The 288,358-nt window shown below is 40.1% G+C and overlaps 3 protein-coding genes across 6 annotated transcripts; 1 reads left to right on the top strand and 2 right to left on the bottom strand.

The window, feature by feature from the left end:
• The first annotated feature begins 54,627 nt into the window (after window positions 1–54,627).
• LOC131239772 (pentatricopeptide repeat-containing protein At5g48730, chloroplastic) lies at window positions 54,628–74,043 on the top strand. The gene is made up of 3 exons (XM_058237638.1): window positions 54,628–55,081; window positions 71,412–71,818; window positions 72,365–74,043. The coding sequence occupies exons 1-3, from the start codon at window positions 54,746–54,748 to the stop codon at window positions 73,062–73,064; spliced, it is 1,443 nt and encodes a 480-aa protein (XP_058093621.1). The 5' UTR covers window positions 54,628–54,745; the 3' UTR covers window positions 73,065–74,043.
• A 3,614-nt stretch (window positions 74,044–77,657) lies between these two features.
• On the bottom strand, window positions 77,658–78,517 carry LOC131241494 (zinc finger protein ZAT2-like). The gene has a single exon (XM_058240276.1). It carries the CDS (start codon window positions 78,478–78,480, stop codon window positions 77,845–77,847), a length of 636 nt encoding a protein of 211 aa, XP_058096259.1. The 5' UTR covers window positions 78,481–78,517; the 3' UTR covers window positions 77,658–77,844.
• A 59,415-nt stretch (window positions 78,518–137,932) lies between these two features.
• LOC131239771 (lysine--tRNA ligase, chloroplastic/mitochondrial) lies at window positions 137,933–265,949 on the bottom strand. Of its 4 annotated transcripts, XM_058237635.1 has the most exons (14): window positions 265,677–265,948; window positions 252,018–252,236; window positions 238,195–238,306; window positions 237,721–237,829; window positions 233,300–233,357; window positions 211,033–211,101; window positions 197,025–197,132; window positions 190,201–190,293; window positions 189,964–190,068; window positions 177,331–177,537; window positions 171,464–171,558; window positions 158,054–158,144; window positions 142,306–142,482; window positions 137,933–138,377 (listed from the first exon to the last, which is right to left on the bottom strand). In XM_058237635.1, exons 1-14 carry the CDS (start codon window positions 265,890–265,892, stop codon window positions 138,285–138,287), a joined length of 1,752 nt encoding a protein of 583 aa, XP_058093618.1. In that variant the 5' UTR covers window positions 265,893–265,948; the 3' UTR covers window positions 137,933–138,284. The 4 variants fall into 4 exon arrangements, 3 of the variants coding, with proteins under 3 accessions (XP_058093618.1, XP_058093620.1, XP_058093619.1); XR_009168376.1 differs by lacking the exon at window positions 137,933–138,377 and having other exon boundaries at window positions 142,346–142,482; window positions 158,054–158,136; XM_058237636.1 differs by lacking the exons at window positions 137,933–138,377; window positions 142,306–142,482 and adding an exon at window positions 157,611–157,981 and having other exon boundaries at window positions 265,677–265,949.
• Window positions 265,950–288,358: the final 22,409 nt, after the last annotated feature.

The following is a 288,358-nucleotide window of genomic DNA, read 5'->3' as shown; positions in this document are numbered from 1 at the left end:
GTGCATCTCCTTTCGTTCTTTCACCTGCACGAAGAAGAAAGAAACAAAGACCCTAGCTAGGGGGAACCTTCGATGCTTCAATCAGTATGATGGTTGTAGTAGGAAGTTTTTAGGAGAGTTTTTTGTATACCTTTCACCTTGGAGGTTTCTTGTATTTAAAGGAATCGGAGGCTCCCATCGTGCCAAGATTCTTTTCCTGATATCTTGGAGATTTATTGTGAATCCAATTTAGGACTCCAGCCGATCCCGAGATTCTCGGGACCAGGGATCTTTTTACTGGATCTTTGGGAAGGTGTTCCGTTTTACACATTCTTTTCCTTGTTCGGCAGACTTTACCGATTAGATCGGGCCTGGCCGACTCTACTGATGAGTGAGTCTCGGCTAGCTATAAAGGGTCATGATTCTTGCCCTTTGTCGGACGAAACGGATCCGATCCATAATCGATATCCGGTTTGACTCCGATAGCCGACTCTGTGACTGACCTAAATATGGGTCAGTTTTATGGTCGGTCGAGTGGCTTCTGAGCTTCGGGCTTTAATTGGCCTCTTTGAGTGTTGCTGCCTCGCTTGCCGAGTCAACTTTTTGCAGCCCATTTACTGTGCGTTGTGGCTCATGACTTTGTAAGTCTCGGTCGGGATCCATTCCTCAGAATCCGAGTTAAGTCTCTCACTTAGGCTTTTAGCTTACCTGCCTCGGTCGAGCTTGTTGCCTCGGATCTCCTAGCGGTGTTGGTAGACTTGGTCCATTCAATATCCGAGTCCCCGGACATGTCCTATTTTTTCTCCCCAATAGTAAGCCCCCCTACTCCTTGCATCAACTTTGTTGACGCTATGGAGTAGAAAGTCGTTGAGTCGGCTTGGACTGAGACCGACTTTATGACGGACCATTTAATGCTTGTAGGAGTCTTATGTCGTCTAGAGCACGCGCCGGTTCGTTGATTGAGGCCGCAAGAGCGGACAGCCGTTAGAGCGCCCTTCCTTCTTATGAGCGCTGGACGAGTGGCGGGGGTGGCTCTTGCGTCGTTCGAAATGCGCCACGTGTCGGGCGGAGTCGAAGCAGCCGTTGATTCGACTCCTCCTTAAATGCCCTAGCCAAGTGGCACGACTATAAAAGGGGGAGCGGGACGCTCCTCTTCCATTTTTGCGCGAGCGTCTTCTCCTTCTCCAATCTCTATCGCTGTGATTTTCATTTTTTGCCATTTTTTGCTATTTTCACCCTTCATTTTCGACTTTCGCCTCCTTTTCAGCCATCTTCTCTATCTCCGGTGAGTCTCGAACTCTCTCCCTCCCTTTCATTTTTGGTTTTAATGGCAATGCACGCTCTTCAAGCCCCCGGGAAGGAGTTTCTAGTGAAGAAGGTGAAGCGAGGCATCTCTGGGATGTCTCGGAATCACCTTCATTGCTGACGGAGATGGCCGTAGGCGCCAACGCTACCTTCTAGCACTCTGAAAGAGTGACGGGACTCTCGGCAGAGCATCCTGTTTCTGCAGGTCCCTCTTGCGGAGGGGCATCTCTGGCAACTGCCCCTGGTAGGCCTAATCCCCCTGGGGAGGAAACAGGGGAAGAGGACAAGGAGGCTGAAGGGGCCAGTGAGTCGGTCTCCACCAGAAGATCGACAAAGGCTGTTGAGTCGGCAGCCGAGGGAGGGGAGGCCGGAGATGAGCAAAGGGGTCCAGTTCCCTCGGTTTTAACCGAGGCAGATCTGGACAGGATTAGGGCTGGGTATCATGTCCCAGACTCGGTCATTATCCATCTCCCTCTATCGAGCGAATTACCTGACCGTCTTACTGGTGGGATGGTCGCTATCTTCCAAGTCGCTCTGCTGTGCGACTTACGTCTGCCCCTCCAAGGAATAGCTTGGGATTTACTTTCCCGACTTCAGATAGCACCCGGGCAGATAGTTTCGAATGGGTAGAGGAACTTGTTTGGATGCTCGGTGTTGTGGGCTGAGACAGAGCAGCCCCCACTGACTATTGATGAGTTTCTCCATCTGTTTCAAGTACGGTTGAACCCACAGCAGCCCGGCCGGTACTTTTTGTGTGCTTGGTGGAATAATGGCGGACCTTTGATAACCGACCTACCTACCTCCAACAAGCACTGGAGAGATAGATGGTTCTGAGTGTGTGGCTACTGGGAGACTGTTGAGCCAGGGCCCATTGAATCTCATGTTCCTCGGGTGTTCTCTCAAGCTGGTGAATTGGCATACGCTTCTCATTTATCTTTTAATGTTAGTGTCTTTAAGTCTAATCGGACGTCTTTCGCAGATATTCCCGAGCGAAGGCCGAAACTCAGGGCCGGCGCTTTAGCTCGGATTAAAGATCTGAAGGCGCTAAGTTTGGAGCAGCGGTCTTAGAAAAGACGTCTCTAGCCAGAGCGTCTTCTTGACTTAGGTTTGGATTCGGCCTTAACAGGTACTTTTTGATTGTTTTGTCGCATTCTCTTTGAATTTTATTTAACTCATCTCGCTTCTTTCGATGCATAGATGGCTGAGGCCGGGCCTTTTCTTCGCCCGCCCTCCAAGATGAAGGCCCCACCGAGGACAGAGCCTCGGCCTCCAAAAAAGCTGAAGGCAGTCTCGAAGGTTAAAGGGCAAGCTGCTCCGACCATCCCGATCGTCATAGTCCCTGACTCAGAGGAAGGGTGGAAGTGGCGGACGCGGTGGCTCCTGAGCCAAGACCTGTTGCAGAGCAGGTCCCAAAGCAGAGGGAGGTGCAGAGGAGAGGGGAGCCCTTAAGAGGGGAGATGACTCAACAGGAGACGTCGGCCTTCCAACGGGTTGTGTTGGACTTGGTCCCCTGGGAAATTTCCCACGGGAGCGAAAAAGAGTTCGCTGCCCTCTTCGAAGCTCCCCCGAGGCGGACCCTCTCCCACATGGTGAAGATACTTCTCGAGGTCAGACTTGAACTATATGTCTATCTTGTCTCTTTGCTTGAACTTAATCTGACCTTATCTCTTTCTTTTACAGTTTGCTACTTGTGCGCTCAGGGCTAACTCAGATCTGGCCGATGTTCATAAATGGGCAGCGGAGGCGAAAGCACAACTCGCTGCTGCCATGACTCGGATCAATATAATGACTGGCGACTTAGGGCTCACTAGGAAGGCCGTCAATGAATCCATGGCCGAGGGTGCTTGTTTGGCCTCGCAATTGCAAGAGGCCTAGGAGGAGAGTCGGTAGAGTCGTCAGGCTCTATCTTCTCCGGAAGAGAAGCTGTGTTAGTTGAAGACCAAGACCAAGGCTGTCATTAAACAGGCTAAGGTCCAGGCCGTAAAGGCCTTTCTTAAGTCCCGCAAGTATTTGGAGGAGCGGGATCGCTTATATCAGGATGGTTACATCAAATGTATCGAACTGATGAAGAAATCTTTCCCCAACCTTGATCTCTCAGGATTTGATGAAAGTGCCTCTGGGTCTGAAGGTCTGGAGACCGAGGCAGCTGGCTCTACTGATGCTGCGGCTAATCCTGAGGTCGCTTCTAAGGCTGCTCCTGAGGTGGCACCAAGGGTTGCTCCAAGTGGCAACGACAGCTGAGTCCGAGCCACGTCCTGAGTTAACTCGTGATGGACCTTAGAGCTTCATTTTGGATTGCAACGAGTGTCAAGCACATCAAGCATACCAAGCTTCAAGCACTTTAAGCACACCAGGCATTAAGCCGGGTTCGGGACATCTGCCATCGAGAGGGGACGTCGCGTGTCTCGGCCAAATTTTCTAACTTTGTCTTTGTCATTTTATCAATGTAATTCCAAAGTAGAAATGAACGTAACCTGATGTAAAACTTATACTGATGAATGAATATATTTAGTTTTCTTATTCACTTGACTCAGTTTACATGTTTTTCATTCTTTGCTTGATCGAATTTTTTCAATTGCTCGATCGGCCGCCCTAGGGATAATAGATTTTTATATGCTCGACATTCCAAGGATGGGGAAGTAGTTACCCACTTAGATCTTCTAACCGATACATTCCGGGTTGGATGGTGCTTGAGACAACATAAGGTCCTTCCCAATTGGGTCTCAGTGTGCCCGCACTAGCCTCCTTAGTATTCGGAAATGTTTTTCAGAGGATCATGTCTCCTACTCGGAAACGTCTAACCTTGACTCAGGCATTGTAGAACTGAGCTACCTGTTGCTGCCGAGCCATCATCTGCAGCCAAGCTCTTTCTCTTTGTTCTTCCAAGAGGTCGAGTCCGAGAGCTAGCATTTCTTCATTATCTCGCTCATTAAATGAGTTGACCTGAGCCAAAGGTAATCCTATCTCGACCGGGGTGATGGCTTCCGATCCATATGCAAGGGAAAAAGGAGTTTCTCCCGTGGCCATTCGGGCGGTGGTTCGGTGTGCCCACAATATTTTAAGAAGCTCTTCAACTCACGCTCCTTTAGCTCCGTCGAGTTTGGTTCGGAGGTGCTGTTTAATGATCTTGTTGACTGCCTCAACTTATCCATTCGTTTGAGGATGATGGGGGGATGAGTAAATATTTCTGATTTCGAGATTAGCACACATCTCCCAATATTGCCTGTTGTTGAACTGTTTCTCGTTGTTGGTAATAATTGTGTGAGGTATGCTGAATCGACAGATGATGTTCTTCCAAACGAAGTCCGTGATCTTTTGTTCAGTTATCCTGGCCAATGGCTCTGCTTCGGCCCACTTTGTGAAGTAATTTACCACAATAACGGCAAATTTGGTCTGACCTTTCCCCAAAGGGAGCAGTCCGATAATGTCGATTATCCACTTTGCAAAGGGCTAAGGACCAACCATAGGGGTCAGCTCTTCGGGGGTTATCTCGGAATGGCTGCGAATTATTGGCATTTGTCGCAACTTTAGATGAGCTTGCGAGCGTCGTGCTGGACGGTCAGCCAGTAATACCCTTGTTGTAAGACCTTACGTGCGAGTGATCGTCCTCCCAAGTGATTCTCACAAATTCCTTCGTGGATCTCCCATAGTACATAATCGGCTTCATGATGATTTAGGCAGCATAGCAGAGGAGTGAAAAATTCTTTCTTAAACAATATCCCGTTGATTATGGTGTAACGGGAGGCTCGGATCTTCAATCGTCATGCCTCGACCCGTTCCTCAAGCAACTTCCCACTATCGAGATATTCGAATCAGGTCGAGCCAAGTGGGTTCCAAGTCGATCGAGTGTACGGTCGAGCCAAGCGGGTCATCGATACTTGGCTTAGTGATATACTCGATCGAAATGGACCTAGGTATATCGTCTTCGTCAGTTGAAGCAAGTTTTGCCAATAGGTCAGCCTTGACATTTTCTGTTTGAGGGATCTGAGTGACAATACATAGTTAAAAACCATCGATCAACTCTTTGGCTTTCTTCATGTATGCTTGTAGTTTCTCTTTATATGTTGGATATATGCTAGTGACTTGATTGACGACCAACTGCGAGTCGCTGAATACGTTGAGATGAGTGACGCCCAGACTGGTTGCGAGTCGGAGACCGAGCAACAAGGCTTCATATTCTGTTATGTTGTTCGAGGCGTGAAATCCAAGTCTTAAGGCATATTGCATCTAGGTTTGGTCGAGAGTTTCCAATATGACTCCTACCCCGCTTACCTTAGAGTTGAATGAGCCATCGACATAAAGCTTCTAGGTGGTTGGGTCAGGCGATGACTCGGGAGAAGCAATTAGCTGTTTGGTTGGCTCATCAGTAAGCTCGATAGATGAGTCGACTTGCGGTGTAACTTCGACTATGAAGTCGGCCACAGCCTGTCCTTTAATTGATACTCTTGGCTTGTATTGGATGTCGAATTCACTAAGCTTCATTGCCCACTTCATCAGTCGGCCCGAAGCTTCCAGTTTCTGAAGAATCTGACATAGCGAGGATTGGTCATAACGACGATAATGTGAGCCTGGAAGTATGGCCGGAGTCATTGTGAGGAGACCACTAGGACTAGGGCCACCTTCTCCAGAATTGGATATCTAGTTTCTACCAGCAATAATGTTTTGCTGACGTAATAGACCGGCAATTGCTTTCCTTCATGCTCGTGTATCAAAGTTGAGCTTATTGCTACGTCGAAAACTGCCAGGTACAACAGTAACCCCAGGCTCAAGTTTCAATAAGACATGTGGAGATCTGAGGTATGACTTTAACTGCTAGAACACTGCTTCGCACTCTTCTGTCCACTCTACTGTTTGTCGTCCCTTTAGTTGTTTAAAGAACGACCGAAACTTATCGGTAGCTTGGGAGAGGAAGCAGTTGAGTGTGGCTACTCGTCCAATCAGCCTCTGTATATATTTGATCGTCCTTGGAGATTTCATGTCACGCAATACTTTAATTTTCTCTGGGTTTGCCCTGATTCCTCATTAGCTGACCAAAAATCCAAGAATTTTCCCTAGCTGACCCTAAAGGCACACTTGCTCGGGTTTAACTTCATCTGGTGTTTGCGAAGAATTAGAAACATCTCTTCTAGGTTGGCAATATGATCGGCCGCATGTATACTTTTGACAAGCATGTCGTCGATGTATACTTCCATGGTTTGGCCGATCAACCGAGCAAACATCTTATTTACTAGTCATTGATAAGTCGCTCATGCATTCTTTAGACCAAATGACATCATACGGTAACAATAAAGTCCTTTGTCGGTGATAAAGGCAGTCTTAGATTTATCTAATTGATGCATTACAATTTGATTGTATCCAGAATAAGCATCCATAAAACTAAGAAGTTCGTGTCCTACCATACTATCCACCAGCTGATCGATCCTTAGGAGAGGAAAGTTGTCCTTTGGGTAGGCTTTGTTTAAGTTAGTATAGTCAATACAGACTAGCCACTTCCCATTGTCTTTCTTAACGAGTATGACATTTGCTACCCATTTCGGATAGTATATCTCCTTGATGAATTTAGCCTTGAGGAGCTTGCCGACCTATTCCTCAATGATGGCATACCTTTCGGGGCCGAGCGACCATCACTTCTGTCGGATCGGTCGGTAGGTCTGACCGATGTTGAGTCGGTGAGTCATCACCGAGGGATTAATCCCAGGCATATCTTCATGTCTCCATGTAAACATGTCGGCATATCTTCAGAGTAGGGATATCAGCTTCTCTCTCAGGGGCGATTGCAGGGACGAGCTAATTCGAACTGTTTTAGACTCATCCATCTCGACTAGAGGCATTGGGATAAGGTCCTCTTCCGGCTGTCCTCGCTCTTAAGTTTTCGCCCGCGGGTCTAAGGATTCAATCATGGTTACCTCGGCTAGGGCTTTTATGGCCGTTGCATAATAGTGCCTTGCGTCCTGTTGGTCACCTTTGATGACTCCTACTCCTGACTCGGTCGGGAATTTCATGGAGAGGTGGTAGGCTGACACTACATCCTTGAGAAGGGAGAGAGAAGGTCGACCAAGTATAGCGTTGTAGACTGATTGTTAGTCAATTATCAGAAAGTTGACCATCACTGTCGCCTGATGTGAAGAATTTCCTATAGTGAGTGGTAGTGAGATGACTCCTTCGGAGAGGACTTGTCCACCTAAGAATCTGATCAACAGGGTGTGAATCGGTCGTAAAGCCGACCGTTCGGCACCCATTTTATCGAATGCTTGAGTAAATGGTACGTCTGCAGATGATCCAATATTAATGATAATGCGGAATACTTTGCGATTTGCTATCATGAGGGTGACGACCAATGCGTCATAGTGCAGATGGTGAATACCTCGAGCGTCTTCATCGGTAAATGATATGCAGTACTTTTCCTTCTTGCTTTCTTTTGGAGGCCGAGCTAGAATCAGGATTTCGGACTCAGGTCGACTAATGCTCCTAGCATGATTTTTTCGAGCATTGATTGAGTCGCCCCCGCCTCGGGGACCACCGACGATAGTTTGAATTTCTTCCATGGGTCGGTTGTCACCCGAACGTTCTTCCGTTGTCCCGGCTCTTTCGATGTGTTCCCTAAGGCAGCCTTCTTGGATGAGCCTTTCGATTTCCTCTTTCAAGTGATAGTAGTCACTCATATTGTGCCCATGATCGCGATGGTAATGATAGTATTTGTTCTTACTTCGTTAGTTCGGATTGCTTCGGAGCTTTTCCCGCCAGTTGAAGAAGCATTCATTTTTTATCTCCATCAATACCTGCTCCTATGGCTTATTGAGCGGGGTATACATTGAGAATTTATTATCGGGAGCCTTACCCGACCTACGCTTATCGCGAGATCGATCATCTTTCCGCTAGCCGAGTAACTTCTTTTTTTGCTGACTCTTTGGCTGAAATTTTTGCATTTTGGGCAGGCTCACGCATGATCCAGGTTTCTTCTGCATCCGCATACTTATCCGACCGAGCCATGAACTCTGTCAACATAGTGGGTGGGTTCTTATCTAAGGATGCGAGGAATGGTTTGTCCCTCACACCTTACATGATTGAGTTTAGAGATGTCTCGTCCGAATGCTTCCGGACTTGGAGTGACTCGAAATTAAAGCACTTGATATAATCCTTCAGTAGTTCTCCTTCTTTCTTGACTATGTTATTCAAATGTGTAAATGGCTTTAATTTCTTCTTTCCGCCGATGAAGTTGGAGGAAAGCATTGCTAAGCTCGAAAAATGAGCTAATGGATTTTGGCTTTAATTGCTTGAACCAAAGCCAGGCTACGTCAGCTAGAGTGAGGCAGAAGGCTCAACACATCACGGCATCCAAGGCGTCGTGTAATTCCATGTACGTCCAATAAGATTCGATATGCTCGGTCGAGTCAGTTTTTTCGGTAAAATGTGCAATTTGCGGAAGGCGGAACTGTTCCGGTAACCGAGCCTGCATAATCTCTTCTGTGAATGGGGATGCCTTTGCCTTGGGCCTCGTCTGACGCATGTCACGATTTTGCTTCATGTTCGCAATCTCTTCCCGAACTTCTTTTCGGAAGTCCTGCAGATCAGCTTTATAGGGTTCATCACTGTCAGTCGTACCCTCAGCTAGGGGCCTGCTGCGCCTTCTCCGATCTATTTGATGTCAAAGATCAGAGGCAAGCAGCGGGGCGGTCATAGACTGAGAGGGTGCGGACTTGGCCGGACCCTGGTGGTGATTCTGTTGAGGGACAGATCGAGGAGCGGCATACTGAGGATTGGTGAACTGTTACGGGGCGTTTGTCGCTCGTCCTTTGTCATGCTGGGGAAACTAAACTTGCTGGTGATGAATTTGCTCCAGTATTTATTTCATAAAATTTATGTTGATCCGTAGTTCCTGGACCTCTTTATCTAATCGCCCGTTCCCTCGGTTCCGCTGAGTATGCCTAGTTAAAACAGAGGTGTCGGACGGGCTGCAGAGCCTTATCAGTTATCGAGTTGGTGATGGGCTTTGTTCGTTCCCAGCAGGCCTTCTATTGCCAGAGGTCCAGTGACAGCAACCTCATTGGGCTCGTTTTGAGTGGTTCTTCTAGTTCTCGCCATTGGAGATCCATGATAGAGCTTGGAGAACGACCTTTTGTATCATTTTCCATAGACGACACCAAACTGTTGATGCAAAAAACTAGTGTGTCTCCTTCCGTCCTTTGACCTGCACAAAGAAGAAAACAATGAAGACCCTGGCTAGAGTAGGGGAACCTCCGATGCTTCAGTTAGTATGATGGACATAGTAAGAAGTTTTTAGGAGAGTTTTCTGCGTACCTTTCACTTTGGAGGTTTCCTATATTTAAAGGAATCGGAGGGTCCCATCGTGCCAAGATTCTTTTCCTGATATCTTAGAGATTTGTTGTAAATCCAATTTAGGACTCCAGCCGATCTCGAGATTCTCAGGATCGGGGATCTTTTTACTGGATCTTCAGGAAGTGTTCCATTTTGCACCGTATTTTCCTTGTTCGGCAAACTTTATCGATTAGATCGGGCCTAGCCGACTCTACTGATGAGCGAGTCTCGGCTAGCTATAAAGAGTCATGCTTCTTGCCCTTTGTCAGACAAAACGGATCCGATCCATAATCGAAATCCGATTTGGCTCCTATAGCCGACTCTGTGACCGACCTAAATATGGGTCGGTTTTATGGTCGGTCAGGTGACTTCTGAGCTTCGGGCCTTAATTGGCCTCTTTGGGTGTTGCTGCCTTGCTTGCTGAGTCAACTTCATGCATCCCATATACTTTTCCTTGTGGCTCATGACTTTGTAAGTCTCGGTCGGGATCCATTCCTCAGAATCCGACCTAAGTCTCTCCCTTAGGCTTTTAGCTTACCTACCTCGGTCAGGCTTGTTCCCTCGGATCCCCGGGCGTCGGTAGAGTTGATCCATTCCATATCCGAGTCCCCAGACCTGTCCTATTTTTTCTCCCCAACACCATCAATCAAAACCAAATGTCCTCTCGACTGGGGATTTATTACAAACTAAAAGAGTTAATAGTTCTAATAAAATGAAAACAAGCTAACTATTGGTTCAATTTGAAAAGTCTCAGCATGCTCATGTATGGCGCATCATCCACAGGGTCCTCATTTAGCTCTCTAAGCATATCTTAGTATCCTTCTAGTCCTACACCATCTGTTTGCATAAATATGTACATACATATCAAAAGAGTGAGTGGCCATCTTAATGAAAACATCCTTCTAAGATTATACGTCCATCATCACAGTTAAGTATATTTTACAAACACAAACAAAGCAATTAGAATAATAAATTCACAATATAATCTTGATTAATGTATGTATGCATGAATGCACATCGGCTTAGGGAAGCACATCTAGCCAAAACTTGTGAGTAAACCCACGATGTAAAAGAATGCCCACGCAATGGTCTAAAAATCACTAAGTGACAGGCAACGGTATCATTCAGTGAGTTCTATAAAATGACATAAAAATCACAAAGTGACATACAATGGTATCATGACCCAGAAATCACAAGTGATGTACAACGGTGTCATAAGTGTTATGAATACATGATTAGCAAATCCTTTATTAGTCTAATTTATAAACAATATATTATGGGAAACCTTGTATACTTAATGGCCTCTTGAATCATCATACTATGATCAATAAAGATAATACCATAGGTATAAGTTCATACATGGACACAAACAAAGGTTCCTCACCCATACCACTTAAATATGTCACAAAGCGAAGTACAACGGTATCATGACCCAAAAATCATAAAGTGATGTACAACGACATCATGATCTAGAAATTTCAAATGGCATCCAATTCACACAATAAAGTGGTATTAAGTCCACAACCAACATAGGCCAATATAAGTTTCAAAGTACAGTCCAAAGAGGCATTTTTCAATTAAACAAATACATAATGGTCTCAAATAAAGTCCTTGAGATGGGTAATCCCAACCACACTCCAAGGTATATAGATCAACTCATAAACCACATTTTTCCTTCCTCGTCATGAATGATTCCCACTTCCCATCGTAAAAGCAAACAACACATATGGATGGTTTCTAATGTAATATTTTCAAGTGAAGCAATTTCGAATTCACATATGAAAGAGATTAAACATACTAGAGTTTGTAACAACATATAGATTATACTAAAAAATTCTAAATTCATACATTAATGCAATAAAACATACTAGAGATGGTAATAACATGTAGATGATATTAAGAAACTCTAGATTCATACATGAGGGAGATTAATCATGCTAGAGATGGTGGCAATAAGTATGTTATGGGAAAATCTGAGCCCAGCCTGATAGAGGTCGGATTAGAGAAGTTGACGAGCAGAGCCTTGGACTGATAGCAGTACATCCGAACTGACCAGATTCCAAGTTCTTTTGTAGAGCTTTGACATTGACCTGGAACCCGGAAGAAGCCATTACACATCCGACCCGTCGACCCCGACCAGGATTAGCTCACTCATGAGCTCGGAGGGTCGTGAGCAAAGCCCGACTCAGATGAGAACGTGGCCAAAGATTACGCTAAAGGATTAACTCCAGTAATGCATGTCTAAAGAGTCGTCTGGCACATGATCTCATGGTAACGGCCGACATCAGCGCATGCGTAGCTCCTGCTTGATGGGAAAGATCGTGTCAAGATTGATGGGCACGTCCACTCCAATCCAAAGGTATAAATAGAGGACATGGCGACAGAAATAGGTATGCAAGATCTCACACCCTAAGATCCAGCTACACTATTTAGACTCAGATTCCTAGCCTGACTTTGGCATTGGAGGGTCCCCTGCTATAGCCAAGATCTCCTTTGTCCTTTTCCTATGCAGGCTCACAAGGCTCGGTGCTAGTGTTTGGAGTTCACCAAGGGTGAACCAGATTTTTGCCTCAACAAAGAATATAAACACATATGACAGAGAATTCAACTAAGAGTAAGAATTTTAACAAAACTATTTTTAAATTGTGAAATCTGGCAGAAAGCTTGAAGGGAATTCCTCACCTTTTGAGTCGGATCACCTTTAAGTGACACTAAAACCGTATAATCTTGCATTAGGGTCAAACTCTACCCTAAATCATGAAATTTGTATGATTAGATTAGAACACTATATACTTTATTTGCATTAGATTTCAAATTAATGTCCAATTTACGATATAAAACTAGATATGTCAAACTTGTATAGATATTAATGAAAGAGGGAAGTTCCTATAAAGAGAGTGATAAGAGTCTACCTCTCAAATTGGATTTGAATGATTTCGACTCGAAATCTCTCGATCTTGCTCAACCTAACTCGATTGCAACTTAATGGAATGGAAAAATCTAAATGTGGCATTTAGGAATTCTAATTTTCTACATCTCAAATGAGATTTAAGAAAAGCAATTGATTTAGAAATTTAAAACTATAGAGTTCAACTCACCTAGTTATTGACTCGGCTTGACTCGACTCGGCTCCAACGCAAGCTTCTCTCGAACCCATGGGAAGCATGACCCACCTAGCAAGGTTCTCCGATGGTGCTGGATTGAAATAGACCCAAATCATGTCTCAAATGATGCTAGACTCAATGAAACCCACAGAGTTAACTTGACAACAATTTGGTACAATAGGATTAAACTTGATTTCGATGTAACTTGATTCTAAACCAAGTGGACACCACATGAAATAGTGGAGATTGAATTCCTACTGTTGAAAACTTATTGTGGGCCACAAAAGTTTGGGATGAAACTAATTTTTGTGTTGTTCCTTCATTTAAAAGTATATGACTTTATGAATAGCTTAGATGGAAAATAAACATCACCATGGGCGCTAGCAATATTTCAATGGTGAGCATCACTATGCCTATTGCTTGTTGTCGTGTGGCCCACCATAGATTTGGATCTTCTGCATTTTGTCTCACATCCTAATATGAGCTCGCGGGATGAATGTAGTGGGTGGATAAAATAAATACATCATAGTGGACCCAATAAGCTCATGACATGAATAGGCAGGGCACATGTCACATGTGCAGCAATGACATGAAGTTTACCAAACACAACACATGCACATGTTCAAAACTATTGGCCAAAATTACAAAATTTATAATTTATGTAAAATGACTAAACCGAAAAATATAAGGACAAGCTGAAGCATGTATTATTACATTGTCCTTAAAGCATTATTTGCCCCTTCTCAATCAAATTGAGAATGCTGATAGGTTCCAGGCAAACAGCTTCTAGGATATGACGAGCCTTGGTGTGGATCTGCATTTAGCAAATATGAAGAGCCACGAATGGAACTCTATACACAATTTTCTAGTAGATAAAGAAAAAGAAAAAATCTCAAATTCAGAAAGAGAATAAGAAAATTTTAGACCACTACATTAGTCCATTTCTTGAGGTCTTTTGGCTAAGGTTCGTAAGAACCTTGTTGACTACTTAGAGTACACTTGTTGCTCTTTTCTCTAGTTCGTCTGTGAGTGTGTTTTGAGTGTTAGTGATGGTTTGTTGAACAATCCAGGTACTTGTTTATATAGGCTAGGGTGGTTAACCGTTTTAGTTTAGGGCCATTAACCAATGTGACCATTTTCTAGCTATTAGTGAGAAACTAGTTGTTATTGGCAGTTTCTAACCATTGTGCATGTGGGATAATTGCTGCAGCATGCTGGCCATTTAGACTCACTAGCTAGTTGTTTTATAATTGTTGGGCTAGCCACATGCAGCAGTTTCTGTATGGTTCAAATTTATGTTGCAAGAGGAGTTACATCTCACTCCAATGGCTAGTTTTCAGCCTCTATAAAAACCACACAGGTCTCATTCAGATCACTAGCTCATTCAAGCCACCTGACCCATATTCCCTATCACACCACGACTCACACTCTCCTTGCACCAGTTTGCGAAGGAGTGACCCATCTGTAACACGATGAGCATGTGCGAAGTGCAAAGTGCGTCGCTTGCTCCTCCACATCCACACATGCCCACACCCTCGTACCGAGCTCGTGCCCGAGTGTGGGTGTTTTAGTGCGAAGCACTGGAACATGCAAGTCCTGATTCTCCACGGATCAACCAAAGAAATATAAAGGTACTCCACATCTCTCATATAAACCTTATTTTTTCTTATCTCATTTCCGATATAGGACTATTCTCAAAAATGCCAAAATGCAATTTGTTAATTAAAAAAAACTTATATATATTTATATTTTTTTATTTATTTAAAATATTTTTTAATTAATATTTTTCACAACAATCCCCCACTTAATTGAATATATTTTTACAAAAAAAATCTGTTAGAATAGAAACAACTTATATGTATAAAGAAAGATATCTTTCGATTTGAATCTTTCCTTAGTGCTAGTATCTCAAAGCTCTATCAAAATTATGTGTAGCCACAATGTTGAACCAGTTATTCTTAGATAATAGAGTCGGAGAAACCGTACATATTCACTTTTGTGATTATTAGAGTTCCCACAATCTTATTCAGCACATTTAATGGCCATGTGCTTAACCTATTTCATAAACGATCCCGAGAGAAACTCCAAATTTCATAAAAGACGGCACCATCTCTATATTTACATAAGTGAAATTCTTCCAGTGTTTTTGTTACTATTAAGACACTTGTCCCTTAGACTGAATTTCATTAAGAGTTCTAAGACTCAACCCTCTTTTTTTAATGCTCAACACTTATCTATTATGGATGAGGTTGTATATAATTTTAGTGTTGAAACTTTCCACATATCAGTAACTTTTTTTTACCCATTAAACCCAAAATTAGAGTTTTTCTGATTTTAGGTTGGGTTACCATCACTGGTGAAACTTTGGTTGAAGAGTTTTAACCCCATCCCTCTAGATGTTGCCTTTACTACCTTTCTCGTTAGAAGTTTAGTAAAAGGGCTAGCTAAGTTATTGCTTGATTTCATATAAGAAATTGCAATGATTATATCTTGAATCAACTGTCTCACATAATCATGTCATAGACTTATATTTCTAGACTTTCTATTATAAGTGCCTCTCTAGGCTCTAGCTAATGTGGCTTCACTATCACAATGTAGTGACACAGCTGGAATAGGCTTTACATAAAAGGAATTTCTTATAAAAGATCTATCAACTACTTAGCCTCTTTGCCTGTTGCAGCCAAGGCTATAAACTCAGACTCCATAGTTGAGTGAGTTATGTAAGTCTGTTTCTTAGATCCCCAAGATATGGCTACACCTCCTAGGGTGAATAACTACCATGCAGTGGACTTGTTGTCCCCTGCACTCGATATCTAGATCGCATTGGTATAACCTTCCAATACGATAGGAAACTCTGAGTAAGATAACCCTAAGTCTTTGGTTGCTTTTAAGTAACCAAGGACTCTACTGATAGCATTCCAGTGTTCCACATTGGGGTTACTGGTAAACCTACTGAGTTTACTTATAGCATATGCCGTATCTAGTCTTGTGCATTGTATAGCATACATTAGACTACCTATAGCACTCGCATACTCAAGTTGTACAACTGCTCTTCCGTTATTCTCTTTCAACTTGATACTTGGATCAAATGGGGTTTTTGCTTCTTTTATATTGAGATGGTTAAACTTGTTTAATATCTTCTTAATGTAATAAGATTGACATACAGTATAACCCTTGCTATGTTTTTTAGCTTTGCTACTTAGGATGGTACCCACATGTCCAAGATCCTTCATTTTGAATACAGAAGACAGAAACTTCTTTCTTTCAGTTACACCTTTCATTTTATTATTGATTATTAACATGTCATCAACATATAAATAAATAATAATTATACAGCTACCATCAAATTTAGAATATATGCATTTATTAGTAACATTATGCATGAAACCATGAGATAGTATTTTTGAATCAAATTTCTCATGCCACTATTTAGGTGCTTATTTTAATCCACACAAAGATTTAGTTAATCTATAAACTTTATTTTCATTTTTCGGTAGAACGAATCCTTCTAGTTGTTCCACGTATACTTCCTCGTCAAAGCCATCATTCAGGAAGGCAGTCTTAACATTCATTTGGTGGATGTGAAGATGATGTATAGAAGCTAGTGCAAATAAAATTCTAATGAATGTTATCCTAGCCATAGGAGAATATGTGTCAAAATAATCTATCCTTTCTTTTTGTTTGAATCCCTTAGCTACTAATCTAGCTTTAAAGGTTTGGATAATCCCATCAGTGTGATATTTCTTCCTAAATACCCACTTATGACCTATGGATTTAAAACATGGATGTAAGTTAACTAGTTCTCATGTTTGATTTAATATTATAGATTTCATTTCATCGTCAATGGCTTCTTTCTAAAATAATGAATTTCTAGAAGACATAGCCTCATTATATGTTTCAGGGTCATATTTTATAGTTATTACTACAGGTATTTTTCTGATAACATTTTCTCTACCTCCTTCTACAATATGGAAAAAGAAACACTGAGAGTCTATCTAATCAGCGTTAAGACTCTTTTCTATTCTTACCCTCTGACTCCTATTAGGTTCGCTTGGAGCTTCCACTTCTTGTGGAGTTATACTCACTGGTTCTCTATTAAAAATTTAGACTTCATTATTCCTTGACTCCAAGGATAGTGAATTTTTAAAGAACTTGACGTCTCTTAATTCTATTATAGTGTTAGACTTTAAATCTATGAGTCTATATGCTTTACTATTTTGTGCATACCCTATGAAGGTGTACTTTATAGCTTTGGGTCCTAACTTGGTTCTTTTAGGATCAAGAGTCCTGCAATATGCAAGACACCCCCACACTTTAAGATATCCTAAGTTAGGTTTTCTACCTTTCCATATCTCAGATGGTGATGTTTTTTATTTCTTAAAGGGAATTCTATTTAGAATGTGACACACTATAAGCAGTGCCTCACCCCATGGACTGAGTGGTAACTTTGCTTGTATTAGCATTGAGTTGACCATCTTTACTTGAAAAGGGTGAGCTCTTAGTCCTAGAAGAGGGGGGGGGGGGGCGGAGGGGGGTTGAATAGGATTATGCCAAATTAAAAAAAAATGCTAAACAAAAATAATAAATATAACAGAATCAATCGGAGATCTGAATTGTAATAGTATTGAGAAATTGATTCAAACTTTGTTCAAAGGACAACCTTACACCAAAAACAAATGTTTATGGTAAGACAACCTGATTTCTTGAACGCAGTAAAGATCAAGATCACAAACTAAAATAAGAGGCAAAGAAAGGAAGCTATCTATTACAAGTATTCACCACATGTACATGAAAAGATTACAAACATTCAACACACATCCATCACATACATCATCTACCAAACATCAGGAGTTATAGTGGTTCGATGTGTACACCAACTATTCTCAAACAGCCACACCTACTCCACTCCCAATAATCACAACCCACGTGATATTGGCGTTCACTATAAAACAAGGTTTTCTTAGGTTCACCTTAAAACCTATACAATTGTGTTTTCAAATGGGCTAATCAAAACCCTGTGCTGAGATTTTCTGGTTGATCTCAGTCAAAACCAATATAAAGATTTTTCTAGCTAATCTTAAAAATCAAAAAGCAAATAAACAAAGAGTACCTATCTTCTTCTTGAAGATGTTATTTGATGTATCCCATAAAACCGCTTCGCTTGACATGTAGATGTTCAATGTCCAACAAACATAATCAAGGGTTTTAGGTTCTAAATAGATTTTAAATTATTTAAAACCTTGGGCTACTTGTTTAAATTCCTTATATCTCAAAGGGTAGAGTAAAAACTCCCTTTTTAAAATATCAGATTCATAAACTAGAGATCAAGGAATTACAAAAATAAATAAGCTATTAAAGGATCTAAAATTACCGAACTATAGCTTGATAATGACAGGGACTTTTCTCTCAAAGTGGAGGCTTTCTGTGGCTTTTCTGAATGATTTAGAATGAGAAAAGATCTCTAATTATAGGCTGAAAACTGGTTCCTTTGACTGGTCTAAAAATCAACCAAATTTTAAATTTTTTGGCGCGATCAAATAAAACTGACCTTTGATAGTCGAGTGGCCTGCTCGATTGGTTGAGCATAGCCCTCGACTGGTCGACTGAGCCTGAAAAATGTTGCTAGAGTTTGAGTTGAGCACCCCACGACTGGTCGAGCTAATCTCCACGACTGGTCAAGCAGGGTGCTCGACCGGTCGACGATCTACCAAAAAAACTCCGAATTTGAATTTAAATCTTGGACTGGTTGAAGCAATTCTTGGACCGGTCGAACCAGAGCCTGGAGTAGTCGAACCTAGGCTAAGACTAGTCGAATTTAAGCTTATCCAAAGTATAAACACCTGTAAATAATATACATAAGAAAGGACCTAAGCATAAGGTCTTTCTAGGGTCACTTATACCTAAATCATTGGACATTGAACTCAAATCTTCAGTAGCTTCAGTATATCTTCTACTTGAAGTATACTTGCATTAGTAGCTTGATGTTGAGCTTGAAGTAGATCTCAATCTTGTAGAACTATCTTCATGTATTGTACTTTCATATGATGATGATCTTGAAGGTGAACTTTCCATCTTGCTTCACTTGAAGGTGAACTTTCCATCATATGAATAAGTCACACTCTAAATCATTTTGTCTCATCGAAATTTGACAACAAAGGGTGCTTTATACATCACAACACTTACATTACTAACGTCCTATTCTTCCTTTCTACTATACTATTCTGTTGTGGTGTATATGGTGCAATACATTAGTGTATTAATCTATGTTCTTCACAGAAGTTAGAGAATTCATTTGAAAAATATTCTCCCCCTCTATCACTAAGGAGAATATTTATTTTCTTATTTACTTAATTTTCTACTTCTGCTTTATATACTTTAAACATGTTTAATGCTTCATCTTTAATAGATATACATACACATATCTAGAGCAATTGTCAATAAATGTTATAAAATACCTTCTACCTCCACGAGTAAGAATGTCGTTCAATTCACAGATATCACTGTGTACAAGATCCAATACTTGAGATGATCTCATGGCACTAGGAAATGGTTTCTTTGTCATTTTAGATCGTATGCACACTTCACATTTATCGTTCTCATTATCTGTGTATGAGATTAAACCATTCTTAACCATGAATTTTAAGGTACTATATCCTATATGTGCTGGTCTGCCATGCTATAGTCTAACAGATTCAACCATATACGCATAAGTGCTACTTTCATTCAATGAAAACTTTATCATACCATTACAAGCATATCCATTTTCGATAAAATTCTCATTCTTTGAAAGAATCAATTTTCCTGACTCATACACTACCCTTATTCCAGGTTTACCTAGAAGATCCCTAGAAACTAGGTTTCACCTCATGTCTGGGATGTGCAGCACATTTGTCAAAATCACTTTCTTTCCATAAGTAAATACTAATTCCACGGTTCATTTGCCAATGACCTTTGATTGGACTTCATTACCCATTTTGACTTATTGACCGTTGGTCAATTCCTCATAGGTTTTGAAGGTCGATCTGTCATAGCAGACATGTACTATAGCAGCAATATCGTACCACCAACCAGGAACTTTTCATTGGATTGTGTTAATTTCAGTGATCATTACCACAATATCGCCTTTTACTGCACTAGCTTCCTCTTTTATTTGTGATATCTGGAAACTCGAGCATAATTGTAACACCCCCTACTTTTCAGTACTCGGGTGTTACCATGTAACCTAACTTAGAATGAACACTAATCTAGCTTATTGAACGTTCACCCTCATTCTAATATAAATCTGACCGTCGAAAATAATCCCCATGCACATATCAAACTATCCATTCGATTGATTTCAAAATAGTCGATCATAGCTTTAAAAACATTTATTTTAAGATCTCAACCTCTTTGATAAACCAATTAAACCATTCATCATCGAAGGATCTAAACCTAAAAACCCACCATTCATCAGGATTACAATGTCTCGTAGAACGATCCATTATTTGAAAATATAGATCGGATTATCTGATTTCATATCCAACTCCCAGATCATACATAAACATTCATTAGGATCCCAAGGGTTATCGATAATTAAATGCTAGTCAATTTAATCGTTAGATTGTTTGAATGCTCAGCAAATCATGATTTGGTAATTAGATATTCATGTGGTGTAACTCACTTTAATGCAAAGTAACCCTAACATTACGGTATGTAGCTAAATGAAACACGACGAATAGTCTCACATCTTACATATAGGCATAATAATAATAATAAATAAATAAATAAAAAGATAAATAAATAATAATGTGTATAGGTAATAATAATGATAATCATATTAATAATATAAAATCATGAGACAGATAGTCCGAATAGCATACAAAGCGAGACCCACAACATGATTAAAAATGCATGCATATGTAAAAATAATAATAATAATAAAGTGAAATAAATAATGATAGTAATAAATAGTAATAGGAATAAAATTAATATTAATATTAGTATATGGTTAGTAATATATTATGAGAGTCTTACAAATGATCCATTAACACCTTTTGACTGTTGATGCTCGGATTAAAATTGATTCGATCATTGAATCAACGTAGTTGACACTTAAAGAATGTAAATTAAGTAATATGGCCCACTTGGGCCTTGGATCTGCCCCATCTTTGGTCAAGGGCACTAATTGGACCCCTAGGACCTAATGGACGGAGTGGATTTCTCACAGACATCACAATGGACCCCACATTAGTGCGCGTGTGCAGCAGGGCAGTGCACCCACGGTGCATTGGACGGTCAATACGTCAAACCGAGCGCTAACCCGATATTATCTCAAAATAAAGAGATTTCTCTCTTTTTCCCGCTCGGTTTTAGTATGAACGGACAACGTCCGTTTGCGATGCCCATGGCCCACCATGATCATCCCTTGGGATGATCCGAACCGTCCATCTTGTGCGCAGCAGGGGTCTGACCAAAACCTAATGGATCTCGCATGTAGATGCGATAGTGTGTGCACATAAACGTTAGCGAAAAAGGGCTGTGTACAACCATTTTTCTAAAAATAAAAAGCATTCTAGCAGGCCAGCTGTTACGATCCGTGTAAGGAGTCTTTGGTTGATCTTGGCTGTCTATTTAGGAGGATCTCTTCCGTCCGATGCACGCGGTTTAGGGCTTCCAAACAAAACCACGACTGGTTTCCCCTACCCACCGTATTTGGAGGTGGTTTCAGCCAGAACAAATTCGGACCACTTGTTATCAATTCGATGGTCCTGGGAGCTAGGGTAAGTAATAAAAAGAGAGTGGATCGAGCAACATGGGATCCTCCCTCCATTTCTGGCGGTCACGCCCAAAAATCGGCCGGAACCTTCAACTGTCGAACCCACCGGCCAAACCCTCTCCAAGCTTTGAAAAAGCTTAGCCACAAGCTTCATACGGTCCATTTGGACCATCTAAAATAAAGAAAATGGAGGAAGAGGCGCTGATAGAGAAAACGTCATTAATGGCAGCCATCTTCTTCTCTATCGTTCTACTTCACCAGGTCAACATGGTTTGACCCTGGTTATGATCGGTCTCACTCCTGGACGGCTCTAGAGCAGAAAGGGAAAGAAAGAAAAGAAAGAAAGTAAAGAGGAAGATGGAGAGATGAAGAGAGAAAGGAAGAAGGGAGAAGAAGAGAAACTTGAGAGAGTGAGGGCCGATTCAACTTAGTTGGGACCGAGTCAACTCGATTGGAACTGAGTCCAGCTAGGTCGGGTCATGCTTGGGCCTGGCCTAGTCCAGCAGGAGGAGACAAGGAAGAGAGGGAGAGAAGCACCGTCCAGGTGACTTGACTCAAGCCCATGACGTTGTTGAGTTAACTCGCAGGCATGACTCGGTCCCTCCCTGAGTCACCACCCAACCCCTGCTATAGTTGGTGCAATCCTGGATGATCCAAAAGGGGGAAGGAAAGGAAAGGCGAAGAAGGATGGCTGGGTTGCTGCTACACAAGTGTTGAACCGCATCTGACTCACTACCTAGTTACGGTGTCGAGTTGCTGCATTAAATCGACTTACTCTTGAGTCAGGGGAGGTTGGGGCAAGTCTAGTTCAGATCTAGGGTTGCTGGGCGCCCCATCTTTAAGAGAGGAGAAAATGAAAGGAGAAGTAGAGAAAGAAAGAAAGTGAGCTGAGTCGAGTTGGGGCATTTGTGTCGCACCAACTCAACTTGGCTGGGTTGCTGACTGAGTTGCAAGTTGATCCTGGTCCAGCAACCTTACTGAACATGTTAGAAAGAAAGAGAGTAAAGATGAGGAAGAAGGAGAATCAACTTAATCGGCTCTAGCCGAGTTGACCTGCTAAGTCGAATCGTCGAGTCAAACTACCGAATCGATTGATGTGAGTCAACTCTCTTTTCCCAAATTAGATTATTCTGAATTACCATTAGCTTCATTGCCATAATTATGACAATATTAAGCATGAATAGCCATCAATACACTATTTACGCTAATATTAGTTATTATAAATGAAATTACCATTAATGATATTAGTATGGTATCCAACACCTGAAAAATATTATCATTAATAATAGATTATACTATTTTATTACAATTGTAATACTTATTATTACCATGGTCATAAATATTAATTATATCATTAACGTTAAATTGTAACTAACCATATTATTACATTGTGTTTAAACTATACATACATTATAGTTCAACTCCTAGAACGAAACCCTAAAACCTAAGTAATCCAAACCCTAGGTTAAGACCTTAGCCATAAATAGTGTGTAAAGCTTGGATCTAACTATATAACTTTATAATTTATGGTAGGATTTGATTCTAAGGGAACACGTACCTCCTAACGATGACGTAGGCGATTCAAAACATAAGGTGATGACTTCTTCCCCTTGAGCTTTCCATTTTTCTATTAGGTTAAGTGATAGTTTTTATTTCAATTTTGGTTGATAATTGATATCTTTATCTTATAATTACATGTGCTAGTTGTTAGAATTGAATGCTAGATTACATACTCAATATTTATCTTGCATATTTTCTTATGCTTGTGGACTACTTGTGGACTGTTTATGAAACTTGAACAGGTACATCAATCAGAAGGAAACCCCACTTATAAATGTACACCCATACTCAGGATGTAACTTGATTGATTGTGTTTATAATGGGCCCTCGATCTAATGGTTACTTGAATGATGTGAATATTGAAGTGGGCTTACCATCCATGGGTTATTGTGTCTCTATGGCTTTTGAAGATGGTCTTTTTATCGCATCTATTTAATATTTACTTTATGTGGCTTCGATTTGATAGTTTTTTTATATGATTTTGATTTGTTATTTGCCCTACGTGGCTTCGACTTAGTATTTGCCCTATGTGGCTTTGATGATTTATTTCTACATAACCTTGTAATGGTAAGTTTTATATGTTAAACTATGATTGGTTACTAGTCAATGGGCTTCTATTAAATTAACATCCTAAGGTGGAGGTCTCATGAGCCAAGGATAGTGGAATGGGACACTATGCCTGAGCTGTTGGCCTACACTGGGTGATGAACCCCCAGTAGTGAGGTTTGAGCTTTATTAAACTGACTGGTTGTAAATGGAATAATAATGGATGGGATAATCATGCATTCATAGCATTCGGGCAATGACAGGTAGGGCTGAAAGTTGGGTGGGCTCAACCCAACCAACCCGTGTGTAAGACCCGTATCCTAGCCCGTACTATTCCATAAGCTTCCGCGGTCCTCCCGATCGAATTTCAGTGACCCACGATCTGTTATCGGTATTTGCACGTGATCCTGAGTCGTATCTCGTATATCTAAGTTGGCTCGACTCGAAACTTGTACTAGTGCGACCGCGCCGTCACCGCAATTCCGATGCCACGTCTCGTACGCCGATGCGATACTCAGGCCAGGAGATGTGGGCCCGCATTTAGTTCGAAGAAAACACCGCATATTGCAAATACCGAAGGAATCTCTATGACACATCATATCAAATGTCAAGTACAACCATTCCATCTCCAAGTACAACAACCCCCCAAAGTCAACTCTCTCCCTTACACAAGTACATCCATCCATCACTCACCATCTTTCTTCCATCACTTCTCTCCCATCATCTCTCTCTTATACCTCTCTCTCTCATTTTCCTCCCAAGCAACCCCGTCCATTGCTCCATGAGAGAGCTAGGTGTGGCCCACCTTCCTACCTCCCATTTCCACCATCCAAAGTCAATCTCAATCGTTGAATCACACCCTTTGGAGCTTTAGGTCGCATTGGCGGAAGAAGGAAGAGGTGATTAAAGGTGGGTGATTTTTTTTATTTTCAGCCGTAGATTGAGGGCCCACTTGTGGTGGGACCCATCTTGATGTATGCATTGTCTAGGGAGGGTCCGTAGTGGCGGGGTCCCTCCCCTACTCACCGATCTCTCTCTCTCTCTCTATCTATCTCTTGTGATGGGCATGGCCCACTAGATCCACACCGATCGTGGACCCACCACAATGAATGTATTTTATCCATGCCGTCCATCGAGTGGGCCCACTTGGCAGTCCATTTGGACGGGCCTGATTAGAAGGAAAACATAAATGTTAGCTTAATACAAGCAGGTGGGCCACACGTGTGGACCGACCAAATGTATCCATTTCATCCATGCCATCCACCGTCCAGACTACCTAGACAGTGGAAACCCACCCTGTATATGTGTTATGCACAAGCAGTGAGCCCACATGATGTATATATTTTATGTATATTCACACCGTCCACACACATGGACCCCACTTTGGTATATGTATCTGATCCACACCATCCACCCTTTTACCCGGCTCATTTTAAGCGTTGAACTGAAAAATAAAGCCAATCCGAATCTCAGGCGGGCCATAATGTAGAAAATAATGGTTTGGGGTGATTTAAACCGTTAAGGCCCGTTGTGATGTTTCCATATGCCAAAAAATATTGTATATTGGGCTCGTTAGATTTTTTACGAGCCGGGGAGACCAATAATTGGCATGGATCCCCCTGATGTGGGCCCCACACATGAAAAACCTCATAAAAATAAAAAATATAAATAATATATATATGTGCAAATGGGACGTTGTTGCTGACAGCGTCCTCTAGATGTTGCAACAAGCAGCGCCCTTGTTGTTTGTTTTAGGGTAGGACGGTGGGCCCCACCACGGGCCCCACCACTATGTATGTTGTATATCTACGCCGTGCATTTGATGGGTCCCCCTTGGGAACTGGGATTCCCCAAAATTCAGCCATACACGGGGCTCAGGTGGTTTACACCACCAAAAGTAGTAGTGGATTGAACGTCTACCATTGGACCTCTTTTGGGTCACGGAAGTTTTGGATCGATATGAAATTTGTTTTCAGGTCTTTGTGACCTTATGAGCTGATTGGATGGAGAATAAACATTATGGTGGGCCCCACGTGGGACCCACTCGTGAAGAGGACTGGTGGATGTATACACCAGCTAATATAACTGTTGTGTTAACGTCCCAATTTCATTTGGTCTAATCACGAGGAATATGTTATATCCCATAGTCCATTAATTTTTTTTGTGGGTCCCACATGTGTGGAGCCACCTGATATGTGTGTGTGTGTGTATGTTTCATCCAGGTCGTCCAATGTGGCCCACCTTGATGTATTTATTCTACATCCACTCCGTCCATCTGTCCAGGGACGTGAGACCCACTGACTGTGGGCAGATTGATTAGTGTACCTCATTCCAGCTATGTAGTTGCTGTACCACATCAGCAAGTTCCGTGGGTCCCATTTGATGTATGTGATCCCCAAGCCATCCACTTGTTTTGTAGTGTGAGCCACACTGTGATGTATTTGTTTCATCCACACCATCCAAATGTTTGGACAGTGCTGGACAATATTCAGACGATGCTGATGAGTTGGACGATGTTTTGACAGTGTTGATCATCATTAGTGGGCCATGTGTCCCATGGAATGATGTGTACAGCGATACACATGTTGCACCTACAACTATTTAAATGATTTTAGATGTAATCCAAGCTCCCATCTGTCAGGCCCACTTTGATGTATTTTGTGGCCCATTCGTCAAGCCCACTTGATATACTTGTAGCCCATCCATAAGGCCCATTTTAATGTATTTGTGACCCACCCTTGAGGCCCACTTGTTGTGTAATTGAAGTCTATGTCATGCGGCCAGTGACGTGTATTAGGCCGATGACATGCGGCTCACTATGATGTGTGTTAGGCCCAGGTTTGTGGCCCACCTGTGATGTATATTTGAGGCCCACTTGCGATGTATTGAAGCCCATATGTAGAGCCCACCTATTGTGTATTTGAAGCTCTTGGGTTGTGGCCCGTTGTGATGTATTCGAGGTCCATGGGTAAGGCCTGACGCGATGTGTTTGTGGCCCATATGATGAGGTCCATTGAGATGCATTTCCAACCCATTCGACTTGGCCCATTAATTCGGCCCATTGATACGGCTCAATGTGATATACATACATATATATATATACATATATATATATATATATATATATATATATATATATATATATATATTGGCTATGAGTGAGGCACAATGTGATGCGTATATGCCTTATAAGCGACGCCCATGATGATGGATGTTAGGCACTCATGTGTGGTCGTGGGCCCACTGTACGTTTGGCTTTATGTGGGCTACTCCTTGGGAGCAATGTTGGTTAAATGGCCACATTGATGGGCAATGATAGTTTAATGTCCACATTGAGACGTTCCCTTAGGCCTTGCTTGGCCAATTGTCGAGGCCGATTAACGATCAAGGCCAATTATCGTGACCGATTGCTGATTCCAATTGACGTGGCCTATTTGGTGATTTCGATTAACGAGGCCGATTATCGATCGAGGCTGATTATCGATCGAGGCCGATTATCGATCAATTCTGATTGACATGGCCGATGCCAATTCTGATTATCGTGGCCGATTGTCGATTAGCGATCGAGGTCGATTATCTTGACCGATTGCCAATTTCGATAATCGAGGCAGATTATCGTGGCCGATTGTCGATTCTAATTATCATGGCCGATTGTCGATTTTGATTATCGAGGTCGATGATCGATCGAGGCCGATTGTCGATTCCGATTGTCGTGGCTGATTACTGATTCCGATTGTCTAGGCCCAATGTGATGTATATGCGGCCCGTTTTTTAGCCCTGTTGTGAGGTGTATTCGGCCCATGTTTAAGGCCCAATGTGATGTATATGAGGCCTATATGATAAGGCTATGACGCATTTGAGGGCCAGGCGATGGAGCCCATTGTGATGTATGATACGCCCATGTGAAAGGCCCCTCGTGATGTGTATTAAGCTCTTGAGTGAGGCCCATGGCGTTGTATATTTGGCCCTTGTGTGAGGGCATGGGTCCACTATATGTTAGGCTCTTGTAGGCCATTCCTTGGGGGCAATGTTGGTTAAATGTCCACATTGTCAAGGTTGATTATTGATACTGGTTATTGATACCGATTATGAGTATGTGACAACATAGCATCATGATACATGCCCATACGCATCATCTGCATGTTTATTGTGAGATGTGATTGACCCTTGCATATGTCATAATACAGATGGTTTATGAGACTCCCTGATGGGTGGAGTTATCCCACATGAGCGCACAGTATGCGTAGGATTGATGCATGATTGGACTACATGACTCATGCATCTTACATTATGTGATTGTGATTACTATACGCCCCAGCGACATCAGGGCTGTGACCTCCATAGGCATGTCGTGGATGGCCAGATGGGACACTGAAAATGTTTGGTTCGAGCATCTAGGCACTTTGGATGTCCGTGGGTGAAAGTCTCTAAACCTCCGAGGCTAAGAGTCGCCCCAACGTCGAGACCGAGTGGATACATGAGTGCCCGAGTGCCGAATGCCAGGAGGTCGCATCTCCCACTGTGTTATGGTCGGTTGGGAGGGGGTGTGGCCTTAGCCGCACGAGCGTAGGGGGCATAGCTAGGCTGAGTTTGACCAGCTCGTGAAAGGGTCTGCTATCGACGTGCCGGGTAGATATTGGCTGACTACTGGTCAGGCAGATAGTGAGGTCTCTTCCACTTGCATGGTTACACGTCAGTGGGCGGCGATTTACATGTAGAGTGTACTAGACCCTGGTGATGATCCCAAAGTTGAATTGTACCAATATGTGGACTTATTGAGTAGGAGTTGCATACTCATTCATTCATTCATTCACTATCCACTTGGGCTGGTGGTGCGCAAATATTTGTTATATATACCTTCATAATGGCCAGGATTTTGGTTGGGGTGCGCGACTAACCTGAGATCAGGAGTTTATCACATTGAGTCTAGCTATACAAATTTAGGTATGGGACTAGTTTGGATAGAAGTCCCTTGTGATAGACCCCATAACCTGCGATAATATGTATTATCATCCCGACTTCACACTTCAGCATGGTCATTCCATTCGCACCGCATATTGTATTACATCCGCGGCATATGACATTTTGGGTTATAATGTTTCTGCATTTATATGGTCTGAATATGGCTGATGGTATTTGTGAACTCATCAGGAATTGTATAGTGTATTGCATCCTCGGCATCTGATATTTGGCTCTTTATGACTCCTCATTTACATAGCTGATCTATATTGCATACTCTGATATGGTTTAACTCATGGACTTGGTCAGTATTTCTGCTTTACTTTGATATTGTATGATTCATGATCTTACCAGTATTTTCTATATTGTATGATTATGGCATTGTGTTGAATACTTGGCACTTACCTTGTGCACACACTTACACCACCCTCTAAGCTTTCTATAAGCTTATGCACGATAGATGCGTGCAAGTGATGTTAGGTTGCAGCAGTGTGGAGCTTGGAGCATGTAGCTGACTTTTGGAGTTTTGATTTTGACATATGTATTTCCCATTCAACATTGTAATCAAATGTTTATATTAGTGGATATGTGATGATGATGTTACCTTTATGATTTAGGCAAACTCGTGGTTCTGCATCTTACGAGATAAATGTACGCTGAAAAATCCTCCTTATAAGATCCCAGGATCAGAACCTGGCATATGAGCACTAGGAGTCGAGAATGGGGCACTACGGAGGTTGTTGGCACCAGATTCAACAATCAGGATTTTCGTGAGTCCGATTTCTGGGTTTGGGGCATGACACCGTGACTGACCCAACATTTGGTTGGGCTCAGGCAGGATGTATCGAGTCCGATCTCAGGCTTGGGCTATTTAAACACCAATCTGATAAAACTTGGGTCGGGCTCGGGTTGAGGTCTTGGGTTGCCCAACCCAACCCAAACTTGATCAATATATAAGTTACTAATTAATTATAATTGAGTGTGGATCATTTATGTTGAAGGCAGAGGAAATTCCAGTGTTGTTGGGTCTCATTGGTCCACATCATTTTCGATGACTCAAGCTAATAAGATATACTGGATTTTTCTCTCCCAAATAGATTGCATGCTACACAAAATGACTTTTAAAGAAATAGTTGTCTTATATTTTAGCTTGTTTGTTTAGAAAAAAATGAAGCTCTTTACTATAAATAACTACATATATAATTAATAAAACTATAGATATAGAAAATAAGACGTGTATTGAAATACAATAAACTAATGTAATAATGAAAATATTATCATGTATCCAATTGGCCAACCTGACCGAGCCCGCTTGGGTTGAGAATTCCCAACCCAGGGTTGGGTTGTGTTGGGTTAGGGTTGAGGTACAGGAACCTTGGGTTGGGCTAGGGTTAAGCACCAACCTGACCCAAGCTGCCTGACTTTCAGCCCTAATGACGAGTGACTAATTCTGGATGTTGTAGCACGTGCCCATAGGATTTAGTTGGGGTATCGTTTCACTAGCTCACAGACCACTGACTATCGACCCACTTTCGGTGAGCTTGACACTACGAATGTACAATGTACTTTCGCTGATGACCGGCCACATACGTGGGTTTTACCCAAAAGCTAACTGGATGAGCATCCTCAGTTGATGTGCACTCATGCATTCATGCATTTAATAAGACTGCATCATCTATTGTTTTAAATGCCTTTTTGTTTATAACTATACTTACCTAATGCCGCGGTGTGTAATCTTGAGGGGAATTGACACTGAGCTGGCCACTCATTCATCGAATATATAATCGTATAGGTAGTGCAGGTGGTCCAGATGACATTTGTATTCATATTAATGAGGAGCAGGGTATAATTGTCAAGGACGCATGATTGTATTTTTTAAGAGTTGCTACGGGATTTTACAACTCAAGATTAGTTATAATTTACTTTGTTTCACATGCAATATTATTTCATTTTGTAATTGTAAGTATTGGGATATTAGTTTGTATAAGTTATTATGGGTAGCCGCTCGTATATTCTGAATGTAAATGCAAATTTTCATTTATGTTAATTTGTCCATCTTTCACAAAATTGCTAACTTTGAAAGAAATACACACACACACACACACCTGAATTTGACTATCTTTAAAGGTTAATACTCAGGTTTTTGGAGAACGAGTCATATACTCGGGTTCTGAAAACTTAGGGCGTTATAATAATGCTCAGTTTTCCCACAGACATGGCAAGGGCCATTAAATTTTTCGTTCTTATGATTTTTCTTGAATTTCTCTTTATTGGGTTTTAGGGAATCATCCTTCTCGAAATTCTTGTTTTTAGTATTTTCTACTGTATACTTTGGATGAGGTATTTTCATTTTTAGTCTTTTTATCACGGCTACGGGATTCTTCCTTAATTCGAAGATATTTCTGGATTTGTTTCAGTGTATAGTCCTCAGTCTTATGAAGCAACTTCTTTCTATAGTCTTTCCACATTGGGGGCAACTTTGCGATAATAGCCTCGACTTGGAATGACTCGGGAAGATAAATTTTAATAGGCTTGATTTTATTCACTATTAGCTATAATTCTTAGATTTGAGGCAACAATGGTTTATTATCTACCATGTTATAGTCGAAGTACCTAACTATTAGGAACTTATTGGTACTTTCTTCTTCAGCTTTATATTTGAACTCTAGGGTGATCTAAATTTCTTTTGCAGATGACGTTTGTGTATACAGATCGCATAGTCGGTCAGAGAGCGCGTTCATCATCTGTCCATGTCATAAAAGTTCATCTTCAGCTTGTTTGTTACGGGCAATAATTTGTTCAAGTGTGTCCTCGTTGGTAGCTTCAAGCAGCAGTTGCTGATTTGGATATAAAATGTAATAGAACTTTAATGCCGTCAGAAGAAATTTGATCTTGTCTTGCCACCTTATAAAGTTGGTTCCATCGAACCGATCGAGATGAATCAGATCTTGATTCATCAGTTTGACGGAAGATACGCTTTCGGTTTCCATTCTGTAAGACCTCATCTATTCCGTACCATTTTCTATACTTATGTGCATAATGATCGATGCCCTTAGCCAAACCTAGACTAGCCGTGCATAGTGCACACCCAACTGACCGGAAGCCCAAGACCTCGAAACCTATTTAATATCTACCGCCCCATCACTGTGATCGTGGAAGTACAACCTGTGCGTCTGTACGACACGCCGTTAGTGAGATACGCCGTGAAGAATCATTAGTGTATCATGTGTGCATGGTGCCATGTACTTCATTCCACACATGTGCATAACGCATACCATGCACACATGTACATGCCACACATGGGTGAGAGAATCTCTACCCATGTGTGTGATGTCACCCTCCCATGCCATCCCTCTCTCATGTACTCCCCAAAGTTAACTTCTCTCCATACCATACCCAATGCATAACATCATCATACCATGTCATCCCATGTCCCTTTAATCCACCACTAATTCTTAATTATGCACAATTTCCCATAATCCTAGCCTAAGCTAACATTAATCATATTAGCCTAACCTAACCAAATTTTTATCTATTTCTCTACAAATACCCCTCCATCCCTTAGAATTTCACCATTTTTCTACACGAGAGAGAGAGAGAGGAGTGATCTTGGTGGGCCATCAACTCCATCAATCTCATCCCTTCCATCAATCTCAACCATCCATCTAGTCTATTAAGGTGAGTGCACCCCCTCCACTCATGATTTGTTTTCTTTTTTTGATTATTTAGATGATTAATAATGTTGATGATTTGATGATAATGATGTGATCAATGGTGTGGATGTATAGGAGAATACATATAAAAATATGATTAATAGTTGTGATGATATGATGATAATGATGTGATTAATGGTGTGGATGCATAGGAGGATTCATACAAATAAATAATAAAATAATAATTTTTTATACACCTTATGTGGGATCCATTGATAGTGGGTCCCACCAGAACCTTTGTATGCCATCCAAACAGTCTAGTGTGGCCCATTAGACTGGCCATACACACATCCATGCACACATGTGCACACCACACCAAAATAAATAAATAATATAAAAAAAATTTAAAAAATGAGGGGTGGACGTTGTTGCTGCAGCGTCCTGTTGCCAGCATCCAAAGGATGTTGCAGCAAGCAACGTCCCTGCTGCTGCTTGAAAGAGGAGAAGGAAAGGGCTGCGGGTCCATAACGGGCCCCACCCATGATGTATACACTTAATCCATGTCGTTCCCTAGCTCATTTTAGGCGTTGAGCCAAAAAATGAAGCCAATCCAAATCTCTGGTAAGCCACACTATCCAAAAAGACTATTTTAATAGTGATAAATTGTTAGGGCCTACTGTGATGTTTCTGTACACCAAAAAATGCTGAATATTGGGCTCGTTGGGTCTGTCACGTACCATAGAATCCAACAGATGGATTGGATCATCTTAATATGGGCCCTACATATGAAAATCCATTTCAAAAAATAATAAAATAAAATTGCAAAGGGGTGCTGGACGTTATTGTTGCCAGCGTCCTCTGGACGCTGCAACAAGCAGCTTCCTGCTGCTTGCATTTGGCAGGACGGTGGGCCCCACCATAGGCCTTACCATGATGCATGTCGAGCATCTACACCGTGCATTTGATGGGTCCCCTTTAGAAAGTGGGATACCCCAAAAATCAGCCGTACACAAAACTCAGGTGGCCCACACCATCAAAAAATAATAATAATAATGAGAAGATTATATTGATATCCGTAAGTTTTGTAGGTTTGATCACCAGGAATATGTTATATCCAAACCGTCCATCCATTTGGTGAGCTTTTCTTAAGGCTTGAGAAGAAAAATAAGACAGATCTAACTATCAGATGGTCCACACTACAAAAAGCAGTGGGGGATTGAACGTCTACCACTGAAACCCTTTTTGGGTCATAGAAGTTTTGGACCAATATGAAATTTGTTTTTCCTCTTACCTCAGGTCCTTGTGACCTTATGAACATATTGGATGGAAAATAAATGTTATGTTAGGCCCTATGAATGGTTTAAGGGTGAAATCATTATCTTCACTACTATTTGTAGTATGGTCCAGATAATCTTTGGATATGATTCATTTTTGTTTGGATAATGCTCTAAAATGATCTTTAAAAATAAATGAACCGTGCATATATAATAAATACATCACTTTGGGACCCATGTAACTTTGATCTCCTTGAACCTTTTGTACAACTCGGAGCTCGAGTATATAGGATCACTTGCTGGGGTCCACCTGAAATTTGGATGTATCTGAAACTTGGTCTGACCCCTTAACCAAGTGGGACACACAAATGGATGGGATGGATTTGTGATCCACACCTCGGTGGCCCGACAAGTGATTATGAATGTTTTAATGGAGGGTAATCCTCTCAACTTTTATGTGCGGTGTGGCCCACATGTGCCACAGATTGACTTGATTTTAAGCCCTAGGCCCACCATGGGTTGGTGGCTCATTAATTATGCAAATTGGATTAATATGTGAATGGTCCGGATATTTGTTAAAATTTCTATATATTGATGGTGTACAATCATGTGACCATGTAGTGCGTGGATAGCCTATAATTGATATAAGTATGATGAATGCATAACCCCATGAGCTCCACCGCTTAGAACCCATGTGAATTCCATTGATGTGTGGGCCCAAGAATGTTAAGGCCCATTTTGAGTGAATGTCATGTGGGCCCATCTATAATAGCCTTGTTTGGACCAACCATTAGCCCTCTTCGACAAGAGTTTGTGATCTATATGTGTTGAATGTATGCTATCTTGAATCATGTGAAATTGTGTTATGTGTATAGCCCTTCACCACTTGGCATGTGATATAAGTTATATTATGTTGCTACCTTAGATTACCTAATTATATAACGAGTGCACAACCCTTCACCACTTGGCACTTTGGTTAGAGTGCAGCCCTTAGTAGGATCATATGACATGTGTTTAAACCCATAAATGTGTTCAATTATAACAAATATGTAGACTCTAGTGGTGTGAGGGTGTAATATATATGTTTGGCCCCTTAATCATGTGGGCATGTGACATATGTATGACCACCTAATCATATGCAATTGTGAATATATGTAGTCGTCTAACCGTATGATTGCGAAATCCACACAAGGCCAACCAACTACATGAAATCAGGTGGCATTGGTGACCACCCAATGATATGACCACGTGCTTATGGGCATAGCCTTAGTCACCTAAACCATGAACAATCGGGTTGTATGTACAGATTTTCTTAGTCATGAGAATTATGATATAGGCTAGATTATACAACTTGATAATGGAGTGGTCCTCAATTCGGTGTTATGTGACATAAATACAACCCTTACATTATGCTCATAGGTGAGGCAGATGCGGGGACCAGTAAACTATATCTGATGTGATGGAAGCTAGTTCTTGGCCTCTTGATCATGTAACACTAAATCTGAGTCATTCTCCATATGAAGTATTGGGCGGTTACAGTTTAAGAGTTAGTGTAACCGGTAATGGTAGGTATGCTTGTGATTGTGCCTTGGATGCTTTGAGATACGATCACTAGACCATAATACTAACTATATGTCCACTCAACCAAGTAAAATTATGGCATCAACAAGCTGACCATGTGGGAGCTTAATGAAGTGGTTGCCCACAAAAGTATGAGTTATGATAAGTAACCATGTGACCTTAAATCATTTATTAATGGCAAGTAGAGTGACATTTGTGTGGCCACTCAACCATATGGACTTCTGATAATGGAGTGACCATAAGACCATGTGGGCATGTGAGAATTGTGTGATTACTCAGACTCATGAACTATGCTGATGGTCTAACCTCTTAGGTATGTGAACTTAGGACGTGTGTCAGATCGGTTATAGACCCTACCTTGATGTAAGTATTGCATATTTCATCATTTATCCATTAGGCTAGCTAATTCTAAAACATGATTCCAAAATGACCTAGATCCAATTCCTAAATAAGTTAGACGATATGAAATAGTGTTAATGTATGACTTTCAAAAACTTGTGAACCCACTCAATGTACGTATTTTATCCGCACTGTTCAATTGTTTTGCCAACCAAATAGTTCGATCATGGAGCCCGCTGACATATGCCTTGTGCATCTGAACTGTTTTTCCTTGTACTACCTTAATGTATGTGAGTTACCTATACTATCTACTTGTTGGGGACCCACCATAATGTTTGTGTGTGGACCTATCTGCTTAGAGTATCACTTGGAAGTAGGACTCACTACATTGTATGAGACAAACCCATGTCATCCAACCGTGACTAAACTTTATGTGTATATTATATACCAAGTCGTTCAACTTAGGGATCACTGTATCTTATGAGGTTTACCTATGCCTTCCAAACCATTATAGAACTACTACGATAATTATTTACAAATCCAACATACTAACAACCCACTTGAAGGTGAGGCCCACTACATTATATGAGTTTCACCAACACCATCCATCCTATGGCTCATTTACTATATGTTACATCTATGCCTTTCATCTCATAACCATTTGGTGCATGTACTTTGCATCATCACCACTCATTAACCATAAGGCCCAATTAGGGTATAACTCAATAGAAGAAAATCATGTCGAGCCAAAGCCGCTAAGGGAATATATATCTTACGAAGGATATGGTGTAATTCTGAATACAATTAATACTCGTGATTATGATAGCTATGGATGATATTAGTGATGTTAGTGATTATGGTTAATAGAAGATGTGATTTAATATCTTACTTAATGTTGTTCCACTCCCTAACATACTAAATCCATCTACATATCCATGTTGATATTGGTCATACTCATGCACCATGGAAGGATGGTATGTGCAAGTGTACTTCAATGCATTTGTTCATGTGTAAGATATGTCCTCTTCAGTTTAGTCACATGACCATGGATTGATATAGTTGATAGTGGCATATGATGATTATATATCATTTTATGCCTTAAAGGTTAAGCAGACCATAAACTCGTGGCATTATATACATACCACATGCACTTGAACGTATGCCTTATCATAATTGCTTGAATTCATGCATAATCATGACATACATGATGATCGAAATACCACAGTCGTACCGTATAACATGAGTTGGATCTTGATGATGAAATGTGCATCTATGATGATGACCTGGGTTATCCTTGAAAATGAATGGGACACCGGAAGTGTGGAAATAGTAGGGGATGATGTGCCCCTTGGGTTGAAAGTCCCTAAACCCCAATGCTAGTTAGGGATGCCTCGCCATCGGGCCGAGTGGATACATGGGTCATAGATTTAACTCCCATTGACGAGGTCGGGTTGAGAAGAGGTGGGTCCAACCTACTTAAGGGCTGAGGTGCAAACAAGGACTGGTCTGACCCGCCGGAGAGGAGAAGCGCGAATGAGATCCGCTACTGGCGTACCGGGTGGAAGTCCACCACAGAGCGGGTATGCGAGGTCGATTACTGGTGTCTGGTGCATGGGTGTCGACCACGGTGTTTCCCATGATATATAGTTGGTAGAAGTCCACCGCAGGGTAGGCATGCGAGGTCGATTACTAGTGTCTGGTGCATGGATGTCGACCACGGTGTTTTCCTTGATATACAGTTGGTAGAAGTCCACCACAGGGCCGGTATGCAAGGTTGATTACTAGTGTCTAGTGCATGGGTGTCGACCATGGTGTTTCCCGAGATATACAGTTATAATATGGCATAACAATATGATGATGATGATGTGATTACAGATGCGTGTAATACGATTATGGCTGTTGTATAGGAGAAATGAAAATACGACTTAGTGATACTGTTAACATTAACTCGGAGTGTTCCTATGTTGCATATGCATTGCATTGGCATTGGCATATACCTTACATACTACACGCCTTTCACCATACATGATTTTTTTGTGGCATATTTATCTTGCTTGCATGCAGGACATACAGCACACACGAGTGTACTCACTAGGCTTTTTATCGAAGCTACCTATTTCCCATTTTTTTAGGGCTGGAGTAGCTTGGAAGACATAGTTTTCTCAATGCATTACATCTATTTTTCGATTTGAGAATGTTGACGTTATGTACCTTTTGGAAAGCATTGTACTTGTAACTATCAAGATTTATAATGGCGAGTGATGTTTAGTATTTTGATCATGGATCTTCATGCTCAGGTATTATTATATGCATATAAAAAAAATTCAGTAAACAATCTTCCATATGGTGCGCCGAACTTGGGACTTGGTGTATGGAAGTCGAGTGCCAGATTCGGGGCATCACGAAAGTTGTCCGTCCCCGGATTTGGGTGTGACACATTCAAATAACGCTTTGAGATTTTTGGTGAAAATTACAAAATTTATAAATTTTGTAAAATGATTAAACCGAAAAATATAAGGACAGTCTGAAGCACGTATTATCACACCGTCCTTAAAGCGTTATTTGCCCATTCTCAATCAGGTGAGAATGCTGATAAGTTCTAGGCAAACAACTTTTATGATACGACAAACCTGGGTGTGGATCTGCGTTCAACAAATACGAAGAGCCATGAATGGAACTTTGTACACAATTTTCTGGCAGATAAAGAAAAAGAAAAAATCCCAGATTCAGAAAGAGAATAAGAAAAATTTAGACCACCGCATTGGTCCGTTTCTTGATGTCTTCTGGCTAAGGTTCATATGAACCTTGCTAACTGCTTAGAGTACACTTATTGCTCTTTTCTCTGGTTCGTATGAGAGAATGGTTCAAGTGTTGGTAATGGTCTGTCGAACCATTTAGGCACTGGTTTATATAGGCTAGGGTGGTTGATTGTTTTGGTCTAGGGCCATTAACCAATGTGACCGTTTTCTAATTATTGGTGAGAAACTAGCCGTTATTGGCAATTTCTGACCGTTTTGCATGTGGGATAATTGTTGTTGCATACTAACCATTTAGACTCACTGGCTAGCCATTTTATAGCTGTTGGGCTAGCCACATGCAACAGTTTCTGCATGGTTCGAATTTATGTTGAATGAAGAGTTACACCTCACTCCAACTATGACACAATGTGCACGTGCAAAGTGCAAAGTGCACTACTAGTGCCTCCACAGCTACACATGCTGTAACATCTCGAAAAAATCCGTACAATGACCCGAGTACCACCTCAGGCAGAAATCGCTAAGGACTGAATCCTTTAGAAATTAGATGAAAATTAATTAAGTACTAAACTGAGTTAATCGGCGAGTTAGTTCGAATCACTTTCTATACGAATTGCAAGACCCAAAACTAGTAGAATCGCTAACTCTACATTACCTAAAAAACTAGGATCAATCTCAAAACCCAATTGCTCTCGGGAGCATCTTGAAACTCCGTATCGGACCTGTACCACGCGTCAAAAGTCCAATTACCGCGAAGATATACGGTTATGACCGCCTTACTGGGCTTGACAACCATCTCGGAATCAAGTCCAAATAGCATCCAGAAACGCACAACTTGAGCCCAAAGCGAATATCTTTAGAAAATGAACTCAAACTTAAGTAAATTGAGCCATTCGCTTACAGGCTAAATTTAAGGTTTCAGACCGTTAGATTCTGACCCAACAATACCTTTGGATCAAGAAAATTTTTGAACACATGTCAGTGTACTTGTGGCCCTGATTGAGTGACGATGGTCGTTGAACTGAAACTGTTCCTCCACGGTCGATCTACAAATCCGATCGGACCGAAACTTTAACCTGGCTTAGATCCATGGTCAGGGAACTTTCTTCAGACCGTAGGCAAGCAATGGACCTCCAGATGAGCTCCGTTGGCCCGAAACAGCCACTCTTTGGCTATAACCTAAGTATACCATGGCCTTGGGGCCATTGACATCAGTTCTGGGCCTATATAAGACCCTTAACCCACCCCTCTCTCATTCCATATGAATTTCCTAACCCTAGGAGAGAGAAGAGAGAAAAGAGAAGGAAAGAGTGAGGAGAAGAGAGAGAGAGAGAGAGAGAGAGATAGTTGCTGGGATTCGTTCCTGCCACTCCACATACCGAATCATCCTATTCGTGTCACTATACTGGTAATTTCAACTCCACTCTTGGTAAGGAATCCTAACCCTAATCTACTTTAGGTATCCAGATAGGTAGATCGTTGAAATAGCGAACCTATTTCATGATTTAAGTAGTCGTTATGCCGTAGACAAAGGCGTAGTGTTCGAACTGAGTTCGATACGAGTTTACCGACGAAAGGTGTGGACTATAAACATATAGGTTATGGTTTTCAAGGCTTTCAATGTAAGTTAATAATTTATGACCAACTTGATTGCTATCACATATGCTTAAATGCGATGTTTTCCGCGTATTACACATATATATGAACTATGTTGAAAATAATGCATTCCATGTGTTTGTTGAAATGTTTACATGAATATAAAATTCTAATTTGTGCTTGCCATGATTATTGTTTGGGAATACATGATTGTTATACGTGTAGCAACTCCCTTGTGAAAGAATTTGCTGTAATATACGTTATAACGAATTTATTTTATATATGTGAGATGTGTAGTCTAAGTGTTTGATAAAATGCCTGAATGAGAAAATGCTTATTGAAGTGCGTTTATTGAGGGTGTTGAGATAGGATTCTTAATTACCTTATCTATAGTTTTAGTTTCCTTTATGTAACTTATCTTACTACTACGTGATTTATGAATGAAATGCCCATGTATAATAACATGTGCACTATGAGTTTGTCGAAATGCTCAAATGAGATTTATGTTTGAATTGGTTATCACATGCTGTTTGGACTATCACATATGAATGCCTATTGTGTTTGAGTATGATTGGGACTAATACGTAGTCCAGGCAACCGGTAATGATTTACGATCAGGGGTCGAGCTAGTTTCGCCATGACGGATACGTTCGATGAATCCGAGTCGTACGGTGATTATCGATAGTGGTTAGGCCACGCGGAGTGCTTACGTGCTTCATGTCGATTAATTCAACGTATGCTTGTACCAGTCGAACTTGTCAAGTAACCCGATTGGCCTAATGTATGTTTACCATGTATGGACGCTACTGTTTGAATCTAAGGTACCACTTACAATTGAAAAAACCCGTTTAACCTTGATACCACAATCCGTTAAGACTCATGAGTCAGGCATGGTGGTATGGGACACTGTGGTCGAGCTGTCGGCCTATGCTGGGGTGACGAGCCTCCCCGTAATGTCCAGTGAGAAAACCAAACTCGTGAGCAGAATATGGTGGTATGGGACACTGTAATCGAGCTGTCGGCCTACGCGAAGGTGACGAGCCTTTCCCATAGTGACCTCGACTATAAAATAGGCATACGATCGGGTGACGAGCCCCTTGTAATGACCTCAACTGTGAATTAAGCCTACACTAAGGTGACAAGCCTCCCATAGTAACCTATTGTGTAAACTCGTAAACTTGTCTATCGTATGTGATTAACTAGGATTGACGACCCTAGATGGATCATTGTTTGGGTAAGTGATATAAAGGGAGGTACCTTAGCTTTCCGAACCTGCTGTATGAATAGGTCTAATTAAGAACTTGGCTAACACAACCATGCACCGCATTACATGTGCCTTTGGCATGGGTGTTGAACACAGTAGGAGTTTAGCATACGCAACCGTGAGATAATGTCGCAGAGGGAGTGCAGGCGAGGGCATGCATCATTAATACATATCATCCTTGCATTAACCAAAGTACTTAGGAATGCTTGTTGTATTGCTTTATCATTACTTCTTAACTGAATTGATAACATGTTAACTTTTACCTTATAACTCCACTAAGTTGATCACTCACACCCACTCTGGGGTGTTTTAAAACACCAACCAGACCCTGTTTTAGTTTCAGATGATGGCGAGGCTTACGAGTTGGAGCCTATCTTCTACGATGACGAGGAGAAGTTCTCCTACCTGCAACTCTCTGGTGGGTCTATGTAGACCTGGAGTTGCGTCACCGGGGCTACAAGGATATGGATTAGATGACATTACACTTTATCATTTTATATATTTTAGAATTATACATGTAATTATTCAACCTGGTGACATGATCATACTTTTGGGTTTATATCCACTTACACACTTAATATATCTATCACAGTCTTCCGCTTGCTTAATTTAATCGCCTCTGGAGTATGATATGTTGATTTGGTATAATCTCACTCACGTTTAATGCACAAATATGGACAACATTTAATCATCATTATCTATGTTGCATAAGTGATGCGTTGGAACTCAAGAGTTACGCATCTACTCGACCCTCGATTTTCAAGGCGTTACAAATTGGTATGAAAGCATGATTTGGATTAAAATGGACCTGGGTTATGGACACGTGACTCACACTGACGTACTTTGACTTAGGAGGGCACGATAAACATAAAAACGAATGCATGATTCCAGGTTTCACCAATAGGTAAAACTGACCGTTGAAATTGGACCCGTAGGCATTTGTGATCGTGCGAGATGATCTCAATTCTTTTCCAGTCTATTCATCAATGGGTTTAGTCGATGATTCGGTGTATCCCACACTCAAACAACCCAAAAGGCGTGAATATACGCGAGATGGAACCCAAAATAGCTTAAACGGACTTGGGGACCTAAATGTTACAAATCGGGGGGAACCAAGGTGAACCCCGTGCATTTTCGGTACCCCGGGAGGGGGATGCCATCACCCCTGGTGCGAGCCATCGCCCCCCTATCTAGCGAACTACGATGGCATCTCCCCAACGGTGAGGCCTCGTGGTCCGGTTCGTCTGGGCCGAAGCAGGCCGGTTGGGCAGACCCTTGTACATGTGTGTGGGGCCCACAAAATCATGTGGGGCCCCTTATATCTTCTCCATTTGCTTCTTTTCCTCCATTCCTACCCCTCCAATCTTTCTAAACCTCTGAAAATCTCATTTTTCTCTCTCTCTAATCTCCCCTCAATTCTCATATCATCTTCTTCTTCATCATTACATACACGCCTCCCACCATTCCTTTCAAACTCATCACCTATCTCCCTTATTTTCCTCCTATTGGGCATACAAACCCTCCTTGGTGTCTTACAAAATCTCAAAGTCCAACAACCCATCCTATCCCTCTACTTTATTTCACTCTCATGGCCCTTTTTAAGATTGTGGCGGATGTATTTTCACTTTCGACACTTCTTTCTCTCATGGGAAAGAAGAGGGCTCCCATAGATGAAGCCAGGACTAGCCGCCCTACCTGTTCAAAGAGGCAGAAAGGCACTGAGGCTAGCACAAGAGTCAATTGAGAGCTAAGACGAAGTGAGATCTCGATCCCCAGCTTCCTCTCGAAAGAGCTCTATTGGCAGATATGACACATGGAAGGTTTCAAGGCCATAGGGTCCTCTTTAAAGCTCACGTGGACGAGAAACTATTTGGGCTTTATCTAGCGATGGATCTCCTGTTGGACGCCGAGTGGGGTCCCATATTTGAGGGCAAGTCTTGTGCGAATGAGGGCACTGTCCGAGCCTTCTACGCCCATATACGAGAGCCACTGTTAGAGCCTCTTCAGTTCTCTATCCCCGTGGAAAGGCGGGAAGCCACTGTTAATGTGGACTTGATAGCCCGAATCATGGGGATGCTGCGTGGTGAGGTACATGCTAGTGAGAGAAGTCTCAGGAGTGCATATGAAAGAGATCGCTGCATGCGATTTCTTTGTGGCTGATTGGTCCACTGGAACCAAGCAATTACCTCCTGGCGTCCAAGATGACTCCTAACTTCCACCTACTTCACCACATCTTCACACACAACGTGTATCCTAGGTGGAGTAATCGCAGCGAATACACGCGTCTGATGGTAGACTTCCTATACCGAGTTGAGCAAGGAGACAAGTTGTGCCTGCCTATGTATGTACTACTACAGATAGTTCAAACTGCACGCTTTCCTAGGACAGACATTTCACTCCCATTCGGCCACTTATATGCAAGCTTGCTCGTGAATTCAACTACAGACTTGGCTCAGAAAGGCTTACGCCGATCCATTTCATTAATGACACTACTCTCAACAACATGGGTATTAGGCTATGACAACGTCAAGCCCGAATCGATGAGAGTGAGGATGAGATGGGAAGTGAAGAGGAAGAGAGTGATGAAGAAGGTGGAGATGAGATAGAGGAAGAAAGTGAGGAAGAGGAAGAAGAGGAGGCCCAAGACTCTGATGGGGGCTCTCCACCTGCTATACATGAGCCCCACTATGGTCGGGCTGCTATAGAAGCTCGCTTGGCTCAAATCGAGGAGGCCAGGTCGCCCTGCGACAGGAAGTCAGTGAGACCCAGGCTAAGCTTGAAGAGAGTCAGGCCTTCATGAAACAAAATTTAAAGAAGGTGTCTTTCACCTTAAAGGCTCTCCTGTGCTATATGCAGGACAAGGGTGCTCCTCCTCCATCACCAGATTTTGACGACTAGTCCCATGTAATAGTTGTCTTTGGGTTTTCTCTGCTTTCCTGTTTCCTATGTTATAGCCTTGATAGGCTTAATAGTAGGGTAGATTTGATGGTATGTTTTAGTGCTTAAAACTTTACTTAGATTAGCTCACATGCATCTTCTGTCATGATCCATGTAATAACTACATCTCATGTATTGTGACAATTTTGGTTAAATGAAATGCATGTAGCCCCTTTTGTTATGAAATGTGTAGAATGCTTGAGAAATTGAGTGTTTTTATGCAAAAATCTTACACGTTGTACCTATGTTGTGTATAGGGAATGCCTCCGAAAGTCACTCGGACTACAGCACGTCTTGCACTTGGCGGATCGTTTGATGGGGCACCTCCCCTAAGTAATAGCCACACCGACCCCAGTTTGGGCCCTGACAGTGACACTATGCCTGATCGTCAGTCAGCCACTAGCCCCACAAATGGGCCAACACCTTTTGCACCCCCGGTTCCAGAGCAGAATAGTGTGTCTTCATCGACGCCCCACATACATCAGGCTCCTCCTCCTGATAGGTTGGAGTAGATAATGCTCCTTATGCAGCAACAGCAGCAGATTTGGACCACCATTCTTGGGGCCCTTGCCTAAAATATGAGTGTGGTTCCGCCCGCATCACCTATGCACCCTGTGGGAATGTGAGTGTCAGTGGCCTATTTGAGCGATTTTAGCGCTTTTGGCCTCCCACGTTTTCGGGTACTTACAAACCTGAGGAGGCCGAGTATTGGCTTGACCACATCTCTAAGATGCTGAAGCCGCTGCGCTGCACCGAGGCAGAGTAAGTCAAGTTGGTTACTTACATGTTCGAGAAGGAGGCCAGTCTCTGGTGGGACAGTATCCTACGGATAGTTGTTGCTAGTTATTTATGGACATGGGAAGCCTTTGAGACTCGCTTCCATGAGAAATACTTTCCCCTCACATACCGTAATGAGAAGGAGAGTGACTTCCTTCACCTCCGTTAGGGAGGAATGATCGTGGTAGAGTACGAGAACCGGTTCACAGAGCTGGCCAGATACGCTTATTTGATCCTAGTAAATGAGTCGATGAAGATGCGGAGATTCTCTGAGGGTTTGAGGCCTGAGATCCACTCAAAGATGTGTTATGCTAGCATTAACAATTATGCTGAGCTAGTGAACATGTCCCTGCGAGTTGAGCATGATGAGGATAGGCTATCCCGTACACATGTACCTATGGTTCCTAAGCCTCGACTAGATTCGTCGAGCAGACCATTCTTCGGTAAGAGGCCACGTGCAGATTCTCCTCCTCGGCTTACGGCTTCATCGACACAACCGAGGCAACCTGATATATGGTGCACCTACTGCAAGAAGTCGGGCCATTCTGACACTTACTGCTTCACTAGGATGAGGGATAATGGCTTCATTCCCCCTCAGAGGATTAATCGTCAGATGCCACCGGCTATCTCGGCCGTGTTCATGGATTTGATGAACCGGGTGTTTCAGCCGTATCTGTACCGATTCGTCATCGTATTTATAGATGACATCCTGATATACTCCAAGAGTCGGAAAGATCACGAGGAGCACATGCGAGCAGTCTTTGATACTCTTAGAGAGAACCAGTTGTTTGTCCAGTACAAGAAGTGCGACTTCTGTAAAGAAGATGTCAAGTTCCTCGGACATGTGGTGTCTAAGGAAGGAATAGCGGTAGACCTTGCTAAGGTGACCGCAGTTCAGGACTGGGAGCAACCCGGTTTGGTTACAGAGGTGAGGAGTTTTTTGGGACTTGCTGGTTACTATCGTCGATTCATTAGGGACTTTTCCAAGATATCCTGATCATTGTCTTAGCTCGCTCAGAAAGACCTTAAGTTTGCCTGGAATGAGAAGGCAGAAGCAGCCTTTCAGGAACTGAAGGATAAGTTGACATCTGCACTCGTGCTAGTATTGCCAGAGTAAGGGGTCAAATATATGATATACACTGACGCGTCTCGTGTTGGTTTGGGTTGTGTTCTAATGCAGAAGGACTGGGATATTGCCTATACATCGCGAAAGTTGAGGAAACATGAGGAAAACTACCCTACGCACGACAGTTAGTGACCGTCATCTTCACATTGAAGCTCTGGAGACATTATCTCTATGAAGAGGAGTTCGAGCTCTTTTGCGACCACAAGAGCCTCAGTACATATTTACGCAGAGGGACCTGAATATAAGGTAGCAATGATGGATGGAAAACTTGAAGGACTTCAAGTTCGAGGTTTCCTACCATCCTGGCAAGGCTAACCTTATGGCAAATACATTGAGCCGCAAAAAGACTATAGCATTTATGGCTCCGCTAATGATAAACGAGTAGAACATGGTAGAATTTGTGCGAGACTTCGAGCAGAAGCTTATGGTAAAGGAGCCGTTCGTGAGTGTCGCACACGTTCATGTGTAGCCGCTCATTGATGATAGGATTATTGCGGCTCAGAAAAACGACGAACTATTAGCAAAGATGAGAGAGCAGGTGAGTAATAGTAAAGACTCGAAATAGAGAGTTGGTATGGATGGGGGTTTACGTTATCGTGGCCGCCTATGCGTCCCAAACCTTCATGACTTGAGAAAGGAAGTTCTCGAAGCTGCTCACAATTCGAAGATGGCGATGCATCCTGGTAATACGAAGATGTATCGAGATATGAAGCGCTTGTACTGGTGGGACAACATAAAGGCTCACGTAGCAAACTATGTATCCCGTTGTCTCATGTGCCAGCAGGTCAAGGCCGAACACCGTCGACCTCCTGGACTGCTTCAGGCCATGCCCATAGCAGAATGGAAATGGAATTTCATTTCTATGGATTTCATCTTAGGGTTACCAAAGACGAGGAAGGGACATGACTCCATTTGAGTGATTATGGACCGATTGACGAAATCGGCTCATTTCCTCCCAATTAGAGTCTCAAACTCGGCAGACTATTTGGCCAGGTTGTACATCAAGGAGATAGTGCGTCTGCATGGAGTGCCTATGGAGATCGTGTCAGATCGAGACACGTGATTCACATCTATCTTTTAGACTCGTATATAGGAAGTAATAGGTGTGAAACTGAAGTTCAGTACTGTGTTCCACCTACAGACGGATGGGCAAACGGAACGAGCAAATCAGGTGTTAGAAGATATGCTATGAGCTTGTGTGCTTAATTTCAAAGACAGTTGGGATGACTATCTTCCTTATGCTGAGTTCGCTTATAACAAAAGTTTTCAGGCGAGCATTGACATGACTCCCTATGAGGCATTGTATGGGCGTCCATGTCGAGCACCGCATTGCTAGGCAGAGGTTGGCGAGAAGAGTTTGAGTAACATCCTGAATTTTCACTGTTTTGGATTTCTAAAAATTCTTATTTTTTTAAAAAAATGTAATTAACTTATATTATCACTTACTGACCATTGGTACTCAATGATAGTTTATACACAGGTGGAACCAATAAAAAACCACATAAGTCCGATTAATCAACCGTAGGAAGCCAATGAATCCGCCCGATCACTTGAACATCAACTTTAGCCCATGATTTACTCACATAAGGCTCAAATCTAATTGGCAAATCGCTAACTAATCAAGACAATCATAACTAAATTGAAGATCTAACCGAAGCTGAGTTCGATAAGGCCCGGATCTTTGCTAATAGACCAAATCAACCCCGTTACTTTTTTAGCCGAAAACCGACGGCTTAGAATAATCATGACCAAATCTCCACTTTCACTAGTTATAAATAGGCCACACTATGAACATAGTTAATTTAAACCCTAATCATTGCCCACGAGAAATTTCAGTACTTAATTCATTCCAAAATTGCCCCGAATTTCCAAACAAGCTCTAGACCGCTCGTTGGCGAGCCACTAGTTCCAAAACTATAGAAAAATATCCATCTTACTGGGCTTGATATCCATCGCAGGAGTTGGACCTGGAAACGGTCCAGAACCGCTCAACTTGAGCCAAAGGACGTGTGCATGAGAAGTGCAAATACCCTAAAGGAAGAAGCTGAAACTTAAGTGAATTGGGTCGTCCACTCTTATGCAAAGTTGAGAATTTTGGACCATCAGTTTACAACCAAACTTCAGACGTAGAGTAAGGATATTTCCCTACTCATATCCGTATAGCCGCGGCCCCGATCGACTATCGGTGACCGTTGAACAGACTTCTAATCATATCTGTCGATCAGCACATCCAAATGGCGGGCCGATCATGTACATATATAGATTATCATTAGGGCTAACTATCCTACGGTGTATATCAACATGTAGACCCCATAATGGGCCCTAGAGGCTAGAAAAACCCTCCCATAGGGCTAGTATAGTAAAAACTCAACATTTGGGGCCATTTGCACCAAATCTGGCATTATAAAAGGGGCTTCTTTTGGGCACCCCTCTCCCCGTACGAATTTACCCTAGAGAAAGGAAAGAGAGAAGAGAAAAAAAGGGAGAAAGGGAGAAGAAAAAGAGGAGGGAGAAAGAGAGAGGAAGAAGAAAGGAAAGGAGTGTGTAGTAGGAGGTGGGGCCTAAGGAAGCTTGGAACCTTAAAGAGATACCTTCCCATTTCCCATATCCACAACTACAAGCCACTTCCATCCGATTGGGGAGGTAAGCACCCATCTTTTTGTAATTTTTAGGGTTGAGCTAGGAAATGCATGTAATCCCAACATGCAAGTTCATTTGGCTCAGGATCTCTACGAATCGACCCGCGAGTTTGGCAACCCTAGATCGTTTTCTAAAGTCTTCAACGATCCATAGGTGCAGACTATTATCCTTAGGTGGCCTAACACCAATTTTAGTATGAGTTTAATGATTTTGATTGCTTGGATGATGTATTTGGAGGATCTAGAGAGGACATAGGAAAGACCTTACCATGATTCTTTCAATCAACATAGAATAGTTATGGAATGTTGTTGTCTCTCACATGAATGGTGTAAATTTGATGTCACATGTGCATGTTTTGTTGACTTGTGTATGATGTTACCTTGTAGCATGTATGATTTATTAACCCATGTGCATTTGTTCCTATGATATATATATATATATATATATATATATATATATATATATGTGAAATGCTTAGCTTCCTCACTAATCCACACAACACACATGTACTTGATGTCACATCAATGTTAGCTTTGCTTGTTAGAAAATTTGAGTTCTATGTTAAGAAATATGAATTGCGTGATATTGCATATGCTAGATGATAACCCTGAATATTGGCATGTTACGGAGTACCATTAGGACTCTTGGGTTGGTCAGGAATATGAGGCGAGTGAAGGTGGTCCCGTTGGTAGGACTATCCTGAGGTTAAACCCATGGATTTGGGCGGGTGCATGTGGGCAACAATAGTTATGCTACATGGGACGCTCGTGCCCGATGTCTTCTGCCACGTGCTTACCTGAACTCATGCGGTTTAGTCTACTGACTGACCAACCTTATCTGTTAACATTGTTTGCTTATATATGTATGGAACTTGGAACACCCTTAAATTATTGTAGCCCATTGCTAACCATTTGAAGTCGATCCACCAACTTGTGAGCCGGGCATGGTGGAATGGGACACTGTGTCCGAGTTGTCGGCCTATGCTGGGGTGACGAACCTCCCCGTAGTGACTGCGAGCGAAATCTTTTCTTAGCACTCCTCATGTGCTTGAAGTCAGGGATAGGGAACCCGATGGGATCAAGGATCGCGGTGCCCTGGCCTCGCACGTTGAGGGGCCTTGGCATCGCAACCAGTTGAGGTCATTGATACGTGGGGTGTAACAGTTTTTCCAACCTGCTGGATAAATGGAATTAACTAAGAACTTGGCTAACATTATCATCGCATCGCACTAGCTAGGTTGGCGACTCGGCAGTCGAGGTCGCTTTGAGGGAGTATTGGTCATACCCGATTGTTAGATGTAGTCGCTCGAGGGAGTGTGATGGTGAGGGCATGCATCATATCATCCGTCATGCATATGCATTAATAAGATTAGTCAGGTGCTTGTGAATGATTATTTTTCATTAAATTCATAATATAACTGATGCTTGTTACAACTTAAGACTAATAACACCCACTTAGTTGATCACTTATTCCTACTCTGGGATGGTGTTTTAAAATACCAACCAGACTCTTCAGTAGATGCAGGTGACATAGAGTACGAGGAGCATGGCGGCGTGAGTCTAGATGTGGAGGACGAGTTGTCCTATTTTCAGTTGATAGGCGGCTTTCTCTAGTTTTGTGGGCAGACTTGGATCGCTAAGTAGGGCACTTAGCGAATCATTCTTTTGGACATACAATTTTTTATACTTTTGTTGGGCAACGCCTTGTGCGACCCATAGTTATAATTTTTGGACTTGTAAACGTTACAGTAGACTAGCCGTGAATTGTGATTCATGTTCCAAGTAATTCTATACTGCGCGTTTAAACCTGATTAATTATAAAACAAATAAATTGATTATAAGTAATACCCGAGAACTTGGGAGTCGAGCGTATGCACGACCCCCAATTTTCAGGGTGTTACAATTTGATTGGCCCCAAGTTAGTGCAGGCAACCTTAAAGAAGGTCGATTTTATCAGGCATCGACTCCTGACAGCATAGAGCAGACAGAAGAGTTACGCCAATACGAGGCGACGACCGTTAGAGTTTGAGGTTAAAGACCATGTGCTTCTTAAGGTTTCTCCAATAAAGGGAGTCCTTCGGTTTGGAAAGAAAGAAAAACTCATGCCAAGATTCATTAGCCCATTTCAGATACCAGATCGAGTGGGTGTGGTAGCTTACCACCTTGCTTTGCCCACACCACTCGTAGGTGTGCACAACGTATTTCATGTATTGATGCTGAAGAAATACATTCATGACCCATCCCACGTTATCAAATGGGAGTAGGTACAGTTGAGTAAAGATGCTACTTATATACTGCGACCGACATGTATTTTAGATAGGAAGGAACAGGTACTACACAGTAAAGTTATTCCACTTGTGAAGGTACTGTGGATGCACCACATTGAGGAAGAGGCTACTTGGTAAATAGAAGACGAGGTCCGCAAGAACTACTCTTAGATTCTCGAGGAGTACGAAAAGGTACTAATTTCGAAGATAGGAATTTTCTTTAAGGGGGGTAGATTGTAACGTCTCGAAAAAATTCGTACAATGACCCGAGTACCACCTCAGTCAGAAATCACCAAGGACCAAATCCTTTAGAAATTAGACGAAAATTAATTAAGTACTAAATTGAGTTAATTGGCGAGTTAGTTCAAATCACTTTCTATACAAACTGCAAGACCCAAAATCAGTAGAATCGCTAACTCTACATTACCCAAAAACCTATGATCAATCTCAAAACCTAATTGCTCTCGGGAGCATCTTGAAACTCCATATCGGACCTGGACCGCACGTCGAAAGTCTGATTACTGCGAAGCTATACGATTATAACCGCCTTACCGGGCTTGACAACCATCTCGGGAATCAAGTTCAAATAGCATCCAGAAACGCACAACTTGAGCCCAGAGTAAAGTGTGTGAGAAACGCGAATATCTTTAGAAAATGAACTCAAACTTAAGTAAATTGGGCCATTCGCTTGCAGGCCAAATTTAAAGTTTCAGACCGTCAGATTTCGACCCAACTACACCCTTGGATCAAGGAAATTTTTCAACACATGTCAGTGTACTTATGGCTCTGATCGAGTGACAATGGCCGTTGAACTAAAACCGGTCCTCCACAGTCGATCTACAAATCCGATCGGACCGAAACTTTAACCTAGCTTAGATCCATAGTCAGGGAACTTTCTCCAGACCGTATGCAAGAAATGGACCTTCAGATGAGCAATGTTGGCCCGAAACAGCCACTCTTTGGCTATAACCTGAGTATACCATGGCCCTGGGGCCATTGACATCAGTTATGGGCCTATATAAGACCCTCAACCCACCCCTCTGTCATTCCATACGAATTTCCTAACCCTAGGAGAGAGAAGAGACAAAAGAGAAGGAAAGAGTAAGGAGAAGAGAGAGAGTGAGTGAGAGATAGTTGCTGGGATTCGTTCCTGCCGCTCCACGTACTGAATCATCCTATCCGTGTCGCTATACCAGCGATTTCGACTCCACTCTTAGGTAAGGAATCTTAACCCTAATTTGCTTTAGGTATCTAGATAGGTAGATTGGTGAAATAACTAACATATTTCATGATTTAAGTATCCGTTGTGCCATAGACAAAGGCGTAGTGTTCGAACTGATTCGATACGAGTTTACCGATGGAAGGTGCGGACTATAAACGTTTAAGTTATGGTTTTCAAGGCTTTCAATGTCAGTTAATGATTTATAACTGACTTAATTGCTATCACATATGCTTAGATGTAATGTTTTCCGCTTATTATACATATATATGAAATATATTGAAAATAATGCATTCTATGTATTTGTTGAAATGTTTGTATGAATATGAAATTCTGATTTGTGCTTGCCATGATTATTGTTTGGGAATACATGATTGTTATACGTGTGGCAACTCCCTTGTGAAAGAATTTGCTGTAATATACATTATAACTAATTTATTATATATGTGAGATGTGTAGTCTAAGTATTTGATAAAATACCTGAATGAGAAAATACTTGTTGAAGTGCGTTTATTGAGGGTGTTGAGATAGGATTCTCAATTACCTTATCTATAGTTTTAGTTTCCTTTATGTAACCTATCTTACTACTACATGATTTATGAATGAAATGCCTATGTATAATAACACGTGCACTATGAGTTTGTCGAAATGCTCAAATGAGATTTATGTTTGAATTGGTTATCACATGTTGCTTGGACTATCACATATAAATGCCTATTGTGTTTGAGTACGATTGAGACTAATACGTAATCCAGGCAATCGGTAATGGTTTACGATCAAGGGCCGAATTAGTTTTGTCACGACGGATACGTTCGATGAATCCGAGCCATACGGTGATTATCGACAGTGGTTAGGCTACGCGGAGTGCTTACGTGCTCCATGTCGATTAATTCAACGTATGCTCATACCAGTTGAGCTTGTCAAGTAACCCGATTGGCCTAATGTATGTTCACCATGTATGGACGCTACTATTTGAATTTAAGGTACCACTTACCATTAAAAAAACCCGTTTAACCTTGGTACCACGATCCGCTAAGACTCATGAGCCGGGCATGGTGGTATGGGACACCGTGATCGAGCTGTCGGCCTACGCTAGGGTGACGAGCCTCGCCGTAGTGTCCAGTGAGCAAACCAAACTTGTGACCCGAATATGGTGGTATGGGACACTGTATTCGAGCTGTCAGCCTATGCTAAGGTGACGAGCCTTTTCCGTAGTGACTTCGAGTATAAAATAGGCCTACGATCGGGTGATGAGCCCCTCATAGTGACCTCGAGTGTAAATTAAGTGTACGCTGAGGTGACGAGCCTCATGTAGCAACGTATAGTGTAAACTCATAAACTTGTCTATCGTATGTGATTAACTATGATTGACGACCCTAGATGGATCATTGTTTGGGTAAGTGATATAAAGGGAGGTACCTTAGCTTCCTGAACCTTCTGTATGAATAGGTCTAATTAAGAACTGGCTAACATGACCATGCACCGCATTGCATGTGCCTTTGGCGTGGGTGTTGAGCACATTAAGAGTTTAGCATGCACAACCGTGAGATGATGTCACAGAGGGAGTGCAGGCGAGGGCATGCATCATTAATATATATCATCCTTGCATTAACCAGAGTACTTAGGAATGCTTGTTGTATTGTTTTATCATTACTGCTTGACTGAATTGATAACATGTTAACCTTCCCTTTATAGTTTCACTGAGTTGATCAATCACTCCCACTCTAGGATGGTATTTTAAAACACCAAACAGACTTTGTTTTAGTTTCAGATGATGACGAGGCTTACGAGTTGGTGCCTGTCTTCTACGATGATGAGGAGGAGTTTTCCTATTTGCAACTCTCTGGCGGGTCTATGTAGACCTGGAGTTGCGTCACCAGGGTTACATGGATATGGATTAGATGACATTGCACTTTATCATTTTGTATATTTTGGAACTATACATATAATTATTCAGCCTGGTGACATGATCATACTCTGGGGTTTATATCCACTTACACACTTTATATATCTATCACAGTCATCCGCTCACTTAATTTAATCGCCTCCAGAGTATGATATGTTGATTTGGTATAATCCCACTTATGTTTAATGCACAAATATGGACAACATTTAATCATCATTATCTATGTTGCATAAGTAATGCGTTGGAACTCAGGAGTTGAGCATCTGCTTGACTCTCGATTTTCAAGGCGTTACACATGCTCACGCCCTCGCACCGAGCCCAAGATCATGCCCGTGCTCGAGCTTGTGCGCTCACGGGGTGTTCTAGTTCCGGTGCGAATTGGAACACGCAACTCCCGATTCTCAATGGATCAACCAATGAAATATAGAAGTACTCCACATCTCTCATATAAACCTTATTTTTTCTTATCTCATTTCCAATATGAGACTATTCTCAATAACGCCAAAATGCAATTTGTTTCAAAAAACAATTATAAATATTTATATTATTTATTTATTTAAAATATTTTTCGCAACAAAAACCACATGCAAACACGTTAAAATAGGTTTTGGACATGGAACATGGTAAAAAAGCTGCTAGGCAGTAGAAAGTTTGTATGTGGAAATAGTAGGCTGTTTTGGAGAAATAGTTTAAAATTAGTATTTTTTTCGGTCAATAGACCCAAAGATAGGCAGGTAACGGAAAAAAAATCTTCTGTTTTTTTTTTTTTTCACTGTACCGAGCTCGCGGAAAACATGTATTGTCAGGATTCCGATACCCATCTCTCTCGCTCTCACAAACAGGGGGTGGCGTTGCGATAGCCAGTTGAGAATCCAGACGCGGCAACCATGTTGGCTTCGATTTCAACGATTCCGATGTATCGTCCGCATTCAAGAAGAAAAGGGAATAGACTTCCTTCTCCTTGTCTTGTATACGCAGAGGCAAAGACATGGGATTCGAATGGCGATAGTGAGAGAGAAAGAGAATCAAAGGAAAGAAAGGAAGAGGTGAACAGGAAAATCGCTTCCAAGAAGGCCATCTCCATCATATTGAGGAGAGAGGCCACCAAGGCCATTATCGAGAAGAAGCGCGGGCCCACTAATTCCAAGAAGCTCCTCCCTCGCACTGTCCTTGAAGCCCTCCACGAGCGCATCACCGCTCTCCGTTGGGAGTCTGCTCTCAAGGTTCCTCTCCTCCTATCCGTCTTCACAGTTCTTTCTTATGGTTTCTTGTTCTTATTTAGGCTGTTCTGTTTTTTGCATTTCCGTCTGTTGATCTTGATCTGTTTTCATAAGAAAGATATTGGAATTTTACTGAATACAAAGTGGTAGACACCCACGAACCTTAGGGCCTGTCTGTCTAACCAATTACATCAGTAAAATAGAGGAAATGGTAATGATTGCTAATTGCTTTACTTGTATGGTGGCATTAGGTAAATTTGATTGCAATGATGGTATTGCTTACATTGTTTGTTTTATCTAGGTAAAATTGTAAAGACGGTAATGAGTATAAATTCCTTTATCGGTCTCCTATTACATTTGCATTTGACCCTCAAATTATATGGTGTAATACTTGTTTAAACAAACATTGTGAAAGAGTGGGAAGCCGATTGTGTACTGAGTAAATATGTGGGCCCCACCATGACGTATCTTCCCCCCTACACATGGCATGAAAATGTGAGACATGGCCTATTCATCACATGGGTCCCGCTAACCATGCTTCATGACCTGAAATTTGGCTGTGATCGATGGATTTCTGACTCATCTCTAGTCATACCCGACTTGGTCCGGTATGGGTTGGCACCACTAGTTGGCCCCCTAATTTACCCCTGATCGGGCAAGTCGCGATTCGACTTGAACCCGAACATTTCAGGATGAGTTGCAGAAAACCAGGCCATCATCTTGTCATGTGGGCATCATGGCTAGGAGAGAAAATGGATAGTTGAAACAGTTTGACTGTCATTGAGATACTTGAGTCATCAAGAGGGGAGGAAGGCCAAGCTAGAAGGATCCTTTAACAGCTAACAACAACTATCCTGTTTGTCTACCGTCAAGTTCAAGTATGAGACCATTGAAAGATGCAGGGCGGGATTTAATGAAAAATGTTAGGGTCTTGATCAAATATCAGACGATACTAGCCATATTTTGATTGTTACCTAGGATTTTTTTTTTTTTTTTTTTTAAAATAATGTTTACTTTTAAATTGTTCAATCATATATCGGACTAATCTATGAATACTATTTAGAAAACATTGCATATATAAATAATGTTAATTTGCACATACTAGATAAATAAAGATTTTACACATTGCTTTATATAGTAATTCTACTATTTCACTACGTGTTTACTTTTTTGATTTTCTATTCCTAAATATAGGCATTATTTCAAAATTATATTAACAAAATGGAGTAAGATACTTAGTAAAATAAGTTTAACTATAATAAAAATGACTACAATGACTAACAAGATGCAAATCATTAACACGATAGATCTGAGAAATCTTGGGTAAGGCCCTGAGGGTAAACCAAGAAGACGGGTACCAATAATACTACTGGAATAAATCCACAGTCAGCTGATTACTCGACTTTTCTCAGATTGGCTCGTTGATTTTTTATTTTTATTTATTTAATTAAAGCTATGTCGAAAAGATAACATAAACTTAAAATAATGAGAATGATAGAGCCAAGAATGACGATAATATCGTATGAATGCAATGACATAATAGAAATATAATATCTTTATTGAATTATTTGATAAAACTTACAAATATTCTTGATAACCATCTCGAAAATCATAAATATGATTGAGTATTTTGTTTTACAAGGAAGGGTTTTTTGAGGAGGTTAGTTGAGAACTAAAATTCCACTCTCCCTAGTGAAGAGGCGGAAGGTCTATTTATAGATTAGATACTGATGACGAACTTGAATCTTGAATATGAAGTCCGGTTGAGGAAAATGCGAGGTAGCTTCATCCGTTGTCGTCTAGCGAAATATTCAAGGGCTGATGTGCGTCTTTTTTGATAATGGCCAAACTAGAGGTTTTTTATGCTCACACGTGTTACAAGCCTATCAGCATCCACGTTGTTCTATTGATCCACTTCAAGGCTTGACCATTGACCCTGGATGACTATGAAAGAGTAACTGGATGTTAACCGGTTTCCATTGGGAAGGTAATTTTATAGACTGGCAGACAGGTGCCATGAGCATGCACTTAACAACCATACGCAAGGCACATTATGATCTTCAAAATAGGACCCACCGAAAATGGGGCATTGTCCCAAAATAAGATTGATTAGAGGATCTTGACCTCTAATTCATAGACATAGGTTAATGAATTCAACCAATGGCTTTCTTTTGACTCTTGGGTATCCTTGTAACTTGTGGGTTTCCTTGTAGCTTCTGGGTTTTTGTATATTCTTTTCTGGCCCCACTTGATCAATAAAATCATCATCTTTCAGGGAAAAAAAATCTAAAAGATGCTCACCAACAGGACAGTTAGGATCATTTCTCTCTATGATTTTGAGATCATGAGTTTCTTTTTTTCGAAGATTGAAACTTTATTAAGGGAGCAAAAGAAACCCAGAAACAGAAGCAAACAAAAACAAACAAAGAGACAAGTAGACAACAAAACAAAAACAAACCAAAAAAGAAAAAAAGAAAAAACCTAAAGAAGCTATGCAACTCCAGACAATGAAAAACAGGGAGAGAGAACACCTAAACGAGGCTATAGAACTCGAGACAGACCCCTAAAACCAAAGAGAGACCAACAAACTCAAAGCTAATCCAGTTAATGAGATATCAACACGAGAACAGCAGGGATCAACATGGATCAACAGGGATGAGAGCAGCCTCCCAATCTTTGATGTCGTGGAAAACCAAGGCAGCAACTGAGGAGAAAGAAGTAGAAATATCATAGAAGCAACAACTATTCCTCTCCTTCCATATCTCCAAAATGATAGCCATCACTGCTATACGCCAAGCAGAGGTTAGCCCTCTATCAATATTGGAGGCGTGCCAGGCGAAGAGCATACTAGTCACCAAACTAGGCATCGCCCAATCAACGTGGAATTTGGACAGGATTGAGGACCAAACATCTCGGGTGAAAGGGCAATGCATGAAAAGGCAGTTGATGGACTCTCCACTATCGAAACATAGGATACAAAGGTTGGAAGGATCAGTCGTCTATGTTGAAGATTGTTAATTGTGAGGGTTTGATGGTTCAAACTATTTCAATGGTTTTAATTGATTTACTTTAAAGAACATGTACGGTGATTGTGTGCATGCATATCAATCATCACATGTTGCTAAAGTATCCAAAGCTTTTCTCTTTCCACTAGATTGATTTTCAGCACAAAAAATTTCATGCCTAGAAGTTCAATCATTGTAAGATGGGGAATGATGTGGCAGAGTTTGTAGAACTCTGGCCACACTAGATCCACATGCTGAGGTTGAAGTGTAATGTGCTAGGCTTGGGCCAAACTTGGAACTTATCCAAACTAAGACCATCCACCATAGGGGGAGTTTATGTTGAGCGTTGAAGCGTGTGGATTAGACTCAGGCCTTAGCTTTGTCCAATAACTAATTGGTCCACAACCGGGATTGAATTTGTTCGAAGGCCTACAAATTGTCAGCCCATCCCAGCTAAGCCCATATATTTTGATTGTTACCCTAATTATCCAGTAACATTAGAAGGCCCCAACATATTATATACTCTAACATTAAATATAAAAACTTCCGGTAATGGGGTAATGGCAGAAAGTTTTCCATTGATGATCATGTATAGGTTCTATTATAAAATTATTAACACTTAATCAGTATCATGATGTTTAAAAGAAAGTACTAGAGGACACATTATTATTACAAACAGATCTTAAAAGATCCAATACGGTCATTCCACAAATGATTAGGTGGGAAGATATCACCCTACTAGATAACTGGCAGCTATCTCAAGCACAAACACCTCAACCTATAGAAAATAGAAATGTACAGCAAATAATCTCACATGCATATGGAACTATCGATATCAATTTTACATCCACAAGAAGATCAAGCATCAAAGTAGACAATTTTCCTCAAACAGAAAGTCCCTCCTCTAATATCTTTAGATCTGTATCATCTAGATTATTTGAAGAACCTAGGATATCTGAACCAAGGCTATCAGTACAAGGAATTTAGACAAATACCTATAATATTACACAACCAATTTATGAAGATGAACCACAAAACATGTCACCGACTGCATCACAAATGAATACCAACCCAAAATTATTTATGATAAGAAAACCATTTAATCTTGATATGAAATATTTAGATAAAGAATGTAATACATACTGTTCGAAATACTTTCCCCATAAACAATTACAAGCCTATGCTACCATTAAATATAATGACTATTGTAGGGCCCAACATCAAAACATCAGTGTCAACCAAAGGATAAAAATTACTAGGCAAAATATTCTTCAACAAGAACTAAATACAACTTCCAAGTCATCCATAGAATGGAAAACACTAGATAATTGAAAAATTACAACCACCCACCCTCCATCAGAACAACTATATATCCAGGTAAAAGAAATTGAACTATAAGCTACACCTTCTAGGAGTCTAACACCAATAGACTTATCAACTCTAGGATAACAAGTAGCTATGAAATGCTTTAAAACAATAATTGGCCAAAATAACTATACAAACCAATTTTTACAAACATTAGGAAACCAGACAAACTGGCTTGAATTAGTAACCAATCAAATTAATAAAACTACCCAACAGATATACAGTATGAAACCCCATGATATGATTACTATACTTTTAGAAGAAACATTAGATAAGCCAGTCTTTAAACTATATGAAATTTCATCTAATATGAAATTCCAACTTAAAGATTCTACTGAAGAAATGTTAGAAGAAATCACTAAAAAACTTACTCAACTACCAATTCTAGGATCAACAGGACCTCATCTAAAGGAAAAGAAAAGTAAATTTCAACCATAACTAATGAACTTAATGAAATAAAACACCCTAAAGCCTCCACTTCCACAACATTACCCCATACTCGTAATTATTATCGTAGACCCACACCTATTGATATCTGATTTGAAGAACGGAATTTTTGGACCCAAAGTGCTTACTCTAGTGGCTCTATATATGAATGGAATCTTGATAGCTTAACTGAATATAATATTCTTAATCTAGCACATGAAATGACTATGGTCGCCACTATCTATAAATGTAATCGCCAAATTGACGATTTTGCCGCCACCAACTTATTATTATTTTTTTTTGAAAGATGAAGAGCTTCATTAACAGAGAAAAGCAAAAAACGTAGCACGACTGCTGGGAAAGCAGCCGACCATTACACCCCTAGGAAGAAGAAATCTTGACTGTAAAGGTCCTTACTATTGGAGGTTCACTCAATCATGAGGCGCTTAGCCTTAGTCGCGACCGAACCAGCCGAGCTGGAGATATTCCTAAAACATCTACTATTCCTCTCCCCCCACATTGACCACCAGACCGCAAGAACCGACATTCTCCAAATAATCGTCTTCACCTTACCCAAGTACACTCCCTGTCATGCTTGAAGGAAATGACTAACCTCCCTTGGAGAACACCAGTGAACATTGAAAGCAGATAAAATCTCTGCCCATATCAAACTAGCAAAATGGCAGTGCAGCATCTGGTGATCCACAGTCTCTTCAGCCCGCATACAACATAAAAAGATATTGGATAAGACCATCCCTTTCTTCCTCAGATTGTCCACCGTAAGAATCTTCTTTTTCCCTGCTAGCCAGCCAAACACTATGATTTTTGGGGGGGCTTCGTATTTCCAAAGAAAAGAGAGATTTGGCTTTAGCTTGTGCTTCAGTCTGTGCATCTGGTTATACAGAGACCGAACCGAAAAGGAAGACGATTTGTCAAGTTTCCAGAAGATAGCATCTTGAGACATGGGGGAAGGGGCTAACAAATAAAGACATTCCAGGAGACCCGTGAAGTCTGGAATCTCCCAATCTTGGAGGCCTCTTCGACAAATCACATTCCAGACGATTTTTCTGTCCCTTTCATAGTAGTTGTCCGCAACGTATGACTTCTTGAAAACAGTGATCTGGTAGGAGAAGGGAAATCTACTTCTGAGGGTCTGCTCTCCTGTCCAAATGTCATCCCAAAACTCGATTTTATTACCTTTGCCAAGGACAAAACCAATGCTTGGTTGAACAGTCCTCATCATATCCATAATTCCTTTCCAAAAGTGTGAGACTTTTTGAGATGGTAATTGTTTAACCCACCAACCACCAGGAGAAGTACCATATTTTCCTTTAATGATGGAGTTCCAAAGAGATCCCTCTTCTGTCCCAAGCTTCCATATCCACTTACCTAGGAGCGCTTTATTCATATCTTTTAAATCTTTTTGACCCCAGCACCCCCATCAGCCAGATGGAGATAGATTTCCGACCACTTTAATAGATGAAACTTCTTCCTAGCTTCCTTACCTTGCCATAGAAATTCCCGCCTCACTTTGTCAAAGGACTCCCTAACCGATGTCGGGCATTTCAGAAGCGACATAAAATAAATCGGGAGATTGGAGAGAGTAGCTTTAAATAACGTAAGGCAACCTCCTAGCGATAGATATTGACTCTTCCACTGCGAGAGATGCGACTGAATCCTAGCTATTATTTTGTTCCACTGGGATTTATGAGGTTTTCCGACACACAATAGTAGGCCCACAAAAGATGAGGTTTTCTGACAAACAACGGCCGCCACCAACTTATTGTTTCGAGCTTTACTAGCCAACTAAAGGGCTAGTGGGATAACTACCTAGACGATAATACCCGCCATCATATTCTCAATGCAATTAAAATCGAATCCACAAACCAACTAATCTTAGACCCCGCAATAGGACAACTTATTCAAGATGCTGTAAGTACTTTACTATATACTATTATTAAACATTTTGTAGGAGACCCAAATCCAATTAGACAATGTGCTAGTGAAATTTTAAATAATCTTAGATGCTCTAAATTGGACGATTTTAGATGGTATAGAGGCACTTTTATTTCCAAACTTATGCTTAGATAAGACTGTAATATGCCCTATTGGAAAGAAAGATTCATAGCAGGATTACCAAAATTATTCGCAGATACGATAAGACAAAAAATGAGACAAGTATATAGGATAGGTAACATACCATATGACCAAATTACTTATGGAGATTTAATCTCTTTTATCACTAATGAAGGTTTAGTTTTATGTACTGAACTTAGGTTACAAGCAAAAATGAAGAAAGAAAGAAAATTAAGTCGCTAAGAATTACATAGCTTTTGCGAACAATTTGGATATCAACCTATTATAGCCCGCTTCTGCCCACAAAAGACGGACTATTAAGAAGTTTAGAAAGCAAAGGTTCGAAAGAAATTTTACTAAGGCTTATTCCTAGAAACAAAAATATACAAACCCTAGAAAGAAAATATATAAAAGACTCTTCCAGTCAACCAAAAAACCTACATTTAGTAATTATTTCCAAAAGAAACCTACTTATTATAAATGTGGAAAAATAGGACACTATGCAAAGAATTGCCAACTAAAAAACAAAATTAATAGTTTAGAATTAGATGAAAAGTTAAAATTAAGTCTTTATAATATCTTAAAAGAAAATTCTAGCCGAGAACCATCAGATACTAGCGACTTTGATATCGAATCATCCAATAATAAAATATTAAATATAAATGAAGATATGAGTGATATAGAATCTCTAAGTTCTAGTAATCAAAGTAATAGCGAACACAATGATACAATAGAAGAAAATCCACAAAAGGTAAAAGCATGTACCTCTAAGACCATCTGTACATTAACTAAGGATCAAGAAATACTATTAGAATTTGCTGAAAAAAATTTAAGATCCAAAATTGAAAGAAACATATTTAACAAATTTGAGAGAATCACTAACCAAAAAAGACTTAGAATAAAACCCTATGACATAAAAGAAATCTTGAATAGATTCCAAGAACCAGATATTAGGCCCATAGGAATTCCTGAATCACAAAAGGAAGTTAGAGAAACCAAAACTGAAATACAACAATTAAAAGCACAAATCAAATAGTTAATTAACAACCAAACTTCCCTTCAAGATCAAGTCTTTCAATTAAGCATTAAAATCTATTAAGAACACATTGAATCATTACAAGAACAAACCCAAATAGATACAATTGATAGCTCACAATTATTAGCAAGTATTGATTACCAAAAATGGCATGTCAACATAACTATAGCAATTAATAATGAATTTCATCTTAACACGATAGCTTTAATAGACTCAGGCGCAGACATTAATTGTATCCAAGAGAGATTAGTTGATAGAAAATATTTTGAGATAACAAATGAACAATTAACAACAGCTAGTGGATCACAAATGTATCTAAAACATAAACTGTCAAATGCACAAGTCTGCCATAAAGGAATATGTTTACACACCCCTTTTTTACTAGTTAAAGATTTAACCAAATCAATAACACTAGAAACACCCTTTTTAGAAATGATAAAACCCTTTAGGGTAGACAACATAGGAATAAGAACAACATTATTAGACCAAGAAATAGTTTTCGAATTCATTAATCCACCACAAGTAAGAGATATCAACCAGTTAAAAGCATCACTTATCACTAAATCCCTAAATCTCATCGCTTCACAACAACAAAATGTTAGAATAATCAAAAGACAAATTTCTAATATTAAGATAGAAAATGAATTACAAAATCCCTCATTCATATCTCAAGTAAGAAATTTTGAAGAACAATTTAAACAAGAAGTATGCTCAGAATTACCCTCTGCTTTTTGGAATAGGAAAAGACATATTATTAGATTACCATATGAAAAAGATTTTTATGAATCTAAAATTCCAACAAAGGCAACCACTATTCAGATGCCTAAAGAATTATTAGAGTATTGTCAGACAGAAATAAAAACATTATTACAAAAAAGTTTAATTAGACCTAGTAAATCACAATGGAGTTGCTCCGCATTTTATGTTAATAAAGCAGCTGAATTAGAAAGAGGAGTACTAATGTTAGTTATTAATTACAAAGCACTAAATAAAGTCTTACAATGGATTATATATCCTATCCCTAATAAGAAAGATTTATTAGCTAGGTTATACCAAGCACAAATTTTCTCTAAATTTGACATGAAATCAGGATTTTGGTAAATTCAAATAGCAGAAGAAGATAGGTATAAAACAACATTTAATGTACCTTTTGGACAATACGAATGAAATGTAATGCCCTTTGGCCTAAAAAATGCGCCATCAGAATTTCAAAATATTATGAATGATATTTTTAATCCTTACTCTAACTTTACAATCGTCTATATAGATTATGTTTTAGTTTATTCAAAAACAATAGAAAAACATTGGAAACATTTAAGAATATTTTTACATATTATTAAGACCAGTGGCTTAATAGTCTCTGTATCAAAAATAAAATTATTTCAAACAAGGATTAGGTTTTTAAGACATCATATTCATCAAGGAACAATAATCCCAATAGAAAAAGCTTTGGAATTTGCAGAAAAATTTCCAAATGAAATCAAAGAAAAAAAATTAATTACAAAGATTCTTAGTAAGTTTAAACTATATATATGAGATTTCTATGAAAACTTACATCAATTATGTAAACCACTATATGATAGACTTAAGAAAAATCCCCCGCAATGGACTCCTGAACATACCAAAATAGTTAAACAAGTAAAACTCCATGTTAAACAATTACCGTTATTACACATTCCCAATACATTGTTTTATAAAATAGTAGAAACCGATGCATCAAATATAGGTTATGGAGAAATTCTTAAACAAAAGACATCTAATCAAGAACAATTATCAGGATCATGGAATCTGACGCGAAAGAATTATAACACTATTAAAAAAGAAATATTAGCTATAGTTTTATGTATTTCAAATTTTCAAAGTGATCTTTTAAATCAAGAATTTTTACTACGCATAGATTGTAAATTAGCTAAGTATATTTTGAAAAAAGATGTTAAAAATTTAGCACATAAATAAAATTTTACTCGATGGCAAGTTATTTTATCAAGTTTTGATTTCAAAATTAAATTTATAAAGGGTGGGGCTAATTCATTCCCCGATTTCCTTTCCAAAGAGTATTTCCATGGCAAACATAGCTAACAAGCCAAAACCCACATCCAAATTAGATTATGCCCTTACTCCTTCAGCAGTCAGATCACCAACACCACAACTAGCTTCATTAGCAAAAGGAAAACATCCTATTATTAGTCCTATAGCTGGACCCTTAGGTGCAACAATCACCCATAGGCTTAGACCATCAATTCCTCTTTAGTGCTAACCCATTCAGTCCATTATAGACTCCTTCACCCCAAAAAGTCCAAACTTATGCCAGCAAGCTAATAGACACAAACCTTGGCCTTATAGACCATCCAACTTTCCAATTATTCCCTAGGACTCCATCACCACCATCATGACCTTCTCAAGGTATACCCAATCTAGAACATCCTGATGTTTATAAAATTGATATCTTGCCTATCTTACCCATAGAACCTGAATTTCAAAAACTACCTATCAGTTAAATACTCCAAAATAATTTTTTAGAAGAGTGGCATTGGCCAGCCACTATAGGATAAAAAATTCAAAAGTATTATGAATTTATTTTAGTAGATACTGAATCAGCACAATTTACTCATCATAAAAACTCAGCCGACCCCTCTCAATATGCTTATTCAAAATGTCAAATTATTAAAGTTATTTCACAAAAAGAATGGGGTAATCCCAATTATCGAAAGAATTTTCTCAACCTTTTCAGCCACAATGTTTCACCTATTATGATTATTATAAAGCATGGTTAAAAACTTTTTTCCCGCAGAACCAATACGGTAGTCATTCATGTTTTTTCTATTTTTCTCAAAAGACAAACTTAGATTTTTCCATTTTGGTTTTATAAGTTTTGGAAAAAATTTAGCCCCGATTTAAAAATCCTTCCTCCAGCAACACATGAAGGTTACTCTTATTTTTTAGAACATTTCGAGTTTAGTTCAAAACAAGAACAATTTTTAAAATCATTAGTATTCTTTTCACAATTTGCATTAGCATGGATTTCAACATGGGAATACCAGGTAGAATCAATACCATCGGCACCAATCCCACACTTGGTAAGGCGATTTAAGAGTAGATGGTGGAAGCTATTTAAATTCGATTGCATTATCAGACCCGCTCTCCAACAATTCTTCGATACTCATTCACATCTCTCCATAAAAGACAAATCACCAGTTAGAGCTCAAGAATTTTTAGTCCAAAAGTCATCATTTCAAGCCAAGTTAGCAGCAACAGGTACTAAAGAAGAATGGTTAAAATTAATTCGTGAAGCATCATCACAACTAATCTCATCAGAAGCATCAGACGAAGTCTCCTCCACCCATTATCTACAAGCTAATGAAGAAACATACTATTGTTTAGATGACTATCTGCACCAACAATAATGACAATGTAACATCAACAATCTAGAAGCCACCTTACGTCATCGATGACATCAGTCACCATTATTAGAATTACCGTAGGAATCTTCCACCTCAGCTAGCACTGTAGCCATTATCAGAAAAGACACACATCAGCCCTTGTATTTCGTTGGACGACAACGGACGAAGTTGCCTCGCATTTTCCTCTACTGGACTCCATATTCAAGATTCAAGTCCGTCATTAATATCTCATCTATAAATAGACCTTTCACCTCTTCACTAGGGAGAGTGGAATTTTAGTTCTTAACTAACCTTATTAAGAAATCCTTCCTTGTAAAACAAAATACCCAATCATGTTTATGATTTTCGAGATGGTTTTCAAGAATATTTGTAAGTTTTATCAAATAGTTCAATAAAGATATCATATTTCAATTATGTCATTGCATTCTTACGATATTTTCATCATTCTTGGCTATATCATTCTCATTATTTTAGGTTTATGTTATCTTTTCGGCATAACTTTAATTAAAAATAAAAAAAAAATCAATGAGCTCATCTGAGAAAAGTCGCGTTATTGGCTGACGGTGGATTTATTCCAATAGTATTATTGGTACCTGTCTTCTTGGTTGACCCTCATGACCTTACCCAAGATTTCTCAGATCTGTTGTGTTAATGATTTGCATTCTGTTAGTTATTGTAATCATTTTGGTTATAGTTGAACATATTTTACTAAGTATCTTACTTCATTTTGTTAATATTATTTTGAAATAATGCCTAGATTTAGGGATAGAAAATCAAAAAAGAAAAAACGTAGTGAAATAGTAGAATTTCTATATAAAGCAATGCGCAAAATCTTTATTAATCTAGTATGTGCAATATTAATATTATTTATACATATGCAATGTTTTCTAAATAGTATTTATAGATTAGTCTAGTATATGATAGAACAATTTAAAAGTAAACATTATTAAAAAAAAATCCCCTGGGTAGAAATTTTTTGAAATAGCAATAGAATCAAAGTGGTAGTTGGTCCTACAAAGGAAGTCATGCCCAAATCTACTAGAGGTGGTATGGTTTTCGTACAATGACGAAAAACACACAAAGCTCCATGGGCAACTACATTTGAAGGTAGAGGAAAGAAATGCAAAGTAGCAGAGGTTGAACTTTGAAGGCTTTTGAAAATGGTGACCATGTGATGGTTTGCATGCGAAAAGAAAGGTTTCTTATTGAGACTTACAACAACACAAACTTTGTAGCATGAACCTTTGTCTAAGGTGCTTCACTCGCTTCATACTTATTCTTTGGACATTTGCACTCTCCAGCTTCACATGCATTTTTACAGTTAAAACATTTTGAAAGACGGGCTTCTGCTGCCAAACTTGAATTGCCTACCACTCGCCTCACTCTTTGTGCAACCAAGCTTACAAGGAAAGGGGATTGATGTTTACATGAGGATTTGCTGGAGTACATATTTCATTTTGATGCATGGAGTCAAACTCAGACTTCATGGTCTCGATAGATGAAGTATAGTCACGGGCTTGATAGAGTTGCCTGAAAAGAGTCGGGATCATCTTCATCTTTCCGAGGCACCATAAGATCAACTTAACTTGGAAGGATAAAAAAGTGCACAAGAAACTTTTTCCTCCTTCGAGAAGGTCGATAACCAATGGATTAACAAGAGCAACAACTTTTAAATTGATATTGTAGAACTATCCTAGGCTTTGAAATCCTATCAATGATGAAAAATATCACTTGTGGTATTCTTCTTCATTTATGTCCAAGATCACCTTTTGATCATTGGGTCCATATCAGAAATGGGGAAGTGTTTGCTTGCTTTAGGATTTCCAATAAAGAGCCACTAAAGGTTCTTCAGTAATGGTTCATGAAATCAACCAATATGCATAGTCCTTGTATCGGTCAATACAGGCCGTATTGTCTCATACAAGGTTGATATAGTCACGAAGCTTTTTCTTATTGTCGACTGTAGATGAAACTGAGAAACTCATTTTAGATTAGATCTAGCCTATTTTGGGGTTCCAAAACACAAGATTTGAGTGGGATTCAACAAATCGAAGTGGTGTGGACCATTTTGAGGAATGACTCTTTTTTTTTTTTTTTTTGTGTGTGTGTGTTTTTTCATCTTATTTTTTTCATCATTTTTTGTTGTTGTTGTTGTTGTTGTTCAATGTAATGGACCATAATTTTTTTTTTTTTTTTTTAAAAAGAAAAAGAAAAGGAAAAAGAAAAATAGTGCTTGACATGTGTGTGATTAGGGCCGATTGGGTTGACTTTCAACATGTTAGGGCCATTGTTATCAAATAGCATAAGCGATTATATGTGACCCAAGGGACCTATGCTTATATGCGATCGCATAATCACATATGCTATTGCACAACCCTCCAAAAAAATTACATTTTTTCATTTCATGAGTGATGGCATAATCGCATATTCAATCACATAATCGCATAAGCCATGGCATAATGCCTAATGGTCATAAAACCATATATGCCACTATGGCATATGCAATCTATGCTCCAAAAATGGCTTATGCAATCGCATGTGACAACACTGGTTAGGGCAAGAGACAACTTTCATATGAAGGAATAGCCTGATACACCATTAAATACACATGAAAAACACAAAAATGTACTATGTTTAAAATTTTCCCTATTTTCTTTTCTTAAAAAAGCCCTATTTTCTCAATAAAATTTCATTTTTTTAAAAGTAGAAGGGCCAATACCATGGATGTAAATAGCGGTTTCAGAATACAATCTCGCCAAGGGACCAAAACTGGTACAACTACCCCCGTATTGATGTGTGGGTTGGTTTTAGTTGCATTTTGGTCCCATTTCAATCCAATGGTTCATACTGTTTTGGATCGCAATGGATATGACTCAGTGATATTTTTAACCGTGGCTGATTTGTATTGGCCCATATTGTATCAGATTTTGGAGGGCTGGCATGCCCCACAAAACAGATAGAACCTTGGGTTTATTCTATGTTCTTCCAATCAGCATAACATGAGCAGCGCAACCCCCAGAAACACATTTGTGCTATAATTGAGGTTATTTTCTACAACTCATACATGGTTTTGATGACATGCTTACTTGTCACCTTATTCAAAATGTTATAAAAAATAATGCGTGACGCCATGACCTTAAAATGATAGGCAACTTTGTTATACTGTTCTTGGACCTTACAATGTCAAGGGTTCTGTTCCTCCTTTTTGCAACATTGTTTTTACTGAGAAGTGAAAGCTTAATGGTGGTTTGATTGATAATTCCATATTCCTTGAAATATATCACAAAATATTAGGTTGACATTCTTTTGAATTTGTTTGGAGTTGCTTTACGGGTTGTTTCTATACTTTGATCTTAGATCCTATTCATTTGAAAAGAGCTTCCAACTTATGATTAAGAAGGTAAACACACACGTATTTTTATTTTTTATTTTTTATTTTTTGAGGGGTGTAAACATACCTGTATTCGGAATAATCATCAGTAAAGGGTACGGTAGCTTCTCTAGGGATGTAGCTAAAAGAAATAGAAAAAGGAACAATCAAGCTCCTAATCTCAGTTTGAACACCAGGTCAGGTCAGGGGTCCTTACTCTTGCCCCAGTGGTAGACCCACAAGAGTTTCAACACCAGGTCAAGGGTTCGAGTACCCATAGGTGGTGAAATCCCACTATGGCGTGAGCGTGTGGATGTATGAGTGTGGGGTGTGTGTGCATGTGGGGAAAAAAAAGCTCCTAATCTCAGTTTGACAAAATAATGCTTCCACTTCCCCTAGACATCCCCTGCAGCCCCACACGCAGGCCCATTCTTCCCTTCCCCTTTTCTCTTCATCTCTTCTGTCTCTCCTCTAATAAAGTGTGATGACAATTCTTTCTCTATCATCCTCTTTGATTTTCTGTCCATTTCCTTATTGGGTTTGCATCTTCATGTTCTGTTCTTGCAGATTTTATGTTTTTGAGAAAATCGTCCGAGTCTCATCAAGAGAACGAATCCCTTTCGGAAGTTTATGTTTTTTCCTTTTTGTAGGATCTTAATCTTTGGTACGAAGGAAAGTGTTTGCTTGGATACTTTGAATGAGTTGAGAACAGAGGTTTCTTGCAATTTTCATAGTGGGTTGTGGAAGAATTTATATGTTGGTTGGATTTTGAGCTTTTTTCTTGTCGAAGTTGGAAAAAAGAAAGAAAAGAAATGATTGGTTGAGAGTAGTTAACTGGAAATGATTCACGTTTGTGATTAAATGTTGACTGCAGACAGAATATAATACAAGTGGATTTCTGTTTCCCATTGTGAACATGATATCATTCTTGAATTGATTGACGATTCTAAAGATTCTTTCCGAGCAGTCGAAACTCTAAACCCAGAAGAATTTGTGAACCAACTTCCTTCATCCACCTCATATTTGCTATAAATGACCTGTTTCCACAAACCACCTTCTTCAAAAGGCTCGGCTAATACTACAGTGGGCAGCTCCCCAACAGCCACTCGATCCCCATCACCAGAGAGAAAGTGTACCTCACAATCAAGCTGTGTGGGTCCACTTCAGTTTTCGATCAGCCTGATGTCATTGTGTCCGTTCATCATGTTGGCACGCACCTTATGAATGGGTTGGATGGAATATACACACCATGGTTGGACCCAACCCAAGTTCCATCCCTAACTGATTGTAGTTGGGAGTTTCACTAATCTTACAGACTCATGGGAAAAGGGTGTCCATGCACCCTTGATTAGTTCATGTAGGCAGTGGAACCGATAACTTCGAGCATGGCACACCCTCCTATGTCAACTAATCAGAGGGCTTGGTAGTTTTTCCGAACATGGGCGTGCATGGACACATGGGATTAGTGTCTCCCAGTATTGTAGTTTTTTTCTTTTTCTTGTTTATGATAAAAAAAGATTTTTCGCTATTTTTGAGTGTTTTGCGTAAATATTTAAAACTAGCTCAGCCTATTAGTAGTTTAGCATTTGTCTATAACAAACATCTGATGCATCGATATCTTAGTGTATCATTTGTCTGCATTCATTGAATTTAGGTATTCGAACTACTGCGGGAGCAGCTCTGGTACAGGCCCAATTCTGGTATATACATCAAGCTCATTGTCATGCTTGGTAAATGCAAACAACCGGAAAAAGCTCACTCCTTATTTCAAGCTATGGTTGATGAAGGCTGCATTGTAAACCATGAGTCCTACACTGCCTTGGTCTCAGCATACAGCAGGAGTGGCCACTTTGACCTAGCATTTTCCCTCCTTGAACGGATGAAGAATACACCTGGCTGCGAGCCTGATGTCTTCACATACTCCATACTCATAAAATCTTGCCTGCAGATATTCGCCTTTGACAAAGTCCAGTCTCTGCTTTCGGAGATGGCAAGTGAGGGGATCAAGCCTAACACCATCACATTCAACACACTCATCGACGCCTATGGAAAAGCAGGCAGGTGCGTGCCTCTTTGCGTGCATTTCATTTTTCTAATTATTCAATGGTTGGATGGAGACTTCATCCAAAAAAGGTGTTTATAAGTGTATGTACACATTAGATGTGTGTGTATGGTTGCATGCCTGCCTGCATGTTCTTGTTCATGTGCAGGTTTTGTCTGTGTGTGCATGCACATGTGAAGGAATTAGCTGCATTTGTGTTGCTTGTATGTTTCAGCTTGTTTGGATGTTCGATTGAATTGGATTACACTAATTCAATCCAGTATTAAAGTAAATAATCAAAGTGGGTTATTCCAACTCCATGCATGTGTAGGTACTAACCCCCAATTTTGAGTTATTATCATTTCAAGTCCAACCTGAAATCCATGGATTTGCAATTAGGGGTTGGTTAGCATTATCAAATCAAAATAATGCTGTTCCCCCACTTTGGTTTTTATGTTATAATGAGTTGAATGAATTGCAATTCAGTTTGATCGAGCATTTAGACACACCCTTGGTGTTTTTTCTCGTTCACTTGTAAGCAGCTGAATCCATTCTCTCTCTAAAAGGTTTAGCGAGATGGAATCGACACTCTTGAAAATGCTCCAAGACCAGGATTGCAAGCCAGATGTATGGACCATGAATTCCACGCTTAGGGCCTTCGGCGGCAGTGGGCAGATAGAGACAATGGAGACTTGTTATGAGAAGTTCCAGAGAGCCGGTATCAGTCCTAACATAAAGACCTTCAACATATTGCTGGATTCTTATGGAAAAGCCAAACATTATGAGAAGATGAGTGCCGTGATGGAGTACATGCAGAAGTATTACTTCTCATGGACCGTCGTTACATATAATGTGGTAATAGATGCATTTGGAAGGGCAGGGGACTTGAAACAAATGGAGTATCTGTTCAGATTGATGAGATCTGAGGGACTGAAGCCCAACTGCGTGACGCTATGCTCCCTCGTCAGGGCCTATGGACGAGCCATGGCTGTGGAGAAGATCAAAGGTGTTTTGAGAATCATTGAGAACTCGGACGTGATGTTGGACATGGTGTTTTTCAACTGCTTGATTGACGCATATGGGAGGGCCGGATGTCTGGCAGAGATGAGAGAGGTGCTAGAGATGATGAAGAGGAGAGGTTGTAAGCCCGACAAGATAACTTACACTACCATGATCAAAGCTTATTCCAGTAGAGGAATCCAAGACCATGTTAAGGAGCTTCAAGATATCAGCAGAGAGGAGAAGATGAGTAACGTAGATGGTTGACCCTCACCTGTGATTACAAGTAGGCAAATCAAATAATTTATTTTTTGGGGTATTATGTTATTGATTCTTATTAAGTGTGAAGGTCAAAAGGAAAGTGATAAGTGGTCGAGGATCGTTGTTTTTACCATGACAGCCCACCCTTTGATAGAGAAGCTTGACTTCAGAGACTTCCCACGCGACATGGTGCCTGTCTTCCACTTGCCTTCAGGAAGGGTGCATGTAATTTTCCCAATAACTAGAGAGGATCGTGCTCGGTAACTTCAAAAGTCAAGCGATGCATAGAAAAGCCTTCTGTGGTGTTCATTTGATCAAAGTCGAGATAGGAAAGGACTCTTGTTCAGATTCATAGGATTGTCTTGTGGATGCGATTTTGGGCCATGGGCATTTGAGGTGGGACCCAACAGTTTGACAGCTGGGGGTGAGGAGTTGGTATGCTATTTGTATAGTGAATATCTGCTCAGTAGCAGCCTTCGAACATGGCAGAGTATGCTTCCAGATGGACAATCTGAGAGGTTAGCAAAAATAAAATAAAATTCTACATGATTTGTTATACAATATTGCTAGTACCGAATTTTCACAGCACCATTTTGATTTTCAGTTTGTATAAGTGGACCTCATGTTTGGTGTTCCAATGCACTGATATTGTGGGTCCCATTGCAGATAGCCCATGCACTGAAAATTCCTGTATCTTTGATATTTGGCCAACAAATAGATGGTTAAGAAATAACTTGAATATCAGTTCACATTTCACATTTAACCGAAAAGGCTAAATATTCTATGGCTAGGACCTTCCAGTATGGGGGACTTTTGGTGCATGGGTGATCCACGGTTAATGGTTAGGCCCTTCATATCAATGTCTCGGATCCTTATGATGGGACCCAATTGTACAAATTGAAAATCCAAACAGACTGTATAAACTCATGGACTGATAGTTTTATAATGCCTCCAACAATATAGCATGTTGTAGTATTATCCAAGAGATTTTGGTTTAGGGAGCACGTTTGGTTGCACCAATTCGATATTTGGTGCAACCAAATGCACCCTTGGTTTCTTTTTGATTCCACATAGCAGATTAGGTACAACCACCATGTGTTCGTAGCTAGGAATGGACAAGGGCTCTGAGGGGCCACCGTGATGTATGGGTATTATCCACACCGTCCATCCATTTTGCGACATCATTTTACGATGCAACCCCAAAAATGAGGCAGTTCCAAGGCACAATTGGACCATACCACAGGAATGATCAATGATAATGACACCCACCCTTGAAACCTTTCTAGGGCCCACTGTGATGGTAAATTGCCATCCAACCTGTTAATTAGGTCATATAGACCTGGATGAAGGGAAAACATAAATATCACCTTGACCCGAAACTTCTGTGGCCTCTCAAAAATTTTCAACAGGTGTTTAATCCTCACTGTGTGGTCCACTTGAGCCTTAAAACTGATTCATTTTTTATTTTTAATTTTGCTTTTACCTTAAAATGATATGGCAAAATGGATGGACGGTGTGGATAAAACCCATACATCACGGAGGCCCTTCAGAGCCCCTGTCCGCTAGGTACTCAATCCGCGAATATCCAACAGGGCACCATAGATGATATGTGATATCTCACATGGACTGCTGTACATTGGGCCAGATTGTTGGCCGTCCATCAGTCCACTCATTTGGGGTGTGTTCAATTGTCTACTTGAACAGGAAATTTACTGTTCAACTAGCTCACTAGTGCTGGCTAGCACTGTTTACAAATCTAGTCCATCCAAAAGTTGGGCCACACCCAGACAAATGCATTAGCTGGTCTACTTGCCAGGCCGGCTAATCTGATTATAAGTACATGTGCCCGCCTGAGCAAAATCTTCATGCTGGGGACTTACTAGGGCTGCCAATGGCCTGGGCCTGGGCTAGACGAGATTTTTATTTTGAATAGGCTCGGACTAGTAGGCCTGACCTGCCCAATTCAAAATTCGGCTTGAACCGACCCCAGGCTCGGCAGGACCAACCTCCCTCTGCGTGTGTAGCCTGTGACATCTAACCCGTCTAATTGGTTGGACTCACTGCAATGATATTGTATAAAAATCTGCCCCGTTAGAGCAAACCATTATGTAAGGATTACACCAATTGGATGATCCTAAACTTTTGAATGGGGGCAATTTGTTACAACCGTCCATTTTTATGAGCGATAGATGACATGGTTAAAATCATCAAACTAAAGTGCTACATTGGAATCATAAGCAATACAAAGTGGAACGTTTTATAAAATTCTGGCATTAAAAAAATGGATTGATTGTGATTGCAAAATGATTATCCCAAGATTTGTACTTGTGCGTTTGAGGGTGTTTATTAGGGGTGCACACGGTTTGGTTCAGTCTGATTTTGGGGTGAAACCGGAACCGAACCGTTCCTTACGGTTCTAGGATTTTCGGAACCGGACCGTGAAAACCGGTTCGGTTTCGGATTGGTTCCACAGTTCTGGGACTTTTCTAATCCAACCCTTTTGCATGCTCTATTTTATAATTTAGCCCATGTCCATTCGCATCGTGATCCATTTGATGAATGGTTTAGATATTGCATATAGTGTGTGAAAAAATACATTTATGAAAACAATCAAAAGGTGCATTGTAAACCATAAATCATGAGTCAAATATACAACTAAAATATATTGTAAACTCACGGTTTCACAGTTCGGTTCCAAGGATCGGATCCACGGTTCGGTTCGGTTCTACATACCCCTAACCCGGAACTGAACTGAACTAAACGGTTCTTTAATTTTTAGAACTGAAACCGATGCACTCTAGAACCGGACCAAACTGGACCGTTTGGTTGGTTCCGGTCCAGTTCCATGGTTCTACCGGTTCGATGTCCACCCCTAGTATTTATGTCTGATCTGATTGTGTTAAATCCAGTGACTCAGAAAATGCTACGTTGCACATGTTCTTGCCAAGAGTTGGAAGATTTTTTCAACTACTTCAATGATTGAATGAGATTAGGATCCATAAAGTCATGTGTAGCCCATAAAGGATAAGCCTAATTGGCTATAGGAAGAACACATGGGTTGCATATCCCATGTAGCTAGTGGAGCTAACTAACCACCACAATGTCTTCATGACTATAATCGGGTATTGATCGGTCGCACCAAGCAATAAGTTCGGCTGATGCACTATAACGTCTCGTATGGTCCTTATAGCAGAAAATACTTGAGCAAAGTAATGACTATGCTAAGTTGGCCTAACATCATAGTGTATTATTCATGATCGTGTAGAGAAGCAAATACTTATCACCACACATTACAATTCAAGAGAATTTTATTTATGTAACAAGAGAAGGACGCCCAAGCAACCAATGGCCAACCCATGACAAACAACCAATATCCGCAACATCATTTGATAGGCCAAAACTCTCATTAAGTCTACACACGTATTTCCACACTAACAGACAAGAGAAGTGGCTATAAGAATCTTTCCTTTCAACCATCCTAAAAGTTCTATAAATATGAGGACCTCTCCTTTCAACTGTCCTAAAAGTTTTATAAATAGAAGAAAGATCAAAGGGTTTTAGGCACTTATTAACCCAACACATATCAAATCAAATTTATGGCGCAACACTACCTATTTTTTATCTTTTATCTTATTTTAGCATGTGTTAACCTATTTACGCCACTACGCTGGACTAGTTATAGTTTAGGAATAGTGTAATTCTGTCCATCTATGTTATTATGCTGGACCAATTACTGCTCAGGAGTAGTGTAATTCTATCTGTCTATGCTGTTATGCTAGATTGACTTAAATTAGGATTAATGTAATTCTCTTCCATTGACGTCACACGTTGGATTGCAAGGAAGATTTTCTTTTTTCTTTTTTCTTTTCATTGGTGTAATTCCTTTTATCTATGCCCAAGTCACCGGACCGAAGAAGATTTAAATTTAGGACCTCAATATCTACACCATATACACATTGGATCACCGAAGAATATCTTCGTAACTTTTTATTTTCATTTCAACTAATGCAATTGAGTTCCTTTTACTCATGCATTATGTGAATTGGATCGTCTTTGTTATCAAGGTGAAAAAAAGTCACTTCAACTAAAAGAAAAAAAAGAACACATTAAAAAGACGAACCATTTCCTTCTCAAATCATGTAATAGTACATACAAGTGGCTAAATGAATGACTGAACTGCTTCAGTTCTTGGTCATAAACAACTGACATCAGTCTTTCTATATATCTTAGTGCTTGGGGTTAAAAGCATTTGGTTCGAACCAAGTAGTAAAATAACTGAATTTGGAGCCAAACAGAGGGGTTACTATTTGTGTTATTGGTATGTGCCGGCACATATGTGAGGGAGGCACCGGAGTATTTTACTCATATGCATGGCCATTAAATCTCATATGTTATAAAGTTTTATTATTTGTTATATATATATGGTAGATCTCATCTCTTACTAGCGCACATAATATTTTTTAATTGAATTGTATCAGTTATAGCGGTAACCAAGAATTATATGCAATTGTGTCCAAGGAAAACAATCCCAATACCTCGAAACTAAGGCACACCCCTTTAGTCTAGCCGGACTGTACACATACACATGAGAGAGAAAGATGAGTGATTAGAAAACAAAAACAACCAACAGTCTGTATTGATCAAGATGCAAGGGCAACGCTTGTGTGGGCCAGCTTGACTTTTGGTAAAACATATTCCAAGGTGGGACCCAACAGATGTTTCACATGTGTGCCGTGAACCCATCACGAGTCTCTCACCTCCTACTGTTTTGAGCCGTCAAGTCTTCTCAATCTAAACCATAAAAAGGACGGCCGAGAAATTTCAAAGATTTCACACAAGAAGGAACAACGTCCACCATCCCATAAGCAGCTTCCACATCCTCTTCCGAGATCGGAGCCGGCTCGTTCAGATCGAAAACCGGCAAGCCTTGAACCCGGTTCAGCCTCTCCCCTCTTGCCCAGTGGCATCTCTTATGCCCACCTAAAGCCTGCCCTGTTGGGAATACCCTATCACAGATGGAGCACTTGTGGACCCCAACACAAGCTGCACTCCTCATAGGAAGGTTTGTGGTGGGACCCAGATGGGTTTCAAGTGGTTGTGTGTTTGAACTGTCTCTCGTTCTGCTTTTCCTTTTCCTTTTCGTAGAAAAACGGTCTTCGAAAGCCTTGTGGTCGCTGTGGGCTAGCATGAGAAGGAAGAGGGCGGTATCGTGGTCCCGGTCGTCGTTGGCTGGAAGATCGGTAGAGTGGTTTTGTTGATGGGATGTGATGGGGGGGTTGAGATGAGGTGGGTGGATGCCACGCCAGTTCCGGTCTGGGTGGCATCTCATGTGGCCGAAGAGTGATTTCTGAGAGGGGAATTGCTTGAAGCATTGGCTGCATATGATGTTATTATTGGAGGAGTTTGGAGGTTGAAGTGTCATTGTTCTGTTGTTGGGAGAGAGAGAGAGAGAGAGAGAGAGAGAGTTTGTGGTTTTTGGTTCTTGGCTTTGGCTTTGTTGCTGTGGGAGAGAGAGAGAGAGAGAGAGAGAGAGAGAGAGAGAGTTTGTGGTTTTTGGTTCTTGGCTTTGGCTTTGTTGCTGTGGGAGAGAGAGAGAGAGAGAGAGAGAGAGAGAGAGAGAGAGAGAGAGAGAGAGAGTTTGTGGTTCTTGGTTCTTGGCTTTGTTGCTGAGAGAGAGAGAGAGAGAGAGAGAGAGTTTGTGGTTCTTGGTTCTTGGCTTTGTTGCTGAGAGAGAGAGAGAGAGAGAGAGAGATTTCTTGGTTCTTGATTCTTGGATTTGTTGGCAGAGATGATTTTCTCCTATCACTCGTCGCTTTTTATTTCACTCCATGTGAGCTGCTGATGCCTTTGGCGCCTTATATTCTCCGTTTTGGCATTTTTTATTGTCTTTAATAAGAAATAGGAAAGGCACTCCAGGCACGGGTTTTATTTGCCTCTATACTACTCGATTTCCTGCCAAAGCCTTTAGGTGGAACTTCCTGCGATAGGTGGGGCCCACCATAGTGTTTGTGAGAAATCCACCCCTTCCATCCGTTTTTCCAGATCATTTCAGGACAGAAGCCCAAAAGTGACGCAAATCAAAAACTCAAGTGGGTCGCACAATAGAGGATTGAACGTCCACCGTTGAAACATGCGTTGACCATAGAAGTGTTGAATCAGGCTAATTATCTCTTTTTTCAGTTCATCCTAGTAGGAATGACCTTATGAACGGTATGGATGGTACATAAACAATACAGTAGACCCGGGGAGGTTTCAAAAGTGGAAATTTACCTACACAGTTTCCTGACGTACGGCCCACTTGAGTTTTTGATTTCAATCATTTTTGGGCCCAACTCCTAAAATGATCTTGCAAAACTGATGGACGTGACAGATTTTCTACAAACATCACGGTGGGCCCCACCTAACCTCCCGTCACAGTAAGTTCTAGCGAAAGGCTTGCTTCGTTTATCAAACCTTCGGTCCACGGTCGCATGACCCACCGAATCAAATCTCTTGTTATGAAAAATGTTAAAGATAACGCTAACCATGTGGGGCCCACTTTTGTGAACTCTTGATTCCTGAAGATACGAGTATTTATATTGGGATCCAATACAAACGTTTCTAGGTTAAGCCTAATGTACAAATTCAAATGTGGGTCCCACTCTGCATTTTTCGTAAAATCGATTAGTCCATCATGTGCCTAGTGTTAGAAAAACTTCTTTTAGATACACTGAGAATAAAAAATAGAAAAAATAAAAATTATGAATAAGCTGAATCACGTATAAAATACGTTGTCCTTAAAGCGTGATTCGCTCCCTTATCAACTGCTGATGGGTTACAGGTGAATCGCTTTTAGGATAAGACCAGCCTTATCTGGATCCAGCGTGCAGCAATCACGATAGGTCCACTATGGAACAATTTTAACGCAGTAGATTTATTCTGGCAAACTTAGACGATTGAGATGATAACAGTATTCTAGTATGAAGCTATGGACTGTATCTAATTTGATGGGAGAGATGGTGTGTTGAGATGATGAAATCGGACTGGAATAGTCCAGTTTATATAAGCCTCAGGTTTAGACCCGTTGTTGTGTGGTATTCAATGGTCCAGAACATTTGAAAAACGTTTCTGACCGTTGTCCATTAATCTCAGACATTTTTGGTCATTAGATCTATAGATCTGACCGTTGGATCATCCTGGCTTGTCCGTTTTCGAACCATTGTGGCTTTTAAGGTAGCCATCCATTAAAGAAACGGCTGGACGTTTCGGATTTAAGATCCGACCGTTCTCAGTCACCTATAAAATCCAGGCTCATTTCTAACTTTTCAGATCTACACCACCCTAAGGCTCTGACCAGACCCATCGCACTGAGGTCGCACTGTCTCGCGCCAGTTTGTGTAAGGTCTCGAGGGAGCAACCACTCTGCGATCGTGCGAAGTGCAAAGTGCGCCATCTAGCGCTACTACAGCCACACTGCCTCACTGCCCACGCCCTCGCCCTGCCCACGCCCACGCCCGTGCTCGTGCCCAAGCCCAAGCCCGAGCGCGAGCGCGCCCTCGTGCGTGCGTGTGTTCCAGTGCTTCGCACTAGAACACACAACCCGTGTTTCATCTCCTCCAAAAAGCTCCAAGTAAGAATACATTTCTTAACATCTCATATAAACCACAAAACTATTCTTTGCATTTTCGATGTGGGGTAAAGCACACACACCGCACTTTTTAATTCAAAAATTCAAAAAAGTATTTTGGTGGGAAAATCTCAAAATTTTAAAAAATTTGAATTTTTATTTTTTTATTATTTTTAAAACCACTGATTTTCAACAATCCCCCACTGGTTTTTAAAACAATGAAAACTCTGCCAGAATAATAACAGTTATTATGCATAAAGAAAGATATCTTGCGATTTGAATCTTTCCTTAGTATAAACATTTTAAAGTTATTTCAAAATTTCTGGTTGCCGCAGCATTGAACGAGTTATTCCTTTATGATATAACCGAAAATACTACATACATAATAGCTTATGCCTTAGGTGTTCCTTTATAATCTTGCTTAGCACTTTTAATGGCCATGTGCTTATCCTGTTTCATGAACGATCCCGAGATAACTCTAAGTCTCACGAGAAGTGGCACCACTTCTACGTTCACATAGGTGAAATTCTTCCAGTGTTTCCATTTAAAACACTTGTCCTGTTTGACTAAATTTCATTAAGAGTTTAATATTCATCCCTCTTTATAACGGCCAGCACTATCATCCTGGATGAGGTTATCAATTTATTTAGTGCTGAAACTTTTCACTTATCAGTGAATTGTTGTTACCCATTAAACTTAATATTTAGAGATTTTTTAATTTAGGGTTGGGTTTCTTTCACTGGTGAAACTTTAAGTAAAGAGTTTCAACCCCATCCCTCTAGATGTTGTCCTTACTAGCTCTCTCACTAGAGGTTTAGTAAAAGGATCAGCCAAGTTATTACTTGACTTTACAAATGAGATGGTAATGATTCCATCTTGAATCAATTATCTTACATAGTCATGTCGCAAACTTAGGTGCCTGGACTTCCCATTATAGGTACCGCTATAGGCTCTTGCTAGAGTAGCTTCACTATCACAATGAAGTGAAACAGCCGGTATAGGCTTCGCATAAAATAGAATTTCTAAAAGAAGATCCCTTAACCACTCGGCCTCTTTGCCTATATCAGTTAAAGCTATGAACTCAAATTCCATAGTTGAGTGCATTATGCAAGTTTGTTTCTTGGATCTCGAGATATAGCTGCACCTCTTAGGGTGAATATCTACCCTGTAGTGGACTTGTTGTCCCCTACACTCGATATCCAACTTGCATCAGTATATCCTTCCAACACTGTTGGAAATTCTGAGTAAAATAGCCCTAGTTCTTTTGTTTCTTTAAGATAACCTAGAACTCTACTAATTGCTTTCCAGTGTCCAACACTCAGATTACTTATAAACCTACTTAGTTTACTCACAGCGTATGCTATATCCGATCTTGTGCATTGCATTGCATACATAAGACTACTTATAGCACTAACATACTCTAGTTGTGCAGCTGCTCTTCCACTGTTTTCTTTTAACTTGATATTTGGATCAAACGGGGTCTTTGCCTCTTTAATTTTCAAGTGATTAAACTTTTTTATTATTTTCTTAATATAATGAGACTGACATAATGCAAAACCCCCATTATGTTTTTTAACTTTGATACCTAATATGGTATCCACTTGTCCAAGATTTTTCATTTTGAAAACTGAAGAGAGAAACTTTTTAGTTTTAGTTACACCTTCCATTTTATTACTGATTATTAACATATCATCTACATACAAGCATATGATTACAACATAATCATTACATACTTTTGAATATATGTATTTATCAGCAATATTGTGTTCAAAACCATAAGACAGAACTTTAGAATCAAATTTATCATGCTACTGTTTTGGTGCTTGCTTTAATCTATACAAAGACTTAACAAGTCTACATACTTTTCTTTCATTTCCTAGCAAAACAAACCCTTCTGGTTGCTCTATGTAAACCTCTTCATCGAGATCACCATTCAGGAATGTTGTCTTCACGTCCATTTGATGGATATGAAGATGATGTATGGATGCAAGAGCGAATAAGATCCTAATCGATGTTATTCGAGCTACCGGTGAATAAGTGTCAAAATAATCAATTCCTTTTTTTTTGTCGAAAACCCTTAGCAACTAATCTTGCTTTAAAAGTTTGAATTGTACCATCTGTGTGATATTTTTTCTTAAATACCCACTTACATCCTATTGGTTTAGAACTTGGAGGTAGATCTAACAATTCTCATGTTTGGTTAGATATTATAAAATCAATTTCATCTTTAATGGCTTCTTTCTAAAAAGCGGAGTCTCTTGAAGACATAGCTTCACTAAAGGTTTTAGATTCATCTTCTATAGTCAAAACCATATGTATTTTCCTAATCACCTTCTCTCTATCACCCTCAACTAGATAAAAAGAGAGTCGTTGAGAGTCTATTTGATCAGGATCAAGACTCTTTTCTACTCTTGCTCTTTGACTCCTATGAGGTTCACTAGGAGTTTTCTCTTCTATTTGTGTTTCTTCTATATTTTCATTAGGAGATTGAATCTCAGCATTCTTTTTCTCTGTGAATACAAAATTCTCAAAGAACTCTACATCTCTAGACTCTATGATTACATTGGAGTCTAAGTCTAGAAGTCTATAGGCCTTACTATGTTGTACATATCCTACAAGGATGCACTTGAGAGCTCTTAGTCCTGATTTAGTTCTTTTAGGTTCCGGAGTTCTGCAATATGCAAGACACCCTCACACTCTAAGATACCCTATGTTTAGTTTTCTTCCTTTCCATATTTCATATGGAGAGGTCTTGGTTTTCTTAGATGGAATTCGGTTTAAAACATGACATGCAGCTAACAGTGCTTCTCCGCATAGGTTTAATGGCAACTGTGCTTATATTAGCATTGAGTTGACCATTTCTACTAACGTCTTATTTTTTCTCTCTGCTACACCATTTTGTTGTGGTGTATAAGGTGCTGTGCACTGATGTATTATGATGGGTTTTTCACAATAGTTAGAAAATTCATTAGAGAAATATTCTCCTCCTCGGTTACTACGAAGGATTTTAATATTTTTATCTAATTGATTTTCTACTTCAACTTTATAGATCTTGAATGCATTAAATGCTTCATCTTTCGATTTTAACAGATATATATACATATCTCGAACAATCATCTATAAATGTTATAAAGTACCTTTTACCTCCACGGGTAAGAATGTCATTTAGTTCACATATGTCAGTATGCACTAGGTCTAATATTTGAGATGATCTCTCAATGCTAGGGAATGGTTTCTTGATTATTTTAGACCGTATGCATACTTCACATTTATCTTTGTCACTATCATTGTATGATATTAGGTCGTTTTTAGCCATGAGTTTTATAGTACTGTAGCCAATATGGGCTAGTCTACCATGCCATAGCGTTACAGACTCAATCATGCAAGTAGAAGAATTCTTTTCATTTAAAGAGAGTTTGATCATCCCATTACAAGCGTATACCTTACCCACAAAGTTCCCATTCTTAGACAAGATTAGCTTGTCTGATTCAAATACAACCTTAATCACAGGCTTACTTAAGAGATCCCCTGAGATAAGATTCCTTCTTATGTTTGGGATATGCAGTACGTTGGTCAGGATTACCTTCTTTCTAGAGGTAAAGAGTAATTCCACGGTTCCTTTGCCTACAACTTTCGATCGTCCTTCATTTTCCATTTGAACCTCTTGACCATTGGTCTCATCTTCATAGGTTTTGAAAGCAGATCGATCATTACATACATGAATTGTGGCACCTGTATCATACCATCAACTAGAGATTTTCTTTTGAACTAGGTTCACTTCTATGACCATGGCTACGATTTCATCATCTACTGCATTAGCCTCTTTCTTAGGCTTTTTTCGGTCCCTACAGACTCGGGCGAAATGCCCGGTCTTGCCGCAGACATAGCAAGCTCCCTTAGGTTTGCCGTTTTTCTTCTTTTGAGTTTTCTTGAATTTTCCTTGATCTTTGTTAGGTTTAAGGGAATCACTTTCTCATAGGTATTATTTTGGGATGTCTTTTCTACTGCGTTCATCTTAGAAGAGGATACACCATTAGCGTCATCTTTTTTGTCTCGGTTACGAGATTCTTCTTCAATACGAAGATGCTTCTGGATTTGTTCTAGGGTGAACTCTTCGGATTTATGCAGTAGTTTCTTCCTGTAGTCTTTCAAGCTGGAGGCAACTTTGCGATTATAGCTCCGACTTGAAAGGATTCAGGAGATCAATTTTTATGGCTTTGATTTTATTTACAATAAGCTGCAGTTCTTGGATTTGGGAAAGTAGCGGTAGATTGCCTACCATCGTGAAGTCGAAATACCTGGCAATTAGAAATTTCTATATAACTTCCTCTTCAGCCTTGTATTTGTATTCCAGTGTGCTCCAAATTTCTTTGGCTGATGTGGTCCCCGTGTACAAATTGTACAATCGATCAGAGAGAGCATTGAGGATGTGGCCACGACACAACATTTCATCTTCTTGTCGCTTGATCCTAGTAGCGATCTGTTCTGGAGTGTCAATGTCCTTTACTTCAGGCAAAGGCTGGAGAGTTGGGTCCAGGATGTAGAAGATCTTCAGAGCGGTCAGCAGGAATTTCAGCTTGTCCTGCCATCTAGTGAAATTTGAATCATCGAATCGATCCAATCGGATCAGATCTTGGTTCATCAGTTTGATTGATGCAACACTTTCGGTGTCCATAATCACGCTTTAAGATTGTTAGAAAAACTTCTTTTGGATACACCGAAAATAAAAAAATAGAAAAAATAAAAATTATCACTAGGCTGAATCACGCATAAAATACGCTGTCTTTAAAGCGTGATTCGCCCCCTTATCAACTGCTGATGGGTTACAGGCGAATTGCTACCAGGATAAGACAAGCCTTATCTGGATCCAGCATGCAGCAATCATGATAGGCCCACTATGGAACAATTTTAACGCAGTAGATTTATTCTAGCAGACTTAGACGATGGAGATGATAACAGTATTCTAGTGTGAAGCTATGGATTGTATTTGATTTGATGGGAGAGATGGTGTGTTAAGATGATGAAATCGGACTGGAATGGTCCAGTTTATATAGGCCTCAGGTTTAGACCCGTTGCTGTGTGGTATTCAATGGTCCAGAACGTTTGAAAAACGTTTCTGGCCGTTGTCCATTAATCCTAGACGTTTCTGGTCATTAGATTTGTAGATCTGACCGTTGGATCATCTTGGCCCGTCCGTTTTCGGACCGTTGTGGCTTTTAAGGTAGCCATCCGTTTAAGAAACGGCTGGATGTTTCGGATTTAAGATCCGACCGTTCTCAGTCACCTATAACACCCAGGCTCATTTCCAACTTTTCAGATCTACACCGCCCTAAGGCTCTGACCAGACCCATCGCACCGCGATCGCACCGAGGTCGCACCGTCTTTTGCCGGTTCGTGTAAGGTCGCGAGGGAGCGACCACTCTGCGATCGTGCGAAGTGCAAAGTGCGCCATCTAGCGCCACTACAGCCACACTGCCTCATTGCCCACTCCCTCGCCCACGCCCATGCCCGTGCCCGTGCCAGAGCCTGAGCGCGAGTGTGCACGCGCGCGTGCGTGCGTGTGTTCCAGTGCTTCGGGTCGATTCGAGTCGAGTTACTGAATGACCCAAATTCTTCGACTCGATTTGGGTTCTGATCGGAGGAACTTTACTTGGTTCGGATAGACTCATCCACTCCATTCGGGTTAAATTGAGTCTAAATGAGTTGAATGAGTCTGAGTCGTCCCATGCCTAGCTCTACAGAGGACCCAAGTAGTGCACACTTTGTCATGCACGATCCTACCGGTTTTCTTTTGAAAGGCAAAAGCTTTTGTCAACGCTCCATGGTCATCGGGAAGATAACTTAGCAACAGGCATCAAGGACCTGGAAACAGATTGGCTACTCCCCCTGACACCACCCAATCGCTGGTGGTCGGTGCTCTGTGGGCCCTACCATGATGTATGTGTTTCATCCATGCCGTCCATCTATTTTTCCAGATCATTTTATGGTATGAGACAAAAAGTGAGTTATATCACAATCTCAAGCGGACCACATTACAGGAAAAAATGTTGAATAAGCGTTGACCATAAAAAACTTTTTGGGGGCCATAAAAGTTTTGGATCAAGCTGATCTTTGTTTTTTCCCTTCATCTGGGCATGTATGACCTAATCAACAGATTGGATGTCAAATAAACAGTACAGTGGGCCTTAGGAGGATTTTAATGATGGATTTCCAATCACTATTGTTTTCCTATGGTGTGGTCCACCTGAGATTTATATCCCTCTCATTTTTTGGGATCAAGCCTAAAATGATCTGTAAAAATGGATTAACAGAATGGATGAAACATATACATCATGGTGGGGCCCACGGATCACCAACCACTAGCCACGGGGCTGGTGGCAGGGTGAGCAGCCAATTCGTTTCCCAAGGACCATTCCACCCTATACCATGCGTACATTTACACTTAGATGTACACGTGAATGGATTAGGGCTATTCATCAGGTGGGTCCACCAGGAAAACGTGAACAAGAGAGAGATGTTGGATAAACATGTACGTAAAAAATGGATAGTGATGACAAGGATAATCAATTGTTTATAATTAATATAAAAAAATGGAACATTTGATAAGTGCTGATTTGACAATAGATACCAAAAAGCTTGGAGAAACTTGTCTTTTACATATTCAATATAAAGATATAAAATCTCTAGCTAATTGTAACCAATTACATGCTAAGTAAATAAAATTCTACACCTAACGGAGCTAATTAATGATATTAATACAATCTAATTAGTAATATTTGTAGGGCTCATTTTACTTATCTTTACACTCTCTTAAACTATTGCTAGGTGAACAACATCACTTTACCAATCAAATAATCGTGATGGTTCTCGACATTGTCATAGTAAAGATGTTAGTAAGTTGTGAAAGGCAAACATGTGAAAGACCAATTTCATCAACTAGCATTTTTCGTGAATGTGCTCTTATGAAGGAAAGAATTCGAAATGATTTAAATGTTATTAATATTATCTACATATAATGGAGTGAAAGATCGAAGAGTTATGTGTAAGTTGGCAACCATGTTATCTCATTGTGAGATGATGACATGACACAATGGTTGGCCTCCATAGAATACTTGGATACTTTGTACCTACACTTTCATGATATGAAAGAAGAAACACATATCATCCCAATAATTGAGTGACATGTATTTGGGAATCTTACTTGATCTGCATGAGCGTAGGCTCATAACTTGAAAGGGAAGCTGGATGAAAAGAAAAAGCTCCTATGGTGGATATCTCATAGGTAATGAATAATGCTAGACAATAAAGTGATGAATGCGGCAAGACTCCATAACAAACTAATTATATGTATTGCTCTAGATGTTAACAGTAGCCTAATCATTTTCTTTAATAAAAATATCATTGATGTATAAAAGGAGCAACGCAGTTTCATTGAAGCTATGATGCATAAATAGTAAATAGTTATAAGAGCTCAGAGAATACCTAGCATCGAGGATGACCTCATGAAATCGTTTACACCATGCACATGGTACTTGTTTGAGGCCATGAAGGAACTTCTTGAGCTAGGAAATCATATATTTACCATTAGTCATAGATGGAGACGTTTCATGTATATAGTCTCGTTCAGATGTCCATAAAGAAAGGTATTCTCCTCATCCATATGGAAAATTATCCATTGCTAAATAGTGGAATTAAAGAGCAAGTAAAGTGTGTAAAGTGATAATTTAACTATTAAAGTACATGTTACTTCATAATTGATGTCGTACTCTTATTTATACCCTTGAGCAACCAATGTTACTTTTTATTGCTTAATTTAACCAACAAACCTGAGTTTCACAGAAAATACTCATTTACTTCTTTTAGAATAGCATGATTCCAAAGTAGGACCTTGCTACTTCAATTCCTAAAAAATATTTAATCTGACCTAAATCTTTAGTTTGAAATTGCTCTTAGATATATCGCTTCATGTCAATTATCCTTTTTTCATCGCCACCTAATATGATAGCATCATTTATGTATACGATTAAGATCAATATTGTTGCCTTCGGTCTATACTTTATAAACATAAAATGATCAACCTTGTGCCAACAGAAGCCAAAGTTTAGAAGTGCACAACTGAACTTCTCAAACTAGGCTCGATGAGATTGTTTCCATCCATAAATAACTTTTCATAACCTGCATACTTTGCTAGTCTCTCCCTGAGTAACAAACCCAAGATGTTGCTCCATATACACTTCTTCATAAAGGTCTCCACTGAGAAAAGTGTTCTTTACATCAATTAGTAAATGGGTGATATTCTATTAGCAGCAATAGAATGTAACATTTGAATAGAGTTTAGATTGGCTATGAGTGAAAATATTTCTTCATAATCCAAACCAAATATTTTTGTATCCCTTAACCAAGAGGCACGCTTTAAGGTGCTCAATTGATGTATCATGATGATATTTAATAATGTAAACATGCAAACAAGATGATATATTAAAGATATGAGAGATTGTGAGAGAAAGAGAAGGGAGAGTTGTAAAGAACGTAAGGTTTAGGGTTTGAGAACCTTTAGCCCCTCCTTTTATTACCACAAAATCGTGTGAAGATCATGTGGACACAATTAAGCCTTTAACAAAGGTCAAAGCTAAATAGTCCAACTTATTAAACTCCTACAAACTTTATTTGACTTTGCTACAAGACCTATGCAACTGATCACAATACTTTGTGTTTAATAGAGACTCTTAGCATTATTGATTCTCCATTGTTGGTCTTTTAGATTATATTTATCTGGTTATGGATCTAATCCATCGATGTATCCTTATAGATCTTTCCTTTAATGAAAAACTGAAAGTAGAAGTGCTAAATGACATGGTTCTTTCCATTAAACTTAACAACTTGCACTTTAACTTTTTATTATACTATAACAAGAAGAATGAATCAGACAAGGAAATTTTGGTTGGATGAAAAAAACTTTAAAAGTGCTTTTATAAAATATAAATAGAAGTCCCTTATAATTGCAACAAAAGGAGAAGGAAAGAAAAAATGTACTAAAGGAAGTTGGTTTCAACATAATAGATTTGTAGCAAAGACGAAAAATGACGGTAGAAAATGTTAATGCTATAGTCCTTGGAGATAGAGAGAGGCATGGATTGACAATAACTAATAGTAGTGACAAATGAATAGATCCATTAGCAAACATATTTGTTGCTAATTTTAATGGAGAGGTGGTGTGGATGGTTACAACGAGTGTTTTGGGTTGAGCAAGAATCGTTGTGTGACGATGGTGGCGCTGAGCCAAGATGGATATCTATGGGTTGGTGTCGAACAACAATGATGGCGAGTTAGATGCTAGAGAGGGGTGGTGAGTAGTGGCAATTGGCACGATGGTGATAGGTTGGGTGCCAAACAATGGTTTTAAAAATGGGCAAGGTCTTGCGCCGAAAATGAAAGATAAAGAAGATGAAGTATGAGATGGTGGTGAGATAATGGTGGAATTAGATGCAAAGGGTGGGTCAACAGTGATGGAGGTTTGGTTGGAGATAATGGATTTACAGCAACGAGCTGGATTGGAATGAGTAGATGGGTGCAGGTTGCCAGAAGTGGGGAAGAAGATGATGGAGGTGCCGAGTCAGGATTATAATGTGGCACCAATTGGGACTTTGTGGCTAAGATCTGAACAATGGATCAATAACTTAAGTAGGATGAAGTTTGGTGTTAGATCTATGGGTTGTAAATATAACATATACAAATACTAGTTAATTAAATTTTTTTTTTTCATGTATCCGATTTCAAGATCATCTTATAAGTTATAATATCATATTTCTACGTAAATATCTAAACTATAAAAATGGCTTAGATCATACCTAGATAGAATGAATCGCATGAATGTTTTTCCTATGATGAAATTGTCAATATTGAATAGGGACCGATGATGACATTAACAATATACAAAGGTGGACCACACACCAAGAGAAGAAGATAGGAGATCTCTCTCTCTCTCTCTCTCTCTCTCTCTCACACACACACACACACACACACACATAATAACTCTAAAAAAGGAGAGATATGTCCAAGCTTTCTATACTCAGTGTTTCTTCCTCACTAAAATTGGATTTATGTATAAGGAGATATTAGGGTTTCAAGTGAATTCCTAGTATGGTATTCCATTTTACAAACTTTAGTGTGAAGGAAATTCATTAAATTATCTCATACAGACACATACTCATAATTTAATCATTCAATTGTCTGAAAAATCTATCATAGATTTAGATTCTATGTTGATCATATAAGAAGACCATCAGATTTGAGCCATTATATCATCATCAAGTGTGGTAAAATAAGTTTTAATAATTAAAATACAACTTTAATGGTTGAAATGCTTTTAAAAGCCAATTAAAACCTTTTAAGTGATGGATCCAACGTAAAAAACTGTTGATTAATGTCTTAAATCTGTAATTCAACATGCCTGTCGATGACAGTTCGATGCCATCGAGTAGATTTCGATGTAATCGAAATCCTGCTCGATGCCATCGAGGAATTTTGAATTTTCTCATGTTGGTCGCTGGACACTTTGGTGTCTTGCTCGATGCCATCAAAGGTTGTTCAATGCCATTGAAGTTATTTTCAATGACATCGAAGGCCTATTCAATGCTAGCAGAAAAATCTGTGAAATCCATGATTTATCACTGGAGTATTTTGGTATTAGTTATTTGTCATTAAAGTGGGTTCGATGCCATCGACGGTCTGTTGATGCCATCGAAGTCCTATCGAAGTGCCATCGAATGGATTGCGTAAAGTTACGCAGATTTGCATATCTGCAGGATTTGTTTTTTATTTCGATTGTGATTCTTCCTAAGGCTATATATATGGGTGTAATCAGGATTGTGGTGTATCTTAGAGCTTTCTAATTCATTCCTAGGGTTTTCAAGGGTTGTAAGGGGAGATTTGAGGCTTATTCGAATCGGGTAATCTCTATATCTCTTATAATTTCTACTTTCATAGTGATATCTATCCTTTGTGCCATGGTTTTTTTTCCTGAAAGGATTTTTTCCATGTTAAATTCAAAGTCTTTGTGCTTGTGCTTGATTGTGCTATAGGAATACTTTACTTGATTCATCTCTATGTGTTTCCCGGTCACCCAACAAGTGGTATCAGAGCAAACGTTGGGGCGCAGGTCAAATATGAAAGTAGAGTATCAATGACATTTAATCCTAAGTTCGATGTTGAGAAGTACTCCGGGAAAAATAATTTTGAATTATGGAAGGTCAAGATGATTGGCTTATTAGTTCAGCAAGGTTTGTATGAGGTCCTTGAAAAGCGACCGGAATCTATGGAAGATGATGAATAAAATAAGTTGGATAAAAAAGTGAGAACCTCCATCCAATTATGACTAATAGATGGGTACTCTACAATGTCATGAGAGAGAAAACTGCATCAAGTTTATGAGCGAAGTTAAAAGATATCTATGCAAAGAAATCCCTTGAAAATTGCCTATACTTGAAGTTGCAGTTGTTCAATCTAAAGATGACAAAGGGAGGAGATGTTGAGGCCCACGTTAAAAACTTTAATAAGATGATTTGCAAATTGCTGGATGTTGAGGAAACGATTAAGGATGAAGATCAAGAATGTATCTTGTTGAATTCTCTCTCGGCCTATGAGTCTTTCAAAGACACATTGTGCATTGGTAAAACGTCTCTTAATGTTGATACCGTTATCTCATCCCTTCGAGGAAAGAAGACGAGAAAGAAAAACCGTAACACTGAGGCCTCTACTGATGCATTGTTTATGAGAGAGAAAAATTTTGAGCGAGATGGTGGATCTTCTCGATCAAGATCCAAATCCAAGGGTAAGGGCAAGGGCAAGGGAAAGTTAAAGTGTTGGAACTGTGGGTTGTCTAGGAACATGAAGAAGGATTGTATAAATCATAAGGCAAGAAAAGAAAACTCAGAGGCTTCTTTCAAGGAAGCTAACACTGCCAAGTTTGATGAAGGTACGAGTGGAAGTGATGTGTTGTCGGTGTCTATGGTTGGATACTTATATGATGATTATAAGGACAAGTGGATTTTGGAAACTGGGGCTTCATATCACATGACTCCTCATTGGAGTTGGTTCACCAGTGACAGAGAGTGCGATGGTGGCCAGATATTTATGGGTAATGACAATGCCTGTAATGTGGTGGGTGTTGGATCACTGCGCATTAAGATGTTTGATGGCATAGAGAATACCTTGACCGAGATGAGACACGTTCCTGATATGAGGAAGAGCTTGGTATCTCTTGGAGTACTCAAGACGCTTGGGTGTAAGTTCACCAGCTTTGATCGTGTTCTTAAAGTTTCGAAGGGGGGCACTTGTTGTTATGAAGGCACGGAGGAGTAAAACCTTTACAATTTGATCGAGAGCACTTCATTGGGTGGGCTGCAGAAGTTGTAGTAGATTCCACGCCTATACTTATGTGGCATGCACGTCTGAGCCACATGAATGAGTGGGGCATGAAGTTACTTTCTGACCGTTGTTTAATTCTAGTTTTTAAAAATTTATATTTCAATATATGCGAGCATTGTATCTATGGTAAACATGTTTGTAAGGGTGTCCTTGATTATATGCATTCTAATGTATGGGGGTCGTCACCCGTGGTTTTCACTGGAGGGTTGTCATGGTTTGTCACATTCATTGACGACTACTCCAGGAAAGTATAGATTTATTTCGTGAAAAATAAATTTGATGTTTTCACCAATTTCAAGTAATGGAAAGCCATGTGGAAAACCAGTCAAGGCGAAAGGTGAAGGTCCTAAGTACAAATAACGGTGGAGAGTTAACTTCAGGTGAATTTAGTCAATACTATAAGGATAAAGGAATCATGAGGCACAACATAGTGTGCCACACACCAGAGAAAAATGGTGTGGTTGAGCGAATAAATCGAACTCTCTTGGAGAGGGCCCGATGCATGATTAGCAATGCTGGGTTTGGCAAGGAATTATGGACTGAGGTCGTTAACACGATTTATTACTTGGTGAATCAGTCCCCTTCTATGGCCAATGATTGCAAAATTTCAGAGGAAGTATGGAGTGGTCAGAAGGTAGACTACTCAGGCGCGTGTGTTTGGTTGTGAAGCTTACTCTCATGCACCGTTAGTTGAGAGAGATAAGCTAGACTGAAGAGCCAAAAAGTACATCTTTGTTGGCTTAGTGGTGGTGTGAAAGGGTATAGGTCGTACGACCGGGTCACACAGAACATCATCATTAGCCGTGATGTCAAATTCGACGAAGGCTCCTTAGTCCGTAAAAATGAACAAAAGGAATAAAAAAGATTGATCGTGGATGTTCAGCTTAACACGGATAATACTCAGGCTGAGACAGAGACGTAGACAGAGGTACATGTGCAGATAGAGCAGCCACCCGTGAGAAGGAATTCGTTGCAGAATCGTAGGTTACTAGTGAGATATATGGATGACTCAAACATTACATATGCCCTCATTACAGATAAGGGGGATCCGCTTACTCTTCAGGAGGCTCTTGATGAGTCCAATGCCGAAAAGTGAAAAGCTACGATGGATGATGAGATGAACTTTTTGTACAAGTATGAGACGTGAGAGCTGGTGGAGTTTCCAGTTGATCGAAAAGCTATCGGGTGGAAGTGGATCTTTAAGAAGAAACATGATAGGTACAAGGTAAGGTTAGTAGCGAAGGGATATGCTTAGAGGGAAGGTATCGACTTCACTGAGATATTTGTGTTGGTTGTTAAGCAAGATCTATCAGATTCGTGTTAGCGTTGGTTGCCCAGTACGACCTTGAGATGGAACAAATGTGTGAAGACTGCCTTCTTGTATGGGGAATTGGAAGAGTAGATATACATGAAACAATCAGAAGGCTTCGAAATAAAAAGGGAAGAGAAATAAGTTTGTAAGTTGAAGAGGTTGTTTTACGGCCTGAAACAGTCGCCTAGGCAGTGATACAAAAAGTTTGATTTTTTCATGTTGAGTTAAAAGTTTACTAGGAGTGAGTATGATCACTATGTCTATTTCAAGACATTGAGTGATGGCCAATTCATCATTCTAGTATTGTATATTGATGACATGTTGATTACCAACTATAAAATGTCTGAAATAAATGTACTGAAAACTCAGTTATCAGGAGCATTCGAGATGAAAGATCTAGGGGCTGCAAAGAAGGTTCTCGACATTCAAATACACAGAGACAAGAAAAGGAGTAGGCTTTAGATATCTCAGAAGGATTACCTTAAGAAGGTATTGGTGAAGTATGGGATGGACAGGGCAAAGCCCTGTTAGCGTTCCTCACGCGATTCATTTTAAACTTTCTTTTGAATAGTATCCTAAAACTGATGAAGAAAAATAGGTGATGTCTCATGTCCCTTATTTGAATGCGGTGGGCAGTTTGATGTACACCATGGTCTATAAAAGACCAGATATTTCACATGAGATTGGTGTTGTTACCAGTTACATGTCTAACCCCGAAAAGCAACACTGAGAAGCTGTGAAATGACTACTTCAATACATTCAAGGTCAATAGGACTGTCTTATCTTTTGAAAAATTAAGGGTCAAGTTAGTTAGATATGTAGATTCTAATTAAGCAGGTAGCGTGGATTCTAGAAAGTCAACTTCAGGTTACTCGTTTGTGCTAGTGGGTGGAGCGATCAGTTGGATGTCAAAGCTTCAGTCTGTGGCTCTTTCCATAATTGAAGCTAAGTACATGGCAGTGATGGAAGCATTCAAGGAAGGTGTTTGGTTGAGGAGGATGATAAATCAGTTAATGCTTCAATAGGAGGCTGTGCCGGTTAATTGCGACAGCGAGATCGCTATCAATTTGGCTAAAAACTCTGTTTATCACTCATATACTAAATGTATTGATGTTCATCACCATTTTATCCGACAGGTACTTAAGGAAGGAAGCGTAACTCTGGAGAAGATTCACACAAGCGTGAATCCAACAGACATGCTCACCAAGGTAGTTCTTGTAGAAAAGTTCAAGTTTTATGCAACTTCTTTAGGCTTGGCAAATACCTAAAAGAAGACAGCGTGCACGAGAAGCAATTGTAAAACTATGATGCAAGGCAAAATTAGAGATGAGAGAAAATGAGTTATGAAGAACGACGATTGAAGACATGGTGGAAATTGTTGATTGATATCTTAAATTTGTAATTTAACATGCTTGTCTATTGATGATGGTTTGATACCATCGAGCAGACTTCTATGCCATCGAAGTCCTGCTCGATGCCATCGGGAAATTCTGAATTTTCTCCTGTTGGTCGTTGGACACTTTGGTGTCCTGCTCGATGCCATCAAAGGTTGTTTGACACCATCGAAGTTAGTTTCGATGACATCGAAGGCCTATTCAATGCTTTCGAAAAAATCCATAAAATCCACAATTTATCACTGGAATGTTTTGGTATTAGTTTGATGTTATCGAAGTGGGTTCGATGCCATCGAAGTCCCATTAAAAGGATTGCGCAGAGTTCTGCAGATTTGTGTATCTGCAGGATTTGTTTTCGATTTCAATTGTGATTCTTCTTAAGGTTATATATATGGGTGTAATCGGGATTGGGGTGTATCTAAGATCTTTTTAATTCATTTCTAGGATTTTCAAGGGCTTGTAAGGGGAGATTCGAGACTTGTTTGAATCGGGTAATTTCTATCTCTTATAATTTCTGCTTTTATAGTGATATCTATTGCTTTGCGTCATGATTTTTTTTCCCGAAAGGATTTTTTCCACGTTAAATTCGGAGTCTTTATGCTTGTGCTTGATTGAAATACTTTACTTGATTCATCTCTGTGTGCTTCCATCACCCAACAAAAACTACTTACATCCCTGATCTAATTAGACTTGGCCATAAATATATCCGTAGACAAATCAAGTGAATTCGCATAAGAATCATCAATGAATTGTGATGGATGTATCTAGCATCACCCACTTTTGGCAGCCTCTTCGAAGCATTGTAAAGTGAGTCAAAGCTATCTAGTCAAGATCAAAGAACCATACATGTGCCCAGGTCCAAGGATTGATAATCTTTCTTACATCATCAAATCCTTGATCACATGACTATAGTTTAGGTTAATGGGTACCCAACTATTGAGTTGCACTTTGATCTCCAATGTAAGTGTCAAAATGTCTATATATAAGAAGCCATATTCATGACACACTCACACTCCCATGTAGGTAAGGACAAAAGGCATAACTAATACCAAGTTGGCTCATGATGGTGGAGATGTTCCGTCCTAATCTAAGTAATATTTCACTTCACATGGAGTGACCCCACATCTCATAACATAATGTTTAGAGATGTGTCCTAAGCATATGTATCAATCATGGCTCATCGATATACTAAAATCTATGGAACACGACTCTCCCCGACCAATAACCATAATGTCTAATCTCAAGTTTCTAAAGACCGGAGGATGTACTCCTCATATATTTATACCATATAAGTTTAAGACAACATGATCTTTTTATGGCATAACATAAATGTCCTAAAGGATCCATGGTATCAAGATCAACAATGAGATTGACTCTATCATATCTACATTATTAATAGATCAAGGCGCACATTAATTTTTTTTTAGAGCATAACTCCAACGTTTTTAGGATATCTGATTTTAAAGGTTAATGACCTAGATTCATTGCTTTGATACCATATCGATATAATACCTTATATTAAAGGTCTTGAGAAATTTGGTATATTTTATAGATCTCTACGTGGATTTATACGTAAAATATCCAGATAATTAAATACCATGTACATGATATACTCTACAACTAACAAATATTAATGATATTAATACAATTTAAGCAGTAATATTCGTGCACACGTTTTACTCATATCTGCAATAAGTGGATCTTGAGTTCCACGAAAGGGCATGTTCGAGTGGGCCCACCTATGACGTGGATGGCTTCATCATTCCTTACGATACAATGTAAACGTGGCCTCATACAGAAACCCCACCAACGGCGGCAAATAGTCAACACTCATTGTCTATTGAGGTGGGCTGACTTGTTTTGACTAAGATCGCAACCCATGTGACTCACATGACACGACAGCAACGGACGCAACTCACTCCGTCCATCGACAGTGTGTATGATTGTGTGTTCCAACCATGAATGGCCCCAAAACCGTCCACGTGTACCATTATTATTGGCTGTAGCATCATTTGCGTGCCCCACCGTGGACTTACTGTATTTTTACTGTAACTACGTTTCTAACGTTTTCTATTTTTACAAGTTCATGGGGGATCCAGCGCATTTCGTGACTCCTCCTTTATTGTACACGTGGCATATGTTTATGATGATCCTAACCGTGCAACTGGTGTGTTAGATCATTGATTAGCCAAAAACAAGAAATAGGTCTGATCGATCTCATCATTGATTTTTCTCTAAGTTGATTAAACGGTTAAGATCATCTAAGAGGTGTGACCTTTAGCTCTCTGGCTCATTATCTTTTTGGAACCACCGAATAAATGGTTAGTATCTGGTCGGTGTTTTCTGCACGTGGAATAACGACGTGGATGCACTGCATCACTCGATCAGCTCCACCAACTAAAAAAAAATAGAAATGATCACATATAGCCATTTATTCGGTACTGGTTTGTGCTGGAAAAGCTACGTGGGTCCCACGATAATGTATCTGTTATATCCACACTGTCCATCCATTTTTCTAGCTCATTTTAGAGCATGAGCCCAAAAATGAGGCAGATCCAAATCTTAGGTGGACCACATCATAGGAAACAATGGTGATTGAACGCCCACCATTAAAAACTTCTAGGGACACGAAAGTTTTAGATCAAGCTGATATTTGTATTTTACCTTCTTACGTGTCATCTAATCAATAAGTTGGATGATAAATAAACATTATAGTGGGCCCAGGAAATTTTGAATCGTGGGCATTAAATCACCACTATTTCCTGTGGTGTGGTCCACCTGAGATTTAGATCTGCATCAATTTTGGAATCATATCCTAAAATAAGCTGCAAAATGAATTAACGGCTTGGATAAAACACATACATCATGGTGGGGTAGGGCTGTATACGAATCGAGTTAGCTCAGTTAGCTCGTTCAACCCGACTCGAAAAAGCTCAAATCAGCTCAGTTCGAAACTCAATTCGAGCCGAGTTGAGCTGATTTTTTGAGCTCAAAAAAATTTCGAACCGAGTTCAAGCTTGCTTGAGTTTGACTTGACTTAGATCGAACCCCAACTCAAATTGAATTTGGATTGAACCAGTTCGGTGACTCGGTTAATTACTTTGATATTGATGTTGTTCACCAAGTGTTTGATGAAATGACTCAACGAAGTGTCGGCTGGTGGCAGGGAGATGTATATGAAATGAATACTATTTTTTCTTGATTTTGATGTTGCGTACAAGGTGTTTGATGAAATACTCATAAATAATTATTGTTTTACATATAATGAGAAATTGAAAGTGTATTCCATGTATTTGTGAAAATGTCACACAGGCACGATCTTGACTGAAACTTACCTCGAACAGGCCCTAATTGCTGACCGAGCCGAGCCGAGCTGGCCAGTCAAGCTTGAGGACTGAACCAAGCCGAGTCGAGCTGTGCCAAGCTCGACTCGTGTAGGTGGGGCTCACAGAGCACCTTGGGTACTGGAGGGGTCACTAACGATTCCGAGTCCATTTATTCCCTGCGAAGGTGTCACATGCATAGAATATCAGATCCATGCAAGAGGCGGGCCACCCCAAGATGATCACTTGTTAGGCAGATCAGGTTGATCCCGTCATTGATTGGGACACAATGTCCAGATAAATGGACAGCCAATGGTACGACTCAATGAAACCCACCTTGTACAATAGATTGTGTCGGCCACTTTTGTCTCTAGAAGCGTCTATCACTGGCAATACATGGGCGCTTAGTTTTAAAAACCTGAAAATTCTACGTGGCTCGACTCGAGTTCATCTGGATTAGCTCAAGTCAGAGACTCGATAGTTAGTGACTATAAAATAGGAAATTTTTACAAATCACTCCCTCAGTTATAGAGTATTTACAACTCAATATTTAAAAAAAAAGATAAGCTAACCAAATAATTTAAGCAAATATTATCCAAGTACCTTGCGCTACATTTCTTAACAGAAGAAGTAGGGGATGGCCATGCCAGCAAGTGATCGGCAGCTTGGGTGATTCCCATCATTATGTTTATGTGAAATCCACTCCGACCATTAGGTGTGTCGCCCCATGTTAGGTATGGGGCCTAAAAATCATCTCCATCCATGATTTAAGTGGACCATATGATTGGAAATACCGTATATGGCAATTCTCACCCTTCAAACTGTTTCCTTCACGTGGCCTATCTAAATCACATATAGGTATGATTTTTGGGCTGTAAGTGTAAATTTTGGTTTGAAATCCAATGGTTGGAGTAGTTTTTATATAATTATCATGGTGGACCGGTAAAAATCAAGGGTGGATGCCTCCATCCTAATTGTTTCCTTTCATGTGGCGCACCTGAATCACATGTCCCTTGGATTAACGTGGATTACACGTGTAATTGTCAAGAGTGGATCTCCCATACACATCCAGGTGAGCCCTCTTGAAAAACGAGGGTGGGTCACCTAAAGTGGGTTTTTTTTTTTTCCCTTCGTCTTCTTCTTTTTTAAAGAGAGTGTGTCAAGTCCAATGCGTTAGACCATGGATTATAGTCTACCCACCATGGATTATAGTCTACGCAGTGGATAACTTCTAACCTAGTAATCGAATGTAACATCCCACCCTTCTAATAGGTTGGCCGCTGGTGTCAATGTCTTAAATCTGTTTGTAATATGTCAATGTCATGGATAGGCCACTCCATTCCATCAAGCTAATGTCAATACCATTGACAAATGCTTGATCCCATCAAGAAATTTTTTTAAAAAAAATCCTACTTGATTGCCGGACAGTTTTGGAGTTGTTATTCGATGGCATCAAAAGTGGCTTTAATATCATCTACTGGTCATCGATGTTGTCGATGCCATCGAAGGCGTGAGTAGAACTGTGCTAGTGCACGACTTATTTCCAATTCCAGTTGTGATATTATATATATTAGGTGTAATCGGGATTAGGTTAAGGTTAGGGTTCTCTAAGACATTCCTAAGGGTTTAAGAGCCTGACTAGGGATTTCAAGGAGGTTTTGGGGTTGTTAGGATCGGTAAGTCCTTCCATCTCTTATAATATTACTTTCATAATGAATTGTTTATCGCTTTGTGCTGTAGTTTTTCCCCGTGAGAATTTTTCAACATAAAACTTATGTGTTATCTATGTGTTTTGCTTTTGTTTGATTTCGTCTTGTTAATTTGAATTCGGGTTTGCTTCTGCATGACCCCCAACAAGTGGTATCGGAGCTAAGGGGTTTCAAATTCGAATTTGAAATATGTCGACGAAAGGATCTAACGTGAAGTATGAAACAGAGAAGTTCATGAATAAAAATAAATTTTAACTATGGAAGGTGAAGATGAGAGGCCTTTTAGTTCAACAAGGATTGCAACATACTCTCCCTGACAAGGTGAAGCATTATGCATGTATAAATGATGAAAAGTGGGATGAACTCGATAAGAGTGTTACAACCTCAATCCAATTGTCTAGCAGACAATGTTCTCTATAATGTCCTGGTTCAAAAGACCGCCGTAGGGGTATGGACGAAACTTGATAGTTTGTGCATGAAGAAATCCCTTAGTAGTTGTTTATATCTTAAGAAACAATTCTACAATCTTAAGATGATAGAAGAATTTAATATCAACGAACACATGAGAACTTTCAGTGAATTGCTTTATAAACTGACGAATGCGAAGGTTAAAATCAAAGAGGAAAATCAAACATTGATTCTCTTAAATTCACTTCCATCATCTTTCGAGAATCTGGTAGACATGCTGATCCATGGTAGGGACACCATCGATGTTGAAATTGACATCTTAGCCCTTTATGAGAAGTATGTTATAAAGAAAGATAGTAGTGAAGGAACCTCTACAGATGTGTTGGTTTCCAGGTGTCAAGCCTGTGTCCTAGTACCTCGTCATTCTTTAAGATCCTGCGGCCCTTTCGGTGAAGTTCCGGCGACCCGCGACCTCTAGATAGCAATTGCGAGCGACCCTGAGTTGCAGCTTGTGAACCCGAGTCGGCTTGACCCGAGACCTATGCCATTGCGACCGCATCGTCGCAGCAGTTCCAATGCCGCGTCTCATGTGTCAATGCAACGCTTAGATCATAAGATGAGGCACGCGCATTATAATGACTATGGATCGCATGTTGCGGGACCTACCTACTTCTATGGCACCATTTCCTAGGTGGGTGATGTCATGTCCTTACACAAGTCATGATGGCCCCTCTCCTTAAGTCAACACCCCTCTTAGAAATTTATGATGGCCTTACATCATTATGTCAAGCCATAACTTCTCCCTCTCTCCCTCCCTCTCTCTTTCTTCCTCATTCTCCATTATAAGAGCCATGGACATCCAACCCATCCCAAAAATCTAGCCCTCTCCCACCTTAGATTCCCACCAATACAACCTTTAGATCGTCATCTCCACCGTTAAAAGAGCTTCATAGAAGCATTGGGGCATATGGGAAGAAGAAGAATGAAAAGTGGGTGCCTCTCTCTCTCTCTCCCTTCCCTATTTGTGGCCCACCTGATGTATGCTTTTCATCCATGCCATCCAACCGTCCATATCTTTGGACGGTGGGGTCCTGATCTGTGTTCCATCCATGCCATCCATCTTGGATGTTGGATGAAGGGAAATACAAATAGCAGCTTGATCCATAACATGGGGTCCACCTTGATGATTGTTGCATCCAGCACATGGCACCCACCTTGCTGTAGTGTTGCACCCACCATCGTCCAGTCCTTGGACGGTGGGCCTGACTTTGATGTATATGTTCTATCCCCACCATCCATTTCTTGGATGTGGGGCCGCCTTGATGTGTGTATGGGGTCCACACCATCCATGTGATGTGTTAAATGCACACCGTGCATCTGGGGGTCCACTTGATGCATGTGTCTTGCATCTAGGTCGTTTGTCCATGCCTGGACACTGGAGCCCCCTTATATATAATATAATAATAATATAATATTATATTATGGTGGAACCCATGTGGGACCCACTTGATGTGGAAAACCAGATTAGCTGGTGTACCTCGCACCAGCTATATAGCTGCTATCGACGTCAGCAAGCTCTGTGGGTCCCACCAGCAGTATAGCTGTTGGGATGACATTAGCAAGTTCTATGGGTCTAAACCATGATGTATGTGTTATATCCTAACCGTCCATTCATTTGGACGTGGACCCCACTCCAACTATACAACTACTGTCAACGTCAGCAAGTTTTGTGGGTCTGTGTTTATTCACACCATCCATCGACGGTGGGACCCACCTTTGATGTACGTGTGCAGTATCCACACCATCCACCTGGAGAGATCATCTTAGGATGTGGGTCCACTAGTTGGACAGGCCCAGCAACAGAAATCTGCCCGGACGCTGGTCCACCTTGATGCATCTGTTCTATCCTCACCTCAGGGCCATCCTGATGGGTGGATACGTGGGGTTGGCCCACTTTTTGAATGGCCCTTGTCCAGTGGGGCCCACTGAGATATATGGGTTTTATCCTCACAGTCCGCAGGACTGACCTAAGGTGCAAGCAGGCCCAATTTCTTGCTGGACTGGCATCCAGCAGGGCCTGCTATGAATATATGTTTCATCTGCGCCATTCATCCACCTGGACGGGTCCCACACTCCTGGTGGACCAACTACAAGTGGGACCCACCTTATGTTTGTGTTTTATCTAGTCATCTGGTGGGCTACAACGCAGCTGCAACAGCAGGACCGTCCACCTGCTTGGACAGGCCTGTTTGCAAGAGAAATCACAAGTACCAGCTTGTCCCTAAGCTGGTGGACCACACTGGCATGGACCCCACCTTGATATATGTACTCTATATCTACCATCCATCTAAAGAGGTCATTGGGGCCAGGGTCCAAGTGATGGACAGATTTAGTAGCTAGGATTTGCTAGCCGCAGGCCCTGCTGTAATGTTTATGTTTAATCCACTCCATCCATCCTTTTATGAGCCCGGTTTCTGAATTTGGGGTGTGACAGAAGTTGGTATTAGAGCCGAGGACAACTCTGCTCCAACGGTGGGAGATTGTGACGCCCCGGTCACTGTTACAATGTGGGCGGGCGTGATGTGGGTGGGGCTGGATGCCTAGGCGAGCTACCACGCTGGACGACCTATTGTAGCAGGTGACTATGGAGGGAACTCTGTCCCACATCGCTTGAGCAGTCGTTCGAAGTCCTGGCTATATGTGAAGGCTCTCCCTTAACTGTCGTGACGCGTTTTAAAGCCGTGCGGGGGAAGACCCCCAAAGCAAACAATATCACGGTGGTGGGGCGGGTTGTTACATTTGGTATAAGAGGGGGGCCGTCTTCAAGTGGGGCCCACCATGTATATGTACTTTATCCAGGCTGCCCGCCCAACAGAGCCACCTTGCTGTCTATTTTGGGCAGGCTCTGTTTTTAAGGAAACCACAAATATCACCTTGATTCTAGTGGGGTGGCCCACTCACGTGGACCCCACATTGTTATATGTGTTGTATCCACCATCCAGCAGCATGGGACGCACCATGATGTATTTTCATCCTAACCGTTCAACCATGGGACGTCTAGCAGCAGAGGCTGCCGGACTGTATGTAGGGAAAACACTAATATCAGCTTGGCTGTGAGACCCACCTTGATGTATGGTACCTCCACACCAGCCGTCCCCTTTGGAAAGATCATTTGGTGACGTGGGCCCACCAATCTGATCAACCTAGCTGCTGGCACTGTCCAGCAGACCTAGACGAAAAGAAAACACAAATGTTAGCCTATATCCAAGTTGGTGGGCCACCACGTGAACCCACCTTGATTTATGTATTTTATCCTCACTGACCATCTGCAAAGGGGCCCAGTGATGATGTGTGGGACCTCCCCTACACCATGATGCATGTATTTTCATCTAGGCAATCCAGTTACTGGACGTCTAGCAGCCAGCATGAAGATGGGCTGGACGTCCAGCCACAGGCCCACTGTGTTATGTGTCGTATATTCTTGCTGTCCATCCATTGTTGGGCCCACTAGTGAGGTGTGGGGGCTCCCCCACACCCTCTATCATTTTCCCAGGGCTCACTTCGCCGTATGGGCCTAGATCATGAGACAAATACAAATCTCAGGTGGACGCCCACTTGAATATGTGTTGGGCTGGGACGTCCCACCTTGGGGCTACCTGATGAGGCCCACCTTATTGTAAGTGTTATATACATGCTGTCCATCTCTTTTCTTAGGGCGATGGATCCCATTGAGAAGTAGGCCCAATCCCAAGTGGACCACACTACGGATAGTGGTGGTGGAGTACTCACCGTGGGTTGCCTTATGAGGCCCACTTTGATGAATGTGTTAGATACACACCGTTCATCCATTTCTCTAAAGTCATGGGCCCCATTACCTGAGAGGCCCACCCTGATTTATGGATTATATGTCCACTATTGGGGCTGTCCTATAAGGCCCACCTTGAGATAGGTATTGTATATCCAGCTGTCCACATGGGACGTGTGCTCCATGTGACGTACGTGTTTGATCCAAGTTGTCCATCCAGTGGGACCCATTCGGAACGTGCAGGGCCCACCTGCTACATGTGTAGGGCCCAACTTAATGTGTATGTTGTGCATTATTACCCATTTATTTTCTGGGTTATGTGGGCTGCCCCATCAAGCCCACTATGATGTATGCGATGCACTCACAATCCATCCCTTGTGCCTAGCTCATGGGCCCTTGTGTGAGGCCCAGTATGATGTATTTGAGGCCCTTGAGTGAGGCCCATTGTGATGTATATAAGGCCCATATGACGGGGCCCAATGTGATGCATATGTGGCCCATGAGTGAGGCCCATCGTGATGTATATTAGGCCATTTGTGTGAGGCCCATTATGGTGTGTATTAGGCCCTTATGTGAGGCCATGGACCCACTATATGTTAGGCTCCATGTGGGCCACTCCTTGGGAACAATGTTGGTTAAATGTCCACATTGATGGGTAATGATAATTAAATGTCCACATTGTGACCTTCCCTTAGGCCTTTGTTAGGCCTATTCTCATCATTCTCTAAGTGGGTTGACCCTAATCATTAGGTCCCATTGATGTTTGCATGACCCATTTATTCATATTGGGTTAACCCATAATGTTGGGCCCCCATTGGTTACTTATAGGATTATTTCCTTTTAATCTTGGAGTCCATCTAGGACTTATTTGGGCCCCCTAAGGCATCTAGCGGGCCATATGATAGTATGATAAAAGAAGCTCGTTCCGAATCCTTAGGAATATGGGTAGGCTACCTAGGCCCAACCTTGATATGAGGAGAGTACAACATCACCACAGATGGAGGAATCCATACTATCTGATTTGGTATATCACTGTCGAGGACCGATCCTCATATTATGAATTAGATCTGTTGTCCTTCTATGGACCCCGCTATATATATAGGCCGATTATCGACTACGACTAAGTTAGTACACATACTGAGTATGAGATAGCGTAATATTGTGATTATGTGAGGCACATTGTGATTATATGAGGCCCATTGCGATTAAATGAGGCCCATCGTAACCATGTGAGGTCCATTGTGATTATATGAGGCCCATTACGATTATATGAGGTCCATCGTCATTATATGAGGCACATTGTGATGGTATGAGGCCCATTATATGAGGGTCATTATGATTGTATAAGGCCCATTGTGAGTGGATGAGGCCCATTGTGATGTGTGAGGAACGTTGTGATTGAGTGAGATCGATCATTGTTATGTTCGATAATCATGCATAACATCATGTTACATGCCCAAACGCATCATTTGCATGTTTGATATAAGATGTGGTTAACCATTGCATATGTCATTGGGCAGGTTGCTTGCGGGACTTCCTGATAGGTAGAGTTATCCCACATGAGCGCATGGTATGCGCAGGATTTATGTATGAATGGATTACATGACCCATGCATCTTGCATTATGTGATTGTGATTACTATATGCTCTAACGACATCAGGGCTGTAGCCTCCACAGGGATATCGTGGATGGTTAGATGGGACACCGAAAATCTTTTTCTACATGGGGTCCTATACATATCCCTGGGTGAAAGTCCCTAAACCTTCGTGGCCAGGTGATGCTTCAACGTTTAGATCGAGTAGATACATGAGCGTCCGAGTACCGAATACCAGTAGGCCACGTCTCCCACTATTTCGTGGTCGGTTAGAAGGAGGTGTTGCCTTATCCGTCTAAGTAAGGGGGCTATAAAATAGGTTGAGTTTGACCAACTCACAAATGGGTCCACTATCGACGAGCCGAGTAGGCATTCGTATACTGCTGGCAGGCGGGTAGTGAGGTCTTTTATACTTGCATGGTTGTGCGGCTAGAAAGGCAGCAACCAGTGTGGAGTGTATTAAACCTTAGTGATATTCCAGAGATGTTCAGTAATGATATATGGACTTATTGAGCAGGAGTTGTATACTTAAAATTTTACTCATTCATCCATTTATTCACTATTCACTCGGGCTGGTGGTGCGCAACTAATTGTTATGTGTACTTTCACAATGGTAAGGATTTCGATTAGGGTGCACGACTAACCTGAGATCAGGAGTCTACCACATTGAGTCTGACTATCCAAATTTAGGTATGGGACTGGTTTGGATAGAAGTCCCTTGTGATGGACCCCATATCCTGCGATACTACGTACTATTATCCCGACTTCATACTCCAGCTTGGTCATTTCATTCGCATCGCATATTGCATTACATCCATGACATATGGCATTTTGGGTTGCTATGTTTTTGCAATTATATGGCTTAGATGAGGTTGACGGTATTCATGGATTCTTCAGGATTTGTATATTGTATTGCATCCTTAGTATATGATATTTGACTTACTATGTCTCCACATTGCATAACTGATTTACATTGCTTCATCAGTATATAATATTGGCTTATTATGTTTTTACATCACATAGCCTGAATAAGGCTAATGGTATTTATAGACTTGCCAACATGCCTCCTATTACTCTAATATTTGCATTCTGAGTACGCTTATTTTACGCACACACTAACACCACCCTCTGAGCTTTCTATAAGCTTATGCACGATAGATGCGTATAGGTGACGCTAGGACGCAATCGAGTTGAGGCAGAAGTTTCTGTTATTATTATCATTATATTTCCCTTTATGCACATTATACCTTAAAGTTTTTTTTTTTTATCATAATAGATTTTGTGATAGTGTTTTGGTTATTGTTCGTGGGTTATGCTTATTACGAATCAAATTCATGTTAAAGATCCCAGGATCAGAACCTGGTAAATGAGTACCGGGAGCCAAGAATGGGGTACTACAGAGGCTGTCGGCGCCGGATTCGGTGATCGGAAATTTTGTGAGCTCAATTTTTGAATTTGGGGCGCGACACCATAGGAGGGAATTATGAAAGGGAAAAGGGCAATTCTCGATTGTGGTCCAAATCGAAAGGGAATGGTAAAATGAATTGTTGAAATTGTAGGATGATAGGACATATAACAAATGATTGTTGGAATCCTAGGGCTCAAAAGGGAGAATAATATGATAATGCGATAAAGGAGGCTAATACATCGTAATCTAGTGAGGAGGTAGGTGGCAATGTCTTGATTGCATCCAAATCTGGTTACCTTAGTAACCACTGAATTTTAGATTCGGAGGCCTCATACGACATGACTTCTCATAGAGATTGGTTCACCAGTTACAACAAGAATGATGGTGGACATATTTTTATGGGCAATGACATTGCCTGTAAGGTGATTGGTATCGGTTTGGTGTGCATCGGGATGTTCGATTGGGTGGAGCATATCTTGACCGATGTGAGACATGTTCTTGAGTTGAGGAAGAGTGTGATATCTCTGGGTGCACTCGAGGCACTTGAGTGCAAATTCACCAAGTTCGATCATATCCTTAAGGTTTCAAAGGGGTATTATAATTATGAAAGCACGAGGAAATAATAAAATTTATAGGTTGTCGGGAGCACTTCATTAAGTGGAGTTGTAACATCTGTAGTGGATTCCACATATGCACATATGGGGCATACGCGCCTAGGCCACATGAGTGAGCAGGGCATGGAGGTACTTTATAATTGTTGTTTGATCCAAGCTTTTAAAAGCATTAATTTTAGTATATGCGAGTATTATATATATATGGTAAACACTCATGGTTATCTTTTAAGTGTAAGAATTTGTAAGGGGGCTTTGGATTATGTTCATTTTGATGTATGGGGGTCGTCGCTCGTAGTTTCTGGTGGATGGTCGTTATGGTTTGTTACGTTCATTGATAACTATTCCAGAAATGTGTGAGTTTATCTTCTGAAAAATAAATTTAAAGTTTTCAACAACTTCAAACAGTAGAAGGCAATGATGGAAAAATAATTAGGACCAAAGGTGAAGGTGTTGAGGATAGATAACGGTCGAAATTTCACTTATGGGGATTTCAATTTTTTTTGTAAAGATGAGAGGATCGTGAAGCACAACACAGTGCGTCACACACCAGAGCAGAATAGTATAACTAAGTGGATGAATCGGACTCTCTTAGAGAGGGCCCGATGCATGATAAGTAATGTTGGATTAGGAAAGGAAATGTGGACTAAAGTCGTCAATGCGGCATGTTATCTAGTGAATAGGTCTCCGTTTAAGCCGATAGGCTATAAAATTTTTGAAGAAGTGTGGAGCAGTCATGATGTTGGCTACTCGAGGTTGCATGTATTTGGTTGTGATTCTTACTCTCATGTATCATCAGTTGATTGAGATAAGCTAGACCAAAAAGCAAAAAAGCTTACCTTTCTAGGCTATGATGATGGCATGAAAGTTTACAAATTGTAGGATTAGGTCACTCGAAAAATCACTTTGATCCACGACATCAAATTTGATGAGGATTCCTTGTTCCACAAGGACGAAAGCAAGGAACCGAAAAAATCAACATTGATTGACCTTAAAATTAAAAGGGGTGAGACACAGTTTGAAGCTGAGCTGTAGACAGATGTACAAGATCAGGTGGAGCAGCCACTTGAAGTTGAGCCACATACAGAGGTACATGATCGTGGATTGCCAGTCAGATATAGGGACGACTCGAATGTTACATTCACCCTCATTATAGATGAGGGGGATCCTTCTTCCTTGCAAGAAGCATTAGATGGTTCTGATGTTGAGAAGTGGATGATGACTATGCATGATAAAATAGACTCTTTACATAAGAATGAAACATGGGAGTTAGCGGAGCTTCCTGTCTGCCGTAAAGCGATCGGATGTAAGTGGATCTTGAGAAATAAATGAGATAGATACAAAGTAATGTTGGTAGTAAAGAGATATGCTCAAAGAGAATGTGTCGATTTAACTGAGAACTTCGCGCCTGTGGTGAAATAAGTGTCTATTAGATTCATATTGGCGATGGTTGCCTAATACAATCTTGAGCTAGAATACATGGATGTGAAGACTGCTTTCCTGCATGGGAAATTAAAAGAGTATATTTACATGAAGCATGCAGAAGGATTCAAAATACAAGGGGCAGAGAACAAAGTTTGTAGATTAAAGAGGTCGTTGTACAACTTGAAATAGTTGCATAGGCAATGGTATAAAAGATTTGATACTTTCATGATGAGTCAGAGGTTTACCAGGAGTGAGTATGATCATTGTGTTTATTTCAAGACACTGAGTGATGAGAAGTTCATTATTTTTGTATTGTATGTTGATGACATGCTTATCGCCAGTCATAGAATCTCTGATATCGACATACTGAAGGCTCATCTCTCAGGGACATTTGAGATGAAAGATATAGGGGTTATAAAGAGGGTTCTCAGCATTGACATACACAGAATCAGGAAGAGGAGTAGGCTATGGTTATCTTACGCTTAATACCTTGAGAAGGTATTGGTAAAGTAATGGGCTGCATAAGACAAAGCCTGTCAGCATTCCTCATACGGCTCATTTTCAGTTTTCTTCTGAACAATGTCCTGAAATGGATGAAGAAGAGCAGGTCATGTCTTGTGTACCTTATTTAAGTGTGATTGGCATCTTGATGTATGCCATGGTTTGTACGATACCAGATATTTCACATATGGTGGGTGTTATTAGTAGATACATGTCTAACCCCAATAAGCAACACTGGAATGCAGTGAAATGTTTACTTCAATATATTTGAGGTACGTAGGACTATGTCTTGATATTCAAAAAATTAGGGGACAAGATGTGGATTCAGATTACACGAGTAGTATAGATAATAAAAGGTCGACTTTCGGGTACTTGTTTATGTTAACGGGTGGAGTGATCAATTAGATGTTGAAACTTCAGTCTATGGTAGTTCTTTACACAATCGAGGTTGAATATATGATGGTGACGAAAGCATTCAAGGAAGCGGTTTGGTTAAGGGGAATGATAAATCAATTAGAGCTTCAACATGAAGTTGTGTTGGTTAATTGTGATAGTGAAAGCATGATCAATTTGGCGAAGAACTCGTTTTACCTTTCTAAAACTAAACATATTGATGTATGTCATCATTTTATCCAACGGGTGCTAGAGAAAGGCAGTGTGACTCTCGAGAAGATACGTACAAGCTTGAATCCAGTTAGCATTCTTACAAATGTAGTTCCTATAAGGAAGTTCAAGTTCTATGCAACTTCTTTGATTTTGGCGAAGGTTTAATGAAGATGGAGTGTGCGAGAAACGATAATAAAGTTATAATGAAATGCAATTGTATATGGTGGTAGCAAGGAAAAATGGAGTGTGAAGATTAAAGACACGGTGTAAATTATTGTCAATGTCTTAAATTTGTTTGTAACCGAGTCTATTGATGTCATTGACCAGATGTCGATGTTATCGATAGATGCTCGATCTCATCGAGAAAATTCAAAACAAATCCTAGTTGATTGATGGACAGTTTTGGAGTTGTTACTCGATAGCATCGAAGGTGGCTTCGATGTCATCAACTGGTCCTCGATGGTTGTCGATACCATTGAAGGTCCCATCAAAGGCGTATGCAGAACACGTACGTGTGCGATTTATTTTCTATTCTGGTTGTGGTATTATATATATCGGGTGTAATCAGGATTAGGGTAAGGTTAGGGTTCTCTAAGACTTTCCTAAGGGTCTAAGAGCATAACTAGGGATTTCAAGGAGTTTTTGGGGTTGTTCGGATCGGTAAGTCCATCCATCTCTTGTAATATTGATTTCATAGTGGATTTTTTGTCGATTTGTGCTAAGTGTTTTTCCCATGAGGGATTTTCCATGTAAAACTTGTGTGTTTTCTATGCATTTTACTTTTGTTTGATATTGTTTGCTTCCGCACGACCCCTAACATGCCTTGCAATAATGATTACATATTAAAAATTTAACCGTATCTAATCATCTAATGGGTTAAGTAATAGAAAATAATTTTCATCTTTGAGAAATAGCAAAATGCAAGTGAGGTCAAATAAACAAATAGATGCGGTTGATTTTTGCATGAAAAAAATAAATCATCATGGTGATTTCAACATATGAAATGTTAAAAGGTATCTTTTGGATGAACAGTAATTTGTGGCCCAACTAGTTAGACAGGAGATCTTTTCATTTTTAAATATATTAGCCAAAATTTAGTAACAATTGAGAGATGGTTGACCCCCATTGATTTTTAAGGGTCCTACCGCAGTGTATATGTGAAATCTACTCCGACAACCGGATATATAATCCCATGTTAGGCCCAAAATAAAATAATAATAATAATAATAATAGGGTTGACATTTGATTTTAGGTAGGCCTCATCGAAGGAAACAATTGGATGTCCACCTTTGACCTTTACAAGTCCCTCTGTGATGATTATATAAAAAACTACTCCAACCATTAGATTCTATACCAAAATTTAAGCTTAGAGCCCAAAACATAGGCCTATTTGCGATTTAGCTAAGCCACACAAATAGAAACAGTTTGGAGGGTAAGTGTTGTTTATACATTATTTCCAATCGTATGGTCCACCTAAATCATGAATGGTGCTAATTTTTAGGCTATGAGCCTACAATGAAGTGACACACCTGGTCGTTGGAGTAAATTTCACATAAACATTATGGTGGGGACCACCCAAGGTGTCAACCCATGCTCAAACGTCTCACCCCAACTTCTGTAAGACAAGGGAAGACACTCAGATGATAATTACTAATATTAATAAGGTGTCTTATTGAAAACCTTTGCGGAAAGGTACCGGGATGTAAATATTAGGATCTAAATATCAAATCTATGAGGTAGTAATTTATAATATTCCTTTAAAATATTAAGAATAATAAAGAACACAAAATATTTCAAAAACAAACTACCTAATAAATATCAAATTAACATTTCAGTACATTTTTCAAAAAGGTTTCAAAAATGTCACCTCATTAATAGAAGTATTATCATTCCAAACTTTCAGTTAGATTTGTTTAACCCATGGTTAGATTAGAGGTGGGAGCAAATGGTTGGCAGCTCGAGTGGGCACCACTGTGATGGTAATGTGAAACCTACTCGACCATCAAGTATTTCATCCCATGTTAGATCAGGAATTGAAAATAAGCCCCATCTATGATTGCCATATGATTCGAAACAATGTACAAAGCAATGCTCACCCTCCAAACCTTTTTCCTAGATGTTGTAAGACCCGTATCCTAGCCTGTACTGTTCCATAGGCTTCTGCGGTCCTCCCGGTCCAATTCCAGCAACTTGCGACGCGTAGAGGGCTTTTATGCACAACCCTGAGTCGTATCCCGTATTTCAGAGTCGACTTGACCCGAGACTTACACCTTTGTGACCGCGCCATCGGCGCGGTTCTGATGCCGCGTCTCGCGCGCCGAGGTGATACCCGGACCAGGAGATGTGGGCCTATATTCGGTTCGAGGAAAATGCTGCGCTTTGCAAAACCCAAGAGAACATGTCAAATCAATCAATCAATCACATCAATCAAGTATACATCAAAGGTCAAGTACATATCCAATCACTCCCTCACCAAAGCAACCCCAAAGTCAAAGTAACACATCCTTTATATGCCAAGTACACATCACCCATCACTCACTCACCCATCCCTCTCTCTATTTACATCCCATCCTCTCTCTCTCTCTCTCTCTCTCTCTCTCATTTTCTCCATTTTTTAAGCAACCCAACATCCAAACAAGAGAGCTCCATGAGAGGAGCATTAGTGTGGCCCACTTCCTACCCTCTCATCTTGTAACGCCCTGAAAATCGGGGGTCGAGCACAAACTCGACTCCCGAGTTCCAACGCACCACTTATGCAACATAGATAATGATGATTAAATGTTGTCCATATTAGTACATTAAACATGAATGAGATTATACCAAAATAGTATATCATACTCCAGAGACAAGTGAATTTTGTAAGCGGAAGACTGTATTAGATGTATAAGATATATGAACTGTAGTAAGTCTCCGAAGTATGATCAAGTTACTAGGTTAAACATGTACATGTATACTCCCAAAATGTACAAAAAGAATATACATGTGTGCTCCAAAATACAATCATAACGAGTGTAATGATATCTAGTCAGCATCCCTGTAAGCCGCGTCGATCGGAACACGGTCTACATAGACATGCCTGATAGCTGCATATAGGAGAAACCCTCCTCATCATCCTCAAACCGGCTCCGCCTCGTAGGCTACACCATCATCTAAACCTACAACAGGGTCTGGTTGGTGTGTACAACACCATCCCATAACGTGGGAGTGAGTGATCAACTCAGTGGAATAATAAAGCAAAGGTTAACATGTTATCAATTCAGTCAAGTAGTAATGATAAAGCAGACATATCAGACATTCCTATATACTCTTATTAATGCAAGGATGAAATATAAGCATGATGCATGCCCTTGCCTACACTCCCTCGTGTGACACCATCTTACGGTCGTGGTATGCTTTCTTCCCTCTGTGCTCTTCAACCCAAGGCACATGCAGTGCGATGGAATGAGTGTGATTACCGAGTTATTATTAGTCCCTTTCATACAGCAGGATTGGGAAGCTAAGGTACCTCCCTTATATCAATTTTCAAACAATGATCCATTCTAGGGTGATCAGTCCTAGTAAATCTCATACGATGATATGGTTCTAGGTCGCTGCAAAGGGCTCGTCACCTTATCAGTGCAGGCCTAGTGTACTCTATTGCTACGTAAGGGCTCGTTGCCTCTACACAGTCTTAGCGTATGCTCGAGGTCACTACAAAGGGCTCGTCACCTTATCAGTGTAGGCCGATAGCTCGAATACAGTGTCCCATACTACCGTATTCGGCTCACGAGTCTGGGTTGCTCACTGGTCACTACGGGGAAGCTCGTCACCCCAGCGTAGGCCGACAGCTCGACCACAGTGTCCCATACCACCATGCCCGGCTCATGAGTCTTAGCAGATCGAGGTACCAAGGTTTTAAAGGGCTTTCACTGGTGAGTTTGGTACCTTAGATTCAAGCAGTAGCGTCCATACATGGTGAACATACATCGGGTCAATCGGGTTACTTGACAAGCTCGATTAGTACGAGCACACGTTGAGTTAATCGACATGAAGTGCATAAGCACTCCACGTTGCCTTGCCACTGCCAACATCCTAAATATGGCTCGGATTCATCGATCACGTCTTATGTGCGAGATAACCTCAGCCACCAAATCAGAACCTGTTACCGATTGCCTTAACTATTTCATAGTTCCAAACACATTCAATTATAACAGGTAATCATACAAGCTAATCAGAACAGTAATGGATCAACAATTCCAATTATACAAGCATGTGAGCATTTGATGGATTTCAACTCAAACATGAATTCACACATAAGCAGTGTCTAAGTAAAACAGACAAAGAATATAAGTTACATGGAGGAAATCATACACATCGTTAAGGTAGTTGAGAATCTCTTCTCAACGCCCATATAACATATAATTTATTACACACTTGTTCATTCAGACATTTCTACAAACACTTAGACTACACATCCCAACATACATGACGTATGTTGGTGATAGCACGTCTTAGGGAAAATCTTTTCGCCAAGGAGTTGTTACATATACAACTAGCACAAACACACGACAATTAATCATGGCAAGCACAAGTTCAAATTTTATATGCATACGATACTTTCTACATATACATGGAATACACTAAACTCAATATAGTTCATATATATCAGAAACGCAATACAAACATCGCATTTGGGATGTAAAATTGCACCCACATTAATAATAAACCATTAACCGACATTGAAAGCCTTTGAAAACCATAACCTATACATTTATAGTCCGCACCTTTCACTGGTAGACTCGTAACGAACTCAGTTTTAAAGCTAAGTCTTTGTCTACGGCAGATTGGCAACCTATAGCATAAAGTAGGTTAGCTATTTCATCACTTATACTATCTGAAACCCTAAAACAGATTAGGGTTAGGTTTTCTTACCTAAGAACGGGATCGGAATCACCTGTATAGCGATGCAGGAGTGGTGGCTAAGCACGTAGAGTGTCAGGGAAAGATCCCAACATCTATCTCTCATTTTCTTTCTCTCTCTCTTCCTCACTTTCTTCTTCTCTTTTCTCTCTTCTTTCCCTTAGGGTTTGCAAAATTCGTATGGCATATGAGAGGGAGTGTTTAAGGTCCTTATATAGGCCCAGGTTCGATGGGAATGGCCTCATGGCCAAGGTATACTTAGGTTATATCCAAATACGAACCGTTCTGGTCCAACGGAGTACTTCTGGTGGCCCCTTTTCTACGTGCGGTAGGACTTAAGCTCCCTGACCAAGGATCTATGTCAGGCTGAGTTTTCGTTCTGATCGGATTTACAGAACAGATCAGCCGTGGCGGACCAGTTTCAGTTCAACGGTCACGGTCACTCGATCAGGGTCACAAGTACACCGACATGTGTGGGACATTTTTCCTGATCCGAAGGTGTATTTGGGTCAGATTCTGACTGTCTGAATCCTCATATTTGGCCCGCAAGCGACACGACTCAGATTTACTTAAATTTAGATTTTTGTTTCTAAATATTTTCACATTTCTCACACACTTTGCTCCAGGCTCAAGTTGTGCATTTCTAGACACAATTAAGACTTGATTTTTTAGGGAGTTGTCAAGTCTAGTAATGCGGTCATATCCGTATAGTTTCGGGGTAATCGGACTTTCGACGTGCGGTCCAGGTCCGATACGAAGTTTCGGTATGCTCCTGAGAGCAACTGGGTTTTGAGATGGATCTTATGTTTTAAGATAATATGGCATTAATAATTCTACTCATTTTGAGTCTTGTAGTTCATATTTAAAGTAGTTCGAGCTAATTCTATTGATTGTTCAGTTTAGCACTTAACTAAATCGTGCCCTAATTACGATTGAATAAGGTCTTAGGGCAGTTCTATGCCCCTTTCTGGCACTTTTAGTTGGTATATTATTCTAATTATTTTTTTAGTAGTTCATCATCAATTTCACTTCATATCTACCAAATTTCATTAGATTTTGTGTTGTAAAAAAATTCTAAAAATTCCAGAAGCAGCAGCTATCCAAACTAATAATTTTCAGATAGTTGCCCCAAAGACCTATATTTAACTATTTTAAATATTTTATTATATTTTCACTTATTTTTATATGAAACTAGACTTATGAAGCTTCAATTTGAATTTTGAATCACCTAAATCGGAGTTATAAGGAGGGAGATATGATTTTTCAAAGTCGGACGTATATTACAGAATTTTTCTGCCGAAAACGGTGATTTCAACATATGAAATGTTAAAAGGTATCTTTTGGATGGACAGTAATTTGTGGCCCAACTAGTTAGACAGGAGATCTTTTCATTTTTAAATATATATATTAGCCAAAATTTAGTAACAGTTGAGAGATGGTTGACCCCCATTGATTTTTAAGGGTCCTACCGCAGTGTATATGTGAAATCTACTCCGACAACCGGATATATAATCCCATGTTAGGCCCAAAATAATAATAATAATAATAATAATAATAATAATAATAATAATAATAATAATAATAATAATAATAATAGGGTTGACATTTGATTTTAGGTAGGCCTCATCGAAGGAAACAATTGGATGTCCACCCTTAACCTTTACAAGGCCCTCTATGACGATTATATAAAAAACTACTCCAACCATTAGATTGACCTTTACAAGGCCCTCTATGACGATTATATAAAAAACTACTCCAACCATTAGATTCCAGACCAAAATTTAGGCTTAGAGCCCAAAACATAGGCCTATTTGCGATTTAGCTAAGCCACACAAATAGAAATAGTTTGGAGGGTAAGTGTTGTTTATACGCTATTTCCAATCGTTTGGTCCACCTAAATCATGAATGGTGTTAATTTTTAGGCTATGAGCCTACAATGAAGTGACACACCTGGTCGTTGGAGTAAATTTCACATAAACATTATGGTAGGGACCACCCAAGGTGTCAACCCATGATCAAACGTCTCACCCCAACTTCTGTAAGACAATGGAAGACACTTAGATGATAATTACTAATATTAATAGGGTGTCTTATTGAAAACCTTTGTGGAAAGGTACCGAGATGTAAATATTAGGATCTAAATATCAAATCAATGAGGTAGTAATTTATAATATTCCTTTGAAATATTAAAGAACACAAAATATTTCAAAAACAAACTACCTAATAAATATCAAATTAACATTTCAGTACATTTTTCAAAAAGGTTTCCAAAATGTCACCTCATTAATAGAAGTATTATCATTCCAAACTTTTGGTTAGATTTGTTTAACCCATAGTTAGATTGGAGGTGGGAGCAAATGGTTGGCAGCTCGAGTGGGCGCCACTGTGATGGTAATGTGAAACCTACTCGACCATTAAGTATTTCATCCCATGTTAGATCAGGAATTGAAAATTAGCCCCATCTATGATTGCCATATGATTCAAAACAATGTACAAAGCAATGCTCGCCCTCCAAACCTTTTTCCTAGGTGTTGTAAGACCCGTATCCTAGCCCGTACTATTCCGTAGGCTTCTGCGGTCCTCCCGGTCCAATTCTAGCAACTTGCGAAGCGTAGAGGGCATTTGCGCACAACCCTGAGTCGTATCCCGTATTTCAGATTCGACTCGACCCGAGACTTGCACCTTTGTGACCGCGCCGTCGCCGCGGTTCTGATGCCGTATCTCGCGCACTGAGGTGATACCCGGGCTAGGAGATGTGGGCCTACATTTAGTTTGAGGAAAACATTGCGCTTTGCAAAACTCAAGAGAACATGTCAAATCAATTAATCAATCACATCAATCAAGTACACATCAAAGGTCAAGTACATATCCCATCACTCCCTCACCAAAGCAACCCCAAAGTCAAAGTAACCCATCCTTTATATGTCAAGTACACATCACCCATCACTCACTCACCCATCCCTCTCTCTCTTTACATCACATCCTCTCTCTCTCTCTCTCTCTCTCTCTCTCTCATTTTCTCCATTTTTTAAGCAAACCCCAAGCAACCCAACATCGAAGCAAGAGAGCTTCATAAGAGGAGCCTTAGTGTGGCCCACTTCCTACCCTCTCATCTCCCATCTCAACCCTCCATTTTTCATCATCTTCCATCAAGATTGAAGCCAAGGATTTTGGCATTTTCGTTATCGGATTTTGCACTAGGTAGTAGGCCGGACGATTTCGATTCAGCAAGGGTCACGGTCATGATGCGGTCACAAGTACACCACATGTGTGGGACATTTTTCTGATCCGAAGGTGTATTTGGGTCAGATGATCTGAATCCTCATATTTGGTCTGCAAGCAACACGACTCATTTACTTAAATTCAGATTTTATTTCTAAATATTTTTAAATTTCTCACACACTTTGCTCCAGGCTCAAGTTGTGCATTTCTAGACACAATTAAGACTTTATTTCTGAGGAGGTTGTCAAGTCTAGTAATGTGATCATATCCGTATAGTTTCGGGGTAATCAAACTTTCGACATGCGGTCCAGGTCCGATACGGAGTTTTGGTGTGCTCCTGAGAGCAACTGGGTTTTGAGATGGATCTTATGTTTTAAGATAATATGGCATTAATAATTCTACTCATTTTGAGTCTTGTAGTTCATATTTAAAGTAGTTCGAGCTAATTCTATTGATTGTTCAGTTTAGCACTTAACTAAATCGTGCCCTAATTACGATTGAATAAGGTCTTAGGGCAGTTCTATGCCCCTTTCTGGCACTTTTAGTTGGTATATTATTTTAATTATTTTTATAATAGTTCATCATCAAGTTTACTTTAGCCCTACTAAATTTCATTCGATTTCGTATGGTAGAAAAATTCTAAAAATTCGAGAAGCAGCAGATGTCCAAACTAAGGATTTTCGGATAGTTGCCCCAACGACCTTTATTTAACTATCTTAAATATTTTATTATATTTTCACTTATTTTTATATGAAACTAGACTTATCAATCTTCAATTTGGCTTTTTAATCACCTAAATCGGAGTTATAACAAGGGAGATATGATATTTCAAAGTCAGACGTACATTGCAGAATTTTTCTGCCGAAAACGGGCCGTCAGCTCACTGTGGCCCTGCCAGGCCCTCTTCGCGGCGAGACCTCGCCAAACCAGCGATCCCCTCGCCGGTCGCTGGACTCTAGGGTGATGACTCACCCCAGGGGCGATGTCCTCCCCCCCGGGGGTGCCGAATACATGTGGGACTCACCTCAGGTCCCCCCGAATTGTGTTATTTGGGCCCCCGAGTCCGTCTAGGCATTATTGGGTCTCATTTGTAAACCAGAATGAGTTATTTGATGTGCAATATATAATTTTAAGGTAGGAGAAGCTAATCTATCTAAATAATCTATTTATTTTGTAAGATTTCAAAAGGTTAATAGTCAAAAACCCATTTTATTTACGTATTTACTATTTACAGTAAGTTTTAGTTTAAGTATTATTCTTCATCATTTAAACTTTAGGATTAGTATCTAATATGAAAGTACTTAGAAAATTTTGAAGAATAAGGTGGTGAAAGGTGAGATTTTTTAAGGAAATGGAAGTTTTGAAGGAAATGGGTTGAAAGGGGATTTGAGACTTTGAGATTGAGTTTTTGAAAAGCAATTAAGGTGTTAGGATCGACCCATTGCCTAAGTACTTCTAACTCCAAGTTGGCAAAAATCTGGGGTGTTACACATCTCCCATCTCAACCCTCCATTTTTCATCATCTTCCATCAAGATTGAAGCCAAGGAGTTCGGTGTTCCATCAGACCAAGAAGGAGGGCAATAGGTGGGTGATCTTGAAATTTTCTCCATTGATTTCTATTTATGGGCCCACTTATGGTGGGACCCACTTGATGTATGCTTTGTATTGAGTGTAAGGACGGCCCATAGTGGTAGGGTCCCTCCCCTTTACGCGTCTTTCTCTCTCTCTCCCCCTTCATTTTATTGTGATGATGAGGCCTTGTAGCCCACCTGGATGGATCCCACCATAAAGTATGTATTTTACCCATGCCATCCACTAAACAGGCCCATATAGGTGGTGAAATTCCACTTCGGCGTGAGTGTGGAGGTGTGCAAGGATGCTATTGGCAGCGTCCAAAGGCTTCAGCATCCCAGCTCTTTCAAGGAGAAGTGTGGAACTCACAACAGGCCCCACTCATAATGCATGTATTTAATCCACACCGTCCACCTTACTTCCCAGTTCATTTTAGGCGTTGAGCCGAAAAATGAAGCTGATCCAAAACTCTGGTAGGCCACAACGTCTATAATATTATTTTAGTAGTTAAAAATTATTAGGGCCTGCTGTGATGTATCTGTGCATCGAAAAATACCCAATATTGGGCTTGTTAGACCTGTCACAAACACAGGGACCCAACTGGCGGAGTATATCTTCCTTATATGGGCCCCACCTATGAATCTCTCTCTCTCTCTCTCTCTCTCTCTCTCTATATATATATATATATATATATATGTATGTATGTATGGGTTGACACTGCTACTGCCAACGTCCTGCTACTTAGAAGGGGTAGGGTCAGTGGGCCCCACCTCAAGCCCCACTATGATGCGTGTTGAACATCAACACTGTCCATTTGATGGGTCCCCTTTAATTATTGGGGTATCCCAAAAATCAATCGTACATGGGGCTTAAATGGTCCACACTATCAAAAGCAGTGGGAGTATTGAACGTCTGCCATTGAAACCCTTTTTAGGTCATAGAAGTTTTAGACCATTATGAAATTCATTTTTATTTTTATTTTTATTCAGGTCTTGTGACCTTATGATCAGTTTGGATGGAAAATAAATGTTATGGTAGGCCCCATGTGGGACCCACCTCTTTGAAACTAATTGGCCGATGTACAACAGCTATATAGCTATTGTATTGACATCCACAGGTTCTGTAAGGTCTGATCATGAGGCCTGTGTTATGTCCAGACCGTCCATCCATAGGACCACCCTACACGTGCTACACATGCAGGGCATGGGCCAGCTTTGATGTATGTGCCTTGCATCCACGTAGTCCACGTGGGGCCACCTTGATATTGTGGTCCATCCACACCGTCCGTCTGTGGCCCCCCCTAATGATGTATGTATTTCAGCCATGTTGTCCATCTGCAGGGCCCACCTTACACGTGTGTTCCAGCACCGTCCAGTAGGGTTTGGATGGTGGACCCTGGCATGGCGCATGTGTTTTTATCAATGCGGTTCATCGGTGGGCCCTACCGTGATGTATGTGTTTTACCTGCACCATTCATCTGGATGTGGGGATCCACCCCATGTATGTGTAGTATACCCAATCCGTCCATCCCTGGACGGTACTATTTGGGGCCCACCTTTGACGAATGTATTATACATCCACCTCGTGTGATGAGGCCCACCTTGATGTTGTGATGTGGAGTCTACCTTGGATGTATGTATTATATTTAAACCGTATGTCCAAATCATGGGTCCCACGTGAGACTCCATGATGTATGCGTTTCATCCATGCTAACCGTCCATTGGTTGGGGTGAGGCCCACTCTGGGGATGTGTTGTATTCACACCGCCCATCATGTGATTGACATGGCCCACCATGATAAATGTATTGTATATTCGCTGGATGGTGGGACTCACCCCGATGTCTGTATTTTATATCTGCACTGTCTACCCGTCTTGATGGCGCAGGGCCCACTTGTTGCATGTGCTGGGCCCGCCTGCACTGTACAGGCCCACCATGCTGTGCAAGCTTCATCCATACCGTTCACATGGAAATCCCACCCGTGATGTATATTTGAGGCCCACTTGCGATATATTAAGGCCCATGTGTAGGGCCCACCTATTGTGTATTTGAAGCCCATGGGTTATGGCCCAATGTGATGTATTTGAGGCCTATTGTGATGAGCGTTCGGCCTCGGCTTGATGCATATGAAGCCTATGTGATGAGGCCCATTGTGGTGCATTTGAGGGCCATGCGATGGAGCCCGTTGTGATGTATATTAAGCCCATGGGAGAGGCCCATGGTGATATGTAATAAGCTCTTAAGTGGGGCCCATGGTATTGTATATTAGGCCCTTTGTGAGGCCATGGGTCCACCATACGTTAGGCTCTATGTGGGCCACTCCTTGGGGGCAATGTTGGTTAAATGTCCACATTGCCATAGCCTCCACAGACATATCGTGGATGGCCAGATGGGAGACTGAGAATATGATATTAGCATCAGACTCCCATAGATAGCTATGAGTGAAAATTCCTAAACCCTCTTGGTACCAGAGGACGCCCCAACGTCGAGACCGAATGGATACATGAGTGCCCGAGTATCGAATACCAGGAGGCCTCATCTCCCACTGTGTCGTGGTTGGTTGGGATGGGGTGTGGCCTTACCTGCTTGAGGGAGTAGGCAATGCTAGGCTGAGTCTGAATAACTCGTAAATGGGTCCACTATCGACGAGTCAGGCTGATATTGGTAGGCGGATAGTGAGGACTCTTCCACTTACCCAGTCGTGCGCTTGATGGGGTGACAAGTTGGTATAGAGTGTACTAGACCCCGGTGATGATCTCAAAGATATACAGTACCAATTTATGGAGTAGGAGTTTCTACTCAGCATTATATTCATTCATTCATCCACTATCCACTCGGGTTGGTGGTGCGCAACTAACTGTTATGTGTACTTTCGCAATGGCCAGGATTTCAGTTGGGGTGCCAACTAACCTGAGATCAGGAGTTTACCATATTGAACCTATCTATCCAAATTTAAGTATGGGACTGGTTTAGATAGAAGTCCTTTGTGATAGGCCCCATAGCCTGCGATACCACGTACTATCATCCCAACTTCACACTGCAGCTTGGTCATTTCATTCTCACCACATATTACATATTGCATTACATTCTTGGCATATGGCATTTTGGGTGGCTATGTTTCCGCATTTTATATAACTTAGATGAGGCTGATGGTATTCGTAGCTCTTCCAAATTACATATTGTATTGCATCCTCGATATCTGATATTTGGTTCCTTATGTTTCCACATTACATAACTGATTTACATTACTTTCTTAGTATATGACATTGACTTGCTATGTCTTTTCATCATATATCCTGGATGAGGTTGATGATATTTTATGGACTTATCAGTATTTTTGCCTACTCTGATATTGTATGGTTCGTGGACTTACCAGTATTTCTGTTTACTTTGATATTACATTCTGAGCACGCATATACTGTTCACACACTTACACCACCCTCTAAGCTTTCTATAAGCTTACGCACGATAGATGCGTGCAGGTGGCGTTAAGTTATAGCAGCGTTGAGCATGGAGCTTGCAGCCACCTTCTGGAGCTTTGATTTTTGATATATATATTTCCCTTTCAGTATTGTACTTAAATGTTTATATTAGTGGATATGTGATGATGATGGTGCCTTTGTGATTTGGGTATACTTGTGGTTATGCTTCTTACGAGTAAAATGTATATTGAAAAATTCTCCTTGTAGGATCCCAGGATCGGAATTTGGCGTATAGACGTCGGGAGCCGAAAATGGGGTACTACGGAGGCTGTCGGCACCGGATTCGGCGATCGGGAATTTTGTGAGCTCGGTTTCTGAGTTTGAGGCGTGACAGGTGTGACTCACCTGAATGGAAGATGAGATTGATTTTTAGGCCCTGGAGATAAATTATGGTGTGGCATAAAATTGTTGGCATGGATTTCATATGATCATCATGGTGGTCCCTACATTTCTCGTGTAACTGTTTCATTTAATGTGGCCCACCTAAATCATAGGCCTTTTTTTTTTCCAGTCCTAGCGTGGGATTGCATATTTAATAGTTAGAGTGGATCTTAAACTAACATCAAGGTGGGCCTCGCCAGGCCTCACCAAAGTAAGTATTGGTGTCTGTTTTTATGGTCTTTAAGTCCAGCTGATTGGACCATAGAGTAAGGTCTGCCTAGTGGATAACTTCTAACTTGTTATATTCTTCTGACATCCAATCATCCTAATAAGTGGGTCCCACCATGAGGATCACTTGATGCAAAAATCAGCCATATCCACTCATCAAGTGAGCCACCCCCATAGAAAGTAGTTTGTAGCTGTTGATAAATAGTAAAAGACAAATGTGGTTTGCTTGATGAGTGGATAGGGCTGATTTTTCCACAAAGTGTTCCCCATGGTGGGTCCAATCTATTGAACATTTTGAATGTCCCTTGAACTTAACAAGTAAGAAATTATCTACTAGGTGGACCATAACCTATGTTTCAATCAGTTGGACACGAGACCATCTCTTTTTTAAATATATGAGGCGGCAGAGAGGATTGGAAGTAACTTAGTTAAAGCGTACTAAGTAAACATTGTGGGGCCCAACTATGATGTATTTGTCTTATCTACACTGTCCACGCATTTTGCAGCTCATTTTAAGGGATGAGTCCAAAATTGAAGCATATCCAAAGCTCAAGCGGATTGCACCATAGGAAACAGTGAGGATAATGACATCCACAGTCGAAACCTTCCTATGGCCCACAATGATGTTTATTTGTCATCCTAACCTATTCATAAGATCACACAAACATGGATGAAGGGAAAACCCAAATATCAACTTGATCCAAAACTTTTGTGGCCCACAATAAGTTTTTAATGTTAAGCATTCAATTCTCTCTATTTTCTCTTAAGTGGTCCACTTGAGATTTTAATATGCTTCGATTTTGGGCTCATGCCCTAAAATGAGCCAAAAAAATTGATGGATTGCATAGATAAGACACATACATCACAAAGGGTTTATAGAGCATACTAAGTTACTCAATATGCAATTCGCTCTTGACAGTCAGAATCTCTTGCGTTATCTGCATAGTTTGGAGACCGAGGGACCCACTTGATTTTTGGTGGGGCCCATGGTAATGTGCATATGAAATCCTCTTTGACCATTAGATATATAATCCAACTTTAGGCCTAGTGACAAAATCTTAGGCTAAGTTATGATTCAGGTGAGCCTCACCAACAAAAAAAAAAGTTTAGAGAGAGATATCCACTCTTGATTTTTACAGGCCCATTGTGGTTATTATATAAAGGGTTTTTTACTAGGATATTGAAATAGACCACTGTTCAAATCATTATTTTTTTACACCTAAAATATCATTATCAATTCTCTGGGATGAAAATATTGCTAAAACACCTTTAAAAAAATAATAATTTATATTCATGTATTTTCTTTTATCATTACTTTCTAGCAAATTCTTCTTCTACTACTGCACTCCGATGATCTTTTTCGCTTTCTGACTACTCTTTTCAGCAAAAGAAAAGAGTTAGCAAAAATTCTACTTTTAAAATAAGGGTTCTTCTTCTTTCTATAAAGATTATGCTTAGGTGAGTCTGCTTGAGGAAAAACTAATATAATGAGAGGAGATTAAAAAGCACCACTTTTAGAAGATGGGTTCTTTTCTTTTTAAAAGATTAAGCTTAGATTGACCTTTTGTCAAGAGTTGAAATTTGGGCCCACTTATGAGGCTAAAAAATGTCCAAATGAGATGATTCTAAAATCTTTTGAAAATTTATCAAATTATCTTTCCAATAAGCCCAAGATCGGTCCAATCTGACTTGTAACGAGAGCGAACATAAGCTAGAATTTGGGTCCACTTTTAAAATATTAAACATTCTCCAAATGAGATGATTCCAAAACCATTTAAAAATTAATCGAATTATCTTTCCAACGAGTACAAGATCCCCTATCTAACCTGCAACAAAGGAGTTATAATCATTTTTGTAGGATCCCGCGATGCTAGAAATGAGAGTAAACACAAGCTGGACTTCCTGTCCACCTTTTAAATGTTAAACGATCTCCAAAAGAGATGACTCCAAAGTTATTTGAAAGTTCATTAAAATATCTTTCCAATAAGCACAAGATCATCTTGATCCAACCTATAACGAGGGAGTTATGATCATTTTCCTGACATCACATGATGCTGAAAACGTGAACAAATGTCATAATGGTCATTGGGTCCACTTTTAGATGGTTAAATGATGTCCAAGTGATATGATTTTAAAGTCATTCAAAATTTTATCAAATTATCTTTTCAATGATCATACAGTCACCCTAATCCGACATTTAACGAAGGAGTTATGATCATTTTCATGAGATCGCACAACACTGGAAACAAGAGTGAATGTCATCATAAAAATTAAGCCAATTTTTAAATGATCAGATGGTATTCAAATGAGATGATTTTAAAATTATTTGAAATTTCATCAAATTATCTTTCCAACAAGTATAAAATCATCTTGATCTAACTTGTAATGAGTGAGTTATAACAATTTTTGTAGGATCATATGAAGCTACAACTGAACACAAACATAAATGCGTCAGCTTCACGGGATCCCACGAAAACACTCATAACTCCCTCATTACAGTCTGGATTAGGCAATCTTATACTAGTTGAAAAGATAATTTAACGAATTTCAATTAAAATTAGAATGATCTTATTTAAACATTATTTGACTATTTAAAATTGGGCCTAAAGCCCATGATAGCATTTGCAAACCTCTGCTCTTATTTTCAACATCACTCAATCCCATGAAAATAGACACAAATCCCTTGTTACAAGTCAAATTGGGGTGATCTAGTGCTCATTGGAAAAATAATTCAATGAACTTTCAAATAGATTTAGAATCATCACATTTGAACACTATTTAATCATTCAAAAGTGGGTCCAAAGTCCACAATGGCATTTTCTCTTGTTTGAATTCATTTTTGACATTTCGCATTCCACGAAAATAGTCATAACTCCCTTGTTACAGGTTAGATCTAGGTGATCTTATACTCGTTAGAAATATAATTCAATGAACTTTCAAATAAATTTATAATCATCTCATTTAGAAATCATTTTATCATTAAAAAGTGAGCCTAAATTCTATAATAGTGTTCGCTCACATTTGTTCTTATTTCCAGCATTACACGATCTCATGAAAATGGTCATAACTCTCTTGTTATAGGTCAGATTAAGTTAACCTTGTGATCGTTGGAAAGAAATTCAATAAAATTTCAAATATATTTAGAATAATCTCATTTAGAGACCATTTGACTTTTACAAATTAACCCAAATTCTGGCCCACGTTCGTTCTCGTTTTCAGTATCATGTCATCCCACGAAAATGGTTATAATTTTCTCGTTACTAGTCAGATCGAGGTGATCTTATACTTATTGAAAAGATAATTCAATGAACTTTCAAATTACTTTAGAATCATCTTGTTTGGAGACCATTTGAGCTTTCAAAAAGTGGACCTAAATTCTTGTTTTTGTTTGCTCTCACCTCTAACATCATGCAATTCTACGAAAATAACCATAACTCCCTTGTTACTAGTCAAATTGGGGTGATCTTGGGCTTATGGGTATAATAATTCAACAAAATTTTAAACAACTTTTGCATTATCTTATTTGGAAACTATTTGACCTTTCAAAACTAGGCCCAAAATTCAACTCTTAGTAAAAGACCAATTTAAGCCTAATCTTTTAAAGAAATAAGAAGAAATCATTTTTAAAAGTAAAGTTTTTTTTATATCTCCTCTCCTTACGTTAGTTTCTTCCCAAGCTAACTCACCTAAGCATAATCATTATAGAAGGAAAAAAAAAACTCCTTTAAAAGTGAAATTTTTACTATCTTTTCTTTCCTTTTTATCTATTTCTTTGTAAAAAACAATTTATTTAAGTAGAATCTTTCGAAGAAAGAAGAACCTATTTTTTAAAAGTAGAATATTTATCGCATTTTTTTATCTCATTTTCTTTTCAAATAAGCTCATTTTAACATAATAAGTCAAAATAAAGAGAAGAACCTATTTTTCTAGAGTGGAAGGTTTTGTTGGAGAGAATAGTCGAAGAGTGTGAAAAATTACTATAGAGTAGCAGTAAGTATGAAAGATTACCGTAGAGTAGCGGTAGAAAAGGAGTTTACAAGAGATTAATTATAAAAGAAAGTACAGGAAATTGATAAAGGTCTATAGGAGCATTTTGGCCATGGAAAATTAATAATGATATTTTAGGTATAAGAAATAATAATTTGAAAATTGATGTTATATTTGAGCTCCTCAGAAAAACTTAGGTGCATTTGCATAAAAAGTCATGTTATAAAATCTACTCCAACCATGAGATGCCATGCCATAATTTAGACCAAGTGCCTAAAAGTCAAGACAATATGCAATTCATGTGGGCCGCACCAAGAGAAACACTTTAGAGGGTAAACGTTACCGTGTATACATTTTCATCACATAGTCCACCTAAATCACGAATGGACTGATTTTAGAGACGTAGACCTAAAATGGGGGTGACACATCAGTTAGTCGGGGTGGATTTTGCATGAGCATCACGGTGGGGTCCATTCGAGCCACTAACCATTTACCAGCATGAGTGGACCAACGAAGCAGTTAAGAAAAATAATGAATGATAGTAATTGAATTAATGAGATAGCTTTTTGAAAAACTTAGGAAAAGTAAATTTGATATTACTTAAGTACTTTTTTTATATAAAAATCTCTAAAGAATATTAAAATAGTGATATATGACTTATACTAGAAAAAAAAAAAAATACAAATAGCCAAGTGCATCTTGTGGAGGTTGCAAGTTCGAGTGGTCCATGTCGTGGGGCTGACTGAAAAGTCACTCTCTATCTTCGTAGTGGCCCATGTTGCTGAGCTGAGTGTTGTAGAGCCACGGGTTGGAATTTATGTGGACAGGAGAAAAATACCATATTCCCAATGGCATGCTTTTTCCGTGAAGCCTTTCAAGGTGTGAATCATTCCTACTCGGTAGCGTGGGCCCCCATCATTCCAGAGATATATTAATCAGGGCTGTCCATAGAGTGGGCCCCATCATGGATGGCTCATGCTTTAAAAATTGGGCGTGGTTTGCCTGATACGGGGTGTCGCAGGAAGTTCCTGCACTCATAAGCTAGGTGGGGCCCAGCGTGTTGTTCGTGAGAAATTCACTCCGTCCATCTGGTTTTTCAGATCATGTTAGGACGTGAGCTCAAAAATGAGGCAGATCCAGAACTCAAGTGGACCCCACGACAGGAAACAGTGAAGATTGAACGACTACCGTTGAAACATTTGTGGGGCCACGGAAGTTTTGGATATGGCTAATATTTCTGTTTTTTCCAGCAGTAGGAATAATCTTATGAACGGATTGGATGTCATATAAACATCACGGTGGACCCAGGGAGATTTCAACGGTAATCATTTCCCTACCAACATTTTCCTATCGTGCGGTCCAATTGAGTTTTTAATCTGCCTCATTTTTTAGATCATAGTATCACATGACCTGGAAAAACAGATGGACGGGGTGGATGTCACAGAAACATCAAGATGGGCCCCACCTAGCTTCTAAGCGCAGGAACTTCAGGCCACAGCCGCATCATAAAAAAAACAGACAGTTGATTTGGCTTTCGACTAGATAAATGCTTAGTACTCATACTTGCATCAGTTCAATTATACAGTTCAACCGATTGATCTGAACCGTCCATTAAGTCCAGAACACATTTTTCAGGCTACCATGAAACTCTCGTGATGACCAGATGATCCAATCCATCATTGATTTAGCTATATTCTCACTGACCATCCATTTTCTTAGCCATGGATGGGATGTCTACAATTTCCCAACAAAAGTAATTCTTTAGAATCCTAAGCAATCTAAGATGGTCTCTAACAAATAGATGGATCAAATTGTTAATTGGCCCTATTTTTATTGAAATGATCTTGACCGTCCATATTGAATATCAAACGGTTAATATTTGTCAGGTGGGTATAAGGCTTGCATTGTTGCTCATAAAATGTACGTTGGACCTAATGAACGATGTAGATTAATGCAATTAGGAGCACTGTAACTTATGTTACTCTGGAAGCACCGGATCATTTCTTTCTAGAAATCCTACCCATCACAAATCTCTAATTTTTAAAAGTCATTAAATATTTTAATTTTAAAAAGTCACTTTGACGGCAACCTGTTGGATGGACAGGATCATCCAATGTATATGTGTTTGGAAACATGTTGTATCCACAGTAGGGGCAACTTAGATGGACGGCCACAATTGATTGGTCAGCCTATCACTCTCCTTTTCTGAAGTCAAAGTCAAACAGATTCTCCACTAACCGACAAATGTGCTCTGATCGTTGCTAAAGTCCACTTGCTAAGATTGCCTTGTGGACTTTGAAACTCTACATTCCTTGCACATGGAGCCAGATGGGGTACTCCTCATCAGCTGATGTAGTCTCTAGGACTCATGGTTCGGTGATCCGATCCGTTTATCTGATGGACCCCACTGATGATAAGGGAACATCCAGAAATTTCCAGGATTGGTGAATCCTAACCTTTTAATATTTTTCCTTTCTTTAGTTGAGTGTGTAGAGTTGCTGTTTCGGTCCTCCAATCTGAAAATTTTAAGCTAATCCACAAGCATGGTGGGGAAATCATATCAATGGTTGGGATTATTAAACTCGGGTCAAACTTGTTACATTTGCTGACGAGGACTCCACATTTCCACCGTATTGGAATGAAAGTGACTTTTTTTCTTTTTAAACAATCTGAACGGTTACTCTACAATGTTGTATTGTAAGCTTTCTACAATACTTAGCGTGTGGGGCCCACCATGGTGTAGAGTATAAGTCCATCTGTCCATAAGGTTCACCCCTTTATTTTTACTTGTTATCTAAAAAAATCATAATAATTGAAAACACACGTGGCTCACACCATAGAAAATGTTAGGATGGGCACTCCCAATCATAGAACCTTCCAGATTATGTCTAACTCACACCATGCTTTTTATATGACATCCAATCCATTCAAAGGATTCTGCCCACCGTGATGAATGGATAATGCAAAAATTAGGCCCATTGAAAACTCACCTAGACCATGTAATGTGATTTTAGAAAATTTAGGCATGGTTTTACATGGTCTGGCCCACCTGGTGTGTTAGATTTTCTCTGGCTAATTGGATTCTTATTAGCACATTATACATTTGTACACATTAATTTTTAAAAAATAGTTATTTGAGTTTATATGTATAGATGTAATTGTTTCAGGTAATGCACGGATATACAATATATATTTAAGTTGACCATGACGATGAGATGAAGCCACTATTCATTATTTGTGAAAGGCTTGGTATGCTTCTCATATGCTTCTACATGACAAAGACCAATGTGCAAGTATGTATAATAATAGTAATGCATATATATATATATATATATATATATATATATATATATATATATATATAGAGAGAGAGAGAGAGAGAGAGAGAGAGAGAGAGAGTCATGCTCACTGTGCACTTATGCACGTGCGCACCTTTGCACGTGTGTCATGGGTGTCTAATCCAAATGATGCATGTGATGCGGAATCCCATGAAACCCAATGAACAAATTTTCACCATGATCTAAAATTCTAGTGGGCCCTAGGAAACAGAAACACAAATCAAGGGAGGAAGCTATTTCCATTTTTCATGGCCAACCAAAGTTTTAGATCAAAGTAAAAATTGGGCCTGAGGGGTTTCACGAGGTGCTGCTTCACATGAACGGTTCAGATTTTGGATCCACATCACGTATGATGGGTTCTAAAAAAAATTCGTATGCAATATGTACGAACTGGTTCGCAGGTGAGCGTTTCCGTGGATATAGTAATGCATATATATATATTAGGGAAAAGGTTCTAAGCCGTCGAGCTCATGGGAACTTCCCATGAAGTCGAGTTGTGTGGGCCCTACCGTGATGCGTGTCGAACATCTACCCCATCAATCAGATGTACCATTCCATGGTGGGCCTATGGCTTAAAAATAAATTCAATCTGTGACTTGTGTGGGCCACACCACATACAAAAGTTGATAGGGGTTACCCTCCATTAAAACATTCATAATCATTTGTTGGGCTCACCCAGATGTGGTTCACAAATCCAGCCCATCCATTATGTGTGTCCCCCTTGGATGAGGGGTTAGACCAAGTTTCAGACGCATCCAAATTCAGGTGGCCCCACCAAGTGCTTTTATATGTTTTAGGTATGTCTTCACATGATTTTAGATGGTATGGCCCACTTGAGTTCTGTATATGGCTTATTTTTGGGATATCCTATAATTTAAAGGGAACCCATCAAATGTATGGGGTAGATGTTCGACACGCATCACGGTGGGGCCCATACAGCTCGACCTCATGGGAAGTTCCCATGAGCTCGACAACATTGAACCTTTTCCATATGTGTGTGTGTGTGTGTGTGTGTAGGAATGCTCACCTGCGCACCTTTTTACATGAGCACCTATACGCCCCTTTGCACACATGTCATGGTCACAAAATTTGAATGGTCCACGTGATGCAACACCCCTTGAAACTCTATGGAGCCAAATTTCAGACTAATCCAAAACTCTAGTGCGCCATAGCAAAGAGAAATGCAAATCAAGGGAGTAAACTATTTCCTTTTGTCATGGTCCACCAAAGTTTCGCATCGGGCTGAAAATTGGGCTTGTGAGGTTTCAAGGGGTGCTGCATCAAGTGGACCATTTAGATTCTATGACCATGACACGTGTACAAAGGTGCTCACGTAAGAAGGTGTGCAAGTGAGCATTCATCTCTCTCTCTAGTGGGCCCAATTTTCAACGTGATCCAAAACTCTAGTGGGCCATAGCAAAGAGAAATGCAAATCAAGGAAGGAAACTATTTCCTTTTGTCATGGCCTTCCAGAGTTTTGCATCGGGCTGAAATTTGATCTTGTGAAGTTTTAAGGGGTGTCGCATCACGTCGGCCGTTTAGATTATGTGCCTATGACATGTGTACAAAGGTGGGCACGGGTGCTCATGTAAGAAGGTGCGTTGGTGTTCTCACGAGAACTCTTGAGAACTTTTTCACAACTCATCACACATGATGTGGGCGCAAAATTTGAATTGTCCCTCTGATGCAGCACCCCATAAAAACCTCAAGGCGTGACTTTTACCCTTATCCAAAACTTTTGTGGGCCATGGCAAAAGAGAGACAAATCAAGGGAGGAAACCATTTCCTTTTTCCATGGCCCACCAAAGTTTTGGATCAAAGTGAAAGTTGGGCCCTAGGGGTTTCATGGGATGCTGCATCACACAGACGGTTCAGATTTTGGGTCTACATCACGTGTGATGAGTTGTGAAAAAGTTCTCATAAGTTCTCGTAGAACTGGTGCATCGGTGAGCATATATATATATATATATATATATAATGTTTGCATTGATTTTGTGATGATCAGGATGAAATCTCATAGAGATTATCATGATAGACTTTATATCGAATTAAGATAGTGTAACCCTACATGTTATAGCAAAGCTAGATAATTGGTTGGCCTTTAATATACATTCTCAAGGCCATGTGCAAAGATTCAGCTAAGTTAGAAGCATGTTAAGAAAATGAGTAAATCAAAATTGGGCTAGAGAAACACCATATATGATCCTATGGTGCTTATAATGCACAAGAGACTTATCTAAGATGCCAATTTGAATGAACGGTCAAATTTTTATTGCAAACTATTTTTCAAATAATATTACTATATTAATGTTTTCAACAAATTTTGATAGATGAAATTTGTAAAAATAAACTTTGCATGATCTCAAAAGTAGATAAATGTGGATCACGATTGAAGCATTGGGATTTGTACATGTGCTGCGTCAACATATGTAATCAAGCATGCTTGATTAAGTGTAATCATATCAATAGTCTAAGGCAAGCAATTGGAGATTTGCATGAATTATTTCTAATCTAGTTATAGATTTGGTGTGACATCAGCTCCTATAAATGATTATAGTCGTAGTGGTCTAACACTAGATCTACTAGGTTGAGTTTTCTAATAGGGATGAGTGGGGTAATTTGGTACCCCATATTAACATCATAATAGAATATAAATCGGAGAATCTTTTAATTGAAACTTCTATAGAATGGAGATTTATAAATATATGTGTAGAGCTATTGTTTAAGATAATTATATTTCTTCTTTCTATCCCTAGTCTCACAGAAATCTCTTCTTTTTTCTAGAAATCCTAGTTCATCAAATCTTGAGATTCAACAGTATGTATAATGTTTCTCTCTCTCACGGATGAGAATCAATATCGCTGGTGGGTTATCCTTCATCTTCGTGTGTGTTTCTTGCAATGAAAAAGGTGATTGTAATTAAGCATTCAAGGTAATTCCATTTCTGAAAATGTGAAAATTGATAAAATTTTCACATTTACGCTTATACCTAAGTCTTTGATCGGCCCGATATTTTGGATTCAAGGAAAACATGAGGAGACCATGATGGATGGTTCAAATGTGAGCTCCACAAAACAAAGTGTAAATCAGCTACACGTGATCTAGGTATGGTATAACATATTCATCCTGATGTCTCAAGTAGAATTGCAGATGAAAAGAAAGAATGAGAGAGAAAAAAAAAAAAATGGACGAAAAAGGGAAAGAGAGAATTGGGAAATCTAGAAAAAGTGTTTTGGGTTCCATGTTCCAGGAACTCTTATCTAAAATTTTAAAAATACAAATAGGCTTCAAGCTCAGGTCCAAATTATAGTAATGACTCACACACACAGTAAAGCCCAAGGCCCAAACACTATATAAAAACCGTATGTTTCTACACTCCTTGAGTTAGAACATATATATTTTGTATGCACTACTTGTGTTTGTATTCCCACAGCCCGAGGCAATACATTATGAAGATGTTTGCCAATTAGAACTTCAATTGAACGTGGCTAGTGATAATTTATTCAGGCGTGACCTTTTTCTCCAATTAAGTGATAAATCACTTGAATATGCTTAGTTCTTTCATGGAAGATCAAATTATTAGCAATGTGAGCCACTTCCTTGCTGTCACAATAAAAAACCATATAACTTTTCAAACTATCTAAATTCTTGAAGAATAAATTTTACTAAAATCATTTCACAGACTCTGTGGCCCATGGCTCTGTATTCTACTTTAGCACTGTATCTAGCCACCACTTTTTACTTCTTACGTTTTTCAAGTAACCAAGTTTCTCCTAGCAGATGTATAATACCCAGATGTGTATCTTCTGTCTATCATATAGATCCAACCCAAAGAGTGTCTGCATATCCTTCTACCTGAAGGTAGCAATTGGATCTATATATCAACCTTCCTAATGCTCCTCTCAAATGCCGTAAGATATTAATTATAGCTTTCCAATGTCGAGTTTGTGGCTGATGCATAAACCTCTTCACGACTCCAACAACAAAAGATACATCAGGGTAAGTCATAATACTATGGATGAGCTTTCGCACTAGTTTGTGGTATCTTTCAGGGTCTTCAAACAATATGAACTTTCCCACTGGTTTGTGGTATCTTTCAGGGTCTTCAAACAATTCCCCGAAGTCGTCGAACAATTTACAATTTGGTTCCATTAGAGTGTTGCTTGGCTTACACCCCATCATTCCAATCCCTACAATACGGTCAAGAGCCAATTTACTTTGGCTAAGCATGATGCCACATATAGAATGTGACACTTCAATTCCAAGGAAATATCTTAGATGATGTAGATCCTTCGTTCAAAATTATTGTTGATTGTAGCTCTTAACTTCAGCAATGCCAGATGTATCGTTGCCTATGACTATAATGTCAACAACACACATTATCAAAATCGCAGTTCCTCTAGTGCTTTATGGTCCATATAGCATCGAGGGAATCCGATTGGCTGAATTTTTCAAGCCGTGCACACAGTGACCATTTCAAGACATCAATCCAACTTGACCAATGTCCAAGCTGCATTCTCCAATTTGAAAAATATGATAATAAAAAAATTGATGCAACTTAATTTGATCGATTTAAGAGATTTCCTTTGATAAGCTCTTTTTTCATGATTGTAATTATTATGTTTTGCTTCCTGAATATATTTTAGATAAATTGCGAATATGATAAATGGGAAGGGCCAATTCCTCTATGTCTTCATGTAAAAAGGCTCCATTTTCTTGTCGAATGGCCTCGACTTCACTTTTGCATTGTCTAAAGCATAGTTCCCTTGCATGGACTCAAATTGCACTCATCTGGTGTGTGTCCATGAATGGCAAATGAATTGCTAATGAAATGGAGCATCAATCAGACAACTACGAAATTAAATCCATGAAGTTTTCAAATTATAGGAGCCATATAAATTGGGGCCACAATATGGACGGTTTGATTTAAGTTGATATAGCACGCAACTTGCACCCTCCAACACAAGAATGGTACGGGAAACCTCCTTGTCCGACAGAATTTTTTTAAAAAAATTTATATTAATTTTAAAAAAAAAAAAATGAAAAGAAAAGAAAAGAAAGAAAGAAAAAAAGAAAAGTGGCACCTGCATTCACCATTTTATATACCTTCCCTTGCATTGCTCAGTGACAAGTTTCCGCACCTGCAATTCAGGTTGCTAAAAAGCCTTGGTCCAGACTGCTTTGTGCCAGGTTTGAGCTGAGTCTGGGGACTCATGGTTGTAGTTAGGCCTGGTATCTAGGCCCTTTTAACATATTGGCCAGACCTGAAATTGAATCAACCAATGCCCAGAGTAACCCACCCTGCCCATCCTGACTTAATGGTCAGTGGGCCCAGCCCAGCCAGTGTGAATGCAGTTTGTTAGCTCATGGACTGGGCTGGATCTGGACTCAGTTTGTTAGATCATGTGCAGGAGCCACAGTTAAAAGACTCGGCAGCTCAGACCAACTCGTTTGGTCTTGAGTCGAGTCAGGGCTGAACCTGAATCGGTCCAATTCCCCTTGGTTGGGACCTCAGGTGTGACTCAAGTTATCGAAATGGATCAGGTGCTACCGAGTCCAAATCGACTTGGACGTGTATGATACAGCTTAAAACCCAAAATAAGCTCGAACCAAGCTTTCTTTCTTTCCTTCTTTCAATTTTATTCCTATAAAGATTAGTCGGCCACCCCAGGGCATATAAATTACTCAAATAAACGGTTTCTGTTGGAGATAATACAAAATATGGCCCAAAAATGCATGGCCAGGCAGGGGCAAAAGGCGTAACAACATTTTTGTCTCTGTCTTCTACTTCATTACAGTAATTTCCTTCAAACAAAAACTCAATAAGAACGAGCAGAAATCAGCTTTCAAATCATATAATAACCTCCACAGAAGCAAAAGCTTCTATGACTTCAATAAAAGAACTCATCTTGAGGATGGTAGATAGAACAGTGGTCGAATATCAGAAGAATTCAGTGAAAGCATCATTACTTGTTTGATTCTGAACCAACTATTGTTGAATCTTGAGTACAGGGAAAGCAATAACATCTCGAATACTGGCAGAGTTCGTTAGAAGCATCACCAGCCGATCAATCCCCAAACCCTGTAATCATTTTGATCTCGATCAGCATGCAATTTATGAAAAACTACGAAAAACATTGCTCACAATACTTTTTTCTTCCTACGCTTGCTATGCCACGTGTGTATAGGCCATCCAACCAATACATCAGCACACGTGCAAGCTGGCGAACATGTCCAAGATCCCAGTCATTCATAAAGTGGGCCCAATAATAGTTAGCAAAACAGCATACAGCAAAAAATGTACAGGAAATGTGTGTTTAATTCGGTCTCAATCGATTAAAAAGACGGTCAAAGTTCAGTAAAAGAAACGGAAATGCCAAAAACTCAAAAAATGAAAATATCAGGTTTAAAACTGTTTGGTCTCAAAAAATTGAGTGAAAGAGCATACATGAGCATATATATATATATATTTCAATATATTATATACAAATAAGGTTAAAATAGAAAGCTTAATTCAAATAATTAGAATTTCTATAAGCAAAAATGTATATAGGTAACCATCCAGCAAAAAAAAAAAAAGTATATAGGTAACCAGATGGTCTTCTTTGACTCTCTCAAACCCTTCCTTTTCAAGTAATCCTCATATAAATCGATCCGTTCCTAGTTCCTACAAAAAAATTTCACCTTCTACTCAATTCATAAACTGGGCGGCGGCTAACAATCTCTATTTTCCAAATGGCCCCCAAAAGTTTTTGCTCTTTTTTTGAATCAAACACACTGTTTAACACTGTTTAATTTGGTTTGCCCCAAAAAGGGAGCTTTTTTTATTTATTTATATTTATTTATTTTAATTTCAAAATATACAGAAATTAAGTGTTTTATCAATTATACGAGTTTTTCCCCCCAAAAAATGTGGCATTAAAATGGAGTTCAGCTAAACATGGGCCTAACCATGTAGATACGCAGCACAGAAGTTAGACAAGACCACCCATCAAGTGAGCATTGTTTCATACACTGGCCCACCTGATGGGCAGGCTGGATGCATTTGTGGGCCAGAGCATCTATGCAGTCAATCCCATCAAATAGACAACTTGATGCATGTGCATATGTGATGGCGCACATCTGTGGGATTAGCAATCCCAGAAGCATGAATACCATATCTCTTTAGCCTTTACAAAAGCATGTTTTTCAAAGTTTGTAAAGTCAATGTCACTACATTTTAGTCTCCACTCAACATATCCTACTGTCAAAAGCAAGAACAAGAAAACTCTATGCATCCAAATTTCTATTTAGATGTCTTCTGCAGTATTACTGAAGAAAATTCTCTGCAACAAAATATAAATTGGTGCCTATGCTCATAGAGTTCTGTACGACCTGTATGGGAGTTTGGAAAGTATTTGGGTATAAAATACTTTCCAAGAAAATGAAAAAATTTCATCCCTGATTGGGAGTCTACCTTTTGCTGGAAAATATTTTCCAAGAAAGTATTCTCAAAAAGAAAAAAAAAAAAAAAAAAAAAGGGAAAAAAAAAGAACGTATTTTCATAGAAAAAGTCATTAAAAAAGATTCCCAGCTCTCCCCCTGTTTCAGAATATTGGCAAGTATAAACAGCTAGGAAGTGGGACCAGAGCACAAACCAGAAGCATGATTCAGATCTAGAACAGCGCCTGGTTAGAAGGCACGTGCAACCAAGGCCTCAGTTCTACAAATTTCTAAAACTCTAAATTCCAAAGCCTTCCTCCAAGGCATTAACCCCCCTTTGTGGTCTCATCAACCATCACCACACCATTGCAAACAAACATACAACAAGGGACCTCACCTTAGAGACTTAGCAGTTAATTCTTCTACAGCAAATGCAAAAAAGTAAAGGCTTAACACATACACCTAATGGGGAGACACAAATACCGGGAAAGCATCTATCTCACCACAAGCTGTTGTTTATGGGGGTGTTTGATTTTTCAAATCCTTGGTAAATACCCATAATGGGTCATTATTACTTCCAAGTTTCGAACACGTTTGCAACAAGATGGAATTCTTCCACCTCAAAAACTGATCCAGAAAGGGCCGACTTAAAATAGTGGCCCCACTATGACGTATGTGACTTATCCACGCCATCAATCTGTTTTACCAGAACATGTTAAGGCATTAACCCAAAACTGAAGCAGATCCAAAGCTCAAGTGGACCACACCACAGGAAACAGTGGTCCATGTAAAGTCCACTGTTGAAAGCTGTTTCATTCCTGGGCCCACATTGATGTTTATTTGTCATCTAACCCATTCATAAGGTCACACAAACATGGATAAAGGGAAAACACAAAAATCAGATTGATCCAAAACTTTTGAGACTTCCAAGAAGTTTTCAACAATAGGTGTTCAATTCCCATTGTTTCCTTTGGTGTGGTCCACTTGAGCTTTGGATCTTCCTCATTTTTGGCTCATTCCCTAAAATGAGCTGGTAGAAGGAATGAACGGCATGGATAAGCCACATACATCATGGTGGGCCCCACAGTTTGTACCCTCGGGTTTAGAGACGGATAAGTTTAAACAGCGCCCATCATCAGAACATTGGGAAGGCTGCAAGAATTACCAATGAAAATAATAATTACTTATTTACAGTGATTTATAGGGGAGGTTTAAAAATCAAACACCCCCTAAATGGAAAAACAAACAAATGTTAATGAAGTAGATATAAATCGAGATTTCTCCTTAAGAGGTTAATGAGTTCTTGATATTAGGGTCCACACATGCACCATCTGGCAATTACTTTCAAGAATGAATGCCCATGTTACACATGGCTATTCTATCTGAGCTTGTATAAGAAATTATACCCATGGAACTGTTATTTTCCACATTACTTAACAAAGGAATGGACACAGGCATACAGCACAAGGTATGGTTTGGCAAGACCATTGTTCAAAATATCAGTATCGCGTTACGTATCGCACCCTTGGGATATGGATACGTATCGATTGTATTGCATAATGTTTTGTTATTGTTGGAAACATGGGGAAACATTGGGAAATTGGTCGAATTTTTCAATGAAACTTTGGTTATTGTTAAAAAAGATATCAATACACACTTATAAATCAAAACATTACAAAAAACAAAGGCACATAATAGGTTTTCTTTGTATGGGGTCCTAATGTATGCATTGTCTAACTGAATTGATGCGAGTATATTCAAAGTCTATTCATATAATTTTAAAATGTAAGAAGACGTGTAGAAACACAAGCAATACATTCAAAAGCAAAAGAAGAATCACTAGATTAGGTTACATACATGTTTGATTTTATGTTTGGACATAAATATTGCAACTGATTTCCGAGATATTGAGAACTTTTGATTTTTTTTTTTCAATTTTCCGTAACTCGGCCCATCTCCTTCAAATCTCAAAGTCGAAGCTCCCAATTCATGATTTTTCATGCAAAACATGAAAAATCATGAATTTGTAACAATTTGACACTGATTTAACATGATTTACAGGAAAAAAATAAAAAATAAAAGATCGAAAATAGAGAATGCTTATCAGATCAAACATGTGGTATATATCCCACTAGTGTTTTTTGTATCGCACAGGTGGTATACAAGATATATCATGGGATATATCGGCAGATATCGCGATACTTAAAACACTGGGCAAGACCACATATTTAATATGCATGGACAACAAGTATAAATGCTAGGGATTTTATCTGCATGGTGAATATTCTGTACAGACTAGAGGGTAATGCGCCAAACAATCATAATCTTGAGCCTATATACCTTAAAATTCAACGAACAATGAAAGAAAGAAAGGCGCAAGCACATTACCTAGCCACACCAGAATATGCAACCATAACCAAATGGTATAAAAGCTTCAAGTTCGAACATAATTCACAGAAGAATTTGAGTTCAACACATTCAATTAGTAAGTATAACAAGAACACATTCGTTTGCAGTTCTGTCATTATAACATGCTCCATGAAGTAGTGTATGGCCAAAGCCAATACCATCAACAAGAATCATCTTACCATTCCTGAAGCCGGTGGCATTCCATACTCCAAAGCTGTTAGAAAGTCTTCATCCAAAGACACTTCATAGGAGCTGTCATCGCCTTTCTTTCCCTTTTCATTTGCTGAATCTGATGCTGGACTAGTGGTTGCTCTCTTATCATTGTGTTGTTTTATTTGCTCTTCCAGGCGTGCTCGCTGCAACATAAACACATGCAAGTTTGTTAACAGAGCCACTTCTAGAATATGCTCAATATTCATTTGGTTTATCCTCAAAAAGAGCGCAGTACTGGAAATCCAACTAATGGGTAAAACAGAACGCCATGATACTTTTAGTAAATACCAAAATGTTAAACTTATGATTCTGAAAAATAGAAAAGAAATAAGGATAAACAGTACATTCGACATAATAATCCGACCAAGCATGCTGTAACAGACATCAACAACAAAATGAACATTGATCCAAGGACAGCTAAGTATCTCACACCAATATATCACTGTAATGAGCTTGGTAGATAAGTGCATCTATAATTGTGACTTCTGTCACATAATATCATCAAATAGGTGTTGATTAAAAAACGTACCACAACAACAACAACAACAACAACAATAAAGGAAAAAGAAAGAAAAAGAGTTGGTATCCTTAACTGCAGATTGTGCGAAAGGGAGGAACTAGAATTGGATAATTGCTGATTCATGCAACAGAGAGATGGAAAAACAAGATAAAGCACAAGCTTACACATTTACATAGAGGATCACCTGCAAGGATCATGCAAGCAAATCTTCCAAAGAAGCTCTAGTAAGAGACAAGGAAAGCTATGAAACATGAGGGTGGAATTGCAGCTGGTGCAGTAGCTAATTGGGTGGTGTTAGAAGCGTATGTACAAGCTCGTAATGAGGGACATGATCTTGCCCATCAAGGTAATGAAATAATCCATGAAGCTAGCAAATGGAGCCCTGAACTAGCTGGGCGGGCCTTGGAAAGTTTTGATATAGGGAGGAATTCGCAGATCCTCCAGAAAGAGCTCCTAGGGCATTGAACCCAAATACATTACCCACAATGGAAATAAACATGTTATAACAGAACCTTCTTCAAAAAGGTCTATAGAGAAAGCTACATAAGCAATATATTGATTTCATCCCCAAAGGAAAAATGCTTATCAATGAGAAGAGGCCATGAGCTTCCACAGCAAGTAGAAGCGACATGAGGAGGCTCATTGCATTGCAAAGATCTGGCTGCCATCAGGAGATAATGTAACAAGTATGAATATCATGCAAAGCATGAGTACAAAAGAAAAATGCATATAAGACACTGAGATAAAGCTCAACAAAAGACTTTTTTCCATTTTCTAGTTGTGGGTCCCCTCACATAATACATCATTATTGTCGTAGGTGCCCTCGTCATTATCAGGATCATATCCTTGTCCCAACAATTTGCAGTCAGCTTGAAGAATCCTGTCTCACCAATCAACACCACCACCATTTAGAGAGAGTACCCAATTTCTATCTCTAATTCTGCCAATACCAATGACCCTAGACTGCTCTGGTTTTTAAACCTCTTCCCAATTCATCAAGCAGTATTTGTGGCCTCTATGTATTCCCTCCCACACAAATATATATATATATATATATATATATATATATATATATATATATATATATATATATATATAGATATATGTAGACACACACACACACACACACACACATGTGTGTGTAGATATGTATGTATGTATATGTATCATCGCACTGCATCTTTTCAATCTTCTTTGCACCTTACGCGGGATCTTGAAAATAATAAATAAGTTGGAAGATAGCAAGCAATGCCTTTATCAGAGTAACATGATGCAACCAACAAAGGATATATAAGACCTCTGCCAAGATGAGAACTTTTTTCCCAACCTTTCAAGCATAGGGTTTGCAAGAGCCATTGTTAAACCATAGTGATGAAACCCCACCTACATCAAAGAGCCCTCACCATAACTTCCACATCCTCAAAAGTAGATGCGATGCTAATGACAGCGCTTTTAGAGAGATTAACATGGAAACCAGAAACAGCCCCAAAACATTGAAGAATACCCATAGTAATGAATGCACGAGACCAATCAACATCGCAAATTATGTGCCATCAATGAACTGAAGGTGTGAAATATCCATACGATGATTCTGAATATGGAAGTATCTAAGAAGCCTCTATCCATAGTATCAATTGAGGGACCATACTCTCAAAACGTGGATCCCATTCAATCATGTACTATACTCAGTGTTCAAATTGTCGGTGTCGCTACATGTTTTGCTGGCCGAAGATAAAGATATAATATCGTTATCACCGATAATATCGCCGATAACTGGAAATTTGGGAAACAAGGAAAAAACATGAGCAAAATGTTGGAATTTTTCAGTAAAACTTCAGGACATGCCTAAATACACATATTTTCATATTTAGAAATTTTTAAAAAAAATAATAAAAAAATGCATTACATAACTGTGGGTCCCAGTGTGATGTATGTGCCTTATATCCACACTATCCATCAAATATGACAGCTCCTATTAAGTCATGATTTGAAAAATGAACAAGATCCAGATCTTAAGTGGACTAGACCACATGAAACAAACCATTGTGATTAAATCGCCCCCAATGAAAACTTCATGGGGTCCACCGAAATGGTTATTTGCCATTCAATCTATTAATAAGGTCACAAAGACATAGATGAAGAGACCACAAAAATATAAGCTTAATCCAAAACTTTCGTGGCCTGTGAGAAGTTTTATTGGTCGATTACCACAGTTTCCCATATTATGGTCCACCTACAATTGGGATCTGCTTATGTTTTGGAGCATGCCCTAAAATGAGTTTTCAAAATAGATGGATGGAGTGGATATCAGGCACATGCGTCACGGTGGGCCCCACGGTCAAGGATTCCACCCACTTCAGTGGATCCAAAGATCCATTAAAGCCGCACCTCAAAGATCCATCAAAGTCGTCCCGGAACAACGATGTGAGTGGGACACCCTGACCGTAGAGCCCACCTTGATGCATGCATTGTATATCCATGCTGGAATTCATTTTAACATATCATTTTAGGGCATGGGCCGAAAAAGAGGTAGATCCAAATCTAAGGTGGACCACACCACACAAAATAGTGTTCATTGAATGATCATCATTAAACTATTTTGGGCCTATAATTTTTTTGGATAAAGCTAATATTTATGTTTTCCCATCCAGGTTTGTCAAACCTCATGGATAGATTGGATGTGAAATAAACATTACGGTGGACCCTAAAAAGCTTCAATGGTGGACATCATTGCCACCACATTTCTTGTAGTGTGGTACACTTGATCTTTCATTTGTCTCCTTTTTGGCCTCATGCCTTAAAATTACTTATGAAAATGGATGGAGGGTGTGGATTGGCTGGTGTACCACACGAGGTATGAGCACGTGTCGTGCGAAGATGGGATGCAAATTTCCTACTAAATCCTTTCGCAAGAGTGGGGCACACCGTGATGTTTGTGAGAAATCTACTCCATCCATCAGTTTTGTGGGATTATTTTAAGACTTGAGGCAAAAATTGAGCAGGATCCAAGACTCAAGTGGGCCGCACTAAAGAAAAAGGTGGGTAGGGAAATTCCTACCGTTGAAACCTTCTTGGGTCGACAGTGATGTTTACATTCCATCCATACCGTTTATTACGTCATCACTACTGGGATGAATTGAAAACCCAAATATTAGACTGATTCAAAACCTGTGGCCGCTCGAATATTTCAACTGTGGACCTTCAATCCTCACGTTTTCGGCCTACTTGAGTCTTGGATCCGGCTCATTCTTGGCCCTATGTCTTAAAATGTGTTCAAAAAATGGATGGATGGAGTGGATTTCTCACAAACATCAAGGTGGACCCTACCTAAGTTTCCAGCGCATGAACTTCATGCGAAGCCTGGACGAGCGTCCCACGAAATCGGAATGGGTACTTAGTTACTAGGTGCGCTTTTATCATATTGAGTAAACTCAGTTGGACCCACTGTGAATGTATGTGGTTTATCCACACCGTTCATCCATTTTTACTGCTAATTTTAGGGGTTTATACCAAAATTGAAGTAAAGCCAAAGTTCAAGTGGACCATTACACAGGAAACAGTGTGGAATAATGATTTCCACCGTTGAAACCTTCCTAAGGTCCAAAGTAATTTTTATTTGTCATCCAACCTGTTCATAAGATCACAAAGACATGGATGAAGAGAAACCACAAACATCAGCTTGATCCAAAACTTCTTTGGCCTCCAAAAAATTTTGAATGGTAGAGGTTCAATCAAAATGTTTCCTGTGGTGTGGTCCATTTGAGATTTTAATTTGACTCATTTTTGGAATCAAGCCATAAAATTATCTTTTAACATGGATTAGCGGAGTGGATAAAATAAAAAAATAACAATGGACCCCACAAGTTTACTCAGTACGCTAAGGGTACTGAGTTACTCAGTACGCAATCCGCTTCCGTCGTCCACGTCGTACAAACAGCTGAAGGGAGATCAGAGTTACATGGCCCCACCAATAATGTATTTATCATATCCACACCGTTCATCCATTTGGAGAGATCATTTTAGATCGTGAACCCAAAAATGAGTGAAATCCAAACCTCAACTGGACCACACCACAAATAGCAGTGAGGACAATGATCCTCACCGTTGTAACATTCGTAGGTCCACCATAACGTTAGCTTTCCATCCAATCTGTTCATGAGGTCACAAAGACCTTGATGAATAGGAAAAACAAATATCATACGATCCAAAACTTTTGCAACCCCAAAAGGGTTTCAATGGTGGACGTTCAATATCCAGCTGCGTTTTTCCAGTGTGGTCCACTTGATCCTTGGATTTGTCTTATTTTTCTCATAAAGCCTCACGACGAGCTCGCCAAATGGAAGAACGGTTTGGATATAATATATACCTCATGATGGGACCCACATAACTTGATGACGTCAACCCAATCGGTGACGTGCGAGGCACCGTCCGTCCGCCTCCTTTGAATGGATGCGGATTTCCTGCGAAAGCCTTTCGCATGAAGTTCCTGCGCAAGGATTCTGGACGGGGCCCACTGTGAAGTTTGTTAGAAATCCAACCCGTCCATCCGTTTTTTGAACTCATTTTAGGACATGAGACCGAAAATTATTAGGATCCAAAACTCAAGTGGGCCATACTAAATGAAACAGTGTGGAAAGGAATTCCTACCGTTGAAACCTTCCCAGGATCCACCTTGATGTTTATATTCCATCCAAACCGTTTAGAAGGTCATTTTCACTGAGATGAAGTGAAAAAGCCAAGAAATTAAACCGATACAAAATTTTGTGGCCATATAAATGCTTCAACGGTGGTCACTAAATCCCCACAGTTTCCTCTCGTGTGGCCCAATTGAGTGTCTGATCCTCCTTATTTTTGGTCGCATGCCTTTAAATGAAGTCTAAAAACGGATGGACGGAGTGGATTTCTCAAAAACGTCGTACTGGACCCCACACAAAATCTTGCGCAGGAACTTCCTGCGAAAGGCTTTCGCAGGAAATCCGCGTCCCCTTTGAATAACGGCTCGGGGCCCTTTTTTTCGAAGCAGCAAGGTTTCCGGCGCGTTCCGAACCCTAAAATCTCTCCCGAGGGCCGATGATTTCGGGGATTTCGATGGATTTTGCGCCCAAATCTCTCTAAATCAGAGGCTTCTATTCGAATGGCCCATCAAACACAGCTTCCGATCACGGCGATCTTCTTTACAGGTACCGAAATCTACCGTTGAAAGTTTTTCTTTTTCTTTTTTCTTTTTCTTTTTTCATTTTTTCGGATAATGACGCTGTCCCAGGTGCGATATCGACGATAATATCGGCCGATATCTGAAGTTTTGGATTTTCGGTATCTTCCGGGGGTTATCGGAGGAGTTTCGTCTCGCTAGGGTCCGATACCGATAATATCGGCCGATATATCGGCCGATAGTATCGATATTTCGAACACTGGATATAATACACATACACACACACACACACACACACATGTGTGTGTAGATATGTATGTATGTATATGTATCATCGCACTGCATCTTTTCAATCTTCTTTGCACCTTACGCGGGATCTTGAAAATAATAAATAAGTTGGAAGATAGCAAGCAATGCCTTTATCAGAGTAACATGATGCAACCAACAAAGGATATATAAGACCTCTGCCAAGATGAGAACTTTTTTCCCAACCTTTCAAGCATAGGGTTTGCAAGAGCCATTGTTAAACCATAGTGATGAAACCCCACCTACATCAAAGAGCCCTCACCATAACTTCCACATCCTCAAAAGTAGATGCGATGCTAATGACAGCGCTTTTAGAGAGATTAACATGGAAACCAGAAACAGCCCCAAAACATTGAAGAATACCCATAGTAATGAATGCACGAGACCAATCAACATCGCAAATTATGTGCCATCAATGAACTGAAGGTGTGAAATATCCATACGATGATTCTGAATATGGAAGTATCTAAGAAGCCTCTATCCATAGTATCAATTGAGGGACCATACTCTCAAAACGTGGATCCCATTCAATCATGTACTATACTCAGTGTTCAAATTGTCGGTGTCGCTACATGTTTTGCTGGCCGAAGATAAAGATATAATATCGTTATCACCGATAATATCGCCGATAACTGGAAATTTGGGAAACAAGGAAAAAACATGAGCAAAATGTTGGAATTTTTCAGTAAAACTTCAGGACATGCCTAAATACACATATTTTCATATTTAGAAATTTTAAAAAAAAATAATAAAAAAATGCATTACATAACTGTGGGTCCCAGTGTGATGTATGTGCCTTATATCCACACTATCCATCAAATATGACAGCTCCTATTAAGTCATGATTTGAAAAATGAACAAGATCCAGATCTTAAGTGGACTATACCACATGAAACAAACCATTGTGATTAAATCGCCCCCAATGAAAACTTCATGGGGTCCACCGAAATGGTTATTTGCCATTCAATCTATTAATAAGGTCACAAAGACATAGATGAAGAGACCACAAAAATATAAGCTTAATCCAAAACTTTCGTGGCCTGTGAGAAGTTTTATTGGTCGATTACCACAGTTTCCCATATTATGGTCCACCTACAATTGGGATCTGCTTATGTTTTGGAGCATGCCCTAAAATGAGTTTTCAAAATAGATGGATGGAGTGGATATCAGGCACATGCGTCACGGTGGGCCCCACGGTCAAGGATTCCACCCACTTCAGTGGATCCAAAGATCCATTAAAGCCGCACCTCAAAGATCCATCAAAGTCGTCCCGGAACAACGATGTGAGTGGGACACCCTGACCGTAGAGCCCACCTTGATGCATGCATTGTATATCCATGCCGTCCATCTGTTTTTCCAGCTTCAATTAGGGTGTGGTCCAATAAATGAAGAAGCAATTTCAGGTGGACCATACCACAACAAACAGTGGTCATTGAATGTCCACCATTAAAACCTTCCTAGGGTCCACCGTAATGTTTGTTGATTATCAACCTATTGTTAAGGTCAAACAGACCTGGATAGAAAAACAAATATCCGTTTGATCCAAAACTTTTGTAGCCCACATAATATTTTTAATGGCCAATAACCATTGTTTCCTATGGTGTGGTCTACATGAAAATTATATTTGCTTCATTTTTTAGACCATGCCCTAATATAATGTGGAAAAACAGATGGACGGCATGGATATACAATGCATGCATCGAGGTGAGCCCTACATAAGGGTCCCACTCAAATCGTTGTTCCGGTGTCTCACCAAAGTCCCGCTCCAGGAGGCAAATTGCGTGGTGTGCCAAACCACGGACCTACTTGGTGTGTTGATGTTACCAAGTTTTGTTGGCCCCACCATGATGCACGTGTTATATCCACACCATCCATTCATTTCACAAGATCATTTTCAGGCTTTGGCCAAAAAATGAGTCAAATTCGAATCTCAAGTGGACCATACCACAGAAAGCAGTGAGGACCGAACATCTACCATTGAAAACTTCTTGGAGGCTTTCATATTTGGATCTACTTGAGATTTCACATCAATTCATAAAATGATCTGTAAAAACTGATGGACAGTGTGGATATACAAAAAATGCATCAACGTGGCCTTGTACATTAACGGTAACACCCACTAAAGTATTACTCGCCTAACACCTAATCCACTTCCCTTAATAAATAGATTGCCTATTGAGTATACGGGAGTATACTTTGTAAATTATGTGGAGCTCACCATGATTTAGATGTCTTATCCAAACCGTCCATCCTTTTTAAAAGGAAATTTTATGGAAATGTACAAAGAGTTGAGCATATCAGAAGCTTATGTGGACCACACCACAGGAAACATTGTGAATGAACGCCTACCATTGAAACTTCTTCGAGGCCACATAATTTTTTAATCAAGTTGATATTTGTGTTATCCCTTCTTCCTTGCCTTTGTATCCTCATAAAAAGGTTTGATGACAAATCAACATTACTGTGGGCCCTAGGAAGGTTTTAATGATGGAAATCATTATTCTCACTGTTGCCTATGGTGTGGTCCACTAGAGCTTTGGATATGCTTCAATTTTGGGCTTAAGCCCCTAAAATGAGTTGGAAAAAAAGGATGGACGGCAATGGATAAACCACATACATTCAAGGTGGGCCCAAGAGAGTTTACTCAGTACGATAAAGCGTACTGAATATATCAGTATGCAATCCGCTTCCACGAAGCTTTAGAAAAACGATTTGCAAAGGAGGGAATTTTGCCAAAGAAAGAGGGATTTTCGAAAGGAGGATTTCATTTGCATTGAAAACTCTCCCATCTCATAAAGGGGGATTTTTTATTGAGGGTTTCAAAACCCTAAATCCATCCCAAATCGGGAAGAAATCTCCCAAACTTCCAGATTTTTCACCGAAATCATCCCTCTTGCAACATCGAAGGGAAATTTTGAGATTTTTCTTACCTCTGTCTAAGAGGGAGCTATCAATTGATGTCAGATCCTGTTCTTCCAAGTTTCGATTAACCAGGTAATACCGAAATCAAATCTTCTTCTTCTTTTTTTCTTTTTTTTTTTTTCTTCCAATTTTTACTTATTTGTGTAAGGCTACAAGCGATATTCTCGGCGATAATCCAAATTATCGACGATAACGAAAATTTCGCCAATGTTTCGCCGATATTCAGGAGAGAAACGAAAAATTGGGGTTTCGATGTCGCTAGTGCAGCGACACCGATATTATCGGCGATATTTCGATAATATCACCAATAATTTTAACATTGACTATACTTAGGTTGTCTATTTTAGAAATAGAATTAGTCGCCTTCATTATTCCTTAAATCAAGGATTGTAATCGCCCAAAATTATGGGTTAACATAAATCTGTATAGCATTTTGTAATCTATTTAAGATGATGAAATCTCACAATGAGGACCACCCGGATTGAATCAAAACTTAATTTCAAGATCTCAGCAACTCAGATTTCTGTAGAAATATCATGGTATCAGACCCACAGTGCTCTCTTTGAAGTTCCTGCGATTTTCTTTACGATCGGAGACTTCTCGTCTTTGATTTATAGACTTCCTTGTCTCGTCATTCCCATCAATTTTCTTTATTTGCCGCAATACAAGAAAGTTATGACATCTTCTCTTAGTTCATACAAAACAAGTCTGCAATCTTCCAAGAAACATCATAAATTACTCTCAGTTCATGACAACCTGAATATTCAGAACATTCAGAAGATTTTTACCATTTTTTGCTTATCAAAGGTAGGATTTCTTATCACCTTTATGGTATCCCAATTTTCTGTGTCAAGTTTCATATAATCCACACGGCATCAAAGTCCTCCAATTCATCATCCAATCATCTACTGGGACTCCCCTGTGCAATCGGTAGCCGTCAATGTGTTCCGTAACAGTAACGGTGGCCGTAACGGCCACCACCGTTACCTTTATGATATGGGGCATAACAGCCATTACAGCCCGCTGTTACAGTCTCTCTTATTTATTTATTTATTTATTGAAACCCCCCCCCCCCGAAAAACCTGTATGTGCCTTGTAATGTTGATTAAAAAGTATGAAAAACTTGTATCTGTCCCGTAATAGACCATTATGAGGCTATTATGGCCTTTATAGGGGACGTAAGTCACGTAACGTACCAGTAAATCGTCTGCTTCTCTGACCCCCAAAATGGTCTAAAAAATATTTTAAATATCTTTTCTACACTTGGTGTCTTAGGTAAAACCAGAAAACCTCCTTTTGTTTGGTATCTTGATTCTAGAGCGTTAAATCACATGACATTCACGTCTGAAAATATTTTCAATGCAAAAAAAATACATTGGCAATCTCAGAGTTCAGACTGCAGATGGAGATAGTCTTCCAATTACTGCAGTTGGTTCCTAACTTAGTCCAATTGACAAATTTTTATCTCTCTCCTCGCTTAACTGCCAATTTATTTTCTTTTGGACAACTTGTTGACAATAACTGCGATATCTTATTTCACCTTCAAGTTGTGTGATACAGGATTGGATGTCGGGAAAAGTGGTCACAAAGGGCCCTAAATGTGGATGTCTCTTTCCTCTATGCCTTTCTATACTTCTTCGGATTAAACCAATACATGATTTGTTTTGTTTTTTCTGTTCAAAATAATTGCCAATTGTAGCACAATAGGCTTGGACATCCAAATTCCAAAACTTTTTCGATGTTATTCAATTCTGGATTGACCAATAAATCTGTTGGTGTGAAAAATTGTGTTTCTTTTGATTGTAGTACTTGTAAGTTTGGGAAAAGTAAGACCCTTTCCTTTCCTTCATCCACTACATTAAGTTTAAAATGTTTTGATTTAATACATAGTGATGTATGGGGAATTGCTCCTATTATCTCTCATGCCCATTACAAGTATATTGTGACATTTATTGATGATTTTAGTCATTTTACTTGGTTTACTTCTTGCATTCGAAGTCCAAAGTTTTTTTTATGTGTTTAAGATGTTTTTAGTCTATGTCGAAAGTTAGTTTTCTACTTGTATTAAAATTCTCCATTCAGACTAGAAGGGATGTGTGTTAGCAAAATTACAAACATTTTTGCAACAAAAGCAGATAATCTCTCAACGAACATATCTGTATACCCCTCAGCACAACAGTGTCACTAAAAGAAAAAATAGACATCTTCTTGATGTAAGTTGGTCTCTTTTGCTTACATCTTTCGTTCCTCCCCGTTTTTGGTCTAAGGCACTTCAATTGTTGTTCATCTTATAAATTGGTGACCCTCCATCAACAATTAAACCCCGCATTTCCACCCGTACAACACAACCCCATCGTATGATCATCTTCATACTTTTGGTTGTATTTGTTTTGTTCATTTACCTTCTTCTGAACGCACCAAACTCACTGCTTAGTCTTAGTCTTCCAAATGTGCTTTCCTTGGATACGTACCCCACCACAAAGGATTCATTTGCTATGATCCTCAAATTCGTCGTATCCGGATTTCTAGAAATGATGTTTTTTTATAGAATCGGTATTTTTTCAACTACATCTTGAGCCTCCTGATTCTATGTCTACTATCTCCTTGCCTGGTTTTTCCAACAAAACAACATTTACTTGGCTTAACCCTAATTTTGTGTATCAAATGCGGATGAAAGACAACTACAAGACAAGGTCCCTTAAAATCTCTTGTTTGCATCTGACCCAAGCCAACCCTCTTGCATCACTCCTTGCGACTGTCTAAGCCTCCTGACCGATATGGTTTTACCCATACTACCTTAATGGCTACATTGTCTTCTACTTCTATTCCCAAGTACTCTCAGGCTATGCAACATGAATGTTGGAGACAAGCCATGCAGGATGAATTGCAGGCCAAGGTGTACCGCTGCGGTAACGGTGAGTGCAACAGTGCCCATAGTTACCAATACGGTTACAGGCCATATCAGTTGTTACGACCCCGTAACGGCTGATACGCCCCCTATAACGGTCAGAAAATTTTTGTATTAAAAAAAAAAAATCTATTAACTCCAAAAAATTCCAAATATTCCAAATATGCATTCATTTATAATTTTAAACGTGATTATGGTGGTTTAACGGTCCACTCTTTGGTGAAAAAGTTGTATGGGTGGTTTGATGAATTTATGAATCTGACAGCTTGGAATTGACAACAAAACTCATAGATTTAATTTTCCAAATATCTAATACTAATGATAGATATATTAGAATGGATTTAATATCAAAATATCTCTCATGGGTAGGTGTTTGCTAATTTTTAAAAAATAACCAAAAATAGTCCAAAATTACAAAAAACAAAAAACAAAACCAAAAAAACAAAAAAAAACAAAATTTTTTTTTTTTTTAAAAAAAAAAAGAAAACCAGTTGCATAATCTATAAAATGCACATTCATATGTTCTAATTTGAATAACGCATCATATTCAACCATAACAACATAGATTTAAATTTAGACTTTTTTTTTTTTTTTTTGAAGATTGTCTTAAATTCAGGTTAAGAGTTGTCAAATTTTGCAATAGAATAGTCTAGGAAAGAATTTGGAACAGAAAAGTGCAAAAAAAAAAAAAAAATTGAGAAAAAACATAACTTAAAAAGATTTATATAAAAAAATTAAAAAAAAAAAAGGTCATTTATGACCGTTACGGGTCAGTAACGACTATTATGGGCGTAATGGCCGATCTCGGCAAAAAACTAAGGGGTCACCATTTCAACTCCTGTATCGTGTAACGTATCGGTCATAACCGTTACGTATTGGCCGTTGCCGTTACATATCGGCCGTTACGGTCGATATGTAACCGATTTCGTACACCTTGTTGCAAGCTCTTGAAAGGAATCACACTTGTAATATTGTACAAGGTCCCACATCTATGAAAACAATTGGATGTAAGTGGGTTTACCCTATTAAACTCAAACCTCATGGATCTTTGGACTGTTATAAAGCTTGTCTTCCCGCTTTAGGAAATCAACAGGAATACAAGATTGACTATGAAGAAACATTTACACCAATGGCAAAAATGAATACCGTTCGTATTATTCTTGTCATTGTCGCATCAGTCCTGGCCGCTATCCAGATGAATGTCAAAAACGCTTTTCTTTATAGTGACCTTAAGGAGGTCTATATGCGCTTACCCCAAGGAGTACGCTCTACTTCTCGGCATACTATGTGTCAATTACGGCGTTCCCTTTATGGTCTCAAACAAGCTCCACGTGCTTGGTTTGAGAAATTCAGAAGCTCTCTTCGTGACATTGGTTTTACTCAGAATACTTATGATGCATCGTTGTTCCTTCATCAAACTTCTATTGGCCTTAACGCTCTCCTTGTCTACATTGATGATATTCTCATCGCTGGTGCTGATTCCAACATGATAAAGCATCTTCAACCTTCCCTCCATGCATCATTTCATATGAAGGATTTGGGTCCACTCACTTCCTTGGACTAGAGGTTCATCAATCTTCTAGAGGATTGTTTCTCAATCAACACGAATATACTGAGGATCCCCTTAAACTTGCCAATCTTCAGCATTCTACTCCAATTGACACACCCCTTGAATTAAATGTCAAGTTGAGCAAACATGACGGTGATCTTCTCCCTGATCCTACCTTATATCGACGACTTGTTGGAAGTTTAGTTTATTTAACTATCACAAGTCTTGATATATCTTATGTTGTCAACTTGTTTAGTCAATTTATGAGTGCTCCTCAACATCTTCACTTAGCAGCAGTCAAACGCTTCATTTGATGCCTTCTTGGCACAACCCAAAGGGTTTTATATTTTCCCACAGCTAATAATCTTACCCTACATGCATATTCTGATACTGATTGGCTGGTTGCCCCAACATGCATACATCAACCACTGGCTAGTGCATGTACCTTGGCAAGGCATTAATTTCCTGGAAGTGTAAGAAGCGGGATAGGGTATCAAAATCTTCTACTGAAGCAAAGTATCGAGCTATGTCATCTGCTTGTTCTAAAATCCTTTGGGTCTATGGACTTCTAGCTGATCTAAGCTTTGTTCAACCTCATCCTATGCTAAGCTGATAATACCAGTGCCATTAAAATTGTAGAGAATCCAATGTTTCATGAGCGTACAAAACACATCGAAGTTGATTGTCACTTCATTCGTGATGAATATAAGCGTCAGGTCATCAGCCTCCCTCATGTCTCCACCAACCTTCAAATCATTGATATCTTCACAAAATGACTGCCTCAACCATGCTATCAATTCCTCAGTTCCAAATCAATGTTGTTTGATTCTTCCGTAAATTAGAGATTGTAATCAGGGATTGTAATCACCCAAAATTATGGGTCAACATAAACCATGTATATCATTCTGTAATTTATTTAAGAGGGATGGAATCTCACAATGAGGACCACCTGAATTGAATCAAAACTTAATTTCAAGATTTCAGCGATTCAGATTTCTGTAGAAATATCACATAGCATGCTGGATCAATCTACTTTGTCCACGCTAAAAATAGGAATAGGGAGAGAGGATCCCCTTGTCTTAACCCTCTAGAACTTTTAACGAATCCTAGAGGTATCCCATTAAAGAGAATAGAGAATTTGGCTGACAAAGTGCAGCCATCAAACCACTTGATCCATTTTCTGCCAAAATTCAACCAATCACGAGGGTCGATGATCACAAACAAGGCAACCAACGAAAGCAATCGGCCCTCATGTCAATATGTCCCATACATGAGAGGTAATGATCACGAACACTCTATCTCCTTCTCATGCATGGACCATCACAAAGGCCTGGCACAACAAAAAGAAAAGAAAACCTAAACTTTTTTAAAAGATTATTAATACAATAGAGATGAAAGAGACCAAAAAATAAAAGAAGAAAAAAGAATTATGGGATGGAAGGGAGAAAGATCGATTAGATCAACAGCAAGAATGCTCTAATACCATGTAGAATCATGGATTAAAGAGAGAAGAGGAGAATTAAAAAGAGAGGGAGAAAAGAGGAAAAAGAGCTACGGTTGGATGTCCCTACTCTTCCCCTTTATATTAATAATAAAAACCAAAAAGCACAAAAATAACCTCACTAATAATGTTCATATTCCAAACAAGTCTCGAACTAATGTCCTAATCCAATATAAACAATAAATATAAAAGAGAAAGAAGCTAGGTGGGCCATACAACAGGACAACCCACATCCACATCCATTAGATGGGCCGTACAGCTGTATAGCCCACATCCTCGTGCGTTAACAGGAACCTATCATTCAATTTTGGCCTTATGACATTACTTCATTGCATTAAAAGCATCCCCTCAACAAGAAAAAAAATCAGAGTCTATGACTCATCTGCAATGGGACTCCGGAATCTCATAGCAAATGAAAGGCTGTAATACCTCCTTTCATACAATCCTTGTCCTCATATGATATTAAACCAGAGCATGTTACATCTTCCATGTGAACCTCAGAGGGAATCCAGTTGATTCAGCCATTCCCATAACTGGGCATCATATGCTAGTATGAAGAATATCACTTATGGATAAACCTATGATTCATTTTTGGACTGCGAAACTAATTCTGTTGTGTCTACCACCAATCCTTCCATTTTGCTACAAGTTCAATGCTTATTGCATCTAAACATATGACAGGTAGGAAAAGCATTCAGTATGATGTATCATCAGCAGCATCTGCAATGTCAGGCACACATCTCAAAGCTACTGAAAGGATGCAAGGTCTACAAGCTCCACATCTCTGCAAAATCATTAAATAGACTGTTGTAATATTTGCAGAATTATAAGTATAAACCTTAGCTTTATAGCTTACCTGATCCATTGGATCCGTCAACTCAGAGAATGCATTGGCAAGTTCACGGCCACAAATAAATAGTTCAAACCGCTCTGTCAAGCCTGCATGGCTACAATGGAAGGATTGAAATTAGATGTTAGGTGAGCCACTTTGAAAGTCTTATAGGTCATGAGGTAGGTACCCAATTTAGTGCTGAAAATTCTCACTTTATATGCATATGATATGATACAACTTCAAAGGGATTATCAGGTCCTGAGCCTCATAAAATGTACTTTGAGGCTCATCATTCAGTAATCTGGACCATTGATCTGATCATATCCATCATGGATGGGCAATGCCCAAAAGATCTCCCAGATAGGAAGATGCTAATCCATCAATCAGTGTCCCACAAACAGATGGCTAAAAAATACAGCAATAGTCCAAATTTGACGGAAAATATGCCAAACATCTAACAGTTACAATCCTCCCATCTGGGAGACTTTTTGGGGCACCCCACATTCACGGTGGGGCTCCTCAGATAAACATTCTGGATCACTAAATCAAGGGGCCCAAATTTACAAAATTCTGCACCTCTGCAAACTATACTTGAGGCTTGGACCTAACAACCTTTCCACTTTATCATAACACCACCAATATGTGGAAAACCAATGAAAACACATGATTGGTAGATGTTAGCACATATCTAGACTCAACACATTTTGGTTATAAAATGAAATAAGGATCCTCCAATTAGAGAATTATATGAACATCAGGACATGGACAGCATCCTCAAGCCTTGGGTTAGGCAAGTGGGCTCATGCATCCATGTTCCAGACTGTTGTTCTAATAGACCCTGCTGTCAGTGATGAAATACCCAAAAATTCCCAGATCAGATCTTGCGGTCATCCAATATTTGTTCTTTTCATCACATATCAACTGTTGTCTTTCTTCATAATTGTCTGTCTGCTGGCCACTGATGGAAGGGTCAGGATTGTTGAATCCAGAGAATTTCCAGGCAATCCCTGCCCATGGTAGGGTCATCAGACTAATAGTCTGGACTTCTGATCCACTGACACACCTGTCCAAACTCAAGGTTCATGGATACTCTGCATATCCTCAGCTCAAGTTCATATAATTCCACTCTATTAGATTGTATTGTTGTATTCAATGTTTTAAATATCGACGATATTGGCTGATATATCCCACGATATATCTTGTATCCCATCTGTGCGATACAAAACGCACAGGTAGTGCCGATATATCCCACATGTTCGATCCGGTGAGCATTTTCAATTTCTGGTCCTTTTTTTTTTATTGAAATTATGTTAAATCAGTGTTTTCAGTAGCGTGCGTAGCGTAGCGGTAGCGTACGCTACGTAGCGTAGCGTAGCAAAATCGCTACGTAGCGTAACAGGTAGCGTATATCCCCTGTAGCGTGCGCTACAGGGGTCGTAGCGTACGCTACGGCTTCGTAGCGTGTAGCGCAGGTAGCGTGCGCTACTTGTAATCAGTGTTCGTAATATCGATATTATCGGCTGATAATATCGGTATCGGCAGTCAGTGATACGAAACCCCCAGAAAATACTGAAAAATACTGAAAAAACGCCAAACTTCCATTTATCGTGCGATATATCACAAAATATCATGAGATATCGCCGATATATCGCACGATAAGGCCTGATATTGCAGATTTTTGCGTAGGACTGTAGCCGTGCGACATCCGGCGACATCTCATCCACATCCCATCCAGGAATTCCAAAGAAAAAAAAAAAACACTTACCTGTTCAATCCGCCCAAGAGAGTAGCGTTCGACTAGATTTGGGCGAAATCCACAGAAATCCTCTCTGAAATCGGGAGAAATCATCGCCGATATCTGAGAAATCATCAATCTGGGAGAGATTTTAGGGTTCCAGAATGCCGGAACCCTATCTGCGTCGAAAAAAAAACGGCGTGCGAGCCTTTTTTAAAGGTATTTGCGTTGGCTGGTGTACCGCACACCACGAGCTTACTGGCGCGTTGACATCACCAAGTTTTGTGGGTCCCATCATAAGGTATGCATTATATCCAAACCGTTCATCCATTTGTCGGGCTCGTCGTAAGGCTTGGCCCGAAAAATAAGACAGATACAAGGATCAAGTGGACCACACTGCAAACAGCGGTCAGAGATTGAACGTCTACCATTGAAACCATTTTGAGGTCACAAAAGTTTTGGATGAATATGATATTCGTTTTTCCTCTTCATCCAAGTCTGTGTGACCTAATGAACAGATTGGATGGAAAATAAAAGTTATGGCGGGCCCTACGAATGTTTTAATGGTGAGAATCACTGTCCCACTGTTATCTGTGATGTGGTCCACTTGAGCTTTGGATATGACTCATTTTTGGGATCATCAACTAAAATGATCTCTCCAAATGGTTGAACGGTGTGGATATAATAAATACATTATTGTGGGCCTATATAACTTTGAACCGCCAATGCAACTCGGGCTCGAGAGTGACAGCGCACGCCTTCAGATGTGTATTTCCTGCGAAACCGTTTTGCAGGCACTTCCTGCGCAAGGATGCTGGGTGGAGCCCAATGAGATGTTTATGAGAAATCCACCCCATTCATAAGTTTTGCCAGCTCATTTTAGGACATGTGACCAAAAATGAGGCGTATCCAACATTCAAGTGGGCCACGCGAGAGGAAAAAGTGGGCATTTAGTGAGCACCGTTGAAGCATTCTTATGGCCAAAAAAGTTTTGTGTCAGGCTATCTTTTGGGTGTTTTCACTTTATCACATTTGTAAAGACCTTATGAACGGTTTGGATAGCATATAAATAGTAAAAACCTTATGAACGGTTTAGAAATCATACAAAATAACTTGGGTCTTTTTAGTTTTTTTCCGATTTTTTCCCTTTTAAAATGCCGGTTACTATCAGTTTTATGTTCTTTATACTTGTATTGTACTTAATGCTCTTAACGTTGGAATTTTTATTTTGAAGAATGTGACATTTATATATTTTACTTTTTTTCTTACTATTTAATATTTATCATATATATATATATATATATATATAATTAAAAAAATAGAAGTATTGTGTAGCTTACGCTACACGCTACGGAGGGTTGAACGCTACGCAACACGCTACCGCTATTTAAAACACTGTGTTAAATCGGTGTTAAATGGTTACAAATCCATTGGTTCTTCATGTTTTGCATGAAAATCATGGAATTGGAGCTTTGATTTCGATATCCATTGGTTCTTCATGTTTTCCATGTTTTGTTTCAAAATTTTACAATCAACCAACTGTCAATTGAGACTAATTTCGAAGTATTTAGGAGTATTTGATAAAATAATTATCGCATACACTCTAATTTTGAATTCGAGTATAGGTGGTTTGATTTGGGAAAATTCAAAATTTCCCCAATTTATCCCAAATTACTTGCAATGTTGCACTCCAAACATGAAATCAAGTATTTATGAGGGCTGATTTACTGATTTGTTAAGTCCTCGCCAATTTTTGGAAAATGAAAATCATTTTTTAATTAAAAAATATTAATTTATTTTTTTTTCGAAATTTCCCTTCAACCAGCTGTCATTTGAGACTAATTTCGAAGTATTTAGGAGTGTTTGATGAAATGATCATCACAAACACTCTAAATGTTATGCATTCAATTTGAATATAGTTGTATTAGTTCAATCAGACAACGCAGAGCTTAGGACCCTATACAAAGGAAACCTATTATGTGCCCTTCTTTTTTGAGATTTTATGATTTAAAAGTGTGTATTGAGGTCTTTTTTGATAATCCCTAAAGTTTCATTGAAAATTTCAACAATTTTCCCAATGTTTCCCCATGTTTCCCAAAAAGTGCGGTAAATTACGCGATATAAACGATATATCCCGTGCGATAACCAATATGTATCTGTATCCAGTGTTCGAAATATCGGTATCGCGCAATGTATCGCACCCTTGGGATACAGATACATATCGGTTATCGCATGGGATATATCATTTGTATCACATAATTTATCGCACTTTTTAGGAAACATGGGGAAACATTGGGAAAATAGTTGAATTTTTCAATGAAACTTCAGGGATTATTAAAAAAGACCTCAATACACACTTTTAAATCATAAAATCTCAAAAAAGAAGGGCACATAATAGGTTTCCTTTGTATAGGGTCCTAAGCTATGCGTTGTCTAATTGAACTAAGACAACTATATCCAGTATCCACCCCATCCATTTGTTTTTCCATATCATTTTAGGACATTATGCAAAAAATTAAGTAAATCCACTAATCAGGTAGACCATATCATAGGAAACAATGGTGATTGACCATTAGTGGGCCACAAAGGTTTTGGATCAAGCCGATAATTGTTTTTCCTCTTCATTCAAACTTATGTGAAGTTATCGGCAGATTTGATGCCTAATAAAATATAGGGAAAATTAAGGTGCACCCTAAGAAGTTTTTAATGGTACCATGTTCAACTACCACAGTTTCCTTGAGTATAGTCCACCTGATAATTGCATCTTCTTAATTATTGGGATCATGCTGTAAAATGATTTGAAAAAATGGATGGACAGAGTGGATACAAAATACACACGTCAAGTTGGACCCCACAGTAGGGGCTGTATGGTCTTGGTGAGTCCGGGGTCTCAGCTAATCCACTCAAATACACTATTACAGTACTAAGTAAACTTTGTTGGGCCCATTGCGAATGGACATGGTTTATCCACACTGGCCATCCGTTTTTCCAGATCGTTTTAGGGGTTGAGCCCAAATTTGAAACAATAGGAATAATGATTTCCACCATTGAAACCTTCCTAGGGCCTACAGTGATGTTTATTTTTCATCCAACCTGTTCATAAGATCACAAAGACGTGGATGAAGGAAAAGAACAAATATCAACTTGATCCAAAACTTCTTTGGCCCCCAAGGATTTTTTAACGGTAGACGTTCAATTCGCACTATTTTCAGTGGTGTGGTCCACTTGAGCTTTGGATATGCTTCACTTTTTGGGCTAAAATCATAAAATTATATGGTAAAATGGATGGACAGAGCGGGTAAAAGACATGAATTATAGTGGGCCCCACAGAGTTTACTCACTACGTCATCCGCTTCCCACCACACTGCAAAGACGTCGCAAACGCTCCTCCAGCTCGAGTTGTATGAATGGTTCAAAGTTAAATGGGCCCCACGGTAAGTATTTATTATATCTATACCGTTCATGCATTTGGAGAGATCATTTTAGATCAAATGAGTAATATCCAAAGCTCAAGTGGACCACACCATAAATAGCAGTGGGGACAAATTCTCACCGTTAAAACATTCGTGGGGCCCATCATAACATTTATTTTTCATCCAATCCATTCATTAGGTCACACAAATGTGGATGAGGAGGAAAAACAAATATCATATTGATCCAAAACTTTTGTGACCCCCAAAAGGGTTTCAATGGTAGACTTTCAATCTTCCACTGCTATTTTCAATGTGGTCCACTTGATCTTTGGATCTGTCTTATTTTTTGGCTCAAGCCTTACAACGAGCTCGCCAAATGGACAAACGGTTTGGATATAACACATACCTCATGATGGGACCCACAAAACTCAGTGACGTCAACACACCAGTCGGTGGTGTGCAGTACACCACTCTATTCCAAAAAAAGGGCCGGACGCCCTTTTTTTCTAAGCAGAGAGGGTTCTGGCCCCAAAATATCTCCCAAACCTTCAGATTTCGGCGAAGATTCTCTAGATTTCGACGAGGATTTCCCCCGATGTCGCCCAAATAGTCGGATTTCTTCAAATTTTGACGGATTTCTCTCCCAAATCGGAGATTTTGTTTGCACTAACCTATGAAAGAAGCTTCGATTCGAATGGCCCACCAAATGGAAGCTTCCGATGATGACGATCTCTTGCACAGGTACTGAAATCTAGTTTCTTTGTTTTTTTTTTTTCGATTTTTTCAGATAATGATGTCATCCGCATAATTTATTTTTATTTTTTTACTTTCTTAGTCTCGTTCGAAGGATATCGCTTCGCTGGACTGCAATACCGATAATATCGGCCGATAGTATTACGAACACTATCGGTATCTCAAGGATGCAATACATAAATCGATACCGATATTTCGAACACTGGTTGTATTACTTGTATTTTGCATACAAGGTTAATGAAAGTTATATTAGTCATTTGTATTTTACAAATGGGCATTCTTCTGAAAATCATAAGTAACTTTTGTCACAGAAACCTAGACAGTGTGGATCCTTCTTCTTCTTCTTTTTTGAAGGATAATAGATTGTTTTTTTATTGAAAAGCCACTATGACGAGAGTCAAAGAGGAAAAGAATACAACCCGAGCATTACGAACTAAGCAAAGACAGTGAGGATCCTTTTAAGCATGAAGAATACCAAGGTCAACATAAACAGGATCCAGAGATTCTATGATTCGAGTGCAACGCTTCTAGAGTTATCTTTTGATTTACTTCATGTCCATAACATGAAAAAAAAAGGTTTTGAGTCCTATCCTTTTCAATGTAAAGGTTTTATATAAAACATAAAATGCTATATTTATATAACGTACAATGCAATCTATTATAACCTTGTTTGTATAGTAGGAACCTATTATCATATAAAAACATTCATCATCATAGTACCATCATTCCTACTATTTGGGGTCGCCTCTACAAATCTTCTTTTGTAATTATATACGAAATAGGAATTTTCATGGTTATCTTTCTTGCTTGTCAAAAGGAATTATTCATGACTGCTTGGCCAAAGTTCTACAACCAGTAGCCTCCTTGACATTAACCCCACTCCTTTACCAAAGGTTGCAACCCTAGAGCATTGCTTCCAAGTAGAGTTCCAAGATTGTGTGTGTGTGCACACGCGGGTTTCACTATAGTGCCCACCATGGGACATTAGCAATGTCCCCTAACCTTTTAAACATCACATGGAGTGACCTATTGTCAATCTGAACTATTCATTCATTCTTTCTTTCTTTTCTTTTGTTTTTGAAGGGACAATGAAAACTTTTGTTAAACCCAAAAAAAAAAAAGGAAATTTTACAACAAAGATGCCCAATACATGCGGGAAAGATTACAACTATCAAAAGAATCTACACAAGAAGCCCATCCCATAGCATCGACCTTAGCCGTCTAACCACCTCCGCTACAGAGCCACTCCAATTCCAAAAGCACTTATTATTCCTTTCCCCCCAAAAAGCCCATATACCCACCAATAATGACAAATCCCATAACACCTTCCTTTTCTCACCCAATGGTGCAGTTAACAAATGAGAATTGTCAACCACAAGCAGTTGTATCAAACCCCAGGACCAAAACATGCCCAAATACACCCAATCCAATAAAATAGATTCTTTTACTAGAAAGAAAAAGAAAAAAAAAAAAAAAAAGATTCTTTTACTAGAAACGAAAAAAGAGAGAGAGAGGGGCAATAACCAACGAATAATCGAAGCTCTCATCAGTTTTGATGAACTGGATCATACACCCCACACGTGTAAACATGCAATTGCACTAAACCTAGCCCAAGGCTTGTAGAAAATATAAGAAAATATCCCCAAAAGCTGTTGGACATTTTTATTTTATTTTTTATTGAGTTTTATATGAAAATGAACAAAAAAATAAAAGCCCTATAACTAGTCTGGGCCTTACATCAAGTATAAACTATGGGTTGGATGTTACAATCCCAACCCTACAATCTTATTTTGAAGGGAAAAGACTAAAATACCTATCTACTTTACTGAGACATAAGCAAAGCAAAAATCATAACTTAAGGAAAATGCCACCAAAAGACACTTTTGTGGACCCAAAAGTGTACCATGGGTACTATTATGTGTGGTCCATTGATTGGTTTGCAGGTTTGGCCTATTATGGAAGACATTTGAGCCCCTTCCCACGCTCTAATCCATCCCAAAACTCCTTGACAAGTAAATCAGCCCGATCCATCAACAATCAACATTAGGTAGTCCAGTCCTTATCCTCCTTGGGTTCGAAAGGACTCGATTGCGAGTCTGATCCGCAACTCGTTGCCTTATATGATGTAAGATCAGCAAAATTGAATACATTAGAAGTGTTCGCTAAAGGTGGTAGCTCAATGCAATAAAGCATTGTCGTTAATCCACTTCAAGACCTTGTACAAGCCAAATTTTTTTTCTGTTCCAACTTGTTGTAAGTGCTTGTCGCGAACCTTTCTTTCCGCATGTGGACCCACACTAGATCCCCCTATTTGAAAATCACCTTCCGACATTGTCTATTTGCCACAAGCCTTGCATGGGACAAAAGGCTAATATCCCCCGTGGTTGCAAGTTGCGCCCAGACCCTCTCTCTCATAGGTTTAAATACTATTTTCTTATTATCTTTAATGAAGCTGTATATATTTTTCCAACCATCATAAATGATTTGTTGGTGTACTACCATCGTCGACCCAATATATGGCACACGTCCATCCCTTAGACCGCATCGCACAACACATTGTCATGATAGGTTTTACCAATCGTGAAAGAAACCAAACAACGACGAGAAACCATTACCTCACCGCCTTGCTTAAACCAAGCAAGTTTATATGGAACTGAATGCTTCTCAATTCTCAACTGGAGCGTTTCTACTACCTCTTCAGAGATGACATTTTCACGGCTGTTGCCACCGACGATCACCCCATAGACTTTGCCATTCACTGTGCAACTAGTGTAGAAGTTACTACTCTGCAACCAATCATCTTCCACAGACGACTTTGGTGCGGGCAGAGCCTTTTGGATCACCAACGTTTCTATACCATCAGCATATATTCCCTCATCTCCACCGTCAATATCATAATCTGCACTATGTGTTCCCTCTATGGTCTCACCTTCATCATCAACTTACTGTTCCTTCCACAACTGCTTTGGAGCTACCAGCCAAATTGACTTGTCGTTGCAAACATTAGGAGGAAATATGCCCAACTCTGTTGTATTTATAGCACCAGATATTTTTCTGACTTGTTTGTATTGTTGTCCCGCCGATCAAAACTCATGACCCAAACAATGGAGTGACATTCTTAACCCGACTCATATCCCCTATAGGCTTACTATTGCTACCCAAAACACTAGTGAATCAATTAGAAGGTTCCATGTGACCATACTTAGCTTTGGTCCTCTTTTCAAATAAGGTGGCTTGCCTGCATGCTTCTGCAACAGTAAACACTAGTTGAATCCCCAACTGATATACAATAGTGAGCCACAACCTATCCATGAAATGAGTAACTAGTTGCTCTTCAGTCTCGAAGAAATTATTTCACGCCACCAAATTATGGAACTCTTCCACGTACTCCTCTACAGTCATGTCCCCCTATCGAATATGCTATAATTGTTGGAAAAAAAATTTGTATGTAGTCGATGGGTAGAAAGGCCTCCTTCATAAGAGACTTCATCTTCTCCCATGTTTTCACATTGGACTTTCCACACCTTTCTTAAGTGGCCTTAACATGTTCCCACCATGCCGAATCTCTACCTTTCAACTTCATGGTGATTATTTTCACCTTTTTTGCATCGTCCACGTATTTGTAATCAAATATCCTCTCCACGGCATCAATCCAATCTAAAAAATCGTCCCCGCGCATGATAACATGATATTCAAGGACTTCTACCTTCACTTTCAACTCCCTACTTTCATCATAATAATCCCTCCTTCCTGCTCGTCACAACTCAACAAATGGAGCTTCACGATGGAACAGGTTAACGTCACTCCCACTCGACTCATTGCCATCGTTTTTTTTTTTTTTTTTTTTTAGAGTTGGTAGTTCATTCATCACTAATAGCGTAGCGAGTTGTTGGGAGATGGTCTGCATTTGCCTCAGTCCACCACACACAATTGTATGAAACCCTAGGACCAAATCATGACCAAACATACCCAATCCGATAAAAAAGATTCTTTCACTAGAAACGAAAGCAAAAAAAAAAATGCAATAACCAACGAATAATCGAAGCTCTCACCAGTTTTGATAACCTAGATCATACACCCCACGTGTGCAAACATGCAATTGCACAAACCCTAGCCTAAGGCTTATAGAAAAGATAAGAAAATGTCCCTAAAAGTTGTTGAACAATTTTGTTATTGAGTTTTATATGAAAGGGAACAAAAGAAAAGCCCTATAACTAATATGGGCCTTACATCAAGCATAAACTATGGGTTGGATGTTATAATCTCAAACCTACAATCTTATTTTACAAGGAAAAGACTAAAATACCCTATCTACTTAACTGAGACATAAGCAAAGCAAAATAAACTAAAATTCGTCCAAAAATAAAGAAAAAATCCTTAAGAAGATGCCACCAAAAGACACTTTTGTAGACCCAAAAGTATACCACTAGTACGATAATGCATGGTCCATTGATCGGTCTACGAGTTTGCCCCATTATGAAAGACATATGGGCCCCTTCCCATCCTCCAATCCATTCTAAAACTCCTCAGCAAGTAAATCAACCTGATCCATCAATATTAGGTAGTCCACATCCCCATCACCCAACCACCCACAAAATTCGAAAGATGGGAAAAAAATATATCCCACACCTCTCTAGCAAAGAGACACAAGATGAAAAGTGATCAACTATCTCAACATTCCTCACGCACATAATGCAAACATTGAGAATTACCATTATTCTCTTTGAAGGTTATCCATGGTTGGCACTTTTTTACTTCCCACTAGCCACGCTAATGACACCACCTTCGGAGCTGCCCCGCACTTCTAAACAAACGAGAAGCCACTTGTTTGCCTCCTCGGTGAGTCACCTTGGAGCGCTAAAGAATGGTCTAACAAAAAAATGACCCAAGCTCTCCTTCTTCCATCACAAACGATCCTTCTCTCCCCACCAAGGGATGAGTGTAGTACAATCGATCCAACAATTATAAGAACCCGTCAAACTCATCATTAGACAAATTTCAACAGCAAGGGGGAGACCAAACCACCCCATTAGACAAGAAAGAGAAATACCACGCAACGAAGAAATCAACCTCTGGGGCAAACATGGCTAGATTCGAAAAAAACCTCTCTCAACTTCTACTTGCTAACCCACACATCCTGCCAAAACTTTAACCTTTCTCCATTGCCCAAAGCATAACCGATCCCTTCACCAAACTTAGGGCCTGGAAGAAATTGTAAATTTTGGCTAAATGAGTATTTAGGTTAGGAAAATTAAGAAAATATTAGGAAATATGGGGTCTAGGGTTTCAATAATGCAGGGGCATTTTCACACCGAGCTCGAGTGGGGTCGCCTGTAGGATGCAGGGGCACACTCGGGGTGGGTGACCCATGTGATTTGGGGGTCCACAAGGGAGGTCTCGTGTTCGAGACTCCTCACCAAGGGTGATTAATGTGCATTTCACACAGGGCTCGAGTGGGGTAGCCTGTGGGATGCGGGGACACTCGGGGTGGGCGGCCCATGTGATTTGGGGCCCACGAAGGGGGTTCAGCCGAGGTCCTAACCCATGAGATGTGGGGCCTAGGCTATGAGATAAAGGGATTAATTCGCCACACTCTAACAGTTTGAACTTTTAGAGCAAGTGATTAATTGTCTTGCATCAAATTGGTATTAGAGCGGGGGGTCTTGTGTTCGAGGTGGGTAGCCCATGTGATTTGGGGCCCACGAAGGGGGTTCAGCTAAGGTCCTAACCCATGAGATGTGGGGCCTGGGCTATGAGATAAAGAGATTAATTCGCCATACTCTAACAGTTCCAGCTTTTAGAGCAAGTGGTTAATTGTCCTGCATCATTCAAGGTTAGGCAAATGGAAATTTTGGAAATTTCTAGGATTAGGAATTGGGGAGAGTCGAGGAAAATTCTCGTTTGCAAAATGGTGAAATTGCGGATTTTAGTAAAATTGGATTTCAAGTTTGGGAAATTGTAGAAATTAGGGGTTTTAGGTTTAGGGGTTTAGAAAAGTAGAGGATTTTCGTAAATTTGAGGAATTATGGCTAAAAACTGGGAATTTTGGGTTTTTTCATTGGGTTTTCGGGTGTATGGTTAGGAAAATTGACAAAAATGGGGTCAAGATTTAGGTTTAGACAGATTTTTTTGGGGAAACAGGGAGAAGAACACACACACACACACACACACACACACACACACACACACACACACACACACACACACACACACACAGAGCATCAAGAAATATGGGTCCTAGGGTTTCAGAAAATTGGGTTTCAGGGTTAGGCAAATGGAAATTTTGGAAATTTCTAAGATTAGGAATTGGGATTTTTGGAGGAGCACAGAGGTAACCAAACCTTGTACGTAAAGATTTTGAATTTTTACCCATTTGTTGATTGATTCCTCCATTAGATTCTCCAATTTTCTTAATAACCCCAAATTACAACAGTAAATGCATAAACCACTGATAGATATGACAAGTCACACCACAATGAAACCCTGAGGAAGTCACATTACAGTTTAGAAAGTCCTACTTAAAATTTATTTTATTTTTAAAAAAAAAAAAAAGCCAAGGCTGAAAGCCTGCTGGCCCAAAAAATAACCTACCTAATCTGTCTCTAACTTGTAATAAAAAGAGAGGTAATTGAGGAAAATAATTATAAACTTGCTATATTCTCCATGTACCAACCAGTATAGCATTGTAGGACAATGGAGTTAACAAAAAAATCCCCTAGCACATGCATATAGTTTTTATATACAGCTTTGAAAAGCACAACAATTGGACGTGTGGGCCAAAAAGTCCAACCATTTCATGTATCTACTCCATCCAATAGGACTGTGGGCTCCACAGTCCAATTGACCTTGTGGGTCCATAAATCAATCAGATATTTCCTTACAATATTGCAGTAACCAGTGCTCAATCTGGTACCCCATGTTGGTGATGAGGTGGTCCTGCCTCAAATGTCCACCCTGTTGAATATGTCCCCATGAAAAATCAAGTAATAATGAAGAAATATCCCATGACCTTACCCACAATTTGAAGTTTAGTACATATAAGAAACAGGATCCAACTCTATTGACCTCATGAATATCTGAAGTATCTGCTTTATCAAATTGAAGTAAGCCCTACATTCAACAATCCTGACTAGACCAACAGAATCCCGAGGTGTAAAATTTGGTAAAATTTAGTAGAACAAAATGCAAATGACCAAGAACTAGTGAACTACATATGAAAGATGTATTTTTCTGAAAGACAACAATACCTGTTACATTACAACAAGAATTTGGGACACAGTAAGAAAAACTCCTGGAACTATAAATGCAACACTGATACCACATTTTGAGAAGAAAAGAATGGACATGCTAGAACTTTTGTAGGAGGAATTTCAGCAACTTTCTACAAAACAACTCTAGAAGTGCCCAACTTTTATCACCAAAACTATACAACGTAGCTTAGAATCTTGGGTTTGTTTAACCCACCTCCCTCTTAAACACAACGTACCAAAAAGCTATATTTGAACTTATCAAATATGGGGGAAAGCTTACTACCTCCGATGTGGCTTAGCCAGTGGAGAGATCTCGATAGGATAGTCTAGAACAAATGTGGGCTGCACAAGAGTTGGCTCAACAATGGTCTCAAAAACCTGGAACAAGGATACAAAGATTCAATGGTGCAACAATATAAGAAGAAGGCTTACATGATCAAAAGGAAAAGCAACTGTATGATCACGATATTAGCTGTCCAGATAAATGTGGTCACAATATTAGTTGCCTAGATAAATGCCGTATTCATCAAAGCAATCTGTTTGATGCAGAAAAAAGGGATTAGATTCCTTGTTCTACAGTTGGTTGGGAACAGCCACTAGCTCAATTAGATGGTTATCTCTGTTTCAACCAGCTGAGAGTACGATCCCATGTAGTGAGAGGGGGGGGAGGGGGGTGTGAATTTTATTAAGATACTGATGAAATCTTTTTATTTTTCAATCTTTTTATTTACTTTACCATGATTTGATATATTAGTATCACATCTGCTGACTGCTCAGAGGGCTTGTCTTGAACAGCATGTTAACTGCATGATTAAAAGACTTGGAGACTCAGACCAATTCATTCGGTATCAAGTCAAGTTGGGAGTTACCTGAGTTGGAGTGAATCAGCCCAACTCGTCCAAGTCAGGGTAAATCTGCCAGACTCATCCGAGTAGGGGTGGATCGTCTACATGACTTGTGCTGTCAAACCAGATCAGGTACAATCCAAGTCCAAATCGACTCGGACAATTTGGGTGGGACTTGTCCAACTCTTCAAAACATGTTTAACTGTTCTCAAGTTCCCCCTTTGTGTGTAGCATGCAACAGTTGGGCTAAGGTGAAGCATGGATCACGATCATGTTGCCATGTTATTGTTGTTCAGTACACATGTATCAGTGGGCTCCCTCATATTTTGTGCACCAAAGTACCCAAGCATCTTCGTGAGTAATGTGTCCCTAGTAGCTTTTTTGGTCTATGCACCAAGCGGTCTCATCTAACACTACATGCCCTAGAGTTCAACTAATTAAATAGTGGGCTATGGTGCAATGTGGGTGTGATTGCAATGGCATATGTGGGTTGTTTGGGAAACATGTATCAATGGGCTCCTTATTATTCTGTGAGGCCAACAACTCATGCATGACCTCCATGTGCATGTGTGGCTCATGCTCAATGGTATGACTACTGCATGTAATGGGTGGGCTACGGATGGTAGTAGGTGGACCACATTTGCATGACAGTGTAGTCAAGTTGGGCCTATGCCATGGCTGGTTCCAGAGCACGGGTAATTGAGAAGGTTGACATCTAGTGGACAGATAAGTACCAGGTTCACATGTGAATGCTGTTAATGTGGGCCCTTGCCATGGCGAAGAGACTTCCATGAAAAACTAGTGATAAAAACTGACAAAAACAACCATTAACTAGAACAAAGTAACAAATCCACATTAAGGCAAATCATAGTAAAGCCCTGTGGTAAGAAAGAGTGAGCACTTTGACAAAGTTGTAAAGAATCCTGGTCAATTGAAGGGAAAGAAGGTGAATCATAAAGATAAGCATACTGAGCACACAAGCATTGTTGTTGTCACTTGTGTTGAAGCACACAACCTCTGTAGAACTGAATATAATATTTTCAAGAGGATGTTGTTCTGCCACAGGGAAGGGCCAAACTGAAAGAAAATTTCAATTGTTCCTTTTTAAGGGTAAGAAAGATGGTTTTATTAAAAAAGGAAGAGAATTATAGGAGATGGAGGGATTCCCCAATCTACAGTGAGTGGAGATGAATCCCTCGCGCCCCCCCGCCGCCCCCCCCCCCCCCAATCCATCAGCTATATCATTTCCTTCTGTTAGGAAGTGGATAAAAGAAACAGAGAGTATCCCCTCCTCTTTTCTATTGTTAAATGATAATTGAATGATTTGATAAACAACAAACACATGGGAAAGAATTTCCAGCTGGAGTTTTCCTCCATGTCTCTACAATCTGTGTAAGACTCCGACTCAATATCTGATCAAATCCAAATTGGACCAATCCTGATGAATGGTAGTAGATAGCCATCAGTAGTTATGCTGTTGTGTTCGGTGTCAATGAGGGAGCCATCAATAATCTCCCTAACTCCACAAACTTGTAAAGTCTTTCCAGAACTTATCAGCTTGCTTCCGCAATACACAAAACTCTGGAAAGTACTTAATCATGAAGTAATATTGTAAAAAAATCACTGCAAGAATGTGCATAATCAATCACTCCTCGCAACATGACCATTTATATGGTTTTTTTATGACCTTCTTACCCAACTTAATAGGGTTGTAATCTTATAAATTATGCATGCTTTGCTAGAGATCAAAACAGTCACCTGCAGAAGTTAGAACGGTCACTTGCACTCTACAGATGTCATAACATACCCCTTCATTTTCTAGTTTTCAGGAACATCACTAGGCAATCATCTAGGCTCCCAGGGTAGTTGCTCACCTTGACTATTTGGGTGTATTGAATACATTGACACAAATGAAAATTTTCTGAAGTGAACTAAATATATTAAGTTGGCTAAAAAATATGTACTGAAAAGTATTACTCGAGGCAACACTAGAGTGGAAATAGAATGAGAAATAAGGGAAATTGGGGTCTCTAGTTTGTTGAGTCTTGATAGTGGTGATGATGTAGGCCCACAACCTACCGTAGGGCCCAACATGTACTGATTTTGGACTGTTTATTTATAGATTTAAGGACTAAATATCAAGATTTGCAATTTACTATCTATGGAAAATATAGGGGCTGATTTAAAATTGTGATTGAAGATATGGGAGATACGATTGAAGATAAGCAGCTAATTTGAGGATATGATTGAAGATTTGGAGGATTATTTCTTAAATTTGTTTTTACTATTTTTAGGCTTTTACCATCTTAATTGCAGGAATTAGTGTTCGAAATATCGGTATCGCGTTATGTATCGCACCTTTGCGATACAGATACGTATCGGTTATTGAATGGGACATATCGGTTGTATCGTGTAATGTATCATTGTTGTTGGAAACATGAGGAAATTAGTCGATTTTCTAAACGAAACTTCAATGATTGTTAAAAAACACATCAACACACACTTATAAATCAAAACATTACAAAAAATAAGTGCACATAATAGGTTTTCTTTGTATGGATTCCTAATCTATGCGTTATCTAACTGAATTGATGCAAGTATGTTATCTAACTGAATTGATGCAAGTATATTCAAAGTTCATATAATTTATAAATATAAGAAGATGTGTGGAAAACACAACCAATACATTCAAAAGCAAAAGAAGGATCACTAGATTAGGTTACATACATGTTTGATTTTATGTTTGGACATAAGGATCACAACCGGTTTGCGACCAAGTGGGAAATTTTGATTTTTTCAACTTTCCGCAACTCACCCCATCTCCTCCAAATCTCAAAAGTGAAGCTCCCAATCCTTGTATTTGTAACAATTTGACGCTAATTTAACATGATTTACTAGAAAAAAAAAGGATCGAAAATCGAAAATGCTCACCGAATCGAACATGTGAGATATATCGCACTACTTGCGAGTTTCGTATTGCACAGGTGGGATACAAGATATATCGTGGGATATACCGGCCAATATCGTTGATATTTAAAACACTAGCAGGAATTCTAATTGAAGATTCATTTAGGGGGTGTAGGATGTAGGGATTCCAAAAATTTTAGTGTGAGTTTTGCTTTAGTATTGTAAGAAGTTTGATATCAATAAAGTATTTCACCCTATCTACTCAAATATTCTTGTGGGTGTACTCTTGTCCATTTCTTTGTGATTCGGCAGTTGAGATCTCATTGACTCGATAACCAGGTTGCACCATTTTAGTATCAGAGCGGGTGATAACTGGGAAATTGCTACCTCTACATCATCTCCTGATAGTTTCGAATCGAAAGGGGTGACACAAGAATAGTTTATTCAAGTTATCCAATTGATCCACGCACCCACAGAGTGGGTAGATCAACTCATGCACACAGTATGCAATCTCACTAATCAAGTAGGGGACCTCCGGTATGCATGGAATCTGGAGACCAAAGTTCGAGCACATGGACACATCGAGGGAAGGTCCCCACCATGGTCCTAAGTCCTAACCAACAACTGGAAGCCCCAAATTAGGAAGACACCTATGATCAAATCCTTCAATTGATGACATTGTTCAAAATTTTGGCAATATTATCAATACCACTAGCCGATTAATCACCTTCTCATTCACTACCATTTCTTTAGCCATGGGTGGTTCACTATATTCGGCCTTTTTAAGGTCCACTAGGTAATGCCACAATTTATGCAAGATCTTCTCCTCCTGGAAGTGTGATACTTTCTCTAGTAAAGGAAAAAACTCTCAAGTAGTTTGGTGCTCCCCACGGTTTGGTAGCTACTATGCAAGGAAAGAAATAATTAGGCATTTTGGAATAAAACTAGATCTCTAGATTCTATGATCTCAAGCCCAAAAAACAGGAACATGTTGTGGGCCATTACTTGCAAGGACTTTAAAATCATGCAAGTCGTTGATCTGTGATAGATGTAGTAGCAAAGGCAGGACCAGGGGTTGGTGCACGCACAATTCATGAGATTAACAAGAAAGATATAGACAGCAATCTTACCAAAGAATGGCCCGTTACACCATCAAATACATGTCCAAAACCAAAAAAGAATTGCATATTTGGGATCCTCACTTCTTCTTTTTTGTTAATTTCCTAATCCTTTTGGATTTTTCCCCTTAACTGTATATACTAACATATACAACCATATCGATACTTATGACAAAGTTATTTCCCAAAAAATAGTTTTGGTTCAGAAGTATATCTAAGAATTAGTTTTGGTGATAAGATTAGAAAAGTTCTAATTTTTTCCAATGATTTACCTTTAGCAAGTTTAGGATTTGGATCAAAATGTTTAAGATATGTTTTGTGTTTTCACTAGGGTTTCTTTTCATAAGAGACAATTCTAATTAATTGGCAATCTTAACTAAGGTTCCAAGGTTTTTAGAGATGTTTAGGGATGCGCAATTTCGATTCTATTAAATTTACTATTAGGACTAGGAATAGGGTTTAGATGAATGTACAAGTACTTTGGTTCTGGTGTGATTCAAACTTCATATTATTTAACTAGAAATCAATGTGAAACCCTGGAAATGAGAATTCTCTATTACATCAATAGCCTATCCTATAATATATTGTATCTGACGAGCATAGAATAAGGAGCTCATCAAAAAATTTCAACTCTACTTGGCAATTGGGTGATTTTTGTAAGCCATGTGCAAGGTTAATGTACTCTATTTACAATATCTTGGGTTCAAGTTCCTTCATGAGGAAGCACTATAATATCGGTCAATATGGCCCTATAACGGCCAATAGCTTCTTCCTTTTTCTTTTTTTTTTCTTTTTTTTTTTTTTTTGAGGAAAGAAATCTCAAAAATATTGGAAAAGCCCTCAGAACAATTTACAGCCTATGAAACAACAGGAAAAAATAAAACAGTTTTTCCATGTGAAGGAACAGACATCATCCATTAGCATCCAATTACACAGTCATTTTTTTTTTATAAAGGATGAAAATTAACTCTTGTATTATGTCCTCCCAAAGGTCCGAGGAGAAGTATTCTATAAATATACAGCATCAATGTAAATTCAGCCTCTTCATGAACTTCACTAGGGTTTAGCATATCAAGTTCCAATACCAGCTTAATCCAGTTATAGTAATACCACGCTTTGTCAGAAAATTAAGCATCTATTGATACTAGTTATCTCAAGGAGTGTAGAAGCCTACATCCTTCACTTTCAGCATCAAAACAATAAACAGAGAGAAATCGAATAGACAATTAAGCAAGTACCCAAAAAATCTAATTTCAGAAATCACTTATAAGATCATTTACCTCATTAAGGACATGGCCCACAGATGGGCATGTTTCAAAGGAGACTTTATCATTGTTGTCCACACCATTCTCAAGTGTCCTAATAGAAACATCTTTTGCAGCTTTAACATCATTACCAAACTCGCTGAAGTTGATTCCAGTGGCTTCCTTGACAAGATTATGCATGGTTTCCCTCCTCCATGGACGTTCCAGACAAATTTCTGTTCCCTGCAAGTCATACCATTAGGTCAGTTGAACCAGAAATGGCCAAGGATTGTACTAAATAAAACTTTAAAGTGGCATTAAATGAAAGTCCAATCCCTAATTTAGTTTAGATCTTAATGAGAGTGAAGCAATGCTAACCAACACATTTCAATATTACATGTACAGTGTGTGTGCATGTGCACACATGTGCATCCATCTGCATGCATGTGTATCTGTGCCAATATTATTCTTCCTCTTTCTTCTTGTTATCCTCAGTAGAACCAATATTTCGTTTTCAACAAACAAATTGGTATCTGTGTTTTATTGTGTTCGCGTGTACGGTGGGAACTTGTATCTTTTGCATATTATATTCAGTATAATTGTAATTTAGTTTTGTCGGTTTAAAAATATATATGTAACACTTACAGGAGTCTTTGTAAGAACAGAACCCTTCATGTTTCCTCTGAACAATAATAGGAAAACAGTTCCCACTCAGCAACAAAGGTGTCGTACCAGAGCACAGCATAGCAAATTTAGCAATACAATTTTACGAGTCCGCATCCGGATATCCATGGAACAGTGTCCTCCGAATCATGCAAAGCATCAGTAAAACCATGTGTTGTTTAGTCATGAAAGAATCAAATTCATTGACAGCATGGAAGGCAGACTACATTCAAGTCAACGTGAGGAATATGCGAAACCTTCTTTTTCTTTTTTTACTTTTTCTTTTCTTTTTCTTTTTTTGGATAGGTAACTTTATGAATATATGGAAATTCAAGTGTCTAAGAACAGATAAATGCAGCTACTACTCGAACTCATCACTCAGGTTCGTAAAAGAATAAGCATCATCAAAGAGCAGTGATTTAAGTGTCGCTATCGACACATGTATTGCACCCAGTGTTCGAATCATCTCCGATATTATCAAAATATCTCTGATATTATCTTTATCTCTAGCTCAGCGATACCAATAACGCTGGTAGTATCAGAAATTCCAGGTATTAGCAACGTATCGCTAAGTATCGCCAACGTATCAATATCGTTAATGTAATTGCCTATGTAAATTCTAAGTGTCTCTCGAATTGCCAATGCATCAATATCGCCAATATTTTCGACTATGTAAAGTCTAGGTAATGCTTGTATCATATCATAAGTGTATCGTCGATATTTCAATAATATCGCCAACATATTGATATCATCAAAATTTTGTTTATTAGAGAAATTTTTATTTCAATTTCTTTTCATGGGCACATGATTGTGTGTAGTGTTCAATTTGTCATTGATAATATTGATAATATCTCGATATTATCGATATCGCAACATGCGCAATATTGAGACCGCAATCTTTCATTTCCTTTCCAATTGTTGATGATTTCTTGGTGAAATATCATGTGTTGTTGATATTTTGCAATATTAATGGATGTTTGAATGGAAGGTTGGATGGTTAAATAGGCCGGATGGGACGGTTGGACTGATTTCTTACAACAGCACATGCTTTTAAGGCCCTTTTTGTATATATATATATATATATATATGTCTAAATATGCAAGTATGTGCATTTTAACATCTCCTGAAGTTTCGCTGAAAATTCCACCGTCTTTCCCATGTTTCCCCGCATTTTCGATTATCATCGATATTATCGGCGATATCGATATTGTTTCCATATCCCCAGCCAGCGATACTTGTAGTGATACCGATACTTCGAACATTGATTGCACCCCTGGGAAACAGAAACATATTGGCATTGCATGGTAAAAATCGCATGTAACACATTATGTATCATTGTTCTTGGGAAACATTGGGAAATTGCTCGAATTTTTCAATGAAATTTCAGGGGATGTTAAAAAAGACATTATTACACATTTCAAGCACACAAAAATAAGTTTCCTTTGTATGTAGTCGTAAACTATGCACTATCTGACAGAAGTGGTGAAATTATATTCAAAATTAGTTCATATAATTTATAGATCACAGAAGACATGTGAAAACACAACCACAACATTCAAAAGACAAAAAATAAGTAAAAATATAAATGTTCCCTCAATACAACTGTGTAGTTGTGCCTTAGACCCACAGAGTTATGCGGTGGCTCAAAGTCATCATCTCCATCTCAACAGGATGGTCATGGTATTGCTCATCATCTCAAATATTTTCACAAGTTTTAATTCTTTTCAAAATAAAATTTTAATAAATATAAAAATCACTAATATTTGCATAATTCCTATCATATGTTAGCAGTTAGCACATACAATGTATTTAAAATTTAAATAAATAAAAAGTATAACTGATGTTAAAATTCGCATACACTCATAAATACATAAATATTAGGAACAAATAAGCATTAATCTGTAATTTTATATATATATATATATATATATATATATATATATATATATATATATATATATATATATATATATATATATATATATTCATTCATTCATTCATTTTTTTCCAAAAAAAAATTAAAAACTTCCGTCAATCTTAAATCAACCTCTAAGCACTCTCACATGACCTTTCCACACTCTAGTTACAAGTTAAATTGGTGAAATCTTAAAATGAATGGATTTTCCCCAAATTGCCCCATTTTCTCCAATATCGTAAATGAGAGGTTAAAATCCATTATTGAGCATGCAAAACAAACAAAATCATGGATTACTAACTTGAATCCACAGATTTTAATCAATTTAAACAAGAGAAGACAGTTCAAATTTAAGAAGAAAAAAAAATCACTGATTGGTTTTCGTATACCACTCTCCGATTTCAATTTACGCAAATCCCCTTTGTCGCTCCAAACAAATGAATTGGAATGGTTGAAATCCCCTTAAGAACATAATGCCTACAAATTTTGTCAGAGAAATTGGGATTTTTCTTTGGAATTTTGGCGATTTTCCTTTTTCACAAGGGGACTGATGTAGGGGCGATATCGCTGATACATATCTCATGTCTCAACGATATCAGGCATTTGATAACTACGTATTTTGAATATATTGCAATGTATCAAAATACCATCGATACATTGTGATATATTGTGATATTTTGACCGACAAGTATCAGCAAGTTGTGATATCGAAGTATCGACCAATGCTACCAATATTTAAAACACTGTTGTCATATGCAGTATTCTTTCTGAAGCAGAGCCACTTAAAAGATATCAAAAGTAACTACCATCAAGAGCTCCAAAACTACAAGTCAGCAATCTAGTTGGCAGGTGAAATGTACTCCACCTAAATGGTCCAATACATACCATCATTTAAATAACGGTTTTGGAGTGCAAATCACATTGAAACTGAAACCAGGACCAATTTTGGTCCATTTAGATACTGTTTCAGTCCCATTTCAATCTAGTGATTAGTCTTTTTCCCACCAGAACCAAGACGAACCGTATTTGTGGACAGCAAGCAGGTTATTAATCTTATTCTTCAGCCTATTTTGTGGCCGCAAGACCCTCTTCTGTTTGTGATTGGGTTTGGAGATTCGTTGGAATTTCCTATTGCAATAGTTGTTCTGACTGCTATTGCTGTTTATAGCATTATTTTGGAATTAGTTGTTTGAGATTCTATATGGCTTCTTCATCCACATTTGAGACTATAGACCCTGTCAATTCCAGAATGTAACGGTTAGTTGTTCATTCTGAGAACCTTGGTCTGCAGATTACAACACAAATTGAGTTCAAGTAATTACCTTTAGTGGTCGAAAGTAGTTGAAATGTTTATTGGAGACAAACAAAAGTTGGGATATATAGATGGTAGTGTAGAAGAATCACCCTCTACCACTGATCCATCATATGATGAATGAAAATCAAACAATTTGTTGGTTATGTCATGGCTACTCTATGGAACCAGGAGTTAACGAAGGTCGTTTTTGCCTATCCACGTGAGATTTGGTTGACGGCCTATGAATTGTATGCTAATTAGAATATTATGGCTCATATTTATAATATTTATTAGGTGATTTAGTCACTAGTGACAGGGGGAGAGATTTGTGTCTGATTATTATGCCAAGATGCGTGGTCTATGGCAGGAATTATCCTTTCTTGATGATCTTTAATTTGTGTGTTCTACATATACGGAGGCATATAAAAAGCGTTGAAAAGAAATGGATCTTTGAGTTATTGGCAGGTCTTAATATTGGTTTTGAACCAGTTTGTTCTTAGATTCTTGGTTCACCTTCTTTACCATTGCTTACTAGTTTGTATGCTTAGGTATTACATGATGAAAAACGTCAAACAACTATGGGTTCAACTGTGGTTGAAAAATCTGCCTTAGTGACAGGATTCAGAAACTTTGATCATACTGGTGCTGGTCATGTATGTGGTGCAGGACTAGGTAGTCGTGATGGTGGCAGAGGCTGTGGACGTAGTCCTGGCCATTGTCATCGCATGGATCAGTTATGGACTCATTGTGGCAGACATTGACACACTTTTGACTATTACTAGGTTCTTCATTGTCGTCCTCAGGGTGGAGCAGTCAATTCTATTGCTTTGGATGGAAGGGACTCTCATATTACTGTTGGGGACATGATACCTTACAAAACTTCACTTGTGCTTCCATTAGTTGGTGATGTGATTCATCTCTCAAAATCTAAATATGATACTTTGTTAAGGGATACTACTCAAAATAAGGTTTCCTCATCCACTTCCTTGACCCAAACAGGCAACACATGCACTACCTTTCATACTACTTCTTTGTCAAGTCCTTGGATTATTGATTCGAGGGCTATTGATCAAATGATATATACATCTAGTTCTTTTTCTTCCTTTACTCCTAATCTAAATTTAGGCCGTGTGAAATTAACAGATGGTACCCTAACACTATTGGGGTAAGGGTAATGTATCTGTTTTTGTCTTTTTCCTTGTCATCTAGCTCATTGGTTCCTAATATTATGTCTAATTTGATATCATTTAGTAAGATTACAAATGACCTCAATTGTAGTGTGGATTTTTATTTTGATCGTTGTATTTTCCAGGATCTGAAGGCAAAGAAATTGCTTGGTGATGGACATGAGAATGATAGTTTATATATTTTCATTTAAATACTTCAAGTCATATTAATGAGTGTTTTAGTGTTAAAGAAGGAAGACCTTTATATCTGGCATTATAGGTTTGGTCATCCCTCGACTTTAGTCCTATTGTCTTTATTACCTATGTCAGTTGAGTCTAATGATGTCGAAAACTTAAAGCGTGAGTCATGTGCCTTAGCCAAACACTAGAAGTCTTTTTATCTTCCCGTGGAAAAATGGTCTAGTAGAATTTTTTCTTTAGTTCATTCAGACGTATGGGGTCTAATTCCTATTATTTCTAAATGGTTTAATCCAATTATTAAAAAGCATTATGTTTATATGGATGTTAAATTTGTTGAAGATGCTCCGTATTTTTTTAGGTGGAAACAAAGAGCACCATTCTATGGTTCTTTCTATCTCTGTCCTTAAGTTAGATGAAATAGTGTTTGTTCCTTCTAACCCGACAATGCTAAGGATAAGGTTGCTATTGATTTCACTAAGTCTAACTTGAAGGTATATGAACAAAGGAATATTCGTAATCCTATTTTTTCTTAGGACAACATGAAACACGCTCCTTTGATTACGGTTACTGATAGTGTTCCTACTTGTTTGCCTATTTATGTTGATCCATATTTAGACGACCATTCCTTGAACTTACCTGTTGCCGTTAAAAAAGTAAAAAAGCAATACACTTCTCATAGCATTTAGCTCTTTGTTAACTATCATTCTGTCTTCTCAACATAGCTCCTATATTTATGCTCTTGGGTGCTCTACCTCCACCATTCCTAAAAATGTTAAGGAGGCTCTTATTTCTCATCTATGGTGACAAGCTATGGAGGAGGAGATGGTAGCCCTTGAAAAGAATCATACATGGGAGATGGGTGGGTAACCAAGCCCAAAAGAATTTCGTGGGTTGTCGTTGGGTGTATGCTCAAGTACAATCCTGATGTAAGTATAGCTCAACATAAAGCCTTCCTTATAGTTAAAGGCTTTGCACAGACTTTTAGTAAGGATTATTTCGCGACCTTTATTCCTGTTGCTAAGATAAACTCTGTTCAAGTGATTATTTCTCTTGTCGCCAATTTGCATTAGTCCTTACTTCGATTGATGTTAAAAATGCCTTTTTGATTAGTGATTTGATTGAGGAGATCTACATGCATCTTCCTCCTGGATTTATTCAAAAGGGAGAGGAGAGGAAGGTATGTCATTTGAACAAGGCGATATATGGTTTGAACCAGGCTCCTCGAGCCTGGTTTGATTAATTTAGCGGGGCTTTGATTCATATTGGATTTTCTCATATTCATTTTGATTATTTTGTGTTTGTAAAGAGGCATGTGAAGGGGATCATTATTGCGAGTGTCTATGTGGATGATATTCTTATTACAAATGATGATACTAATGGCCTTTCTAAGTTGAAATTATATCTAAGCAAGATGTTTGAAATCAAAGACTTGGGAGTTGGGACAACTAAAATATTTCCTTGAAATTGCAATCTCTTATTCTAAAATGGGCATAGTTTTGTCTAAACGAAAATATGTCGTTGATTTGTTGACTTGAACTAGTATTATTGGTATCAAACCAATTGATTCTCCATTGAAAGTCAATAAAAAGCTCAGGGTAGATGATGTGATAATCAAGTTTCAATTCACATAGCTCCTAATCCAATTTTTCATAAGCAAATAAAACATATTGAAGCCGATTGTCACTTTATTCGTGAGAAAGTTGTTGCAGGCACCATTTCCACTCCATTTGTTCCGTCTTATAAACAATTGATGAATGTTTTTACCAAGGCTCTTACTATGGAAGTTGGACAACGTACTATTGACAAGTTGGACATGATTGATATCTATGCCTCATCTTGAGGGGAAGTGTTGGTCTTATGAGCGTGTGGGTCCTACATGCGAGCCTAGTTCTTGGTGTGTGTGGGCCTTGTATGATAGCCTTAATGTCCCTTTCTAGGCCTTGGTGTTGTGGCCATTTAGTCCTTAGTTATTTTAGGCTTTAGTAGTTTTTTCTAATTTCCTCTTTTGCCCTTTCCCTATTTTTGTAATAGTAAGGGCATATTTATAATTGTACAAGGCCATTTATCATAAACAAGAGGGTTGGATGTCCAACCCTAACATGCTTTCTTCCCTCTCTCAAATTATTTTCTACCCCCACATGCAGGGCCCACACACTTATTACACCAACAATTGCCATGAAATTCATCAAGTTGTGAGAGCATCAAAGCCTACATTATTTTGAGCGTCGTTCAAAGAAGAAAGTCGAACACACCGCGGCCAAGATATTCCATATCGGTTACGATGGCCGTAACAGTCACCACCATTACCGATACAGGAATCGGTCGCATCGGCCGATATGGGGGCGTAACGATCGTTACTACCCCGTCATGGTTGAAAATTTTCTTTTGCCCGGAAAACTCTGAAAAAATATCTAGAAAATCCAAAATAATGTAAATATTCCAAATATGTATTCATTTTTTGTTTTGAACATGTTTATGGTAGTGTAACGGGCCCGTAACGGTAACTTCTTTTTTTTTCATTTTTAGCTCATTTTTTGCTGTTTTTTTGAAACCTCTTGCTTCCAAACTGTTTTTCACTCCTTCTACTACTAATTTCGACCAACTTTAGCTAGGTATTTGAGATAAAAACATATTATATTACAGATTTTTTTGAATCAAAGCTCGGTGGGCCATTTTTCAGAAATTCGTCAAAAATAGGTATTTATACTTTTTGTAATATGTTTTGCTGTTTTAATCATGTCATATGATGTGTTAATCATAGCAGAACATGTTAATGTACATTTTACAGATTTGGGGTGCCATTTAATAATTTTTTAATATTTTTTTCTATTTACGCATGAATTTTGGCCCCTTTTAATGGTTGTTTTGCTGTTTTAATCATGCCATTTGATGTGTTAATCATAGTAGAACATGTTAATGTGCATTTTACAGATTTGGGGTGCCATTTTATATTTTTTTAATATTTTTTTCTATTTACGCATTTATTTTGGCCCTTTTTTTGAAAATTCGAAAAATCATTTTTTAATGATTCTTTTGCTGTTTTAATCATGTCATATGATGTGTTAATCATAGTAGAACATGTTAATGTACATTTTACAGATTTGGGGTGCCATTTTATATATTTTTTATATTTTTTTCTATTTACGCATTTATTTTGGCCCTTTTTTTGAAAATTCGAAAAATCATTTTTTAATGATTCTTTTGCTGTTTTAATGATGCCATATGATGTGTTAATCATAGTAGAACATGTTAATATGCATTTTACAGATTTGGGGTGCCATTTTATATTTTTTCTATTTACGCATTTATTTCGGCCCTTTTTTTGAAAATTCGAAAAGACATTTTTTAATGATTCTTTTGCTGTTTTAATGATGTCATATGATGTGTTAATCATAGTAGAACATGTTAATGTGCATTTTACATATTTGGGGTGCCATTTTATATTTTTTTAATATTTTTTTCTATTTACGCATGAATTTTGGCCCTCAAAAATAATTGCAAACACCTAAATGTAAGATATTTTCATATTACATTCATTTTAATATATCTATCATTGATAGTAGATAGTTAGAAAATTAAATATATGAATTTTGTAGTCAAATTCAGGTTATCTGGTTCATAAATTGTCCGATACAACTTCTCACCAAAGAGTGGACCATTACACCACCATAAACATGTTCCAATTTATAAATGAATGCATATTTGGAATGCTTAGAATATTCGAGATTTAATCTATATTTTTTATATTTTTTGGGGAAAAAAAAAATTTACACCATTACGGGCCGTTACGCCCACATATCATCATTACGCCCCCGTAATCGGCCGATATGGGGGCGTAACGATCGTTACTACCCCGTCATGGTTGAAAATTTTCTTTTGCCCGGAAAACTCTGAAAAAATATCTAGAAAATCCAAAATAATGTAAATATTCCAAATATGTATTCATTTTTTGTTTTGAACATGTTTATGGTAGTGTAGCAATCAACTCTTTGGTGAGAGTGTTGTATCGGGTTGTTTAGTGAATTTGTGAACATGATTATGTCTTTAATGTTTACACATCACAATCAAATATTAGAACTAGAAATCATTAAAAAGGCATAAATATTACTTTTTCAATTTTTTCAAAAAAAAAAAGCCCTCAGAGCTTATATTTGCTCAAATGACTTTAATCTACCGTTTTAATCTTAAAAACTATAGTGACAGTGGTTGAAATCTGTTGCAAAACGATCTAGGAGAGTTTTTTAAATGAGAAAAGTGAGAAAAAAAAAATGAGGAGAATTGGATTTAAATTTTATTTTATTTTTTTTTAAGGTGGTGGTTTTTCAACCATTACGGGGGTAACAGTCGTTATGCCCCAAAATGGCCTTTACGGCCACTGTAACGGCTGTTACAGTCCAAAAAAACTAGCCGCACCATTTCACCCCCGTATCACGTAACGGTCATGGACATTACATATTCGTATCAGCCTTTATGAGCGTATCGTAACAAATACAAAACATCTTGGTCTCGTCAGACACTCTTGCACACAGCTTGTCATCTATTGACATTAGTTCAGAGTAAGGAAGCTCCACCTCCGTCCAACCTTATGTGCACAAGGGATATCACGGGTTGAACATGGCAGCTCCAACATCCAATCATACTCGTCTACCCATGGATATGGGCAGCCAGTGAATAGCTCTTCGAGTTATGGCCCTTTGATAAAAGGATATTCGGAGTATGCATATGACAGACATCAATCCTATTAGCGAGTTGAGGTTGAACTCGATTTGTACCCTCAACACCTTACTCAGCCAATGTCATCGATGTATGTCACACAATACCCACATCTGGGTGTACTCGTACAGTTTGGGAAGGACGAGTACTAAAGAAACATGAGAGAGGTCATCCACTAGTACATGACTTGGGAACGGTACAATCAACATGTTGGGCAGCAGTACAACGCCGGACTGCAACGGGATCCAGGTAACAACTACGAGCCACCTCGTCACTCCATATGGGGATGAGGGATGGCTAGAAGGATGTGTTTTTTAAGTTCATTTACTTTTACATGTCTTAATTGTTGTATGACAATTCAATTGTATTATATAAACTCATTTTGATTACTATTGGAATGATTTCTTAAGGCAACGCATGCTTTTAGGCCCCCATTAAATGGAAACTTATTATGTATGCATTCTTTTGGCAATTTTTTTATTCCTAAATAACAATATTGTTTCTTTATCGCCGGCTAACGAAACTTGTAGCAATACCAACAACTGGAACACTAGGTTGGATGGCCAACCCTCTTATTTATACCTCCTCCTCCTCCTCCTCCCCTCTATCTCTCAGTCTCACTCATTCTCTCATTCATTCTCTCTTATTCTCTCACTCATTCTCTCATTCTCCCATTCTCTTTTACGCTCTCACTCACTCTCTCTATGTTATTCTTTTCTAACTCTTTTATTTTCCTTTCTCTAATTCTCTCATCGTCACAATTCATAAATCATAAATTCATTTTTCATAATCTCATTTTCTATTTGTCTAATTGTCTCATAACTTCATAATATCTTTTAAGTTTGATTTTTTTCATAAGAGACAAGACAAGTGACAAGTCACAATTCACAAGAGTTAAAAATTACAAGTTACACCTACGAGTAAAAGTTTCAAGTTACAAACTTACAAGTTACAATAAACAAGTACAAGGGGGCAAAGCTATCACCCTACAAGTTACAAGTTCAAGAATTGATGCTCTCTCTCTCTCTCTCTCTCTCTCTCTCTCTCTCTCTCTCTCTCTCTCTCAACACAAGTATAACAACAGTGATCACTCTCTCCTCTCATCATGACTTTTTCTTCCCAATCTTCTTCCTTGAAACCCAAGTCTAATGACCTGGGTTGGAAGTACAAGCACTATCATAGTGCTAGTAAAAAGACTAACAGTGTCTGAGCTTTGGGGGTTTGTAAGTGCCGGTGGCATTGGACAACACAAGCAACACCTTACACACACATCGGGATCAAATGTAAGAACATGCCCCAATGTTACTCCAAAGGTCCGAAAGGAAATCATGAAGTGCATGGACAAACATGCCATAAAAAAAGCATGATAGTGTGGTACTTCGAGCAGTAGCACAAGGCCCAGTAGCAATGATGGCCAAGAAGAGACAAGATTGAGGAGATACAAGAAGAAGATGATCAAGATCAACCATTGGATGTGGACGAAGTACTAGTGGCAAACCAATGATGAAGAAACAAAAAAAAGATGAAGTACAAGTTGAAGGAGACAATGATGATGACAGTGACGGTGGTTTTGATGTTGTGCCACAATGGGTTGGGGATCAATCGGTATAGTATTATAGTAGCCTAAGTTTAAATTTATAAGTCACTAAGTTGTAACTTATAACTTTGTAGGTTGTACTCGTAAATTGTAATAAGTTGTAAGTTATAGCTTGTAGAGTTGTACTTGTATACATCAACTCATCAAGATTCAAGTTATCAATAAAATTTCTACATTCATATTTTTAATAAGTTGTTATTTGTTAGTGTAACTTGTTGATTGTTTTGTTATATAACTTATAGATGGTCTAATAGTCAAACTACAATGAAATACGTACAATTAAAATATAAATAAATAAATAAATAAAAATCCAATCACTTGTAGTAATTAGACATAGTTTTTCTTATTTTTTAGAATTTTTTATGATTTTTTCATTTTTTTTAATCTTCAAGAACCAAAAAAAAAAAAAAAAACAGCGAGTCTAAGCGATCACTTGCGATCAGCCCAGGCTGATGGCTTAGGATCACATAAGCATTTTGACAATATCCAGTACCATGATAAATACCCCAAACTTTTCCACTTGATGACTGTTTGAGACAACAAAAGTCATCCATAAAAGGGGAATGAGCAGTTCTTCAAAAACTTTATAGCAGCATATTGAGAAAATAACTCTCATATGCCTCAGAAATCACACTATGAATTTTGCACTAGGAGCTTCAAAGTGTGCCCAAATATTTGAAAATAAAGGATTACTTAAGGGTTCACAATACAGAACCAAACTATGGTAAGAAATAGCTCCACTCCATAAACTGGACATGGGTGACTACATCTATCAGCCTATCAGTTTCCCATGAAAAACTTCCATGAAAATAAGCCAAATTATAAAAATTGCTACACAATCAAAAGTGATCTCCAAAACAACTTCTGCATGATAAGTGGCTGTTTCAGAAGGGACACAGTTCAGAATCAAAACTTAACAGAAATAGGCAAGTCGATAAACTAGAATACACCTTTCAATTCCAGTCATTTTCAACTCAACCATGCATGCATTGATACACATAGATACAGATAAATCTTCCAGATCCCCACAATGAGTTCACATAAAAGGAATGCATTTCATATTGTTGAATTGAATTCTAGATAGGAAAAAAAGTGAAACATAGTTAAGCAAAACCTTCACCTGATAGTCAACAGTGAGCTTCTCATGAACCACCAGAGCGCATCTAGTAACAATTTCCTCTGCCATGTCCATCATTCTGTGATAGTCCGAATATGCTTCATAGATCTAAATCTCAAGCTAAGAGTAAAACTGATCAGTGTTCACCCTCATGGTAAATATTTCAAGTATCACATATGAGAATGAGTAAAGATCACTTATACTAGTCATACTAAAATACAATATAGTGACAGATGTTACCTCAATAGTGGTGAATTCAGGATTATGACGAGTGGAAATGCCTTCATTTCTGAAAATTCGGCCCATCTCATAAACTTTTTCAAGCCCCCCCACCTGTCATTTGAAAATGTGAGATCTTCTTCAACAAACATCTAGATCAATTGAGTCATATCATTGGCAACTAAAGGAAATAAGATACACACAAAGACTCAAGTAGTCAATTTAAAGCAAGCAATGAGTTGAGACAAATGGAAAAGCATCAATGAAGAGAAAGAACAAGAGGATTTAACAACAAGAACACCTAGAGATTTAGTATTCCCAAGGGTCTGCAAGGCTTAAACTCCAAAAAGATCGCCTTAGAGAAGTAATTTCGTAAGAAAAATAGAAAATGACAAAACTATTCTTCATCTCCTTGTACCAAAACTTGACCAAAAACAAAGAAATCCAATCTCCACAGTTTATCCTATCAGACCTACTAACTTTAGTACTATCCATTAACTAATTAAAACACCAAACAACCCATATATATATATATATATATATATATATATAATATACACACTAAAAATTAAAGCAAAGAGAGAGAGAGAGAGAGAGCAAAGAAAATGAGAAAGGGGAGGAGACGAGCAATCACCACCCAGTAAGGAACCCAATCCCCTACTTGGCGTGATGCAGGACAATTAACCACTTGCTCTAAAAGCTCCAACTGTTAGAGCATGGCGAATTAATCCTTTTATCTCATAGCCCAGGCCCTACATCGCATGGGTTAGGAGTTAGGACCTCAGTTGAACCACCCTCCTGGGCCCCAAATCACATGGGTACCACCTCACACGAGCCACCCGCCTCTCACGGGTGGCAATGGTTTAAATATCGACGATATCGGCCGATATATCCCACGATATATCTTGTATCCCACCTGTGTGATACGAAACACACAAGTAGTGGGATATATCCCACATGTTCGATCCGGTGAACATTTTTTTTTTCTATAAATCATGTTAAATTAGTGTCAAATTGTTACAAATCCATAATTTTTCATGTTTTACATGGCATGAAAAATCATGGATTGGGAACTTCAATTTTGAGATTTGGAGGAGAAGGACCGAGTTGTGGAAAATTGGAAAAAAAAATAAAATCAAAATCAAATAATTATGTAACCTAATATAGAGATTCTTCTTTTGCTTTTGAATATATTGTTTGTGTTTCCACTTTCCACATGTCTTCTTACATTTATAAATTATATGAATAGACTTTGAATATACTTGCATCAATTTAGTTAGACAACGCATAGATTAGGACCCCATTCAAAGAAAACCCATTATGTGCACTTGTTTTTTGTAATGTTTTGATTTGTAAGTGTGTATTGATGTCTTTTTTAACAATCACTAAAATTTCGTTGAAAAATTCAACCAATTTCCAATGTTTCCAATAACAATAATACATTACACGATACAACTGATATATCTCATGCGATAACCAATACGTATATGTATCCCAAGGGTGCAATACGTAACGCAATACCGATATTTCGAACATTAACGGGTGGGGCGCACCTCACACGGGCCGCCCACCCCAAGTATGTCCCCGCATCCCACAGGTTACCCCACTCGAGCCCGATGTGAAATGTCCATGCATTAATCACCCCCGGTGAAGAGTCTCAAACACGAGACCTCCCTCGTGGGCCCCAAATCACATGGGTACCGCCCACCCCGAGTGTGCCCCTGCATCCCACAGGCGACCCCACTCGAGCCCGGTGTGAAAATGCCCCTGCATTAATCACCTCCAGTGAGGAGTCTCGAATACGAGACCTCCTGCTTTGATACCAATTTGATGCAAGACGATTAACCGCTTGCTCTAAAAGCTCGAACTATTAGAGTATGGCGAATTAATCCTTTTATCTCATAGCCCAGGCCCCACATCGCATGGTTAGGACCTCGGCCGAACCCCCCTCGTGGGCCCCAAATCACATGGGTACCGCCTCACACGAGCCACCTGCCTCTCACAGGTGGGGCCCGCCTCACACGAGCCACCCGCCTCCCACAGGCCACCCACCCCGAGTGTGTCCCTGCATCCCACAGGCTACCCCACTCGAGCCCGATGTGAAATGCCCCTGCATTAATCACTCCCGATGAGGAGTCTCGAACACGAGACCTCCCTCGTAGGCCCTAAATCACATGGGTACCGCCCACCCCGAGTGTGCCCCCACATCCCACAGGCGACCCCACTCGAGCTCGATGTGAAAATGCCCCTGCATTATGGCGCCTCCATTCAAAGAAACCCAACCATAAAAACTAACTGAGAGAAGCTCCCCTTTGAGATTTGGGAGAAACACTACCCATTTTAGGACCATAGATTGAAATTTGTCTATTTCCTAGGCCATGTGTTGAGAATGAAACCATGAAATCTCATGAAATGCAAAGAATGGTAAAAATGGCCATCATAGACCAAGAATATCAAAAAAAAAAAAAATTCTAAACAAACTATTGATCATCGAAAATGTACTTACAAGTGTGAACTTATGCATATCGATAGCCGCAACATAACCAAATTACAGACAGGCAACAAACTTGTGATCAGTGTTCAAGTTGTCGGTATCGCTACAAGTTTCACTAGCTGGAGATAAAGATATTATATCGTTATCGCTAATAACCAGAAATGCGAGGAAAAATAGGAAAACATGGGGGAAATGGTAGAATTTTTTAGTAAAACTTTAGGACATGCCTAAATACACATATTTGGATATTTAGGAATTAAAAAATTTACAAAAAAATGTATTACATGATAAGTTTTCATTTAATAGGACCCAACAAGCATGCGTTGACGTAAGAAATTACTTCAACAATAACCAAAATGAGTTTATATAATACAAATGCAACTATCGCACAATAATTAATATATGTAAAATTAAATGAACTCACAAAACATACCTTTTTTGGCATCCCTCATCCCTACATGGAGTGATGAGGTGGCTTGTAGTCGTCATCTAAATCTTGATCATAGGACCCGCCTCAATGTATGCATTGTATATCCACGACATTCATCTATTTTGCCGGCTTATTTTAGGGTGTGGACTCAAAAATAAAGTAGATACAAATTTTGTGTAGACCACGCCACACGAAACAGTGGTTAATGACCATTAAAAACCTTTTGTGGGCCACATAAGTTTTGGATCAAGCTGATATTTGTGTTGTTTTTTTCCTTTCATTCGGGTCTGTTTGACCTTATCAATAGGTTAGATGGTCAAAAAATATTACACTGGACCTTAGGAAATTTTTTATGGTGGGCATTCAACCACTATTTCCTCTAGTGTGGAAGACCTGTAATTTACATCTTCTTAATTTTTTTGGATCACGCCTTAACAAGTGGGCCCTACAGGTTTGTTTGACCTTATCAACAGGTTAGATGGTCAAAAAATATTACCGTGGACCTTAGGAAATTTTTAATGGTGGGCATTCAACCACTATTTCCTGTAGTGTGGAAGACCTATAATTTATATCTTCTTAATTTTTTTGGATCACGCCTTAACAAGTGGACCCTACAAGCACCCACGCCACTGGTTCCGAGGTCACACCCAAGTCACACTCCAATGAGGATTAGGTGCAAACTCACACAAGACAGTGCAACCCTCAGTGTGGGGACTACCTTGATGTATGTCTTCTATATCCATGTTGTCCATCCAATTTTTAATATTATTTTAGGGCATGACCCCAAAAAATGAAGTAGATCCAATTCTCAGTTAGACCCTACCGTAGGAAAAAGTGGCGACTGTCCATTAATGGGCTACAAAAGTTTTGAATCAAGCTGATATTTGTTTCTTTTCCTTCATCTACGGTCACATGACCTTATCAACATGTTGGATGTCAAATGAACATCACAGAAACATTATGGTGGGCCCAAGAATCACATGATCTTATCAACAGTTGTGTACCTTATCAACATGTTGGATGTCAAATAAACATCACGTGACCTTATCAACAGTTGTGTATCTATACCGTCCATTCATTTTGGCAGATCATTTTAAGGCATCGGACAAAAAATAAGACGGATCCAAATTTAAGGGGGACCACATGGCAGGAAACAGTGGTCATTGAATGGCCACCATTAAAAACTCATCAGGAGCCACAAAAGTTTCGATCAAGCTGATATTTGTGTTTTCCCTTCATCCAAATCTGTGCGACTTAATCAAATAGTTGGATGGCAAATAACCATTACAGTGGGCCTTAAAAAGTTTTTAATGGTAAGCGTTCAATCACCGTTGTTTCCTTTGATGTGGTCCACCTGAAATGTGGATCTGACTCATTTAACGGCTCATGACCTAAAATGATCTTTCAAAATAAATGGAAGACATAAATGAAACACATTACATCATAGTGGGCCCACAGAGCAGCGAGGACTTACGTCTCACGTGCGGTCATCCCGTAAAAGGGAGCTTCAGATGCGGGAAACCATTTTGGGGAAACCATCTTCCGAAGCCCTCAAATCCTTGAAATTTCTCAAATTCTCTCCAAAATTTAGGAAATATCCACCCATCTATGTAAGATTCTTTGCCGAAATTGCCGCTCCTTTGAAATCTTTCATTTATTTGAAGAAAAAAAGGAAAAATCGAGGTTTTTTTTTACATACGGAAAAACAACGAATGGATTTCGACGATCAATCGACTGGTGTGCTACCTCCAAATTCTGAATCCTCTTTTAAAGGTATCGAAAATATCCTCTTACATGGATCGGAATGATTTAGACTTTTCTTCATTTTTTTTTCAATTTTTTTCATATTTACGCACCCCTAATATTTTCGGTGGGTTAGCTATAGCGAATTTATCGCCGATAACTTTATTTATCGTCGATAACTTTATTTATCGCTGAAAAATCGCCGACAATTGGAAGAGGTACGAAACTAGGGGGTTTTGGTATCGCCGGCTTGGCGACACCGATAATATCGGTGATATTATCGATTTTTCGCCGACAATTTGAACACTGCTTGTGATATATTCAATTAGAAGAGGCATATCAGGGTCGACCAAGCAATGCTACAGTTATAGATCAACCACAAAGTTTACAGGGCTTCATGTATCCTGGTGAGATACAAGGAGTAACATGGTTACATAATCAAATTTCATTCATAGTGGGGGGGCAGCTTGAAGGATAGGCTCTATACACTCATGCCTGTGTTGGGGATAGGATTAATCCCACTTTTAACAAAGGGGATGATCATCCTAGCTGGGCCCACATGGGATTCCATTGCTGCTAGGGAGAGCTGGTAGTGTCGCATCTGCTTGGGTGTGGGGGCTTCCTTTGAATTCCAAGATGCTTGATCATCATCTCTATTGTTTTGTTTTTGTTCACTTTTTGCAATAAATTATGTTAATCATTGAAAAAAAAAAAAATGCATTCCTTAGTTACAGTCTCACAGAGAAATAGGTCCCTCGTTTACGCCCACAGAAAAGAGTGTGCACGCTGCGTTTTTGTGTGACTTCGTGAAGGGAGAGAGAGAGAGAGTCTCAAAGTTTACCACTGCAAGGAAAGAGAGAGGTCCAAACCAACTGCCTAGAAATTCACAATGAAAATGCATGCACACACACACAGAGAGAGAGAGAGAGAGAGAGAGAGAGAGAGCTCCAAATTGACTGACTAGAAATTCACAAAGAGAGAGAGAGAGAGCTCCAAATTGACTGACTAGAAATTCACAAAGAGAGAGAGAGAGAGAGAGAGAGAGAGATCCAAATTGACTGCCTAGAAATTCACAATGAATTCTAAAAGTTGAGAATAGGAAGAACTTTTGTTAGGTCTAATCTCTACACAAGGCACCATTGTGGAGTAAAGTTCATCTTAGGTTTGTTATAATTTGAGTTGGTTTTTGTTTAGTTTCATGTCTACAATCTTTGCAGATCAGAATTAGAGAATGATAGTAAAATTTTAGTGAAGTTTGGTTTTCTTCTCGTTTGCAAGTTAATTTAAACAACACGGTTGCTCGCTCCTCACATCCTTGTATATGGTGTCAATTTTCGCATTGTCGCCCACCTTTTAGGTGCATGATTACCTTACTGGCACAAAAATATCGACAGAATTTCACAGAACCTTAATTTATCCCCTATAATTGACTGTTATGAATGAAGTTAGGTATTTTCAATTAACTTTATATGGAAACTTTAACCCCAAGGAATATAATAGTAATACTAATCTTATCAAAGGGTTAGGTATTTTCAATTAACTTCATATGGAAACTTTAAGCCCAAGGAATATAATACTAATCAAAGGGTTACCTTCACCAAAGAGGAAGAATAAGAATGACTTCAAAGTCCAATATATCAGTCACTAAAGAATCAGAAGTTGTAAGAAAGAACACAAACATCATTCTTGCCTTTTTGGCTGTTACAAACATCATTTTTGTCAGCTTTGTCATTCAGGTTACCTAAAGTTTGCTTGCTGATTTCTTTCCGTCCATTGCAGAAAAAGTAAACATGACCTAACACGGATAAGCCAGATGCCACTCACCTCAAATCTAGGACCTAACTTTAACTAAAACATTATTACCACTACAGAAATTAGTACAATGGTTCCCTCAAAATGTATGCTTTTTTCCTTGTATTGCAGCTCTCTAATATCACTTGCAAATAGCAGTGAAGTTTCTATAGGAAGATTGGTAAAGATTTGCCAGCTCCAATTTACATGTTGTCATTAGCCGCACAGTACATATTTGAGTGCAACTTTTAGTAGTTTTAAGTAAACAATCATATAGAATAACATCTATTAGGTCATACCAATCACCTTGAGTAGAGGATTTAACAGGAAAAGTGCATCAATGCATACAACATCGGACACAGTAAGCCAAAGAATCTGAAACCTTACCAACATTCTCTTTAGATGGAGCTCTGTCGCAATTCTCAAATAAAGATTCCTTCCAAGGGAGTTATGGTATGTAACAAATGGCCGAGCTTCTGCACCACCAACTGCTCCCTGGTCGTTCAAATCAGTATCCCCCACAATAACCACATGTTTGTCAACATTTAAAAGAAAAGTATCATAAGTAGCCCTTTCACCTTGGAGAAAAGTTTTTTTGAGAGATAAGTAACGAAGACAAAGCATGCATGTCACAATTGAAGAAAAGCAAGTGATGGCACTTAAAAAAACCAGCATGTACATGAGCAATGGTCATAATAGCTTTATGTTCTCATTCCATGGGTTTCAATAGAAAAACAAAACTAAGAACAGTTGTGATGAAATAAATTTGATGAAACCCTGAACCGATACTTTTTCACTCAGAAATCCTATACTGATGAATCTGCTTCTTTTCACCTCCACCTTGATGTAAAATAGAGCAGCTAATACTTTATGTGAATTTTGAGGCACAAGTGAAGATTATCTTGCAGTCATTTCTCATGCTAAGTAAAGAAAGCAAGACTGTTCAGATCATACGAAAGAGACTAACAAGTTACATAGAGAGTATATAGAGCACAGACACCAACTCAAAGATTGATTCAATCGATTAAAGTTTTTATTTTTGTTTTATACAAGTAATGAGACCAATGAGGAAGGCAAGAATTAGAAATGGATGCATTTGAGAGTAAGAGAAAGTAGACTTAGATGGTTTGATATGTGCAACGGAGACCAAGAATGCACCGGTGCAGAGTGAGTTGGTACAAATTGATGGCAGTAAGAAAAGACCCAATAGGATGTAGGTGGAGGTAGTAAGAAAGGACTTGATGACCTATGGTCTAACTGAAGTTTTGGCCCTTGATAGAGTGAAATTGCGGAAAAGGATTCATGTAGTCAACCACGATTAGCTGAGATAAGGCTTAGATGATGATGAATGAGATAAGGATTTTTTTTTTTTTCTTTTTTTCTTTTTTGTTAACAACTTTTTGGAGAAAAAATTTTAAGGACCCAAACAATGCCACAAAAGGACAATTGAGACTTGGACCTCCAAAAATGCTAAAATCACCAGGCAAGAACTATCATAATCAAAATAGAGAGAGAGAGAGAGAGAGAGAGAGTAGGCAGCAGCAAAAAACTGGTCAAAACATCTTGTTCGGCTCAAGGTAAAAGAAAACAGATTATCTGATTCACAAACTCAGGAAAAATGTTTCAGAGGATTATACAAATGCTCTTACAGAAGGCATTTTGATATCAATGCAGGACTAGAGCTTAAAAAGAAACAAAGGATAGACAAAATCACCAAGCCCCCATTAAAAATCAAAGTCAAGCTCTATGGACAATGGTAACGAGAAAAAGAACTTTAGACCTCTCACCTGGTCAAAAGAATTGAGAAAAAAGGATGTTTTAGTTGAGCTGAAATGATCTAGTGGATAGTGTATCTTAGGGTAAAAATACACATAACATGAGAACCATTGGATTTATTCCAACAGCTGATCCAAAATACACCTTGCTGGTCTTCTGTTATGTGTTTTAGGGGTGGTTTGGATACACTTAGTTTACATGGGTAACTTGAGTTACGCACAACTTGACTTCAAGAAATCAACTTCAAGCAAATCAATCGATAGTGTTTGGTTCACTTATCTAGAGTTACACAGAAGCAAAGATTCACTGGTTGGAAGTCAAATTCATGTAACTCATGTAATTCAAGTAGTAATGGATTGCATGTGCTAAAAGCTTTCTTTCTTTTTCCTTGAATGGGAAACAACTTTGTTAGAAAAAAAAAAACCAACAACAAAAACAAAAACACAGCAAAAGGGCAACAGATAAATGATGAGTCCACCGTCTACCCTAACACCCCTAACTAAATTAACTTGTAGGACTGAGGAGAACCTCTATCTTTTCCCTTTTTACAATCCCTGAAGCATTGATATCAATGAATCATGTTGGTCCCACCATTTATGGCCCGTCCCTTAGAAGTCACTTTGATTGGACAAGCCCAACCATCTAATTAGTGATTTGGGAAAATGGACAAGCCATATTGAGTATACTAGAAAAGGTCTAATCATTGATGTGCACCATCCATTGTGTGAGACCCATCTTTAATTGCCTATCCCTCTAAATCACTTTGATCTTTCGTCAATAGAGGCATCAAACAAGGTATGAGAAGGTTGCCAAGAGTTACTTGGAACTCAGGATCATGAATTCTAAAAAGTTCCACAGTTGCAAGAGAACTCTCAATGAAAATAACACTCGTACCCAAACAACAGAATTATTGTTGGATACCACAGTTTCCAGTAGTTTTCCATTTCCTAAGTATTCCATAGGGGTTTTCTATTTATATATTTGGAATCTCTCTAAACAAATTTCATAGGTGTCACGTACATTGTTGATGACTAAATCTGGACGACTCTCTGCTCCGACTCGCAAACTCCGAATCGCCTCAGCCTCTTGAACCTGCACACTTGCAATGAACAAAGGAGACCCTGGTCTAAGCAGGGGACCCTCCGATGCCTAAGTCAGGTCAAGGGAATCTGGATCTAAGTTGAAGAGTAGAGGGAGAGTACAAGATGTTACCTACCTGTAGCAATGGAGTCTCATTGTATTTATACCTGACTATCGGGCGGTCCGGGTCCGTTAATCTCAGCACGATTCACTCAATCAGTGGGATACTGGGATCATAGAGATATGGTCCGTAATCCAAGGATCGTGTAGCGTATCGTGCGTATCTGCGGCCGAAACAATCGGTCGTGTCCGCCTAAGGCAGTTTCCTAGTTTAGGACATGGAACGTCCTCATCCTGCCTTGGCCTCGGCTCGGGATCCTAGGCCAAAGAAGCCCTGATTCCGAGCCTCGAACATAGATCAACATGCACAGGAGCCTCCGCCATTGAGTTGTTAAACAGAGATCGCGTCCCGAGTCCAAGCCGAGCCCCGGCCCGGACTCATGATTAACTTGACTTTACTTATCTGTCGAATATTCCGGAGGTCTTCCCTCTGAGTTCCGAGGCAGACGGCGGACCTATCATGTCGAGTCGGGTTTTCCTGCAATGGGTGACACTGATGTGAGTAGCCGAGTTACCCGTTTCTGGTCGAGCAGTAGTGGGGCGGTCTGAGATCTTGCATGATCTTCATGTCGATTGTCTCGGTCTTAGCTTACCCAAACCAATAATCTCAGCGCAGGGGTTTGATAGGGACCGAGCTGAGCATCTTCCCCAGATCAGTCCTAGTGTTTTACTCTTACGTATCTGATCTGACTAGTGTAGCTTTAGGCCTCGAAATGAAAGGGACTCGGATCTTCCCATAACAGAAGCCCCCCTACTCTCCGAGTTCGGACACGGACTCAGAGAGTAAACACATGCGGAAGATCAACCGTTTCTCCTGCCATATCCTTCACGCGTGCGGTTGCCATTATGACTTCTACATTCGAAGTATCGCGTCCGCGGGGCTTTCTTATTCACGAGTTAACCCGTAGCGGACGCATGGTGACGGTTAAGATCTCGAATCGTTGTTGAGCCTATGGCCGACTGCCACGTGTGCTCTGGGAGACGTTTTGAGTGACGCTTCCTCTACTCGAGCGCCGCTTCTGCTACCCGAAGTTCATCAACCAATGTCAAACGCACGCCACTTGGCAAGGCCCAAGCCAGTAGCCTATGGCCAGGTGTATCCCGGAATCGGCTCGCGACAATTCGGCTGCGGCCATCATGCCTCAACATTAATGCGAGGAATCTTTACAGGCTATTTAAACCTCAGCATTTTCGGAACCACTTCTCATTTTTGCATTTTGAACTCGCATTGCTGCCGATTCCCTGAGGAGGCAATTTCCGGCGAAGGTGATTCCGGTCGATTCGGAACTTTCGGCAAGGCAATTCCGACCGATCAGGGAGTTTATGGCAGAGGCGATTCCCAGTGACCGTCCGGTGAGTCCATCCTTCTTCTAGCGTTCTTCTCTCTTCTCAATAAGATGTCGTCCGACTTGGATATAGTTCAAGAAGATTATGACGAATCCGAGCCGGCGAGCTCTGATGACAAGAGAGGGGCATCTAAAGGCCCCTTGGAAGCAGTACCTCTCTTCCCTCAGCCTCGAAGAAATAAAGAGACGGGGGCTCAAACCCATTGGGCCGGCGAGAAGAAAGCCACCCGAGCCCCCCGAGACTTGACTGCGGGGGTCGCTGAGATGCCTGCGAGCAGGCGGGCTTCGAAGGCTGTCCCAGGAGGCTCCGTGCTGATGGAGTCTCAAATGGGGTGGATCCACTCGGAGTTTGAGAATCCAGACTTCGTGCAGATAAGGGCACCAGAGCCCCTTGACACCGCCAGCGCACCTGCTGAAGGGAGGTCGCCATTTTCCTTTGCTCCCTTTAATGTGTGCTCCAACTTCCTCTGCACCTTTTCGTCCGAGCCCTGACGGCCTACCTGGGGCTAGCTCCCAACCAATTTGCCCCCAACGCTTGGAGGGTTTTTATTTCTTCCTTCATCATCTGGCGTCAAGTCGGGAACCCGGATCTGACACCAGAGAAGCTGATGAGCTTGTATTTAGTCAAGCATGACAGCCAAGAGCCATAGTACTACTTCGCGACCCGAGGCAGCAAGGGGTCAGGGCTAGTCATGAAACTTCCGTCCTCTAACAAGGACTAGAAGAACAAATGGTTCTAGGCTTCGGGTGAATGAGAAGCGCCGGCGGCGGAGCTCAGAAATTTGATGACTCAAGTCCCAACTCGATTCACTAAACCAAGTCGGACCTCGCACATATTTTTTATATCCTTCTCCCTTCTGTTGTAGTCGGACTAAAGTTTTCCTTTTACTTCTGTAGATTTTCCGAGGGGTATGCCTCTCCTCACTTCGGACCTAAAGAATCAGGTTGCTAAGGCCAAGGCGCGCTCAAGAGATCTCCGCTCCTGGTCGAATCTAATCACGGTCGCCAACCTTCACTGGTCCGGACTTTGCAAGTCCAAACCGCTCCCCACTTCCTTCAGTAAGTCTTTCTTTAGCTCTTTACTTTTGGAAAGATTGAATCTCTTAACTTAATTGCTGATTTATTACTTCGCGAGCAGGCATGGCCAAGGCCGCTGGGTCCCGGAGGAGGAAAGCCGCCCCAACCGTTGACGAGATGCTGAGGGCTGAGCCTCGAACGAAGACTACCGTTCAGAGAAGGCAGGCGGCAAGAGCTCCTCGGCCCCAATTTTTGTTGTTGCAGCTCCAGCAGCGGCTTTAGTTTCTGTTGCTACAGCTCCGGTTGCGGCTTCCATTTCTGTTGCTGCAGCTCCAGTTACAGCGCTTGTCGCGGCTGGGGCCGCTGCAGATAATGCTCCCGCTGCCCCTCGGGTCGCTGAAGCACCTCCCGCAACCCCCGAACCCTGTATTGTTGTTCCCTCCTCATCCGAACATGAAGAAGTCGTTCGGATGGCTGACGCCATGCTCTCCCCTCCCGAGATCGGGAATGATCCCGGGGCTGAGGCTCAAGCCTCAGCAAGCAGTAGGAGTGGGGCCGAGGGAGCGGCGGGATGGGCTCAAGTGGGGATGAGCGGAGAGAGATTCCAGTTGGGCTATCACATGGCCTGTTTGGTCCGCTGGGCTTCCAACCATGCCCCAGAGGAGGAGATTGTTGACCTTTTTGCCAAGTGGGACGAGTCTTTCTTCAACGACATAGCTTCCGTCCTTTACCGGGTACTTCTATTGACTTTCTTTGCCTTCAGTTTTTGCCGTATTCAGATACTCATTCTTTTATTTTTTGTTTAGTCCATCCCGAGGCTCCTTCTGACTCGGGAGAGATTGAAGGAGTCTGCCAAGAAAGATGCCGAGGTGGAGGCCATCAGGGGCGAGGCCGGGCTCTTGCGAGATGAGGCGGCCTTCCTCCAAATGGAGCAGGCGGAACTACATCGACAACTTGAGGACGGGAGAGCTCGAGAGCTCCAGCTTCAGGGGGTCGTGGGCGACCTCGAAGCTCGATGCGGTGTTGCCACTACCGAGCTGACCCGGACCAGGGCCCACGCGGACTCGCTTGCTAGGGAGAATGCCCAATTGGGGGAAGTCCTGGAGCGAACTAGAGCCAAGGCGGCAGAAGAACAGATCCGAGCCATCTCCCTAGCGAAGGAGGCTCAACGAGCTGAAGACGAGGCCTCCCTGGCCATGGCGGTGGCTGCTGCAGTGGATGCCTTCAAGGCTTCAGAAGAGAGGGCTGCCGAAGTCACCAAGTTTTACAACTATGGCTTCGACGCTTGTATTGAGGCGGTTTAGGATTTTTACCCGGACCTCAACCTTGAACCTCTGCAGCCTAAAGACGCAGGAGAGAAGCCCTCCGAAGATGCTCGCCCGGGTCAGGCCCCTGGCTCTCAAGCTCCTCATCCTCCTCCGACCGCATAGCTTTTAATATTTCTCTTTTTATGACTTTTCTGAACTTAATTCCTTTTTGGTGAATGGTTTGATGGATAATATTTTTTGACCCTCTGGAGAGGGCGTATAGATGATGATTTTTTATATGTTAATCCGTAGTTGGTTCTTGGATGTTGATTGTTGATTGTTGAACTGATCTGTTGATAGGTTGATTTACTTTGGGGCGTTGCCGAACCAACCCTTTTATGGGTCAACTCGTTTCAGTGCTGTTTTGTAGAACTTTGAATTTTGTGGTATCGCAATTGTTGAGTCCGTACCCTTAGGGGATCGGCTCGTCCCACGATTGGCGAGCAACTTTTAATCTATCCATCAAGCGGGCGATGAGCCGACTCCTTTGTTAGGAAATTGGTTCATCTATTGGCTTTACTCCTGAATATCAGGGGATGCCTTGTAGAACTTTCGTGGGATAACGTTCTAACCCCTTCTTTAAGGGATCAGTTCGTTAAGTCCGCCCCTACTTATGAGGCAACTTTTCCTTAGCAGACAATCCGTTCGCGTAAGTAGGAAGGGATGTGAATTTTATTGAGAGCCTTAAAAGCTAGTCGCTCAGAGGCGTACTTTTATCGTGGGCCCAGAATGGTCATTACATCAAGGGTAGTAGACTTTCAAGTGCTCGGCGTTCCAGGGGTGGGGGAGCTATCGGCCCTCGAGATCCTCTAAGTGGTAAGTGTCAGATTTGGTCGATCGGACCACGTGATATGGCCCTTCCCAATTAGGTCCGAGTGCCCCAGCGCCCGGTTCTGCAGTGTTCTGAAAGACTCGGTGGAGGACTAAGTCCCCTAGACGGAACCGTCTGGTCTTAACCTTAGAGTTGTAAAATCGTGCCACCTGTTGATGTCGAGCAGTGACCCTGAGTCTGGAGACCTCTCTGACTTCTTCAAGTAGGTCCAGGATGGCCGCTATCTGCTCGGCGTTTTCATTTTCCTAGAAGTTTCTGACCCGAGCTGTAGGGGACCAATTTCGACTGGCACCATTGCTTCCGATCCGTAGAAAAGCGAAAAAGGGTCTCCCCAGTAGACGACTGAACCGTAGTCCTATAAGCCCATAGGACGAATGGAAGCTCCTCGGCCCAGTTACCCTTCGCTTTTTCTAACTTTGTTTTGAGATGGTGCTTAATGACCTTGTTAACTGCTTCCACCTGTCCATTGGATTACGGGTGCCGAGGCAAAGAATATGCGTTTGTGATGCCGAGCCCACGACACATTCTTTGAAACTTGTCATTATCAAATTGTCTGCTATTATCAGATACGATAGTGCGTGGGATCCCGAATCGACAAACGATGTTCTTCCAGACAAAATCGATCACCTTCTGCTATGTGATCTTTGCAACGGGTTCGACCTCGGCCCACTTGGTGAAGTAGTCGACCGCAAAAATAGCGAACTTGACTTGCCCTTTTCCTGTGGGCAAGGGACCGATGATATCGATCCCCGACTGAGCGAACGGCCATGGACCGCTCATGGGAGTCATTTCCTCTGTAGGTTGCCTCGGCACAGCCGCATATCGTTGGCATTTGTCGCACCTTTGAACATAATACTTCGAGTCCTCCTTGATGGTCGGCCAAAAATATCCTTGTCGGAGTATCTTCAGGGCCAGGGCTCGGCTGCCAGAGTGGTTTCCACAGATTCCTTCGTGAATCTCCCGAATCACATAATCTGCCTCGTCGGGTCGAAGGCACCTGAGGTAGGGCTGCGAATACCCTTTCTTATACAATATCCCATCCAGGACTACATACCGCGCTACTCTGACTCTCAGGTGCCTTGCTTCCAACCTATCCAAAGGAACCTCACCGGATGTGAGGTAGCTATAAATAGGGTCCATCCAGCTCGGAGTATCATTTACTAGATTGACCGTTTTCTTCTCCGTCTAGTCGATGCTCGGATATTCTATGAACTCCACGGGAATGATTCGCGGGATCTTTCCTTTCGTGGTTGAGGCTAGCTTTGCCAGGGCGTCAACCCAGGAATTTTCCACTCTAGGAATCTAACAGATAGTACAGCTCCAGAATCTTTCTATCAATTTTCTTGCTTTGTCTAAATAAGCAATCATCCTAGTTTCCTTGGCCTCGTATTCGGTGGAGATATGATTCACTACCAGCTGAGAGTCGCATCGTACTTGAAGAGACTAAACCCCCAGACTTGCCGCCAGTCTAAGTCCAGCTAGCAGAGCCTCGTATTCCGCCTCATTGTTAGAGGCCATGAAACCGAGTCTAATCGCATACTGGATGGGTGTGGAATCAGGCGAGACCAGGACAATCCCTGCTCTGGCACGTTTGGCAGTGGATAACCCGTCTACATAGAGAATCCATCCTGGTTCAGATTTCGCCTTTTGATCACTTGGGAGAACAGGCGAGGGAGTCATTTCGACTTCGGCATTGATCCCTCCTTCGCTTGGAGTGGTGAATTCTGCAATGAAGTCGGCCACGACTCGGCCTTTGATTGTTGTCCTCGGTCGGAACTGAATGTCGAACTCCCCAAGTTCGATGGCCCACTTGGTTAACCGACCCGATACTTCGAGCCTCTGGAGGATTTGCTTGAGGGGAGAGTCGGTCAAGACAACGATGGAATGAGCTTGGAAGTATGGACGTAATCTCTGAGCCAAGACGACGAGACTGAGCGCTAGCTTCTCCAGAGCCGGATATCTTGTCTCGGTGGGCACCATGGCTTTACTCACATAGTATACGAGATGCTACTTGCCCCCTACTTCTCTGATCAGGGCCGAGCTGACAGCTGAGGCTGAGACTGCAAGATATAAGAACAAGGGCTCACCTTCTTCGAGTTTAGACAGTAGGGGTGGTGAACCTAAATACTGTTTCAGTTGCTGGAAGGCCTGTTCGCATTCCGACGTCCATTATGCCTTCTTATAACCCTTCAGTTGTTGAAAGAAGGGGAGGCATTTGTTCGTAGCTCTGGATATAAATCGTTCTAGCGCTGTTACTCGTCCAGTGAGGCATTGTACCTCCTTGACAGTCCGAGGTGGACTCATGTCAAAGAGTGCTTTGATCTTGTCGGGGTTCGCTTCAATGCCCCTCTGGCTAACCTAAAACCCGAAGAATTTACCGAAGCCAACTCCGAAGACGCACTTCGCGGGATTCAGCTTCATTTGATATTCTCGGAAGATGGTGAAAGTTTCTCCGAGATCTGTCAAGTGATTGGACGCCTTGACGCTCTTCACAAGCATGTCGTCGACGTATACTTTCATGGTGTGCCCAATCTGTTTGACGAACATCTGATTCACTAGCCTTTGATATGTGGCCCTAACGTTCTTCAGGCCAAATGGCATGACCCGGTAACAGTAGAGGCCCTTGTTTGTGACAAAGGTAGTCTTCTGCCTGTCTGGGGGATGCATCGCGATCTAGTTATACCCGGAGTAAGCGTCCAAGAAGGAAAGTAGTTCGTGCCCCACGGCACTGTCTACCAGCTGATCAATTCGAGGCAACGGGAAGCTATCCTTCGGACACGCCTTGTTCAGATCCGAGTAATCTACACAGACTCGCCATTTTCCGTTGGCTTTCTTGACAAGGACCACGTTTACGATCCAATCGAGATAGTATACTTCCTCTATGAAGCCGGCGTCGAGCAGAATGGAGACTTCGTCGACTATGGCTTCATATCGCTCGGCATCGAACAGTCTCCTCTTCTGCTTATGATCCGGGTCCACATTCAGCCTATGGACCATAAAATCCGGGGAGATCCTGGGCATGTCCCCATGCGACCATGTAAATACGTCTCTATGTTGCCGTAAGAAGGTCAGCATTTCAGACCGTTATTCAAGGTTCAACGATGTTCCGAGTTGAACCGTATTACTCGGGTCTGCCTCGTCGAGTGGTACCTTCTCCAAGTCTTCCACGAATGAGTCTTTCGCAGGTCCTCTAGGATCTAGAATATGGACAGTGAGTGCTTGCTTCACGAACCCTTTCTTCACTGTTATAGCATAGCATCTCCGAGCTTCGCGCTGATCACCTCGGAGGTATCCTGTTCCGCCCTCGGCGGGGAACTTCATCATCCAATGATAGGTGGAAACAGCTGCTCTCATTGCATTTAGGGAAGGCCTGCCCAGAATGACGTTGTGTTCTAATGCACATTGACAACAAGAAAGTCCACCATCAGGGTGGCTTGATGTTGTCCTTCTCCCGCAGTCACAGGGAGGGAGATGGCTCCTTCAAAAATTACCCTTTCTCCGGCAAAGCCGTGCAGTGGGGTCTTCACAGGTCTGAGATGTGACCTTGGAATTCCCATTCTTTTAAAGGCTTCGGAGTAGATTACGTCGGCCGAGCTTCCGGTGTCGACCAAGATGCGGTACACTTTGTGGTTTGCTATGGTCATAGTAACCACCAAGGCGTCATCGTGCGGGTGCTGAATTCCACGCGCATCATCTTCCGTGAAGGTCAGACTGCACAGGGTAACCCGGAGTTCCTTGCTAGGCCGCTCGGTCAAGTGGACGTAGTGCTCCGGATCGGACTTCCGAGAGTGGGCTTTTCGAGCCCGGTTTGAGTCTCCTCCACCAGACAAGCCACTGAAGATGGTGCGGATTTCGGCTAGCTCTTCGGGGGGTTGCTCGGCTGTTCTCGCTCTAGCTCTTCTTTCCGAGCGGTTTTTTCTCCTTTGGCGTATCGGCGCAGATGTCCCTTACGAATAAGGGTCTCAATCTCATCCTTGAGATCCATGAAATCAGCCGTGTTGTGGTCGTGATCCCGATAGAAGCAACAGTACTTGCGCTTGTCTCGATGATCGGGGTCGGCCTTCATACACACAAGCCAATTCAGAAGCTTCTCCCCTCGGATGTCCAGTAGAATCTGCTCAGTGGACGTACTGAGGGGGGTATAGGAACGGAATTTTTCCTCTGGTTTTCTGCTTGGTTGACGATCGCAACGGGCGCGGTCATCTGGTCCCTTGCTGGTCGGTTGGGATTCTTCGTTACTAGGCCTCTTCCCCTTGACAGTCGGCTCCGTCATTTGAACATTCTTGCAGGCATTGGAGAATTCCTCAGCGTTAGTATACTTTTGGGCTCTGGTGATGAGGTCAGCTAACGTCTTTGGCGGATTCTTCCCAATAGAGAAGGTGAACCTTCCTTCTTTCAAACCACCGAACACGGCGGAAAGTGCCATCTTGTCATCGTAATCCTCCACTTGTAACGCTTCCTCATTGAAGCGAGCGATGTAGTCCTTCAATGACTCCTTAGGCTCTTGTTTGATGGTGAACAGGTGAGTATTCGGCTTCTGACTCTTCTTACCACTTATGAACTGGGTAAGGAATAATCGGCTAAGTTCTGCGAAGGAACCGATGGAATTGGGTTTGAGTTGACGGTACCAACTCCGAGCGGATCCTGTGAGTGTGATCGAGAACTCCCTGCACATCATTGCATCCGTTGCTGTCTGGATTTGCATCCACGAACGATAAGCTTCCACGTGCTCGGATGGGTCACCGGACCCAGAGTATTGGATGACGGGAGGTATCCTGAACCTCTGTGGCATCACCTCGTACAGGATCGGCGAGGTGAAGGGAGGCTCGGTCTCTTCCATCATTGCCTAAACGGCGGCAGGAACTAACAACGGCTGCTGCTTCTTTTCTAGTGTCAGAATTTTGTTGTTGAGCTCCGCGAACCGTGTTTCCTAAGGATCTTTGTTCTCAGCCACTATCTCATGGGTGTTTTCTATTTCGGGAGTCTTCATTCCCCTCTGTTCCAACTCGTGGCGGAGATCTATAGGTGTCAGGGCCGAGGTGACCGAGGCATTTGTCGGAGCTCGAGTAGCTGTGTTCCGAGCCGAAACTCGGACTTGGGTCAGGGGAGGATTCTGAACCGAAACTGGTGCCCGAGGGCGTTGAGGCCCCTCGGATCTCATACTCCTCGGCGTGGAGTGAGCTTCCACAACCGGACCAATCGGCTCAGGAACAGGGTTTTCCTAAGCAGGATGCGGTTGCGGTTCTTGTCGCTGCTTCATCTGGTTACCCTCGTCGTTCAGGGCCTGTATCTCGCTTTGCATAGCTCGATACTTACTTGCCCGATTGCGAGAACGCTGGGAAGGCCCTGGGGCTGATTCAGCGTGAAGTAGTGAAGAGGAACAGGTCTGCTCGTTTTGCTCTGGTTCCACAGCTGCTACTTTCTTCTTTCCTCTCGCCATTATGCTTAAGAATAGGAACCTGACCTTTCATATCAAGTTCCCACAGACGGCGCCAAAAATGTTGATGACTAAATCTGGACGACTCTCCGCTCCAACTCGCGAATTCCGAATCGCCTCAGCCTCTTGAACCTGCACACTTGCAATGAGCAAAGGAGACCCTGGTCTAAGCAAGGGACCCTCCGATGCCTAAGTCAGGTCAAGGGAATCTGAGTCTAAGTTGAAGAGTAAAGGGAGAGTACAAGATGTTACATACCTGTAGCAATGGAGTCTCATTGTATTTATACCTTACTATCGAGCGGTCCGGGTCCGTTAATCTCGGCATGATTCGCTCAATCAGTGGGATACTGGGATCATAGAGATATGATCTGTAATCCGGGGATCGTGTAGCGTATCGTGCGTATCTGCGACCGAAACAATCGGTCGTGTCCGCCTAAGGTAGTTTCCTAGTTTAGGACATGAAACGTCCTCATCCTGCCTCGGCCTCAGCTCGAGATCCCAGGCCAAAGAAGCCCTAATTTCGAGCCTCAAACTTAGATCAACATGCACAGGAGCCTCCGCCATTGAGTTGTTAAACAGAGATCGCGTCCCGAGCCCCGGCCCGGACTCATGATTGACTTGACTTTAGTTATCTGTCGAATATTCTGGAGGTCTTCCCTCCGAGTTCCGAGGCGGACGGCGGACCTGTCCTACCGAGTCGGGTTTTCTTGCAATGGGTGACATTGATGTGAGTGGCCGAGTTATCCGTTTTTGGTCAGGCAGTAGTAGGGCGGTCCGAGATCTTGCATGATCTTCATGTCGATTATCTCGGTCTTAGCTTACCCAAACCAATAATCTCGGCGCAAGGGTTTGATAGGGACCGAGCCGAGCATCTTCCCCAGATCGGTCCTAGTATTTTACTCTTACGTATCTGATCTGACTAGTGTAGCTTTGGGCCTCAGAATTAAAGGGACTCAGATATTCCCATAACACACATGACATTGTTTAAGAATTTATTTCCTATTTACGCCTCCATACTTGCATCTTTCTTTACATAGTTTTAGTACTAAACATTTCCATGAATGACCTCTTAACTTTTTACAATTCACACAAAGATCTATGTTAACCACACAATAAGGATCCAAAATTCGTATGAGCACACCTATTTAAGATATTAGAATTCACTGTCATTATGCTATCGCAAGACAAAATCATGTGGATTTAGCCCAAGTAAGGATCATAAAATTCCTGAAACATTAAAGCCTACTTATCGAGATTTTCAAGGAGAAAATATTCCTTGCTAACTCAATATCCATACAACAATGGATTAACTATTAATGAAATGTAACCCTCAACTTATATAGGATCTAAATAGTTTTCTTCCAGGAGTTTGACAAAATAAATAAGCCATTGGAAGATAATTTTACGTAGCAACCAGACAGAATATATCAATTAAGAGATGAAGTAAATGTATAAAACACATGCTCAAGAAAAACGCAACCTGGAGAACCGGAGTGTCGACTTCAATGAAGTCCAAAGATTCCACCGTCCTTCGAATCTCTGACACAATCTACAAGAATAAGGTAAGATCAGCGAAACAAAGCTCAAGCCATAATAAAACTAACACAGTATGAAGAAATTGTTGGGAGTGAGAAAAAATTGTAAACTAGATATTCCAGTGATTAGCCACAAAAGTAAACAAAGATCACACGATACTATCTTTTTGTGGAAGTACTAAGATGATCTGGCCCAAAAAAAGAAAAATTGCAAATTCATGAACAAGATGAGAGAAGCAATGGCATTTAATCTCATTGACATAGGGGCTAGGGCATCCAAGTTCTATCTTGAAGGATACCTCATAAGTTGAAAAGCCAATCAAACTACTGATATCAAAAACATCGGACAATAATTATTGAAAGGTAATTCAGATATTAATCATGTTTGTTAATGGTCCATATCGATCACATGTGGTCCCACAAGTCACAAATGGTCTGGTGGGCCATCTTGGTCTCATGTGGTTTCCTAAGCTTTCTGGGCGTAAATATGTGTTCAGTTGAGGTTTGGGCCCATGGGCTAATGTAATACAATAACTTAACCGTGAAAGGGCAATTTTGGATTTTTGCTTTTAAAGAAGAAAGCCCTGATAATAAAATAACAGGGCGAGGGTGCATGAGGCTATAGCTGTCCTCGCTCTTTCTCCTCACTCTCTCTTCTTTCTACTTTCTCTGTCACAATCACATTTTGGAACAATGTTAAACACCGAAATCATTTTTCCCAACAATTGCTTTCATTCTCTTAGAAAATGACACCCATAAGCTCAATGTTGAGTTACAAGAACGATAATCAATAGGCATGGTATAATGAACCACGCAAGTTTCGGTCACACAGAATACCAATAGAAACAATCAACCAACTATACAGCAGTGTCTAATGCTCATGTAGAATGCTAACCCTCAGTCCCGCCTACATAGGATTGGAGAGAACACCCTAAAAAAGATCTTCCCTTTACCAACCCTTAAATTGGGTGAGCCCCAACACCTGAGATTCACTCTGCCCCTGGCCTTTCGAAAAACAGCTGTCATAGATTTAAGAGCCAATGAACAAAAATAATCCATTTAGGGGCAATTGGTTACTAGGAATGAATCCCTGGTCTTTGTGTAACATGTGGAAACTCAAATTTGGCTCCATGTTTCCTAGGAAGCCTATATTATATTCCGCTAACACAATAGGTTCTACTGGCTAGGAGAAGTCTAAAGTCTGTTTCGGTGCACATTGTGGTCTTTCCTGGGAAAGTATGAAATTTAGTTGGTCACAGACTCACAGTGCCTCCTCATGTCAGTCCCACATTTAATTGACCATGATTCTCAATGGTCACTCTGATTGGATATCTATAACAGTTTATCAATGACCAAAAAAACGGCCGGTCCCGATTGATCATATTGGAAAAAGACCGATGATTTTCAGATACTGTCCATCATGCATCGCATTTTCAAATGCCCCTCAAGAACCATTTTGACCAGATGATTCTAACCATCCAATCAATGGTCACACAAGTGCAAGACTCATATTGATTATAATAAATAAAGTCCGATCATAGATCAGGTCCATCCATGATGTGGGGACCACCTTAGCTCAAAATCATTTGGATCATATCCTAACCAACCAATCAATGACTATGAAAATTGATAGTCCATATTTGGTTACACTAGAAAAGGTCATTTGGACAATCCATGATGTGGGGCCCGACTTTTATTTCCCACTCCTCTCAAAAGTAACTTTGATTGGATGATCCTAACAAACTAAACAATGGCTAAGAAATTTACGGTCCATATTGATTATACTAGAAAAGGCCTGGACATTGTGGCCATCCATGATGTGTGGCCCACCTTCCCATCCCTCAAAATCACCTTGGTGGGATGATCCTAACCATCCAATCAATGGTACCAAAAATGGACAGTCTGTATTTATTATACTAGAAAAGCTCTATCATTGACCTAAACCATCCATCATGTCCGGCTTTGATAACCAGCCCTACCAAAAACCACTCTGATTGATGATCAAAACCATCTAATCAATGGCTAGGAAGGGCTATCCATATTTATTATGAAAAGAAAAGGTCCACCTAAGAGCACAGGGATAGAAGGAACCATAAATTCAAATGTTCGAGTCCACAGATACTTTCGTAGTAAAAGAAGCTTTGAGAAAGATGAAAACAAGAAAGGCACTTGGACCAAATGGCATACCGATGCCTATAATATTGATCATTCATTGAAATAAAGAGCCAAATCAGGTCGTTAAATGTATTTTCTTGAAATATTCATCTTCACAAAAGGGATATAAGCATTTGGAATCTGAACACTAAAAAGCATCATCTCCATGAATGTTAAGTTTTGTTAAGACGCTCCATATTTTTTCTATAGGTCAGGGGGAGCACAATTTTATGGTTCTTTTCTTGAGTCTAGTCTGATTGCTTCCGCTCATTTTAAACCCGATAATGTTAAAGATAAGTTTGTTTCTTATTCACAATCGACTAAACCAGACTTCAAGATGTATGAAAGAAAAAATGTTTGTACTCCAATTCTTCCTCAAAGCACCACGAAGCATGCTCCTTTGCAAGCGGCAATGATAGTATTCCTACTAGCTTGCCTATTTATACAAATCCATATTTAGACTCATCCTTGGATTTGCTTGTTACTACCAGAAAAAGAAAAGAAAAGAAAAGAAAAAAAAAAAAGAAATAAAAAAAAAAAGACAAAAGATTATACTTCTCATCCTATTTAACGTTTTGTTTCCTATCATTTTTTGTTTCCAGTTCACAGGTCCTTTGTTTCTACCCATGAGTGGTCTTCTTCCACTATTCCTAAAAATCTTAAACATGCTCTTAATTCTCTTCTATAATGACAAGCTATAGAGAAGATGGTTACCCTTGAGGGAAATCATACATGGGAAATGACTGATTTACCAATTTAGAAGAACTCAATTGGTTGTCGTTAGGTGTACGCTCTTAACTACAACCTTAATGGTAGGTATAGCTCGATATAAAGCTCATCTCGTAGCTAAAACATTTACATAGACATATGGTGAGAATTATTCTGAGACTTTTGCTCCTATTGTTAAGATACATTTGTTACAGCCTATGGGTGATGATTTATCTTGCTGCTAATTTAAATTAGCGGTACACCAATTAGATGTTAATAATTTTTAATTTAAAATATATATATATATGTTAAGAATACCTTTTTGAACGATGATATATGTTAAGAATACCTTTTTGAATGATGATTTGACTAAAGAGATTCATATGCTTCCCCCTCCTGGTTTTGCCAAACAGGTGGGGTAGAAAGGTAAGTCGTCTTAAGAACGCTATATATGGTTTAAAGCAGGCTCCTTGAGCGTAGTTTCAGAAGTTTAGTGGGCCCTTATTCATATTAGATTTACTCACATTCATTCTTACCATTATGCATTCATTAAGTTGCATGTACACGGTATTAGATTTACTCACATTCATTCTTACCATTATGTATTTGTTAGGTTGCGTGTACAGGGTATCATCGTTGTGAGTGTGCACGTGGATAATATCGTTGTTACAAGTGATGAAGCTAGTGCATCTTCTAAGTTGAAACTCTAAGTAAGGTTTTTAACATTCAAAGATTTAGGATCACTAAGATACATTCTTGGGATTGAAGTCTATCCCTCTAAGACGGGCATTATTTTGTCTCAACGAAAATATAACCTTGATTTATTGACTTCAACCGGTAATCTTGGCGTCAAACCTATTGATTCATAGTCAGAGGTTAATAAGAAGCTTTGAGCAGATTATAGGGAACATCTTGATAATCCTTACACGTTTGGTTGGTCAATTGATATATTTGACTATTACTCGCCTAAATCGATCCCATGCAATGAGTTTGATTGGCCAGTTCATGCATGCATGCTCCTCAATCCAGTCACCTTGAGGCAGTTTGTCACATCTCACGCAACATGGAATCTTCTGCAGGACGTGGTATCTTGTTTAGTTATAATAATAATCTTGATATCGATGGCTATTTTAATAGTCATTAAAGAGGTTCACTAGATGATCGACGCTTTACGACAAGATATGTACTCTTTCAAAGGCAATCTCATTACCTAGAAAACAAAAAAGCAGACAGATTTTGCACAATCTAGTGTTGAGGCTGAGTACCGTGCTATGGAGAATACTGCATGTCAAATTTTGGGATTAAAAGTTTCGCTATTGAATTGGGATTTCCAGGAACGTATTCATAATAGTAACGGTGGCTGTAATGGCCACCATCATTACCATTACGATACGGACCATAACAGCTGTTACGGCCACTTTTTTCTTTTGAAAAAAAAAAAATCTATTTTGGCCCCATTACGAGGCCGTTGTAGGCCATTTTTTCTATAATGACCCTATAGTTGTTTCAGCCCTGTAATACATAACAGTTACCACCATTAATGTTACGTAACCGTTATAGCATACCATTATTTCTAGTTAAGACTCCTATACCTATGTATTGTGACAATCAATCGAATCTAGTTTTTCATTAAAGCTCACTTTATTCTTGAGAAGGTTGCTGTTGGCATTAGTTCTACTCCCTTTGTTTCGTCTACTACTCAACTCACGGACATCTTCATTAAGGTTCTTAATCTTGAAGTTCAAACCGCGTTATCTATAACATCTTTGGGTGGAGAACATGCCTTAGGAACAGAAAGAATTGGATCGGAGTCGAGAACAAGTATAGGAAGAATCAATGATTGGCGCTCCTCATGATCTTTCGAAAGATATGGAACATTTTCAAGAAACTGACGTAGAAACATAACATTTTTTACGACCAGATCAAGACACTTATATAACCTTTTGGGAAGCTGGATATCCCAAGAAAACACAATTAATAGCTCGATCTGACAATTTATTTCGATAGAATCCGTATTGAAAACATAAGAAACACACCCAAAGACTCATAATGGAATTTCAGGAATCGGGTAGAATGTCGAGAAATATTGAATAGGAGACTTACCGCCAGGAACCTTCGTAGACAAACAATTAATTAAATAACAAGCAGTAAGGCCAACATCCGACGAAAGGTACTTGAAAACAGATATACCTATGAGAAGAGCACGGGTGATTTCTAGAAAGATGTATATTCTTTCTTTCAGCACTACCGTTTTGCTGGGAGGTGTTATGCACGAGTAGTTTAAGAATTTATACTATGCTCTTGAAGATAAGGCAGCATAGAATGAGAAAGGTATCCCCTTGCATTATCAATACAAAGGGTTCCAATATTTATATTAAATTGATTTTGAACTCAAGCAAGAAACATTTTGAAGATTGAACCAACCTTGTCTCTCTTTTTCATCAAATAAATCTATATCATACATGACACACCATCAATGAAGGAGAAAGTATTTAAATCCATTAGAAATTAATCGGAATCTACCCCATACATCAAAATGAACCAACGAAAAAAATTATTGGACCTATTTATTCCATGGAAGGATAAACAACCTATGATATTAAGCCAAAACACAAGCCCTACATTAACAATTCTTGATAGCATTAGACACAACTGACTGACATAACAAAGACTATAGGACTGAATTAGAAGAATGACCAAAACGACAATGCCAAAGATAAAGATCCTCAATAAATTGACTTGAAGAATTCGAATGAAGAATGTTATATAACCCATCCTTCTCAAGTCCACAACCAAGCAACTTCATCTTGAGAATCTAAAAGACACAATAATCTCGAAAAAAAAATGTCACACTACAATTTAGATCCTTCGTAATTTGACTCACAGACAACAGATTAGAAGCAATATTAAGGACCAATAAGACAGAAGACTGAGGTGAAGCCAAAACAGTATCATTTCCCTTAATAGGTGTCAAGTTACCATTTGGTAACTTCACACAATCTAAATGAAGATCTAAGGTAAACAAAGAAAAGAAACAGTTATACCTATCATATGATTAATAGCCCCCAAATCAATTATCCAAAGACTGGACTCGGAAGCAGTGCGAAGAGTGATGAAGGTATTACCTTTTTTAGCCAAATATGTAAATGGGGAGATCTTGCTCTAGGTGTCATCCCTTAGCAAAGCATCATACTCACTTTTTTAGAGATGGACCACATCCCCAGCTAGATGAACCACAAGTGACTTCACCAATGGAGCTATTTCCCCAATAATACGTGGGGTGATCTACCATGAAGTACCTAGCAGTAATCAACAATGTGGCCATATCAGCCACAGTGAATACACAAAAGGTTTGCACCATGACAACGACCAACACCCTGACCACGCCCACAGCCTGCATCTCGACCTTACCATCCAGTAGCTCTACCTCTTCTAGTACTAGAATTATCAAAATTTCCAAACCCAATGACAAAAGCATATTTCTCAACGACGACAGGCCCCATAGCAGCATAGCGCCACTCATCTCGTAATAGTGCCACTCATCTCGTAAAAGCAAAGCATAAAACACTATTTAGGGAAGGTAGAGTAGGTGAACCAAGAATCTGAACCCGCACAAGTTTAAAATCATAAATAAAACCTACTAACAACTAGAATATCCACTTTTTCTCAATACCTCATTTATATGCCTCTTTATCGGAGGTACAAGGAAATTGAAGATCATACAGACAGCAAAGACAATTCTTGCAACAAACCACACAATTTAGCATAATAATAATAATTTGAACACTTCCCGTCTCAAAGTCCCAATCTCCTGGTAAATATTGTGAATCCGAGCCATATTATTACGATCGGATTATAATTCATTAGAATTCAACCACATCTTAAGGGCAGTAGACAATAAGAAAAGGCCTTTTGATAAGGACATCCGAGCACCTTTTAGAGTTTATCATAGGAGGAAGAGAGCTGCCATGGTTTCTTTATGGCTAGGTGATCATTACATGGAGCTCAGTGGGCCCAATTCGAGTTCCTGGCCCCGTTGAAGACCCCATCTGCATGATCGTGCATCTTTGAAGACCTTACGCTAGGAAGATGCATGTACGTTGCTTAGTTGGAAGTGTTGGACCACTGGATTTCACATGTGGACCGTTGGATCGTGACCGTGGATCATCTTGATTGTGAAGCCATTGAGATGGTGCAGTTTAGTTACTTTGCTTATTTATTTTAGGTATTTTTGTTTATTTTATAATTTAGTTGAAATAAGGGTGCTTTAGACAGATTATATGCAATGAGGGTCTTTTTGTAAAAACACCCTAAAAAGACTATTAAAGGATTGAGCATCTCAAGCCCTAGTAGGACATTTGATGCAGGACGCATGCATGTAACTAAGTAAATAAGCCAGATCAATCAGTAACTTGATCTAAATAACCAAAATTCAAAAACTACACTAAATCATCAAATATATCAAGAATCAAGCATGTAACTATGAGAGGTTCAGGCCACATATATCAAACTACGCAATGCATGACCATTAAATATTAAAAGATGGGATCTTATGGATGTAGGAACATCCAAGTAGCATAGGAATTAGTTTAATTTCAAAAGGAGAAAGCAAATACTGCTTAGGGTTTGCTCAATTAGGGTTTAGGCCAACCTAGAGTTCATGGGATTTGGGTAAAAGTGAAATTAACGCTTAGGTTGCTTAATTGGTAAATGGATTTGAGGCTTCAAGTCTTAATAGAAGGGAAATGAGAGATTTGGATGGATGGAAGTTTGGAATTTAGGGCCTATTAGGGAAGTTGGGAATCTAGGGTTTAGGTGATTTGGGGAAACTTGTATATTTAGGGATCTAGGATTTAGGTTAGGATTAAGTATGAAATTCAATGGGGTTTTGATGTGGAAGCAAGAAGAAATCAAAGGGATGAAGGGTGGGCCGTACGGCCAGCTATAGGGGTTCACGTGTGTGGTCGAGCGGTCGCACATGTGAGTTATTTTGGCTAGGGTTTGGCGTTTCAATGGTTGGGTTTATACGGGAGGATGTAAAGAGGAAGAGAGGTAAGGATTTTGGTGGGTTTTGGGAAAAGGGGAAGAAGAGAAGATAAAAACTTGAAAGAAATACCTCTTTAAAGGAGAATACGGAAGATAAGTGGAAGCATCGCACCCCCGTCGAATAAGAATGGCTTCTCACCAATCCTAATCTCCAAATTACATGGAGAATACTTCAAATCACATGAAGTATCTAAAATGTTCTTTAATGCATAAAACAAAATAAACTAAATCTTAATAAAGTAATAACTAAAAGCTAAGACACCTAAGTCCTAAAGTGTCCATGATTGAGGCGGGCCACAATCAAAAGTGGGTAAACAACCCAATACTTGCAATCCAACCGTCCGATTGATGCATGCACTCGATCCAACGGTCCAAAACTCGACAATACGCAGCCCACGTGCATCTTCCCAGTGTGGGGTCTTCAAAGATGCATAAACCATGCACGTGAGCTCTTCTACGATGGCTAGGGATGAGATCTGCACCCTGCAGGCCCCATGTAACACTCGTCTAGCCACAAATAAGGTTGTGTTGCCATCCTCCTCCGCTGGTACACTCTGAACGGTTGGATGTCCTCATCAACTCTCCCCGGCTAAGAAGTCTTTGCCTCTGGAGAAATAAAACGGCAATGTCGTTCTAGAAGATCCAGGTCAAGTCGCTAAAGATCTGCATATGTGATCCACATGTAACACTCGTCTAGCCACAAATAAGGTTGCGTTGCCATCCTCATCCGCTGGTACACTCTGAACGGTCGGATGTCCTCATCAACTCTCTCCAGCTGAGAAGTTTTTGCCTCTGGCGAAATAAAACGGCGATGTCGCTCTAGAAGATCCAGGTCAAGTCATTAAAGATCCGCATATGTGATCCAAATGTTATCGAAAGTAGGCCTATTTCTCAATGTGAGGAATTTCTGGAATCCTCCATGACCGGTGGAGACCACTTGCTCATCAAATATGTCTTCAATTTTCTCACTTCCAGCAGGTAAAGAAAGTATAGGTGGTAAGGGCTACGACGATGGATCAAGTAAAGGCCATGGATCAGGGAATACGTCAAGATCACTACTGTCAGGGACTATAAGAGGGTTTGAATATGGGTCAGGAGGTGAAGTAGCAGAACCCTTATACTGCACTAGATCTTCCACATTGTAAGCAGAACTAATTCCTATGGTAGGTGGAAGGTCTACTACATACACATTAGGACCCAATTTCTTTAGCATTTTGTACGGCCCTACACTACATGCTTATAATTTCTTAACGGCTCCCTGTGGAAATCGTTCAGGTCTCACACAAACCATTACAGTCTCCTGCTTGAAAGTCCTGAAATATGCAATGAGAATCGGCAAGTACTTCGTATTTTTCATTACTTACTCAACTACAGGTAAAACGGTATCCCAAGTCCTAATGAGATCTCCCACAAGGCATCTGAGCAAATTTCCAAGACTTCTATTAACAACAACAATCTGTCTATCTGTCTAGGGATGATAGGCTTATGAGAATTAATGTCTCGTCCCCATCGTGTGTCGTAGTGTCTTCCAAAAACAGCTCATAAAGCGCACATCGCGGTCAAACACTATAGTCCTAGGTAGACCATGTAAGCATATCACCTCCTCAAAAAAAGTTTAGCAATATTAGAGGCGTCCGACGTTTTAGAGCACGGAATGAAGTAGGCCATCTTGGAAAAATAGCTAACAACAACAAAGATGGAATCATGTTTCTTAATAGTCTTTGGTAAGCCTAACACGAAATCTATATTGATATCTTGTCACGGAATATGTGGCACTGGCAAAGGCGTATACAATCCCATATTTTGTTTCGCATGCTCTGTAGGATTCATTCGGTAATGTAGGTGATTAGGTAGAGACATAGAGTTGACCCCGAGACAAGATTAATGGCATGTTGTATGTCCCCGCGGAGGTGGGAGCTCATCCAGGAGGTCATCAGGAAAAACATCATTGAATTCCTCCATCATCAGAATCACTCCACATGGCAACTCCACATCAACCTGGGGTGTAACTTCCCTAGCCAAAAGAGCATACACCTCGAAATTGGTTTTAGTCTCTTTCTCAAATTTGTTTGCGTTTATAACATGCAGACACTGGGACTGGGGTTTCTTCACATCCTTCTGATCACCCCTCTTAACATCTCCTTTCTTATCTAGGGTGCTCTTTGGCAAGAGAGGGTTCAAGATAATCCCCTTGCCTTCATACATAAATGAACACGCATTTGAGCGACCGAATAGTGTGTGCTTCTATCATCCAACCAAGGCCAACCCAAGATGAAGTGGCTGACATCCATACGCACTACATCACATCGCAACATGTCTTTATAAGATCCAAACTGGATAGGGATAAGACACTGCTGGGACACAAGAATCGAAGATGCGTCAACCCAAGCAATGCGATATGGTTGGGGATGGGAAACGGGTGTTAAACCTAGTCGTGCCACTGTGCTTGCTGAGACCACATTGATGCAACTGCCGCTATCTATGATCACTTTACAGCTCATCCCCACACTTGACATTAAAGCTGGGCACGAACCGACTCGACTCGCCTAACTTGACTCGATCCGACTTGTTCGGACTTGACTTGACCCAAACCAAATGGGTGAGTCGGTCCGAACCAAGTAGGCTTCCCCCAATCTGAACTCCAATCGAGTCGAGTTCGAGTTACCCAGTATCTCGACCCGAAACTCAATCCGTCAGACTCAACCCGATCCGAAACCCGACTCGACTCGGGTTGTCGGGTAGGGTGTATATATATATAATTCCTAATCCTCTCTACCCTACCCACCACACGCCCCAGTCTGAAAAAAGTCCCTACCCCTTCCCATTCGACACCAATCAGCCAACTATCCCGTCCCGTCCGGCAGGCGGCAGCAACCTCTGGCCTTCCTCCTCCTCCTCCTCTCTCTCTCTCTCTCTCTCTCTCTCTCTCTCTCTCTCTCTCTCTCCGCACCAACAACGAGGTACCCTCTATGGCTCTGTCTAATATATATATTTCTTTAAGTTTTTTTTTATTTTAAGAGGATAGACCTCACACTGGAAATGGTGGAGATGGAAGCGGGTTGCGTCAGTCTGTTTAATACTCCTGCGATGGGTGATGGTTGATAGTCAGGCACTGAACTTTGTAGACGTGGCCTGAACTAATTTCAATATAACCATCCAAAATTGCAGGCCCACAATGGATAGATCAAGGATTCATTGAACAATCCTAATCTCTTGTTGAGGATTCATTGATTTATGTATTTTATCCCCTCCGTCCATCCATTTTATTCCCAAAATTGAAGCATATCCAATGCAGTTGTACCTGAAAATGAAATGGAAAAATGGATGGACGGTGTGGATAAAACCCATATATCATGTGTCTCCTTAGAGCCTTATCCATGTCCCTTTCCATCTCCTCTTTCCTACTCTCTGGCCCACTTGAGTTCTGGATCATCTTTCTGTTTGGGTTCATGTCCTAAATCATGAAACCGATGTACCAACTGGATATAAGACAAACATCACGGTGGGACCCACAGAGCACAGCAGCTCTCTAATCCCGGGTCACAGGAAAATCGTGTCCTGTGGGTGGCGGGTTATAAAATGCTCCCTGGTTTAAGTAAACAAGTCAGGTGCAAGGTAGTGTTACTGGTGGGACCCATCTAATGACTGGTCCCAATCTCTTACACGTGCCAAAGCATCTATCCTTACACGGATGACAGTCATCATATAGCATATGAGGTTTTACTCGTCCCCAAGCCCGTTGACCCGATCTGAATCGATGCCAACTCGATCCAACTTAGTATCTCTGATCGAGTCAACTCGGATCAAGTCAGGCCTGTTGAACTCGGTACCAAGTCGGATCGAGTTCGGGTCAAGGATTTTCCAAAACCAGATCGAGTCGGGTTGGACCTAACTCGGTCCGGCTCAACTCGATGCCCACCTCTACTTGACATAAGTATGGAAGATAGCAGTTCTACGCCAATCGCTAGTCTCCTTGGCCTAGGCTAAGGCACATCTCACTACTGCAATTGGCATGGTCTCAATTTCCTTTGCATCTTCGTCACTAGCACCGGTCGCATCAGGTTGCTATACTTCTTCATAATTGCCTTGTTCATTTACCTCTTCTTCACATTCGCCAAGAATGAGGGCCCTGTTCCTCTTTCGAGGGACACTAATGTGCAAAATGACCAAACCCTTGGTAAATGAAGCACCGCAGTGGCTCACCACCCCTAGGGTCAGTACTTGTTATCCCTTTACCCTTAACATCTATAGGGTTGGATTGAGATCCAGTATGGAACTTAGATTGACTCCCAACGTTAGACTTGGCTCCCTGGGAAGTAGTCTTAACATTCGAATCACGAGAGTCGAATCGTCTCCCAAATTGCAGCTTAAGGCAATGCTCAAGATCTTGCATCACTTGGTACATTTGTTCCAGGGTGCCGACGTTACAAGAAAGGAGTTCTCGTTAAATGTCGAATCAGAGGCCCATTCTAAAATAGGAGAGTGTAATCATCAGGTCCTCAATATCACATCACATCATGTATTCCTTGAATTTAACGATGTATTCCGACACGAGCATTGTTCCATGACGAAAGGACCGCCACTGATCTAAAAGTTTTTACGGTATGAGAGGGTGAGATGCTTCTCCTTCAGAATTTCTTTCATCTCTACCCCATGCGCGACCGAGGCATCTCCAGACCTCTCAATCTTTCGCTCAATGTTGATCCAAAACAATTTAGCCTGGCCCACCAACTTTATCTTGGTAAACCTCACAAGACGAGCATCAGACATGTCATACCACTCAAAATAGTGGTCCATGTCCGCCATCCTATCAATGAATGCCTTGGGGTCCAGGCGACCATCAAAACTAGGGACATCAATTTTCACACTCTTCATGACATGCGCATCTGGAGTCATGGCGGTCATGACGCTCCTCACAATGTGGTTGCAAATGCGCACCACCAAGGCCAACACCTTGGCCACGTCCACGCCCACGCCCACGTCCTTTAACTTTTCCCCCAACTTGAGATTGGCCATCTTTCCTAGTATCGGGATTCGCTTAGAGAGAGACTTTTAGCTTATTGATGCGGGCGTTGGTCGTGGTCAATTGAGTAATGATGGTCCTATTATGAGCCTCAATGGCCGTAAGATGATTGCTGATAGAGTTAAAGAGCCTCGGTAATATGTTCTAGATTCATGGTGGGATGTAGACCAAATCCACGCCTATAACGAGTGGGCATAGAGTAGGGGTACCAAAATAACCTAGACCTAACACTCTTTAAGTTAGGGACAATGGAGTGCAATACTATAGGGTATGATGATACAAAATGCAAACTATATGTGAACAAAAGAAGCTAAAACCCTATGATGCAAAATTTCAGCCTAAATGCAACTCTAACTAAGAGGCGACAACAATAGCCTATGCTAAACCTGGCTCTGATACCAATTTTGATGGATGATGCATGCATGTGTCTAAATAATTAAGCGAGATCAATCAGTAACTTAATCTAAATAATCAAAATTCACAAACTGCGCTAAATCATCGAATATATCAAGAATCAAGCATGTAACTATGAGAGGTTTTTAGGACACATATATCAAACTACACAATGCATGACCATTAAAGACTAAAAGATGGGATCTTATGGATGAAGGAACATCCGAGTAGCATAGAAATTAGTTTAATTTTAAAAAGGGAAAGCCAATACTACCTAGGGTTTGCTCAGTTAGGGTTTAGGCCAACCTAGGGTTCATGGGATTTGGGGAAAAGTGAAATTAAGGGTTAGGTTGGTTAATTGGTAAAGGGATTTGAGGCTTCGGTCTTGATAAAAGGAAAATGTAAGATTTGGATGGTTGGAAGTTTGGAATTTAGGGCCAATTAGGGAAGTTTGGAATCTAGGGTTTAGGTGATTTGGAAAAACTTGGATACTTGGGGATCTAGGGTTTAGGTTAGGACTGAGGATTAAGGTATGGGATTCAAGGGGGTTTTGATGTGGAAGCAAGAAGAAATCAAAGGGACGAAAGGTGGGCCAGGCAGCCAACTATTGGGGTTCACACCTGTTGCCATACGGTCACACGTGTGGATTATTTTGGCTAAGGTTTGGGAGGGTTTCAACGGTTGGGTTTATATGGGAGGATGTAAAGAGGAAGAAATGAAGGGATTTTGGGAAAAGGGGAAGAAGAAGAGATGAAAACTTGAAAGAAATACCTCTTTGAAGGAGAAAAAGGAAGCATAAGGAAGATAAGCGAAAGCCTCACACCTCCGTCAAACAGGAATGGCTTCTCACCAATCCTAATCTCCAAATCACATTAAGAAATTCGTTTTTACAAAAAGACGCTCTCAGGTCAAGAAAGATTTCTTTTTTTAAAAAACACTAATATCTAAAATATGTCCTTTAATCAATAAAACAAAATAAAACCGCAAAATAAACTAAATCGTAGTAAAGTAATAAATAAAAACTAAGACACCTAAGTCCTAAGCTGTCGATGTTTGAGGCAAGCCACGACCAAAAGTGGGTAAACAACCCAATACGAGTGATCCAACGGTCCCATCGACGCATGCACTCGATCCAACGGTCCAGAACTCCGCAATACGCAGCCCACATGCATCTTCCCAGTGTGGGGTCTTCAAAGATGCGGAAACCATGCATGTGAGGTTTTCTACGACGGCTAGAGATGCGATCTGGACCTGCAGGCCTCATGTAACATTCATCCAACCACAAAGAAGGCCGCGTCGCTATCCTCCTCACACTCTGAACGGTCGGATGTCCTCATCAACATTGAAAAATAAAATTTTCTTCTTTGTTGCTTTGAGCAAAGAAAAATCCTCCTGTGATTGGAGTGATTCCAACTATCTTCTCTCTTTTTTCTTCTCTTCAAGGTATTCGTTTCTCTTCTCTTCTTCCCTCTCTCTATTTTCTTTTGTTTCCTCCCAAATCCCATCCCCACCATCCCTAAAACCCTCTACACCTAAACCCTACCCAACCGTACAATTGTACGGACCCCCTCCCCCCAAAATTAGATCCCCAGTTTATGCCCACTTGTACTAGGCGTGGTTTTGGTCTACATCCCAGAATGAGTTTGGAACAACTTACCGAGGCTATCAATGCCATGAGTAACCATGTTGCGGCCCTTGAGACCCAAGGTAGGACCCCCAACAACTAATTGGTCATGACTAACACTCGCATAACCCAGTTGGAAGTTTCCCTCCAGGCAAACCCAACAACGGGGAAGATGACCAATCTCAAGCGGGAGGTGCAGTTGGAAGAAACCAAGTTGGTGGACATGAAAGAGGTTGTGGCTGAAGTGTTGGCCGGGTGGGGTGCGTACCCAACCACCCCTTGGAGAGTATTAAGACCACCATGATCCTAATAAGCAATTGATGAAGAGTGTGAAGATTGAGGCCCCAAGCTGTAATGGTCGCTTGGACCCCAAGGCCTTCCTCGATTGGCTTTCGGACATGTATCATTATTTCGAGTGGTACAATATGTCTGATCACCATGGGTGAGGTTCGCCAAGATGAAGTTGATGGGTCAAGCCAAGTTGTTTTGAACAAATGTCCAGCAGAAGGTTAAGAGGTCTGGAGATGACCAGGTCCCACTGTGGGCTGAGATAAAAGAGATCTTGAAAGAAAAGTACATTCCACTCTCTTACCATCAAAAGCTTTTGGATCACTGGCAATCCCACCAGCAAAGATCAATGTCCGTGGCTGATTACATCACCAAGTTTGATGAATATATGATGCGTTGTAACATCGAGGACCCATTAGTGACCCTTTCTCGTATCAGAATGGGCCTCCGATCCGAGTTCAGAGTGAGCTCATTCCTCTCGACAGCAGCACCCTAGAGCATGCCTATCAAGTGGTGCAAGAACTTGAGCGGTATCTAAAACCACAATTCGTGAAGCGATTCGACTCGTGAATCCAATGTTAAGACCACTCCCCAGGCAGCGACGCCTAGTTTTGGTAGTCAATCCAGAGCTCCTATTGATACTCAATCCAACAATAGGGATGTGAAGGATAAAGGTCTAGCCATTACCAGCTTAAGGGGAGGTGAGCAAACGCGGTGTCACAACTACCAAGGAGATGGTCATTTTGCATACCAGTGCCCTACAAAAGAGCAAAATAAGATCCTCGTAATTGCCAAGTTTGATGAGGATGAGAATAATCAGGGCGATTGCGAGGAAGAAGATTATCAGCCCGAAATTTGTGCTAGTAATGAAAAAGATGGAGTTGGGATCGTGCCACTTGCAGTTGTCAGATGCACCTTAGCCCAAGCCAAAGAGAGTGATGATTGGCGCAGGAATTCAATTTTTCACATTTACATCATGTGTGGTGACAAAAATTGCAAGGGGATAATTGATAGTGGTAGTTGCACCAACGTGGTCTCCGCTAGCACTATATCTTGTTTGGGTCTTAAACATGTTCCTCACCCTCAGCCCTATCAAGTTCCATGGGTTGATGCGTCATCGATACCAGTTTCTCAGCGGTGTCTTATTCCCATTCAGTTTGCTTCCTACAAAGACATATTGTGGTGTGATGTTTTGCCTATGGATGTAGGCCACATCATCTTGGGCCGACCTTGGCAGTATGATCGTGATGTGACACTATTCAACCATTCGAATACATGTTCATTTATGTATGAAGGTAAGAGAATAAAGTTAAATCCTCTTCTGCCCAAAAGCACCTCGGAGAATGAGGACGTCAAGAGGGGTGATCCAAAAGATGTGAGGAAGTCCCAACCTAAGTCTGTCCATATAATAAACACTAAAGAGTCTAAAAGGAAGACTAAGGCTGATTCGATGGTGTATGTCGTCATGGCAAGAGAGGTCAGACCCAAGGTTAGCGTATTGCCACCTGAAGTGATTCTGCTGTTGAAGGAGTTTAACATTTTTTCCCTACGAACCTACCGGATGAACTTCCACCGATGCGAAACATTCAGCATGCCATATATCTTATCCCTGGGTCGACTCTACCAAACATTCCTCACTACCGAATGAATCCTGCAAAGCATGCAGAGAGCCTCTTAGAAAGGAGTTCATTTAGGAGATTGTCCACATGCCATGCAAGCCCTCATCACACCTAAGAAAGATGGCACTTGGCGCATGTGCGTGGACAATCGGGCCATCAACAAGATCACGGTCAAGTATTGGTTTCCTATATCACGTCTTGACGACATGTTGGATATGATGGCAAGTGCCACGATCTTTTCCAAGATTGACCACAAAAGTGAGCATCATCATATACGCATTCGCCCAAGAGATGAATGGGAGACATCCTTCAAGACGAAGGATGGGTTATATGAGTGGCTAATCATGCCTTTTGGCTTGACCAACGCTCTGAGTAGATTCATAAGAGTAATGACCCAGGTGTTGAGGCCCTCAATGGGTGAGTTCCTGGCGGTATATTTTGACGACATCTTCATTTGTAGTACCTCCAAGAAACAGCACCTCCATCATTTGAGGCAAGTTTGCGGGATCCTTAGAACGAGGAAGTTATATGCCAGCCTGAAGAAGACTTCTTTCATGTCTGATAAAGTATTCTTTGGCTTCATTGTTCCATCTGAGGGCATGTCTGCGGATCCAAAGAAAGTCAATGCTATAGTAAGTTGACCTGAACTGCAAAACATTCATGAGGTGCGTAGCTACCACGGTTTAGCCACTTTTCATAAGCGGTTCATTCGATGCTTTAATTCCATTATGGCTCCCATCATGGATTGCATTGAGAATGGAGAGTTCAAATGGACTAATGCGGCCTCCAAAGCGTTCAAAGAGACTAAGGCTTTTGACATGCGCCTTCCTAAGTTTTCTAAAGTCTTCAAAGTTGCATGTGATGCATCCGGAGTAGGTATAGGTGGAATGCTTAGCCAAGAAGGGCACCTTGATGCCTATTTCAGTGAGAAGTTGAATGAGGCAAAGCAACAATACTCTACCTATGATAAGGAATTCAACATGATAGTCCAATCCTTACGACATTGACGACATTACCTACTACCACGAGAGTTCGTTTTTTTTTCGACCATGGGGCTTTGCGATACCTCAGCTCCCAAAAGAAATTAAACCTAAAGCATGCCAAGTGGGTTGAATTTTTCCAAGAGTACACTTTTGTTCTGAAACACGAGGTCTAGGTCAAGAACAAACCTGACAACAACCTTAGTCGTCGAGTGGCGTTACTCCCATCCATGAGCCTGGAAGTCACTAGGTTAGAACAATTGAAATGAGACTATTCTGCGTGCCCAAATTTTGGAAAAGTGTACACATCACTTTTGGACGACCAATCAAGGAGTGATAGTGGGTTTGTCCTAGTCAATGAGTTTTTATTAGAAGGCGACAGACTCTGCATTCCATGCACCTCCCTTTAGGATTTTCTAATTTAAGAGCTTCATGACGGAGTAGCCGGTCATTTCGGTAGAGACAAGACTATTGCCCTTGTCGAGGATAGGTTTTATTGGCCCTGCCGCAAGTGAGACGTGACCAAAATCATCGGGCAATGTAAGACTTGTCAGTTGACAATGCACAAAAAGGCAAAACACCATATTATATATGCCTTTGCCAGTGTCACACACTCCATGGCAAGATATTAGTATGGATTTCATGCATGGGCTACCCAAGACAATTAGAAAGCAGGATTCCATCTTTGTGGTGGTGGACCATTTTTCAGAAATGGCCCATTTTCTCCCATGTTCCAAAACATTTGATGCCTTCAACATTACCAAGCTTTTCTTTGGAGAGGTGGTTTGCTTGCATTGTTTGCCAAAGACCATTGTGTATGATAGAGATGTGAGATTCATGAATTATTTTTGGAAAACAGTTTGGCACATGACGGGTACAAGACTTCAATTCTCGTCGGCTTACCATCCTCAAAACTGACGGTCAAACAAAATGGATCAATCAAAGCTTGGTAACCCGTTACGATGTCCTGTGGGTGACCATGTTAAGACTCGGGATTCAGTTTTACCAGTCGCAGAGTTTGCATATAATAGTTCGGTCAATAGGTCGATAGGCATGAGTCCTTTTGAGGTAGTGCATGGTTACAAGCCTTAGAAGCCTATAGATCCCATTCCCATGTCAGTTTCCAATAAACCTTCAGAGTCCGCAGATGCATTTGCACAACATATTAATGACTTGCATGTTGAAATTAAGAAATGGATTAATGTGAGCAATGAAAAGTACAAAATATTTTCCGACTCTCATCACACGTTTAAAGAATTTAAGATAGGAGATTATGTGACTGTTTGAATAAGGTAAGAACAGTTTCCGCAAGGGGCCCTGAAGAAATTACAAGCCCATAGTGCGAGACCTTATAGAATATTGAAAAGATTAGGTTCCAATGTGTATGTTGTAGATCTACCACCTAACATAGGAATTAGTTTTATATTCAATGTAGAAGATCTTGTGTCTTTTAAGGGTCCAGTAACTCCACCCACTAACCTTTCTTTCAACCCTCACATTGGCCCAGATGGTGGTACTTCCGTCCTGCCCCATGACCCGTGGCTCTTGCCAGACCAATCTTCCCAACATTTACCTCATTTACCATCCATACCTTCCAAAAGAAAAGAGATGGAAGGTATTTTGGATGAACAAGTGGTTTCTACCGGATATGGAGGTTTCCAGAAATATCTCGTCAAGTGGAAGAACATGCCACAGTCAGACAGTACATGGATTACAAAGACCAAGCTTCAGAAACTAGACTTGGATCTCGTAGAACGTTGTCGTAGTTTTATTTCACCAGAGGTGAACTCTTCTCAGCAGAGGAGTGTTGATGAGGACATCCGAACACCTTTTAGAGTTTATTCGAGGAGGAGTTGCCCCAGTTTCCTTATGGCTAGGTGATCATTACATGGAGCCTAGTGGGCCCAATTCACATTCTTAGCCCCGTTGAAGACCCCACATGCATGATCGTGCATCTTTGAAGACCCTACACTAGGAAAATGCGTGTGGGTTGCTTAGTTGGGAGTGTTGGACGGTTGGATTTCGCACGTGGACCATTGGATCATGACCGTGGATCATCTTCGTCAGGGACCCATTGGACATGATGAAGCCATTTGTACACCATAGTTTAGTTATTTTCCTTATTTATTTTGGGTATTTTGGTTTATTTTATAATTTAGTTGAAATAAGGGTGTTTTAGACATTTTATATGCAGTAAGGTTATTTTTGTAAAAACACCCCAAAAAGACTATTAAAAAGTTGGGCGTGTGAAGCCCTAGTAAGACATTGAAAAATAAAATTTTCTTCTTGTTGCTTTGAGCAAAGAAAAAGCCTCCTGTGAGCCATTGAGTGCTTATTAGTATCTTCTCTCTTTTTTCTTCTCTTCAAGGTATTCGTTTCTCCTCTTCTTCCCTCCCTTTATTTTCTTTCTTTTTCTTTTGTTTCCTCCCAAATCTCATCCCCACCATCCCCAAAGCCCTCTAGACATAAACTCTACCCAACCGTACAACCACACGGACCACCCTACCCCCCACCCCGATCCGTACGACCGTACGGTCATCTGTGCAGCCAGTCCCATTCCCCCTTTCTTTCCCTGTTTTTTGTCATTGATCATTCTCCTTTAAAACCCCATAACCCTAAACCTAAAACCTAAAAACCCTAACCCTAGAACATAGAATTCCAAACCCTAATCTCCAAAATTTTGTAAACCTTAAATCTCAAAACCCTAATTCTTTCTAACCCTAACAAAGCGCAAGTGAATCCTCAGATGTAGATCGAATCCTATGCTAGATGGAAGTTTTACCTTCCATTGGGTCATTTCCAACCGATAATCTAAAGATCAATCTATGGGATTGTATGCAGCCTTGAATTTGAGCATAGTTGACTACTTGATTTCTTTAGATTTGTGATAGATTGGCAATATTTTATATTTTGATTTACTCTAATAATCCCTTTTATTAATTCATTCGCATCATTATAGTTTAGGCTATCCATCCTGCATCACCTTTATAACTTCTGACTCCATAGAATTCAGAAGTCTGGACATGATGACCAGGTTATTTGATTTACAATCTCCATAAGAAGGATCTAACATAGCAGGTTCCGGTATAGTGTCATCTATATAACCTAATTTCTGTTTTCTTCTAATAAACATCTCAACTGCTTTCGACCATTTAAGATAATTACTGGACTTCAGTTTATGGGTTGTAATCTGCAACCTAGGATTTTCAAAATGAACAATAGATTTCTCCATCTTAGAATTGACTGAATCAACTGTCACAGACCTTGACAAAGAGGCCATATTGAATCCACACAATATGAATCAAAACAAAGTTCAAAATATAATTCAAATCCCAATTCACGAAAAACCAAGAAGAGAGAGGGAAGATCTCACGGCTGGACCTACAAATCTGAAAGATAAGGATTTCTGTGCATAGATTTCAATAAATCTGGACAATAAAATTTGTCCAAACAACAATCAACATCCAAAACTTATCATTGCAAACAGATTTCAGAAATTCTGGAAGAAAAAAACTGCCCAAAAAGTCCAGCAAACACAAACTTCCAACAAAAAAGCGCAACTGCAAACAGCTTCTAACAAACAACTTTTTTAAAAAAAATCAGAATCTTGATTGAAGAAGATTGTCCAACAAAATCTTCTCTTGGATCTCCAAAGAAAAAAAGCCGCAAGTTTCAAGCCTCAAAGAAAACTTCAGTAGGAATTTGAACTCCACAAATCTCAAAAACCTTCAAAAATCTCCAACCGCGGATCTCCCCCTCTCGAATCAAATCAGATCAGTGGGTAAAAAACACCCACAACCCTCAAAACAAGATGAAATATATGTATAAAAGAAGAAGAAAGGAAAAACAAATACTCTTTGAAGGAGAAAGATCAAGAGAGGAAGGAACAAAGAAAGAAACCCTAGGAACAATCCCCAAACTTTGATACCATGTAAAGTAGAAAAGCTTTGAAAGAAAGGAAAGACCAATAGGGTTAGACGTCCAACCTGTGTGTTTATAGGACAAAATATGCAAAATATATAAAATATCCCCAAGTAAAAGGGCAAAATTGGAAACAAGAAAAAACCTAATATATAACATAAAATTAATAGGCTCAAAGGCCAAACCAGGGGCTCATTGCAGGCCCATATATAATATAACAGAGTGCAAAGGAAGGAAGTGTCTGTTTCGAAATGTTAGCAAGTATAAACAACTAGGAAGTAGAAGCAGGAGCATGAGTCTGAAGCATGAGGAGCGGCATTTGGTTCGAAGGATCATGAAATTAAGCTTGGGCCAAGTAAACTTTAACCAAACCAAGGCAGCTACTAGAGATTTTGATGGCTAAACAATTAAAAGCGAAGATGGTCATAATAAGAACAAAAACAATTACACAAGTACCTTGGCTCTTATCCGGAATACATCAGCTACCTCAGGATTCGCAATCATATCTATGTACCTGAAATCAAATAGAGAGTAAACATGAGGTTATCTAAAAAGGTTAAAAGAAAAAAAAGAAAAAGAAAAAGAAAGAAAGAAAGATAGCATGGAAATAAACCTAGAAAGCCACAGAAATTTTGCTCAAATCTAGCCAAAAAAACTAGAGAATGCTGATATCATCATCACCCAAGCCTTATAGTGATATCCAGAAATGAATCGGTGGGAGTTGGCTCAAGTACCAGCAGATATCCTTTTGCAACTAATTAGGAGGGCTATGCTCAACATATATGCTTTCAGTTTAATAGCATTGCAAATGCAAGACAATGTTAACCTATGATACCAGTATCCTTAAAAATGACTGGAGGACCAAACTATACTCAGATGAACAGATAACAGATCAACCTTCCCCCAAAACTTTTAATATAAATGTCCCAAGGTATCAAGTACTAGACCTAGTTATTTAAAAGTTTGAGTAAAAAAAGATATAACAGATAACTCCTGGGAAAACAAAGGGAGGCCCCAGGAAAACCAGGAACTTCCTGATTCACTGCCTCTCGTCGGCGACCAATAAAACTTCCTGATTCACTCCTTTACCTATCCGCCCAATAAGCCCAACTTTTGAGTAGATGACACCAATTGGATTGCAAGCCCGACTTCTGGAATTGCAAAGGAACATTTTATCATGATTATACTCAAAAGTTGCAAGTAAACAATCCTTGTCGTATTTGTATCCCAAAACCTAAGTATTTAGAGGATGCCTCAAACATGATCCTTGCCATATGCAAAACTCACTACTAGTCAGGAAATGCAAAAATCACGAGATGAGCATGTTGTTGTGTTAACAACTAGTTTCATAAGAGGAAAACAGGAAGGCCATAATATAGTTTGTGCGTTTTATAAATGGTTGGGCAGCTATGAGCAACCAATTTTAAATCCTCCGTACAACTCAAATCAGATAATACGTGGTCTAGGGATAAAATTCTAGTGTAGATCCAGTGTTCATGGTATCGGTATCATTACATGTATCACTGACCAGGGATCCAAAAACATATATCGACATTGACTGAATGAAACATTGGAATAAGGGCCCAGAGCATGTTTGTCATAAAAAATCAGTGCAATAGCAACCAAACTGAGTTTATATCATACAACTGCCGGTACCAAACAATAACAAAGACAGCCATCCATCCATACATACAAACACACATGCATGATCCATCCATCCATCCATCCATGCATACATACATGCCTAACCATCCATCCATCCATGCATACATACATGTCTAACCATACATCCATCCATGCATAGATACACACACATACATGATCTATCCATCCATCCATACGTTAATACATCTATCCATCCATACATGCATAGATACACTAATATATCCATCCATCTGTGCATACAAACATGCATCCATCCATCCGTGCATACATACATAATACACACATACATGATCCATCCATCCATCCAAGCATGCACGCAAACATGCATGCATACATAAATGTCTATCCATCCATCTATATATGCATACATACATTAGTACATCCATGCATACATACACTCATACATACATACATCCATGCACACATGCACACAAACATCCATCCATCTATGGATACATCGATACAAACACACCTAATCCATCCATCCATCTATCCAACCATCCATCCAGAATCCATACATACATACATATATACATACACATCTATCCATCCATGCATGCATACATGCATGACCCATCAATCCATCCATCTATGCGCACATACATAAATGCATTTCATGATACAAGCATGCATTCATAGGAAAAATAATTTTTGAAATGGAAAAATATTTTTTTTTAAATAAACGGTTTTTACTTTTAAATTTTTTTTAAATAAATAGAGTTCCATCAAGATATGTACCCAATCGATCATCAACATACAACCATTAAAAAAGAAAAATAAAACTAAACAGAAATCTAAAAATAATAAGTTGATATCATTTTTTACAAATTAAACAACTTTTTTAGTTTTAAAATTTTTAAATAATTATAAAAATCCAAAAATCGAAAGGTCTGCTTGAATCGATAGATCAGCCAACTCTCATCATCATACCAGAAATTGGACCCTCAGTTAATTGAGGCAAGAAAATAGGAAATTTTGGATTTCCCCAATTTCCCCCCAATTTGACTCTCAAATTTTTCGAATTTCCGTTCAAATCCATGTCAATACATGAGAATCATGCATAGACATGGATTTGTAATGAAATCCATGCAAAAAGATTTATTTTAAAAAAAAAAATCTTTTTTTTCTCTTACTTTAGGTGTTCCGGCCCATGGAGCAGTACAAAATGGAATTGACATATTGACAATATATCACCGATACCTGGAAAAGACACAATTTATGGGTGTTTCAGTATCGTGCGGCCAGCAATACTGATAATTTCTGCGGTAATATTGATATCATCACCAATATCTGGAACGCTGTGTAAATCTGACTGCTGGATCTTGGAAATCGATGGATTGGATGTGGATCTGACCAAGGATCCAAATAATTCCTTGAAGTCCATGAAGTCCATGCTGAAAGAAAGGACTGAACTCAGGTAAACGTTTGCAAATAACACCAGGGCCAAAGCAATGAAAGAGACAAGAATCAAATCAGAATCAAATGTTAAATGGAGCATTTGAGATGTCGAGTTCCTGCAACCTTGAGGTGAGCAGAAGGTGACTCTCAACCACATCAGGGGAAGAGTCAATCAGAACATATCACAGTGTTCCTAGTACCGCCAACATTATCAATAATATGAACTGGCATTATATGTATTCCAGGGTCAGTGATACAGATACATGGTGTAATATAATTATTAATTTTAAAAATAAAATAATAATAATAATAATAATAAACATACACTTTATCAGTCAGTATTATCGATAATATTGCCCAACATTTTTCGATATCATGAGATATTGCTGACAGCCAATTGAAATAAATACAGTGTATCATCGATACATGTGATAATAGCCCCGATATTATTGATAATATAGACTGCAGCAATGTTAATACCCGCAAAATTCCAATATATATATATATATATATGAAACGAAAAAAAAAAAAAAAAAGCATTCTTTAAAAAAAATTGGGATATCTCTTGCTAGGGATGTTGTAAATTAGTGTGTTATATGCTATGAATTATTGTATTATTTCTTAAAAATTAGTGCATTAAAATCATATTTATTAATTAATGTTTTTGTACAGCAGCTCATAGCTTGGACCCGCTATACAAAGGGAACCTATCAGGGATAGTTGTTTTTTGTGATATTTTGAGTCCTAAATGTGTAATCGTGTGTGTTTGAACATCTCCTGAAGTTTCACTGAGAATTTCCTCCTTTTTCCTGACACTTCCCAATGTTTCCCTCAGACATTGATTCATTCCCTGGTATCTACAATATTATTGGTGATATCGATACAGGCTTCTGTATCTAGGCCTCTGATACATGTAACGATAACAATATTTGAACAATGCATACAATGGAAGTTGGAGGATGCGCTTGTAATGTAGATATGAAAATGCATAGGAAGACTAATTGTCGATATCGTTACTAGATTGGAAGATCAACGAAGAGATCTCTTTCAGGACGCAAGTAGAATAAAGGAATTAAATGGTGACTGCATGCTTCGGCGTCCAAGGGAGATTTGGTTTTAATTATTTTACTTTAAATAGTCAATGGGGAAATTATTATGATTGGGCCTAGTCTAAGGATAGGGCATCAACCCTTATTTGGAGGAATAGTCCACCATTCTTTAAGGGGCTGTTTGGCTTCATGGAAAGGAAACCAGCAGGAATCCCATTTCTGCAGAAATGTTGTTTCTTCCATTTGGGAATGATTTTGTCCTTCAAAAATCACTTTCCATCTCTCTTTTCCATGAGAGTAAGCTTTACCCTGCCACACAGAACAACATTTCTACTAGGTTGAGAAAAGTCCATCCATTCGTTAAAACCTTAAAACACGATATCCCAAGTGAACTCGTGAACTTAGTGCACACACCTCTCACATGCAGCAGCATGGCACATGTTCACAAGATACAAGCCCCCTCATCAGATGGCCCTGACTAAATAGATTGCCCTGTCTCAAAAGCATGCCGATCTGGTCACCAGGTGGGCCACACACTTTTAAAAAAATAGATGAATGACAGACCAATGGTAATCCAAAGTCAACACGTATGCGGAACATGGCCTCATAATAGGCTTCCAGTCAGAGGCCCAAACAAACCAATTCCATTCCTGATGAAAAATTAGAAACCATTTGAGCATCTCATGGATACGAAATTTATGAATAACTGGATGGACTGTAATTCCCAAAAAAAAAAAAAGATCTGAGCAAGGAAAAGGAACTCACCGTTGACGATAACGCTTATCCACATCGGTTAGTCCATGATATTTATCAGGTAATGGAAGGAGGGCTTTTGTAAGGATTTCAAAGAACTTGACATAAACAGAAAGTTCCCCTGGGAAAAGATGATGCATGAAATGATTAATCCAGAAGGTCAATCCATGCTCATAGTTTAAGCAAAGAATCTCCAAAAGAAAGTAAGAAACATTTAACAAGTTCACATTAAAATATTTGCAAGTAAAATAGTATGCTTGGTTGTGCATACCCAATAATAAGACCAATGAAAAACAAACAGTAATACATAACATATAGTCACAGCCTGCACGCTCTTTGCAACAAGAAAAGGGAGGACCATTAGAAAGAAGTAGATGATGGCTGCAAAGTTGGTATTAAGCATAAGATATTCCACTGGAGTTGGAGGAATCAAAGTGTAATCAGATAAGTGGTTGAATTTAGAGAAGAGCCTATTCCAAGAATCACCTTTCTCCGTCCTCTTTATCGAGCCACTTGCACCTAGTATATCGCCAATATCAATGAGTGTCTTCAACTGCTCAAATTGATCTTGTTGAAGCCTCTCCTTTTCACAGTAGAGCTAGAAGAACCAGAAATACATAATTATATCCCATGCTCAAAAATCTACTTGAATGGAAAAATACATTTGAAAGGATTTTACTAATGCCACCATGTTGATGAACTATGTTATGTTCATGGTAACAATCAGTTCACATGAGAGCCCATCTAGACCGTTCAGTAGATAGGACACTCCTTGGATAAGGATATAGCCGCCACAAAGTCAAACCAAGCAAATGATCCTAACCTCCCAATCAGTTGCCTAATTATTTTTGGTTGTTATTAACAGCCCATAAAAAACTTCTAAAGATTTAACAACTAGGATTATCACACTGATGCTGTTTTTGGACAATGGCCTGTCCAAGAGGTATGACATAGGTTGAATGATCTGGCTCAACGAGCACATGCACACAGCATTCCTTTGGCAGTGTAACATCATTCATCAAAGGGTAGATGAATATTGAATCCGGAGCATCCAGTTGACAGACCACCTCTTGAATGGATCATAACCCAAAAAATACACAGGATCTGGATTATCCCAACTGTTGGATCAAAAACCCATGTTTTGGAGGGTCAACAAAGGCCCACGATAACTCCATTGGTCAAAAGTTTGCAGAACTCTATCCTTATCCCAAGAGCCAACTATATATTTTTCATCAATTAAGGATTTTATTAAAACGTAACACCCAAAGAGGAAACCGACCCCTGATAGAAAACCCTTCCGCTCCCCCATAAAATTGAACTTTCTATTACCAGAAACTCCTTAAGAACAAGATCCCAAGAAGAAAATCTGACCCTCCATCAATCATCTAATTTAGACAATCACTTTTGTGATGAAATGGTTTGTTATTGGACAGTCTAGATGGACGAATACATCATCCAAGTGAACAATAACATAGTTCACCAATGTGATGGATATCAATGTGTGTGTGCATGGATTGTGTATGGGTGTGTGTATGTGTGGAGGTGTGGATGTGTGCGTGTGTGTGTGTCTGTGTCTGTGTGCATGTGTGTATGTAGGTGGGTGCGTGCTTGCATGATTGCCTCTGTCTCTATAATGTGTGTGTGTGTGTGTGTGTGTGTGTGTGTGTGTGTGTCTATATGCTTGACAACTTAAGAAAGATTTTAACCATATTGGAGAAATTCAAATATGCAAAAAGTCAAGATTTCAAAGAAACAATACCAGCCAACTATTCAATTGTTAAGGCTGGATGAGCCTTGAGAGAACTTCTTAACCATCTTACACAAATTCAAATCCAAAAAGTCTGAAGTGAGAGGTAAAAACACAAGCCAAACAAATAGATCAGGAAACACAGAAACTAAGAGAGAGAAAAAAAAAAAAAACTGATTAAAGTGCATGAGAATGTGCAAACAGAAGCACAGTATGATGCAGGACAATTAGCCACTTACTCTAAAAGCTCGAACTGTTAGAGTATGACGAATTAATCCCTTTATCTCATAGCCCAGGCCCCACATCGCATGGGTTAGGACCTCTACCGAACCCCCTTCGTGGGCCCCAAATCACATGAGCTGCCCACCCCGAGCGTATCCCTGCATCCCACGAGCTACCCCACTCGAGCCCGATATGAAATGCACATTAATTACCCCTGGTGAGGAGTCTCGAACACAAGATCTCCCCCGTGAGCCCCAAATCACATGGGTCACCCACCTCGAGTGTGCCCCCGCATCTCACGGGCTACTCCACTCGAGCCCAGTATGAAAATGCCCCTGCATTAATAACTCAGAGAGCAGAAAAACACACTGGATTTTTTATTAAACTTCAATGAATCAAAAAAACTACAAGGGGTGCCTATTTATAGGGAAAACCCTATACCCCAAAACTCGCGCCATGTGCGCAACCTATTACTTGGCGATGAAGTAAACCAAAATAAAAACTAATCAAAGAAATCTAAAGCATTCATGATGTTCTAAATAACATAAATAATCAAAACCTAAAATATGAAATCAATCCGACTAGTGGGCCCCGATCATGAGATCTCATGATGGGCTTTACTTGATTATCGGGCCCACTCTAATGAACCAAAACTCCGTCTTCTAACTAGGAGGCCCTCCCTGGACGTCGTCATCTAGCCAGATCGACGGTGGGGCCCTCCCTCTCCTTCCGTACGTGCGTAGGGGCGGCGTGCGTGCACGTGTGCGCGTGATGTCCCCATCACTGTATCTGTTACTTGTTAATGTGGTTGTTTTGCTCTTGTGCATGGATACGTTTCTTCATCATCATGAATCTTTCTACCAGCAATTTGGAGTCAACTTTTAATTGGTAAATTGGCAAAAGTTTTACCATCGGCTGCCAACCAGACATCAACCTTCTTGTTTTAACCAGAGTTTGGTCCTGGCCATTATAGAGGCTCAAATTGAAATTATTCACATGCCAACAGGTCCAAGGTATTCCATATCGATAATGGTGGCCATAACGGTCACCACCATTACCGATACAGGGCATAATGACCGTTACGACCGCCGTAATGGTTGAAAATTTTCTTTTGCCCGAAAATTTTTGAAAAAATATCTAAACTCAAGAATAATGTAAATATTTCAAATATGTATTCAATTTTTGTTTTAAATATATTTATGTTAGTGTAACGGTCCACTCTTTGGTGAGAGTGTTGTATCGGACTATCTAGTGAATTGTTTAACATGATTATGTCTCTAATTTTTACACGTCAAAATCAAGCATTAGAACTAGAATTCAGAAAAAGGCATAAATACTGCTTTTTCAATTTTTTGAAAAAAAAAAAAACCCTTAAAGACTCTATTCACTCAAATCACTTCAATCCACAGTTTTAATCTTAAAAGCTATAGTAAGAGTGGTCCAAATATATTGTAAAATGATATAGGAGAGTTTTTGGAATGAGAAAAGTGAAAAAGATGAGAAAAATGAATTTAAATAGGAAAAAAAATAGTGATCATTTTTCAACCATTACGGGAGTAACGGTCATTATGCCCTGTAACGGGCTTTACTGCCACCGTAACGGCTAATACAGTCTCAAAAAACTAACTACCCCTTTTCACCCCCGTATCGTGTAACGGTTATGGCCATTACCTATACGTATCAGCCTTTATGGGCGTATCATAACGGATACGAAACAGCTTGAACAGGTCCCACCTAATACTAAATCCTAGCCCATCTAACACGCTCATCCTGAAGGGCAAGAAAGCGAAGGAGGTTCATGAACGGTAGCTACTGCCAGAAATACCAATGAGCACAACACGTCCCTTTGTCTATCATGTGATAGCCTTTTTTTTCTTTTTTTCTTTTTTGAGAGAGAGAGAGAGAGAGAGAGAGAGAGAGAGAGAGAATAGCAACTTCATTAGAAAGCACACAAAAAGCAAAAGAAGAATACAGCCCAAACAAAAACAGGAGGACCAGCCGAAGCAGCCTTTACATAGACAGCCCAACCCATAACAAGACCTTTGCTTTTATAATAACCTCAACTATACCCTCACACCCATTCCTAGCACCCCATACAACCCAAAACACAATCATAATCACCAATCTCCAAATAGCTTTCCTGGATTTGCCAACTCCTCCCCCGTACCAAGCGCATAGCAGGCCCTCCACAGGTTTTGGCATCACCCATTCATGCAATAGCCATATAATTCACATATCGTTAATGTTAGAGAAGAATTTCTTTCTTTCTTAGGTTTGATCATGTTAGCCCTTGTTCCAAGTTGGGCCTCATTAGGATGCTCTAGCTTGAGGGGGGATGTTGAATGGTTGATAGTTAAATAAAGCCCATAGGGCCCATTCACAAGTCCATGTAATAAGGCCTATACGAAAAGAGGCAAGGTATTCCGTAACAGTACAGTAGTTGTAACGGCCACCGTCGTTACCTTTACGGCCTCCTTTTTTAGTGAATATATATTGATATAAACAGAAAAACCTACATCTACCCCATAACGGACTGTTACAGCCGTTACTGGGACCATAAAGGCAGTTATGGGTCATTTTTTCGATAACAGTCGTTACGCCCGTTAATAGGTCATTTTTTTCCATAACGGTCAATGCGGCCATTACAACCCCGTAATGTGTAACGGTTGCCACCTTTACGAGATGGCCCCATAATGGCCGTTATGGCAAACCATGAGTAGAGGGTTGGGGTTTCAATACACCCTAAGCATCTCTCTCTCTCTCTCTCTCTCTCTCTCTCTCTCTCTCTCTCTCTCTCTCTCTCTCATCAGGTGCATAGCTTCCACAGCTTAGCCACCTTTTATAGACAATTCATTAGAGGGTTTAGTTCCATCATGGTTCTCATTATCGATTGCATTAAAAAATAGGAGTTCCAATGGACTGAAGCAGCCTCTAAGGCGTTCAAGGAGATTAAGGTCGAGATGAATGAAGCTCCTATCATGAGACTTCCAGATTTTTCCAAGGCTTTTGAGGTCGTTTGTGATGCGTCTAGTGTAGGTATAGGTGGAGTGCTTAGTCAAGAAGGGCACCTTGTCACTTTCTTTAGCAAAAAACTAAATGAAGCGAAACAAAAACATTCTACCTATGACAAGGAATTCTGTGCGGTAGTACAGTTCTTGCGCCATTGGCGACATTATCTATTATCACAAGAGCTCGTCTTATTTCCTGACCATGAGGCTTTGCACTATCTCAACTCACAAAATAAGTTGAACCTGAGGCATGCTAAGTGGGTCCAATTTCTCCAAGAGTACACTTTTGTGTTGAAGCACAAGGTTGAGGTTAAGAATAAACCTTTCGATGCATTGAGTCGCAGGATTGCATTACTCTACTCCATGAGGGTCAAAGTCACTGGGTTTAAGCGTTTAAAGGAAAATTATCCTAGTTGCCCAGATTTTGGAGGGGTGTATGTATCATTGTTAGATGGTCAGTCTAGGGGTAGTAGTGAGTTTGTCATGGTCAATGAGTTTTTGTTTAGAGGTGGTAGATTGTGTATACCCTATACGTCCCTTCGTGACTTTCTTGTCTAAGAGCTTCATGCTGGAGGGATAGTTGATCATTTTGAGCGTGAGAAGACTATTGCCCTTGTAGAGGAGCACTTTTATTGGCCAAGTCTCAAGTGAGACGTAGCTAACATTATAGCGCAAAATAGGACTTGTCAGCTGACAAAGCAGAGGAAGCAAAACATCGATTTATATACACATTTGCCAGTCCCCCACGCTCCATGGGTTGATATTAGCATGGATTTCGTGCTTGGGCTCCCCAAAACGATTAAAAAGCACAATTCCATCTTTGTAGTTGCGGACCATTTTTCGAAAATGACTCACTTTCTCCCATGTTCTAAAACGTTTGATGCCACTAACATGACAAAGATATTCTTTGGGGAGATACTTCGTCTGCATGGTTTGCTGAAGACCATTGTGTCAGATCGAGATATGTGGTTTATGAGTTATTTTTGCAAAACTCTATGGCACATGATGGGGACTAAGTTACAATTCTCTTCGACATACCATCCTCAAACTGATGGTCAAACGAAGGTTGTCAATCGAAGCTTAGGGAATCTGCTACAATGTCTGGTGGGAGACCATATTAAGACCCAGGGTGCGGTTTTGCCCATAGCCGAGTTTGCATACAACCATTCCATCAATTGGTCCACAGGAATGAGTCCATTTGCGATAGTATTTGGGTACAAACCTAAAACACCTATAGATCTTATACTCGTGTCCATTTCACATAGGCCATCTGAGTCCGCAAACGCATTTGCACCGCATATTCATGATTTGCATAGAGAGATCAAGAAGGGCATTAATATTTAGTGCTACTAATCAACATTATAAAATCTCTGCAAATTCGCACCATAGGTTTAAGAAGTTTCAGGTGGGCGACTACGTCATGGTTCACATTAGGCCCGAATGATTCCCAAAGGGAACCGTGAGGAAATTGCATGCCCGTAGTGCAGGTCCATATAAATTTTTGACAAGAGTGGGCCATAATGTGTATGTGGTGGATCTTCCATCTGACATGGGCATTAGCGCAACATTCAACGTGGACCTTGTGTCTTGTGATGGACCCAGACATCCATCTTCTAGCCCTCCTACAAACAATTCTTCCATTTCAGGTGATGGTATTCCTAACCCCATCCCCAACCCATGGCATTTACCAGACTTTACTTCCCACCCATTGCCTTCTCTTCCATCACTACTTGGTTCAAAAGAAGAGATCGAGGATGTTCTGAACCACCAAGCGGTTTCTACCCGCCATGGAGGATATCAAAAATACCTCATGAAGTGGAAGAATAGGCCGGAGTCAGATAACACTTGGATTACAGAGGTAGAGTTCCAACGCATTGATCCTAACCTCCTCGAGCGTTATCACAGCTTTATTTTGCCGGTGGCAAATTCTTCTCAGCCGGGGAGAATTGATGGGGACATTAGAGGACCTACTCGGGTGTACCAGAGACGAAGACAACCACCCACATCAGTACAGCTTTCTTTGTGGATGGGATACGAGTTCCAGATGGGAGCCGCTGGGCCATTTTGAAAACCCCACATGCATTGGACGTGCATCAAGAAGACCCCACTTTGGGATGATGCAAGTGGGCTACTTCGGAGACCATTTTAGTCATAGGATTTTTATTTCGAGTCAATCCGACCGTTGGATCTTGTCGATCAAGACATCGGGCCACCGGATCTTCCAAATCTAGGCCTCTTGGACTCTGATCTTGCTTTCTTTATGTTTTTGTTATTTTTACGATTTATTTGATGGTCTTCAGATTGATAATAAATGTTTTAGTTTTCTTATTTGGGTCATTTCACTTAAGTGAGTGGTATAGTTGTAATTACTCCGAATTTTTAATTATAAAAGACAGGAAAGTGTTATTGAGAAGAAAGAAAAAGGAAAGAAGCTCTCTTGTGTGAAGGAATTTTCTTCCTTATGTTTTAGGGTTTGTGAGAAACCCTCCCTTCCAATTGAATTGTGGAAGGGTAGAAGCTTGTTTGGTGGTGGATTCCCTAAGGTACATCATTCCGCTTTCTCTTCTTCAAAAAGTATTCTTCTTCTCGTCTTCCTCTTTCCCCTTCCATTGCAACCTTCTAAACCCATCAAAACCCCACTCAATCCTCCCTCTCTTTCTTCTCCTTTACCTAGCCACCTGTGGGCTCCGGTTTGGAGTTTTCCCTCTTGGATTTTCCTTCGAACCTCCCTAATCCCTAGATCCTTTAAATCTCTAAAAAAATCATTCCTAAATCTCCATCCATGAATACAAAACCCTAATGAAAATATTTTTTTTAAAAAAAAATTGTGAAACTTTTCCCAAACCAGAATTTTGCTTACATCTTTGTTTATCCAGGTGGTTGTTTCACTACCCGCGCTAGATTAGAAGTCCCTACTTCCAAGTGGGCCACTCTTGAGTTATTTCATATTTTCATGCACCGCGTATGTGATAACCTAGGATCTTTGTGTTATAAATCTGAATTTTTGAATCTATTATGTGGATATGCTTGATTTTACATGTTGATTGCTGAAATTAATGTGCAATTGATCTCTCATCTTGCATCCTAGGATATTTTCCATCATCTTAATCATAATCTCACCAGAAAATCTCTCCTTAAAAAATCAACCACCTATAACAGAAACCTATCCAAACAGAGGAAAAGAGTATAGGGAAAAGGAAAATAAAAGGAAGTGGTAGAGGATTAAATAGAAGAGAGACAGGAGAGAGAGCTCTACTAGAGTCCCGTCACTAGACTAGAGAAGTCGCAAATCTAGGAAAAGGAGCATTGCACCTCGAATTAAACAATCAAAGGTTCCAAAAAATAAGAAATCTTATTAACTAAAATTGTGCTCTAAAAGAACACATGCTTTTTGTACATGCAGAGTTTTTTATAGACAACCGTCTCAAAAGAAAATATCTACTTGGGTAAAAAGTACTCTAAACTCAAACTTTTGTTGGACTAATACTTTCCTAACTTTCCTAATACCAGTGTTCGTAATATCGATAATATCGGCCGATATATCGTCCAATAATAACGGTATCAGCAGTCAGCGATACGAAACCCCTAGAAATACCATATATATATATATACTGAAAATTTTGCCAAACTTCTGCATATCGTGCAATACATCGCAAAACATTGCGAGATATATCTGATATCAACGATATATAGCCCCATGATGTCGATAAAATAGGCACACGGCAACGTCCAGTAACATCACATCTGCATCCCGTCCATAAATTCAAAAAATATAAAGAAAAAAAAAAATTCTTACTTGTTCGATCTACTTGAGGGAGTAGATTTCAACTAGATTTGGTGGTTCGCGGGCAACATCTTCAGATCATATAAGAAAAATCCTAAAACCCCTTTTTTTTGTTTTGGAAGGAAATCAAATTTCCGACAAGGAACAAGGGGATTTGGGCTAGGATTTGCCAAAAAAAAAAAAAAAGGAATTTGGGAAAGATTTTCAGAAATTTTGTGTTAAGATTTCCGACGAGAATTTGGGTTGGGTTAGTCGTCTTTAACGGAGAAGAGTCTCTCTCTCTCTCTCTCTCTCTCTCTCTCTCTCTCTCTCTCTCTCTCTTATTAGGGAGTGGATTAGTTGTTACGCATGTAACAGCTTAGTGGGTGCTACCCTTACCGTGTGGGGCACATCTTGATGAATGTGTTTCATATCCACGCTGTCCATCCATTTTTTCAGATCATTTAATGACATTATCCCAAAACTTAAGCAAATCCAAATCTCGGGGTGGACCACGCCACTAGAAAAAGTGGTGAATGACCATTAAAAGCATTTTGTAGGGCACAAAAGTTTTGGGTCAAGATAATCTTTGTATTTTCCCTTCATCCAGTTCTAGTTTGACCCTATCAACGTGTTGGATGACAAATAAACACTACGGATCTGCTTAAAGTGGGCCTTGGGTCCCTTTTTAATGGTGAATGTTCAATCATCACTATTTCATGTGGTGTGGTCCACTTGCAATTTGGATGTGCTTAATGTTTGGGGTCACATTCTAAAATGGGTTGGAAAAACGAATGGACGGAGTAGAAATACAGCATATCATCAAGGTGGGCCCTATAGTAAGGGTAAAACTCACTAAGTTGTATGACCGGGTAACACCCAATCTGCGCCCCTTAAGTTTAAGGGAGAGTGGATTTGGTGTGACTTGGCTGCACCAAAGACGGTGGGGCCCAACTAGATGTATTTATTGTATATCCATGCCATCCATCCACTGAAGAGATCATTTTAATTCGTGGGACAAAGAATGAGGCAAATTCAAAGCTCAAGTGGACCCCCACCGCAGAAAACAGCAGGAACTGAATGCCTACCATTAAAAGCTTCTTAGGAGCCATAGAAGTTTTCAATCAAGCTGATACTTGTTCTTTCCCTTCATCCATAGCCATCTAAACTTATGAACAGGTTGGATCTCAAATAAACATCATAGTGGGCACCCCAAGAAATAGTTTCAAGTTTCAACGGTGGGCATCACTGTCCCCACTTGAGCATTGAATCGGCCTCATTCTTTGGCCCATGCCAAAAAAAGATCTCTCCAAATAGATGGACGGTGTGGATACAACACATACATCATGGTGGGGCCCACAATCAGGGTCCCACCCACAGCACCAGTTCCATGCATAGTTTGGGTGATCCCCAGATCGTTGGTTCCAAGGCCGGATTGGGTACTACCAGGACCTAGCTAGAGATTGACGGTCCTGACAGGGGCTCTGTGGGTCCCACCTTGTGTATGTGTTTTATCAACGTCGTCCATCCACTTTGATAGATCATTTTACTGCATGATCACAACAAGAAGGAAGACCTAAGGCTTAAGTAGACCACACCACAAGAAACAGTGGGGATGGAACGCTTACCATTGAAAACTTGATGGGGGCCACATAAGTTTTGGATCAAGCTAATATTTATGTTTTTCCTTCATCCAGGTCTGTATGACCTCATTAACAGGTTGGATGGAAAATAAACATCACGGTGGGCCCTAGGAAGGTTTCAATGGTGCGCATCATTGTCACCACTGCTTCATGTGGTGGTGGCCCACTCAAGATTTTGATCTACCTCAATTTTGGGCTCATGCCCTAAAATGATCAGTCAAAATGGATGGACAGAGTGGATAAAATGCGAACATCACAATGGGCCCCACAGAGGCCCTCCCAGGACCATCCATCTCTAGCTAGGTTATGGTGGGGTAGTGTGCAATTCATGCCCGCTAGTTCGGGCGCTGTTTGGGTGGATCCCTGGTAGTTTCCCAAGTGTGGGGCCCACTGTTATGTATGTGCCTTGCATCCACACCGTCCATCCATTTTGAAAGCTTATTTTAGGATATGATTCCAAAAATGAAGCATATCCAAATCTTAGTTGGATCCCAACACAGGAAACAATAGTGATTGAATCCCCACCATTAAAACTTCATGGGGTCCATAATGTTTATTTGTCATCCAACCTGTTGGGTATGTTTTAAAATTTTTACTTCTTTTTTTTGCTTTTAATGAATTAATTGTGTTTTCATACATGTCTTGATATATTTATAAATGGTATGCATTCAATTTGAACATAGCTGCATTACTTCATTCAGCCAGTGCATAGCGTAGGACCCTCTACAAAGGAAACCTATTATGTGCACTTCTTTTTCGAGATGTTATGATTTAAAAGTGGGTATGAATGTATTTTTTAACAATCCTTAAAGTTTCATTGAAAATTTCTACAATTTTCCCAATGTTTCCCTAAAAGTGCGATAAATTACCCGATACAAACAATATATCCCGCGAGATAATCGATACATATCTGTATCCCAAGGGTGCAATACATAGCACGATACCGGTGTTTTAAATATTGACGATATTGGTTGCTATATCCCACGATATATCTTGTATCCCACTTGTGCAATACGAAATGCACAAGTAGTGCCGATATATCCCACATATTCGATCCAATGAGCATTTTCGATTTTTGATCCTTTTTTTGCTATAAATCACATTAAATCGGTGTCAAATGGTTACAGATCTATGACTCTTCATGTTTTCCATGAAAAATCATGGATTTGGATCTCCGATTTAGAGATTTGGGCGAGATGGGGCAAGTAGTGGAAAATTGAGAAAAATCGAAATTTCTCAATTTCTCGCAAATTAGTTGCTTGCAATCTTTGTATCCAAACAAAAATCAAACATGTATGTAACCTGATCTAGTGATTCTTCTTTTGCTTTTGAATGTATTGCTTGTGTTTCCATACGTGGCTTCTTACGTTTATAAATTATATGAATAGACTTTAAATATACTTGCATCAGTTCAGTTGGACAGTGCATGTATTAGGACCCCATACAAAGGAAACCCCTATTATGTGTACTTTTTTTGATGTTTTGATTTCTAAGTATGTATTAATGTCTTTTTCAACAATCCTTGAAGTTTCCATGAAAAATTCGACCAATTTCCCAATGTTCCCATGTTTCCCAACGACAACGATACATTACGCGATACAACCGATATATCCCATGCGATAACCGATATGTATCCGTATCCCAAGGGTGCGATACATTATGCGATAGTGATATTTAAAACATTGCAAGATACCGATATTTCGAACACTGCCTAATACTACAGTGTTAATATAGCAACTATAAATCACTAATATAGCACGGTACTATAGTGCGGTATTGTTGAGATGCCCATATTTAAAGAAAGATTATTAAAAAATTACTAACATCCTAAAACTGAAAACGGTTCCTTTTCTGGACTCAAACACACGTGCAGTAAACATGGGAGCTACCTTGTGGACCCAACAGTTTTCCAAATTGATCATGGCACACCATGGGCAGCGTTATCGACATTCCCAAAGCCTCACATATATAAAGTGTTCTAGAAAAGAAAAAAAAAAATCTCAGGAACCTTACCATGAAACTATAGCTAACAGGTCTATTGTGCCTGGAAACTACAAAAAGGACACCACAATCATACCATCTGTCCGAACTCCCAACCATTTTTATGAGACAGCCGCAAAAACTACCATGAATTAGGTAAACTTGTGGGCCTGTCAGAAGGTACGCTCCTCTCTCTTTTAGGAGTGGTCAATTGTGGAGCCAACATGGCAATGGTGTCCATTGGAACAAATGTTGCGAAAATCTCACCATTTCGAGGGAATTCACAATTGGCATAAAATCCTAGTGTTCTGAAAAATGAAATATAGCTGCCCAACTAGAATATCTTTCCCTGGAAATATATTCCTCTACCCTGATGAACTTATCCACCACATACATAAGAGAACAAGATTAAAAAGATAAACTCCTCAACAAATATTTGATGAGAATCATGCCAGTTTGCATCTACAAGCACAAATTACAATATCATCAAAGGAATCATAGATGGCCCACTAAACCCAGCAAACAAGAGTTCACCTCCAACCCAGAATAGAAGACCACATCATGATTGCATGTTAAGCCCCCAATAATCAAATTTATGTCCTGTGAATCACAAATTTCCACCATTGCTTCACTCATAAAGCCCTAATATGTCCATTCCAAGTAGTGTAACCACCAATCCTCATGGAGACATAGCTCCTTTGCCAGAGTTGAATCCCATGCCTATGACACCTATTGGATACTAACATAAAAAGTTTGTAGTTTTTAAATATACAAAATATACATGCATGCTAATCATGCCTCATCCATAGCTGCGTTGAAATCCTTCAAATGTCTTGTATCCAACCTCAGCTCATCTCATCATGGTTGTGATCTTAGTTGCAGAATCTTCACTCCTGCTTTTGAATTTCACAACAGCTCCCAATCTAAACCCTACTATTGCTCTGACAACTGCTACCAAGGTATTCAATAACGGTAACGGTGGCCATTACTAATGGCCACCATCATTACCAATATGATACGTGCTGATATTGGCCAAATTTTATCTTTTAAAAATAAAAAAAATAAATAAATAAATAAATAACGAAACCGTAACATAACAACCATTATAGGCCCTTTTTTTCCATAACAGCCGTTAAGTAACCTTTTTTATACCATGATTTCACTAAGACCAACCCAAAGTCTCAAATTCAATTAGTTTTGTACTATCTGCAGTATTTCTCATTTTTTGAATTTGGATATTTTACATTTCTATGGATACTTTCTCTGCTCCGAGAAATATAAAAATGCATATTAGGATTCTACAATATTCTGTTGTTTTTTCTTATTTTTTTTATTTCCCTTCTCCTTCTCGTTCTGCTTCTTCTCCTTCTTTCTCTTTCTCCTTCTACTTCTCTTGCTGCTTTCCCTTCTTTCTCTTAGTATGTTTTTGTTGCTTCTCCTCCTCCTTCCCCTCCATCTCATTTCCCATCTTCTGTGTCTTCCTCTTGTTGCTTCACCGCCTGCTCCTCTTTTCGCCTCTCCTTCCACTTCTTCCCCTGAATCCCAATCCATCACCTTTTGCATCTTGTTCTGCTTTCTCCTCCTCTTGTTGCTTGTCCTTCATCTACTCCTGCATCTTCTCCACCGCCTCCTGCATCTCCTCCACTTGCGTGTCAAAACCTTTATACACGAATACATTAGGGGGTGAATGTGAATACTTATAGTAGAGTATCTTAGCATAACAAGATACATACATGCGTTCCAGAAAACATCATCAACATAGCCTTGTCCCAGCTATTGGAGTTGGCTCCAGTGAGTATAACATTTTAATCGCAATACATTTATTTTTTAAAAAAAAAAACATATGGAAAGATACATGATGCAGCAACAAAATTTCCAAGAAGTTGGCATTTTTATCCAATCGGAAGTTGAATAAAGGAAAGATTCTAATGAAGTGATAAACAAACCTGAATTGTTCCTGAGTTATCCCTTAATGTCAAGAAAGCAAGTTTACCAAACACTCTGCGGGCAACAATTCTCCCGGCTACTGAAACCAAATCCTCCTCACTATTTGACTCTTCACCATTTCCCAAATGTCTATACAGATCTTGGAGCTGATTAGCTGTATGGGTCTTGTCCCACCCATATGCGTAGGGTTCACAACCTTTGCTCCTGAATTCTTCCACCTGAGAAAAAATACAAGCACATGAAACAAAAGCATTTTCAACCAACCAACGCTACCACCATGCCATTCCACAACCAAAAGGGCAAGTCACACACAGAACAACAATGAGAATGGTGAAGTGTTCAGCGATTTTTCAATAGCTTAGGGCTGAACCTAATTCATGCTATTATTACAGAACAATCATACTTTTTACTTTTTGAAAGATGAACAGAACAATCATACATATTTTCATCAAGTAATGATTCATGAAATTGTGATAAGGTGCATGTAAAACATACTCATATTTAAGCAAACATGAAACCCAAGATGTCATGCCAAACTGATCAATTCTCCAGCAGGACACTTGGTCATATACAATACTCCTTTTTTGCAGTTCAGAATGTTACATTCTATAAATAAATGGACAGCGCTCACTTAGCTAATAAAGAAAATTTGACGGCAGCAAAGGCATCAGCCATCAAGGTTGTTACCTCTTCAATTGCACATTTGAGTTCTCCTAAGCAGGATCAGCTGTTTTTTATGCCATCAACTCATATTTCATAATAGACTGATCTGTAATTGTTTGTTCCTTGTACTTTCTATGAAATACCATCACCACAAAGAGTAAAATACCCACTGGTGCCTTTAGAATCATCTGAGGCATAATTGCAGTCAACATCACCGTATCCATGTTTTTCTTTTTGAAAGGTGAAATTTTATAAAGAGAAAAGAAGAAAACCAACAACACAACAAAGGAAGCAAAACAAAAGAAAAACAAAACCTATACAACCCCAGCCCCCTGGGACATTGATCTTGATAGGAAGTGGAGTTGGTGCCCTCTAGGTGGGCCATCATCTTAGAGGAGGAATCCAAGGGGGCCAAGCCATCCAAAGTCTCAAGTGGGTCCTTCTTGATCGTCTTCTTTTTTTGTATGTGCATTGAAATGGGCCTCACCATGCAAATACGGTGGTGTTTTGGTGGCTCAAAAACCACACCTAAGTGGGCCACCCCTTAAGGAAAAAAATAGGAATGGACCCACCATTGAAATCTATTCAAGGAGGGGCCCGTCTTAACGAATGTGTCATATATCAAATCTGTCAAGTGCAGTGGTCAGCACTGACACCCTTCTACCCAGATTTGTGGGATCCACAAATATGTAATTGATCGCAAATTTTGTGTGATGATATTAGATTTGATAAAGCATGTACGTACCAAATTTGAGGTCAATCCGATTTGTTTTAACCCCTTCATCTAATTTATACAATTTGGACCAAGTTTGTTATCCAATGCAGTAGTCGACACTAACACCCTTCTGAACAGCACAGATTTGTGGGGTCCACAGATATGTAATTGGTCACAAATTTTGTATAATGATATTATACTTGATAGAACATGTATGTAACAAATTTGGAGTCAATCCGATTTGTCTAACCCTTTTATCCGATTTATGCAATTCGGACTAGGTTTTTTGTCCAGTGCAATGGTCAGCAGGACACCCTTTTGAACGGCCCAGATTTGTGGGTCCACAAATATGTAATTGGTCCCAAATTTTGCATGATCATAATAGACATACTAAAGCATGTATGTACCAAATTGGGGGTCAATCCATTCTAACCCCTTCATCCGATTTATGCAATTCGGGCCTAGTTTGTTATCCAATGTAGTGGTCAGCACTGACACACTTTTGAACGGGCCAGATTTGTGGAGCCCATCTTCATGATGTGTTATACATCTGGACAACCTAGCCCACAATGATGCAGATCCAGAGGATGGAACGCACAACAGAAAACTATGGGGATTAAGTGTCTACCATTGAAAACATATGGGCCCACCTTGATGCATGGATTTTATTCACATCGTCCATCCTTTTTTCAAACTCCGAACTCGACGAACAGGCTCTCCAACTTTCCAAATTCCGAATCCGGTGTCGATAGTGATTTTTTTTTCTTGTTCTGGATAGTATGCAAGCACAACATGGCACAATTTAAATATGGAATATTTGTAGAGTCTTTTTGGATGGTATGCAAGCACGACATGGCACAATCTAAATATGCAAGCACAACATGGCACAAATACCTACCATTGAGACTTGAACCTGCCTCACATTTGGGCCTAAGCCCGACAATGATGTGGGAAAAAGGATGGACAGTGTGAATAAAATCCATGCATCAAGGTGGGCCCAGATGTTTTCAATGGTAGGCACTTGATCCCCACTATTTTCTGTTGTGCGGTCCACCCTCTGGATCTACATCATTGAGGGACAGGTTGTCCATCTAAACAACCTAGATATACAACACATCATCAAGGTTAGCCCCACATTTATGGGCTGGACAGCAAACCTAGTCCAAATTGCATTAATTGGGTGAAGGGGTTAGACAAATCAAATTGACCCCAAATTCGGTACATACATGCTCTATCAAGTCTAATATCATCACACAAAATTTGTGACCAATTACATATCTGTGGACTCCACAAATCGGGGTCGTTCAGAAGGGTGTCAATGGTGACCATTGCACTGGACAGCAAACCTGGTCCGAATTGCATAAATCAGATGAAGGGGTTAGACAAATCGGGTTGACCCTGAATTTGGTACATACATGCTCTATCAAGTCTAATATCATCACACAAAATTTGGGACCAATTACATATCTATGGAACCCACAAATTTGGGCCATTAAGAAGAGTGTCAGTGCTGACCACTACACTGGACAGTAAACCTGGTCCGAACTGCATAAATCAGATGAAGGGGCTAGACAGATCAAATTGACCCCAAATTTGGTACATACATGCTCTATCAAGTCTAATATCATCAAACAAAATTTAGGACCAATTACATATCTGTGGACCCCACAAATCTAGACTGTTCAGAAGGGTGTTAGTGTTGACCACTATATTGGACAGATTTTATATACAACACATTTCATTAAGATGGCCCCCTCAGATAGTTTTCAACAATGTGACCAGTCCCATTGTTTCCTTAAAAGAGGCAGCCCACTCAGATGTGGTTTTTGGGCCACCCAAACTCCACCATATTTGCATGGTAAGGCCCACTTTAATGCACACACACACACACACACACACACACACATATATATATATATAGGATCAAGAAGAAGAAAGGCCTACTTGAGACTTTAGATGGCTTAGCTCCCTTAGATTCCTCCACAAAGATGCTAGCCCACCTAGAGGCACCAACTCCACTTCCTACCAAGATCAAGGTCCCATTTTAAAGTTCATTAAAGAAAAAGAAAGAAGATCAAGGAAGAGAAGGAAGGCCCACCTAGTTAATGTTTGAATGGCTTGGATCTTGCTCCAAGTAATCCACCTCTTCCGCTCCCTCTCTCTGGCTTAAGTATAGAATGGTAGGTAGTGGAAAGGTGACATGGCAAGATGGGAGACATACATTGGGTGAAAAAGAAGTGTTGCTTAAGTGGAAGGTGATGTGGATGCAATGGGTCATGCATTGGTCTAGAATGGGATGATATGGAAGAAGAACGGGCATGTTTTGGCCCCATTGGATGATGAGGTGGCTAGACATGCTTAGAAACTTATGATTAGTTTAGAGAACGTGCAATAGTGGATTGTCTACTTGGCAAGACAACGGGTTTTCATTTGTGAAGAGATGATGAGATGGATGGTGAGGCGGACAAAAGCTTGACATGCATTGGTTAAAGGTAAGGTGGTGGGGGGTGATGTGGCATGATTATGATGGGGTGTAAGAGGCATAGGAAATATTAGTCTTCTTATTTTGGATTTTTGTGAATGGACTTGTATTTGGATTTTAGCTCCATGGGATCCTAGCACACATGCGTATGGTCCCAAGCCCACTAAGGTTACTTCTCTCACAAGCAACATGCGCACATGGGGTGTTGGGTTCTTCACGTCGTAGCGCCCTAACGGTGCATCGTATTGGCACATGGGTAGCACCACAACAATCGAGGCGACAACATTGTCGACATGAAAGGGGGTTTTCGATCTTTGCTAGGTCAAGTCGCACGAGTGCACACTACGCACGGACTATTCAAGTCCCGCCAGAGGTGCCAGACAATGCATTCTCGCGTGCAGAACAAAATGTGGGGTAACGGTGTCTTCAACATGCACAAGAGTCCCCGACATGTAGGTAGTAGAGGTAGGCACACGGTTGCACTACTTGCTAAGCGGAAATCCGGGGTATTACAAAAACCTCCAAAGAAAAGCACCACTCCTAAGGAGCCCAGTCCCTAAACAAAATTAGAACTTTGCTAAAGATCCCCGCCTCCAAGATTCTCATTATATTAAAACATTGATTGTTTCTCTTGAGCTATATGTACCGAAGGACTTCAAGAAGCAAGATCCTCCACTTCTTCCTACCCAGTTGCCCCCCATCTTCACCATGCCAAGAAGAAAAGAGGGTTCCAACGTCTTCAAGCATAACCTAACAAATTCTAGCCATCCGCATCACACAAGACTAGATCTTCGAAGAAAAACAACAATGGATGAAAAGGTGGTTGATGGTTTCTTCTTGTTGAAGATGGAGGCTGCAAGCATTAGGCAAGACCATGCCCCTTTTCCGGAGATTGTTGATAGTGAGAATACGATTACTCCCAAAGAACCAACCAAAAGTAACCACCTTAAGGGGGCCTCCATAAGACCATATCCTCCCTGTATGACTAGAGGGACCAGACAAGTGAACCGAAGCAAGATGGTTGTATAAGGATTTGATCGAGAAAGCACCCGAGCTTAATGGGTTCTAGGAAAGAGAATTGTCTTCTTCAGAAGAAAACAGTCCTCGCAGGCGTGAAAGGAGAGACATAAGGTCCAGAAATTCCTCATCAAGCAAATTCCTCCTAAGGCCACTATCTCCAAACCCCGAGAAGCAATTCGACACCAGAATGTCCTTAACTAAGCTTAGAGAAGCAAGGGAAGGAAAGGACTACTTGAGAGGGGAGTGCCTGCACCAAGGGTCTTCCCAAAAACGAATTTGATCCGCTTTCCCTAGGACAAAACTGAGTTCAGAGAAAACTTTGGTAAATACCTTTCCATAAGAATGAAGAAAGACGAAGAGAAGAGGGATTGGTACTCCACCCCCCAGTGCAAAGACCATATTTAGCAGCAATTACAGACCTCCAAAGACGGGAGTTTTCCGTGGCAAACCTCTGCATCCACTCACCCAACAAGGACTCATTGACCAGATCCAATCATCTAATACCCACCCCACCTTTTGAATATGGAGAGCAAACCTGATGCAGGACAATTAACCACTTGCTTTAAAAGCTCAAACTGATAGAGGATGGCAAATCAATCCTTTTATCTCATAGCCCAGGCCCCACATCTCATGGGTTAGGACCTCGGTCAAACCCCCCTTTTGGGCCCCAAATCACATGGGTACCGCCTCACATGAGCCACCCACCTCACACGAGTGGGGCCCGCCTCACACGGGCCGCCTACCCTGAGTGTGTCCCTACATCCCACAGGCAACCCCACTCGAGCCTAGTATGAAAATGCCCCTGCATTAAAACCTCCTTCCAATTGAGGAAGAAAACTTCTTGGAAGTAGATCCCCCTTGCGATCTCTACGCATGTTGTCCATTCGAACTATTACCGACTTGGGATGAGAAAAGGGACAAAGTATTGAGGCAGATTTGACAAAGAGGTTTTCATGAGAGTAATCATGCCCCCCAAAGAGAGAAGTTTACACTTCCAGAGGGAGAGTTTTTGCTCTAGGCGCTCAATAACTTTGTCCCAAAGGTAAAGAGGAGGTTTGCCAACACAGAGAGGGAGACCTAAATAAGTAGTGGGGAGGGAACCCACACTACAACCAAAGGAATCAGCAAAGGATAGAGCCTCATCTCTAGATAAATTGATCCTGAAATTTTTCGCATTTAGCAAAATTAACCATGAGACCTAAGACAACCTAAAACCAGCAGATAGCAATACTCAGAAAATCCATCATTATATCCTTAGCTTCACAAAAGAGCATGGTACCATCAACAAATTGAAGATGGTTGATCCTACTTGGAAAATTTTCTAGCTTAAAATCTTAGAAAAGACCCTCCTCTTGCCCTTTAGAGAGCATGCGACATAGAGCCTCCAGTACCAGGACAGAGAAAGGGGGACAGGGGATACCCCTTAAACCCGGGAGGTTTTGAAAAAGCCAAAAGGAGACCCATTAATTAAAACCGAAAACTTCGCTAAAGAGAGACAAGCTTAAGATCCAGCATCTCCATTTTCTGTAAAACCCATCCGGCCCATCATATTGTTCAAAAAAGACCAATCAACAAGATCGTAAGCTTTTTCCAAATCTAGCTTACAGATAACTCAAGCAGAAACAGATCTAGAACAAGAATCCATACATTCGTGAGCAATTAAAACATTGTCCAAGATCTGCCTCCCATATACAAAAGCACTCTGATAAGGGGAAATGATGTTTGGGAGCACATTTCTTAGCCTCTGGCTAAGGACCTTAGCAAGGATTATGTAAGAGCTGCTAATTAAACTTTAGTCTAAAATCCTTAAGGTTCTCAACCCCTCTTCCAATTTTGGGATCAAAGCTATAAAAGTACTTTCTGAGGGCAAACGATTGGAGTCGAAGAAGTCATCAATGAATTTCATCAAATCATCTTTAACAAGATGCCATAAAGATTTTCTACTTTTATTTTTTAACTATAGGAAAGCCATCAGGACCAGGTGTTTTATCACTTCCTAACTCAGATATCGCAAACTTAATCTCTTTAAGGAGGAAGGGTTTTTCCAAGGATTCAGCTTCTTCAAAAGATATGTAGTTGAAAGAGAAGTTATCAATTGAAGGACAGTCTAAATTATAAGAAGCTAGCAACTAGGAATAAAAACTCACCACAACATCACAGATTTTCTCCTTAGCAGTAACCCTTTTACCATCCAACACCAAGGAGGAAATACAATTGACTCTCGCCAGGACATTGGCAATATTATTAAAGAGTTTAGTGTTATGATATCCTTCCTTCAACCAAACAGCTTGAGACCACTGACGCTATTTGATTTCTTCCTCTTTTAACCGAGAACTATAATCCTGATTATACTTATCTCTAGCAATAGCCTCCTCCGACAGAGGTCCATCTTGTTCCTTTAAGTCGAGGGCCTGAATTGTATTGAGCAATGCCGTCATCTAAGCTTCCCTAAGACTAAAAACCTCTTATGCCACATCCTCAGGTTCTGCTTGAGCATCTGAAGCTTTTTTAATAGTGTGAAACCCGGAAACCCCTCAACAACAAAGGCCACCAATCAGCAACAAGATCATGGAAACCTTCCATTTGTAACCATCCAAGTTCGAACCTAAAAGGTTTCGGGCCCCAATTAATCTCATCAACCTCTAAGAGAATAGGCCAATGGTCTGAAGTGGGCTTCGAGAGAACTTTGGCAAGCAAACTTGTACTGATGAACCCAAGGGGGGCAATACAACAAATCTATCTGGAAGAGACATAACTAGAGGAGACCGGCCATTGGACTAGGAATACTTGATGTCCCCCAAGGGGAGATCAACCAACTCATGTCTACTCATCCAGTCCGAAAATCCCCATATGCTAGAGGTGATCCGGGAGCTAGAAGATTTTTAATGAATAAAACAAACAACATTAAAGTCACCTCCTATGCACCAAGGGAGATTCCACTTATCAAAAGCTTGAGATAATTCTTCCCAGAAAGACTCCCATAAGGTGGGATGGTTTGGACCATAAACCCCTGAGAGAAGCCATTGGAATCCATTGATGACTTCCAGAGGAGGAAACATCAAAACTGATGAAGGAAACCTGGACTTGAGAATGAGGGTTGGCAAGGACTAGTGATGAAGGGGGAGTGATGAATACTTCCAGGGCCGGCAGCTAAGGGATCGGCAAAATCGAGGTCAGAGAGCAAGGAAGAGCACTCACATCAGCAACTGCAACTCTACACCGAAAAGGAGATCTAGGCAGAGAGACATCAGAACCGTCCCAACCTCCTTGATCCGAGGATCCAAACTCAAAGTCAAGGGTGATGTAGGACCGATGCATGAACTCAAATATTGTTAGAGATCAATCAGCAAAATTAAATTAATTAATAAAAATCACAAAACTTGCTACCATCATCATAAATACCAAGATTCCAAAAGGAGATCATGCATAATTCAAGCCTAAGTTGCCAAGACCATCCTACAAGACCATTAAATAAGGGAAACTCGGATCTAATGGATGTCGGAATATCCAAATAGCATAGGGTGAAACATATTTCAAAGAGAAAGGTCTAAGACTACCTAGGGTGAAATTAGCGCTTTAGGGAAATTGGGGAAAACTTGGAATTATGGTTAATAGGGTAAATTGGGTAAAGGGGTTAAAGGGTTTAGGTACTAGGATAAAGGAATTAGGGTTTTGGATGGAGGGAATGTAGGGATTTGGGTTTAATTGAAGATTGAGAAGATCTAGGGTTTGGCAATTTGGGAAAATAAGAAGATTTAGGATTTCTAGATTTACAGTTAGCGTTTGGACAAGAGAATGTAGGGTTTTGTTGTATAGGTAATGGAAGGTCAAAGGAGCAAGGGTGGGGCCGTACAACCAACCCTATGGTTTCACACATGTGGCCGTATGGTCACACGTGTGGGCTAGGCAAGTTAAGTTTTAGGTTTCTAGGGTTTGGCTCGTTGAAGAATGTATAAATGATGAGAAACAAAAAGTTGTTGATGGATTTGAATAAAGGAAAAGAAGCAACGAAGAACTTGAAGGAATACATCGATTGTTGATAAAGAGATGTGAGGGTGGAGCTAGATGGAAGCCTCGCACTTCCGTTGATGAAAATAAGCTTCACACCAATCTTCCTTCCAAGTCACATGGAAGACATCATCACATCACAATGAGGATGTCACACCCACCCCCTCTCTCTCTCTCTCTTTATATAGCCTCAAGACCTTTTCCAAAATTACAAATAAAACCCTGTTTAGTGAATTTTGACGAAAATAACCCTAGTCTAATGAAAAATTTAAAAAAAAAAAAAAAAATCACTCATAAGGTGTCCAGAGCATAAATCAATCATAAACTAAATCCTAAAACATAATAATGTCCAATGATGATGAAAATGGTCCACGATCAACAGCCCGATCATGTAATCCATGCGATCCAAAGGCTCGATCGTCACATCCCTCAAATCCGAGAGTCCAAAATCACTCCCTAAAGCAACCCATGTGCATCTTTCCAGTGTAGGGTCTTCTAGATGCTCGCACATGCACATGGGGTCTTCAACATGAACACGGGAACTCGCCTAGCCATAGAAAAATCGATACAGCTCGCCTCCTCCTCTGATATGTACGCAAAGGTGTACATGATGTGATCTCCTCATCACAAGGTCAACCATGGCAACATCCGCAGCATCTTCTAACCCAAGGGGGAAGCTTCTTACACAAGGGGGGATTGAGGAGGAGAGACATAGCTCCCCAAAATCGCAAGAGGAGGAACCGCTCATAGACAACCGAAGGAGAGATTGGGAGAGAACTCTCTGGTCGTCGATCTAGCGCAATAGGGCAATGGGGCTATGGGGGACAAGTGTCCCCTTCTCCAAATTAACATTAACAGCCGAGGGACAAGTGTCCTTCTCTTATGAAAGGCTCAGGCCCAAGGACGGAAGAAGGACGGATGAGATCTGCTCTCCCTCTCTCGATGTGCCACGCCGCCACCCACTCTTGAGACTATGACAGAAGTTGAGATCTCCTTAAGGTTCGTGTCCTTTGTGCTACCCGAGACTAATCTCCAGCTAGAAATATCTTCAAGAGCAGGAAGAGGTTGTGGGTGACGTGGCACCTGAGTGGACACCTGATCTGTATGGCCTACTTCGACCAGATCCATCGTAGGTCGATCATGCCCAAGGCCCACCCAATTAGAGGGAGGAGAGACACACCCAAGATTAAATACTCCCAACGACAGAGAACATGCCGCGGAATCACCTCCTAAGGCTCCAGCGGAGATCGTGTGATCCTAAAACGCATCTCCCGTCCCAATGGGGCACACGGGCTACTCTGCTTCTTTCATTTTGACAGGAAAATCAAAAGGCATGCTTGGCCGAGGGAAGTCACACATGTCGCACACTCTACATGCATTACGAACTTCACACACACTACACGCTTTGCACATTTGCCGAATCAACAACGAAGATCTGCGGGAGTACTAAATTGAAATGTTGTCATCCCCACTAATGATTGGGGGGGGAAGCTAAGCATAATAACCTATGGTGCACGCTCAAGCCTTAGAAGTACATTTAACCCACATTGATTCACAAAAGACCTTAAGCTTAAGCTCTTCACCGATCTTAACAAATATGAAATTCAGGATCACTTTCAAATTCCTAATACGAATGCAAAGCCTGACTGATCGGAGCTCTTCCCATATCGTCATCGCCGGATCTATGTGAACCACCTCACCCAGACATTACCCCAACGACAAGAAAAAGCCCTCAAACCATATAACTCGAGAGGGATACCTGAAAGCAAGAACCAAACATCAGAGAAACCAAAAGAAGACCATTCCAACCATCTGCATAGTGATTCCAACAGCTCGATATAGTGTCAGTGACTAATGTCGATGACCTTGTTTATATATTCCAACCAATGGAGAGAGACCCAAACAAAAGGATTTAGATATCTTAGGATGACTTGCTCAAAACCCATATTGCATAAGACCTGAAACCAAGTGGATAGATCGATAATGGAAAAGCCTTGCCTTAGGGAAGGTACCAAGCTCCATCAGAGAGCCTCCAAGGCCTTTGGGAGAAGCTTCGGGTTGAGGTTGACCGTGGGATAGTCCTCGCCAGTACTCGAGATGGCAAAAGGAGGGGGAACGAGAGGCTAAGGGGGGAGAGCATAAACAAAAGGGGGAGTAAAAGGGCTGGTAGGCGTAAGGGGTGGTTGAAGCCGGCAGAACACCTATTTGGAGGTCAAAGGAGGGACCCCCCACAAGTGCCTCCTTGAAAGAGAACCTAGGACCCAAGCTACAACCACAAAGAGGGGGGAGAAGGCAAAGGCCCTGGAAGGTGTCGAGGGGGGGAAGAAGCTTTCGTAGACCAGGACAAAGGATCCTTCCCTCCAGTCTCGGAATTAACCTTATCTAGCCCAAAATAGACGACATGAACCCTGATAGCTTTCCCATAAAAGCTCACTCCATGCAAGCCTCTGATAGCCTTCAGAAGGTCCTCATCTTTCTCCATCCTTATAAAGGCAAAGCCTCTAATCAAGGTAGAGCCTTTAACCCTAGTGATAACCACCTCTACCTCCTTACCAAACTTCCCAAACACTCTAGAACAATGAACATCCATCCACTCCTCCGAGAAACTATCAACGAAGAGGGTGGGACGCTCCTCTCAGAGGGTTCTTACCTTTCTCTCTCAACTAGACAGATTTTTTCTTCATACCTTTACCTTGCTAGGATCCAGACATCAGAAGTTTCACGACGATTGGAGAGAACCGCCCTCACCTCCTTGTCTCAATTTCCACCGCTCTGGACCTGAACGGAAACCCTGGAGTGGGTATCCTCCTCCACCATCTACTTGCCCTTAGAGTTACGAGCTTCCATTCTCCTCCTCTAGTCGGTGTATTCTTAGATGAAATCTCCATTCAACTCCTCATGGCCAAAGGAATAAACTCCCTTATCTAAACATTCTGGGGAAAGACCGAAAAGGAGAGAGGCTTCAAGTCGCTCAATGTCGAGCCCTGACCCTCGAACCGCTCCAGGGACAACGGGATCTTTTAGATCTAGAACAAATAACTCTCACTAGCGGACCAAGTTTGGAACCTTCCTCCTGAGGCGTCGGCACCCGAGAGATCCTAGAGTCCCTATGGTCTTCATTTCAATGTCGTTGAAGTGAGGCTCCATCCCCTTGTGCCACCCTAGACGGGCAGCGAGCTTGACAACGGGGAGTTGTGACAATTGTCAATGGAGGCTGTGAGATGGGCGGAAGTGTCGGTCTTGGGATTGGCCAAAAGCTCTTGAAATCTCGAATCTCAGGAGCACCTCTTTTTTTATTTTTTTTCTTCTGTTTTTTTATCCCTCACACACAGGAGGGGTAATCTTGGACATATCTTTCTAAATATATCAGGACTAGTTAAAGCATTCCAGTCCTTAACATGCATGTTGGTGTATCTACTAAGTTTATACATGATAGAAACAGGTTTACAAGCGTAACTCTACATAGCGAGATTAAGTTAGAGTAATAACATCATTTATTTGTATTAGTTTAATTCCTCATATTAAATTAGCTTCACAGAAATCTTTCGTACTACAACGAGATGAGAGAAATTGTTTGGTGTCTCAAACTGTCTTAAATGAATATCCGATGCAACAGCTATCAACATATTAGTCTCCAGAAAACAATGGCCAGCAAAATCAGCAATGAATGAAGTTTGCACAGCCCATTTGATCAAGAAGACAACAAGAGCACACCCTATTATCCTGCCAGATATTGAAGAATAGAAAATGAAAAGAAGAAAATAAAACACTATTTTTTATTTCTTGTGCATATGAATCTAAGCCAAAGCCCTGTTTATAGACTTCCTAATCTTGGTTGAGATGGGATGCGAAGAATCGTATCCACTAATATGCGCCCGGAGATTAATCGACATGTCTCTTCGTGAGTAAAAACACATTCAGTAATGATCAAAAGAATCAGACCACATCAACCAATTAATTAATAGCTTTAAAACAAAGCAGAAAAACTAGCAAATGCAATGCACATGAAGAGGGAGGTAAATTTGAAAGTTTTGGGAGAGGGGAGGAGAAGTGGTTGTAAAATGCAAGTCTCTTTTGGTGGAAGACCATGACATGGCTTCACCCTAAATTACCTATATATCCTTTTAATTGCTTAGAAACCCTTCTCATCTCCTTCCATACCATGACGTGACTGATTGACCCTTATTCTTCTTTTTTCTTCTTCTTTTTTTTTTCACGGTAATTCTACTTGTATATTATAGAGATCAATCAAGGTGCAAGTGTTGTGCAGGATCTGCATGTGCAGACACACCCAATTAACCAATTTCCACACTGGCTCGCACCTTGGCCTGAGCTCATGCGCTCATACCGACCTGAGGATTAAATCTCATCTCTCCAACAAGCAGCTACCACATTGCCAAATCAATGGTTTGAATGAAAATACTCAACATTCCAAATTCAACCAAAAAAAAATTCTCGAATATAAGGATCCTTCAGACAATTTATTCTAAGGGTGTACCCAGGCTAAAAAGTGGGGTCCACAATTTGGACGGTTTGGATTGAGGTAAATGTATGCCACACATACGGATGGTCGTGGAAACAAGAATCAACAATGCCATCAAGAGCACGGATAATACATCTCCAGTGCCGATGTTGAAGTAAACAACCAAAATCCAATAAAAAAATCAAGTTTTCAGGAAAACAGAGTATAGCAGCAAACAGCTCAAAATATATAATGCCGCAAGCTTGCTTGAAGAAGTAAAGAAGAGAAAGGGAAAAGATAAGAGAAACCTTCTTCAGACGGATGGAACGAACAGCGTCTCTATCGGAGGTTGAGGAAGAAGGAGAAGAGGAAGAGGACCTGCCTCTGGGGGTCCGTGTAGAGGTGGAGGTGGAAGTGGAGGTGGAGCAGCACCTCACCACACTCGCCCTAGTGGTCGTGGTCGCCATGACCACAAACCGTTTCAAAGGGAAAGACGATGTTCTCCATGCCTTCAGAGCCTCCATGCCCGCGTGCTTCTCTCCTACGGCAATGGCGTTCTGAACGTTGGGAGTTCTTTGCCTCATCCCCACACCCTTTTATACCATTTGCGTGCGGAGCTGAAGAGTCGCACGTGTGAATATCCGTCAGGTGTGGCCCACTCTCAGCATGTCTTGCCCCCATAGATCAGTCTGGTCCACTCATCAGGCAGGGCATAACCGCATAAGGGAAGCGGATTGGCTGGTGTACCTCACACCAGCTATATAGCTGCTGTATTGACCTCAGCAAGTTCTGCGAGTTTGATCATGAGGTATGTGTTATATCCGAACCGACCATTCATACGGCGAGCTCGCCTCGAGGCTTAAAACGAAAAATGAAACAGATCTAACTATCAAGTGGATCACACTGCAAAAAGAAGCAGAGATTGACGTCTAGCATTGAAATCCTTTTTGAGTCACGGAAGTTTTAGATCAATATGAAATTTGTTTTTTCTCTTCATTTAATTCTTTGTGGCCTTATGGATAGATTGGATGGAAAATAAACGTTATGTGGGCCCTACAAATTGTTTAACGGTAAAAATCATTATCTCTGCTGCTATTTGTGGTGTAGTCCAGATGATCTTTGGATATGATTCATTTTTTAGATAATGCTGAAAATTGATCTCTAAAAATAGATGAACGGTTTAGATATGATAAATACATCACTATGGGGCCCATGTAACTTTGATTTCCTTTGAACGTTCGTACAACTCGGAGCTCGAGGAGCGTCAGTGCTCGTCTTGGCACGACACGTACCTACCGCAACTGTATAGCTGATGTGTGGTTCACCAGCCATCCGCTTCGGGGCATAAGTGCATCAATACCGTTCCGAACAGAACCGACGGTCTGATCGGTCCTGATCAATTCTGATCGGTCAGATCCGATTTAATTTCGGATTAGGTTCGGATAGCACTGTACCCGGACAGATCCGGTCCGAACCAATCCGAACAGACCCGACCCGGAGGGGTATACCTATAAATACCCTGTTTTTTAACCCAAAACCTAACCTAAATGTTATTTTTTCATATCTTTACGTCAATCTAGACCATCCAAATTGTTGACCCAGTTGTGAATTAAGATATGGTTATACCACATTTTTGGACTCATACTGTAAAATGATCTCTACAAATAGATGGACGGCATGGATGAAACACATGTGTGATGGTGGGGCCCATAGCTCCGACGATGTCAGCGGTGTAGCCCGTCCGTTTTCCACCCACCATGATGGCTGTCTGACAACCTGCAGCTGGCGCGGGTACGTGTCGTGCGAAGTCGAGCACTGACGCTCCTCGAGCTCCGAGTTGTACGAGGGGTTCAAAAAATATCAACGTTACATGGGCCCCACCGTGATGTATTTACTATATCTACACCGTTCATGTATTTTTAAAGATCATTATAGAGCACTATCTAAAAAATAAATAATATCCAAAGATCATCTAGACCACACCACAAATAGTAGCAGAGAATAATTTTCACTATTAAACGATTCGTGTGGTCCACATGGTAGTTAGATCTATCGTATTTTTCGTCTCAAGACTTAAGACGAGGTCACCAAATGGATGGACGGTTTGGATATAACACATATCCCATGATCACACCCCTATAGCTTGTTAACGTCAAACGAAGAGAGTCCCTGCGCATGAAAACTGAAAGGACGGCACTACACTTTCGTGCAGTGCACGTCAACAACATAACACATTAACACCGCTAGTGTACTTGTATATATGCTCTTTCAGATGCATATGGGGCCCACCTTGATGTATATGTTTTATCCAAACCGCTCATTAATTTTGACATATTATTTTAGACGTTGAGAAAAAAAATGTGTTATATTAAAAGCTGAAATAAACCACACCAAATGAAATAGTTGGATTAAATTCCAACTGTCCGAATCTTACCCAACCTGGTCCGAAATGGGCAGGATGACCGAGTCTGACTTGGTTCGGGTCAAGTTAGCCACGTATCGGATCTGTCCGAGTCAGGCAACCCGGACTCGGCCCCCCGGATCTGATCGAGTACGGATTAAGCTACTGGGACGTCGAATCTGATCGGATTAGGCAAGATCCGGTCCGACACGTACCTACCGCAACTGTATAGCTGATGTGTGGTTCACCAGCCATCCGCTTCGGGGCATAAGTGCATCAAAATTTGAGTTGGTTAATCAGTCTCTTTTGATCGTCCATTTCTTTCCCACACGTGAGGTTCGACTAATGACTGGGCAGGATTTTTTGCCATGAAATCTACGGTGGTGCCCACCTAATGACTGGTTTGGATCTTGCGAACAAGTATCCACCTTGCTGGTGTTAGAGTTAAAATAGATGCAGATTTGTCACACTTATGCTTAATTTAATAAAATTTTAATATTTTTTCTCTCACATTTCAACTAGAAAATATCACACAGTATAAACCATTGTTGTTTTAGGAAGTTCAACAACGAATTGTAAGTAAAATGAGATTAAAGGTCAATTAAATGTTAATGCAAAATTTGCATAAGATATATAAAGAATAGCCCAGGTATTTAGTACGTGTGAGGTGTTCCATGCAAATCAAGAGTGTCTGCATATTTAGCTTGGATATGGGATACACATAATGGATGGGCTGGATTTGTGAACCACATAGTGGGCCCAACAAAATATTATGAATGTTTTAATGGAAGGGTAATTCCTCTCGACTTTTGTACGTGATGTGGCTCACACAAGTCATGGATTAACTTGATTTTTAAGCCCAAGGCCCACCATGCATACATCAGTCCATGTCCTAACATGATATGAAAAAATAAATGGATCAAGCAGATTTCTCACAAACATCATGGTAGGCCCCGCCTCGCTTCCCAAAACAGGAGATTCCTATGAAAGGCTTTCACAATAATCAATGTTCAATTTACAAGTAGGGATGTCAATGGGGGAGCCTAGGGTTGACCTTGGCCCATATTTTGAACTATTTCAGCTGGGCAGTCATGCCAGGTCTATTTAATTTTTTTTTATGTTGGCAGGCTCAATTCGGGCCCATTGATACCCCTATTTATGGGTAAACATTATTTGGTGTTGCCTTAACTATGGGGCTCACCTCAATGTATGTGTTGTATATCCATGCTATCCATCAATTTTTACGTATCACTTTATGCCTTGGTCCCATAAAATGGAGCAGATCTAAATCTCAAGCGGACCAAACTGTAGGGATTGAATGCCTAATACTAAAAACTTAGTGCAGGCTACAAAAGTTTTGGACCAAGCTAATATTCGTTATTTCCCTTCATTTAGGTCTTTGTGACTTTATCAACAGGTTGGATGGCAAACAACCATTAAGCCGGGTCTTATGAAGTTTTTAATGGTGAGCGTTCAGTGACCACCATCTCCTATGGTGTGGTCCACTTGAGATTTGGATCTACTTAATTTTTGAAAGCATGGGCTAAAATGACTCATAAAAACTTATGATTATATGGATATACTATATCAAGGTAGGCCCAGCATGGATATACTTATATCAAGGTGGGCCCAACAATAAGTGGATATTCACTGACGACCTTCAACCTCCAGTTCCAATGGACTCGAATTGGGTAGCTAGAACACAACACCTAGCAAAATTAAGTGGGACCTACCATGATATATGTGTTATATACTGTAATGTCTCGAAAAAATCCGTACAGGGACCCAAGTACCACCTCAGGCAGAAATCACCCAGGACCAAAACCTTTAGAAATTAAGTTAATATTAACAAGTGCTAAACTAGAGTACTTGTGAAATTAGTACTAATCACTTTAAATATGATCTGCAAGACCCAAACCGTGCAGTATCATTAACGCTACATTACCCTAAAATTTAGAATCCATCCCTAAACTCAGTTTCTCTCGGGAGCATCTTGAAACTTCGTATTGGACATAGATCGCACGTCGAAAATTCGATGACTGCGAAACTATACAGTTATAACCGCATTACTGGACTTGACAACCCCTTCGGAAATCAAGTCTTAATTGTGTCTAGAAATGCACAACTTAAGCCCGGAACAAAGTGTGTGAGAAATGTGAAAATATTTAAAAATAAATTTCGAATTTAAGTAATCTGAGTCGTGTCGCTTGCGGGTCAAATATAAGGATTCAAACCGTCAGATTCAAACCCAAATACACCCTCGGATCAGGAGAAATGTCTCATACATGGTCATGTACTTGTGGCCCTGATCGAGTGACCGTGACCGTTGAACTGAAACGGGTCCGCCACAGCTGATCTTTAAACCCGATCGGAACGAAAACTCAGCCTGACCTATATTCATGGTCAGGGAGCTTAAGTCCGACCGCACGTGGAAAAGGGGCCACCAAAAGTCTTCCATTGGGCTGAAACAGGCACCCTTTGGATATAACCTAAGTATACCTTGGCCATTGAGCCATTCCCATCAAACCTGGGCCTATATAAGGACCTTAAACCCTCTCTCTCTCACCTCATACGAAATTGAGAAACCTTGGGGGAGAGATGAGAGAAAAGAGAAGGGAAAAAAGAGACAGTGAGAGTGAGAGTAGGAGATTCTTCCTGGGATTCGATCCCGCTACTCCACGCACTCAACCGCTATTTTTGTATCGCTATACAGGCGATTCTGACTCCGTACTTGGGTAAGAAAACCTAACCTTAACTTGTCTTAGGGTTTCCGACTAACGTAATAGATGAATTAGCTAACCTATTCCCTGTTATAGGTTGTTGTGGTGCCGTAGACAAGACTTAACTTTTAAAACTGAGTTCGCTACGAGTCTACCGGCGAAAGATGCGGACTATAAATGTTTAGGTTATGGTTTTCAAGGCTTTCAATGTCAGTTAATGATTTATGACTGACTTGAATTGCTATCACATGCTTAGACACATTGTTCTCGCACTTTACACATATATATGAACTATGTTGAATATAGTGTATTCTTGTGTTTGTTGAAATGTTTGTATGAGTATGGATTCTGGATATGGATTTGTCATGATTAACTGTTGTAAACATATGGTTGAGGTATACGTGATAATTCCTTAGTGAAAGGATTTGCTCTAATACGTGCTATCACCAACATACGTCATGTATGTTGGAAAATGTAGTCTAAATGTTTGTGAAAATGTCTAAATGAACAAGTGTGTAATAAATTATACTTTATATGGGCGTTGAGAAGAGATTTTCAACTACCTTAACGATGTGTATGATTTCCTTCATGTAACTTATATTCTTTGTCTGTTTGACTTAGGGACTGCGTATGTGTGAATTCATGTTTAAGTTGAAATCCATCAAATGCTCACATGCTTGTATGATTGGAATTGTTGATCCATTACTGTTCTGATTAGTTTGTATGATTATCTGTTATAATTGAATGTATTTGAGACTACGGAATGTCCAGGCAATTGGTAAAAGGCATTGAATAGGTGGCTGAGGTTGTCTCGCCACATAGGATGTGATCGATGAATCCGAGCCATACTTGGGATGTCGGCAGTGGTTAGGCCACACGGAGTGCTTACACACTTCATGTCGGTCAACTCAACATGCACTCGTACTAGTCGAGCTCGTCAAGTAACCCGATTGACCTGATGTATGTTCACTATGTATGGACGCTATTGCTTGAATCCAAGGTACCAAACTTACTAGTGAAAATCCCTTTAAACCTTGGTACCTCAATCCGCTAAGACTCATGAGCCGGGCATGGTGGTATGGGACACCGTGGTCGAGCTGTCGGCCTACGCTGGGGTGACGAGCCTCCCCATAGTGTCCAATGAGCAACACAGTCTCGTGAGCCGAATACGGTGGTATGAGACACTGTATTCGAGCTGTCGGCCTACACTGACAAGGTAATGAGCCCTTTGTAGTGACCCCGAGCATACGCTAAGACTGCATAGAGGCGACGAGCTCTTATGTAGCAACAAGAGTACAAACTACGCCTGCACTGAGAAGGTGACGAGCCTTTCCAGTGACCTAGAACCGTAACATTGTATGAGATTTACTAAGATTGACGACCCTAGAATGGATCATCATTTGGGAATTAATATAAGGGAGGTACATTAGCTTCCCAATCCTACTGTATGAAAAGGACTAGTAAGAACTTGAAAATCACGTTAATGCACCGCACTGCATGTGTCGTTTAATGTTGGGCAGAGCACTGAGGAAGTGACTGACATGCGCGACCATTAGATGAAGATCGTAGAAGGAGTGCAGGCGAGGGCATGCATCATTTATTCATACCATTCTTGCATTAATCAGAGTACTTAGGAATGTTTGATTGTATTGTTTTATCATTACTGCTTGACTGAATTGAAAACATGTTAACCTTTGCTTTATTGTTCCACTGAGTTGATCACTCACTCCTATGTTTCGGGACATTGTTGAACACACCAACCAGACTTTGTCTTAGATGCAGATGGAGACCCGACTGATGAGGCGGAGGCGGACTTCGTAGACGATGATGATGTCTTCTCATATATGCAGTATTCAGGCGGGTTTACATATACTGTTCTGATCGGCGGGGCTTCAGGGTTATACTTGTAGTGGACTATTACATTTTGACATTTTGTAATTTGAAACAATACATGTAATTATTGACCTGGCAATGCATACATACTTTGGGGACCTATATTGAGTTATAATGCTATACATATTTAAGTAAGTCTTCCGCTTGCGTATTACAACTGTCCCTGGATTATGTATTGCTGATTTGACTTAATCTTATTCATGTTTTATGCACTAATACAGACAATATTTAATCATCATTGAATATGTTGTATAAGTGATGCGTTGGAACTCGGGAGTTGGACTTCTACTTGACCCCCGATTTTCAGGGCGTTACATATACACACTGTCCCATCCATTCCGCCGGATCATTTGAAGGTGTGAGCCAAAAATGAGACAGATCCAAAGCTCAAGTGGACCATACGTAGATAATAGTGGGGATTGAACACTTACCATTAAAAAAATTTTGGGGGCCACAAAAGTTTTGGATCAAGTTGATATTTGTGTTTTCCGTTCATTTAGGTATGTGCAACCATATGAATATGTTGGATGGAAAATAAACATCATGGTGGGCCCTAAGAAGGTTGCAATGGTGGGCATTGTTTGCACTCCAATTCAATTAATTAGGCCGCATTTGTTAGCGAGGGCCTAGATTAGATGCATGTGTGTGAGAGTTGGATGTGCGTGCATGCCGCAGTATGCCTAACTCAAGGGTTAATTGAATTGTTGATGTCCCTTGCACCGAAACGAACATATTAGAGACTGGACTTGGGATCCAAAGTCCTCTCAGGCACTTAAATTGCACTACATTCGGGCGATTTGTAGAAAGGTAGGAGGCTAAACATTTCAAATGAGTTATTTCTACCTTTGTGATAATAGATGTGAGTGCACGACTTAAGGACATTTTCTTTCATCGTGATTCTCTACCGAAGTTTAACAATAAAATAGAGAAAGAAGGCATAAGTTGAAAATGTTATTCTATTAATGATTTTTATAATAATGGCACTAACGATCGATTTAAGGGATGGCGATTTGTCCGTTGCCCAATCTAGATTGAGCTTCAAAATGAGACGGTTGTAATGTGCAGTATAATCGTATGTTCGATTAGAAATCGGGCCTCATGGCAAGACAACTAATAGAGGGCGGATCTTCAACAATCCATTCATTGCTCAGTCGAAACAGGGCTCCACGGCAAGATGGTCGGTGAGGTGACAACTTGTTTATGGATTTGTGATCGAACCTAAGGGTTAACAAACCCCAAGTGCAAGAATGCAATACAGTAATAACTCGGTTAGACTAAGATCGAATCCTTAGGGAATGAGGAACCCAACCTATAATTAGTCTAACAACAAAAGTTGGTCTAGGTTTTTAATTTATAAAGATAAAAAAGGATTTTAAAACAGATAAAAATAAACAACTAATGATTCAGGAATCCACTCATAGTTCTCGCAATATCTCATTCACTGATTTTGTATATAACTCAATTAGAATTGAAGTCGTATCCTATCAAATCATAAGATATTTATGTTAAACCAATCATCAACACCAATAAGATATTATTTCGATTGAATGATTCTCTTATGAAGTACTCAAATCTCAATTGTAAGGAATCAAAAGCTTTTAAAGCACCCCCAGGCAACAACATATTAATCGATTATATAGATTGAATCCTTCTATGATTCATGTTAAATAATTGTTAAATCAAAGCACTTATTGTACCCGTAGGTGACAATAAATTCATAAATAAATAACTCAAATACTCTAAAGTAAATCCAAATCTATTTCAATCTACTATCATCATTCAAACCATTCTCATTAAATCAAATAAACTAAATAATGTAATTGAACTACAAGTTTTATCCTTTAGTCTCAGCTAAGAGATTAGTCAAACATGGCTAACATTTTAGGAAAAAAAAAACTAAAACGACAAACTAAATTTGAAAGATCGAAGAAGAATGATGACTTTTTAGAAGCTCCGTCACTTCATGTCTCTTTCCTCTATCTTAATTCATACTTTAGAAAGCTCATAACACCCCTTTAATATAGAAAAATCCACAGAGACTTCAAATTTGCACACTTTTGTTATATTTTGGTCATACAGAATATCACTTCGTTCGTACCGACCGAGTCTATCGGTCGTAATCGAATTTCTTTAATATTCATCTAAAGTCTTTATCTCCCTTAGGTCGCACTTAACCCTTCTTTGGTAGCACTGAATATAGCTTCGTTCGAACTTAATGTCGAGCCGAATTAACTCTAAAAATCACTATTTCTTACTGGACTATTCTGTGCACATTCGGTCTGAATGAACGAACCGTATGTAGGACTACACAATTTGTTATTTCTGTTAACAAACTACGTGATTTTTCAGTGTTTTCTCCATCCTTTGCACCTATTTTTCTTAGATCTCTAGCATGTGAAATCTTCAATAATGTCATCAAATATATAATTCTTCAATAATTATTCTTTTAAGCTTTAGATTCATGCTTTTAAGCATGTATTCGTCTTTATGTCCAAAATCACATCGCATGTAGAAAAAGATATAAAATTATATCGAATTAACACTTAATTGTAATAAAAGATAATGTAATTGAGAGGATAAATATACAATATTTAAGCATTATCAATTGGGATGAACTAAGCACATGGTGAGACAGTTGTGAACTAACTATTTGCATGTTGTTTGGTGTAGGCCAGACTTCGTGGTGAGATGGTCGACAGAATCGCTTAGCACGTAGTAGGAAAGCCCCACAACATTCCATTCAAAGTTGGGCAATCTTTTTTGTGATCTTCATTGCGATCCAGTGGGATGTCGTGGATGAATGATGGAGGGATAGACTAAGGGGCCCCATGCTAGAAGCAACAATGGGGGCTGAAATTAAACTAAAATAAAACAAAAGGATAAATGTCCATAGTGGACAAATAAATAAGGGTTAGGCTTGATTGTAATGGCGTCAGGCTTCTAGCTCTTCTTTTATTGTTGTTTTTATAGGCTTTTGAGAGGTGGTGTGGTCCAGCTGACCTTTGGATCTACCTCATATTTAGCTCATGCCTTAAAATAATATAGCAGAAAGGTTGGACAACGTGTATAAAATATATACATTATGGTGGGCCCACAAATCCTCTGCTTAGACTGACACCGCCTTAGCACGAGCAAGATGCAATCAACACCCACTTAACATACTAATATGCCAGGCTAGGAATGATCCTAGTTGGGCATCAACAGGAATTCAGTTTTTATATGACTCAGATCAAGCCATTCCACTTGTCAAAGGGCAACACTAGAATGTCAAATGTGAACCATTGGCAAGTTTTATAACTACCACGGTCATGTGGGTGGTGCATTAGAGAGAGTTACACAGAGCATGTATGCACTAACATATCTACACTATGCAAGTACACACCATTGATATAAAAAAAAGAGGTTACTGTAGGCTTAAAAATTTATACACTCACAAGCTGGATTAACTATAAAAATTAATATTCTTGCTAGATTGTTCTGTGCACATTCGGTTAGACTGAACAAACTGTATGTAGGACCAAACAGTATGTTATTTCTGTTAAGGAACTTTGTGATTTTTCAGTCTTTTTTCCATCATTTGTACTTATTTTATTAGATGTTTGGCATGTGAAATCTTCAATAGTGTCGTCCAAGTCTCTAATTCTTTAGTAATCATTCTTTTAAGCTTTAAGTTCATCATTTTAAGCACGTATTCATCTTTAAGTCGAAAATCACCTCGCATGTAGAAAACATATATAATCATATCGAATTAACACTTAATTGCAAGGAAAGATAATGTAATTGAGAGGATAAATATGCAATATTTAGGCGTAATCAATTGGGAGATATTAAGCATGTAGTGAGACGGTCGTGAATCAACTATTCATTTGTTGTCTGGTGTAGGCCAAACTTCGTGGCGAGATAGTCGGCAGAATTGCCTAGCACATAACAGGAAAGCTTCACAGCCTTCCATTTGAAGATTGGCAGTTCAGTAAATTTTCATAATTTGTGATCCTGGCATACGATGGAGGGATAAAGTAAGTATTAAAACTAAGGGGCCCCATTCTATGAGCAACAATGGGGGCTGAAACTAAACTAAACTAAAATAAAAGGATAAAATGTCCATAATGGATAGATAAATAATAGTTAGGCTTGATTATAATGGTGTCAGGCTTCTAGCTCTTCTTCAATTGTTGTTTTTATAGACTTTTGGGAGGCAGTGTGGTCCAATTGAGCTCTAGATCTACCTCATATTTAGCTCATGCCCTAAAATAATCTAGCAGAATGGATGGACAACATGTATAAAATATATACATTATGGTGAGCCCCACAAATCCTCCACCTAGACCGACACCACCTTAGCATGGGTAACATGCAATCAACACCCACTTAACGTACTAATATGCCTAGGCCATGAATGATCCTAGTTGGGTATCAATAGGAATTTAGTTTTTACATGACTCAGATCAAGCCCTTCCACTCGTCAAAGGGCAACACTAGAACATCAAATGTGAACCATTGTTAAGTTTTATAACTACCATGGTTGTGTGGGTGGTGCACTAAGGAGAGTTACATAGAGCATATATGCACTAACATATCCACACTATGCGAGTACACACCATTGTTATATATATATAAAAGGTTACTGTAGGCTCAAAAATCTATATGCTAACAAGTTGTATTTTTGTTTTTGTGCAACTCATGGATTGATGATCCGAGCTATTTATATCATAGGCTCACCATAGATGGCGGAAATTATGACATGTTAAAAGCTTAGGAAAATGATCATTTGATAATCCTAAGTATACACGGTTGATATCTTAAAAAGTATGAGCCTTAAAAGAAACAACCACTCATGTACATGCCAAACATTTGTTAGCATGCCATGATAAGTCTGAGATCCCATCCATCCATAAAAAGTGGTACCTTTATATTAATGCACTAACCAAAGAATCAGGCTGATTCCATCCATCAGATGGGCTACAGTTTGCAAAACAAATGTATAGCTCCAAGAAACTTGGTTGAAGTTTTTTTTAACCTATCCATATGTTTCTGGTATTGGGTTCATATGCTAGTTGAATCAGTTATATATATATATAAATATATATATATATATATATATATATATATATATATATATAAAGAGAGAGAGATAGAGAGAGAGAGAGAGAGATAGAGAGAGAGAGAGAACATGAACAAGGTAGGACTAACTTGATTGATGGATTAGATCTCATGTGGCATGTGTGGTGTATACACAGGCTTTATTACACATATAGCTTTGCAAAACTCATTTAACTTTTTTTTATATATAGGTATTTAGAATTTTCTCACCGTTCTAAAAGTAAAGGCAAATTTGTCTTTCTTCCCTTATTATTAGGTTTGGAATCATGCTTTGGTAAATATAGAAGCTAAACGGTATTTTTTCGTAAAATTAGAAGTTGTGAGGAATTTTCTGGTAAGCATTCCCCTTGAAGTTTAATTGAAATTTTTGACTAAGTTTCTAATGTTTCTCAATCTTTCCAAAAAAATAGTGATTATATGACGTTTTTCATGCAATACTGATATATTTTAGTATCCCAATGGTGCAATACATGTCTAATTATCAATGTTGAAAATTTTGATAAAATGGATTACCAAATTGAACTGTATAACCATATGCACTTGTGGAGTTACGTTGGCGCCAACGCTATTGTGGAGGATCAAGGAGAGTTCCATGAGATCTCACAACCACTGCCTATCGAGTTTGTAAAAGCAATATGGAATGAAGACCTCAAGGCATCATGCCAACACACTCACATAACCTTTTCAGCTCAACGCCTCCTATCTTTTGTTCCTTGTGGATACCTATCTCAATTAGCTTAGCTCAAATCCCTCCACTTCTGTCAAGCACCACGCTAAATCAAGCTCGGAGTCTTTAGCATAGTTTTATTTTCTACTTTTGTCCAATGTATTGTTGAAGCAAGCCGGTTAGTTTAGTTTAAATAACCATAACATCGTTGTCGGATTCCCCAAATCCCCAAGTCTTTACTTAGGAGCCATTTGTTTTTCCACTTTTCTAGGTAAATATTAGTAAATACATAATCATGACTTTTACAGCTTGTATGATAGTGAGGGAATTAACCTTGGATTTAGGCATTGATTTTCGAAAACGTATAAAGATTGAGCAATAGCAATTTGTGGGTCCCACCGTGATGTGTGTGTGTGATCCATGCAGTCCATCTATCTTACCAACTCATTTTGGGGCATGACCTAAAAAATGAGGTAGATTATAACTTCATGTGGACTATACCATAGCAAACATGGTGGATATTAATGCCTACCCTTGAAAGCTGAAAACTTCCTAAGGCCCATAATGATGTGTAGAAGTAATCCAACTTATTCATAAGGTCAAATAGGCATGGATGAAGGGAAAACACAAATATCAGCTTCATCCATAACTTTTATGGCCCTTGGGAAGCTATAAACAACAGGTGTTCAATTCCTACCATTTCAGGTGGTGTGGTCCACTTGTGCTTTGGATCCTTCTCAATTTTGAGATCATGCACTAAAATGAGCCGTAAAATGGATGGACAACATGGATAAGACACATACATCATGGTCGGCCTCATAGATTTTAGTTCTCAATCCTCGGTTATAGTGTCAAAAGTTATTAGTTGTCACGTCTTTTGGGTGGCTGTAGAGAAATCCTTCTGTAAATAATAAATGTTCATTTACCACTAATTATAATCAATTACATTAGAAATGGAAAATCAAACTACCCCTTAGTGAGATTCTCTGGTCATGACCTATTGACCAAACATCACGACCATCTTAATTTTCTTATGATTGTCTCATAATTGTTAAGTTTGGAATACTGTCAGAACCACGATCATTTTGCCAGCTTAGACCATCATCGGTAATCTCTTCTACATTTTTTTAATATACCCACTGTACTCTATTTATATCCATATTAAAATAAGCATCTAACCTTCTTTTTAAGTTTTTCTATCTTTATATTTCTTTTGTTGAGGAATACAGTGAAGTTATCACTGAAATAAGAAAAGTCCTTGTTTAAAGGCAGAAAAAAAAAAACTATTAGAAGGACTAATCCCACCCTTTATAAATCCTCTAATCACCTTAACAATCAATGGTTGAATAGATGACTAATCTTCACAGATCTGTCCTTAATCAGTTTATCTTAGCACATAGTGTCATAAGGTACTTAGTTCGATTTGGGTCGAATATGACTCTAGCATGCTTGACACTTAACATGCTTGAACACGTTTAATCAAAATTGGGTTGTTTGTTATATGTGTGGTCACATGTCTGAATTGAATATCAACAAAACCAGTAACATAAAAAAAAGTGGTCTAGTTGGGCCAACATTGAAGATAAATTATTTGTTTAGGTAAATTTGATGATTAATAGTCTGATTGGGTCAATATTTAACATGATCGGTTTAAATGGATTGATATTGCAGTCCAATTGTACATTTTGAATTATATTAAAATCAATGATTTAATTAAATAAAAGTTTACGATAAAAGGTTTAATTGGACTAATATCGAAGATCAATGATCTCACTAGACTGAAATTGGAGATAAATAGTTTCATTTTGTTGAAATTCAAGATTAATGATCCAATTGGGTTAATATTAAAGACCAATGACTAGAGTAGAGCAACTGTTTATACCCATTTTTTACATAGTTATATGGCCCAATGAGATGCCGCCATGTGTCAGCATCACACACTAAATGGTGGGCAAAATCCTACTCGCACCCTCCATTATTACTTATACATGACCTGACACCTAGGAGACGCTACATGACAGTTGTGTCATGTGTGGTGTAGATCAACTTCAATAAGAGTTAAAGACGTGTGCATGAGAGTGAGCATTAAATGCTAGATTTTTGTCAAAAGTACTCTCTACAAAAGTAAGAACCTCATTAAAGCAAGACTCTTTATCAGCATTAAATGCCAAAATCTCATCAAATAAGATATTCATTAAACATTAAATGTTAAAGCCTTACCAAAGCAACTCTCTATGGATGCTAAAGCCAAGTAACCTAAGGATCGCAACAACTTTCTAAAGAGGAAGTCCAAAGACTTCGGCCGACCTGCACGAGATATATTTATTGTATATGCAGTTGTACATAAAATGTCATGTTGATGTGGAAGAATCAAAGAGATTTCTGCAATCGATTGTCCAATCCTCCACGATGTTGAAGACAATGCAAGGTCACCGCCTCTAAGACGCCTTTATAAATAGTACTCCACGAAGAGCTCCAAGCCTCAAGTCATCACAATCAAGCACAACTTTATTTTCACGTCCACCATGGACATTTATCATTTTGTTTATTTATTTTACTTTAGTCTCATCACTGCTCATAGCATGGGGCCCTAGTTTGCAGTCCTTATTTTATCTTTATACCCTTCATCCACAGCATCCTAATGAGTTGCAAGTAAGATCGCTCAGTTTCAAACGAAAGTTTGTGAGGCTTTCCTACTACGTACTAGGTGATTCCATCGGCCATCTCACCATGAAGTTTGGTCTACACTAGACAATAGATGGATAGTTAATTCACGGCCATCTCACCACGTGCTCAGTTCCAATTGAGACCACAAACAAGCTATCACTTCAAAGATTATCTTGCAATGAAGCCCGGTTCTGATCGAGTAATGAACAGATTGTTGAATACCCGCCCTCCATCTGTTATCTTATCATGAGGCCCTGTTCTGATGAATAATGAATGGATGACCATCCCGCACATAACGACTGTCCCACTATGAAGCTCATTCCCGATTGGACAATGAACAGATCGTCGTCCCTCAAGCCGATCGTGAGTGCCATTATTGCAAAAAAAAAAATCATTAATAGAATAATACTTTCAACTTATATCTTCTTTCTCCATTATTTTTATTATTGAACTACGATAATGAATCACGCTTAAAGAAAAAGTCCTTGAGATTGTAGACTCATGTCTATTGTCACAAGGCAAAAAGAACTCATTTCGGAGGATTAACCTCCTTTCACAAAATTGGTTGAATAATGAAGACAAACAATTTCACTGGATTGATGTCGAAATTGAATGGCCTAATTCGATTGATTTTAAAGATTAATTGTTTAATTAGACTAAAATGAAGATCAATGGTCTAATTAGACCAATGTTAGTGAACAATTGTCAAATTAGGCCATAATCAAAGATGAATGGTTCAATTGGGATGATACAAGAATAGTCCACCAGAGTTGATATTGAATATCAATAGTTCTAATAGACAATTTTAAAGATGAAAGGTCTGGTTGGGCCAATTAGAGATGAATATTCCGATGAACCCAATATTGATGTTTAACTAAATTGAGCTGATAATGAAGACAAATGGTTTGATTGGACTGGTGTTAGAGTTGGCTGGTAGGATTTCAACGATATTGACGATCAATTGTTAGCTTGAGCTAAAGATCTACTATCCAATCTAACTAATATTATACCCTATCATACTATTGATCTTCAATATTTACCTAATCATGTGGTTGATTTTCAATATCAAATTACCCATTCAAACTATTCAACTTTGATTTAGTTCAATCATTTTATTGATATTCAATATCAACCTAATCAAACCCGTGATCATTGAATTGTTCATTCATTTTAAATGGTATGTTTGTTTTACAAGTGAAAATCTCCTTTTATCTTATAAGGTTTACTTGAATCTTTTGCTTGAAAAATTGTGCAATAATTGCATCATGGAATTATGTTTTTCTTTGTAATTAAAGAAGAGAAAATAATGATAATTATACTTTTCTTTTATTCCATTTTTTTCCTTTGGATTTCCACTCATCAAATGGTCCCTTAGTAAATTTAAGAATAAGAATAAAAAATAAAAATAAAGGAAATAATTTAGTAACGGGAAAAAGAAGGGCAGCGTTTCATCCTTATTCTTGATAATATCAAACACTAGGTTTCACTATCTTTTCGAGTGTGCATAGGTTTCTACTTTGTACTGGTGTGGGCTTGTAGACACCCCACCCAGGCTAATATCTTAAGAAGACAAAGACAATCCGAGAACTATGATTATATCCGAACCCGAACTCTGATCCGAACCCGAACCCTGATCCGAACCCAAACCCGAACCCTAACCCTAATCCGAACCAAACCCTAAACCAAACCTTAGCCTAAAATCCTAAACCTAGCCTAACCATAGCCTAAACCCTAATATGAATCCCAAAAACACCGTCAAAACCAAAGCACACAAATCGGTACAAAAACACACCCATTTGAGCCCAAAATCTCGAAAGGAGATTCCTGGACGAGCCAAAGCACTAAACAAAGCCCACCGACTAAATCTCGGGCCAAACCAGGCCCGGGAGGTAGTCGGACTACCGCAGGCGGTACTCCGACTATTGTCCAGCGCGAGACATGTGTCTCCTCCGAGCAACAGTTGTTACTCGTCCCAAAATCAACTTTCATATGGGTTTACCCTACTAGCCTACCTTATTTACTATTTTTCTAACCCCAAGAGCCAATAAGAGCACGCCATGTGGCATGCCTATCTCCTCAACCAATCCCAAGCTGCCATGTCAGCTTTTACCCTTCATAAACCCAACAATTACAACAATGCCATCATAAAAGGCTATAAATAGCCCTCTCCTCTTCACATTTAAAGACAACAATTCTAAGAGAAAGAAAAAAAAAACTCTTCTCATTTCAAGGGAGAGAGGGGGAGAAAGGAAGAGAGTGAGGGTGAAAAGGAGCTCCAAAGCCTCTAAGTTTAGATTTTTCAGCTACCCCTTAGCCTCCTCCCAACCTTCCCAACCCCACAAGCCTAGCTCGGATTGATCAAGATCGAGCTAAAGATCTTTTCATTTTACATACAAGCATTCATCACGACATCTATTCCCTTCTCAAGCCCCCTGCTTTTCTAGATCTCTAGTGAACGTATGCTCTGTGACTTGTTATACACCGGATCCTGTCACATCAGAAATTTCTAGTGATCTAGTCCACTTTTCTTTACCTTTTTACATAAGCATCATCACATCCGCTCTCTATATGCATTGTTGGACGTATGCTTTGTGGCTTGTCGAAATCTCAGATCTTGTCGCATCAGAAATTCACATGTGCCTAGTCTTATTTCAACCACATCATCCAACCCTTGAGATTGCCTTACCACACTAAGTAGAGACCATACATTTGTATGGGCAGAGAGGGTGCCTAACACCTTTCCTCTTTATAACCAAGGTCCCTTACCCGGAATCCAGGACCGCAGACCAGGAGTCAAGCTAAGGTAGGAGAATCTTCGGATTTCTCCAACCTTGAGTATTCCGCGGGTTTTAGCCGACTGCGGGATTCTAAGATTAAGTGGCTAGTGAAGACTCCAAAATGACATCACACACACCCCCTTCGCTTACACACACTCTCAAAGGACACCAAACCACTTCAAAAATATCACCAGATCAGCGTGGGCGCCAAATTTCTAGTGTTCACAGAGTGATGACTCCACTAGGGACTTGTTAAAGCGCACTAGCTGAGACCCGACTTGAAAAAGTGTGGTACTTCAATCTTAAGAGACATTCTTCATACATCACATTCAAAAAAAAAATCTTTGGCTTATACTTGCTTAGGCATCAATCCAAGTTATGACTACTCAATCCTATGCAACTATGGCTACTTAAGCTACCCATGAAGAAGAGCCGACATCGGTACTTGTACCGCTACCTGCGCCAGCACCAGTACCACCACCAACGGACTCACCAATTACTGTAGCCATGAATGAAGTGGCTCAAAATCTCAAGACAATGCAGGAACTGTTGCTTCGTCTCGTACCAAGCACTATTCCAAGCTGTAACACCCTGTATTTTCAATACTTAGGTGTTACCACGAGAATCAAGTTTAGTACAAACACAAATTTGATTCATCTAGATATTCACTTTTGATCTAACCTAACCTTGACCATTAAAAGGATTCCCATCCTTAGATCAGGCCATCCAACCATCTGATCATAGGATCAATGATCAGATATCTATTAATATTGTCTTTAGGACTCCGATCACCTCGATAGATGAATCAAACCATCCAGAGGTCATATGATATTTGATAAGTATATTATTTTATACAAACATAGATAAAAAAAGAAAAAAAATTTGTAGATGTATTTTAATAGTTTATCTGAAAATGTATTGTAATAAAGTGATATGTATATGAAATATTATGAAAATAATATTATATTAAATAGACATAACAAGTGATAATTTTGCCATGTGTAATTGAACTATAAATATTAATGTAGTATTAAATATCTTTTATAAATACCTATACAAAAGATTATTAGATCTTTTAATAAAATTGTATAACATTTAAAAATATTACTGAATACAAATATGATTTTAATGTAAATGTGTTATTGTACATTTTTCAATTCATTTATATGTATAATAAAATATTATATATTACAAATTATATATTAATAAATATTTGGCCAATAACATGTATATAGTAGTATATTAATATTAAAGTTATATTTATGTGCATGAGATTTTAATCATTTTAATTATAAGTAATATACAATAGTATAATAAACGTATTGTAGTAAATCCGACCTGTCAGATTCAAGCCAAATAGTCACCATACCCTAAGTCCCCATTTAACCGTTGAAACCCATTTTCAAGCCAATCCAACCACTGAGTCAGTATGCATTGACCAATCAAGCCCTGGGACATGTGATATGGCCCACCAGAACCTCACATCCACCCAAAACTAGGCCGGGACCCTTAGGTGTGGCTTTCAAGGTGAATGAATGGAGTGGATTTCTCAAAAACATCACGGTGGATCCCGCATTCGCATTGAATGTGTACCAAGGGCGGAGCAGCCTCTGTGCACCAAGCCAATGGGCACGTTCAGACATCTTAGACACGTGTCCCTCCAAAAAAGGAGAAATCTCTCCCTCTCTCCTCAGTTGCACAGCCGATGGATCCACTTCCGTTTCTTTGATAGTTGGCCCACCATCTCACACTGTTGGGACAATCCAAACCATTCATAATCTCCAGGACATTGGCCCTACCAAGACCTAATAATCTCAGCCGTTTAATTACATTCATGTGCGCATAATCTCGGCCGCAAAACAGACCTACAAGCACATGGTTTCCAGAAATGGAAGCGGTCTTCCGTGCAACACGTCGGCGATTCGCGTGAGCAAGCAAGAGCTCATCCAGACCGTCCCAAATGGAGCCTCTTCAACCGTCCATTCCTGCTAGTGGCTTAGGACTTCTCTTCTCCACAACAAAATAAAAAAATAAAAAATAAAAACCGGTTGTTTCCTTCCCCATGCGAACCCACCACCCAAACTCTCCTAAAGCTTGGAAAAAGCTTATTCATAGGCTTCCTAGGGTCCCTATGAACCGTCCCATGCTGCTAGATTGAAGGAAGAAGCTGTGTGAGGAAATCTGTCATTAATGGCCGTCATCTTCTCCACCGCTCAAACAGTGAAGTGCTGGTGGTTTTGGCCCTTGTCCGGCCTTGTCCAGGCCTTGTTGGACATGTCTACAAAGAAAACGGAGAGAGGAAGATCAGAGGAGAAGGAATGTAGAGGGTGAGCAACTTGCTGCTACACCACACGAGCCCGCCCGAGGCCGTCCTCCGCCATTGCCTGCAAATCGGCGTGTCTGCACTGAAAGCAACACTCCTTCCATAGACGTCGTCGAGCTCGTGGTTCATGAGCTAGAAAATAGCCCACATTTCAATGCTAGTAGAGGTTCTGTTTTAACTACCAATGGGACGGTTGAAATGGAAGCATGCAGTATGGATGGAACAATGTGAAGCTATTTCAGGTCTTTTCACCGTTGTCAATCCCATATCTCTTGTACAGTTTGTAATGGAGAAAGCTCCTCATATTTATCTGGCATTTGATGGAGCAGAAGCATTTACAAGGGAACAAGATGGTGGGTAGGTGTAACACCCCTACCTTTGGTACATGGGTGTTACCTTTTAAACTCACATTAACCTAAATTAGATTGGATTAACTAAAAAGCTTGAACTCAACATACATAGAATAGGGATTCCGGTCAATGTTAAGACCATCCATCAGGGACTCCAGGAGCCAGGACACGCCGTATTACAGTCAAGAAGGTGAGGCTATCCGAATGCTCTAAATTAAAGCCCGATACTGCTAAAACACACTTGTCACCAACGTTCGATGATTGGTTAGTGACAAATCAAGCCTTCGTCATAACCAGTACCTTATACTAACCATTGAAAACAAGTACCAGGCCCACCCGATCAACATATCATGTCATATGGGCAGGTAATAGCCCAAAGGAGTGTGTAACGGCCCACCTGGGGCTCATCATCGACCCAAAACGGGCTAGGATCCCTGTATACTATCCTCAATGAAAATGGACGGAGTGGATTATGATAATAACATTACAGTGGGCCCCTACACGATGCGTGTGCACTAAGAGTGCTTGTGCACGAGGTGCACTGGAACCACAGGCTCGGTCAAATAACCTTGACTGAGCCTTATTCAAAAAATGAGAAAAACGGTTCTCTTTCGCCATTTTTAAATTTGAATGGAGCATCTTTGGGCCCTAAAGTAGCCCACCATGGCCACTTTCCGAGTCATCTGAACCGTTCAAATTCTCCGTGGGGCCCAACTTAACAAAACTCTATAGCCATTCCACCCCTTGTAAACGGATGAGGGAGATGGGCTACCACCGTCCAATGCATTGCACGTGGAAGGCGTCCGAGAGGTGGGGCCATGATGGGATCGCCTGGACAGCTCACGATCGGTTCGATCGTGCAACTCCATCCGTCCATCTTATTGTCGGAGGCGTGCTTTTTCTGTTGCCAAAAACAGCCAGGAAGGGCCTGTGGAAGGAAAGAAGGAGAGAGTTCTTTCCTCTATAGGAAAGACAGGGTCTGGCGAAATCCGGTCGTCCCTTGCTCGCGTGAAGATCCAGCCGTTGGAGTCCTCTCCTCCACAGCTATATAAAGAGCCTATGCTTTTCGGGATTCACACCAAGAGGAAGAAGAAAAAGAGTGGAAAGCGAGAGAGTTGGGTGGTGCCGGCTACCCTGTTGCTCGACTCGGTTGAGTCGGTAGTTGCCCCGTCCGAACCAGGTAACAAATTACCTTCTTTCTTCTCCCTTACACCCTAGTATGGTAGGCTAGGTTCACAAGCTGAAAACAACCAACTAATGACTGCATTTTGGGCTAAGAAAAGGTTGAACAATGTCTGCATGAGGAGCCGAGTTCATGCCATGGCTGGATTTCGTGTTGAATCCAGGCTAAGCAATGGTCATATTTTAGGCAGATGTCAAGACCATCAATGGCCGTTCTCCAGGTTGTGAAATACGCCTAGTAATGGCTATGGACAGAGGGTCTGGTCAGTGCTGGGATCAGGCCAAACAATGGCCGTGATCTGGGCCAAAATCCGATAAAAAAATAGGGACTTGTTTTGAGCTTGAACTAGGCCAAGCAATGGATGGATTTCAGGCTACATTCAGGCCAAGCAGTGGTCGTACCCCGACTGCCAGCCTTCATAGCGGCTGTATTTTGGACCGAGGTCGCCTGCACCATAGCTGTATCTCGAGCCGAAATCAGGCCTGACGAAGGTGGCGTTTTGGGTTGGAACCAAGCCAAACAATGGCTTTGGTTCGAACCAAAGCTTGGTCAGGACCGAAGCTTTGCCTTGGGCTGAGATCAGGCCGAGTGGTGGCTCTATTTAAGGCAGGAACTGATCTAAACCATGGACGTGTTTCGGGCCAGAGATGGGCTGCAAATCGGGTCTCAAGCTCAACTGCATCAGCCCTTGGATAAGCCTTCCACCTAGTTGAAAACAGTCCTTCAGTAGGACTGTTGCTTGGGCTAAAATCAGCCAGGAAGATGGCTGATACCACCCTCAGACAGGGCTAGGATCTGGCGTCTATCTAACCATATGGAAGGTCAGAACCTGGCCATGTATCAGTCGAAATGTAAGTTGGAAAACAGGCCTCAACTAGGCCCTGATCTGCACTAGAATCGGGCTTCAAA

The sequence above is a fragment of the Magnolia sinica genome, chromosome 3 (genome assembly GCF_029962835.1).
Source record: "Magnolia sinica isolate HGM2019 chromosome 3, MsV1, whole genome shotgun sequence".
Taxonomy (NCBI): domain Eukaryota; kingdom Viridiplantae; phylum Streptophyta; class Magnoliopsida; order Magnoliales; family Magnoliaceae; genus Magnolia; species Magnolia sinica.
Note: the sequence above shows the minus strand (reverse complement) of the source record. Positions and strands in the feature narration are given on the sequence as shown.

Coding starts and splice junctions, on each gene's coding strand:
- LOC131239771 (XM_058237635.1), bottom strand. CDS start 265,892: ATGGAGGCTCTGAAGGCATGGAGAACATCGTCTTTCCCTTTGAAACGG. Junction 237,830..238,194: donor GATAAAGAGGACGGAGAAAG/GTGATTCTTGGA, acceptor ATCTTTTCCCAG/GGGAACTTTCTGTTTATGTC. Junction 190,294..197,024: donor TCCATCTAAAGAGAATGTTG/GTAAGGTTTCAG, acceptor TTCAAATGACAG/GTGGGGGGGCTTGAAAAAGT.
- LOC131241494 (XM_058240276.1), bottom strand. CDS start 78,480: ATGACACTTCAACCTCCAAACTCCTCCAATAATAACATCATATGCAGC.
- LOC131239772 (XM_058237638.1), top strand. CDS start 54,746: ATGTTGGCTTCGATTTCAACGATTCCGATGTATCGTCCGCATTCAAGA. Junction 55,082..71,411: donor GTTGGGAGTCTGCTCTCAAG/GTTCCTCTCCTC, acceptor CATTGAATTTAG/GTATTCGAACTACTGCGGGA. Junction 71,819..72,364: donor GCCTATGGAAAAGCAGGCAG/GTGCGTGCCTCT, acceptor TCTCTCTAAAAG/GTTTAGCGAGATGGAATCGA.